General features: G+C 38.3%; 3 protein-coding genes across 7 annotated transcripts; 2 read left to right on the top strand and 1 right to left on the bottom strand.

Annotated features, from left to right (window-relative positions):
• The first annotated feature begins 10,589 nt into the window (after positions 1-10,589).
• UBQLN1 (ubiquilin 1) lies at positions 10,590-36,703 on the top strand. 4 transcript variants are annotated; one of them, XM_036403211.2, is made up of 11 exons: positions 10,591-11,014; positions 23,001-23,152; positions 26,484-26,599; positions 27,988-28,250; positions 28,945-29,103; positions 29,700-29,943; positions 30,420-30,562; positions 31,499-31,582; positions 34,002-34,117; positions 34,432-34,600; positions 35,391-36,703. In XM_036403211.2, the coding sequence occupies exons 1-11, from the start codon at positions 10,841-10,843 to the stop codon at positions 35,541-35,543; spliced, it is 1,773 nt and encodes a 590-aa protein (XP_036259104.1). In that variant the 5' UTR covers positions 10,591-10,840; the 3' UTR covers positions 35,544-36,703. The 4 variants fall into 4 exon arrangements, with proteins under 4 accessions (XP_036259106.1, XP_036259105.1, XP_036259104.1 ...); XM_036403210.2 differs by having other exon boundaries at positions 35,388-36,703; XM_036403213.2 differs by lacking the exon at positions 31,499-31,582 and having other exon boundaries at positions 10,590-11,014.
• Positions 36,704-42,393: 5,690 nt separating this feature from the next.
• Positions 42,394-51,533, bottom strand: IDNK (IDNK gluconokinase). Its single transcript, XM_036403788.1, has 5 exons — positions 51,432-51,533; positions 51,276-51,306; positions 50,788-50,874; positions 47,514-47,557; positions 42,394-45,598 (listed from the first exon to the last, which is right to left on the bottom strand). The coding sequence occupies exons 1-5, from the start codon at positions 51,470-51,472 to the stop codon at positions 45,238-45,240; spliced, it is 564 nt and encodes a 187-aa protein (XP_036259681.1). The 5' UTR covers positions 51,473-51,533; the 3' UTR covers positions 42,394-45,237.
• A 12,004-nt stretch (positions 51,534-63,537) lies between these two features.
• On the top strand, positions 63,538-195,407 carry FRMD3 (FERM domain containing 3). 2 transcript variants are annotated; one of them, XM_036403863.2, is made up of 14 exons: positions 63,538-63,665; positions 121,467-121,571; positions 134,337-134,379; positions 142,968-143,046; positions 156,846-156,943; positions 158,156-158,279; positions 168,829-168,916; positions 170,756-170,844; positions 173,054-173,117; positions 174,094-174,182; positions 177,507-177,581; positions 178,141-178,209; positions 181,391-181,512; positions 191,953-195,407. In XM_036403863.2, exons 1-14 carry the CDS (start codon positions 63,567-63,569, stop codon positions 192,546-192,548), a joined length of 1,740 nt encoding a protein of 579 aa, XP_036259756.1. In that variant the 5' UTR covers positions 63,538-63,566; the 3' UTR covers positions 192,549-195,407. The 2 variants fall into 2 exon arrangements, with proteins under 2 accessions (XP_036259756.1, XP_054373926.1); XM_054517951.1 differs by lacking the exons at positions 63,538-63,665; positions 121,467-121,571 and adding an exon at positions 130,486-130,531.
• Positions 195,408-222,870: the final 27,463 nt, after the last annotated feature.

The raw sequence follows: 222,870 nt of genomic DNA, 5'->3' as shown, positions 1-222,870 counted from the left end.
CAAGGCCTGATTCTACCTGTAAGTTCCCAGTTAACCTCCGTAACTCAGCTGTGAGTGAACAGACTGTGCATGATCAGAAAGATTCATGCAACACATGCCCTCAAATTCATCACAGCCATGGCCCTGTGCAAGCAAGAGAAAATCAATTGCAGCTCTATTTTGAAGTGTCGCATGGAGAATAGAATCAACATCAAGCAAAAGACTAGAAATCGCTAAAGAAGTTGCATTTGTTTGTTTAGCAAGCCAACACCCTAACCTATTTAAAATAGCATGAGCACGTGCTGCTGATACCCCTGGAGCTAAGAAAGATGCTGCAACTATGGCCGCTGGGGACCAAAACTTTACATCATCCCGGCAGTCTGCTGCAAATGCATGAGCCATTTGTTTGCTTCTACGATGGCGGCGGCTCATGTTCAGTATCATGGACTGTAGAGAGCTTTGTGGATAATTGGTTAGCTGAGAAAGGACATTTCGATGTGATACCAATGGATAAGGATAGGGGAAACAAGCTGGGAACTGAGCAACCAGTGTCCAATCACTGACAAAGGTCACAGTGACCTTCTCTGAAACGGGAAGACGGGGGAGAAAATCGCTTGCCAGAAAATGTAGTTATCTTAGGTAGAAAAGTTAGAAGAATGCAAACATAGAAGCAAAATAATTGTTAGAAGATAGAAGTAGGTGTGGTTGATCTAAGTGTGCTTTAACCAATAATGAGCTCAGCTTTTGCAATATGTATAAGCTTCATTAACACCAATATAAATATGCGTGGGGTTTCAATAAACTTCGGGATTTGCTATTCATCGCATATGGTGTGTTGCATTTCTCCCGCCGTTCACGACAATGGACATGTTAGGTGTAAGTAGAGACAGCCGTCCAAGTGTACATGGTCCCCCGTGCAGCATTGATGGGATACCGGCCCAAGCACGGTCTCCACATATCAGGAAATATCCTGCTGGCAATTGAATAGGGTCATTGGATGAGACTGACACTCTCTTTGTTGTATAATTGCACCAGGCCGATGCATTTCGGTAGACAGCCATGCTGGAAGTTACAACATTAGAATGGTTCTTGACTGACAGCAGGCTTCTATGGTTAAAATGAATGCACGCATCTGCCATCACTGACCCTAACAACTCCAACTCTTGGGGCTCTTGTGGTGCTATAGGAAAGTGGGAAATCCACTGATCCCAATTATCCACACTCGTCCTAGCATTGCTGACCTTACAAGTTGGTACATGTGAAGGGCACGGCCAGGGATCTGCTGGTAATCCAAACAAACAGGTTGTGAATGGATTGCCAGGAGAAGATAATGACAGGCAAATAGTCTCCTGTTTAGTCAAGTTTGCCAGGGTGACCCATATGTTAGTCTTGGGCTGAGGTGGGGCCCATGCCTGATGGTCTACACTGTCCACAAAAGAAGCAAAAACTAATAGAGCAATAACATAAAGTTTCCATCTCACCCTGATTTTTCCAGGCACCTTTTTGAACCATCCGGCCATCATGTCTGTCACAAATTTTTAAGAATGTCTCTTCTTTCTCAGATTTAGCTTCTTTAGGTTCTTCAAACAATCCTCCCACACTTGGTTGGGATCCTGACCTCCCGAAATAGGACCTATCACACTCGACTGTGGCAGAGGAATATTTCTACCACACTTAGTCTGCAAAATACACGACCGAGATATCCCCAAAACACGTTTGACTAAATGTTGTATTTCCCATCTAAACCATGCAAGGATCTTCTGTTCTGGGGACTCATACAACTGTAACCCTTGGAAACCAGGTAGTCCTGTAAACGATTTAAGATCTCTCTGCCAAGAGTCAAACTGCCAATAGAAATTACAGCTTTCACACCACAATTCAGCTAATCGAGTTTGGTGTACCCACTTAGTTTCCTGACAACCTCCACAGAAAAGCAGTACCCATGCAGCACAACGTCTATCTTGACACTTAATACAAGCTAAATCCCTAGGCCCTTCAGATTCAAAATCAGAAAACATCGAATGCAAGCTTAATATGTTATCAAGAGATTTGCACCGATCAACTGCTCGATCGATGGCAGCATCACACTGTCCTTTCAGTTTAAAAAGTATCGGTCAAAGGATGATCAACAGCTTCATCTCCACTCGCTGATGATCCTTTTCGCTCAGCTGATCGAGGTCTTCCATCAAACACAGCTGCTCGGGTCCATTTAGAAGGTACCCACAGAGATCCTGTAGGGGTAGAAACACAAAGATATCCGCGGCCCCAATGTAACACCTTAGCAGGACCTTGCCACTGTCCTGTTTTAGGATCTCTGTATCTCACCCATACATCTTTCTTTACACCATCTGTTTCTTGTACGTAGTGACGAATCACAGCAGGAACCTTATTTTCCCCAAAAACACACAAGTGGTTCAAAACAAACAAACACTTTAACAATCTTTCTTGTGGCTCTCTGGTATCCATATATTTAGTCAAATATCTTTTCAAGGTACCATTTGCTCTCTGCAGCTGCATAAACAGCTCATGTAACCTCCTGTTTTGAACCCTTCTTATAGAGGCATCCTCTATTCGCTCACACACTCCTGCAACATACAAAGAATCTGTTACAATGTTAAGAGGTCCAGAGAAATGCATCATGGCCCATACAACAGCCAATAACTCCATCGTTCGCAAAGTGTCCAACTCAGTAGCTCGGAGTACATGATGATGCCATTGTCCCTTTTCTCGCCAGGTGACTGCAGCAGTTTTGGATTTTCTTCCTGCATCTGTGTAAGCAGTTATAGCATCTGATAAGGGCTTTAGTGATCTTTTTGGGCATTGAATCCAACCCCACTGTCCTATCCAATTCAATGGTACATTGGGAATATCATCAGTGGCAGTCACACTACCGGCTCCCAATAGGGCCTCTTGTAACTCCATACTGTTTGTCAGGTACCAGGTCAATGTATCTTTCTTCATTGGTATCTGTATCTGATCAGGTTCCTTTCCCGTAATCTGTACCACCCGTTCACAACCCTTTTTGAGCAAATCAGCTAAAATTTCAATTTTCTGAAGAAGGGTTTTATGTTGTTGAAGTGGAGGAGATATCCATTCCAAGGCCCATATCTCCCCCGTTTTTCTGTTATGCTGAGTAAGTGCACCCAGTAAAAATTTTGGTCCACACCAAACTGTCAACTGTATAGGGAGATCAAGATCACGTCTCCGAACACTGCCTTGTGTGACACAGTCCAGTATCTGCTGCAGTGTCTCAACCTGTTCAGGGGTTATACGAACAGACTGTGCCTGACGAGGGGGTACAGTTTTAGCCAACTGTTGCAAAGGAATCAATTGAGCTATCCTTTGTCCTTTTTCGATTAGCATAGGTGGAAAAAGAGTATGCACCATAATAGAAATCTCCCCTGTATAGTCAGCGTCTATTATTCCAGATAAAACAAATAATCCCATCATTGTAGCTGAGGAACGACCTAAAAGCAAAGCTCCCATAGGTAATCCATCAATAATGAGTGGTCCCTTTACCCCAGTTGGAACCTTTTCTGGGTGGGTAGTCATCAGGGTTACTGTGGCTGCTGCTGCCAGGTCCAATCCGAGTCTCCCGGTGGTGGCGGGCTGGAGGCAGGTTGAGCTGAAGCGGTGACAGCAGCTACTTGTGTCCAGGCGCGGCGGCTGGTGGACGCGCTGGCTCTGCAGTTTCCCGAGCGGCGTCTGCAGGCTCCGGTGTTGTGGGTATCCAGGCGGCAATTGTTACACCAAACAGTGACAGCGGGACAGTCCCGTCGCGTATGCCCCATACCTCCACACTGGTAGCATTTGAATCGGCCAGTAGATGGAGCTTGTGGAGCATTTATTGCTACTGTGCAACGGCCCTTGCCAGGTCACTCTCTGACCCGGGGATGGGCGCATTACTAGGCGGAGGAGGTGTAGGGTTTGACACCGAGGCAGGCAGCACAGACGGCACTACTGGAGTACACGCGGAGGGGGGCTGCTGCCTGAAGCAGGAGCTGATAGCGGCGGGGAGCTGCTGTTTAGAGCGGGAGCTAGTGTCGGCGAGGAGCCGCCGCTTAAAGTAAGTGCCGGTGCCGGCAGGGGACTGCTGTGTAAAGCAGGAACCGAAGACGGCGAGGGGGTGCCACTTAAAGCAGGCGCCGATGTGGGTGGGGAACTGCCGTTTAGAGCAGAAGGCGATGCCGGCGGCAGATTGACTGTGGATGTAACAGGGGGTAGAGGGGAACCAAACCAGTCTCCGTAATTCCTGTTTCTTTCATGGGCTGCACTAGCCTGCTGGGCAGCTCTTTCCTCTGCCTGGTATTTCAACAATTCATCATGCACGATTCGCCATAACTTTCCCAACTTTCTCGCAGTTTTATCATCATCTATGACTGCCTGCCACAACTTATCCCCAAATATACGGCACTCTGATAACTTATGCACTGTGTGAGGATTTTGAAACAGTCCTTGTGCATACCCATGAGCTAACAACCCATGAAGCTCTTTCTGCAAATCTATACCCTTAACCTGACGCTTTTATAAAAAGCCAGTAAATAAATCATATGCTGCTTGCCTTTCTTTATCCATGTTAAAGATAACAGCGCGTTTCTTGCAGCCCTTCCAGGTTCTGGCAGCACGTATCGGCCGGGGTCTCTGATGAGGTCCCCGAGGCGCGGCACCTTCCCTTTCTCAGCGGTGCTTTCGCCATCCTCGGCTGTGGTAGGACCCGAACTCCTTACGCCGCTCGACCGTGGCTACCAGCGAAAAGACGTCCGGGGTCACCATTTGTCGTGAACGGTGGAAGAAATGCCTCACACAATATGCGTGAATAGCAAATCTCAAAGTTTATTGAAAGCTCACACATATTTATATTAGTGTTAATGAAGCTTATACATATTGCAAAAGCTGAGCTCATTATTGGCTAAAGCACATTTAGATCAACCACACCTACTTCTATGCTCTAATGATTATTTTGTTTCTATGTTTACATTCTTATAGCTTCTCTACCTAGGCTATCTTCATTTTCTGGCAAGCGATTTTCTCCCCCATCTTCCCGTTTCAGCGAAGGTCACTATGACCTTTGTCAGTGATTGGACACTGGTTGCATAATCCCCAGCTTGTTTCCCCTATCCTTATCCAACGGTATCACATCGAAGTGGCCTTTCTCAGCTAGCCAATTATCCACAAAGCTCTCCACAACCAAAGAGTAGACAAAGCAAAATACCTGTAAGTCTAAAGAAGACTTTTTTTCCCACACACTGTAGCACTAAGCCTTTTCCAAGCAAAGTATGTGTGAAGAGAGCACTTCACTTTGGTGGGCAGCAGGAGATGAAAGTGGGACAAAATTCTTTATTAATAAAGGCACCATGAACCTGTAAAGCTGTTACAACTTATTACTGACTTCTGAAAACTAGTTTCATGAAGATGCTAACAGTGAAATAAGACTTTTCAAATAAATGAGACAGTGTAACTAACAGTCCATATTTATTCAGACTTCATAATAATGCTGAAAGTCTTATTGTAGACCCACCAATTTGTTTGTCCTACCTTTGTTTGTTTGTTGTTTGTTTGTTGTTTGTTTGTTTTCTGGCTAGCTCTTTGAAAATAATTTTCAAATATGATATCTTTGTATTTGATGGTAGTGATGCTACTGTTCAAAACTGTAGACCCTGTGACCACACGGGATAAAGTGTGCGTAATTATATCCTGACAGACAGAACAGTACTGGATGGAATGAAGTAATCTGGGTTTGTTACAGTCTGATTCAAAGTAATGGCCCTTCATTTGGAGAGGTGGTATGTGTTTTCATTATCTCCGGCACTAGAGAAAATACTTACAAGGATTACAAGAACACGACTTTTATTTAATCAAATCAGTGGTGCCTGTAATTTGGAGATGTGACTTCTTTTCCAACATGTTTGTATTTGTAACAAATTTTTAATTAGGAAATCTGGGATATTTATCTTTTCACAAAAACTAATTAGTCTGTTTCAAGGTACCATTAAATTGATAGATTATTTTTAGAGAGAGTAATTTGATTATTCTGTATTATAAAATAGAAGTCAAAATCCAAAAGACTGAGTACCTGCTATTCTATAAATTTGTCATCCCTTATGTTTTAATTTGTCCACCTATCCCTATTTGACAGATTTAGTTTGATGTTCTTTTTCTTTCTGGGCATTTATTTAAAGCTTTGCCCACCCCCCACCCTGTCATCCCCCACCATAGAACTAACTTGTGTTGTTTCTTGTGCTATTGAATTTGACATACTTAAAAATTAGCTTGTATTATGCGTACTGATTAACAGGAGTTCTATTTAAATGAAACCAAAATTGAATGCTACAAGTGCCTGTTGATACCATCATAAAAAAGTCCATAAAAACCAGTTTTTAAGTGTTAAAGAAACACATACGTTTCTGACTTAGATAATGCTGAATACAGTTTTTATGCAACACAACTCCTTTCCCAATTCCCTACTTGCTGTATTAGCCTGTCTAGTATAGAATTAGTCTTAATTACACAGAAATTCTTCAATCAGCTGATTTTTTCCTCTTCTCTGTTGTTCTTACTCTTAAATTCTTTCTATGTCTCTTGGGGGGAAAAAAAAGTATTTTCTCATATCTAATTCCTTTTACATTTGTAATAACTGAATGTTCACAAAGACAAAGCTTTTCTTGCAGCTGTTGCAGTTTGTTTCAGGAAGGATACCCCTCTTATGCTTTCTTTGGAAAATTCAGCAATTGTTTCAATATTATTTCTCACAATGAGTCACTTTAGAATGTGACTGTATGTAAACTGGCAATAGACAGCTTTGTTATTATTTTGATTTCCTGTACAAATGTTCAACACTATTTTGTATCTGTTCTAGTTACTTTGAAATAAGCTGTAAATTGTGTCACAACACAATAAAACCTTTCTTTTTCAAAAAGGTTAACTAAAAAAAAATAAATCTAACCCTCATAACTAAGGGTGAGGTGAGAAAGCTGGAATAAAGATGAAGAGCAAAAGGCTCTCATTTACTGAACACTGAGTTTAGACTGCATAGATTCAGTGCTACCTTTAAATATGCAGTTAAAGTTCTGAAATGACAGGAACTTTCCCAGTGAAACAAAAAGTTCCACATAACAGAGTCTAGAGAGACAAGGAGGCTTGTTGGAAAGACCAAAGCACAGTGTACATATAGAGAGGAACTGGAGAAAAGAATTCTGGGATGGATATGACTAAAGACAACTACAAAACTTTAAATATTATTTTTATGAATCAAACTAACAAAAATATCTCAGGTTAGGGCAAAATTTGGGGAAAACACCTGCTAATGGATTGGGTTAGTGAAAAGGATTATTCTTTTTCCTGGACTTTTGAATGTGTAATTCTTTGTAAGAACTAGAAAAGCAATCACCAAAAAACAAATCCCACTGAAAGTGAGACAAGATAATTTCATTTATTAGAATTATTGAAGACCTGACAAGGATGCTGCCTTCTGTTGAGACCAAAAAAGGGCATGGGCTTGAGATTTGCTGTATAAAAGGCAGAGAATCTGCACAGTGAGGTCCCTATAAAGCATAACTGGGTATAAAGCCCCCTAAAGTGCAAGTGGGTAGACAGTAATTGGGTAGATAATTGCTGTCTGGCCAGTTACGCTTTAGGATGAAACTTTTTTAATTTAACCCCTTTAACTGAGTCTAAATCAAAAGCCCTAACCTTTGTTCTGGCAAATCAGGAATGGAAAAAATATATAGAATATCTCTTTAATGACATATGAAAGTAGAAGTCTGTATTTTTTACATTAAAAATAAATCACAGGTGTCTGTATTATATTTTGGTTTGAATATTCAGAAATACAAGGAATGTTATGCATCATTTACAGCAGAACTTTGGAGATATTGTACATAAGTTTTACTGTCATTGGACCACCTGAGGCCTCATCTAAAGTCAAGACTGTGTCTCTAATATCAGGTAAAACATTAAACAGAATTCAGCCAAACTGGTTCAAAACCTTTTGCTAAAATTCTTAATTTGATTCAACTTGATGTGAGCCACTACTTTCACTTGATTCAAAATACTGTTTGGTCACTGCATGTCCATTTTCATTTTGTTTGTTAGTTTGTAGCCAACTTAGATGGCTTTGCATTGGTTACATCAACTAGGAAAAAAATACTGAATTGAAGCTGCCTTGTCAAAGTTGGGAATTTAGCTGAACTTCTGCAGTAAACACCAGTAATCGTAGGTGAGCAAAATGAAGTGGCATAAAAATTAAGCTGGTCTAATAAACACGCTGAATTTTGTTCTTTAATATCAGCAACTAATGAAAAAAAGTTGCACAGGTGTTTATTTTCCCCTTTTAGAAAGCAGAAATAAAAATACAGGTGGAAGAAAGTGGGAAAGAAAAGGAAAAGCAAGAGGAAAGAAAGAAAGAAGTATTTTTAAAAACCAGTCAGGCTAAGAAGATTAAGAACTCAAAATTCTCTGCTGTATCATTTTCATTTTCCATGCACTGTTTATAAGCTTTGCTCTCAACTATCTGATGAGAACCCATATGCATGTTTTTCTGGCTTAGGGTATTTTCCATCTGGACCCTTTCAGTTCTGGCAAATGAGATCCCATATTCCTGTTATCTGCACCAAAATTAACATGAAAATAAAAACATTCTTTGTTAAAGTTCCCTCCTTGCTTAGTTAAGAACTTTCAATAATTTCCAAGTTGTTTGCTATAAATTTTTAGTATCCTTGCCACTTACAGCAAGTATACTTCAGTAAATAACACAAATTCCTCTAACTTGTAAACTTCTGCTAGCTATAACCAGGTAGAAGCTGAGCTACTGTGGTATAAAGTTTATTAATGTAATGATACAGTCAGCACGAGCTATACCTGTAAACTGTGAACAGCCTGACATGAGGAATATCTCCTTGCTCTTTGATCTAATTTCTGCTTAAAATCCCTTCTTGACTGCAGTGCAGGATTCTACTGTGTGATGTCCCTCACTCTGCCAGTCAACAAGACGATGTGGCAGAGGCACCTGCCCAAGTGTTCTGCTGCAGCAGAAGCCTTGTAGCATCACAACCAATGAGCAAGGGGAACATGTGTGACCAAAGAAAGGCTTAATTCTTGAATATGCCTGGAATCATTCTTATCTGCAACAAACAAAAGCTCTAGATCAGGCAAAACTTGGAATTCTCTTCAGCCAATCTCTGTTATTCTTATTTTAAGGTCTCTTAGCAGGTCTTCAATTCCTTCAGTAAAAATGTTAAGTGTTTAGAGCCTGCCATGCTGTGTTACACTTTTTTTTTAGTACTAGCTGAACCAATCCACAAAGGGTGTTGAGAGATTATCCCAAGAGCAGACAAAACCAGGAAATCATCTTGTGATTCAGAAAACTGTGGGAAACATCTGTTCTCATCCAAGCAAAAAAGGACATTTGATTCTACAGTTCAGCCACATGCATACTTTACACCAAAACAGGAAAAGACATCTTGAATTTCCTGAGAGGCAAGAATATTTTGGGAAAATGCCTAATTTGGTAATGCAATTTTAAGTTGTGTTTGAGGTTTTTTTGGTCCAAGTTTGACGAAGACGTGTTTTCCTGTTATGGAATTGCTACCGTAGCAATACCTTTAATGTAGTAAATGTTTAGTATTTATTACTCTTTAGCTGGGGCCAAGTAACTTAAAAGCAACAGGTACTGAATTATTTCATTGATGTAAGTTCACAAACTATGCCAAGTTAGTTTTCTTGCATTTTCCAACACCAAACCCCTGCATCTTACTAGAGGCCTCTGTAGCACCTCACGTCCTATGGACAGGAGCTCCAGCAAACCACAGTTGCCTGGCCAGCACCTGCAGTCCCAGACCCTAGTTGGGGAACTGGTGACCTTCTGCACGGACATCTGCCGTCCGTCCCTCTGCCAAGGCAGGGGCAGCTGGAGGAGGTGACACAGGAGCGTGTCTAGACAGGTTTTGAATGCCTCAAGAGAGGGAGAACCCATGACCTTCCTGGGCAGCCTGCTCCAGCGCTCTGCCACCCTAAATGTAAAGTTCTTTCCCATGCTGAGGTGGAATTTCCTGTGTTTGAGTTTATGGCCATTGCTCATCCAGTCACTGGGCACCACTGAAGAATCTGGCACCATCCTCTTGGCATCCACCTTTGGGATATTTACATGTGTTGATGAATCCTCTCTCAGGCTTCTCCAGACTAAACAAGCCCAGTTGCTGCAGTCTCTCCTCATACGAGAGATGTTTCAAACCCCAAATTATCTTTGTGACTCTCTGCTGGACCCTCTCCAGTAGCTCTTGGTCTCTCTTGTACTAAGGAGCCCAGAACTGGACACGGCACCCCAGACGTGCCTCACAGAGTGAGGTCCGTGGAGGCTGGCAATGGCCAAAGGGCAGGGATGGGAGAGCTCAAAGCTAGAAGGGCGGCGGAAAGGCTCCGCTCCGGTCACGCGGCCCTGGCCGAGTCCCCACCGCCACACTCAGCCCTCGGCGGCGCGCGCGGAATCGGCCGCGCGCACGGGCGGTGCCCCTTTCTAGTACCTTCCCCGTTGCGCTGCGTCATCACGGCGCGCGGCAGCCAGGCCGAGCCGTTTCCGGTGTCGCGGGCGCGGCGCGAGCGCTCGGCTCGAGCCGCCGGGAGCTGCCGGGAGCCGGCAGCCAGGCCCCCTGCCCTGCCCTGCCCGGCCCGGTCCGGCCCGGCCCAGCCCAGCCCTGCCCTGCCCTGCTCCACGCCCTGCCCTGCCCTGCCCTGCCCTGCCCTGCCGTGCCGTGCCCTGCCTTGCCTTGCCTTGCCTTGCCTTGCCTTGCCTTGCCTTGCCTTGCCCTGCCCTGCCCTGCCCTGCCCTGCCTTGCCCTGCCCTGCCCCGGCCCGGCCTCACACGGCAATGTCGGACAGAGCGGAGGGGCCCGCGGGGGGCCCCTCTGGCTCCCCCGGCTCCCCTGGCTCCCCCACCCGCGACTCCGCCGGTGTCTCCGAGCCGCGGATCATCAAAGTTACGGTGAAGACTCCCAAGGAGAAGGAGGAGTTCGCCGTTTCCGAGACCAGCAGCATCCGGCAGGTGAGGGGCGGCCGAGCAGGCTGAGGGGGCCGCGTTGGGGCCGGGGCCGAGCGGAGCGCCGCCCGGCAGGGGAGCGCCGGCCCGCGGCTCCCGCCTCCGGCAGCGCGGGGCGAGGGCCCTGCCCGGTGACAAAGCAGCTTTTGCTCGCCCGGGTCGCACTGGGCCCTGTTGGGCGAGCACCAGCACCGATCCCGGCCCAGGAGAGGACTGGTGCCATCGGAGGCTAGCGGGGGTAGTGGAGAAATGTGCCACCTCGTACTCTCCTCACCGACTTCTCTGTTGCGCTGCAGAGCGCCGGCTCGGAAGGTGAATGTAGCTCATTCGTGAAGTCACTGAGTCATAGAATCGTTTGGGTTGGAAGGAGACATCAAAAATCTTCCAGCTCCCCTGTCGTAGGCAGGGACACCTTCAGCTAGACCAGGTTGCTCAAGGCCTCATTTAACCTGGCTTGGAAAACTTCCAGGGATGGGCCATCCACAGCTTCTCTGGGCAGCCTGTTCCAGTGCCTCACCGCCCCCACAGCAAAGAATTTTTTCGTAATTGCTAATCTAAACCCACTCTCTTTCACTTTGAAGCTATTGCCCCTTGTCCTGTCAGCACACGTTCTTGCAAACAGTCTTGCCTCATCTTTCCTGTAAGTTCCCTTCAGGTACTGGAAGGCCACAATTAGGTCACCCCAAAGCCTTCTCTTCTCTCATTTTCTAGCTGTGAGTTGTCCTGTTGAGCTGACTGGTTTTGGTGGTAGTTGTCTCACTGGCAGGCTAACATGACTGTAGAAAACATATGCAGTCACTTGTATCTCTCTGTTTCCAGTGTTTATTTTGATCTAACACTGTCTTTAGAAACGGTGAGTCAGCCTTCAACTTTGGGAAGTTGTAGCCTTGAACTGTGCGTGTAAAATCTGCTGTCTCCTGTACTTTGATGTGCTAGTTACGGATATGGTACTTAGCATGGATGGCATGGTTATGTCAGATAACCAAGGTATTAGGGATTTTGTGCCTCCCTGTGAAAGTCTGTGCCACAGCTGCCTCTGTCTCGAGCTAGTGACACCTGCTGATTCATCTGCACTGTTTCCTGCAAGTCTTCTAGTTTTGTAGACGGTTTGCTGCACAAGTATTGGCTAAAATTTCATTTATTTAAATTAGAAAGCAACAAATCATAGAAAAGGTGCTATCAAAATGTAAAAATGCAGAGTGTCCTGCTTATAAAGCACGTAGACATCGCTAGATTCAGAACTGCTTTCATTTTCCATAGGATTTCCCAGTTTTCTCCTTGAAATGGCTCTAAATGTGGCAGTTTTGTGCTATTCCACATTTTTTGTGTGTTACTGGTATTGCAGACCTCATCAAAAAAAAGATTACAGGTCTGAAAGCACCACTAATGTCTAGATACAGAACTTGGCATCATTCTTTAAGTGTGAGCTGAAGGACACTGTCTGGTTTATAGAAGACATACAAAAGATGAAGTAAAGGCTCTGAAACTTCAAATGTAGTGCTAGCACTTCAACTAGACTGTCAGACTTTCGTTTCACCTAGCTGCTGTGAATAGAGAAAATGCTAATATTTTTTTCAGGTTTTTTTTGTCCTTAAGTTTAATCTACATTCAGTTTGGTTTTTTGGGGTTTTTTTGTTTGGTTGTTTTTGTTTTTCCTTTTGTACATCAGTGTTTGGGCTAGAAGTGTCCCAGACCTGAGTTTCATTGTGGTTTTCTCCAGCTGCCAATGTATTGAAGCTGCTTTCTTGTCTTCTCTAGTCTTTTGGCAGCTGCAGTGTTGTGTGCTGTGAGCTACTCTCTCTGCAAGCTTAATCTAGGCATTTCTCCCAAAAGTAAAATGTCTGTGTTTGCTTTTTAATGTTGTCCACTGCTTTCCCAGCAATCTCAGTCTGAAAGGGGTGCTTTTCATTTCTCTGTTCTCCATAGATTTGTGAGCAGCATCAATGCAGTTTTTGTAAAAGTCTTTGCCGTTTTGGGGCTTTTGTTTTGTTAGGATATTTCAAAAGACAGATTCATAAACTGAATCTAACCTGAGGATTGTGTTTGTCCTGTAAAGCAGTCAGCCATTAGTTGAGTCCTTTGGAAATAATAAACAGATTTGCTCTGGCTGTGAATTTTGTAGTACATTTGACTTTTTAACAGGTTTTTTTCATATTTGAATACTGGTGAAGCTGCCACGTTTTCAAATAAACAGTTGTCATAAACTGAAATGGTTGTACAACCTATCAAGAGCATGAATTTTTACTGAAAGCAAAGGGAAGTTTAGGGAATTAACAGAGGACACTACTTCAGATGTCTTTGTTGTCTACAGAGATGTCTTTGTTGTCTATATCTTAAACTGTGAGTGTTGTCTCTCTTGGAACTGTTGTTAAAATATTAGATCTGCAGTTATAACTTGATTCTTGTGAAGTAAGATTGCCCTGCTGGGTTGACCATTGGATTGAAGTCCCAGGCAGTGTAACAGCACTAAAAATGCACTGTCCCTGTAGTGTGACTAATATGAGCTTTTTCTCTTTAACTGCAAAAGTGAGCTGTTGATAATAATAAGCATCAACAGTAGATGCAATGTTTCTAGAACCAGTCTTGAAAATAGGTTAATCTCAAATACCAGGCAAGTTACACATCTGTTCAAATGCATCTGTGATCAGCAAGGGTTTTGTACAGTTGAGATAGGTGGGCCAGTAACTTGTCAGCTGAAAAAAAAAAAACCAAAAAAAAAAACCCAGCAAGAGAAACTCCCTCAGTATATTTCTATAGCTAACATTAGAACTTAAAGAATTGAGTTGTTTATTTCTTTATGGTCGTTTCAGAATACTGCTAGAACATGAACCTAGATTTTCTAGGAAAATATTTTGTGTCATCAGGGCCAAATTTAAGGGTAAAAAAAATTAAATTTTCTGTTGCCCCATTAATGTAAGCCATGTCCTGCACTTTTCTGTCAAAATTTTTTCCTGTATTAGAATACTTCAGTAGAATAGATTTGTTACTGTGATCCTGTGTTGTGCAGCTAGAACAGTGAGTATGCAGGTTGGCATGGAAAACAAACTGAGTACAAAGCTACTCTGGGAGATCAGTTGATGTAAATTGCTGTCTATCTGTCTTTTCTTTGAAAATTATTTGATTGTGCTTAGCACAGTTTGGCTCAGTACTAGGAGAAGGACCAAATATTTGCATTCTTGACTGGGTATGATACTGATCTTTCTCAGAGCAGAGGCTTAATGAATGCACGATGGGTGAAAGATTAATACCTATAAATATGTTGACTAGCTGACCCTGACAGTGCTGATACTCCAGCTCACTAAGACGGTTTGTCTCTTGTCTTGTGCTTTCTTCCTTCAGTTTATTTTCTGAGTTCGTGGCAATACAGTCTTTGCAATTTCTTGCTTAGCAGATTTGTCTTAATGTGTTTGGTAAAGCCTCTATACAGAGAAAAAGCGTACTCATTTTAGGAACGACTCAAGTCTTAGTGGATGACTTGAGTTGTTTGAGTATTGAGATGTTGGCACCAGTTACATGGAAAACCAGTTTTTTTACCTTCATCATTTAGAATAAGGGAATTTTAGAAGAGTTAAAGCTTGCTGATGCTTCTTGATGCTGTTTTAGTGCCCTGTGTTGAGATTTGCAGTATTTGTGAGTTTATTATAACTGGTCCAGAATTACTGTCTATGCGTGTGTAGCACACTGAAAGATACTGAGTTGTCCATTCTGTGAGCATTCCAACTCTGAGACAGAGTAACATGTCTAACTGTGTGTTATTAACTTGTGGGCCAGCAAGTGGATACAGTAATCTGTGCTAATAATTTCAGAAGCATAAAGTTCTTGCAGAGAATGATTGCCAGTCCTTTGATTATACGAAAATTTCAGAGCAATGCCATCAGGAAGAGTTAGTGAAATTGAGTTTAGCTCCACAGAAAACAGATTAGATCCTTTTGCAGGATTAGGGTTTTTCCCCCCCTTTTTGTTTAGCTTCAACCTTTAAATACAGTATCTCTTCAGTGTGGAATACAGTTTTCAGTAACAGCATATTTAACAGTTTCTAGTGTGTTTTCTAAATAGGTGAACACAAATGTGCTTTCTGCACTAGACTAAACTACAGATAAAAATCCCTGAGTTACTTAATTTTAAGTGTACATGTATCCATTGTGTTGAGACTACTGATTTTTGTCAAGTGGAGAGCTTCTAAATTTTTGATTGAAATTACAGTACTGTTTATGGTTGAAACTTTAAATCCATAAATCCAGGATTTCATTTATGTGCCTGGATCTCACGATCCCAAACTGGTAGTGTTCTGCTTTATAAAGATCACACAGGTGTAAATGTTAAATTGTTAAAGCTTTGAATAGTTTGGTAGTGGAGCATCTTTCCTGGTTTGCATATGCTTTTAGTATTTTATGTAATGTTTTCCCTTTTAAGAAACTGTACTTTATAGGAACAATTCTTTTAACATGATCCAATTCTGTTTCACTGTTTTTCTGTAATCCAGGGATTACTGAATGCTACAAACCAAATAGGTTGAAACTATATAATGGAATCCAGTCTGTTCTTTGTTTTCAGGGTTGTGATTCAGGTTTCTGTTCTTTCTCAGGTGTCTCAAGGCACTTGAATACACTAAGCATTTAGTGTTAGATTTTCCATCGTCTGGTGTCTCAGTGCATTGTAACACATCTGTGTGATTTATTATGGAGTCTGTCTCGTGATATATTCTCATTATACTTATTTCTTAACCTGTTTTTTTTTCCCTCATTTTGTGATATCAAAATTCTTTTAGAGCAATGGTAGGTGATTATTTTATGGAGTGACCTTCCAAAGTAAAAGTATGTTGACTTTTGTTGGCTTAGTTAGATGTAACTCAGAGGTATCAGTGGCCATAGTGCTCAACAGGTGTTTTCTGATAAATGACTGGCAAACAGAATAAAATAAGAAAACCTATTTAAATAGTAGTTGAAGTGTCTTTTGTGTAGATACCTCTCTGCATAATACTAAGACATTTATATTTTAAATTATTTTTAAGAAATGTTATCTGTGTCAGATGCATTTGTCCTGTGAGTTTGTTTTGCTAAAATCCTTCACCCTCAGTCAGGGGTGTCACACAGTTTTAAAAAATTGCCATGTGTACAGTTCAAAATTGCCAACAGCATAGAAAACCTTAATGAATAATTAGCTGTGGTAAAAGTGTCATGTAAAGATTTTAAAAACCAATCAATATTTCAATAAGTGACTATAAACCTTGTCTCTGTTAAAAGGGTCATTGTCTGGGAGTAAAGTTAGGGTAAAATCTTAAGAATTTGGAAGATATGGTTACATGGTGTTCTGGTTTTGACTGGAATAGAGTTCATCTTCTTAGTAGTTGATACGGTGCTTTGTTTTGTATTAAGTGCAAGAATAATCTTGGTAACACACTGATTTTGGCTCTTCCTAAACAGTGTTTTTTTCTAAAAAACAGTTGTTTTTTAGGAACGTTACTCCCTAACTCAGTGACCCCACTGATACTTCCCAAACCACGCTGCCTCTCTCTCTCTCTGCCACCTTTTCCTTTCCCTCTCCCCTCTGAGCCTGAGTGCTTTATTTGTTAAATAATGTTGAATGTTGTATAAATTAGTTGAGTTGTAGAATACAGCTGAGAGTTTTCAAGATGAAAATAACACTGAAAAGAGGAGTTGAAGCATTTTCTATTTTTACGCAGCACAAAAACCTCAATGAGTTAACTTGAATCTTAGTGTCCTGTAACTTACAAAGCTTTTTTCTCTTTTCACTCTTCTTAAGTTGTCAGTCAACCTAAGACATGCTGGAGAGGAGAGTTGGAAGCACAAAAAGTCAAGATCACAGGTCGAGATAAGAACAATTTCCTGGAAACAGCAATGAGATAAGAAAACAAATATTAACAGCAACAATACTAATGACAAAGGGTGCAAGAAAATCAGTGATTGATACGAAAAAACTCCCTTGATAACTGACAATACTGGACGTCTCCCTCCACCATGTTTTCTTGACCGGAAGGAACCCCTTTTCCCTGGAAGAAATTCCATATCCTGAGCTGCTGTCAATGACAAGAGGTGGTATAAAATAACCTCTGGGTCCAAGCCATGCCCCCTCCTGGCTTCTGCAAAAATTAACCTGTGGTGGTACCAGTTGTTGGTTTCTCTGGGTCTGGATTGAAGGCACTTGAGATGGTAGATCATGTTCAGACTCAAGTGTTTATTATTTCTTATCAGTGAAACAGTCTCACTACTGTGAGTTGGGCAGCTTTTCATTAGAAGGCACAAAATGGCTGGCAATCTCTTGTTACAAGGTCTTTTAAGACTAAACTATCCAATTAAGAACTGACACCTAGATTATTTTCCCTTTTAACCCAATAACTGATCCCAAAGAGCCCGCAATGCAGATGTTTCTGCTCAATTACAAAATGCCACCCAAACCCACAAAGAAGAAGGAAGAAGCATGAAGAAGAAACCCAGGATGACACCCTATGCCCTCCATCTGGCTTCCATCCACAACATACTAAAAATCCCAAAACCTAAATTTCTTACCAAGTGATACACCTACGCACGCTACTCTCTATTTCACACTTTTGTGGATTCTAGTCAATCTTGAAGTCTAGGAAACTTCCTGCATGAATGAGGGTCAAAGTCAGTGCTCCCCTGGGGGTCAGGGCACCCCAGAGCAGACAGAAATATTCCCGGTGCCCTGGGTTTCCACATAAACCCTTTCTTGGCCTGAGCCAGGACAGTGCTTATTTTCAGTTTGTGTTGCTTTGCCAGTGATCAGGTACTAACAAACAGGGAGAGAGTAGATTGCCAAGTGCTTTTAGGGGAGAAGCATTGCTTCTCCAACAAAGGCTTGGAGAATTGGTAGTGGCACGTTGAAGAATTCCTGAAGGGAATAGAAATGGCTAGAACTTTACACTACCATGTGCTGCTGCAGTTCGCCCTTTATGGGCTGCTAGCCTTTTAAGCTCATCAAGAATCTGACTTTGTGTTTTGAAATGTGGTTTTTCTGTGAGTTTGATTTGATTGCAGACATTTGAGGAAATAATTTTATTATGAAACTAGCATGGGTCATTGGCAAAGCTACCATAAGATAGTAACTCCATTAAGACATGAAGGACAGTACTCTTACATAGAAGTGTTATTTTGTGTGTTCTTTCTAGCTATGCTTTATCTGTTGTATTCCTGCTTGAAATGACAAATTCTTGTCTTCCTTCCTGTATAGTGTCCTAGAGTTGTGCAATGAAACCCTGTTTTTACTGACTCACTTTAAGTCAGTCATAAGACGTCCAGGTCATGATTCATCCCAAAAGGAAACCACAGCTATCAGCTGTGGCCATGAGTGTGTGTGGTTCCTTACTTCTTGGGTCAAGACGACCTGTAACCATTAATTCTGTTGTATAAAAGAAAGCTGTAGCTCATAAAAGTTTACTTCTGAGACTGCTCAGTGTGGGTGTAAAACAGACTGGAGTTGAGTCAATATGCTTAACTGTGCATGTAACTAACTGTTGTTAGGAAAGACAGTTGAAAGTTTAAATATTATGGGCATATTTTGAAACAGCAGTGCCAAACAAAGTAATGCTGTTTCAAAATCTTTCTTTGTAGTAGAACTATTTGAGAGACTGCTGAGAAAGAAAACTGCAGTTCAGCCTTCTATGCACAAACATTTGCTTCCATGGCCTCCTCTATTGTGTTCTAAAAGGAGTTTCCTGTGGGGGGAGTCAGCAACCTTACTTTTTTTTTACAGTCATCTAGATAAAATTGTAGCTTAATATTTTCAAAGTAGTTGAAGTTTTTAGGGACCTGTTTTCTGTTAAAAAAACAGATGTTCATTGGATGTTAATTGCCCAAGACGTCTTCCAGGTTGTTACTGTAATTTAATTTTTACATATGACTTACTAAGCTGAGGTTGAGAGAATTTGGGAAAGTATTTTTTAATTTATTTGTTTTCTTCCTTTTATTACTTTATCACAACACTTTGTTTTGTGAGTGGATAATAAGATCATTACAGTTAGTGGTTTTGATATCATAAAATGAGTCAACAGAAGCTTTTGAAACATTATATGGTTGTAATATGTCAAAGGAGAGTTTGAATGTTAATACTTTCACTTTACCTGGAATAACACTTTACCAGGTTCTTGCAAGGCCAGGTTGTCAGATGTTAATAGGTTAATGTTTAAATTATGGATCTGCTCTGCAAAGTGACAGTGCAAAACAATATCTGGTTTAGTCAGCTGTTCTACTTCATGTGCATTCAGATATTTGCTTTGTTTGGTGACAAAGTGTTTACTTTGTCAGGTACCAGTATGCATTTTGTTCAACACTAGACATTAGCATTTTATGGTGTCCATCTGTACCTTGAAAAAACTTGAGAGGCAATCAAGTTGAGCAGGTGTATGGAAAGTCCTAGATTGCTTAAGAGAGTTGGGTTTTTTTTCTGTGTGTCTTAACAGTGAAGAAAAAAAGGCAACTTTTGTTAATGGTGATTATTTTAAAGTTCTATGAAGATAAGGGTATTTGGCATGGAATTGAAAGTATGCACAAGAAGTGCTGGTGTGCTGCTAAAAAGCCAGTGAGTGTTCTCAACATGAAAAACTATACTGCTTTTGTATTTCAAAGCAAAAAAAAAATTTTTGTAAACAAGTTAACTTGAGGTCAAATGGCAATTTGGGCAAGGTCCTTCAACAACAGAAGCGTTGAATTTGTTCTAATTAATTTAAAATCTTCAAGTTGCCATGCTTTGAGGAGAATGTTACCTTGAATAAGCTCACTCAGGTTAAGAATGCTTTTTACTTTTCTCGCTAGGAAAACCAGGCCTCTGTCTAGACATTAGTCCAGTGTTTTAGTCTGATTCCCACTTGTTTCTCTCCACGTATTTTTGTAATAATCATGTAAAAAATTGACATGATTTTACATTATTTTTACTGTATTCAGTTACTAGAGGAGTACAGTGAACTAGTTTCCATGAATACACTAAGTTTCAAGTATGTTGAAACATTATTTTCATAACTTTGAGTTCTTTTCTATGCCCAGATATGACTGAATACCTTTGTAGTATTATTGCAATGAAGTAAAACTTGCATTTAGAACAATAAATCAAATGAGCTGACATTGTTGGTTGAATTGTTACATGATAATTAAAAGGATGAGTCACTGCATTAGGAGAATTGGATAGAAATGTTCATCATTTCCAGCCAGTGAAGCTGAACTCCTTCGGCTTTTGGTTTCCCCAGTGGATGAAGTATTTTAACTGTAATTTACAGATACTGTTACTTAGTTATGTTGTGCAAACTGAAGACCTAAACAATACCAAAAAATTATTTTTTTAGAACTGCCTGAATTTCCATCATCATAATCTGTCATGGTTTAAACCCAGCCAGCAATTATCATGCAACTGCTTCTTCACTTTCTTCCTGCCTAGTGAAATGGGGAAGAGAATCAGAAAAAAAAGGAGTAAAACTCAGGGATTGATATAAGAACAGTTTAATATTTAAAATAACAACAGTAGTAAAAATAACAATCATCATAGTAATGAACAAGAGGGAGAGAGGAGTAAAACCCAAGAGAAACAAATGATGCACAGTACAGTGGCTCAGCACCCACTGTCTGATGCCCATCCTGTTCCTTTCACTGGCAAATCCTTCAGCCCCACTATCCAAGTTGGTGAGAGCAGGGGCTGGGAGAATGAAGAACCATCCCCTGTAGAAGATCAGGTTCAAGACCCTTGTGATCTGATGAGATACATGCATGGGCCCTGAGGGAACTGGGCAAGAAAGTAGCTAAGCCGCTAGCCATCATATTTGAAAAGTTGTAGCAGTTCTCCGTGGAAATTCCCACAGACTGGAAAAGGTGAAACAGAATATCCATATATTTTTGGGAAGGGAAATTGGGAAGACTCAGGGAACTACAGGCTGGTCAGTCTTACCTCAGTGCCTGGCAGGATCGTGGAATGGAACCTCCTGGAAATTATGCTAAGGAACATGGAAGGTAAGGAGAAGATTGGTGACAGTCCACACAGTTTCACTAAGGACAAATGTGATGGTTGCCTTTGATGGTGTTGCAGTGGTGACAGATGAAGGAAAAGTGAGTGCTATCATCTACCTGCACATATGTAGAGTGTTTGGCACTGTGCCACGTTACTTGGCTCTAAACTGGAGACCCATGTTTTTGACAAATGGACTACTCAGTGAATAATGAATTTAAAGGGTTGTGGTGAATGCCTCATTGTCCAAGTGGAGACCAGTGATGAGGGGTGTCCTTAGGGATTGGTACAGAGGCAAGCACTGTTTAACATCTTTGTCAGTAACACAGACATTGGGATTGAGTGCACCCCAACAATGTGTGCCAATCAGTGTGGGATGAATGAGGTGCTGGAGGAAAGGGAAACCAATCCTTGCCAGGCTTCAGAGGTGGGTTCATGTAAACCTCATAAAGTTCAACAAGGCCGATTGCAAGGTCCTACACTTGGTTTGGGGCAATCCCAAATACAAATACAGGCAGGATGGATTGGGAGCAGCCCTGAGGAGAAGGACCTGGGGGTGCTGGTGGATAAGAGGCTGGACATGACCCAGCAATGTGTTCTCACAGCCCAGAAAGTTGCTTGTATCCCAGGGTGCATCCAAAGCAGCATGGCCAGCAGGGTAAGCGAGGAGGATTCTGCCCCTCTGCTCTGTTCTGCTGAGACTCCACCTGGAGTGCTGCATCCAGCTCTGAGGACCCTGGCAGAGGAAGACATGGAACTATTGGAGTGAGCTGGGAGGAGGCCACCAAGATGATCAGAGGGCTGGAGTCCATGTCCTGTCAACACAGGTTGAGACACTTTTGTTCATCATGGAGAAGAGAAGCTCCAGGGAGACGTTAGAACTGCCTTTCAGTGGCCAAAAGGGACTTACATGAAAGATGGTAAGGGGCTTTTTATGAGGGCACGGAGTGATAATATGAGCGTAATCACTTTACCCTCTTTAATATTAAGAAGAAATACTACTGTGAAGACACTGGTACAGGTTGCCCAGAGAAGGTGGGAATGCCCCATTGCAGGAAGCGTTCCAAGCCAGACTGGACTTTGAGTAACCTGGTCTAGGGAAAGGCGTCCCTGCCCTTGGCAGAGGAGTTGGAACTAGATGATCTTTACATTCCTTTTCAACAATGTTTTTAGGACTCTGTCTTCCAAGTGTGTAGAGGATTTTCTTCCTCTGCCTCAGGAAAAAAGAAAAAATAAAGTGTATGAAGCTAATCTATTATTTAAGGTGTTTTTGACAGTTAACGCTTAGTAAGTAGTCTCTTTTGTAAAAGGTCTTGTATGGTAATGATTTCTCAATGATGAATGAAAAATGTGTTTATTCACTGTGACCTGGGCTGTAACTTCATTTTCTGTAGCTGTGTCATGCGTTAAATGAGAAAGCAGAGCCACCTAAAGTATAACTTTTGTCTGTGTGGAAAGGAATGCTAGTTTTGACACATGGAAAGAAGGCAGCAAAAATACATCTAAGGAGAGAGTATACTCAGTTCAAGCAAAAGTCTAGACAGATTTATCCTCTTTATGGCATTGTGTCATCAATTCTTCAGCAATGGATGGCTTCAATGGTATGCACATTTGTATATGTGTACTTGCTAGTATGTAATTATAGGCATACTTTACCATGTATATACGTATGGGTGTGTTTAAGTACTGTATATACTAGTATGTATTTACATCATGGATGCATGCTTGATTGAAGTCACAGTAGTCTTCAAGAGAAATTAGCTTCTCATTGTCACGACTTATGGAACTAATGATCTAGAAATTCTTCAGATTTCCTTTTCTGAATGACAAAGAAATATTTTCCCATCTTCCTATGGACAGAAAGAAATTCAGGAACCAAAAGTAGTTCTAGTTTGTGAAATAGAGAATATGCAGACAAGTGAGGTAATATAGCAAATGTAAAAACCAGCTTGTTCTTAAATTATTTTTAAAAATTGAAGTTCACTATTTAATTATATAAATGTATAATACTAATTTTTTTGTTTAGTTCAAGGAAGAAATCTCTAAGCGTTTCAAGTCCCACACTGATCAGCTTGTGTTGATATTTGCTGGAAAAATTTTAAAAGATCAAGATACTTTGACTCAGCATGGAATTCATGATGGACTCACTGTTCACCTGGTTATCAAAACACAGAACAGGTAATCTTAATAACAAGTGGTCTTCTGTTTACCTCTAGAGAAGTTAAAGTGCTCTGCATTTCTGTTGGGCAAAACTAGATAGGACTAAATCACCTTAGTCAGCTCCTTAGTTTCAGCCGCTGCAGGACAACAGTGAGGTTATGAAATTACACTGTTTTTTAAAATTTATCTCATATTTTATTTTGATTTATGTTTTTAAATACATTCGTTTTACTTTTTCTTTAGGTTGTTTTTTTGGGTTTTTTTTGGTTGGTTGGTTTTTGTTATATAGCTTTTTTTTTTTGTTCCAGCTGTGTGAAGTGCCCAAAAATCTTTCCAAAAAGCAGAGCAATAGATCCCTCAAAAGCAGTTTGATATTAGTCAATAACATGTTCATTCTTCTAGAGTGAAAGTGCTTTTGCTTCTGTTCTACTTAGGTCTTTTCTGTTTATGGTGAGGATCCCCTCTGATGTGAAAATGTCTTTATGTTGAAGGAAAGAGCATGAAGTGTAGGAGAGAACAGAAGTAGGCTTTCCCTTTCAAGGCCTTACCAAGACACAAGGCTGGCTACTAACATTAGCATTAAATACAAATTCTTGTTGAAATTAGTATCATTACCATTAAATGTAGGTACTTTTTGAAATTGATACCTTCAGTTCTATATTCATGCCCTGGAAGGATTATGTTCCCTGTCCTGGAGTCAAAATACATGTTTGTGCTCTCAGAGGTCTCCCTTTCCTGCCCTTTGCCTCCTCCACCTGAAATTTAGACTGATACAAGCCATGCCAGTTCTGAATACGGAATTAGGCAGTACTGCAGTTCTGTTCCTTTTGCATCTGAGTGAGTGTTCTGCTGTTGCTATTTTTTTTTTGTTGCTTTTTTGCCTCCAGTCTTAAGTGTGACAGAGAGGCACCATGAGTACTACTAGAAGGATGCTTTTGACTTGCACAGTCTTCAGAGGGTTTATAGTTTGGACCTACTGTAGCTATACATACTGAAATACCCCTGCCAGCCTCTTGGACTTTCTTGCACTTTGTCTCTGAGCAGAGGAACCCTCAGGAATGCAAATGTCAAACCTGTGGCTTTTGGGGAATTTTCAGTGTTCCTGCATCTGTCTTATCAGCATTGCACTCCATGTCTTCACTCATGCTGGCTTTTGTTTGAATCATTTTGGAAGGCTGTATTTCTACTATCTGCAGAATGTTTTAATCATTGGGAAAATGAAGTATGAGCTAAGAACTACAGATCCTTTGCATGTACATGTGCTGTGTTCAAATGATGCATTGAAGTTTTCACCTACTAGCTTTACTTGAATAAACTAAAAACATGGTAAAACCTGCTGGAGAGAATGTAAATCAGCATTGTCCTGAAATATCTCAGTTGTATTCTTGCTAAAATATCTATATTTTATGCTTGTCTTGAAAGACAAGATTTAGACCCTGCCGGTGTGGCCTGGAACATGCTGATTTTTGGCCGTGAGTATCGAGATTGATTTGTTCCCAGCTACTTTGGTACACTCTGCCATTTACTTTTCTGTTGACTCTTGCTGTTACTGTTGCTGCTGTGTATCTGAAAAAGTAAAAGTTATTTTCCAAAACTGGATCTGAAACTGATCTTTTCCCTTGTAAACTATGTTATTAGATTTGTAATTTCAAAATGGTAATCTTCATATATCCCAGCCACATGCTTGTTAAAAAAAAGATTACTTTTTCTACTGTGCTACATTTTCTAGACTGCTACAGACTTTCAGTGCACTCTTGTAACCTATCTTCTACAGTGTCAGAGTAGCAGTGAGTGATTAGCAATGGGCAGTGAAGATAAACAGAATTTCTGAATAGAGTTCTAGGTCAACAGGTGTCATTTGTTCGCAAGTGCTGGGAGGAAACATAATGGCAAAATGGGTGTAAAAGGCGATGTGCCCTTGACAGGAATATTGCTGAAAGACTGAAGCTCAAAGGCTTGAAACTCACATGAACCATTATCTTCAAGAATATGCCCTAATTTGCACTGGAGCACTATTGTACTTCAGCTTTCAGTGTCACCTACTTTTCTGTCACACTTTTGACAACCTTTCATGTCTATTACATGAAGCAGCATAGTTGTTTCTCAAAATAGTTTCTCAGTTGAAAATACAAATAGGATTTGATGCTTGTTGTTTTTCTTTTGCTTATGGAGGAAAGATGTGTATGTTTTCTAGATGAAAGAAAACTCAATATCTCTAGCAGGAGAATCACAATCAGTATACAGTCTACCATCTTTCCCATTCAAGTTACAGCTGCTTGGCCAGTTATAGTCATCTTGTGTTCAAAGTTTGCAGTTGCTGATAATTAAGTTAAAGAACTATTAGAAACCTCAGGAGAATCTATGCTTTTAAAGCATCTTTCTGGGTTTTTTTTTTTGTATGGTTGGGGTTTTTTTTCTGATGTTTGCTTGAGTGGAGCAATTGCAGAGTTATGTTATAGGAGAAAGGTCCTCCAAGGTGAACTGAAGTATGGAGACTAGTGTACTGCCAAATTCTCAAATCTTTTTGTGATGTCTGAATTCATAGTTTTAAAAAGTATTTTATTCTGTAGTACTGCAAATATAGGCATTTATTGATTGTTGAACTACAGTGGAGAATTGATTTGGATTTCAAAGCAGTATCTTTTCTTTAGAACAGAGAGGTCAGGTTAACTTTATTCAAGCTCAATTCCTTGATCTCTTTTACTGCATGGCAGCATTTATCTTTCTGCCTGCAGCAGAAGAGTGTGATGAATACACAGCCTGGGCAGGCTTTAGTGCCTGTGCTAAATTATGCTGGCTTTAGTGTCATGTGATTTCATTATCAGCTTTTTTTTTGACGTCTTAAAGGTTTGAGAGTTTTGAGATTTGTCTTCTAATAAAATGTGACATTAACTGAATTTCACATTCAATAAAGGATCCTATTAGAGATGTGGCATGAAATAAATTCCGCATTAAATTTGTCAGGCTTTATTTCTTGAAGGTGTGGGCATGTTATCAGTAGTATGTGAGTATAGTGAAATAAGACATGGATCCTTAAAGCAAGGTAACGACAGAGAAAACAATTAATTGGCAAGCGTCATGGGGTAGGATGAGAAGGTGGTAATGGCTGCAGTGATACCTATCTGTTTTTTCACTATTTAAAACTACTGTTCTGAAAAACTCATGAAATAACAGGTGTCTGAGAAGGATTTATTACAGGAAGCCATGTGGGGATAACTGGGGTTATCCCCGGGTTATGACCAAGAATCAAAATGTAATTTAAGATTCTGAAGTATAATGCTTTAGCTACAAATGGCACTACTTAAAATAACTTGTTACACTCTATAAAGTTTTAAAATTGCTTTTTTAGATCACAAGACCACCCAACTCAACAGGCAAACACGTCTGGGAGTTCTGCTACCACATCAACATCAAGCAGTAGCACCTCAACACCAGCGTCAACAAATAGTAATCCCTTTGGCTTGGGTAAGAATATTTGTTAGGTGGAATGGTGGGTATCTTCTCTTGAATTCCACTAATTGTGCCCAAAGCTTTATCCCAATGTAGACAAAACTTGAAAAACAAAACCCAAACAAACACATCAGCCAAAAAATTAATTACAGTTATATATTGAATTGGCTGTAGAAGGTTTCTGATCAGTAAGTTACCAGAGGAGAGTTGTTTCATTAGTTTTATAGAGAATCATGAAATAGTTTGGGTTGGAAGGGATACCTGTTAAGGTCATCTATTCCAACCTCTGTGCAATTAGCTGGGACATCTTTAAACAGATTAAGTTGCTCAGAGCCCCATCCAACCTGACCTTGAATGTTTCCAGAGTTGGGGCATCCATCACCTCCCTGGATAAACTGTTCCAGTGTTTCACCACAAACTTCACTACAAGATTTGTACTGTTTCACCTTCAGTGGTAAGGTGCTACTGATGTTATATTTTGGCACTAAGGGTAATGAAATGCCTTCCAATGTCTTTGTTCTACTTAAAAGTGCATCTGAATTCCTGTTATCTGAATACAGATGAATCATAGAAGTTTGGACCTGTGACATGAAGCCAAGATCTGCAATAAAAGCAACAAAATTGCTGCTAATCTTACAATTAACTATTTCTCAGGTTTCAAGTCTGATAGTATTACAAGTCTTCACTTCTATGAATGAAGAGGCTGCAGTCTGTTGACTTAAAAATTATAATCTATTTCCATAGTTGTGGTGGGGTTTTGTTTCATTCTTTTTTGTCTTTTTTTTTTGCTTTTGGGAGTGGGGAAGAAGTAGAATTGGAAAAGCCAATTATAGTAAGCAGATGATTTCTTAGGTTTTAATCATTCTTTGGTCTGTTTAGTACCTTCTGAAACTTTTTATCTGGATTCAGCAAAGCACAAAAATTCAAAATGTAATTTGCTCTTGGTGCGTTATTACCAGGAGGAACACAGATTTTACATTTAAGTAGAATTGGAAATATTATTCATATTGGGAGTTCACTCTTAGTTACAGTTTAAAACCAAGAGGAGACAGATAAATTATTATTACAAATGCAGTTGTTAAATGTTGCTGGAGGGACATGGACCTAAAGCCCCCAGACTCAAACATTTCTTGTATCTTGGCTTTGGAAAATGAGAAGAAAAGTTGTTAGAATTATAACAAATTTTATTTAGAAATAAAGTTTGTTGGATTTTTAGTTATGCGTCTTATTTTTTAAGGACGCATACCGTGAGTGAATAACTACTGAACAGCCTTGAAAAAGATGAGACTTTCCATTCATTTTTGTTATTTTGAAGTATGAGATATGTTCAAGTACTTTGTATTTAGAAAAAATCTGGATGTGATTGGAAGTATAGTCAGTCACATTTTTTCATCCTCTTGAAGGTGGCCTTGGAGGTTTGGCAGGCCTGAGTAGCCTGGGCTTAAATACTTCAAACTTCTCGGAGCTGCAAAGTCAGATGCAACGACAACTTATGTCCAACCCGGAAATGATGGTTCAGATAATGGAGAATCCATTTGTTCAGAGCATGCTTTCAAATCCTGACCTGATGAGGCAGTTAATTATGGCTAACCCTCAAATGCAGCAACTGATACAGAGAAATCCAGAAATCAGTCACATGCTGAATAATCCAGATATAATGAGACAGGTATGTAGAAAGATCTGTTGGTTCATGACTTGTGATTCTGCTGTTACGTAAACAACAGAGCCAGAATTGGACATACTTATGGAGTTTGTGAACATTCTTTAAGTATTTAGTCTTACTCGAAATCCATAAAAGGTTGCCATAGACAACCAGTGTCTACATTTCTTGTTGTTAATGTCCAAAATAGACTGATATTTCAGAAAATCTGCAGCATAGTTTTTGAAAGTCACTGAATACATGTCTTCTGAGGCTAGAACTGGATGTGGCTGTCTGCCCTTGAAACCTGTTGTCTAGCCAGGAATTTTACCATAAGTTGTAATTCTCAAAAATTCTGCATATTTTCATTGTGTCTCACTGTGGGTACTTCTAAATGCTTTTTAAATTAGAAGATAGATAAGATATGTTGTGTGGCAAAACCCAAAGAGATTAATAGATGCTTTTGAAATTCTATGTATTTATTTTAAATTTCATATTATAGGTTGCCTGCTGTAGTGATGTTAGAAATAGTTAGAATTAGGGTAGAATGCTAGCTAAATACTGAATTGTGTTGATTCACACTGTGCTGACAGGTTGATTCAGTTCTAATCATACTTTTAAACTGGGTTAGACAGGGATAACTGAGATATTACCAAATGCTGACGTTTTCACTTTAGAATGGATTTCTTATTAATACAGATTAAACGTTCCACTTCTCTAGACACTAGAACTTGCTAGAAACCCTGCAATGATGCAGGAAATGATGCGAAACCAGGATCGAGCTTTGAGCAACCTTGAAAGTATACCAGGGGGATACAATGCCTTGCGGCGTATGTACACAGACATCCAGGAGCCAATACTGAATGCAGCACAGGAACAGGTGAGAAAAGATTACAAATGACACAGAAAGGAAATACTTAATATTTAATAAAATAATTTAAGTAATTAAAATTTCCAGATGTTTGTTTGACAAAACAATTTTTGAAACTTGAAGTTGTAGTGTAGCCTTTTACTCTTGAAAGACCTTTAAAAATCGTGTTCTTCTGAGCCTGAAGAAATACAGCTATTACTTTGTGTGATTGAGAAGCTATTTTAAAGTTAATAGATTCATTTGTTACTTAATTTTTAATTCCTTTAATTCACTGCCTTAAGATTTGGAGGTCCAGTAAAATCCTTTTAAGGGTGTGTTTAGTAACTTTTAACTGAAGGTGAGAAGAATAAAAGATTTTAAAGTCAGAAATCAGTATGCAAGACACAGTTTTACTCTGATCAAAATACAATGCAGTAGCAACAATTTTTGAAATGTGATTTAATTTTTTGAGGGAGTCCTAGTGTCTCTCAGTGTTAGTGTATTTTCATAATATTTACATTTAATTACTGTAGACTGGTAAGTATAATTGATTAGAAGCCATAAACGTTTATTTTTATGTATGATTTATAAATTTGTAGATGATAAGTGTTTGCTTTCCTTTGTAGTTTGGAGGTAACCCATTTGCTTCTTTAGTAAGCAATGCATCAGCAGGAGGGGACAATCAGCCATCTCGTACAGAAAATAGAGATCCTCTGCCAAATCCGTGGGCTCCTCAGTCCAGCTCACAGACTTCGACAACAAATACTGGCACTACTGGTGAGAGCAGTGGCAGCAGTAATGACGAAAGTAGCACTTCAGGCACGACGGGACAGAGCTCAACTGGACCAAATTTGGGACCTGGGCTTGGAGGTGTGTTTGTTACTGCGACTGTATATATTTGTACATACTTGCAAACTTACTGAAATTATTCTTTCATTAGGCAGAGAGTTTTTGATTCAGTTTTTATTGCTATTTGCTTTTGTAGAACATTTTACTATTATTAAAGTCCTCTGAAGAAAAAATAAAAAAATAGGAAAAATAATCTAAGTGATAATAATACTTAAAATAACAAAGATAGTGATTCTGTGGATGAATTGTCGTATTTTTTCTGTTCTAAGGCAAATGAGAAAACAGGTAATAATGTGAATAGTTGATGGGAGTGTGTGTTGGGTACATCTGTCTTAACTTCTACGGTAGATGTGTCTGTGTAACTGGAACAGCGCTGAGGTAAGTTTCAGGGTCTTAAACTCATGAAAACCAAGTGGTTATATTCTGGGTTTAGATAGTCTACTTTCTCTGATGATAATCTGAATGCTTACCAACGCACCCTTTACCTTTTCTTTAAGCTGGTATGTTCAATACACCAGGAATGCAGAGCTTATTACAGCAGATAACAGAAAACCCACAACTTATGCAGAATATGTTGTCTGCACCCTACATGAGAAGCATGATGCAATCGTTAAGCCAGAATCCCGATCTTGCAGTACAGGTAAATTGCATTTAGTATAGTAATATATTCTGTGTATTAAAGTAAAAAAAGACAAAATCCAAAAGCTCAAAAATTGCCTGTGGCAAATGGGCCAATTTTAAGTGTTAATTCCTAAGTAATTACTGAAATTATTAGCTGCTTGCTTTCAACAATTTGTTGCCTTGAGTTTCTTCAATTTGTAGTTGGATATCATGCCTGATATGCTTCAGAAATCATTATGGGGTTGTGTATGTTTTGCACAGCCCTTAACTTGTGATCCAGCATTAGAAACAGACAAAAAAAGTGCTTTCATTATGAATTAAGGTAGAGCTAATGGTAAATAAATACCCCCTCTAGTCTGGGGGAAGTGAAGGGAGGGGACTTGGTGCCGTATCTAGATATTACTCTGTTTTTAACTTCTTATTTTTGACCTGTGCCTCACTGTAAAAGTAGAGATGCTGTTTTATGAATGGTGTTGTAGAAGTGCTTTGAATTTTTATTTAAAGTGGTAATATTGAAGCTCAGATTCTGAACTGACATTGAAAAAATATTGCCTCTTCTGAGTTAAATACTCATTGGAAATATCCTTGACTTCAGGTGATATTTACAGCAAAGCTATTACTTAGATTTGTAGTGGAGGCTGAACAGAAAAGTATTTTCTTGTAATACTTTGCAAGACTGCCTTATTTGTATCTGGAAATCCATTCACTTAAAAGAAAAAAAGAACCAATGAAGCAAAAGTAAACAAAAAACAAAAAAACCCCACAAAAACAAAAAAAAAAAAAAACCCACAACATACACCCCCAGAAAGTTTTGGCCAAAGGAGTAGATGATTATTATTCTGTGAGGTAATTTTCATAGACTATTACTTTTTTCTCCGTATTATCCGTAGTTGTTTTAAAACCTCCAGTGGTTTTTACTGCTTGATCTTTGAAGTTAAATATTTTTGTCCTATAGATGATGTTGAATAATCCTTTATTTGTTGGAAATCCTCAACTTCAGGAACAAATGAGACAACAACTTCCAACTTTTCTTCAGCAAGTAAGATGAGATACTAGCTCTTAATAAAGGTCTTCAAGTCAATGAGCAATATATTTGGTAAACTGGCGCCTGTCTTTGATTTGGCTAATAGCTAGATTCTGTAATATATTCTCATTAGCTTTAGATACTAAGTTAGATTGTCCCTTAATAATATTCTTGCTAATGTCTCCATCTCTTTCAAAAGTTAAACTTGTTGTCTGTGACTAGCATAACCACTAAGATTTGTTCTTGCTTCTTTGCTTAGAGGGAATAAATGCTCTTACTGCACACCAGCCAGAAAACACCTGTTTGTGACAAAATTTGTTTCAGAAATTAAAAAGAATAGTATTTTTCACAATACTAGTTAAAGTTTCAGTATGCTTTGCTCATGCCTCTTCAAACCTGCATTAAATATTTGGAAAAGAGGTCCTTGAGCATGTCTTGAAAGACCCAAGTCATTAGCTAATTAAAGAAGTGAGTTCTGAAGTCTTTCCTGGAAAGATTGCTCCACCATTGTCTTCCGCCCATACCAACATTGTGTTTGCAGCCCAGGTATCTGTTTAGTATTAGTTGCCACAGTGTGTAGTAGTACTTGTTTCCTAAATAGAAGCAAGCAAGATTTTTGTAGGAATTAAAAAGCTAATCCACTGCATGAGTTCTGTTATTAGGCAGTCCTTGCAAATCAGTGTAAATATGCATTGCCAAGATCTGGCTGCACACGGGAGGTTTTATGAGTAAAATAATGAGCACGTACATGAATTACAGTAGCATGTTCAGTGTTCAGAAGATAGTTTACATTGTTTGAACCACATGAATGGCTGTGGTATTTTGTATTGCCACTGCTTTGTAATGACTCAGTAGTAGCGGAGGAGCCAGTACATTTATGTTTTGAAATCTGTGAATAATTGGTAATTAATGAATGCACAGTAGGAATCATATCTGTTTCCTTTGTGTATCTCCTTCTGTTATTAGCACCTTGGAATTTATCTGCACAAATAGTTCTCTGTTGTATTCACTGTCTGAAGTTAGATGATTAACAGCATTAGAAGGTGAGGTGTGGAGAAATAGCTGGATATTCTCAGAATGTTGGTAATATTTCAACTTATGTTTTCTTGCTTATCTACCTATGTTTATATTATGGGATTGGGGGACAGAAACCATGGAATCTGCATAATGGAAGACATCTTTTGCAATTAAGGGCAATTGCCCAGCAGAATTAGGGAGAATGGCTGCTACTGGAATTAATAACATTAATAGAGATGAGATCCAGGTCACCTAAGTGCTCTAAGAGTAGTTGGGCCAGCATTTATGTAAGACAGCTTCAAATATCAGACTGTAAGTCAAGATTTAAATATTTTCATAAAGTAGTTGCAGCAGCTTTATTTGGAGACCCCAAAATGTTTATCTCTTTAAATCTGAGTAATCTTTTCCATATACTATTCATTGATTTGTTGACTTTTAGCTATCATGAAGATAAAAGTCCAAGAAATTAATGGAGAATATTAATTGCTCTTCTGAAGTCTATTTAGGCACTCAGATCAGAGTTCTTCATGTCCTGTGCTGCAGTTCTGCTCTGCAGTAGGGGAAGTTTCACCTTAATCTGTGATTTCCACATTAATCAAATGTGGTTTTTCAGCAAAAGTAACCTGGTCTAGTTGCCAGGGGAAAGCTGCCCAGATTAGTAAGCCTATCTGCTCTTTGGTCTGATTACCAAAACCATATTATTTGTAACTGAAACATTGCTTTTCGTGTACCTGTTGCATCTCTCTGCAAAGGTGAGCATAAGCCACTAGTTTTGTGTCTAAAATAATTAGGTTTTTGGATGTTTAATTTCAGAAATGAAAAGGATTTGCCTTCTAAATTATTTGATTATGTGAAAGCCTATTTGTAATTGAAGTCACAGTAAACAGAGAACCCTTGAATATTATACATTTGCTTGTTGGTATATTTTCCAGTATATTTGTTCACATTTCAGGCTGTAAGAGCAATACAGATAAGATGTACAAATAGTCACAACCAAATAGCTCTGATCTGAAGTCAGCTAGGAAAAAGGAACTTACTACTTTTTCTTAGGTATTTTCTGGTCAAGTTTCATCATATTCAGCATTGTTGCTTACCAGTAGTATGATATAGGAGACTAATTCTAAAATAATGTACTAACACAGTCTTGTAGCCTTTGAAAGATTGAAATCTGTAATGAAAAATACTTCTCCTTGTATAATTCTTGTTCAAGAGGCTTTTTCTACATCTAGAGAGTTCATTCATCACCTTCTATGGAAGTTTTCTCACAGAAGAAAAATAACTGAAGGATTTCCTGTAATATTCAACTACAAAATCAAAAGCCAAGTTCTGAAATTATGTCAGATTCTATGAGACATCTAGTGATAAAAATTATCTTGAAACATCTGCATTTACTGAAGAGTTTCTCTCCTTCTCTTAGATGCAGAATCCTGACACGTTATCAGCTATGTCAAACCCCAGAGCAATGCAGGCTCTGCTACAGATTCAGCAGGGCTTGCAGACATTAGCAACAGAAGCACCGGGGCTTATACCAGGGTAAGAATTGATCTTACAAATTTGGACAGGAAGTCTTCCCTTGTTTTGGTTACTCTTCTTAGATTTAGAGATTTATACAGTCTTTATTAAAGATTCATCCTCTTGCCTTTTTTAGTTTAACCATATTATTTTTAGAACCTGTCATATTTGTCTGCTGTGCAATTCTAAACAGTGATAACTCTAGGCTTTTTCTCAGTACTTTACTCAAATTGTTATCCTCTGTTTCACAGAATTTGTACCTACTAATTACTGAGAAGAGACAAACTAGTGTTTATTATTCAAGTGGTGTATTTCTTTTCCTGTAATTTATACAGGTTTAATCCTGGTTTGGGTGGAGGGGGAAGCAGTGGAACTCCTACACCATCCACTGTACCTAGTTCTGTTTCCACTGAAAATACAAGTCCAGCTTCAGGAACTGCTGAACCTGGTCACCAACAGTTTGTCCACCAGATGTTGCAGGCACTTGCTGGTGCAAATGCTCAGGTAATGTACATCATTATATTTAGATATTTTTGCTTTTATTCTTAATTGTAAAACACTGGAAAGAAGACAGGTAGTTGAGGGGAGAGCCCACTGGATGCTTCTGGTCAAAGGTCAGTAGAAGAGGCTTAAAAGTGCTATTGCAGCTGTGCAAGTAAATACTGAAAAAATACATCCTCTGTCCTGATGAAAAACATGCCTCTGAAGGTCATATCATTAAGACAATGCAGGATTTTGCCATGATGTTGTGTAATCAGGATCTTCCTATAAAGCACAGCTAAGAGTTTGCCTTAGACTCAAGCTTTCTAACCATCAGGATTTTGGTAATTTTAGTCAACAGATACTTGAGAGCGTTACAAAAGTGATGATCTTTACGTTGAAGAAAAATAAAGCCTGTGATGTTCAAGATTGCTGACAACAACATAATCTTTGCTGTTCCACATTGCTAGGTTGAGCTCTGTTTTGTTTTAAAAAACCAGCTATATGCATATCTTTAAGAAACAGTTCATGGACATACATGCACCCAATTTAATGTGACTCCTCCACTATTAGTCAGTTTTTCCTGGAGTTCAGGAATGGTATGTAAGTGTAGATAATTTGATGTTGCTGACTTGTTAAAAAAAAATTTCTTTAGTTGCTAATTGAATTTATCTGAATATATTTTTTGGAATTTGAAAAAGGTGTAGTCAAAAATTAGAAAATACAGAGTAGTGCAGAACCCAGCTGTGTTTAAATTGTGTATTTTGCTAAATATGTATGATGCTTTTATAGCTTGAAATTTTGTTCTTAGCAGTTACAAAATCCAGAAGTTCGATTTCAGCAACAACTGGAACAGCTGAGCGCAATGGGCTTTCTGAACCGTGAAGCAAATTTACAAGCACTAATAGCAACAGGAGGAGACATCAATGCAGCTATTGAAAGGCTGCTTGGTTCTCAGCCTTCATAGCAGTGTTTCTTTTAACTTGAAAAATGTAATTTATTTTTGATAACACCTCTTTAATCTTTCAGATTGCTTTATTTCATTCTGACTCTTGGGATTGTCTTGTTATAACTAAAACCAATCTGATGCATTTGAAGGTGGAGTGCAGTAGTTTTCTTCAGACTTTGGGAATCAATGCATTTTCACTTTTGAGTGTGTCAGTTCTTTTGTTCAGCATTATTTGTGATTTTTTGGAAACAGTATCAGCTTTCACAGTTGGATGAACAAGTTTTGTCTGACCTACAAATGGCCAATTTATTTACTACTTAAACAGTATCCTTCAATAGTAATTTATGTAGATTACACATTAAAAAGGAAACAAATTATTGAAGCTGTGGGTACCAATACTGCTTATTGTGATTTTAGCATGTTTTATTCTCTTGACTAGCAAAATGCTGGAAGATTTATACCACTTGAGTAATCTACCATCTTTTACTTTAATTTGTCTAAGGTATAAACACAATATATACAAGAGAGACAGCTCATTTCTAGAGATGTACACAATACAATAGAGTGAAATTGTAAGCAATGAAAAAAAACAAAAAAACCCCCAAAGCAACAAGAAAAAAACCACAAAAAAACCACAAAAAAACAAACAAGCAAAAAAAAAAAAAAAAAAAAAAAAAAAAACCAAAAAAGAAAAACCCACAAAAAACTCAAAAAAAAAACCAACAAAAAAAAAATATCATAGGACTTGAATTTGGTGTAGAACTGCCCAGGATCTTTGGTAACTATCTGAGAAAAAATGCTTAAGCAACTTCAGTTAAAATATGCTAGAATTACTGTTCTGGTTGTCTCTTTACATTTAACTGTACAGAAACTTGCATTATAACATTATTTCAATATTCACAGATTTAACTGTAAATTACTTTTGTCATTGTCCAAATTAAAGAGCCACAGCCTTGTGCGCTGGAATTGCTTCTATGGCTATTTGGCTTGTTCCACTGAGATTTTTACATGTATTCTGATTTATAATTGGAGAAATTACTTCTATTCATGGTCATGTGATACTCTAATTACTTTTAACCACCAAGTAAAAAAATACTGTATATCTTTTGAGTTTCTATTGGTAGTTACTTCTCTTGTGCACAGGTAATAAATGAATTAAAAAATCTTTAAGCATCTTGTTTCAGTGTGTTTGCAATTGTTCATTACCTAAAAATCAAGATGACAGTCCATCTTAAAAGCTTTTGAGTGAACTCAAGTTCTGGCAATACTTACCATTTCTGCACTAAAACTGGTTAACAACTCCTGCAGTGTGAGGTGGACAGAGGAGAATAAGAGATGGATGATGTTGAAGACTTTTAGCTTAGATGAAGTAGGGATTGCAGGACAAAAGTTGAAATGAATCTTGTTTTTATTGCTCTTTTGTGTCAGTTTAATGGACTTGTGCGTCTTCAGGTTCCTTCGATGTTCTCAAACCTGATTTTCTGCAGAGTGCAGTTCTTCATTTTCCCAATCCCTGTTTTCACCTTCTGTGACTTGGGCAGTGTGGCTGGAGCACTTGCTGGTGAAGACTGAGGTAAAAAATTCGAGTACCTCAGCTTATGTCCTACATAACCAGGTTTTCCAAAACCCTCCTGAAAGGACCCCATGTTCCCTAATCTTTTACGCTAATGTACCTAAAGATTTTTGTTACTCTTGATGTTCTTGACCAGATTTACTTCTGTCAATGCTTTAGCCTTCCTAACCATCTCCCTGCTTTTACCTTCTGGAATTTGGGCAGTGTGGCTGGAGTATTTGCCAGTGAAGAGAACAGGCTGGGTATCAGACAGTGAATGCTGAGCCACTGTATGGTGCATCTTTTGTTTCTCTTGGGTTTTACTCCTCTCTGTCTGTCTCATTATAATAATAACAACAACAGCAATAATTTCATCTCCCTGGCTGTTTGGACAGTTTCTCTGTATTACTCCCAAGCTACCTTTCCCTCTTCCCATGCTCTGTAAGCATGTACCTGTTTGTGTTTTAAATTTGTTCAGGGGCTCCTTGTTCATCCATACAGGCCTCCTGACATTCTTCTCTAATTTCCTCTTTGTTGGGATGCATTAGTCTTGAGCCTTGAGGAAACAATCCTTGAATGTCATCCAGGCCTCTACACTCAGGGCTCTGTCCCATGGTATTCTACTGGAGAGATCCTCCAAGAGGCCAAATTCCCCTCTCCTGAAGTCCAGTGTAGTTATCTTGCTTTCCACTCTCCTTGTTGCCCCAAGGATCTCAATCTCCACTGTTTCACGGTCACTGCAGCTCAGCCTGCCTTTGGGCTCCACATTCCCCATCAGCTCCTTGTTACTGAGAAGATTATTCAGCCTAGGACCTTTCCTCTTTGGCTTCTTTATCAGTTGGAGAGGGCAGTTGTCATCAGTGAACCTCCTGGAATACATGTGCTCTACTGTCCTGAGCCTCCAATAGGCTGCCGCAACCCAAAAGTGTGTGTGAGGTTTCTTGTAAATTCCTGTCTGTCTCAACAAGGTCCACATGTCTATATAGTAGCCTTAATTCCAGAAATTAACCTGCTATTTAGCTGTAAAAAGTTGGCTAACAAGCTCTCCAACTTCTACAACAAACTTTCAGACTAGCTCCCAAATCTCACAGTAAACTTCATGTGTTGAGTAGATGGTAGAATATGATTGCTGGAGTAAAACAGGAGAGAAAAAGGTGGAAAAGAGAAAGAAAAATGTCAGTCTTTAGACCCTGCATTGGTCCTGCTGCTGTGGATAGTCTGGATCTGGGGTCAACAGGGAGAATGCTGGGGACCAATCCCCTATCTTTTATGGTTTACCTGGTATATGCCTCTCATGTAAAATAGATTTTTTTGATGCCATTCATGCTGTATTGTTCACATGTGTATAGTCAGTTAACTTTTAGAGCCCTCCAGGAAGTGAGGGAATTAATGGACTGTGGTGTCCTGGAACCCCTTTTAGTGAAGTGTCTGGAACTTGACCCTTGACACAGGTGCACTAAGCATGAGTCTCAAGGCAGACTTACAAGCTTAAGAACTTGGCAAGGAAAAGGAAGTTGGCTCAGAACAGGACTGACTGCCCCACCTCTGCAGGACCCTCTCAAGCCAATCAACACTTTCCTGTTGCAGTGGTTGGAATCGCCCATGAGCACCAGGGCTTATGAATGTGAGGCTTTTCTTCTCTGCTTGTGGAGGGCTTCATTGGTCTTTCTGGTAAGGTGGTCTGTAGCAGGCCTCTACTATAAAGTTACCTGTGCTTGCCCTCCCTTTAATCCTCACCAAAAGCTCTAAGTTAGCTCCTTGTCCATTCCAGGTGGAGCTCCATGCACTCCAGGTGGTCACTGACAGAGAGGTTGACACCTCTTCCTCATCTCCCCTGCCTGTCCTTCCTGAAGAGACTGTATCCTTCCATTCCAACACTCCAGTCATAGGAGTTGTCACCATGTTCCATGATGCCAGTAAGATTGTAGACATGCAGGCATGCATATGTGTCTACTTTATTCCCTATGCTGGATGTGTTAGGATAGATGCATCTAAGTTGGGTCCCCCAGAAAATTACCTTCTCTCTGGCGTGGCTAGAATCCATTTGTGCTGCCCTCCAGGTGTTCTCCTGCTGACTTGCAATCCCTCTCCAGACTCTGGGTGTCTCTTGCTGGCTCTGGCACCTAACTGATAGAAACTGACCTAACTGACTACTAACTCACCTAAATAACTCAGCTAACTGACTTGTGGGATGGCAAGTCATCCCACACCTTATCCTATTAAATACGATGATACCTACCTCCCTCCTCCCAATCATAAATTGTTTAAAGCTGTATCAATGACTGCTAACCCTTTACCAAAGACCCTTTTTTCCTTTTGAGTGGTGATGCTTCTGATCCCATCTGATACCAGCAAGAATGGTGCTATCTTAGCTATCCCACTGTCCAACAACCCAAAATTTGGGCAGTGACATGAGTCTCAGAGCCCACGTTAATAGACTCGATCCATTTGTTTCTTTGAATCACTACTTGCACATGGAATAATGGAAGAAAAAATAACCTGTGCCCCTGATTCCCTCACCAGTTGTCCCAAGGCTTTGAAGTCTCTTGATGGCCTTTGGACTGACTACATGTTGTGACTTCATCACCACTCTCATGGAGGATCAGCAGTGGGTAGTAGTCTGAGCACTGCACCAGGCTGGGAAATTTCCTGGTGAATTCCTTTAACCTTGACCCCAGGGGTGCAGTAAACTTCCTTAGGGGAATATTCTTAGAAGCATATTGGACGGGAACTATTTACCACTACAACCATTATTTTCTTTCTCATGGAACTGATCTTGTTATGAACTGTCTGGCCTCTCCCTGGAGAGGGACCTTCATCCTCACCATCTGTTGCATGACCTTCCTTACCTGTAACTATTGTACAGAGAGAAACCTAAAAGGAGGGCGAGATGGGCAAGGAGGCATCTTGGCCTGTCATCCCAAGCAAGTTCTTGCCTCTGTTCATCGTTTCATTCTGATCTTCAGGCAGAGGGAGGTTACAGGACCGTTGGATAAGGACGGATGGAGAGCAAGTAGTTTCTGTAGAATTGTCTCTACTTTTTTACAGTTATTTTCACAGTGATTATTAGGATCTCCAAAGAAACTAATTCAACTTAAGTGTGCCTTACTGAGACCTTGAATTAAAAAATAGTTCAGACTCCCTCATCATTCAATAGGCAGATGTATTTGAGAATACAGTCCATGACATCCAAAAAGTCTGTCAGATGGCAAGGGTGATGTGGGGAAGAGAACAGTTTTTACCAAGATACTAAATCAATGAATCTAACTAGCACAAATACTTTCTCGAGACATCATTCAGCTCACCCTTTTTAAGCATTTCAGTTGCATGTTACAAACTAAGAGACAATATATTTGAAGTAAAATCTCATTGCAATTCAACAGGAGATATGTTTGACCTAAATTCTATACCGAGCCTTTAGCTAAGCTTACTTCTTGAAGTAGAATCAATATTTATCAGTGACTACTGTCAAATAAACTAGTTTTCTAGTGGTAAAAACACTGAGCTGTTTTTAATAGAAGTTTTAGTTTTGTCTGAAAATATTATAAGCAGAACACACTTTATAGATAGGATAGACTTTTTATTTCATCTTTAATGATGAAAGAAAACCCACACTTACTGGTTTAAGATTATGTTACAATGTTTCTCTCTGTTCATCCCTCCCCACTTTTCCCCCTTGCCCTTTTATCCATCTCTCTTGAAAATTCTCTCTTCAGAGTTGTCATCTACCTCTTTTTTCAGATGAGCACTTAGATAACTTAGACTTGAAATCTGCAGCTTGCATTTTGGACCAGAAGGGCATGTGTGCCTGAGGGTTGTCTCTTCATTTTCTTGCTTTCTTCTTTTCCTCTGCTGTGGATCAAGTGACCTGACAGGATTGTCTGCAAAACTGCCTTGCCTGATCATCAAACTCCTGCTAGAAAATGTAACTGATGCCAAAACAAAGAAATCTAAGTTACGATGATCTGAACTGAAGTTATCATTTAAAATCTCAGAATGCGTACATTCAGTACTGGGAGTATGACTGCAAAATGGCTGGTTTTGTAAAGGATGTGGTCTGCCTAATTTTCTTCTTGGTTCAGTGACTGGATATACTGGATTGACCCTGGCTGGATGCTAGGCACCCATGAAAACTACTGCATCCCTCCCCTCTGCAGCTGGACAAGGGCAAGAAAATATAAAAAATGGTTAATGGGTTGAGATAAGAACTGGGAGACATTGCTCATCAAATACTATCATGGGAAAAACTGGCTGGAATGAGATACATTAGTTGAATTTATTAGTAACAAAATCAGAGCAGGATAATGGGGAGTAAAACCAGACCTTAAAACACCTTCCCCTACTCCTCCCCTCCTTTCTAGCTCTACCTCCTATCCCTATCAGTGCAGGGAGACAGGGAATAGGGGTTATGGTCAGTTCATCACAAGTTTTTTCTGCTGAGGGAGATTTATTCCCCTTGGCAGAAAAAACTTGCTTAGGAAGAGTTATTCCCTTGCTCCAGCAGGGCTTCCTTCCCATGGGAGACAGTTCTCCAAGAACTTCTCCAACATCTCAGTCATGGGCAACAGTTCTCTACAAACTGCTGCAATGTGAGTCACTGTTCATAGGGTGCAGTCCTTCATGGACAGGCTGCTCTAGTGTGGGTCTCCCGCAGCATCACATCCTACAGGAAACCTGATCCAGCATGGGCTCCTCTCTCCACAGGTGTATAGGTCCCTGCTAGGACTCTGCTCCAGCACAGGTTTCTCACAGGGTGACAGCCTCCTCTCAGACATACACCTGCTCCAGCCTGGGGCTCCTCCACCAGCTGCAGGTGGATCTCTGCATCCCCATGGGCTCCAATGTGCTGCAGGGCACAGCTGCCTCGCCAAGGGCTGCACCAGGGGCTGCAGGGGAATCTCTGCTCTGGTGCATTAAACACCTCCTCCCTCTCTTTCTGCACTGACCTTAGTGACTGCAGAGTTATTCCTCTCACATGTTCTCATCCTGTTCTTTTCTGCAGTTTCATCTGTGGAATCATGTTTCCCCCCCCCCCCACCTTCTTAAATCTATTATCACAGGAGTGTTGCAGCATTTCTGATTAGCCCAGCTTTGGCCAGCAATCCCCATCTGTCTGGGAGCCAGCTGGGATTGGTTCTACAGGGGGTGGAGGGAGTTTCCAGTAGCTTCTCACAGAAGCCACCCCTGTAGCCTCCCCCCTTCTCCAACAGCACAACCTGGCATAATAAAATAAATATTATTGATAAAAAACCCAAAACACTTACCAATTTATAGTTGAGGCAGCTTTGCTTGTAAGAAAACTTGCACAGTTTGGGATAGATTGCATTTCATTTTTATTTCCTCATTTTACCACTGAAAAATGTTTGCACTTGATGCTGTAGTAGGTACAGTATTTACACAGCATGTTACTAACTGTGCTTAGCATAAATTCATGAGGATGTACAGTGCATGTACCTTGCATAGATAATTTGTGCTTAGAAACAGACAGCAATTTCTAACTCCAGGTGTTTCCTCCTCAGTTTTTGCTGCATTTACTAAATACATTTCAAAATACACACACAGCACTTGCATCAGATAAGCTGTGCTAAATATTAATAGCCTGTCCAACTAACCTGAATATGACATCCCTAGAATAGCAGTGTTAGTTTAAAACCAACAACAACAAAACCAAAAAAATATACCCTCACAACAAAAGAAACCCCAAATGGAACCAAAATCAAGGAAATTAAATGTTGTAGAATTGAGTTTGGGTAGGGATTGTTCTGCTACCTTTTTCTTCCAATGCACACGTGCACAGCTTGATTAAAATCTGAGAGTAGTTTTATGTTGTTAGTATTGCAGTAATTCACATCTTAATCTATTAATTTGTAATGCACAGAATATAACTGAACAGAAATAATGCTTTGTTGTCTCTTCAGAATAGCAGGTAACAGACAACTGATTAGGTTGACAACAACCTACTTCTTTGCAGTATTTTTTAAGTAAAAGCAAAATGCGAATATATTAAAAGTGTAAGGGAAGGAAATATTCCCAACATAGAAGCAAAGACTAAGAAATACCCTGACCTAATTTGAAGAAGCATGAACTGCCTGTAAGTACAAACTTTGTTTAGAAGCCTTCCAAAATCCAAGTTGCTTACATAAAACTTTCTGAAAGAGAATTATTTTTTAACTGTTGAATACAATTTTTTGTTGGTGGTGAAAGTGGTGAAGCCACTTTGACGGTATTCTATAAATGTGGACTAGTAGATATGAAAATCAGTCTGGCCTTCTTAGAACTCACACTTAAAAATGTCCCTTTAAAAAAAAATTATTTGAAGGCCTGATCGTATCTGCATGTGAGAGGATGCAGCTGCTGTAGAGTGTCCTGGTCTGGCTTTATTGTGTGTGAAAGAAGTAAGCATAAATCTGTATTTTATAATGGGTACATTAGTCAACTGTTTGTAAAATGTTGTATTGGAAAAGATGAAGACCTCATTAACAGCAGAAGTGCCACAAGAGGGTGCTGTGTCTGTGATTTTCATAGCTACAAAATTTGTACCGATCTGACAAGTCACTTGGTCTGAAGGGGTCTCTGAAATTTGAGGGTATTAAGCATACAGACATCCCTGTCTCTTGCACTTAACTTTGCCTCTATGTCTTCACCTGGCACCCTGGCTCTTGGAACAAACTCTGAGGCTCTGAGGTAAGAGCACCCTGCAGTAGACTAAAACCGGTAACTGCCTGGTATTCTCCCTTCTGGTCACAAATAAACTGGAAAACACTATGTCTGGGTAGGTTAATGCCTAAAATCCTAACTTAAAAACTGCTGCTTTCAGTCAGCTAATGCCCATTTATTGCACTAATTTAAGCACAGTAGTTTATCTAGTAAACCACAAAGCCTTTACTATTTCCATACATAATGAGAACCACAACTAATGTTTTTCAACTACTTACCCAGGTAAAAATTGCACTAAAGATGCTTTCAGACATGAGGTGTTCTTCTACAAGAGTTCATCTATCATCCCAGGAATAAAAAAAAATAATATGCATGACATACTAAAAATAATCCATGTGTGACAGCACATGGAAATGTCTCCATTTGGACAAGATTCAAATCTTTCTTACACAACCTATCTGAAGTTTTTATAACATAAAGCTGAAAAGGCATGTCTTGTATAACACAACATGAAGTACTTTTTGAAAAACACCTTGGTGGTAAAAAAGGTCTTAAATTCTGTGAGTTAGGTGACTGATTGGGAATTTGGAATTTTCTTCTCATCTTTATCAAAAAAGATACATATTAGGAATAGTTTGATCAAAAGCTTTAAAGCAATTGCATTGACAAGCACTGAGGTGCCCACCAGCACTGGGAAGTGACGGAGAAGGTCCAACTGCAAAAAGTAAGTTTTCAAAAATAAGGAAAGTCTATCAACCTTGCATTCAATTCAGTACCTTAAATTACTGGTTGACTCACACTTGACTGCAATGTGTACACTTTGTACATGAAAGCTCTAAGTTCAGAGTCAGTATGATGCCACATATACTTTATTTCTGAAGCTTTCAATTCAATTAAATTTTGTATACTGCATCGCCACCACTACCTTTTTTTTCTCACATTTTTCAGTTTGGTGGCTGGTACATACAGTAAGAGATCAGAAAAATTCTCATGAAGTCATCAGTGCTCTGCTGAGGTCAACAGGAATACAAACACAGAACCTACAACTCGATGAAAATCCACCAGTGAGACAGAGGTAGTGTCATGTATGGAACTTCATCATGCATGTTCCTGCCTCTTCTAGGAAAATGACATTATTTTTAACAAATTATTTAATCTTGTAATAGTAGATGTGCCCATCTCAGTGTTGGACAGAGTAAATATTAAGAAAATAAATTATTCTGTGTGACCCTTGCCAGAATTTTCAAAAGCAAGCTCTTACTAAAAGGAGAATTTTAACTTAAGAGAGTGAAGGGCTTAAAAAGTTAACAGTTCTTGCATCTTATATATGCAAAAGATGTAAAGACATTTTATATGTCTTTTACAGAGCCATGATAAAAAAAAGAGTAGTAAACCAGCTCTTAAAAATAAGTTGGTTTGATTTAATAATCAATTTGATAATTAAAATTCTGTCTCTTTGCCCTGCTATCCTTCAGGGAATTTCTATATGTGTCATTCAGAAAATTACTCTGGCAAAGCCTCACCCTGAAGAATGGCGGTCTCAATCTGTAGGAGTATTTCTGGGAGAGGTTTTTCTAGACTGACAGTAATGAAATTTTCTGGTGCACTGGGTGGCTCTAGTGTATCAAACTGAGACTGGAGAAGTTCAAGTGGCATAAAATGACCTCTCCGCTTCTCCAAGCGGGCAGCAATTATGTCCTTAGGTCCATCCAAATGAACAAAGAGGATCTTCAGTGCTGGGTTTTCTCCTGGTTGCTCTGGGTGGTTGCTTTCAATTGCAGATGCTCCACCAATTAACACACGCCTGTACATCTTTTTCAGTGCAGAACAGGCCAGAATTGTATCTTGTCTAGATGTGTCTTCTCTATCAAAAATAAAAAAAAAATCAACCCCAAAAACCTTTACATATCTACATGTGGTATAACAAAAATGACTTGTTAGTTCTGCTAAACTAGGTAGACATGCCCTAGCTCCTCAAGAAGGCCAGCCATGGGAGTAGTGGCATTGTGACAGTGGTATTTGAGTAATTTTGACAGGATTTTGAAACCCAAATTTCCAGTCCAGGTAAAGATGTGATTTGAAAGAGAGGCCAAGCTAGCCAACCTTCTGATAAAATCTCAGTTTTAGGGACTCTTTCTATAGCCTTTTCTAAGCAACCAGTCTTTTCCTAAATTCAATTCAATTCTAGCACAAGGAAGTGTCAAGCTCATGTCCTTAATTGCTGACAACAGGAAATAAATATCCATAGAAACACCTATCCCTTATCCATAAAATTACTATACTATTGTCTCTAAGGGTAAGTGGCTGATAAGCAATACAGACCACTTAAATACACACTGTGTTCTTAAATACACAATATTTTCAACACCTGCTGTCACTGTCTCAGATTTAAGTGTATTTTATGTTTCCTGCAACTCGTTGATAGCATTGCATCTATATTAACTTCACCCTAAACAAGGGATTGCAGGTCAGTGAATGCACAGTATTCACTGTATTTATTTTCTGCTGACAAGGTTTCTTCAAATAAAGCATTTAACTCTGGGTGTGCCTGCTCCACTAAAAAGCAAATCCAGAATTAGTTGTGTCTATGAAGAGTGAATAAAATTCCTGCCTAAGAAAATATATTTTGTAATAAAATTAAAATCAGGTATACACCTATTTAAAAATCATTCTATGGTCATCAGATTTTGGTTCAAAGGGAAGTAAGAACTTCTAAGTAAGTCAGTGACAGCCTCAGCTACTAATAAGTACTAATAATTAAATATTGGCATTAGGCTCATTTAAAATATAGTTGATTTTATAAAGTTTCCAGAGCTGGGCAGTGGCATTGAGCTATCACATAACATGAAGCAATGGATCCAGCAAATCAATCCAGACAAATTTCTCAGTGAGAAATTAGGTATCGCAGCTCCAGTGAGGTATGATCACCTAATGTGCACAAGCAAGTGTAAAGCCTGGCTAAACAGGCTTTACACAACCTCCCAACCTTTTCCTTGTTTGGGATGCTCTCCAGTATGTCCATGCCTCTCTCATAATGAGGAACCCAGAACTGACACAGCAGTTCAGGTGTGGCCTCACCAGTGCAAAAGGAGAGGGGATGGATCACCTCCTTTGACCTGCTGGCAATACTTGGTCTAATATAGCCCAGAATTCAGGATTTGGCTGGCCTGCCTTGCCAGAAGAGTACATTGCTGGCATATGTCCAGCTGGGGCTGTCCACCACAGCTCCCTCAGGCCCTTTTCTGCTGCTTTCCAACTGAGTGTCCCTCACTATCCATACCAGTGCTGCATTTTTAAAAGGTTCCTACCAATCAATTTCTACAGCCTTTCAAGGTCCCTCTGCATCACCCCGTTACTCCTCCCATTTTGGTGTCATCTGCAAATTAGCAGAGCAACACTCAAGCAAACAGTGTCAAACAAACCTGACACTGTATCTTATTCAAAATAACAGTATTTTATCCTACTGTTGTTACTGGTGTATTTTGAGGTTACATTCTTTGTAAGTAGCTAATGTCAGGCTTATTAATAAACTGGATCCTTGCAATTATTTTTACACAGTAGAAAACAACCATCATTTGTAACAATTTCCCATTTTAATTCTCAGAGATTAGCTCATCATCAGCAATTACTATGACAGTTTAGATTAGTAAAAATAAAATGACTTTACTCTCTGCAGAATTTCTCTACCCTTACATTTCTGCTTTGCAATGCAGTGGGGAAAAACACTTCTGGTACTTCTGTCTTTAGCTAAAACATTTAAACACTAGATATTCTCTTACCTCCTTAGTATATCATGCAGTGCACAAAGCCAAGGAATCCTGTCCTAGAAAGCAAGCAAGATAGTTAAAAATTCTTCAGAAATTACTTTGAAACAATTGCTTCTAGCATCTCAGATATTTGACTAGAGGTAAATATTAGCATTAAACTGTACAGCAATTTCAGTTTTGAATCTCTTTGTTCCTATATAGATTTGCTCCCACTGTCTGAAGGCTATAAGAAGTGCTAGGCGTATTATGAATAGGACACTTTTGGTGGAATAGTACTTTTTATTTTACAAGTATATGATGGAAGTAATATGTATGCAAGTGCAGCATGCACCTTGTAAATATCTGAAGGACAATCAACTTACCTCTTGCTTCTATTATACTATTCAAATGTAACAGCTAGAGTTGTTATTTCTTTTCCCTGATATAGTGTCATACACACACCCCATCCCCATTTTGGATCCAAGTTGAAGCTTTCAGAAACAGATCTAAATTTAGTTATCTGCAATAATTATATTTATGTCAGTAGCACTCACAAATAAATGTAACCACAATCACAATTTCTCAAAACTTTTGCCCATTACTTAAGCAAACAAGAGTGATCAGTCAGATGCTTACTTAATCTGAAATTTTAAGCTGCTGCAAACTTCAGTCATGCCTAATGAGCACGAAACAACTGCTCCCATTTAATGTTTCAATGCTGTTAGTGCTGGGTAAGCACAACAAATGATAACATGGACAAATAAATGCAACAATTTTTGTTGCTATCATTACACAGTAACTTCCCCTAGGCATTCAAGAACGCCCTCACAATTTTGCACCTCTCATTTTTCAGAAGAGATGCTTTCCTCTTGCTGAGCACCACACACCAGTGCTTTAGTCATTCAAGTGTATAATGCTGCTACAGATGATATCATCAGTGTTTATCAGTATCTGAATGGAGGGTACCAACAGGATGGATCCAGACTCTGTTCTGGCTTCAACCACTAGTGAAAGATCTAAGTTTTTAACCAGAATCTAGAATATTTTTTTTCGGTTTAAATTGGCTAAGGACATCTCCCAGAAGATTTGAGGGACTGAAAAAAAAACTGGAAGCCTTGCCAAAAAAAAAAAAAAAAGGTAGGAGGTTTGCAAAATTTTTCTATTACAGCTAGATTCTTGAAGTCTTTTTCAAAGTATCCTATTACTGCATCTTGCCCTGTTTCTAAGCTCCGTATGCTTTTAGATTGATTTCATATGTTCACCAGGATTGTTTAGTTTATATTCTTTGTTTAAAAGTCTTTATCTACAGTCATAAGTGTGTATTTCTCTAGAAGTCGTGGACATTAACTTTTTTAATTCTTTCTGATTCTGTACAGGAAAAGTGGCTTTAACTGTAAAACCACTGTCCTTATTGATGGCAAATGGAAAAAATCCTTTTTCAAGCTGTACCATTATGCTATTAGTACTTCAAGCATTGCCAGCCCATCAAGGGATGGAATTGTTCTGCTCTGCTTTGCACTGGGGCAGCCTCACCTTGAGTCCTGTGTGCAGTTTTGGGGACCACAGTATAAATTGGGGACCACAATATAAGAAGAATATAAATATATTAGAGAGCATCCAAAGGAGGGCCTTGAGGATGCTGAGGGGCCTTGAGGGGAAGGTATATGAGAAATGGCTGAGGTCACTTGATCTGTTCTGCCTGAAGAGGAGACTGAGGACAGACCTCACTGCAGTTATAACTTCCTTGTGAGAGGAAGAGGAGGGGTGGGCACTGATCTCTCCTCTGTGGTGACCAGTGACAGGACCTGAGGCAATGGCCTGAAGTTGTGTCACGGGAGGTTTACATTAGCAATTAGAATAAGGCCCCACCCCCGAGGGTGGTTGGGCACTGGAACACATTCCCCAGGGAAGTAGTCATAGCACCGGTCTGACAGCGTTCCAAAGCATTTGGTCAGTGCTATTAGGCACATGCTGCAATTCAGAATTGTGGAATCATTAGGCTTGGAAAAGACCTTTAGGATCATCAAGTCCAACCTTTGACTGAATACCACCATGCTAATTAAATCATAGCTCATAACCAAGTGTCTACTCGTTTTTGTTAAACACTTCTAGGGATGTTGACTCCACCATTTTTCTGAGCAGCCAATTCCAATGCTTAGCCACTCTTTCAGTGATGACATTTTTCCTAATACTCAACTTGAACCTCCCCTAGCACAACCTGAGCCCATTTTCCTTTGTCCTATTCCTTGTTACCTGGGAGAAGAAGCTGACTCCCATCTCACCATAACCTTTCCAGAGAGGTTCCAACCTCCTTTCTAATTGTAGAGACTGATAAGGTCTCCCCTAAGCCTCCTTTTCTTCCAGGTAAAAACACCTCCACCTCCCTCATCTGCTCCTCACAGAACTTGTGTTCAGACCCTTCACCAGCACCTTTGCCCTTCTCTTGACTGACTCCAGCACCTCAGTGTCCTTCCTGAATTAAGGGGCCCAGAACTGGACACAGCACTCCAGGTGTGGCCTCACCAGTGTGAGGTACAGGTACAGGGGGGCAATCGCTGCCCTGGTTTTGCTGGCCACACTGTTGCTAATAGAGGCTATCATGACATTGGCCTTCTGGGCCACCTGAGTGTGTGCTGGGTCAGGTTCACCTGCTGCCAATCAGCATTCCCAGGCCCTTTTCTGCTGGACAGCTTTTCAGACTCTCTGCCCCAAGCCTGTAGTCCTGCCTGGGGCTGTTGTGACCCAAGGGCAGGAGCTGGCACTTCACCTCGTTGAAGTGACTCCACCACTTTTCTGAGCAGCCAATTCCAATGCTTAGCTACTCTTTCAGTGATGACATTTTTCCTAATACTCAACTTGAACCTCCCCTAGCACAACCTCCCAAGTTAACCACGAGTGGTGATAAATTATGAAAAGTGATTTGAGAAAAGGGTAACAAATTTTTGGAGTTGTTTTAAGCAGGGCCACGCGATGGATTCTATGGTTCTTGTGGGTCCCTTCCAACTCAGGATATTCTATGATTCAAATCCAAAACTGCAACTCTGTGTGTGGACTGTAGAGGGGGAGGTTTCTCACAAATCCTGAAGCAGCAGCATACCACTTTCGAACTGACAAGCATTTCATGAACTACTTTTTTATCCAGAATCTTTTTTGACAAAAGAAGCCTCCCTTACCTTAGCAAATGCAGACTTGTGTTTACAGTTAGACTAATCTATGTAGTACACCACAATCTACTTCAACAAGATGTGCATGAAGTTACAGAGATAAATGTGTGGACAACAGTTTTTTCAGAGCTTATTCAAGGTACCTCATCGTTTAGTGGTATCCCTTCTTCCATTTTCTTCTTATTCTCTAGAGGATGATAATCGTCTGCATCGTAGAATTTCCATCCCAACTAAGAAAAAAAATAAATTAATTATGGATCGTTCAGCTAAGTCAGGTGACTTAGTCAGGTGAGGCAACAAGGACTTCAGAATTTACAAAGACGACACTTAAGGAATTACAGGCTTCTTGCACCACAGTATGAATCACCGTTTATAGCATGATGATTAGCCAAAAAAAAACAAAAAAAAAAAAAAACAAAACAAAAAAACAACAACAAAAAACACTAAGGCAGCTTAGTAGCAGCAACAGCTGTTGCGTCACGGCAGTGAGCCGAAGTCCGTGCAGGCACCACTGCACCAGCCGAACCCGGCTCGGGAGGCCAGCAGCCCGGGGAAAGGCCGTCGGCCCGGCGCGGGGAGGTGCCTGCCTGCCCCGGCACGCCTCCTAGGCGGCGGCTCCACACGCCCCTACCTTCTCAGCCAGCCGCGACCCGACCGTGGTCCTGCGAGGAAGCACAAAGGGCCGATTAACACCCGGACCCGGAGCCGCACCGCGGGGCTCCGGCAGCGCCGAGTCCCCGGCAGCGCCGCAGCGCCGCCGCTGCTCCGCCCCCCGCCCGGTACCTACTTCCCTGAGCCGCTGACGCCCATCACCACCACCAGCACCATGGCGGCCCGCCGCGCTCTGCCGCTGCCCCTTTGCCCTGCCGCGCCGCCGCCCCGGCCCGCCCTCGTCTCTGCCGCGGGAGGCGGGTGCGGCCCGCCCGGGGCGGCCCCAGCGCAGCCCCAGCGCCCCGCCTGCCCCGCGGCCGCCGCCCCGCGCGGTTGTCCGGGACCGTCCGCTCCCCTTCCCCGGAAACCCGAGACACCCGTGTCGTGTCCCCCGCTCTCTTTACCCCCGGTGGCTCCTTGTGCTGGAAGTTACCTGATCTTCTCCCGAGCCCTCTTTGTCTGAGGCTTTTCAGTCTGGTCGGGCGCTTCTCTTCCAGCGGTTCCTAGCACGGTATTCACTGTTTGCAGCCTCAGCAACACAGGCGAATTCAATAGAAACAATAATTTCTGCAGTGCATTTATTATTAAGTGCTCATTTATGCCCGTTGAATTCTGTATTACCCTTTGGTGATAAAGGTCTGCCATTGGAATTTATTTAAGGCATCAGCTATGCAGTGACTAATGCCATTTTAGTATTTGTTAAAGCCTTGATCCAGTCATATTTTTAAATCACTGAATTACCTGGTGGGTAAGGCTGGGAAGGACCACTGGTAGGGTCATCTATTTCAACACTCCGGCTCAGGCAGGACCCCGTAGAGCACATTAGGATTCTGTCCAGGCGGCTTTTGAGTATCTCCAGTGAAGGAGGCTCCACAACCTCTCTGGGCAACCCGTTCCAGTGCTTGGTCACCTTCGCAGTAACAAAGTGCTTCCTGATGTTTGAGTGGAACCTCCTGTGTTTCAGTCTGTGCCCAATGCCTCTTGTCCTATTGCTTAGCACCACCGAGCAGAGTCTGGATCCATCCAGTTGATTACACTTCCTTCAGATACTGATAAACATTGATGAGGTCCCCTCTCAGCTGTCTTTTTTCGAGGCTGAACAGGCCCAGGTACCTCAGTCTTTCCACGTAAGAATGATCTAATCCCTCAATCATCTTTGTAGCCCTTTGCTGGATCTGCTTCAGGAGCTCCATGACTCTCTTGTTCTGTGAAGCCTAGAACCAGACATGGCACTCCAGATATGGCCTCACCAGAGAAGAAGGGCAAGATTGTGGAAAATTGTGGAAATTCTCTTATAAAGCAAGTGTTCTTGCTATTACTGTGTACATAAATATGACCTAGCAACATTTTCAAAGCTATGCAAGGATCAAATGCAGTGATGCTGCCGACCAGCGTTGAAGTTTTCCTGTGCAGTGGAGAAGCATCTGCTGCACCTGTAAGAGCTACTCCACCTAGTGATGGTGGCTTCAGGAGAGCACAATGTGTGCCCCCTCAATATTTTCTACATCTATCAAACCTTGGAATAAATTCTCAGAATGTACATTAAGTCTCCCAGCCTGCATGAAATTTTAGTCCTTTGCATGGCACTCCAAATAACATTATGAATGATACATGTATCTTTTTTTTTAAATTGTTGCCTGTCTCTGACCATTTAATTGAGATCTGGAATTTCATATACCGATTTCACATACCTATTAAGAAATTCTTAATGAAGACCAGAACCTTCAACATTATTAAGCTATTACTGAATCAGGCCAGTTCTCAGATTACTAACAGACTACAATGATTTCTTTAAGGCGCCATGAGACTGGATACATATTTTGCTGTAATAGGTTATGATCGTGCTAAAGTAAATGAATTTGCATACATCTTTTCCATTTGTTGGCTCATCAATTCTGAGACAGGGAAAAATGCTTAATTTGGATGAGAGTTCCTGGGAGATCCAAATGAACAAGCTCAAAAATACCAGCAGTCACTTTGACCCTGGAAGCATCTCAATTACTACTTGCATTCCCAAAATTAGAACTTTTAATTGCTCTGTCACAATAATTCCTCAGATTTTGCTAACATGAAGAGCAACTTACTAGCCTGCCTACAGTGCATGCTCAATGTCTTTTGTTGTAACCTGCTTTAACAAGCTTCACTCTTTGATACCTTTCCATCCTTCGTATCCTTGCATTTTGGTAAAATTTGGTAATTTTGGTATCCTTGATTTGGTAAAATGCATGTTAGACTGGTGTGATGTTATCTAATAGCTATTTTATATCCTTTTTGTGCAGGAAGTTGTGCCAAGGGTTCTCTTTTACTAAATCCCAGGAAAACATGACATGAGCATGCACTGGCAGAGTTTGCATGGACTGTGCAGACAGCAGTGTGCTCTGCTGATGCTGCTGCAGGAAGGAGAACAAGATCTGGAGAAAGCTGATTGAATTGTGCAAACACAAGGGCCTATAGGCAATGTGAAGCAGGCAATTACATTCAGACTTTCTGCTTGTGTGGCTGATCTGATTTGTGCAGATATAATTCATGTGTCTAGTCAACTGGAGAGATGACTGGATAAAACTCAGCCAAATGGTTGACTTAACAGCATCAGTTAAGCATTTAAGATGTGCTTAAGATGTAAATCCAATAAAATATGTGGATTGTTTTCATGTGAGGGAGGATTTCCCTTTCACTCTATTGTAGTCATAGAACTATTAAATATTTTCACACTTACTATTTCTTTAATAATATATAAGAGTTTCATATTAGTCTTCATCACTTAGTGATATATATACATCCTAGGAAATTTGTCCTGATGCTTATTCTTTGAAGATCTTTTGCTGGAGGTGGCATGGGTGCTTTCCCCTTATAATTTAAATTTATTTTTATTTCTAATGTTGTCAGAATGTAGAACTTGATTCCGAATGTCTGATGTAACTGTATAAAAAATCATGTATGGTGTCATGAGTTCCAGAGTACATTCACTTAGCTGAAATAGGAGACAATGGAATATAAAGGTCTTCTGATGTTTTATTTGTTTTATTTAGTAATAGGTGAAATTACAATATAATGGTGAAGGATGAACATTCTAGAATTAAAAGCCAAAAAACCTCAAGACTACCTACCAGAAAACCCATCAAGTACTTCTGAGCCCCAAAAGAATTTTCCAGATACTGTATTTTTAAATACTTTTTAAAATGGCAAGTGGTATATTTTATGGCTATTGGGAGTATTTTCAGTGTCTTTCTGAGCTTTTCTGGTTTGACTAATTGACTAATGTTGAATTTATGGAATTCGGTAAAACTTCATCTTCTACTTAAATTAGCTGCCTAATTTTAGAAAAGGTAACATGAAACATGAATGAGAGACTTTCATTTTTCTGGAGTTATTTCTGTTTGCCTTCACTGTATCTATCTTCTTCCTGTGGATACTAGGAAATGTCTGTTGTATTCAGAATATTGCCAAATTCAAAGTAGAAAAAAAAACATTCCCATGATAATTCCTAATGGAAACTTATCACAATATAAAAGGTGAACTACTGTAAAAGTGCACAGGCCTCTTAAAGCTTTCCAGGAGCATCCATTGTCATGGACATCTGCTTCTTATAAAAGTGAGGGCTCAGATACATTAGTAATCTGAGCTTCCTGAATCTTAAGAGGAGTAAGACTGTTCTTCAAGCAGCTAAGGCCCAAATTTATGTAGTCATTTAGGGGTTCAAATCAAATCCTGAATATGCATTGATAGCAAATCCAAGGCAGAGAGTGTTAATACAATAGGTTCACTCTGAGGAGAGTAGCTGAAAGAAACTATACTGTGGTATTCTGTTGGTCAGAGTTAGTCCTCATTGTGAAGTAAGTAATCATCAAATTACAGATTTGTTGATTGGAACATTACCAACAATTTTCAGAATTTGTTCTATGCTATGCAAAGTCAGTCAATACATTGTCTGAAGTTCTTGCTCAGGAGAATTTAGTGCATAATGGCTTTCTGCACCCACCAGAATTTGCCAGTACTGAGAAAAAAAAATCATCAATTTGGTAAATGAACCAAAGTTTCAGACATTTGGGGTGAGTAAATCAAACTAAAGCTGTTAAATATTTTTAAAATCACATTAAGTATTTTTATATATTACCTCATCTCTTTTTTTAATACTGAAACTCAGAGCTGATGTTCACAAAATAAAAAGGAACATTGTAAATAACTCTTCTTATTTTTCCCGTTTGCAGTACAAACACAAACAAACAAACAAATAAATAGGTAAGAGGGGATGGGAGCAGCTTTTCATTGTTGCTTGTGACACAAATTTGTTCTCAGTTAGGTTCCAAAGCTGTAAGAATGACAAAGTCTTCTGAGCCTAGTTATAGGTAAAAGAGGAATGGAGTTCTTCATACCATACTACAACCTGAACATGTCCTAGCTCACAAATTTCTGTACGGAGAAGCCTATGAAAACATTTATCTAAAGTTTAAATACATATAGCTCTAAACAGAGAAGCTATTGTTAAATGATTTAAATTTTCCTAACAACAGCAAAGGAAATACTATGATTTTTTTTTATAACGGCTAGCTGATTGACTTTCAATAAAATTACTGTAGATAAGAAATGGAAAATTACTTGGGTTTTTTACATGGCTGTTCCTTAGATTTTGAAAACTTTTTCATTTTATGGACTTGATTTTATTGGTGTAATCATATTTAAATCTTTCAATAACAACTCAGGTTTGCATGAACGTTCTACCAATTTTGTATAATAAATCCCAGTGTTTTACCACATAAAAATTTCTTCATGTGATGTGACCAAAATCAGTGGATTAGCATAAATACTCCAGAGAAGTACTCAAAAAAGCAAAATTTTTTGAAACATTTAGTTTATAAAATAACATTTTATTTATCTGCCATGTGGAGAGTATAAAAAATTACATTTAAAAATTTCATTAAAAAAATTACAAAAACATTACAATAGTTTCGGTCCAGAGTAGCAACTAGATCTGCAGCAGTGTGACCCAAAAGTGACAGTGAGAGGCAGGGGGTTGTGTCTGACACTCAGAGCACAGCCAGGAAAATACATGGATTTTTCTGCCCAAGTGTGGAAGGCTGCTAGCAGAGGTAGTGCACAGCTACTGCTTGCAAACCACAGTCATATGCAGTCAGGAATAATTTCAGTGTTACTGTAGGGAAAAACTGGAAATAAAGAAGACCACAGAGTTACAGAAAGACTCTTTTCTTTCGTCTCCTTAAAAAGGAATCAGGCAGAGCTGAAAAGAGCATCTGGGAGAGTTTTACTGTTTCTATTCCAGTCCATGTGAGAATAACAGTTGCTTCTACAGGAGTATTTTGTTGCTTTAAAAGATTCTGGCCTCCACTGGAAGTACAGGTTTTGCAACAGGTTAATTATTTTATCTTCTCATCTTGTACTTGTCTCGTAAGACCCAGGATGGAAAAGTTATGCAGTCTATATTTCAACATCACTTACAATACCAACAGTGTGCACTGATGTAGAACCATTAATTTTGGAAGCACTCAAAGCATTAGTAAGATGGAGCCACTCGCTGGCTCTATAAAGTGTCAGGGAGAATATATACCTTAAAATGCTGCTTCTGCAAGCAGGTAATAAGATTACTATTTCTGAGCTTTTTCTATTGAGGGCTTTTGAAGTATGCTGTCTTAGTGTCTCTGATGAATTTTTTCCATGTAGTTAGTCCACACCTCTTCCCTGGGTAGCCAAGCCTCCATTCTGTGATCACTTACAAGCACACTTAAGATCTTATGCCACAGAGTCCTTCATGTGCAAGGAGGTTTAACAACAAGGTTTGTTGCAAATTCAAATCCTGTCCATATTAGTAGCTTTTACATAATTAAAAGAGCCAGACCAATAAAAAGCAAGTCTGTACACTGATTTGGAAAGGAATTAATGACAGAAGCCAGAAGCTATAGAGGGATATATATCAGGAACTGAATATTGTTGCATATTATTATTTAAAAATCGTGGTGCTAATTACTTTAATAACAGATTCCGGATACAGATTAGATGCTGACAAGATGAACAAACTTGAAATACATGTTTTTCCTGTAATACACTTTTTTCACAAAATGCACTGGGAACCTTACATAATTTTGCAAAGCAGAAGTTTTATTTTGCTGGACTTTACCTTGATTTATGCAAATTAGACATGGTGTAAAATATGAATCCTCATACAGACCTCAATTTTGAGGACTATTCCTGTGTGGAAAAGTGCTATAAACACATTTGGAGTTAGACAACTGCCCCTGCAGATAAATGATGTAAAATTCAAATCATACAATGGGAGTATTAAAGGTCAGAATAACCCCAAAAGAGGAAAAGGAACTATAAAACCAGCTGAAACTGGTCTACACACTTGGATCTCTTTCAAAGTGCACGTGCAGCAGCCATGGAAACAGGATGTTACTGCAAGAGAATTTTGTCCATGAGCATCCAAATTCCACCCAGTAACAAGAAGAGTATAAAAGGATACACAGAAAGGTGTGTGGTGGGGACTGTTTCTCTGTGTGCTTCTTAAGCAGGGCTTCTGGGATGCTGAGAGCTCTTCAAAGCCTGGCTCTGAATATTTTGCTGGACTGGCCACCAGGTAACTGATGCTAATGTAGTCTTTTATGTATTTTATGATGACTCCTATTGTTACAGGAAGGATCAAATTTAATCCTACCTGCAATAATAATGTTGAAAAAATGTGGTTGTTTGTTGTAACATTAGATTGCATTTGAATTGGAGCCTTACTAAAAAATTTAATTAGACAAATTCTATAAAAGGAAGAACTGTTTAAGCTACAGATAGGCAATATCTCTTTTCTCCAATTATCAACACTGCCTGCAAATATATCTCTGCCTACTTAAAAAACCAAACTTTTTCATTGATCACATTGCTGTATTTGTCTGTGCATAAATACGGTCAGGAGAACAGAGCTGTGCTTTGTGGCTTGATCATGAGTTAGAAAGTACCTTTTTTTCAGATTCCCAAATCATTGGTATGGTAATTTTTTTTTAAATTCATCATAGACTAAGGAGATATATGAATGTGGCAGCCACTCTGCATTCAGCATGAGACAATCAGGTTCTTCTGGGTACTGAATTGACTCTAGACCTCTGAAACCCCTGGTTGTGTCACGTGCAAAACCTGTAAATCTTCCGGCAGTGGTAGCTGCAGGGTTTCTCTGGGGCTGTTATCAAGCCTGTAAGAGTACTGCATGGATTGTGTGAAAGCAGCTAGAGAGAACCTGTAGTGAATGAAGTTTTTGGGAACAAACTTGGTCCTAAGAGCACTTCTTGGAGATGCAGCATGGGAAACAGAGAGTACACTGCCTGCTGTAGTTTTCCAGAGAAGGATATTAGACTCACTGGATTAGAATTAGAATAGAATAACTGGATATATATTCCCTGAAAAGAGAAGATCATATGAAAGAAACATTTTGATCCTACTGATAAGAAAAGCTTGGCAAGTCCCAGGACTCAGTGAATCACAAGAATCATCTCACTGACTTTGTACGCTTCAAACCAAAGGCTAAAAGCTGACATTTGCCTTTTTGGTAGTTGTACTATGTAGATTAAAATCAATGTAAAGTTTGCTCTCATCAGCAAATTTCAAGTGTGGTATTGTGCAATCCAGTTTAACTCAGACAACTGCTGATTGGAGTTTGAGCTTCCAGATGACATCTGCAGGAAATTTGCTGAAAAGTTTGTAGAGTAAATTCAACCCATCATTCTCTACTGAAAGTGATTTCTGTAATGTTCTTCCCATACTTTGTTCTGAATCTTTATAGAGATTGCTAAACTTAAGCAGTGGAAGAAAATACCTACTTCTGACTCATCGCTTCTCCCCCTGAAAGCCATGGTTGGGATGTACAAGTGCACCCAAGGAATGTGGAGGCCTACAGGACCATCCATGCCATGCAGGTTGTGATACAGTACTGCAGATTTCAATAACACTCCAGGTGTTTTTTACTGGAGCAGTTATGAGCAAATATACCACTGATAGCCCTGCACTTTTTAGTGGACTTTAGGATTGACAGCTCCCTTTAGAGTACAAGCATGAAAATCCTGAGTCTTTTTATACTGCTGTCAAATAATGTAGCATTTTATGTGTCTTGTTGCTTTCTCATTCATGCAACAAATACGTGATTTTTTAAACTGATTTTGTAATGCAAAAGAAAGTAGAAACCTTATGTGAATTCAAGGTTCACCTTCTGACTCAACTCTGCCCCCAGTGAACAGTAGAACTTTTGCTATTTAAATATATTTTCCTTTGTAATTTATGTATATTTTAATACTCTTAGGGTTTTTTCAATATACACATTAATATTTTATACACAGTTTTCAAGTTACTGGTGTAATATTTACATGTAAGAAACTTTTTATTTTAAGATGCAAACCCCCTGGTTTTTTTTGGTTTTTTTTTTTTTCAATTGTTTTTTGATTTGAAGTGATTTTTTTATACAACTACTTAGGACTGAAACAAAAGAGATCCCATATGTGTGGAATCTCTTACTTGTTTTCATATTTTGCGTGCTGCCTGGTATGCCTAGCCCTTCAATTACCTCACTGCTAATTTCAGCTTAGTTACTGGATTTATTTTGCAATCATACAGTGTGTGCCTTTGTGCCTTTGACACACAAAGGCACACTTTCCTGACTACAGGAATCTACTCCCTGAACTATTGATTCATTGCTAGCTCAACCCTCACCTCCCATTCTTTAGGATATGTTCTGGAGAAGCCATCTCTCTTCATCTGAAATATTTAATGTTGGAGTTCCTAATACTGTTGTAGAAGGGAACTGAGTAAAATCTAAACTGTCACAGACTTCACAAAAAGTGGCTGTTTACTTATGGCACCATGATCTCTGAGCAAAGGCTAATTGCTGTGCCCTGTGAGGGACCTATGGCCGAGGCAATGGGGAGGTGTAGGCCTTGGGGAAGGACCCCTCCGGGGACAGTGATTTGTGTGCTTGGCCTACCGATGCTGGAACTCAAGGTCTGACCCGTGGCAGGCAGTGTTTATAGCCATAGCTGTTGTACTTATGGATTAATCTTCAAGTATTTGGAAAAAACCCCAAACAAATCCAAATCAAATGTCTATATATTTGGTTAGATTATAAACATTAATTGAAAGAGCTTAAGTTGCTGTTCCTATCAGCCACTGAAGGGAAAATCCTTGACAATTATATTCTGTAATTTGACTCCGTGCAGAATCATGCAGATATCAAAATACTACTCAAGCTCATTAGTGCTCCCTGCTGTCCCACATTGTATCTGGCAGCAATTCCTAGGTAAGTAGGCTACTGTCCTTTAGGCCATCCACATGCACTCATCAGAGCAAAGTCATTCAGTGACCAGTTAGGCGAAGAAAGAATGGGAATGTGGCTATTGAATGGAGTGGTTCTGAGACTGATGAATCTAAATGGATTTCAAGCATGTGTCTACACACCACTATCCAGTTCTTGCAGCTGGCTTTACCTGGTATTGAGCTCTCCCGCTAGAACTTCCAACGTCTGCAGTACAAAGCCAGCTGAGAGCTTCAATAAACACCTCAATAATATAACATGGTCTAACAGCAGTGGCTGATAACCTTCCCCTGAGTCAAAAGCGTATTCTGCAAGTTCAAGCAGCATATTTTTTTATATACTCCATCAGCTCAGTATTTTCTGGTAACTGAATTAAATTTATCTGTGGGTTGCTTTGTGTTTTCCTATATTTGCCATAGTGTTTTAAATGTCAGTTCCTCAAGTACCTGACTTTTCAGGTAGCATTTCCAAATGCTAGCTGTATAAGGACTGTTTGGCCTCCAAGATCTGGCAAAAGGGGGTGCACTGTAATATGTTTTGAGGTAAGTTTGTGGGGTTTTTCTGCATAGTTTATGATACTAAGAGAACTTTAAGAGCCTTCTATTTGTAAGGAAAAAAAAAGCCTAGAATTCTTTTTGAATAAGGAAGGGGAGGTAGTCCTAATACGTGATGCAAAATTCATCTGGTGGATTTCCTTTGTGAAGTTGAAACTGGGCAGAGTGTTTGGTTTTCAATCAAAAATAACTTTCATTTCTTGGTTGGGTTTTTTTGGTTGTTCTTTGATTTTTTTTTCTCTTGGGTGGAGTATTTGGTTTTGATTGTTTTATTTATCTGATGTCTTCCTGTTAGATGGCTGCCACATTCTGTGTCATAAAACCTATTGCTGTGGTAGCTGAAACATAGAAATGGGTTCTGTGTCTCACAGATTTCTCAGGCACCTCAGCTCAACATGGCATCAGAAATTAAAGAGGCAAATAAAAGTGAACAAAAAGACAAGAATGACCTGTTTTTACAACAGGCTAATAAAATTCTGCTGAGTTCTGTTCTCAGGCAGCTGGGCTGGTGTTTGTACAGACTAGTTCACACTTCTTGTGCTCACGCTTGTTTGGGGGTGCAGATTTCATGTTGTAGTCATCACTGCTGCTGTAACTCTGAGAACTCCTGGAAAGCTCATCCCTCTCCATGTAGTCCTGAAGGTAAAGCAAAACCACCCTTCAGACAATGATAGACTATGACCTGCTCTCTAAATCTTCACATTGGCTCAGCTCTCTCTTGTAATTCCCCTTTTGGGTGGAGAAAAGTGTGCTGCAGAGACTGAAGGAAAGATAAAATACTTGGCTTAGAAAGAGAAGATTCCTTCTCTATGAGAAGCAGGAAAATGTGTGTCACTGGAGAGTCAATCTGCATGTGGGCTTAAATCCTGCTATTGAGTTCCCATGTTGCCGGACTGTAAGACATAAAGTGTTATTATATTATTAATGAGTAGGTGTCCACACCTGGTGTCTCAGCTGATAAGGACCTTCTTCCGTAACTTGTGGGCTGACTGTGGCTGCTGAGGTGAATAATCTATTTTAAATACTCACTGGTTTGCTTCACTATTCTCTATGCAATTGAAAGCATTTATCATTCCTGAGAAGCATATATTTATAGCTTTTCTTTTATGTTCCACATTAAAGGGCTCTGCATATTTATTAGCTGATGGTAGTGAGCATTATATATTTCACATTTGTTTGTGGTTGCTTGTATTTCCTGCTGTTAGCAGTCCAGCAGAAAGCCAAAGGAAGCGCTTACAGCAGTAACAGCACTCAGGCTCTTACACGGGATTTTCTAAAGAACAACACACTCACATGGAGCTATTTTCAAAATATGGACATTTAGAGGTAATCACAGACAACTGGGCAATAATAACTGAAATTCATCTTCTGTGTGATTGTCAGTGCTTCTTTTATATTTGTAAAAACTTCCAGTCATGTCACATTTTGCCCTGGCTGTTTTTCATTTCATAATTTAAAGGCAAGTGCTAATTTTTTAGCACAGTGCTGATCCCTGTTTCAAGGCTGGTTAAGTTTGGTGCTTGCTTTCTGCCAGCAAGGTTTTACACAAATGTATACACCCTTTTGTGATGCAGAACATAATAGTGAAACCACTGGATGTTTTATTTTCTTTCCTACTTAGACAACAAATGGGGTATGACTGCTGCTCCCTAATGGGTAATTTTATTTTTTCCCCTGAGGAAATAAGTTTCCAAGGCTTGCGCTCTTACAGTAAGTTGTATTCTGTTTTCTTCTGTTTCATTAGGGTACACTCATCTTTGGTGAGGTTTCTTTATATGACTCTCTATATGTATTCCACAGGCTTCTCCTCCTGCCTCGGGCTGTGTTGGGATACGCCGGAGGCATGGGCGGCCAGCCAGCCTGGGGACTCCACTCCCCGCCGGCAGCCTGGGGGTTGTCCCCCGTTTGCAGGGCATCGGCCATTCCCACGCTAGTACCAGTCGCCCAGGTGAGCTCAAAACCAGGCGAGGCACGCCCGTGGCGGCGAAGACAAACGATCGCGCTGTCCATTTCCCCCTGGGCGCTCCCAGCCCGACAGAAACGGAGCCGCGCAGGGTGCCCGGCCGAGACCGGTGGGGCGGAGAAGCGGGAGGAGCAGGTGAGGGCGGAGAGGTGCCCCCGCGGGCTGTGCCGTGCCGTGCCATGCCGTGCCGGGGGCGGGCGCAGGAGGATGCTGAGGCCGGCCAGCGGAGCGCATCCTGACGCAGCGGCGGCCCGAGCCGCGGCGGGCGGGCGGATGGCGGGCGGCGGCGGAGCGCCGCGGGGCTGAGGGGTGGCGCTGCCGCCGCGCCTCTCCGCGCCGTGTGGCGCCGTGCAGCGCCGTGCCGTGCCGCGCCGTGCCGTGCCGTGGTCGGCCGGGCGCCTCTGCAGGCTGGCCCCCTGCGGCTGCCTGCGGGGCGGCAGCGGCGGGCGGGCTGCCGGGATGATCCGGTTCCGGAGCTCCAGCATCAGGTCGCTGAGCGCGGAGATGAAATGCACCGTGCGGCTGCTGGACGACTCCGAGATCTCCTGCCACATCCAGGTGCCGGCGCGGAAAGGGGCGGCGGCGGCGGGGCGGCTCGGGGGGCGGCGGCTCGCGGGTCTCTGGGCCCGGGCGGCGGCTCGGCTGGGCTCGGCTCGGCTGGACTCGGCTCGTGTCGGCTGGGCTGGGCTGGGCTGGGCTCGGCTCGGCTCGGCTCGGCTCGGCTCGGCGCGGCCGCGGCGGGAGCTCCGCTCCCCGCACGCCCCGTTCTCGGCGGGGGCTCCGTGCACCTGCGGGGCGGCAGCCGCGGCTGCACCGCCGGCTCCCGGTGGAAGCTCCCGGTGCTGCGCCACGGCGATGCACTGCACGGCGCGGAGCCCGCCCGGCCGCTGCCGGAGCCCCGGGATCCTTCGGGCTCCGGCACTCCCGGCACAGCGTCCCCGCGGGCGAGAGCAGCGCTCTGGGCTGCGGTGGCCCGGGCGAGGAGGGAAATCCCGGCGGCCACTTCCCCATCCCGCGGGGCGGTAACGGGGCGCCCGGACGGCAGGGCAGGGCTGCGGAGCCGATGTGCGGGAGGACTCGCTCTCCGACACCGGGAAAGCCCTGCCTTGGAAGCAAGGCCGGCGGCGTGCGGTGTCGGGAACCGCCGTCACCGAGATAGCGGGCAGAGTTCAAAATGAAGCTCTGCCCCCTCTTCCTCTTCATCTAAGACAAAAGATAACTTGGAGCAGGCTTTTCAGTGATAGTAGTTGCTGTGTGGTTGGGAGAAAAAAAACCCAACAAAAACCAACTTCGCCGTAGTGCTTCTTCCTAATTACTTAGTCCCTCTTTTTATTCCTTCAAGTAATAAGGATAGATGAGGAGTCTGTGCCTTTGTAGTGTACCAGCAATGTTTGTAATGCGTGAAAGCAGGGGTATTTCAGGTGTTCTGACAGGAACTGTAACTCTGGTTATACTCTGGAAGACTTAGAGATTCTTACAGATTTAACGGCAAGCATGAAAATCAAGTTACCCTCTGAAATTTCCACAGTGTTCACAGAATAACAGAACATAAAGCCTGTTACTGAGGGCATTGCCCAAGTGTCTCTTTTTAAGGCACTGGCAGGTTTGAGGCATCAGTTCCAGGAAGCCTGCTCTAGTGTTTGACCATCCTCTTGGTAAAGAAATGTTTCCTGATATCCAGTCTGAACCTCCCCTGATGCAGCTTTGAGCCATTCCTATTCCATTTTGCTAGATGCCAGGAACACAGCAGCATTCCCTCTCCAGGTCTCCTCAGGGCAATGAGGTCACCCCTGAGCTCCTTCTCTCCAACCCAGACAGACCCAGAGCCCTCAGCCCCTCCTCACAGGATGTGCCTTCCAGCCCTGCCACCAGCTCTGTTGTCCTCCTCTGGACCATTCCAGGACCTTCTTCCCACCCTTCTCAGAGTGTGGGGCCCAGCGCTGCACACAGGACTCGGGGTGAGGCGCACCAGGGCTGGATCCAGCGGGATGATCCCAATCCCAGCTGGTGATGCTGTGTCTGCTGCACCCCGGGATGGGGTTTGCCCTCCTGGCTGCCCGGGCACACACTGCTGGCTCACCCTGAGCTGCTGCCCACCAGCACCCCCAGATCCCTTTTGCAGGGCTGCTCTACACACACTCCTCTCCCAGTCCGTGGTTGCCTACTAGTTACTCTTGAATGGCATGTGACCTGGAAGTAACAGGAAATTACCAAAAACATTTTGTACTTGTATCATTCTAGTGCTCTCATTAATGAAGAGCATGGTTATAAGATTTATTGAGTAAGAAGCAGCATGGCCTTCAGAGTCTTTTCTTGAAGTTAATGGAAGCTTTGCATAACTTATTTGGCACCTTTAAAAATTAGTCTCTTTAAACAATCATAAATTTAAGGTCAGATTCTGAGATGATGTTATGACAGTTCTTTGGGCTTGAAGTACTCAATAGATTTACTATATATGCTGAGAGTATTCCCTTCAATGCCTACAGGGTAGAAAAAGAGTTACTTTAACACTTTAGGTGTTGTATTATGCAAGGTGAAGCAATGAGCTCAGAACAAGTTGTATGGTATTACATTGTTGTGGCTCATTCTGCAGGCAAGAGAAAAATCACTGTTGAAAATATTTTAACTATTAGATTTCTAAGGATAATTCTGAAGATTGAATTCTGTTATAATCTCATTCAGAACTTGTTTTCCTGTGTCTGTACACTGACAAAAGCATTTAAAATGTGGGACTAGCTCAGATTGTTTCTTTATCCTTCTGCGTGTGCATAGCTTTTTATTCCTTCTAGAATGAGTTAACTAATCCCAAACCACTCAACTTTTTGTCTTTAATCTCTTTGTCAGACCTGTATTTGAACTTCATAATGTGGACAAAACTTGCTAGGAGCTTTAGCAATACTAATTTTTTTTTTTTTTTTTTTTTTTTTTTTTTTTTTTTTTTTTGTTAATCAGAGGAACTCCCACTTGCCTGTTAGATCTATATATGCATATTGATGCATGTTCACTGATGCATGTTCAAATAGCCCAGATGATGTGCTGCTGGGTTAACAGTGGAGATGCCAGGGTTGTGCTGGCTGGAACATGTTGGACAGCTGTGTTTTGGTCATTAAGAGGATAAGAAATCCTAATTCTACAACACTGAGAAATGCCATCAGAGTCTCCTAGGGACACAGGATGCAGTAAGGAATGTGACGACTGAAATTCTTGCTGTTCAGGGAAAAGGGAGGGGAGATATGTAGCTAGTCTAGATGATGAGGTGTATAGGTATGATTTGATACAGTTTAGCACATCAAGTTTTACCAAACCCTACTTTTGCAAGTATATCTTTCCAGCAGTTGGCTTGTACACATAGATTAGTATCACAGGAACCTGGTACCGCTTCTGGGCAGAGGTGTATGCTAATTTTTAGATGCACTGTAGATCTTTGGCCCTACAAAATATACAACAAGAATTGTATGTTACTCATCTAAAACACTGTGAGTTTGTTTTAGGAAAAATAAGTGGGACGAGATATACTTAAAAGCTGCATATGCACATGTGTGTATTTTTTTCCTTCTTCTGTAAATTTCAGTGTTTAGGTACGAAAAGAAAATACATGTTTCTTTTATAATTAAAGTTCTTTCAAAGTAGTGCTTCATCAGGCGACCAAGCTAATAAAGTTTGCTTTTGGAAATTACATTTTTTTAGCAAATAGTCTAGTGACAGCATATGGTGCAGTGGGAGAATCAGAGAATCAGAAGTGAATCATGCATTTTTAGACTCCAGCCAACTAGTTATCGAGTTGTGCAGCTGCCATGTAGGTCACCAAGTTGCTCAAGGCTAGGTTTGCAGCTCAAAGGTCAAGACTCAATGTGCCGTCCTCCTCATCTGAGAGACTTTGTGACTGCAAAACAGATGAAGTGGTGACAGACACAAGAATGAGCTGAGACCCGAGGAACACCTAACTAATTCTTATGGTGATGTTTATTTTCCCATGTGAAGGTTTTTGTGTTTGTTTGATTTTTTTTGTCTCTGTAACCTGTAGCCAGACAGTCTTATAGCAGCAGTACAGTGAAGTGGCTGCAGCACAGCTGAAATGGAGAGGTTATGAAAAACAGCCTGAAGGGCCAGTGGCCACTGTCTGTTTCCATTTGCAAGAGAAAGAGGTGACCTGCTTGTGCAGCCTGCCTGATAAAGCACAGAACCCAGGTTTGAAAGAGGGCAGTGGGGGAAGCAGGTCTTCAAAACTATTGGAAATGAGTCTGGAGCAGCAAGAAGACCTCCTTTCTGGAGGTATTATTGAGATACTTCTCTTCTGACTCAATGACAAAATGGGTAAAAACTTCCAGTTTTGCTGACTTCAAGCAATAACTTAATGCAGCAATTTACCCTTTTAGAAGCAATAGCCTAGACCAAGTCTTGGTTTAACCTGTGCCACTTGCTCACTCCTTAATTCAAGTTTTCTTTACTCTGAGATGTTCAGGTTCAGCTGTGTACAACCGGAGATAAGTTTGGCATGACTGAAGCTTTTCCTCTCATTTGGAGGTTATTATTGAAAGATGAACTTTGTTATCTGTGTGTTTATTTGTAGAAATACTGCATGACTGGGTCTTCTTGTGCCCCAGCACATGTGTAAAATTGTGTTGTAAGGGGCCTTTTAAATGTCACAGGTTTTGCTTTGAATGACCTTTCCTGTACAGAAATCTGTTTTGATATTTCCAAAAATATAATTTGGCTACAATACTGGGGTTTTTTTTAATTGTATCTAAATAGTAATTTGATTGTTGCTTAAAAGAAAAACTTGAATTTCTATGTGTGTCCAGATTTGAACAAGGAGAAAATGTTATTTTTAAAAACTGATTTAGGAATCAGGGAGAAAATATAGCAGAATAAAGCTTTGATTTACTCATGGTCTGTTCTTAGACCTTTTAACTTTTTTTGCCGAATTTAAAATGAAGGTGATAAAATCTGAGAAAGCTCACTTCCTTCTGCTGCTGGTAGTTCAATAGTGTAGAATGGTCTTGTGCTTTGCTAATCTAATTTTGGGAGCAGCTTCTGTGCAGTTTGAATACTGCTGCCTGTACTTCAGCTAATAATTTATTTGCTTGACTCTTTTTTTTTTTTTTTCTAATTTTCTTTTAAATGTGACATACACTGTTCCATCTAGTTCTTTTTGTAGCACATTGATCACTGAAAAGTTGTCTACTTGATTAATATTATCGGCTTGGTCTGTGTCTTACAGGCAAAAGCTAATTTTAATAGAAATCTGCTAACCAGATAACACTATTTAAAATTCCCATCCCTCAATAAAATGTAAAACCCTAACCAACATGCTGAAGCAGGCTGTGAAGTAAAAGAGCAGTGACCACAAGTCTCACTGTGAAGGTATGCTGAATGTCAATGAGTTAAAAAAAAATAAGTGGGAAAGGGAAGGCAGCATGAAAAGGGAAGGCAGAATGCAAATAGTGGAGAGGCCAGGGATGTAAAAAAGGCAGCGAATCATAGCTGTGGAAAGGGAGAGGTTAAGGGATTATGTAGACAGAAGGCAGGAGATTTAGTGAATTTATATTTATCCTGTAAGCGATGTCAGAAGCGTAACCAACAAGCGCCTTGAGCTGCTGGATTGATACTACAGTGGTTCAAAATAGTAAGATGAGATAAGGGCGGAGATGCAGGTTAGGAAGAATTATTCTCTGTGTTCTGTTGACACATTTTAGAAACTGCTCACTAGGGCTTGTATTCCTGTCTTCATGTTTGAGCCTCTAATTGTACAGTTACAGGGGGTACTCTTGGTGAGAGTTGTACATGAGAACACTCTCTAATGAAGCTAAGCCTGTGGGTTAAAGCTATTGCTGTTGTAATTGCATGTGTTTGATTAAAGTTGCTGCAATGTATTTATATTCTGTTTGTTTGTTGGAATTTGTTTTTTGTTTTTGTTTTTGTACATTAATAATTCTTAAAGATGTTCTCTTAGCTTCTTCCAAGACTTTCTGAAAAGGAAACAGGAATAGAGTGTGGTACTAGGAGATTACTAGGGTGTTGGCAGTTTTCATTAAAAAATAAGAAATTGATTCTGTTGATAGATTTTAATATGTGTTCCTGAAACTTGGTACTTGCTTAACATTAGTTTCCTTGTCTCTGATAAAGAAAAGGTGCATACCCATGTGTAATACTGCCATATTGCTAACAATTCATAAACTCTGTTGTTATCTCTTGCTATTTTTTAAGTGAAAATACTCATAAAGCTGGTTTATACAGGATTTTATCCAACATATACTAAACTGCAGATGAACAGCTTTACTGTTGGCTAAAGCTTATTAATGATAATTTTTTTCCTCCACAATCTCATGCTGTCTGATTAATGACCAAAATCTAAAAATTTCCTGTCCTAAGACCATGATCTTGCCTTTAATTTTTAACTGCCTGTTTACTTTTTGTTGTGATTGACATTGCAATTCATATTTTGATTGCTAGTAAATAAAGGCATGTGTACTTAAAGACTTACCCAATCCATGGTTAAGATGAAGGTGTGTTTCAGTAAAAAGAAACAATTTAGGTGATAAGTAACTTAATATAAAGTACAGTCTTTTCACTTTTACCCTTCTTTCATTTTCCTTTTAGCTTTGCATAAAAATTTTTACATTCATTATGGTCAGGCATGTTTGGACACTAGCTGAACAGCAGAGGTAGAGCTGAAGTAAGAATAAAAGACAATTGGAAAATCTTTAAGCACAATGCAGCACTGCTTATATCTGTGAACTGCAAATCATAATTTTGATCTTGTGTGTAGAAAAGTGGCTCCTGTGAGATACAGAATGCTTTGCAGGAACTTCATGCACTTTTTTGTTCTGAAAGGGCTTTTTGCACCTCACCCCAAGGTTTTCTTGTACCTTGAGACACCCTAGTCTATATAAACATCTTCAGTGCACTGATACAGATTGAATAGATGAGGCAGCCAAGAAGAAATAATATGGCAGAATTAAGTAGCCTTGATTTGTAAGGAAGTAATGTATTTTTTATGTTTTGGTTGTAGTTTTCTAGCTTGGATTTCCTGTAGAGGTTGAAAATTATTTTACAGTGTGTATCAATGCTCCTGAACTTTGAGCTTTAAGAAAAGGAGAGATTAATGCCTTTCCTATGGCAAGGTGAGAGAGAGAGAATGGTTTTCACCGGTCCCCTGTAACAGATATATTAAAAACTCAAGTTCTAAACACTTAGGTTAAAGAATGGGAAAAATGACAGCTGATTTTTCTCTTCCTCCTCAAAAACATCTAGGTGGTTTGGAAGACTGGAAAGTAATTATCTCTGTGATAAAATACTTGTTTTCTGTAGCACAGGTTCTTGTTCTTCTGAGTATTTTGGCTTACTAAATCAAACATACTGAAATGGCTCTCCATCTTCTTGTCGTTCTCTCTCTCTTTTTGCACTTCCCCTCCATTCCCTAGTGAGGATAATGTCAACCTGTTGGCAATGTTCATAACGTCTAGATAATCCTTCTCGCCTTGTCCTGTTAAAGTCAAGCTGTCAGCATACGACTTTGGCCGTGCCTTTCCCTGCTGTATATGGAATATATCTCTGTATATGGAATATATCTTCCCTGCTGTATATGGAATATATCTTCCTTTAGCTTAGTTTTCTTGTCTGTTCCTTTATTTTTGATTGCTTAAATACTGCTCATTTTTCTCCCTAGCCGTGTTTTCTAACAGACCCATTCTAGACCTTACAAGTCACATTTTTGTTCCTTCTTTGCACTGTGTTTTTAATTCCTTGTCTGATAGTGGAAACACAGTTTTAATAATTCAGCAATTTAATATTAAATCTTCTTTCTGGCATGAAATAATAATAATTATTATAATAATGATTATGATAATCATAACAACAACAATAATATCACACTTTTCAAGCAACATCACACTTTTCTTTTTTCACTTCTCCACTTTCCCAGCTGCAGGCAATCAATTCCTAAAAGTGCTTTTCTTTTCATCTTTTCAGGGTCTAACATGTTTTTGGTGGACGTGTGTTGATAACCACCTCTGGCCGTTTCAGTGTGCTTACAATTTCAAGACGGGTGTTGTTCTATGACAGTTGTAAGCCAAGTGTGAGCAGGAATCATCATATTTGCTGCTTATGGGAGCTACTGAAGAATACACACTGATGATCAAGTACTGTTATATTTAGAGGAAAATTTTCCCCTCTGGAAACTTGATAGGAAATGTATCATACCAATCTGTATATGGTTAGAAAACATATAAAATATGTCAAGGCTGTTCACAGTCAGAAATGAGAAGGTAAAGAGCGGTATACCTTAAGTTCTTTTTCAGCAGAAGTGTTCACAAATGAAAATAACTCCTGCAATAGTTGGAAATCCGGTGATTCAAAATAATTGCAGTAAGATACATAAGTATTTAGTGGCTGCAAAATCATTGCTCTTTAAATGCTCCCTTTGGAAAATAAGTTAAATGAGTCAACACCTTCATTAAAAATACAATAATTTTTCCCTTGTTTACTTGAACCCCAGGTAGAAGTAAATTATTTATATTGAAGACAAATTTTGCTCTTTTCAAATACATTATCTCACAATGATATTTTCCCCATAGCAACTCCCTTTGGATCAGAACTGTACTTTAAAGAACACAAACCAAGATGATTTCCATCTTACCAATTTTTTCTTGATGTTACAATATTTAAACTTGCTGTAAAAGGGCAATGTTGCAAAGATAACTTTGGAACTTCTGACAACACCATGTAAAACCTTTTTCACGCCATGCATCTGTATGCCCACTTTTCACAGTTTTTCATGTAACAGAAAAGTAATAAGAAATGGTATTACAACATGAAAACAAACACACAATACCCTCATGTTCCAAACCCAGACAGTGCCAGAAGAATTTACAGCAGGTCATAATAATTTATTAAACATAAATAAGGTGAAATTGTGAGGATATTGATGCATGAAGTTCAGACTGCAATGGTGTGTATTCCTTTTGTTTCCAGATGCAGAGACTAGTCAAACACTTTTGTCTCCAAAACAGAGTGTCTATATGTAAACTGCTTTTTGGGAATGGTTCCTGGACTCTCCTATCTACCAGTCATTACCTGGGAACTAGTCAGCAAGAATGCTAATTTGGAGAAACAGTACTGTTGTGTCCTAGCAGTTTGCCTGGCATGGGTGGTGGATTTCAACACTCCAAAATGCTTGGAGTGTTTTAGTAGTCTTAGTATAGATGCAATCTCCATTTTTAAAAAGGAAGAAAAAGAAAGAAAAAAGATTTTTTTTTTTAATGACTGAAGATGTATTTTATAGTTTGATACTAAATCATGTGAAATGGTAGCTATGTTCATGGCACTTTCATTTTAAGTGGAAAATCTGAAGAATTGTGAAGAGGATCTTCAATGGTTTTTGGTTGCTAAACCAGGAGTCACACTGGTTTTAGCAGGTACTTACAAAATATCTGCATTTAGTATATGTGGCTGTAATCTTGGATTTGTACCTGTAAACTGTTCTGTGATGACAGTCTTGATTTTTCTGGGGAGTGTGGGGGGTGTATGTGTGTGCTGTTTCACTTGAGTGCTCTTAGCAGCAGAGTCTAATACAAAAGTATTCTGCACAACTTCAGTCAATGGTGATCTGTTCTCATTTTTATGGACACAATCTCCAAGCCCTATAGAGGAGCAATGAAAGAGACATGGCTGTTTCTTTATTTGAAGAGTACTTGCAAAAATGCAGATGAGAGTGGAGTGGAGTGCTATCTATGCCACAGAAATTCTACTGAACATACTTCTAATCCTATTTATTTTCGCTTTTCAGAACAAAAGGCAGCAGATCTTTCACATTCACCCTATTAATTTAAAATTGAGAAACAAAGATAAATACTGCACAATCAGAGGATGATAGCTACTCTTGTGTTAGATGGGACAGTTAGCTGGGGTATGAGTTAAACTCTGAAGCTGTGCTGTGCCAGCCTAAACTTTAATGACTTCAAGAATTTGTCTTGAAACATTCTGTGTGCTAGTCAGTGGAGTGCACCACACACATTGACCCTGCTTGCTCCTGCTCTGCGTGAGTTTTATTTAGCTCCATCCTTGGAAAGGGAAGGGGAGGAAACAGCAGAGGCTTTCACAGACGGTGCTGTGAGTGATTCAGTGTGCAGATTCAGCCATTCAGAAAAAATCATTCCAGCAGCTTGAGGAGCCCCTGCCAGTTGCTAGGTGCATAGCCAGAGAGGTTTTCTGTTTTGACTGGAGAATCCACTCACATTTCCAGGATTTCTGGAGTTTTTTCATATGGTCTCTCAATTGGTACTTAACAGCCACCAGAATAGAGAAGATTTGAGCAGTTGTCAGTCCCCAAACCAAACCATGCTGCTGGCTTGTGGGATTAAAGCAAGAAGAGTGGTACATCAAAATGGAAAATTACCAATTCACACAGTTTCAGGACAGTTCTGGTTATTTTTTGTGTGTGCATTATACACAACAAAGAGGTAGCAATTTTCATCCTCTTACCTTCTTGAGAATCAGAGGCTTGTATCTTGCCCAGAAGAATTTATGGTGTAATTTCAGTGAAAACATAATGGGGCAATGCTTCATTCATATTGTGATGATGAGATCTCACAAAGTAATTCGTGCAGCTAGCCTGAATTTTAACACAAGTGTGGAAAAAAATGCCGTAGAAGAGAAATTCCGGTAGCAGGATGCTGGTATATGTGGGCATGAGGAAAATCATGCTGCCCAAGGCTAGTGTCCACAGAGGCAGAAATCAACTTTATTTGAATATATAGAGAGACCCCTCTGTCTCCTTTGTGCTCATGGGGAAGAGAACAAGACTACAGTTGTGTAGGGATTTCTGTTGTTACGTGGTAAAATGCAAAGACAGCAGTATTGGTTACATCTTACCAACATTTGCACCTGTACTTTTGCTTCGTTCTGTTATGTAGAAATTCTTTCCAGTGAAAGAACACATAGATTTTAAATCTACAATCACAACCACTGAGGTAATTTTTAATAATCTAATATGTTCTCCTCCTTGTTCTATATTTACATTTGTTTTCCGGTGTCAAGGGATGAGTTCTGTTTCAACTAGGTTTGTGCAAATAACTTGCTCTCTCCTGACTCTGTTAGAGCTCATTCATCTTGTGAGTGTAGGAAGAACTACAGGAGGCTGGGTTGGACTGGAGAGGAAGGGGAAGTAGGAATTACAGTTCTTCTCTGTGGCCACAGTGGTTTTGGTTGCTAACTCCTGCCTTTCAGCAACTCCCAGATTACTGCCTTCTCTGAAATGGGTAAAGATATCAAATCTGTGCCTAGACACAGACCCTCTTTCTGAGGCCAGGATCTGACTTGACATTCACACCTCCTTTTCATTACCTGTTTCTTCAGTGCACCAGATTGTTTTCAGTGCTTTTCACAGATTCTCTTTGTGGCTCTCCCAGGTTATGATTTATACTTTTTGTTTGAAAGTGGAGGGCTTTGTACTGTCTTGGAAACAGAAACCTAGACTGGTTGATAAACAATTCCACAGTTTGGTAATTCCTGTAATTATTTCACAGGGACTATTTAAAGAATTGTTATAGGTTCTGTAAATAATTTTTTACTTGTGTCCCACTAGCTTTTTTCACCCCGAAGTACCTTTTTGGATCATTGTTATGATGAAAATGATCTGGAGTTAGTCTTTGGACAGGGATGGCTAGAAGTTCCTTGCAATATTTTGGACAGAGATTGTTTTCTGGGGTTTTTTTTTGGGGGTGTTCTTGTTTTGTGTTTTTTTTTGGGTTTTTTTGTTTGTTTGTTTGTTTTGTTGTTTGTTTTGTTTTGTTTTGTTTTTTTGGTTTTGTTTTTTTTTTGTTTTTTTGTTTGGTGGGCTTGTTTGTTTGAGTAATCTTTTGGAATTTATTTGCTCTGTGAATTATCTTGACTCCCTTGTTATATTTTATTGCTCTTGTAACATACTGCTTGCATAGGGTAATGTGTGTTTGTGCACACCCTATAATTTTCTAATTTTCTTATAGTAGTCTGTACAGTTTTAAGGCCTTTATAATATCCTAACTGTCTCTATGGGGATTTTTTGCAATTCTTTTATATTAATCAGGTTTTGCAGTAACTACGTTGTACCTTAAAAACTTCAATTTCTACAACTTCTTGCTCATGAACTAGGTTATTCTTACAAGTTTAATTTATTTTTATTGATTTAAAAATAAAAAAATCTTACTTTTCATGGTCTGCTTGCTGATCCCTCTCAACCCCAATCACATTTTTAAAATATCTTTTCCAAAGCTGTAATGGTATTTATGCATTTTTAAATTGAGATTTAAAAAACCTTACGGTTAAAAACTTACAGTATTTATAGTACTGATTTTTGCCCATTCTTTTTATTTGCACTGTCGTGTGAAATCCTGAATGATACCAGGGTTGTTCAGAAATAGTGGAAATATTTCTAGGTCCTGCAGGTTCTTTCACAAAGCATAAGGAAACAAGTAATTTTTGATAACTATACCTCCCATTCTTCCTGTAATAAATCAGCACTGCTATTATATTATTTGATATGAATATTCACATATTTTAATGTTTCTTTTGCGTGTGTGTACACGCGTTCACTCTAGAATTTATTTACACACCATGTCCAGGAAATGGTACATAGTTTTCTTTCATGAGTCATAAGTAGTTCAGTGGATACCTCTGTTCTGAAAAAATAGACACAAACTGAATGTCCTGAAAAGCTCCAACATCTGCTTTTTCACTGTTCTATTTTTACTCTGTGAATGCTCTTGTTTCTTTGTGGTCAGAACTACCATTGTAATCCAAAACCTTTAAGAAAAATTGTCTTTTCCTTTTAGATTTTCCATAAATATTCTGCATTCTGATAATGGAAGAACTTGCATTTGATGTCTTTCCATTAGCCTGTTTTTAAAAGCTTTATCTTTTATTATTTGGAAAACTACAGGGAAGATGCAGATGTGGATTTAGTTGCCTTTGCCTTCTTTCTTCTTCTCCCCACCCTTTGCAGGAGGACCTTTTGGTAATTTTGAGGGCACCGATTTCTAAAAATTATTTTGATGTCCTTCTTCTGCTTAGCCAAGCTGTACTTTGGTGGTATTCCAAGAACAATTAAAATTCTACCAGGTGTTGACAGGTGTGGCCCAAGAAGTAATGTATTATTCTTCATTCCCAAGCAGGTTATTGGTTTTGCTGGTGATGTCTTCTCCTCTCCAGCCTCAGAGACAGCTCTGTGGTTCCCCTGCTGCCTGTCTCAGTATAAATTATTAATATAGTAACTTATATTAACCTCTTTCCCTTGAAGCAAAACTCTGTGTTTTCGCACTCGGTCACAGAGATAATCTGTTTAGAAAAGAACTTCTTTGTTCTGTTCACTGCATCAAAGTGGATTTTAAACCGCTCTCCTAGTTTCTGTTTTTTTAAAGAACAAGCAGGTAGGCACAGTGACATGTAAATTCTTCCTGAAATTCCCGATTCACTGACTTTGCAGTACTCAAAGAAGACAAGAAGAGCTGTGATTGTGGTGAACATGCAGAGCTGGTTTGTGCCCTACATAATGTTTGGCACTTCTCTGAGAGATGCAGAAGAAATTGTATTTTCTAACCTCCCTCTGCCTTCTCCCTCTCCAGAGGATTTCCTGCTTATGCAGTAACCAAAACGTTTGCTGGAGGAGGATTCTGAGTGTTTTATCCTGCAGACTGGATGGTACAGGAAGATTATGAATCCATGGGGAAGCCAGTTTAACAAATTCTGTTTCCCTATTGTGTCTGTACAAATTTGATATTACTTTGTAATTAAAGTTGAATCTGCTTCTACAGGATATTGTTTTTCTCATTTTGAACTGTGAAGATTTGCCCATGCATTCCTGAAATAGATCAGCTAAATATATGCTTAAGAAGGGAAATAAAAGGGAAAGTACTGTCTTCCCAAAGGTTCAGTGGGATTCTTGTAGCAGTATTTCTTTGCAGAAATACCATGAGTTGGGTTGTCTTGCTGAGAGAAGGGTTTCTGCTTTATGAACAAGATAATTGTATATTTCTGCTCAAAGTAAACATCATTCTGACACAATTCATGAATGCTAGATATTTTATGCACTCACTGGAATAAACAAAACAGTGCCCTCTCAAGCACTTCATCTGTGATTAATGTTGTGCCTGCTTTTACACATCTTTCAGCTACATCAGAGATCAAAATGAACTCCAGCACTTGAGGGCATATGGGGAGGATTTTAGACACTCTGGAGAAAAGTGTGTCTTTAAAGCCTTAATGATTGCTCCTTCATCTACACAGATTTGCTTTAACCAGTGCCAGATCTGCTGTAATATTGATGACATCCTTCACTTTATTGGTGGCCCAAATGTAAAAGAGCATATGCTAGTAGTCAAATTCCGTTCATTGTATAGGGAGACCAGAAATGTCGAAGGCTACAAAAAGGATGTGGGCTACAGCTACAGGTTTGGCATGGAACATGCTTTCTGTTAAGTAAATGAAAAATGTTTACAACTTGACTTTTGTGCACTGGGCACATCCTCTGGCTTAGCTGGTGTGAGAATTTGATTTAGCAAATTCTGGAAGAGTTCCCTGACAGTGAGGCAATTAGTAAAATGTTTCAAGATATAATGGTAAAGTTGTATGTTGAGTGACTGCTTTTATCCCTGGAAGGGTATGAGAGTGTGTGGAGTACAAAAAGCCTGCTGCTTTCCATCTGCCTTGGTCTTGGTACGGAGATTTGATGAAGCATTTGGCATTTCAGACACAACAGTAGTAGTTGGTGAAAAACTAGACATGAGAAATAGGAATGCTTAGCCAGACTGGGCAGTATTTGAGCTCAGTTTTATGGGCTGACAATATGAGATTGCAGAATGCCTGAAGTGGGGCTGCATTTACCCAGGGTCATTGCCAGGGCTGTGCCTGGGAAATGGGCTGACTGAGGTGGTCCGGTCCCTCAGGGAAATAAAGGACACCTCCCATGAATTTTATGGTTTCAGTGGAACTATTTATCCCCTAAAATCTAGGTGTAGATTTTAAGGACTAAAGGAGGTTTCAAGGACAAAATCTGCTGTTGAGAGAGAGGCTGTAATGGCTATTTAATTTAGATCACTTTCTCAGTTCTGCAAGAATGACTATAAAATTCAAAAATCTGAGATAGAATGCTCTCCCCTCTATACATGTGGATACATTCATGTGGGCGTATACTGTCTGAGATTTGTATTTCAAAAGAAACATTTAGTTCCTCAGGTTAGTCTGTGGAATAGAGTGTTTTGCACTGCGCTGGAACTTGTCTTCTGCAGAGCTCATGAATGAGAATGTGCTTTGCTATGGGTAGTGTAGAAAAATGAGTTACCATTCTTATTTGTGGTCTGCCTTCTGAGCCTCTCCCCTTTTGCAGAGTGAGGGGATGAAGCTTGCATTGATCGCAGTGTCTCTGTAATACCCCAAGTTTGCAAGGTCACTGTGTCCCCCTGAAGTGCTCAGGAGAGAAGTAGACATGCAGGCTGTTTCTACACTGTCACTGCTCCAGAGCTGGTGGGGTTTAATAGAAAAATTTGCTTTTGTGCTGTGTGGGATAGATATTGTGTCCCTGAGGAATGTTGAGCATTAAGCTTTCCTGTATCTTTGCCATTCTCACAAGCTATGACCTTGTGTACAGCAGTGTTACTGCCAGACCTCAGGCACACCAGATCATCAGAAGCACTCTATTTTCCGATATTGTTTACATGACAACCATTTGGGAATACAAATGGAGAGCACAGCACAGGTAGCATTCAGAATTTCCAGAAATCACACCATATGCCTCTCAGGGGCTTATAATTTGGTGAAAGCAGAATCATGTTCTTTCAGAGTCCATAGCTCCTCAGTGCCAGAATTGTCACAGATTATCAGTCTACCCTTTTCTTCTTTTTTGCAAAAGGGGCTGATAATAATTTTCCTCCATACTAGTAATTTGTTTTCTCTAAGATGTTACAATTTTATTTTTGCAGGATTTGCCATTTTTAAACTAAAAATATATGTTGTGAAAGTTTGAGCAATTTTCATTAAGAATATCTGTTATTTCATTTCTGTAATTTAAAAAAGCCACACCAGACAACTAACACTCATACTTCACTTGTCTCTGTATAAGTATCTATATATCTAATGAATGCAAGAAGCTGAGGGCCATCATGCAAATGACAGCTTGAAACAGAATGAAACATGTGGAGTGCATTTCCATGGGCAGTGACAGCAGTGTTTACTGCATTATCACATTATCACAATAGTGCCACAGAGCCTAAGGCATGGATAAGGACCCCATTTTGCTATGCAAACACAAAGTACGATGCACTTCCATGTCATGTCTAAGGACACAGACAGAGTGGAATAGTATATTACATATATAAATAAAATAGCTTGCTGCCATTTAGATGAGAAGTTGTACTTGAATCTCTATGTGCTCTTGGTTCATGACAAATGGGAGGGAAAACATAGCAGTCTGTATGTGTGTATTAACATGTATTTTGCCAATACATGTTAATAAGATTGGTTGGACAGTGTTCACAAAGGCAGGCAATAATTATTGAATCATCAAATGCAACTGAGTTATTTTCTGAGCCAGGGTACTGAGCCCAAGTCCTTAAATTGAAGCTGTTACCTAGATAGGCACCAGTAGATGAAGAAATGACGCAGGACACTGTGGTGGGTAGTCTCTGCATATTGCCATCTTTGCCAAGAAAAGAGGGGATTGAAACATTATAATGAAATGTTTTGCATTCAGTTTTTTTCTACAAAAGGTCTGACCTGGAAGGAAATGCAGCTCCTTGTTTTGGAATTTTAAAAAATGTGGGAGCTAAGAAGAATAGGTGATTGTTATCCTCTCTCACTCATGAGGAAGGAGACAAGGAGGCTTAAAGTGAGAGGGTGCTGATGGGCACCTGATAGGCTGAGCTACAACAGGGAACAGAGGGTGAAAGTTATCTGTAGATAATCACGTTTGTGGCCCTCCACCGAACTTGCTCCAGGATCTCCATGTGTCTCTGGCACTGAGGAGCCAGAACTGGACAGAGCACTCGAGATGTGCCTCACCAGGGCTGAGCAGAGTGGAAGGATCACAGGATCACCTCCCTCAGCCTGCTGGCAATGTTCTTCCCAATGCACCCCAGGACACCATTGGCCTTCTTGGCCACCAGGGCACATTGCTTGCTCATGGACAGCTTGCTGTCCAGCAGGAACCCCAGGTCCTTCTCCTCAGAGCTGCTTTCCAGCTGGTGTTGGGGGTTATTCTTCTCCAGTGCAGGACCCTGCGTTTGCTCTTGTCAAATTTCAGACAGTTCTTCTCTGTCAATCTCTCCATCCTATCAAGGCTGCACTCTGGGGTATTGGCCACTGCTCCCGGCTTTGTGCTGTCAGCGACCTGCTGAGGAGGCCTCTGTCTCTTTGTCCAAATCATTGGGCTCAGTACTGAACCTTGGGGGCACCACTTGTGACAGGCCTCCAACCAGACCCTGCATCACTGTCACTGTGTCACCTTCTGGGATCTGCCAAACAGCCGGTTCTCAATCCACATCCACTCATCAAGATGGTATTCCTGACTCTGCCTTTTTATGGTATCATGCTACCTAGAGCCTTGCTGAAGTTCAGGTAGACAACATTCACCACTCTCCCCTCATCCAGCTAACAGTCCCACTATAATAAGGTAATCAGTTTGATTAAGCATTACTTCCTTTTGGTGAATCCATGCTCAGTACTCCTTATTACCTTCTTGTCTTTCACATGGCCAATGATGGTATCCAGGATGAGCCATACCATCACCTGAGGTGAAAGGACTGAGGTGAAGCTGACTGTCCAGTGGTTCCCTGGATCCCTCTTTTTGCCCATTTTGAAGACCAAAGTGATGTTTGCTTTCTTCCAGCCCTCAGACACCTCTCCTGATCACCACGATTTTCAAAGATGATGTGAATAGCCCAGCTACAGTGTCTGCCAGCTCCCTCAAACATTTGTGGGACTCCCATCACTCCCACTGGGGCCCATGGACTTCTGGGTTTACGTAAGCAATCTCTAAGCCAATCTTCCTCAACCAAAGGAAAGTCTTTCTTCCTCCAGACCTTATTCCTGGGTCCGGGATTCCTGAGGGCTGGTCTTGTCAGTGAGGACTGAAGCCAAGGTGGCATTCAGTACCTCTGCTTTCTCTGCAGCCTCTGTTGCAATGGCTCCTGTTCCACACAGAAAAAGGCTCACACTTTCCTTTTTGTTCTTGATGTATTGGAAAAAGCCCTTCTTGTTAACCTGGATGTTCTTGGGCAGATTAATTCCAAATGGGCCTTGGCCTTCCTTGTTGCATTTTTAGACACTGACAACATCATAGTAATCGGCCCAGGTGACCTATCCCTGTTTTCACCTCCTTTATATCTCCTGCCTACGTTTGGATTTTGACAGGAATTCCTTGCTGATCATGCACTGGTCTTGAGCCTAGATGAAGTGATTGTTGAATACTCTAGGATCCTGCTCCCTTCAGAGCATGTTCACGTGAAATTCTACAAAGAAGGTCCCTGAAGAGACTGAAGTTAACTCTCCTGAAGCCCAGGGCTGTTTCCTCCTCAAGCAATACAGAATTCCATGATCTTATGATCACTGTAATTAAGGTTGCCACGGCCTTCACATCTGCAATCAGACCTTCCTTGTTATATATAGTTTAAGGTCTAGCAGCCCAGCTTTTCAGGTTGGCCCTTCCATCACCAGTAACAGAAAGCTGTCATCAATGCTTTCGACAATGCTACCATTTGGATTGTTTGTGCTTTGCTGTGTTGTTCCTATCACAGACATTAAAGTGGCTGAAGTTCCCCATGAGAACCAGGGACTTTGACTACATAAAGGAATATGCTGAAGCAGGAGACCATGGAAAAAAATCTTTGCGTGATTTTTTTGAAAGATACCAGTGGAGCAGAATAGCATTTGGCAGGCTAGAGGATATGATATTGGGATAATGTAGTCACACAATAACAATAATGAAATAATATCTTCATTTATTATATTTTAATGTGCTTAGAAGTTAGGATGAATAATGATTATTTGTAGTAAGAATATGATTTTAGGAAACAAAGTGGATGTGTGTTATGAGAGCATGAGCTTTGTCATACTTCAAAATTAACTGAACAAGAAAGAGGTTTTTAAATGTGTTCCTTGACAGGCCAAGGATGCATGGGCTGTGAAGCTGGCTGTGTATTAGGTGTGCTTACAAGAAGGTAATAAATCTCTGGGAGCTTAGCAGTGGAATGACGTTCGCAATTAATAAATGATATTTTAGTACTTCTTTGCTTTGAATTTGGCATGGAAAATTCTGACTGATTGCTACTGCCCTGTTGTGTGCTGGCAGGGTCACAGTCTTCTGGATGATATCATCTAGATTTATATTTTCTGTGTTTCGAGGTTGTCTCTAATATTATCTACAAGCTTGAAAGGTGAGTTTCCAATCTATTGAGCACTTCAATTACTAAAAAATTGCTATACTTTTGTACAGCAAATCATATGTACTCTGACCTTGGGAGAGGTATGATTTTCAGTTCCTAAAAAGAATTACACTTTTTGACAGTCAAAAATGGCTGGCATCTCTAATGTGAGTATTTTAGTGTGAAAAACTCAGGTTTAGCAAAGTGTTAGGGAACACTGTATATGGTGCAAGTGCAGGTGAGCTGCTTGTTGACTTCCAATGTAGTTTGCTGTTTTGGAGAAAAAAGTTGAGGTATTAGGGTAAATTAAACTCCATTTAGAAAAAAAAGCAAGTGTTTCTGTTGATTTGTATAAGGTATTTGACTAGCTTAAGTTCAATTAGACTAGATTAGTTTACTAAACTAGAATAGTTAAAATTAGACCAGAGGCTTTCAGCATGAGACAATCAGCTTATATGTTAGTGCTGAAAGACAGCAATATAAGGAATGCCTGCTAGAAAATGACAATCTTAAATAACTTAATATTTTTAAGTCAACATTTCACAGTTGTCTTTAAAGGATTGTTTAGTGTGATTTAAGATTGTGGGGTGAAGAATGCTTTGTCAGTTTTCTATTCTTGAACAAAAAATATGTGAAGGAAAACCATTTTTATGCTCACTTCATTATTCATTAACTACTCAGAGATATTATGTATAAGGTTCAATGTGGTACACCTGATTTATGAAAGTAGTTTTCTTGTTTTGCAGCAGATTTCTCCTGAACTTGATTGGCTAATCAGAAGTGAATGTAGCTGTATATAGTGCTCTCCTTACTGCTGATACCAGAGATGTAGGAGAAGGAAAATCTAAATTTTAATGTACTTAAAATGCTTTTTTTTAAAATTAGTTATATGTAAGCTGTATGACAGATTACATGTTCATTAACTACAAAAAATGCATTGAGCCAATGTCTTTGAATATGAAGGCACATAAGTTTAGGTATCTTAAAACGCATTGATTCCAGCTAAATTAACATGTAACTAAATGGATGGATCTGTGCTTTTCCAACTCCTAGCAGAGTGGATTTGGAGGGAAGTTAGAAGTTATTTGTAGTCCTTTACAGCTAATCTGTGTTACTGTGGGAATAGGGTTATGATTTGCATCAGCTTTAGGCAAAACCATACCATGAATAATACACAGAGCTTGCATAATTTTTTAAATTTTAGATTAAGGCATGTACAACTTCTGTTTGTTTAACCAGTTAGCAACATCCCCTTGAAGCAGATCTTCTATGCAAAACATCATAGGAAAGGATGCAGGAAATAGATCAGTCTTCAGATGCAAATCACTTCAAAAGCTCAGGGTGAGAATCAGAAATTTATATCTAGCAGCTCTAGTATGGAGAAATGGTAAGGTCTTTTTGAAAAACTACTCTAGTGTGCATTAAGGTGAGGGAAACCAATGGAGTGGTTCCAGTGCAGTCAGTGAAAGCAACGCTGTGGAGAATATGTTGAAGGTACACGGACTATACATGAGTCACCTTTTTTTTCTGAATTATGCCTGGACTCTGGACTCTGCTCATGAACAGTACATAAGAGCAGTTGCTCTGAAATACATGTGCATTCTTACAATTTTGTTAGCTTACACTGAAGAGGGTCATTTTCTCAGGGGCATGACTTCATTTTGGTGGTGGTCTTCATTTTTTTTAAACATACTGCAAGTGGTTTATCAGCTTGCTGGGTTGTAGTTAACAGAGGTTTGGAATATTGTATCCAGCTCTGCTGGTACAGACCTACTGACAGTCTTGGACTTCCAGAAAGAACAATAGCTAATTTAAATGTTACACCTGGCATCTTCAGTAATGTTTCTTCAGGAAACTGAGGATTCACTTCCTAAATCACATGAGCATCACATGAGCTTTGAAAGTTAATTTTATGCAAGAATCCTGAACAGCTGTCAGGCCAAATAAATAATTTGTGTAAAGCTATGTAGTTTTTACAAAGACAGTCTTATTCAAGCACTCAGAATGCTGAGGTTATTTGTTTTATGTACTACAATAAAGCTGATTTTATGCTGTATACAAGCAGATAATAAGCTGGAGTTTCCTGTGATGATATTAGTCCAGTCTGTGATTCTGAGTTATAATCAAGGCAAAAGGAAAAGTTACAAACCACCTTATTGTCATAAAAGAGTGTTATCAATAGTTGTTATAGTTGTTTTGCTTCATTTTCCCTGCACAATATTAAGGATTAAATACTTAAATACCTAATTAAATACAAATATGAAAAATTTGTACTTGTTTAAATAGCAACAAATTAAAAAAACCCCAACCCTTTCCAACATGACAAACCTTAGAAAAGCTGTCTACTTTTTAATAATAATTCAATAATTTTTGCAGCATATTATATACAATATTTGCAGTGACAGCTTTTCCTTTAACAATTACACAGATTGTTCACCTCAATGTCTTCTACAAATTTCATAAACTGATAAGAACTGAAGATATAAGAAAAATATATAAGCACAATAACATACATGAAAGTAGTACTGTAGACAATCCACACTTCCAACTTGCTTCCAAGCAATAGTTTAATTTTAATTAGTAGACATTTATTTTCTTTGCTTTTCAGTTGAATTCTAGTGCCCATCCCATTAAAACAGACCACAAATGGAAATGATGTCTAGCTTTAGGAAGTCTTCCAAATGGAAATGGAAATATTGAACCCAGGCTTGGTGATATTTAATTACTTAAATAATTAGGTAAGTATATTTAATATAATGACATGGTTAAATTGGATAACATTTTTGAAGATTAGCAACTACAGACAACTAATCTAAAGGAAAAAAGTGCAAATATTAAAATTGATTTTTTTGTTTTGTGTGTCAGTAGTTTCCTGGTTGCTATTTTAAATCAAATGCACTTGCCCAACAGTTTTCAATGTGTGTAATGGCTGAAGTCCCAATTTGGCTTCAGGTTTTACCAACAAAAATTAGCAAGCAAAAATCCTGACTAGTTTGGAGCTGAAGATCATTCCTTGCTACTTAAAATTATGCCTGATGAGGGGTTTTTGTAAACATTTCCACCTTTGCAGTTCATCTTGCAGGCTAAATTCTGCCTTCAAATGCAAACGTCTGTGATTGCAAGCAGTGTTTGCACGGCGCAGGGTAGGTCAGGGCTCAGAATGCTGGCATGTGTATTGACTCTGCTACTGTGCTGCTTCATATTCTGGGCACTCCTGCCACTGGCCTGTAAAACAGGAGTGAATTATCAATTTAAAGAGAATTTGAAAGGCTGTGTTGGCTGTGTTTTCCTTAATTCACTCTTGTGCTTAGGAGGAGACAAATATAAAGGTCCCAGGTATTCGCATTTACTGAAATAGATCTTTCAATGTAGGTAATATTATTTAAATAAAGGTCACAAAAGTGTGTCAGTCCTATTTTTGTATTATTTTCTTTTTATCACAACAAAAGGATGTTTGAAAGCACTTTGAAGGAGAGAGAGGCAGTGTTAGATTGGAAATTTATTTTAATAATAAATAATTTTCTGGGAATAGGACATCAGTGTTTTTGAAGATACAAAGCTTACTGTGCTTTTGAACTAAAAGTAATCAAGTCCATCAATAATATGATTTTTGTAAGTAATTTAAGATCATGTTTTTAGCTTCTGCCATTTTCATAAACCTAATTTAGCCTGTATGAAAGAGTTGTAAAGTGAATTTAAGCATGACTCTCTAAAAACACCTATTTCAGTTAAAGAGAGAGACATTTTGGGGTATGCAGTTTCTCATGAAATATAATTTATAGAAAGGATTATTATGAGCATATTTCTGATTCCTGCTCAGTACTTCACTGAATTCTGTATAGTAATACTAAAGGTTGAATTACCAATCACAAAGATGTCCTTGTATCAGCAAAGGTTTTTTGGTAAATGGGAATCAGTACATTTTATTACTTAGTTGTAAAAACTTTTACTTATTTATTTGTGGTTTTCAATGCATTTATTTGTTTATTTTAAAGAAACTATATGAGTCTGAGGGGAGAAAAGCAGAAAGTGTATATGTGTCACTTGTGGAGAACTTTTAATTTTTAATGGAATTCAGCATAATTCAGCAAAGTTATCCTTCCTCAAGCAGTGATACTAACTGCTAGTATTACCCACATCCACTGCTAGTATTACCATATATAGTGCATGTGTATGAAATTCTGCACTGAGGTATGGCTCAACCATATGCAGAAAGGATGCGTTCTATGTGTTCTAATGTATTTATCTGTTTTATCTGTTTTCTGTTTTTAAGGTGCCTTTTTTTTTTAAGTGGCAGGGTTTTAGGTTTTTTTTTAAATTTTATTTTATTTAGGGGCAGCGGATGAAAATTATTCTGAAAATCCTTGAAGGTTGGAAGCTGCTATCATTATCTGAAATTTTCAGCTCAATTATTCGGCTCCTGAACCATTTGATAGTTTAAAACAGAAACTTTTCTGGCCCATTATCTTTTGATGTGTAACTAAAGTCTCTGTCATTTAACATCTCTGGTCTTGAATCGATTCTATCTCTGATGTCATTGAGCAGAGAGTGTTTTCATTTCCTCATACACACCTGCACACCCATTCTTTATAAGGCTGTCTTGACTCTTGGGGTGGAGGCAGGACCCGGGTTTTGTTCTTGCTGAAGTTTTTAGCAATGCAGCGTTAAGAACAGGAACCACAGCATTGCTACATGTACTTCACACATCCCTTTGTGCCTAGAGATCTATGGAGGTGAGACAGTGGTGGCTGTGGCTGTGCCACCAGGGCTATTGATCACACCCTGGTGGCCTCTGCTGCCTTGGCTGGTAGCAGGGATGGCTGCTTCCTTGCCTTGAGACAGAGGACAGCACTCCAGTGATAGCTTGAAGAAGGATGGAGTTCCTTGGGAATGATGGTGAGGGGATGCACAGGATAGGGATAATTTGCCTTGACACCTGTATTAGGCAGTGGAATTGTTTATGGGGCAAAATCTGTGTGTAGCTGGGGGGCTCCTGAATCTTTTTGGCTATAGGTCCATGAGGTGGGCAGCTGGGACCCTAAGGACTTGCTTTGTTGCTGATGCAACAAAGACAAGATTATATTTGTGTAGAAACATTAGAGCTTTCTCTGACTTCATCATCTTTATGTGTTTCCTTATCAACTTCACTTGGTCAGATGTTCTTTCTTAGGAACTACAGAATGCTTGAAAAGCAAATTTAGTCCTATTTATGCCATTTCCAACATCTGAAGCTGGCAGCAGTCCAGTTACAACATACAAATTTTGTATATTTCCATTCTAGCCACTATAGGATGCCTCAAGTTATAGTTGTAGCTTGAATATTAAGAGGTGCTTACACTTTTATTGTGGAGTAGTGAGCAAGTTCTGCCAAAAAAATTCCATGGAACATTTCTTTTTTAGTGTGAGATTCGTATTGTTCATCTTATTGCAGTTAAACTGTGTATCTTCAAAGTTTTTCATGGTAGTATCTGTACTATGGCTGGGGATATACTTAGGGTACAAAGAGTCTTCAGGAATGGGAGAGACACATTGGTTTAAGCCATACTGAATACTCAAAATGGTACTGGAGAAATTCAGCAACTCTGAATTGGCCCTTTACCTCTTTGCTTTATGAATAATTCTTGACCAGGTTGTAAGCAATCTTGCTATATTAATCTAAATTCTCAAATTTATTCCTAATTTGTAGTAATCCAGAGGCATTTGCTTCAATTTTTTTTAATAGTCTCAATTGTTGGCCCTTTTAAAAAAATTGTATGCTGAATATATCTTCAAAAAACACAAAGTATTCATATTCTTATGTAATATTGCAAGGTCTGTATTTTCCACTCTAGTCAATATTTTAGCAATACAGTGTTAATATGTATACGCAAAGTATACATATTCTTATGTAATATTGCAAGGTCTGTATTTTCCACTCTTCATCAGTAGAGGAAGAATCCTTCCTGGAATTCTTTGGTTTGTGCCTGTTCAGGTTTTGATTTTTTTTGTTGCTCACTAACAGAGAAGGTCCCACATGTGAAGTTGTCATTTGTGCTTGACATGGCCAGAGTGACCATGAAACAATCGAGTTTAAAATTTCTGTTGTCAGGAGGAAATGTGACAGCAAAACTTCAACCCTGGGCATGGGGAGAGCAGAATTCAGGCTTCTTAGGGAACTAGTCAATGAGGGCCTGTAGGAAATGCTTTTGAAGGTGCTGGAGTACATTTTTGCTGGTCGCTTTTTAAGCACCACCTGTGAAGGGCACAGGATCAGCAGATCCCAAATGTCACCTGTTAAGCAGGTGAAGCTTGCTGAACAAGGATCTTCTTTTGGCGATAGGGCAAAAAAGGAAGGTGTAAGCCCAATGGAAGCAAGGTCAGGTGACATGGAAAGTATACAGAGATGCTGCTCACCACTCTAGGGAGAAAATTTGTGTGGCTAAAGCTCAACTGGAGTTGAACAAAACTGTGGGGAACAAAAAAAAGGAGTTTTAAAAAAATGCATTAATTGCCAAAGGCAGTGGAGAAATGAGATTGGCCTGTTGCAGAATGACGATGATCACCTCATGAACAGGAATACAGACAAGCAAGAGTTGTCAAATGCTTTCTTTGTCTCTGTCTTCAGCACTGATGATGGGGTCTGGGAGTCCCAGTGTCCTGAGATGGAGGACTGTGGGTGTGACAATCATGAACCCTCAGTTGACTCTGAAGTTGTGTGGGACCTGCTGTTCCAGCTGGATCCCTACAAATCTATGGGGCCTGATGGGATTCATCTGAGAATACTAAAATCATCAATATTGTCTGCTGTGATTGTGAGGTCTCTCTCAATGATTTTTGAGTGGTCTTAGGAATCTGAAGAATTCCTAGTTGACTGAAATGTGTCAAATGTCCTACTTTTCAAGAAGGATCAAAAGGAGGACCCCGGAAGCTACAGGCCTATCAGTTTCACTTCAGTGACTGGTAAAATTACGGAGAAGATTATTCTGGGAATTACTGAAAAACACTAAAGGATAATGCAGTCACCAGTCATAGCCAGCAAGGCTTTGAGAGCAAAGCCTAATCTGTCGAACCTGGTTACCTTTCATGACTAGGTAACCCACCCAGCTGACCAAGGGAAGCCAGTAAAGTTTTTGATACTGTCTCTCACAGGATCCTTCTGGACCTAATGTGCAGCCCACAGCCGGATAAACACATCATGGGGTGGGTGAGCAGCTGGGTCACGGGTCAGGCACAAAGGGTTACAGTGAATGGGGTGACATCAGACTGGGGACCTGTCACTACTGGGGTTCCACAGGGCCCCATCCTCAGCCCTCTGCTCTTCAACATCTTCATAAATGACCTGGACACGGAACTGGAAGGGATACTGAGCAAGTTTGCAGATGATACAAAACTGGGAGGAGCCGCTGACTCCCTCCAGGGCAGGGAGAGGTCCTGCAGAGAGACCGCCAGAAACTGGGGGTTTGGGCAATCATGAAGTTGCACAGGTGACATAATACCTGCTTCAGTGGAGGAAATTAATGGCTTGTTTGGCCCACTTTCAGAGCCTGGACTGGTTCTGAATTTGCAATTACAAGTGTGTCTTTTCAGCAGCTGCTGTGTCAGTCAGCATGGTATTGTGATGTACCAATACCACAGTAACTTGAAGCCATTATTGTACAATCTGTCACTAGTTGAGCCCTCTTGCTCTTCCTTCCCATTTCTCTTTCTCCCTGCATAAAAACTCATTTTGAAGATGAGACATACTTTCCTAACACATTGAAAACAAATTGTTTATTTTGATGCAAGTTCTCATAAGTGGTGATTTGTAGAGAGATTATAAAGGTTTCCTTCTAGAGGGCTGGATGCAGCACCACTGGAGTGGCTCGCAAGGACAAACTTCCCGAAGCTCCATTCACAGGCTTTGGATGAAAATCTCCTATCCTGATGATGATCTGTAATAATTTTATGAATCACACTGACTTGGTCACTGAGATATTTACTCTGTGAATATTACAGTTAACAAAGAACTACGTAATTAATTTGAGTCTACTGAAAGTAGACCTTGATTAATTCACTATCCACAAGGACAAGCATCAGGGAGTAGTTGCTCTGTGCTGATTCCAGCTCTGCAATGCCAAAAGGCACTGCATGTTTTCTAAGCAATTGGGAACTGAAGCAGTATGTTGCAGCTAAAGCCCTGAGAGAGAGGGGGAAGAATTTCCTGCCAGAATGTAAAAGGCGTTGCATATCTGGGCCATCGGTGGAGCCTTGACAAAGTACAAGCTGGCTGTGGACCAGAATCTGCCATTTAAAATAATTTTATGCCTGGTTTAGCATGTTGGAAACCCATAAGCAGTAGCAACCAGTAAGCAAATAAAATTGTTCAGCATCAGCCACTGCTTTCAAAATGCTGAAGAATTAATTTGGAAAAAATCTCAAAATAAATGTAGGATTTTATGCATGTAGTAGGTTTACTTTTGTGTTTGCACTGCTGGTCAGATACTGCTGTGAATTTACAACATATTACAGGACTATAGTAAAAATATAAATTTTCAGCCTACTCTCACTTGTCAGTCACCTTCACTTTTGCTTTCTTCTCCTATATATTTTGTGCTTCCTTTGTAAAGTCTCCTTTTACTAACTTGTCATGATTCTTACTTATAAATCTTGGAGAAAATGGAAAGAAGGAAAGAGGATGATGACTGAACTAGAGTGAGAAAAGCAAGAAATGAGGGAGAATGTAGAAAGTGATGCTGTGGTCAGAAATTGGATTTGAAAAGAAAAGCATCTACTTCTAAATCTTTAAGGAAGCATAATAGATGGTAAGTTGCAACTTTTTATTGTTTTCCTGTTTAACTTCTGCCAGTTAATTCAGGATCTTTTCAAATGGTCATAATTATTTTTTAGTAGCTGGACTGATGAGTTGAAGTTTTCTGTTCCATTGTTGGATAATAAGTCCTTTGTACATTTAAGAATTTTATCATACTTAAAGTATGAGACAACTGCATTTGTGGCATTTTCTGCATTTAATTATAGAATCATTTAAGTTGAGAGAGGCCTCTAAGATCATCAAGTCCAGCCATAAAACTAACATTGCCAAGTCTACCACTGAATCATGTCACTAAGTGGCATGTCTACATGTCCTTTAAAGTACCTCAAAGGCTGGTATTCTCAAACACATAACTGGTACCTCGTACCTGGTACCTCAACCACATACCTGGTACCTCAACCACATCATTTTTTCATAAAATAATGTCCAATGAATATCCATGAATAATATCCAATAAGAAATAGCCTTTTAATGCTGATTAGTAGTACACGAGTAAAAGTTGTACATGCCAGCTGTGAAAATGCCTGGCTAAAATTCAACTCATATATTTAGGCCATTTTTCGGAAGTCCACTTTCCCAGAGTCAACTTAACTCCTCCATCTTGTGTGAATGGCAGTTCCCTTTGTTGCAGAGGGGTGATAGAAAGAGCCATTTCTAGCTGGGGCAAATCTGCTGGTGTGCAGATCAATTCTCTGTATTACTCACCTTCTCTCTTCAATAGAAACATAAACTAAAATACAGCATATGGGAAACCACAGACGTGACCAGCTGAACTGTGGCCAAGTTGCATTGCTAGCAAAAGACAGCATCTGCTGTGTAATTCTTGTCAAAAAACAATACTAGTCTCAATCACAGGCATTTTCTCCTTTTGCCTAGCTCAATATGCATGGTTAATACTGTTTGCTAGGCAAAACATGTACTACTAAGATTAAGTGAAAGGTCTTGGTGTGGTGACTAAATCTGTGGAGAGGATGGTGCATGGCAACTATGGAGCTGTAACATAATGATGCATAAAACCAGTATTCAGAACATTTCAATATTGTAGTGAAACTAAGTACTGAAATTCAGTACTGTGCAATTAAATACTGTAGACAGCTGCAAAGTAATTTGAATCAAGTGATTTATTTCAAAATGTGATAAGAAGAAGAAAATAATTTGAATGTGGAATGTCAGTGTTGTGTATTTTCCTGAGGTAGAGTTAATTACTTCTCAGTGGCTGGCACAGTGCTGTTTGGGACTCAGTAAGAGAATAATGTTAATAATTAATGCTACTACACTGGGAGGAGCTGTTGACACCCTCAAAGAAAGAAAGTCCCTGCAGTGAGACCTCAGCAAAGCAAAGATGGGTAGCCACCAGTTGTATGAAGCATAATAAAGATGTGCCAGATCCTGCAGCTGGGATGGGGCAACCCTGGATGTATGCACAGACTGGGAATGAGGTGCTGTAAGCAGAGCCATGGGAAGGGACCTGGGGGTCCTGGCAAGTTGAACATGGGTCAGCAGTGCCCTGGCAGCCAGGAGGGCCAACCCTGTCCTGGGGGGCATCAGGCACAGCATCACAGCTGGGCAAGGGAGGGGATTGTCCTGCTCTGCTCTGAGCTGGGGCAGCCTCACCTCGAGTGCTGGGGGCTGGTTTGGGCACCACAGCATGAGAAAGACATTAAACTGTTAGAGAGCATCCAAGGGAGAGCTATGAAGATGGTGAATGACCTTGAGGGGAAGCTGTATGAGGAGTGGCTGAGATCACTTAGTCTGTTCAACCTGGAGAAGAGGACACTGAGGGGAGAACTCATTGCAGCCTACATCTTCCTCATGAGGGGAAGAAGAGGGGCAGACACTGTGCTCCTGTGCTTAAGTACCCTCTAAGAAAAGAATTATTTTCTAACATCCAAGATAAAACAGCACTATCAGTTTAAAAACATTGCCCATTGTCCTGCCACTGCATGCCCTCTCCCTTCTTTTTATAAACCCCTTAAAGGTACTGACAGGCCTCAATGAGGTCTTCCTGAAGCCTTCTCTTCTCTAGGATAAGCAACCCCAATTCTCTTTGAAGAGGTGCTCCGTCCCTCTGATCATCTTCATTGTGCTTTGGACTCACTCCCACAGTCCATGTCCTCCCTGTGCTGGGACCCCAGAGCTGGATGCAGGGTTCCAGGTGGGCTCTCACCAGAGCAGAGCAGAGGGGCAGAATCCCCTCCCTGGCCCTGCTGCCCATGCTGCTTTGGATGTAGCCCAGGACACGTTTGGCTCTCTGGGCTGGGAGTGCCCATGGCTGGGTCATGTGCAGCCTCTCACCCACCAGCACCCCCAAATCCTTCTCACAGGGCTGCTCTGCATCTGTTCATCTCCAGCTTGTGCTGGTACCGGGGGTTGCCCTGACCCAGCTGCAGAACCTTGTACTTGGTCTTGTTAAACGTCATGGGATTTCCATGAGCCCAATTCTTGAGCTTGTCCAGGTCCTTCTGGATGGCATCCTGTCCTGTGGGTGTGTCAGCTGCACCAGACAGCTTGGTGTCATCTGAAGACTTGCTGAGGCTGCACTCAATCTCACTGTCTGTGCCATTGACAAAGACATTAAAGAGCAGCAGTCAGAGCCCTGATGGACGCCGCTTGTCACTGACTTACAACTGGGTGTAGAACCATTGACCACAACTCTCTGCCAGTGTCCATCCAGTCAATTCTTTATTTACTGAACAGTTTATCTATCAAATCCATTTCTCTCCAGTTTGGAGATAAGGATATGATGTGGGACCATACTGAAGGCCTTACAGATGATGTTTGCCAGTCTTCCTGTGTTGATTGTTGCTGCCATGTCATAGAATGCCACCTTACTGGTCAGGCACAATTTGCCCTTAGTAAAACCATATGGCAGCTTTGGATCACTTCTTTGCCTTTTATGTGCCTTAGCAAATCTTCAGGGAGGATCTGCTTCATGGTCTTCTTCAGGAACAGAGATGAGATTCCTGGGCTGTAGTACCCTAGATTGTCATTTTAAAAATGGGGGAGATGTTTCCCTTCCCCTCCATGAAAACACAACATCGTTTTTTCAGATGAACTACACATAAAGATTTAAGGGACAAAGAAACTGAAGTACCAGCTCTATATTTTGATGATTCCTTGATTGATATACCTAATTTTAACTCACAAGTTTAACATTCCCGAACCTACTGCAGTGCACCACCAGCAGCTCACTGCAAGCAATGGTTCAGCTTCTAAGCCAACTGGTGTAATGTCTTTGAAGACATACACTGCATCAAAACCACTAATCTACATCAACCAATAACAGGATTAAAAATACATCAAAACAGAAACTCAAAATATAATGAGGCTAAAGATATAATGAGGCTCCTCCCCCATGCTCCCAGTTATAGTCTCAGGAGCTATCATAAATTACTTTTATGCAAAAAAGCTCTTTGTACATGCGGATGCAGGAAATATTTCTCCCTTGCAAACACGTTGTGAAGCCCACATGTATACAAACCCTAAGGCATAAACAAATCATCTGAGAAGCATGGTCATATCAGAGTTCCCCTGACTCGCACATTTAAGAACTGACAGAGGCAAGAGGATGAATGATTGCAGAACATTCCTCCCACAAACACTAAAAATAGTTTTCAAAATACTGGATGAAGTCTAGCAAAGAAAAGGAGAAAATCTATTTTGAGATAAAAGAACTTTGGTTCTGTCAGTGGTGATTTCATGAACAATATTAATATTAAGCAGAACACCTCTTAAGTTTTGAGGTACTGTAGTTGGCTAATACCAGATATATCCAAAACATGTAGTAATTTTGATTACAAGATAAATAATATTTACCATATTAAAAGAGTTTTGTATGTAGCTCCTTCAGCAACTTTTATTAAATATCACAATAAGATTATAGAAAAACAGAATTTTCAGTACACCAAACATTCCTTGTGTATTACACTTCCAAGGGCTACCAATATATGGTGATGCCACTACAATAATTCTCACAATCAACCTCGATTACACTGCTTTTTCCTCTTACCCTCCCCCTTTTCCTTTCTAATGGAAGAAATTAGAAGTTAGCTTTCTTAGGAACAGCTGTTAGGGGTCGTACAACAGAGCTAAAAAAAAAATCTCATCAATTGCACTCATAATCATCATCATTTTGGTATTAACAGACATCACAGTAACCTCAAATCTTAAAATACTAAGTACTTCAAAGGTCAACAGTCCAACAATGTTGAACAGGACAGGGGTAACAAATGCAGATGCATTTCCATAATATATTGTGAACTTCTGAATTTTAGAGATCTGATCCTAACATCTAATGCTTATTATTATTTGAAATTTAATATACTGGATAGATTAGAAGTCCAACTTTAGAGTAATTTTAAATATCTATAATTAGGAACATGCTGATATCATAAAATATTTTCATTTGGTCTGGATTGTTCTTACTTCTCCTTTCTCTTTTTGCCTCATCCTAGCATCAAGCACTACAGAAAAATCTTTTTGCAAGTTTTTAAAATGCTAATTCTTTCTAGATGCTAATTCTTACTACAGGACATTTTTATAATGGGCTAAGTAGAGGCAGAAGTCTCGCTCCTGGTTGGTCCCCCCAGCAGAAGATCTTCATGGGACCCCTCAAACTGCATCTGTTCACTGTTCACTGTTCACTGCATGTTCATGGAGAATTCACTACTTGTGCATGATCTGCTTGCCAGCTTGTCATCTGGCTATGCAAGCAACATAATTGCCCCCAGAAATGGGGACAGTGCCTGTTTGCAGTTGCAGCTCCTCAGCAGGAATGCTTTCACTGTGCCACCAGTGCTGAATACTACCAACACACTGAATACTACCAACAGGGTTCCTAGGTGAGCTTCTAATGCCATGGCCAGACAGCCTCTTTCCTTAGGACAACTTCTCGTCATTGGGCTGATCCATCAGGCAGACCAGTAGCCCAATCCAGATGCTGTGGTGTAGATTTTGGTTTAGTAGAGAATAAAAAGCCTTCTCACAAGGCTCAGTTGTTACCATTGCTTTATTAAACAGCTTTCTTTGATGTCAGCAGAGGTTCCTCTGTCTGGAAGGAATTTCCAGATTTAAAACTGTGACTTCTCATCCTACACATATGTCCGCACGCACACACACGCACACACAAACACACACGTGCGCACACACACACACACACACACACACACACACACACACACACACACACACACAGATACTCTTGCTCTCCCTGAACCTCCCCTTCATCTTTGGCATGTGTTAAATGCAACAAAGCAATCAAAGGAAATGGAAAGCAGTTTGTAATGTGAGACTAACAGTGTCATGCACATTTTACTGTAATACTTAGAGTTATAAAGAAGAAAAACATTAAGACTGTAAGGCTTCATACCTAGGATTTTTCTGAAAGGTGCTGGACTCTTTGGTGTCAGCATTTTCATCTTCAGCATAGCTGGACTTTGAGATTTTAAGTCCAGAAACCAGTTTGGAACACCTACAATCCCTAAAGATTTTTACATAATCCTGGAATTTTTGGGTGACAATTATTCTTAGCAATATCCACTAGGCAATAATAGATTTTGCAACATTAGATTTCTTATTTTCAGTTCTACTTTCTTTTCTTCCTACCCTCACATTATTTCCTATGTCTGTTCTTGCAGAATTAATGGAACTAAAGGAAATGTGCAGTCCAACTGGAAATGTATAATCACAGCTTTCAAATGACATGCTGTGTTAATATCCACTCATTCTAGATTTAGATCCTAATATCAGCTAGAAGTATATTGAAATTACAAAGGCAAGAACATGAAGTAGTAGTCCTACTGACCAATTTTGAAATAAGAGCAGTTTCCAGTGGGTTTATAAGTAATTTTCTGATGTTTTGATTATTAAATTCTTCTCCCAGATCTTCTCAAGAACAATGGAAGTCACAGTGCAGCGCCATTTCTCAAAAATATGCAATAGCCACTTGAGACAGTGATAATTTAGCAGCAATGTTTCCTGATTTTCCAGTTAAGAGGAAGGTGTAATGAGAAAATACTGGCGGTAAGAAGGAAGATAATGAACTTGATTTTTGCTAACATCTCCTGTTAGCAGCTGCACTTTCTCCTCCTCTTAAGAGCAAATGCTACACCAGCAGTAGCAGCAAGAGTTCTACATTTGGCATACATTAAAGTAGCACAATGCAGTGCCAAGTAAGGAAACACCAGCAACTTGGAACAGGACTCTTCTGGCAGAAATCAAATGATTGCTTGGATGAAATTCAAGTTTCTGCTACTGGCTTAAAACTGGCTATACTGCTCATCTATCTAAGAAAATTCAAGTACCAGCAAATACTGAACTAAACAAGATGCTGTTTTCTCAGCAAAAACACTTGAAGTGTGAGGGAGTTTGCAAGCTGAAAAGCTAAACATGCTTTATCTTTTACCACTTATCACTTCACCACTTTTTATCACTTTATGTTTTTAATTTTTAAGTCATTTTAGTCTTTATCAAATTTCTGTATCTTTATATCACTGGCTTAACTACTGTCATCATAAGCCCAGATGGCAACTAAGCATTGGGCACACACTTGTTCCCACCCCCCACTGCACCTGGTGGAATGGGAAGGAGAATGAAAAGGGAAATTTGCAGGTTGAGATTAGAACAGTTAAACACCTGAAGCAAAGTAAATAGTTTTTTTTTTTTGTTAGAAAAAGGATAAAACTCAAGGAGAAACAAGTGATGTACAGTACAATTGCTCACCACTCACAGACACATGCCAGATCATTCCCAATCACTTATCAAACCCATTTCCAGGTAACTCCCTAACTTGATATTCTATGCAATATATTATAGGTTGTGGAATCTTCCTTTGGCCAGTGTGTGTCACCTGTCCTGGCTGTGTTCCCTCCCAGCTTTTGGTTTTTTTTTCCACCACTTCACTGGCAAAGCATGACAGACTGAGTAAATGCTTGACTTAGAATTACGATTGCCCAGAGAAACTGTGGATGCCCCATCCCTGAAAGTGTTCAAGGCTGGGTTGGATGGGGCCCTGAGCAGCCTGATCTAGTGAATGGCATTCCTGCCCATGGGATGATCTTTAAGGTCCCTCTCAACCCAAACCATTCTATGATTCTTTGATTCTATCTACTGTGCATTTTTGAACTTGCAGTTTCCTTCCGGTAGAAGTCTGTAATCACTGACCTTCTGTAGAATATGTAGACACTGGTTTAGGAGGATCAAGAAGTGGTAAACCTTTTTGATAGGTAGTTACTGATGTTATCCATTGCAGAACTGCTGACTGAGAGAGGTTAGTGTTAACACTGTGTATTTTACTCCTAAGCACATTTCTGTCTTTTTCACTTGAGTGTGATGTACTTTTAACTGTATTCAGAATTTAGTGTTAGAGGCAGAAAAATAAGTATGAAGAAACTAAAAACATTGGGTCTCTAGCTAAAGAAGTTACCTGAGAGACACTTCTAATAAATATTTAAGCATACCAATACCTTTCTTAGAATTTAGTCATATGTGGGTGAATATCTTTGCTCCTCCAGTTCTTTGTGAAAGCATAAATTGTGTGCATTTTCTTGAGCACTTGACCTAAAGGAGAACACTCAAGCAGCAAAAGCCAAAGTCATGGTTGTACTACCTTGTCTTTGCTTCCATTTTACATGTGTTTTTACCCACCTCTCACAAAATTTATTCAGGTTGGCTCTCTGTAGCAACAATTTTACAGATTTGAATGTGCTGTTCACGTCCCTTTAGAAATTTGTGCTTACTGATATGGAACTGCACATCCTTATTCTACCCCACGCTTCACATTGATTCCCTCTGGGATATTTTACAAGTGTGTACTTTTGGAAAATGTACAGTAAACCTACTTTTGAAAGTTGACGTTAAATTCCATATTAGTATTCTTTTCAAAAGGACAAATTGTGTGGAGTGAAAGAAACTAAGTATTTTAAAATGTGCAAACAGCTCTCTGAGTACCACTGTCACAGTTATATCAGTGAACTTCTCCTTTTTAGACAATAATAAATAAAGTTTATTTAATTAAATTTTAAGAATGCAGTTTGCCTCTTTATATCAACTTTTATAGAGGTTTTCTTTGTGGTAGGGTCCTGTGATACAATAGGTAAATATTCTGTTATAGTAGTTAACCTTTCATTTTAAAGGAACTTGTACAAATTGAAGCAATTGTACATTTTGCATTTATCTAAAACTGAGTTGTTTTCTCCATTAACTGAATGGCATCACTGTAGTACAGGGTCACACTTGTTAATTTCTCATTCTTACACTTGGAAATTGGTATGCAAGTGGGAAGCTGAATGAGTGGTGGGAAGCTTTTCTCGCTTCTCCCCAAAACAATTTGGCAGAGCTTGTATGAGAGCAATGTATGAGACCAATGGGACACATGCCTCTATCATCCTTAAAGAACAGTGGGCTTCTGTTTTAATCCTGTTTAATGCAAACTCTTTGGTATTTTTTACAAGGATTAGATTCCTAGTTCATGCATGTTTCTGAAGAAAAATGACTTACAGATGAATAATAGCTCTTGGCTGATTCCACATAGTATTTCTGCTAGGAGGTTGGTGTTGAAACATGCAGGATTGTCTTATGAGCACACAAAATGGCATTTTGGTGAAATGTTAGTCTGTTGGGGCTTGTTTTAAATAGTATTAACAGTCTTGTGGCACTGAGCTGGTCAGGACCAAAACTGATATGCAGAAGAATGAGAAAGAGGAAGTGAACAGCAAATATAAGCCTACACTGCCAAGCAAGGTGCTTGTCTCTGTTGACATCCTCTTGGGAATGTTTGAGTAGTTCCCTGGGAAGCGGTTTGTAGTGGAGACAGAAGAGGTGAAGGAAATATTTATCTGTAGAGACAGTATCTCTGAACTTACATTAAGTTTAGGAAAGCCCCTAAGAGAGGAAAACCCCCAAATTTAAAAGCACCATGGCTATGGTTTTCAAAACTGGATACTCACAGGTTCTCAGGATATATATTTATGTGGGCAAAGTATTGAACTTGCCTTCACCGTTAAAATTCTCAGGAGTCATTAAAATTCTCAGTCTCAGGCTCCCAAACTCAGTTTCTCTGACTGTCTCAAAATGCGTTAGTTTCCTGGCTGAAATAGGAAGCATTGTACTAATTACCATCACAAAGCTGCTCCAAGAGGATTGTGTCTATTAATATTTATTGGAAGTGTTATGTGACAAAGATGGGGTCATGTAAAATGAAGGACTGTAGAATTTTTTAGTACATTTTTGCAATGTTGTGATATATGGCCAATTTGGTAACATAGTGTGGAGATGTTGTTTTACCTGGCTTCTGCAAAAAGATGCATTCAGATCCCTCAAAGGAATGCTGTCATACAGATTGCTCTTACCTTGGATGCTCATATTTCACAGCCTGCTGAAGCTGGAGGCAAATGCTGAACACTTCATCTCTGAGGAAACTACTTTTATAGAAGTTTAAGGGGTGAACTTTCGATGGTGTACTTAAAGACTGTTTCCACTCTTTACTCTTTGCACCTTCAATTTTTTAGTAGCTGTCCATTCATTTTATATCTCCACGAATTAAGTAATAATTTTTAAAAAGAAGTCAGCCTTTTTTCCATCTTTTTAAAAAAATTATGTTTTTATTAAAAACAGTTGCTATCAACAACAATGATTTCACCTCCTTACTTTGTAAATCTGTGAACTGCAGGACAGATCAAAGGGAATCTAGTGCACAACCTGTAAGTAGGAAGATTAGAAATCACTTAATTGTTTTCTTTTTCTTCCTCTGTTGAAGGAAATACTAAACAGTCTCTCTGTACAGATAAGCTTAGAATGGTGAATACACGAGCAGATAGGAGAAGAGAACATGAAAAAGGAGAAATACTCCTGCCCAGAAAATATTTGAGTTTCTCTGATGAATCATAAAGGTGTTTAATTTTTTTCTCTCTTGTTCGTCTTACCACCCTGCGGGAGCATGAACTAAGAGTTCCTCCCCACTTTTACTTTCTGTTGCTTTAGGCTTTCTAGAACCCCCAAAAAGGCATTAGGCATTTTGCTTTTTTATGTTCACTTGCAATATGTATTCAATACAAGGTATTGAATACAATATGTATTCAATACAACAATATGAGAAATAACTGTTTTTATTTTCTGATATATCTGATTGATAGATTTTAAAATCACCTTTAGCCCTTATTTGTACAATTTTCATTTTTAGCTTCCCCTTAGTGCTGATGTGATCTATAAAAATGCTTGGAACTGTCAGTACCTATGAAAGGAACAAGTATTTCTGATCTGCACTTGTAAATACATATTGTAATTAGGTTTCCCTGTGATTTTGTAATTATAAGCACTGTCAAGTCATCACTGATCAGTGATGTGCCAGTTTTCAGTAATAACAGAGCATGAAAATGTGGAAGGAGGCCATTCTGGCAGCAATGCTGTCCATAACAAATTTTGCCTAAAAGAGCAGAGAAGAAAATCTTACTGTTGCAGGTTAATTAAATAGGGAAGAATGTGCTTGATTTTGATAGACAGCTCAATTCAAAACTGTCCGTGGTCATTTCTGCTATAAGCAGAGATCCTTAACATAGATCATCATCACGGCATGATAGAATAATGTGGGTTGGAAGGGACCTTTAAAGGCCCTTTAATCCAACCTCTCTGCAATGAGTAGGCACAAGTAATGGGCAGAGAAAAACATGAAGTAGCAGTTCCAAATAGAATTCTAATATCCTAGTCAAAATAAAGAAAACAGCAAATACAAAGTCATACTTTTATGACTTTGTATTTGCTGTATTATTTATTTTGACTTGTTCTAGTTTTCAGATTTCTTTCTTTTTTTTTGTAGGGGTTTCTTTGATTGCTTTTTCTTGTTGGTTTATTGTTCTGTTTGTGTTTTATTCTTGTTTTTCTTAAAGGTATTTACTAGCATCAAGTCTCCACTGAAAGATATGGAGACCTACTCTTGAGATCAGAGCAAGGTATTTAATTGCCATGAGCTGTAGAGCATGTGCTGTTCCCTGTTAACTCTTTGTGCAATGACATGCAGAGGAGAATTGAGGAGGAAGTTGTAAGATCATCACTGAACTGTGTGAAGCTGTGAGGCAATTCCTGTTTGTGGGAGGGCACTGGAGGCATGGCTGCAGTAGTGGTCAGAATGTTACTATGAGCTGGGAAAGCATTTCACTTGCTATTTTTACTGTATAGATCATACCCATTTTTTCATGTTTGTTTGCCAGAGGAAAAATTGATTCTAAATGCTAGATTTTCATTTGGATGATTCAAAACGGTGGATTTTCTGTTCCTCTTATTTTATATAAAATGTCTTTATTTTTTGAATTTAAGCAATGATTGTTCAATAAATATTCAGTGATGGATTATCTAAATTCATCAAAGTGCTAAACACAAAGAGCTTTCTTACCTTCTAATTTTTTGTAATAAAGAATATCAATATCATGTTCCTGTAGGCTGATTTTTTAGAATGTGCACTCTCTCATTTGAAGTGTCTTTGGTAGCATTAGGTGTGGTAAACATAAAGAGGAACTGGAATTTCCTGGAAAGAAAGATCAAAGAGTGTAAGGATTGTGCAAAATAGAGATCCATTGTGTTACTCAGTTTCCTAAGGAATTTCAAAGAAAATTTCAAGCCCTGCTACTTTAAAAATATTTAAGATTTATGAAACTTATTGGTCAGATTACCTTTGAGCTAATGAACATAAAAGGAGCAGTAATTAATTAGCTTTTTTATCTCTAGAAAAATTTAAAATTAAACTTAATAATGAAATTAATACACAGATGTCTTTGAAAGCATGAAAAAATGAAAGCAGAGTGAAGAAATGAGGCTTAATCATTCTGTTTCATTGCATAATTTGCTCAATCCCTTTGCCTTGAAGATGTTGTTCCTCTTGTTCTACTGGTTCCATTTCATACCTTTGCTGAACAGTGCTCTGATGTAATTTCCCATGACTGCACAATTGATACTGAGAACAAACCTACTTTTTCTGGCTTGCCTTTGGGAATATGGTAAACTTTTCAAAGGCTCCTGCTGCAAGTAGGTTAAAGGGATACAGCAATCTGGACCCAGTATCTGCTTATCCTTGGTAGATCCATGTGTATCTTCGGATGCTACACATCCATGTGGATCTTGAATGCTGAACCTTCACACCCGTCCTAGCTGCTGGTTAGGTGTTGGTAAAAAGCTTTATGCCTTTGCTCTGCCTCTTTCAAGTGTGCTTTCACTGTGCTACTACTGAGTCTGGTGCCTGCTGACAGTTTTTCTGATTTTTACTGCCCTGCACAGAGGACATGCTAGTGAGCAGCGTAATCTAGGCACACATCTTCCCTTTGCAAATCTGCCTCCCTCATACCTTCTCCTGAGAGCACGTGATGTATGCATGTGGCACCACCATGATATAAACATGTGTTTCAGACCTTGGTGGTCTGTGTGATGGGCAGTGCTGCCATTTTGCAATGTTTAACACACTGAAACAAAACAAAAAAAAAAAAAAAAGAGATTACCAAAAATATGTAAGCTTGTGCAAAGGGAAACACAAGAAAGGGTGACCCTGGCTTACTCATGCTACATATATATTGAATTTTATTGAGACTAGGACAAGATAATTTTGCACTGATTTCTATATTTGACCTTCAGATTTGGGTATGAATGTAAGCTCCACAGATTAACAGGAAGAGCCTTTTTGTGATGTGTGAATAGCAGCTTGCATTGTAGGCTGAGATGCTAGCCTGAGACTGCAAAGTGCTGTGTGGTGCATACTTCTTTTTCTTTTCTCCTCCGCCTAGCTGTTAACTCATTCAGACTCCATCAAATGTAAAGTTGGACCCTTGCAGAGTTAGGCTGTGACTCTTTTTTTTATTTAAAAAGCTGGTGAGACTTTCAGAGTGGGATCCAAGATTTCTAGTAAATAAGTTTAAAATATGACATTTTGCAGGAGGGATCCCCTAAAATAATCTTTTCAGCTAGTATTTTAAAACCTGAAATGTGTATTTAGCTATACTACTTACTGATTTAGAAGGGCTTAATGAATTTCTCCATCAACATTCTTCTCACACATGCATTTCTAGAAACCATGAAAAATTTGTCATGGTAACTTGAATGTCTGTATTCTAGTTAGCTAATTCTGCTAGCCCAGAAGCTGGTGCTACTGAGGCAATAGTAGTAAGTTGTTTTATGCTGATTCTACTGTCACTGTCACTGTTACATGCTTTAGTTATGGCACACTCTAGAAGTGAATTAGTATTGAATGTTTGAATGTTATTTTTGCATTCCACCATGTTAGCAGTAAAGCTGGTGTAGAGCCAGCCGCAATAGACCCTACCAAGACAAAGCTGAGTCAGTTGCTGGATGCATCCCATAGTAATAGTAATAGTAATAGTAATCTTTTCCTCCTCTGATTTCTGTGATGATTCTGCTTTCCCTTACTGTGCACAATAGTGTCTCACCACTGGAATCATCTGCCTGTCCAGGGTTGTAACAAAAATTACTGTCAGGGGGATAAAAATATTGTCCATATTTCCTTTATGTGGTCTTTAGGATATATTGGATTATGATTAATAGTCTGAATAAGACCTTGAACTACCTGTGAGGTACTCCAAGAAGCCAGTATAGGCAAGAAAGTTTCCAGTTTGCCTTTTATTTGACCTTTTGTGATGCTTTTGGCAGGTGCAAGAGTAGGGTTTTTTATTAACTTAGGATGTATCTAGAAAAGAGCTAGTGTATTTCCCAAGTCATGTTTCTGAGGGCAGACATGCTCTGGCATTCACTGATGCTGCTCTTTACCTTTTCATTCTGAGTAAATGAATCCAGTCTTAACAAGAAAACAAATATATACCTTTCTTACTCAGATGTTTTCAGGGAATGTGCTAGCAATTGAGATGCTGCTATTGCCAGTTAAATTTCCTTTTGCATCCTTAATGCAGCTCCTTTCCGGAGGAGTTATGTTATACCTATGTTTTTGTACATTTCCAGGAAACAGTCATCTTATTAAGATGAAAAGTTAATAAGAAATTGCCCTCTGCAGAGGGGCTAATTGTTCAGGCTAGTCTGGAGCAAGACTGTCTTCCTGACTGAAATACTGTTGTTAAGTGGATGGAATGGATGCATGATTAGATTATCAAGCTGAATAATGCAGATGGTTTTCTTGCTGTGTTTTGGGTGCTCATTGCTAGAAGAGTACAATAAAATAGAGTTTGACAGTACCTAATGACTCGCTGTAGCAAAATAGGCACCAAGATGCGAAGAGTATAATACAGGTATTTTTTCACATGATAGGAAATCAAGTGGTAAGGCAGAAAACTGTCAAAACATAATTCATTAAATCGAGACAATTTGTCATTAAACCTTGAATTACCAAGCACAAAAATTTATTAAATGGAAAAGATTGGCAGATGCTTGTCATAGGTTATCGGAATAAAGTCTATTTATACATTTGGTGTAGAATTCAGACAGCAGATATTCTTCTGTGTTGTCTTGCAGCTGCAGTTAAACCCAATGTTGATCTTCACAGTAACACAAACTGGCTTTTGCAGTTTATGTTTTATTGTCTGGATTCATGAAGCCATTTCAGTAGAATGTGTTGTACTGATTGTAGATCAGATATAATTCTGTAATAAAGGGATTAATTTTGCAATTTAAAATTTGAAACCTGTAGTTTAAATGACCTTTAGATGTTTGCTTTTCCATGGTATTGGCAGAAGAGTATTGTACTAGGAAAGCTAAACTTTGTCCTTGACACAGATTAATATCTCTATGTTCAGGAGAAAAGCTGAGTTGAATTCTGGTTTATGAAGTCCTGGCAGGACACTGTTGAAGTCTAATAGTTTATTGATAACTGTTTTGACTGCAGTATTTTATTTGCTGCATATCACATGGCACATTTGCGATTCTTTTCCAAGCATATACAAATCAGTCCCCAAACAGGAAGATTGTCTTTCAAGAAAAGAAAACTGCATTTACACAATATGTCTCCCTCTTTTCTCTCTCTTGGTGGTGTTTTGAGGGGATGTGTGCACTTGCCTTAGCTTGGGTCTCATGTTTCCATGTAAAATTTTAAGTTCAACTAGAGTTTAGTGCGCAGTTTTATAGCAAATGATTCCTTCAGGAGTAGATCAAATATCACAACAATTTTAGTGCAATAACGGGAGTCATCATTGTCATCTCCTGGTATCACCCAAACAGAGAGTGGTGTGAAACAAGAGAGGGGTATGACAGCTGTGACCTGATTGTGCAGTTGAGAGGTGGAGACGTGCCCTTGTTGTACAGCTTTTTTTGGAATATTGAATATTGTAATTTTTCTTTTGGTGATTTGAGAAAGAAGCTGAAAAAATATGTGAATTTCTATCTTAATCTGTCAGAGGGTTTGTGGTAATTTTTTTTTCATGTGCACAATGTACTTAACAAATAATAATTTTGCAGGATAAGAATCTTAATGTTTTAGCTTTCTGGTAATTTCAAAGGTCTCTGGCAGAACCCATAGTTCCAAGTGGTAGATGAGGGAGGGTGAAGTCAGCTGGGTAATATTCTAATAAAAAGAGAGAAGAGTTTGAAATGGCCACAAGGAGTCTAAAGTGCATGGAACTGCCATCTGCAGTAAGCAGGATCTGTTTTCTGTGTTTTCATGGCTGAGATTTTTTAGACAAATAAAAAATTTAGCTTAAGCATTCAGTGCATGGTTCTGAGGACTTCCCTTGATTCTGCCAGGAGGGAGGAGCTGTGCCTGTTTTTCCTCCTGATATAGGGTAACATTGAAATTTGAGTGGGACAGTGAGACAGGAATCCTGACAGTCACAGAGCCAGGGCTGACATCTGGTTTCCTGTGTTTTCATGGTAGGGAATGCACAATTCCATCCAAGGGCAAGCTGCCTACCTTCCTTCTGTTTCATTAGTCTGACATGAACTGACTGGGTGTTTCCAGTGCCAATATAAAAAGAATAAAAATTATATCCATCCCCTTTTTTCTTTCCTTGGTGCTAGCTCAGCATCAGCTGTTGGAAGGCAGAGGAGACTTTCCCAATTTTCAAATGTTTTTTTGTTCCCTTCATATTTTTTTAGGGAAAGGATGCCTATAATCTCTACAGCTGCTCAGTATATGAAGAGCTTTTGGAATTGTGAAGTTTTGCATAATTTTCAAGGTTGATGTTGAGGAACAAGGTAGATGTTTGACATAGATTGTTGTGCAGGTATATTTTAAGTCTTCATTTGAATAATCTGTAAAAAATTTCACCCAATATGGTGCTTCAAGTTGACTGGTCATAACTGTTTTAGGGACTCAGTGAAACAGGGATGAAACTGCACCTTAAAACATTTTGAGGAAAGCTGTGCTTAAAACTTTGTAATGTGTTATGGCTTGTGATAAAGTGAGTATTATTACATATGACAGCATATATACATTTTAAAATAACAGTTTTTGAATGCTGTCAAATAGATCAAACTCCTTCATTAAATCCATTTGATGAAAAGAGATTGTTCTAGATAGGTAGCTCTCTTTTTTAGTATTTTTATTTTAGTAACAATGTTTGTGGGAAATTATGATGCTCAGTGGTGCTATGCTGCCATTACAATCAAAGCATGTTTTTTCCAAGTTTGTTTTGTAAAGCTCGTAATGCAGTAGAATTAACCAGCATCAGAATCTGCATATTTTCAATCTCTCTTCTAAAAAGCTTTAAATCAAGATTGACTGCCTTGTCTGAAGACATGCTGTAGAAAAAAAATGCAATTATTTCATTTTACAAAAGATAAGGCTGGGAAGTATGAGACGTTAATTGGATAAAATTGTATTTGTTCCAGATTATGTAGATAGCTAAATCATCTAATGGCCTTCTCTAATGTTAGAATGAATCCCTTAGTGTTTTTTCTTGACATATTTTTTGTATTTATATACAAAGTGTGTACCTGTATGTATATGTATAGACACATATGCACAAAAAATATGGGGTGTGTATGTGTGAGATGTAGCAAAGACCCAGTATAAGCTAGAAAAGGAAATACCTTTGATGAGCTAAATGCATGATGATGGTCAGCATTTTTAATCTATTGGCCATTGCTATGAGAGATTCTTTATTAAATATTTCAAGACTAGTATCTTCAGCCATGTATGAATCCATGCACTGCAGAGGTTCAGCGGAGTCAGTTTTAAATCGGTAGTAATGTCTGGAATTACTGGAACACCTTTCAGCCATCCTGCAGAATTGTGCCCTTCAGTAGGTTGGTGCTTTCTGACAGCTGTACACTGCTGTCCACTTGTGCTGCTCTCCTGCCATGAGTATAACCCAATACAGATATTTGTGTATTGGGTTATAGGCATGGCAGGAGAGTTTATATTTCTGTTTCTGTTTGCTGTTGAGAGAAGATGATGAAGACAAAGCTTCAGAGGATTGGCTGCTGTGTGAGAACCACCTGCATGGCCTGAGGCTGGCTACCCACTGCATGGTGAAGAGGAAGATAGGCAGAACTGGGAAGGGTTAGAGAAGACTAGGTGGTGAGACTGGGCAGCATAAGAGCAGAGTGTCATTCCTGCACTAAAATAAAGTTTAAATGCCTTGTATGAAAGGGAATCTTTCATCTTTTCTAGAAAAATATATCCTGGTTTACTGGTTCTTGTGTCTCTGATATGGTTTTGCTTAACTCTGGTGCATTCTTAGTTGAGTTTTCAGTGAGGTCTGTTCTTCAAGGCTCTTCAGAGAACACGTGGACATGGGTGGGTTTGGGTTAATGGCACCAGAAGCACTTGATGGTGAAATCTTCAGAGATTTGCAGAATCACAGAAAATTCTGAGTTAGAAGGCACCCACAAGGATCATCAAGTCCAGCTCTTAAGTTAATGGCTCATAGGAGGATGAACCCACAACCTTGACATTACCAGGCTCTAACCAACTGAGCTAACCCCAGTGGTCTTCCCCTGCTTTCCTTCTGCTTGCTGATTTCCTTGTACTTAGGGCACATGGCTAAGGATGATTGCTGCATCCCACAAGGAAGGGTGCAAGGCCACTGAAGTGTCTGATTGCTCTCTCACCAATTTCCATGCTGGCTTGTTTCTTGCTTTGTTTTCCAAAAGTTCTTTTTGCACCGATGTGTCAGGCAGAAAGAGAAATCTGAAAAGTTGTCCTGTGCTGCAAGACAAGATACCTTTTATTCTTTGGCGTCATCTGCTCATTTATGTAACTTCTCCAGTTTTGAAAAAGAGGTTCATTATAAAATAATTTCATCCTGAGGTTTTGCAGTCAGCTTTGGCAGAGCAGTTACAAAGCTGTCAGAGTTTTGCTTCTTAGAATCTGCATATCAGCTTTGCAGTGCACCTAGCTCTTTCCTAAGACATTTTTAAGAAGTTTTTTTCTTTCACATAAGCCTGTAGTACCCATAGATGACCTGGGTGAGGAGAATGTAGCCTTAGTTTGCTCCCAAATTACAAGAAGTTTAGTACAGGTTTTCTACTCCCAGAGGACAATAAGAAATCTTACTTTACTTTTTATTTTGCAATAATATTCAAAGCCATTCACTCCTTTTTCAAGTTCCTTGGTTGTCTTCCTGATTTTTTCTATTGCTCTTCTTCAATTCTAAATGTGACAGGAATTTAAAGAGAGACCATTCTGATGAAACAATGACCTAGGAACCAGCTGTACTCTCTGTTTATGAAAGTTACTGTATGTTATATGTTTTGCCAGGTCTCCTTCCACTCTGCAATCACCTGTGTGAGAACAGGAGTTTATTTAAAAAGTTGTGGTTTGATGTTTAAATACCTGTTAACAATGCACATTCCCTAAAAAAATTTGCTTAGGAGAACTGTGCTTATTTGTATACAGGAAGTAGCTTCCATTGTATGGTTTTTTTATCTGCCACTACACATAGTAAAATAAATATAGGCAATCCTATTAAGCATCATCTTCTGTTTTTTTTGTTTTGTTTTATTGGGTTTTATATTCAGTTGCAACAGGCAATGTGGGTGGTTAAGGGAAATTGATAAGGGAAAATGTGTGCATAAACATCCTCTGCATCCACTGATTTTTCAAGGCTTTCCCCAAATGCCAGCCACCGGGGAGAAAACTTCCAATATATAAACACATAATCTCTAGTCCTTTTTTCCCCCTCCTCGTCTTTTTTTCATTCAGTTTCAGCCAAGAGCTAAAATTTTATAAATATCAAAGATAGCAAATTTTGTCCTTAATAGATAGGAAAGAATAGACAGAATAGTATATTTGTAAGGTCAGGAAAACTGAGTTACATACATTTGGGATGTCATTCAGGGCTTTGCTTTCCTTTTACTAGATGGGAAGACACATTTGCAGCATCCTAGGATTTATTTTGGGGGAGGCCATCTTAAAAGAGATACAAGAGTAACTACTGCTAAGAAGAAAAAAAGTATGCTGAGTTCCCAGCTTAGTCAAAAAGGGTGCATTTTAATAGTGTGTCAGTATGTTCCCCAACTAAAAAATATGGAAAACAGACCAATTACTGAAACAGCAAAAAGTGAGGTCAGCTTGCCTTTGATCTCTGCTGAGTGTGTGGGAACAGGAAGTCTGAGCACATGATGGAAAGATGAAGCTGAATCTGACACAGTAAGGGAGAAAGTAAAGTCTAGTAAAGGTGAAACAATTATAGGGTCTGTAAAATGCATTGCTTTATTATCTTCTTTTTTGCAGCTGTGGTTAATGGAATAAATCTGTAGAGCTCTCTATTTGAATTTCTATTGTGTGTTAGGTTTTTGTGATGATAGTTAAAAGAAATTCAGAAAGACTTGTTGTTCTCAATCTGTATTCTTATAAGTACTTCTTTAAAGAGTGGAAAAAAAAGACAATAGTTGTAATTTTGTGAGGTGATGATTATAAATGCAAGGGTAACTCTGGCTATGCTATAAAATGGAGGTTTTATTTTAGGTAGTGCTAATGAGGCAGTTTGTATGTCTTTCAAGGACTGAATGACCTCCAGAAAGAAAGAAAGAAAGAAAGTAAGAAAAAATCAATCCAGCTTTCCCAAAATGCAAGGAAAATTGTGAGCTGGGGAGTTTTTTTTTTGGCAAGGAGACAGAAATTTGTATTACACAGAGAATGAGTTTCTCCCCTGATGCCAATATCTGGCTTTTATTAAATACCATTGGGGTGCATTGGTGTAGGCACCAAGTCCAAGGAAATCTTCTGGAGGACTTCTTTTTTCAGTGTTTTCAATCCACCATTAATTTGCTCTTTTGAAGATTGAATGTCAAATCTTACAAATTTAATGTTTATTTTCCTTCAAAACAAGCATTTAACAACTGGGATTATTATGAGGGGGGAAAAATACTAATGAAAGATTCTTTACTGTGTAATTATTTCTGACAGGAAAATATATTTAACCATATGTGTCTATAAAGCACTAGTTGAGCAGCTTGGAAATAATTTCTTGTGGTAAAATTATTCCTACAGTCTGCTGAAAGTACAGGAATGAAGCACTTTGCTGAGTGGGAAATGAGCCAACATGATCCTTGAAGTTACAAAATTTCTGCAGTCAGAGCACATAGGAAAAGTGATTAAGCCTTCTGACATATTACCAAAGATGTATAGAAAGGGGTTTCTTACCTAAGGCAGGTAAGCAGGATGAGTAGTTGAAAAAATGTGTGTTGGTGGATTCTAAATTAGTAGAAGGTGAGGGATCTTTGTGTTTATCCCCATCCTCTTTCATAAAAACTTTTTTTTAATGTGCATTTTTTGAAGATGCATGGTAGGTATGATATGGTTTTGCTTAACTCTGCACAAGGTCCTCTGAGGCATAATGACATAATTATATTGTATGTCTATCTGACAGTTCAAATGCATAGCATGGTGAGGATTCCTCAATTAACCGAAAATTTTATCTGGGCCCTTATCACATGAGATTAGTGTATGAGTTGCATTTTCAGCTGGTTCACTGAGAGCTGGTGACTTCTTCACCATGACTGAGGGTCTTGTCTGTCAGGAGACATTATTTGTGAGTTTCAGGACTTGTTGTGATTGGGTGTGCTCCAGGGATGATATTGCCAGATCAATGACTATACAGCTGGGTTTGTGATTCCAGAATTATCCACAGAGTGATGGATCAAATTTCTGTGATATCTAGTTGTATATTCTGTTCATTATGTGAGCTCTTAGCCTTTCACATCAGCCTAATAGCCTTTCAAATGGGCATTACTTCATCCCCTCTAGGGATTATGTTCCATGATCTTGGATTTCTTCCTCCATTCTTCCCACCATGTGACATCCTGTGTCATGCTTGCAGACATTCAAGATGTGTTTCCTTGTCCGAGGTGATGAGCATGTGGGGATCAGCTGAGGGGCCACTCAGGGCTTGCAGGGGTTCCCCCGTTCTACTCATAGCTTCTTCCAAGCCACCCTTTTCTCCCACTTGGTGTGGAGGCAAAGGTGTGTTTGTTCCCACACGACCCTTACCATGGTTGGGGTTCAATATGTGCAGCTGAGCCCAGAAATGTGCTCCTGTAGGGGCATTCTGGCAACTACCCTGGCTGGCTGTTTTCATCTGGGCAGCACAAGTGAGCTGCATCACACACTGCTGAATCTCCCTTTAGCCTGTGCTCAGGGAGGTGTCTGTTTGGCTAGAAGAATTTTTGGTGCTTTTCTTTTTTAAAAACATTTCTTGTAAAATAAGGACAGACTGCTATGCATCTGTTGGAAAAGGCATATTTAAAGAATGGTACTTGGAGTTGTACTTGAATATGCAGTGATTTTTCTGTCTTTTGAAACTACTGAGGAGATTCAGGCCAAGGGAGGATTGTTGACCATCCTGTACTGGGGGACATTAGGTATTTTTTATTAAATTCCTGGTTTGGCTTTTATGTTGCTTCATAGGTGGGGACTGAGAACTCATTCCTGAAATCTCTAGTCCACTTTCCTAGATGTGGTATGATGTCAAGAATGAAAGACAGAAAGCATAGTCAGGTTTGCTGAACAATGCTGGATATTGAATAAAATGATAGATTTGTTGACAGAAGGACTCAATTCCTTTTAAGAAATCAATAGTGTCTCAGATGGCATCACAAATGCAGTGCTAATGGAAGCTGTTATCAGAAGTGAGCAGTTAATGCTGCAAGGCTTCTGTGAGGCTCACACTTCAGGGACACAAAGCCTAAATGGCTAAGTGATGCCCATGTGCACAACAGCAAATAAGCATGAGCCCTGTAAATGAATATTGCATTTGTGGTCTCCTCAGTGCTTGCTGGCCAGACTGGTGGAGACTTTTGAGAGCTGCAGTATGCAAACTATAAATATTTCTTTTTTATTATTTATAACTTACCCATGGGTCAGAGTCATTTACTTGCAGAATATCACTGAGGTCAAGAACTGATTGTGTGAAAGCTGTTAGCTGTCTTCACTGCTGCTGCTCAGGTTTTACTGTGTAGTAGAATATACTTTTCATTTTCTATAGTATTTTGCTTTTAGAATAGTTTTCATTGCATGGGACTGGCATTGTGAGATTTTTTTCTGTTGTGTAATTTTTTCCTTTTCCTCTTCATCTCTTATTTTTTGATCACTATCCTCATACAATCACCTCTAATTTAAGAGAGCATAAAAATATGCTGTCTTATGGACAAATCTGTCTGTCTGTTGCAAATGAATAGTGTAAGTTAAAGAAAAATAAATAACCTCAAATGATCCTCATTTTCCAAACAAGATAGCACATAGGAGGAATTTGACAAGTATGTTTCTGACCTCACTGCAGCAGTTATTTCTGGGTAAATTTTCAATGCTTGAACCTTTAGCCTTGCAGTTTCAATGAAGATTAACAGAACTTCCTCAGCTACATTCACATATACACCCTTGAAATTTCTGTTCCTTTATTTCTCTTCTTCCCGACATAGACATTATTCTTTTTTCTTTCCTTTCTCCTTTATTTTTAAAATATATTTGTATAATTCTTCCCCAAAAGAAACTGCAAATAAAGGCCTGTTTATGGGGTTCTTTTTCCCTTAGTTCTCTTTATTAGTATGTATAGCTTAGGGCCCAATTGATAATTAAGAGCTTAGAAATTTGAGTTTAAAGACTGATATATTTGCAAAAATTATGTTCTTTAAGATCCATTCCAGGTTACCAGATGAATTCTAAAACCAGAGTAGTAGGTAGTTTGTGTCTCAGACATGAAGCATTTTTTATCACTACTGACTGCTAAATTCCCTATGAAATAAGAAGGGCATTAGTTCTCTAATGTTTTCTATCATCTATTCACATACTTTTATTTGTAATAGAATGTATTAAATGACAGATTAAAAAATTGTTCCTTCACTAAGTTCTAGAATTAGATAATGTTGATAGAAATGATTTTTAATTAATACAGAAAGAGTAACTAGTATATAGAACAAAATATATACTTTGCATATACATTTATATTAGTTACTCATATAAAATAATATGTGGAAGAGGTAATTAACATAAAATAATGTGTGTTATACTCACTTATAATTAAGTAAATGTCAGCTACTTTATTGCAGTGTCATGTTTTGTGGCTTTCATTAAAAATCATTGGCCCTTTTTTTTTTGCTTCACTTTAGGTTTGTAGAAACATATTTAATTATTCACTCTTAACAGAAGAAAAATCTGCGATAAACACCTGGTTACTACAATGAAATCTTCAATTTCCAATTTGTTTGTTTTCTTTCAGCAAAAGTTGCCTTTTGTATTTTGGGACTTAAACTACAATAAAAGAAGTAAATTATAACTGGCTCCTCTTGTAATTGAGAAAATTTTCTGGTTAACTGTTATATACTAGACTAGACTCTAGTTTAGTATACTCTTCTGGTGTATTTTCAAATAGTATAAAATACTGTAGGATGCTGTTTATGGATGGAAGGAATCCCTTTTAAAGAGTTATACCACTTTAGCTGAGGAGTGAAACAGGCATGCTTTTATTGTTCTATATATTTTGAAGGCATTATTCAATATTGACTTCTTGTGGGACCTTTTCATGTATTCCTGTTGTTGTTTCCAAAGAAGGAAAAAAAATGGCAAAGGACCTTGTCTCTGTATCTATCTTGTGAGTACTTGCTGTCATCTGTAGTTTCAGTGAATCCATAAATCCAAAGAGCCATAGGAAGTTTGCAGAGGGCATTGGATATTGTCAGGGTTAGGGCTGGCCCAGTTTTTCCATGTCAGAATTGAGTCTGTTCCACCTCACTGACTTTGGTTGCTGCAGAATGAGGTTCTGTTCCAGATTCTGTTATTCAGACAATAATTAAAAATTTATCTAGAAGGTACTGAGAAATTCTGGCATGCCTAGTTGTCTTCCTTCTCTGTGCTCTTAGTTCTCCTCCCTATTCAGCTTCAAAGGACGGATATTAAATGAATCCCATGCCAGGGCACATACCACCCCAGTGATGCTCAGTGAACTCTTTTGCTGTGCCACTGGAGACAAATACAAATGTGATGATAGCTGTATCAAAATGGGCATGAGCAGGGATTGCTCCCAGTTGTCCTTTCACAGCCAGGCTCTGGTGTGCGAGAGCTGGCCCCATCCTGAACTATGGAATCATTGTCAATGAAATAGAAGACATGTGCCTGTTGCTGTTCAAGTAATTTCTCTCATGAAAAGCCTAGAAGAATACGATCTTATCACTGGTAGACGATGTCCAAAGAAAAGTCAAAAATGTGAGACATGGCAGTCAAAGATGTAGTTTAGCTCTGTTACTTTTTATAATTGTTACATATTATCAACAGAACTATCTTTTTTCAGTTTTTAGTGGATAAAAATGCTTTTTGCTTTTGTTGTTTTTTTTTTTTTTGCTCCTTAGAAGCACAATGGTTTTGTCCATTTTTCTGACTGGATTAGTTTTCATTCTACTGTTCTATCATGATTGTTCTTCAATACATGCATTTAATTCTTTTACATCTATTGAACTTCAAATATGTTGCACACCAAAGGAAACAAGCATACAAAATCAAACAGCATGCTTGCCTTGCCTGAGAGCCTGACTTTCCATTAATTTAGACAGAAATGCTGGTTTCATTGTGCTTTGTTTGTTGTGTTGATAGTTTTTTGGCTGGTTTGTTCTTGTGTTTTTTGGGGTTTTTTTTTGGGGTTTTTTTTTTTGTGCATGACTTTACACTTAAGTAAGCACTTAAGTATGTGACCAGCTTTACACCCAGGGTCACTACTGGGAGCTGTTCACACAGGTAAAGACACTTATGGGATGAGGATTGAAATCCCCAGTACAAATAAATACTGTGTTTATGACTGCACACTTCTTAGTAAACTCAGTGGCTTCCTGACAGAGATAAGCACAGCTGGCAGGACTTCAGTGGTTAGATAACAGAGCAGAAACATTGTGTTTAATCTGCTTGTGATTCTTGCTCTCCTTTTGACGACATTCAGATAAATAGACACAGAACTCCACAGTAAAGCAAATTCAAATAGGGAAAACATTTCACTGAATGTAAGATCTTAAAATGTTATAAGTAGTTTTCCTCTCATTTTCAGATTTGTGAAGCAGTCAGAAAGGTTTTGTGATCTTGTTTTATGTCATTGGAGAATTGTTAAATTGGTAGAACAAGTTACACTCTGCCTTGCTTTTTAAGTTGCATCAAGATAGGTGAAATAAAAAAAAAATCCCCAAAGCAAGCATAAGATGGGGATAATGTGTTAAACTGTGCAAGAGCTACAAAGATTATTGTTTGGGTTAGTTTCTGTATACCAGAGAAATTACCAAGGAATTAGGTTACTCAGTCATAAATTTGCAGAGTTGCAGAAATGGAAGCTGTAATAAGAGTGGTAGGGAGAATGAAGCATTCTCCAGTTTGTTACTCAGTTCCTAGAGCTGAGGAACAAACTCAGGTTGCCCTCTGAGTCTATCAATGGAAGACTCTGTGTGATCATTTTTTCATATCTTGTTGCAGCACAGAACATCCTGTTTTGCTTAATTCTTTTGTCACAGCTGCTAGTTTAGTTTGATACATATTTGTTTCAATGGAAATGAAAACTTTTGATCCAGCTTAAAAAAAGCAGTGTTTAACAGTTATTTGCAAACTGACCTTGTGCGTTCGGGGATTTTGTCATTTACATGGTATTATATCTGTTACATATGTCTTGGGGTTGTGGGATTTTAGTGGTATTAAGGTCAGATATTCAAATACAGCCATAGGAAAAACATAATCATCTTGTCTGTGCCTATTTATCTAAATAAATTAGAAAGTCATTCCTCAAATTTATTTATAGAAGTCTCCAAATTTTTAAGTGTGTGGAATATCTGCACTATAGGACTTTGTTTAAAGCCATTGCATACAAAAATATGAATGAAAATATTTCTTATTTGAGATAGAAAGGCATATTTGAATTAACAGACTTAAAAAAGTGGCTTATTTAATAGTATTATTTAATTGAACACAATGTATTGATTACAATTCAGGACATTTCATATATCTCACTTACAGACTTTTCTGACTATTGTTTCTGCCTGCATATGTCTTCTTTAATGGACAATAGTGGATAACTTCTGAGTGAACGGTGGTATAATTCTCAAATATTTGAGCTGTGAAAATTTTAAGTGTATGACTTGACTATTACTTTCAGATTCCTGTTGTTTGTGGCTGAAATTCTTCAGTGGTATTGTAAATAATGGGTTTCTTTATTATGTAATTTTTTCATGTTCTGACAAACATTCTAAAATGTAATATAAAATTATTTTCAGAATTGCTACATAGTACTTTTTTGTATAGAAGGGTTTAAGGATTTTTTTTGTATGTTTGGGGTTTTTTTTGGTTTGTTTTCTTTTTTTTAAGGATCACTTAATTGGAAAGCTGTATAGCAACTGTCTGAAATTTCAGGCAATGTTTTATGTTCTCTGACCCAAATCCATTCCCCTGCTCTGTTGTGGATGACTAGCTGTTCTTAATTTGTGTTACCCAGATTCTTTCACAAATCAGAACGAAATTGGGTTTTAATATATTCTTTTGTAGCATGGTAATATGTAGTAATGTGTAATAAATAGAAAAAGATGATTAAATTCTAAAGCTCAGAAGAATTTGAAGCATTGTTAGAGGAATGTAAAAAATGTTTATTTATTCGGGTCTTGGGAGAAAATAAAATTAACTGCCATTGCCCATCCTTCTTGTCATACAATCTATTATGAATTAGGACTTGATGTGCAATGTGCCACGTCAAGTATTTTCCTCTGTGCATCAATTAAGATCTTATTATTTTTTTCAAAATTTCAGGTGTCTAGAAGGCTTTAATAGTGGAACATTTACAATTTCATATGAGGACTCTCACTACATTATGCATGTGCTGAATTAGCTGACTTTTGTGCATCTTGAATTTTTTTTTAAATGTAATGAACTGAAGGGGGTATATTAACCAAGGGTGAATTATTAACTAGTCCCTTCTATTTATTGATGGGAGGCTTAAAGATAGCTAGAGCATGAATCTAGCTTGGAGGCTTTTTGCTCTTTTTAGTTTGGTTTGTTTCCATCATTCATTTTCCAAGGAAGAAAACTAGGACATCAATTCCTTTTAGAAAGAGAATGTTGTCACTGGATTTATAAACATTATATGTGCTGTACGCTTTTATCAGTTTCTTCAGGAGCTCAGAAATTTGTGATTATTTAGGTGACAGAAGCAAAGCAAATTTTAAAATTCATAGATTAGAATGTGAACTCCTAGTAGTTTGTTGTAGAAGATTGTATTACTGACTGTTCTTCCAGTGTGTCCTGGTTTAGGGCACACAAGCATCATATAGCCAAGCCAGAACACAGTGACACCCTCTAAAGTTGTCAGATGAAAATATGGATAATCTGGCTTCCCCACTTCCAGTGTTTTAAAAAATGGATTTCATTTGTACCATGTTGCCAGTAAAATCTGTTTTCATGTTTAATTGTACCTGTCATCTAATAGCTGTTATTTCCCAATCCTATTTAATTTGCTGTAGATTAGTTTAAAACTGTATGCAACTTAAATGTCACATCTGTGTTTATAATTGCCCCTACTGCCTTTGTGATGAAATGTCACCATGCAATTTTGTCAATATTTTGATGGTCTCTCATAGTCACAAAACTTTCCAGACACTTACAAGATTTTAAGTAAGAAAGCAGTTAATTGAAATATGGCTGCATAAGTGTATGGGTTGTTTTTTTTTTTGTTAGCCACAGGGAGAGTGACAGTTTTCCTTTTGTATTTTTCAGACTTTGGTAGGAGTTTTCATTTTGAGGAAAGCATTCTCTATGTTGTCTCCAGGATGCCCATACTTGTAACTGGGTACAGCACAAAGAAATGTCAGGGAATGTAACCACTCTTAACAGTAAACCAGTTGATTCTTAAATGTCTTGAGGCTGGAAAGAAACCTGTTGCATCTAGGTTACATGGGAAAAGGTAACAATACAGGATGCAAAGCATGAGGATGCATGAGCACAAACTGAACAGACAGAATGTGTTAACATCCTTCGACAAAGACTGTTTAAAAATAGGAAAACAAATTATGGAAGCACCATGTGCAGACAAGGCAGAGATATCTCCAGGCAAGTAGGAGACGATGGAAGAGTGCAGGACTAAAATTTATAAGAGATAGAAGGTGGAGACAGATAGGAGAAGGGGAATCAGATGGCTTACACAGTAGCATTGGAAACAGAGGTGGCCACATCTTTTCCTCTTCCTAGGAAAAGGAAATCAGTAGAGAAATTGGCAATTCCATTGTGGCTGGAAGTGAATTTGGGAAGAGAGGAGGTTCCTATGGCAGGCAAGGTTAGGTCTGCAGGAGCCTCAGTATACGGAAGGGCAATGCATGTCTCTGTCAGGGCCTTAACTGAGGGTGTTTTTTATCTAGTTATCTGTTGAGTGATGGAGACCAAAAAATAAGCAACTGTATCTACGTGAGAATTCCTTAGTAACTGTAAAGATAAGAGAACAAAAATTTAGTTCACAGATCAGATTATTTTCTAACTCTTCACTCTTTAGCGTATCTCATTTTTCCTGTGGGAAGCAGTAGATCTCACCAAACAGGGGTGGTGCCCAGGCTATCACTTCCTCTGCCCTTTAGAGCATGACCTCTGACAGGTCATGGTGCTGGTTTGGGCTCAGCTACTTCTGTGCAAAATGAATATGCTAGCAATACCCAGCCTTGAAAAGTACCATGAGATACATAGATGTTGTCCCTTCAATTTTGCTTGCCATGCTCTTTACAGCTTAAACAACCTCTTAAATTCTTTAAAAAAGTTTGAACAAGGCATAGCATTAAAGTTTTCAGGAAGTAGTTTGGAGAAAAACAATTAAGTATTATTTTTATGTAAAGTGATTTCATGTCCTATGTAGTTTCTATTCAGTAGACATTAAAGAACTGAATTCAAATTGTTTCATGTCAGCAAAGGGTAGAGACTCCTGGTCTGCAGCAGAGATGTCTCAGTGCAGGATGAGGGTGAACACATAGAGGGAAAAAAATGTAGAGACCTGACACCACTGTGTAGTAAAGCACCGTTCATTGTCTGTTTGGAAGGGACTATTTCAGGAAAACAGCTTTAGTCCCATGCTAATACTGACACAAATCACATTTCAGAAAAAAACCCACATGAACCTTCACATTGGCTGGATCAGAAGAAATGTGAAAACTTGTGTAGGATCTCCATATTAAGCATCAGATAAATGAGAATAAACCCACACACTTGAGATTGAAGAAAACAGAAAGAAAGAATGAGATTGTTAGCTAAATATCATGTGTAACAGTAAGATTTGGCTGTGGTTACCCAGTGACAACACAAAGATGAAAACTTCTCTTTCAGTCATTTGGGCATTTGTTCTTTATACTGTAGCTTTGACTTAATGGAGGGAATCAGTGATCAGACTTCTCTTGCTGTGGGCACTGTGTAAAGATCAAATAGAGTACTCACATTCAGATCTGCTTTCAAATTTGGGGGATAAAAAAACCACAAAGGGTTTTGAAATTCTGTATGTAAATGTTATGCCATTATAGCATCCGTGGAAAAATGATTGCTAGTAGCATATTAAGTCTCATAAATTTGTAGCCATTAGAGCAGCATGAGTTTTCTTGAGGTAGGAGTAGTAATGATATTTTCTTAATCAATCTGTGAATGTGCAGGGAGTGTATTGATCATTACTCTCTTGAGTCTTATAGAGACAATAAACACTTAAATCCTTGTCCTCATCTGAATAACAACAAATTTCATGTATCATTTTCCTTGACACTTTGTATAGATTTGTAGACAGCAAATTCAGAATACTCAACACAATGTATAATTTCTTTATCTTTTTACAGAGGGAAACCAAGGGTCAGTTTCTTATCGATCACATCTGCAACTATTACAGCTTGCTGGAAAAAGACTATTTTGGCATTCGATATGTTGACCCTGAGAAGCAGAGGGTATGTATATAATCTCTAACTAAATTTGCTTTAAAGTAAACTTAATTGATTTCTTTTTAATAAGAATGTGTGTTCTGATGCAAAGTTATGTATCTCTGAGGCTGTACTTGGGCTGTAATCTGTAAAGGTTCCTAAAGTGGCATTATTAAATTAATTTCCCCCTCACTTAATGTATTTATTATCATGCTATTACTATATTATTATGTATTATGATTTGTGTAGTTCTGAGCACTTAAACTAGAAAAGAATCTATAGGCATGACTCAGCGCAGAGCAGCTCTAGGCTCTGACTGTGCTGGAATTTGGGATTTTTAGTTTTCTCTAAGTGTATGATTTTTGGGATATGTAAGAAGAAATCCTATTATGTTTATCAGGTAAAAGCAGTCATTCTGTTTCACCCATCACAGGGTACCTGGACTTAAAATCTGGAATATAGAAAACAGATGTGATTTGTCAAGCTTTGGAGGGTTCTTCAGGCTGGTCCTCCCTATAAGCATCTTTACATTTCTGCAATAAAGTTCTCAGGCCTGTGCAGTAGACACTTTTGTATTTTTGTGTACAGCAATTAGTCATCCTTCCTAGGTGTTAGGTGGTTCTGCAGGTTGTATTTCATAGGTGATTTGCTGCTGCTACCCCTACATGGCTTCAGATTGTATGAGAGTAGGGGCAAATGGTGAACACCGAAAGCAGAAGTCCTGAGATACTGAAATTCAGAACTGCTTCTTCACCATGTTGTCCTGCTGGTCTCAGTATTAAGACTTAGATATGTGACTTTAAATATCTTGGGTACATATAATGGCATTTAATCTCTGGAAACAATTACCAGTTTGAAGCTTCTGTGATTGAAAATGAAAAAAATAATTTGGCTGGATACCTCTTACTACACCTTAATTAGTTTTGTCAAAAATCACAGGGGTTGGGTTATCACCATCAGCTCAACCTTATAGAATTGCAAAAGCTTTGCAAAGCTACACCAAATAGTTTCCATTGCATCCCCCTTTTAAAGTGAAGATAATTAGCAGTGAGTTTCACCAGTGTTCTTAATTCTTCACAATCATAAAAGTTATAGAGACGTTCACTTCTTTGGAATTGATAGGAAGATTAGGTTGGGCTAATAATTGGGCTATAATTAGGTAAAACTTTATAAACACTTCTGTTGAGTGTTTCTCTGACAGTCACTCAAAAAAGCTACAGAAAAGTTATTTTACTTAATGGAAGTAAAGAGAGTCTTTTAAATAAAACCAAATTTTTGTCAAAATACTTTAAGATAGTGATACTTCAGAAAAGAACTCCAAAACCTGGAAGTGATTGTGATGCCCATTATATCACACCGTATGTGGTTCCCACATTTCAAAGATCTGTTGGCTATATTGTTAGCTAAATTTGCTGCACTGTCTTATCCATCATGGCTATACAGTTGCTGCTTTACATCTCATAGTATAGCTAATTTAGTGCTAAGTTTATGGAAGATTCTACAGAAGCTAAAATTTTTTATTGCTTAGCAGCACAAGACAATTGGAGAAAAAAAATTTGTTATAACCTAAAAAATTTTGTGTTTTCATTTCCCTTTTTATCCCACAACTAGAGAATACTGTTGCCATTCTGTGTAGTATGGACCAGTACCAACTGGTCCAATCTTGAGCTGGATTTTGTTAAACAGACTTACAAAACTTGAATTTCCATACATGTGTTTTTAAATGCTGATTCACAATTGCTCTCATGTTTTCAAGCATATCAATAACGTCTCTCTATTTCTTTATTTTAAATTCTGTCATGTATTAGGACATGATTTATAAGGCACCCTTCTTTGTACAGACTGAAATGCTATGTTGATGAGTTGAAAGCAATGTACATTCTTTTATGTAACAATTCATAAAAATAAGTTATTTTTACATTCAATACCTTATACTGTTGCAAACATCTTCCTGGAAGCCCAAGAATTCCTTACTTCTGCATCCCAGCAATGACATGAATATATGATAACCCAGACACTCCCACATAGCTCCAGGCTTTGCCACCTCATGGTTACTGCAAAAAGTTAACTCTGTCCTGGCCAAAACCAGGACAGCTCACTAAAAAACTATGGAAATTGCAGTTTTGAATTTATGAGGTACCAATTTATGAGGTATGTGACAGTTTTCCTCACTGTTTTTATTTTAGCAATTGTGAGTTTAGATGCCTGGAATTCATCTAACAAAAACTCATCAGTAGTTGCCTAGGTATGTGGTTAAAGAGATAAGCTATAACAAGTATAAGATCGCAGGAGAAATGTCATATGGCTGTAGCCACTGTACAGGTACGAGTACTTACAGTTCTGTAGAAGAAATTTTCAAATCTCCATGGAATAAGCGTATTTGTAATTTGGTCGAAGAGATTTCCAAGACTTAGTGGAATTCTTACAGGTCCCAGTGAAGAGAAAGGGACACACATTTTCCACAGTACATTACTAGGGCTTGGTGAGATGTGCCACAGAACACAAACAGTAGCCCAGCAAAGATCAGTAGGTGGATTTCAGCAACAGCTGCTTTCCGAATTTAAACCTTGTGGTTTGGGCAAGCACAATTATTTTGAACGAAAGTGATAGTTCATGCTGTCATGTTAGTTGATCATGTGTGTGACAATGTACTTCAGTGTCCCAGAGACAAATAAAGGGATGTGGGAAAATGAATAAAGTGACTATCGACTAGTCTGGTTTTAGTGCATGGCATGGCTATGGTAACAGACAACACTTTGTTTTTCTCTTAGGACTGTATTTGCGGGAAGGTATAAGTATCATTAGGCTCTAACGAGACCTCAGCTGCTCTGATCTAGATATCTGTATTCAAGAAAGATCAATTTAACTGAAGATGGAAAGAGGGGAGAAGGTGTATTAGAAGCATAAAGAGAGTGGAGAGCTTGTTTATGAGATGATTCTAAGAAGAACACACCCTTTTAGTGCAGGAATAAAAGGCTAGGAAGATAGGGTTAAAAGGCTAGGAAGATAGGAAAGATACATGCATCAGAGTGTAAAATAGAAAGAAAAAAAATGTTTAAGCAAGGGAGGTGGTTCTTACAGTAGTAAGAGCTGCACTGTCTGAGACAGTCCTAATGGAGGCAGTAGGGATCTTTCACCAGGTTGGTCAATAATTTTGGGAGAATTCTCTATAATTTTATGGAAGGGGTTTATATTAAATATCAGCAAAGATAGAGACTAAGCACCATCTTCTGACTGTTCTTTCAAACCGCATGTAATAGGACCTGAAACAAGAAAGCATAACTCTTTTTAGGAGGGTTATTGTTGATTCTGACGTACATAGCACACAATGGGTGTTGCTTTGCTGAATTTCTTGGAAATGCTAAATGCCTCTGTTGTAGCATTTTATATGTTGCAGAATTTTATATTCAATCACATAGTCTCTGTGTTTGCACAGAATGGGCTATATCACTGGTTCCAAATGAAACTGCCAAAATCATGCATTTAATTCTGGCTTTTAGTGAATTATTCTTGATTGATTTTTTTGAACAGTGATCTACAAAATAATAGTATATTATTATACAGTGTTCACACACACAAATATATACATGAAAAATTAAGCAGATTTATGCCGCTGGCGTTTAGTCTAGCAGTGATGCATGCCTCCATTTTATTAAGTTTTAATTTTTTTTGTGCAAAGGTTCCATAGTTGCTCTGAAAGCTACTTTGCAGTCCTTTTGTTTTATAATGAGTGAGCTCAAGCAGGCAAAAATGCCAGCTTTAATTAATCCAAAATATCTTCTAAATGTAGAGTATGCTACTAAAATGCAGCATTTTGACTTAGGAGTATGAAAATGTTTGATTGAGTTTGAGAAGTTAAAAAATTAATTGTTTCAATATTTCAGATGTTTAAAATTAAATGTTTCAAGGTTTCTGTTTAGAATATTCAGAATTTCTGACTGTGTAAAAATGTAGAAAATTGAGCTAATTGTCTTATGGAAAAAAAAATTTGAAATACAGGAAAACAGCTTGTGTTTTTATAGGTTATTTTTCAAATAAGTATAATATATATTTCTTCCTCTCCCCAACTCTGCTTTTATAATAATCCTTTCCTCCTACATAAATAAACATGTGTGTATATTTTGGACATACTTAAACTTTTTTGAGCATACATAAACTTTAAAAAATTTTCTATAGTTTTCCATATTCTACTCCAGACAAACTCTGGATGACACTCTTAACAGAAGGTAGCATTTTATTTTCTTTTATGTCTGTGGGAGAGTAACAGCGACAACAAAATCAAATTGAACTAGTAGTTAAAAACCCTAGGTTCTCCACCGTGTTGTACCTTTTAGTGTCACATTTGGATGGTCTTTTGGGGAAACTTTGCCTTAGTGTAGATTCAAAAATGTCAGCGGTGTACTAATAGTATGCAGTAAATTGTGGTATGCCATTTTATGTCTAATGATACTGAGAACAAAGGAGTTCCTAGTGTTCATATATTAACTGTTAACTTTTTCATGTGGATTTCTGAGACAGTTATGTGGGGTCATATTGCCTTTCTGACTCTAAACTGTTGTAACATTTGAAGCTACTTTTGGTAAAATTTGACTAGGGCAGAGATCATCCCTCTGCACTTGGCACTGCTGAGGCCACACCTTGAATCCTGTGTTCAGTTCTGGGACCCTCACTTTAAAAAGGACTTTGAGGTGCTGGAGAGTGTCCAGAAAAGAGCAACAAGTCTCGTGAAAGCACTTGAAAACCTGTCTTATAAGGAATGGCTGAGGGATCTGGGTTTGTTTAGTCTGGAGGAGAGGAGGCTCAGGGGGAACTTCATCACTCTCCACAGCTCCCTGAAAGGAAGGTGTAGTGAGGTGGGGGCTGGTTTCCTCTACTGTGCCAGCAGTGAGAGGACCAGAGGAAATGGCCTTAAAATGAGACAGGGGAAATTCAGACTAGCTATTAAGAAATTTTTTTCACTGTTAGGGTGGTCAGGAAATAGGTTTCCCTGGGAGGTGATAGAGTCACCATCCTTGGCAATGTTGAAGAGAAGTCTGGATCTGTTGCTGGGTTATGTGGTTAGTGATTTAAGGGTTATATTGCTAGTGCTGGGTGAAGGATGGGACTGGATGGTGTTAAAGATGTCTTCCAGCCTTGATGGTTTTATGATTCGATATAGTTCTCATGTGTTATGTTCCTCTATGGGTTCATGAAGATTAGCTGCCACATTGGTGGATAGAACCCTGTTATTTTTCTTACTGAGGAGAACACTGAAAACTAAACTCAGCCCAGGAAATCTCAAGAGAATAAAGAGACATTGATACATTGTAAGATACACTATAAGAACAGGAACATCATTTTGGAGCTTTTACTTTTTAACAGTTTCAAATAGGAATCATGCCTGGACGGGCTGTTACTGATTCTCCTGCTGAAGGAACTATTCCTGGTACCTTTCCATATACTAGATACCATATTGAGGCCAATTGTCACACTCCCACACTTGTGGAAATGCAGAATGGCTAATTCTCTGGGTTTATTGTGTAGCATCTTTGTGGTTTTGGACTGATACAAGATGAGAATAGGATGACAGAGTGAAGTTGCTGTTCAACATCTTCTCTAGAGTGGATTTCTTGTTGAAAGAGGCTGTTGTTCTTGAGTGCAAGGGGAGATTCAGCTGAAAAATGCTAGTGTGGTAAAAGATAGTCTTTAAGTCCCTTCAGAAGGGCACCTGAGCAATCTGAGCAATGATTTAAACTTTGAAATACTTCTCTCCTTGGGATTTTGTTTTTGAGTGTGGAAGTTTGAGGTGGTAGTTAGACAGAAATACCTTGGAGCTACCCATGGTGTAGGTTGGAAACGTCATGAAAAGGCTTTGTAGGACCCTGAAGCAATTTTGAAGTCTTACCTGTCACTGTGGAGATGTCTGAAATCATAATCACCCTTAAGCATTAAGATGCTTTGTCATGTGGGTGTACTGCAGGGCTGTCTGGGAGTAGCAGAGCAGCGCAGTGGTTTTAGCTCTGTGCTTGTATGAAAATAAAGCTTTCAAATTAGTAAAACTACTCTATGAGTACACTCCCTCTATGCAGCTGATCCTGAATGGTAGCTTTGAGTACACTGGAATTTTCTGACTTTCCCAGAGCATAGAGCCTGGTTTGCTGCTTTGATAGGAGGGTGACACTGGACACTATGGATTTGTTGGCATGCCTGCTAATTTCCCCCTAAAGAACTATTGCAGATAAAATTCTCATTTTGCTTTCAAGCTTAAATATGGTGAAAATTGGGTGACACAGATATAGGGGTTTTTTTTGGTCAGATTTTATTTCATTTATTTCACTAGTAAGGGTGGTATATACCAAAGTGTATCACTTATCTGGGCAGAATATTTGTTTAATTTTACAACCTAAGTAGCTCAGCATTGTGCCAGTATTTACTAGGAAAGGAAATTCATCTCTGGTTCATTAGTAATTAATTTCTTTATCATGAAGTAGTGGTTCTGTTTTTAATGGGAGCTATAGACAAAATGTACAGCAGTTCCTCATCAGAGGGACCTTGGGAAAGGGTCATCAAATCTTGGGTGCAGCTGATCTCTGCTTTAGCAAGAGCAGCTATTTAATACATCTTTCTAAAAATGTGTACCTAGTCCCACATGAGAGTGGTGGAGGTTGGCAGAAAGACATATCAGACAACTTGCAACCTCAGTTTAATGAAGTTATGTTTTTAAGGACTTGCAATACTCCACACAGTTAGGAGTAGAGACCAGTCTGGGAGATCTTCAGTCTCTGTGAAGGGGTAGAACAGAAGTATTATGGGCAGAACCCCAGAGTAACTGAGCTATAAGTTAATAAAAACCTTAATCCTTATCCGTGCATATGAACCTCTGCTCCAGGGCAGAGTTATCACAAATGTTATTGCATTTGCATGAACTTTTGCTGCAATTCTGCTTGCTGTGTGCTGTTCAGGTCATGTTAGTTCAAAATAATAGAACTGGAAAAGGAACAAAGAAGGCTGTGAGAATTATATCTAATAGAAATGGATTTCATCCAGAGCTGGAGTAAAAAATAATATGTCTAGGAAAAGAGGTGAGTGAGAGAGAATGAATAAGAGAGAGTCAGAGAGTAAGCAAAAGTAAATGAGACAGAAAAATATGTTGTAAAATAACTTGGAAAAGGTGATCAGGGAAAAGTTGTCCTGTAATTCTTAGAACTGAGACACTCAAAGTAAACTAAGTGTAAAGTCACTGGTATTGAGAAATAGTTTTTAGAAAACCATAGGCAGTAATAAAATTCATTGTAGCTGTCATGAATTTGAAAGAAGTGTTAAAAATTGGAGTTTGGACAAATTGTTAAAAGCCTACAAAGATTTAAAACGAATTTTAATGGAGGCTGGGAGCCCATTGAGCACAATGGGAGCTACTGCTCTTGTTCTTTCTCTAAGTGCTTGTTTCAGACCATTTTCAGAGACTAAGTGCTGAATTAAATGGCCTCATGCTTTTACTAGTAGAGCTGCATTTATGTACTAAACAAAAATTTGACAGAAATGAATAGTAGTATGAAGAGAATATATACTTATGTATACACTTAATTCAGCAGAAATATTACTAACTAAATATCTTGTGTGAAGATTAGTAAACCTGTAAATGAAATCCTTTAATATTATCATATATTGATAAAAACAAAGATTTTTTTTCCATTGGTTGTGAACCTGTTTTCTTTGAGAATGTGGTGGCTCAGGTATCCATCAATATATGCAGATTTTATGGCCATATGTTCAGCTGATGTAGAGACTATGGATAAGTTCCAACATACGGCAGTGATAATTTGGAAATTTGTTTAATAAATGCCAGTTGAGAATCATATTCTGAACCAGTGATTCTGCTCCAGTGTATGTGACTACCTTTTCTGGACCAGATAAATGTTTGTGATAGTGATGTACCTTGTTTCTTTCTCATTAACATGCCACTAAATAACATTGGTGCTCTGATTTTGGAAAAAATACAGAGGAGCAGATCTTTTGCTATGGCAGAACAATGTCAATATTCTTGATATAAAAGTTCTTGAAACCATGAGACAGCAGTGTTGGCCTCAGGGCATGAAGAAGGAGACACACATTATGCCCTAATTCCTTTGGCATCTCTTGTGTCTGTAAGAGTTGCCTGCCACCTAATTAATTCCCCTGTCTGAACTTCTGTGAGCTTCGGATAGGTATTTGTTTGTTTGTTTGTTTTTGTTTGTTTGGTTGGTTTGGGTTTTTTTTTGGCAGTCCCTACGCAAGTCCCTTCTTTGCAGCTAAAGCAAATTTACCCTGATTTTGCTCTTAATTCAAGAAAAATATTAGATATTAATTTCTATTAATATAGGGTTTATTTTCAAGATCAATATAAGGAGTTTTCAATAAAATTAATCTTTTAATTTTCTAGCAGTGTTTCATATCTCCATTCTCCTGCTATTTTCTGTTGATTAAACAAAGTTTTCTAATCCAGCCCTTGTCTGAAGTATTTTTGAAAAACCTGCAGGTTCTTCTGATTCTGTTTTACTGTATGCAAATCCAAGCACTTGGCTAAGTATTGCTTGCTGAATGAAATTTAAGTATTCATAGTATTTGGCCACTTTCAGTTGCCCCTTCCTAACTGCTCCTCTTCCAAACACAGAGACATAATCAAAAGCCTCTGGGCTGGGAAGAGATGAGACTTTGCTTTGCTTCCAGTGCTTTGAGGCACTAGAACAGGTTGCCCAGAGAAGCTGTGGATGGCCCATCCGTGGGAGTGTTCAAGGCCATGTTGGATGAAACTCTGAGTAACGTGGTCTTATGACACATGTCTCTGTCAATGGAATGGGAGGTGGAACAAAACAGTCTTTAAAGTCCCTTTCCACCCAGGCCATTCTTTGATTCTTTCACTGCTTCCTTTTTCCTCACAGCTTCTTATTTAAAACTCTTAACCCTGTGCTGGATCAAGAACAAGCTCGGCCCTCTCAGACCTTCTCAGCGAATGGCTTCATTTGAAACAGGTCAAAACAGGCTGAAGTGTTTTTTACCAAAAGCATATCAGTGTTTGTGGAGTTAAATTGAGTTTCTAGAATGATGCTTTTACCCTTGCAGGGTGTCCTTGTTCACCCTGAGCTTTTGCTGTGAAAGCTGATAGCACATCAGCTGCTCAGCATTTGTGGGTAAGCAAGAACACACCTGGCCTAGCTAATGACTACTCAGCGCCACTTAAGGGCTGATCAGAGGTGAAGGCTCTATTTACAAAGCAAAAATTGCACTAGTCTGAAACACGGCATATAGTTGCAATGAAATCTTAGTCAGAAGGCGATGCTCAGCATATTTTAGCATCCAGCACCAAAAGTGATATCTGTGACAGTTTGCTTACGCACCACTGGCACTTGAAGCACCAAGACTCGTTAGCTATCCCATGACTGACCTTCAAGATTTCTATGTATCTTTCTCTCACCCTTCTGTCTTCTGTGAGAGCACCTGTCAGATCTCTGAGATACCTAGCAGCTACCGAAACCTCTTGTGGAAAAGAGATTAGAAATTAGTAGTGCTGAACATGAATCTCCTCTCAGGATGCTTGGCAATGTGTTAACAGGATTAGGATAAAAGTATTTTCTTCCTCATTGGGCAGCAACCATGTTGCTAACATGCTTTCAATGAAACAAGAAGTTCAGCCCCTGCAGGAATGATTTCTGGTGATCATTAGCTACTATCACACATAAAGCCTACACCCTGGGTTGGGGGTGTAGGCCATCCTTCAATTAAAGCAGGCTTTGTGGACTACAATGTCAAATACACAAGACAGAGATGAAACTGCTTAAAATTGCTGGAGTTTTTTTTTTCCTCTCCCTGATTTGCACACTTTAGTGCTAGTAAAGAAATGAAAGATTATTGTCTCTAGTTACTGTTTTATATCTGAGTAGTTTTGTTTGGGTTTTGATTACAATAAAGGGTACAATAACTCATTGCAATGAACAGTTGAAAACATCTGTGGGCTCTTCTTGCAAGGCAGTGTGGCATGTGAATTAATGACTTTTTTTGCGGCTGAACATTTAAAATGTTTCTAAAATTTATCTTTAGAAGCCAACTCGAGGTGTTGTATTTTCATTCACCTAAGATTTTTTTTTCAGGGAAGCTGTTAAAAAAATATTGCTACATGAAAAGAGCATTTTGGAAAACCAAAAATTTTCAATATAAAGTTTCTGCAGAAACAGCTTGATTAATTTATAGGAACCTTAATCTCCTCCTAACTATAACAGCTAATTAATCTGGGAATAAATATAGCTTGGATACTGTATAGTAGAGATGAGGCACAGGTATTAATTATTAATAGTCAATGCTGTAAGGCTGAAAGATAAGTAGTCACGGGAAAATCTTTCCTAAAACTCAAATTGAAATATGCAAACAAATATAGGGGTGGCTATTTCCAGAAATATTAGCAATGACTAGGTGTTTATCTTCCCCTCACAGTCAGAGAGCATTAAGCACCTAATTGCTGTGTCTTTGAAAGTGTCCACAAATTATGAAGTAACTCCTCTGTTTTCTGGAAGATTCAGCTGAATTGTGTACGCATTTGCAATCTTCCACCAATAGAAGGTCACAGCAGAAATCTGAGCTTGTAGAAACTGCCTGTCACTTCCATGACCTCCATGTGAAAGCCTAGATTGCTTAATTGCTTGGTGTCTTTTCAGTCTGTTTTTAACCCATGAAGGTCAGGTCTTAGTGATACACATTTGATTTTGGAAATGTTAGGTAAAACTGCATTCCTGGGGGTTTGAGAAATTTCCATGTTTCCCCTCTTTCACTATTCACATGATTGGTATCAGGGTTTCATATTTGCAAATTTGCTTTTTTTAATCTCTAACTGCTTTGTTGTAATAGGTAATTAAATTTTCCAAACAGTTCTAAATGCTGATCTGGTCTGTGCTGATACTCCAGCTTGATATTTCAAAAAGAAATATCAAGAAAATCGTGTTGTGTTTCTGCTAGATGAAAATGGTGAATACACTTAACTTTCAGTTTCCTGGGAGCAGTACAGCATGGCTCACTGTCCAAGTCCCCTTTTGCTGTCTGAATCTTCATCTAGGACTGGCCTGATCCTGGTGGATGTGGGGTGGGTCTGTGGAAAGTGGACTTCTATATTGGTTTGTCTTGGTCTCCTATCTGTGAATTCATTCTGGATTATGTACCTATAAACCATTGCAGACTGTATAAGAATTCTTAAATCAGATTGTCTTTATCTTTTTATGAGCAACTCTCAGCCCCCATTATTCAGAGTGAAACATATAAATAATTTATGTGTATTATCTAAAAAAAGAATGAAATGAGCTAGATATTTCTGGTAACTCAGTGAAACCGTCATTGCTGATTCAATTATGTTTCTTTCATCTTTTCCCCTAAAAAGAGAGATACTGGGAAAACAGAAGAGGTAAAGAAATGTCGGAGGGTTGTTTTTGTGTTGTGTCTGTTGTTTGAAGTTTGAAGTTGTTGCTTTTTGTTTCCATATCAGTCTCTCGGTGATAAGTGAACTTCAAATAGAAATACATTGCAGGGCTTGTCCCCAGTACTACTGTAGACTATTTGTGTGTGAGTTTCTGAGCAACCATAGCACATAAACCACAGATATTGAAAATGTTCATTCAATGGTATTTGTTCTTTCCAAAGTTCTTTTTCAGAAAACTGATTTGCAGTTATCCTGACTGCACCTGAATTCTTGAGATGTCATAATTTTTAAAGTAATAATTTTCTGTCAGTTATTAACAACTCCTACAATATATCTACCCCTGGCCTTTCTCTGTAGTAGAATTGCTAAAGGTTATGAGGAGAAATGGTAGCCCATGTTTTAGGATCCAGTATTTTAAGTATTGGATATTGTTTAATAAATGCTACGTTTTCTTTTTGCAGTTGACCAAAGGGTTTTAGAGCTAGAATGAAAGGGTTAAAAATGAAACCCCTTACTGCAAGGCCTTCCAGTGTTGAGTATGCTTATTAAAACTGAATGCTGTGCTTTTCGACCAGCTGCTTCCACAGCACAAATCTCATTTTACTGTGGAGATTTTTGCTTAAATGAAAAATAATAATACAAAAGCTGCTGGCTGTGGTCTGAAGTGGCACTTGAATATCAGCATGTTCTTTTGTCTGACAAAACATTCTCCTGAGCAGGTGAGCTAGTGCTAGCAGGGGATATGCTAAGGCTCTTAACTAAAGTGTGAGCCTAACTTATTTTCCTGCCAAAAGCATCTTTTCCTGTAAATTTATGCACCTACTGATAAGCATCCATACCTCTCTGCTGTATATTAGCTATGATTAGGTTATTGTGAGCATTTCACAGAAAAGTGAATCTTTTTCCCTTGAGATTTTTAATTATTGCTAGAAGAGAACAATTGCTTGTGTTTTGACTGAGGATATAGTACTTAGACATCCTTTAGTTTTAAGAAACGTAGAAGACAACACTAATGAAGAGACAGTGTTAAAGTTTCTGAATTGTCTTTCCTACTGTCTGATATGATTATTCTTCTGAAAAAAAAATGTCTAAAAGTAGAAGACTAAAATGTCTACTGCAAACTGAGGACTACAGTCTGTAGTCCTTTAAATACGTCTTTGAAATATCTGTCTTATTTCTATCTCAACTACATCTATTTTAAAGGCACTGGTGATATCAAGTATGCTTATACAGTACAATTCCATTACAGAGGTGTTTTTCTCATTTATGTATGTCTCAGTGAAATAAAATTCCTACTTTTCATTTTTGGTACCATTTACATTTACAAGGCTATTTTTGATTGATATTAACCTCTGCTCTCTGCTTTGTCTTTTCAGCACTGGCTTGAGCCCAACAAGTCCATCTTCAAGCAAATGAAATGTAAGTCTTGAAAACTCATGCTTTTAAACTTATTTTTAAATAACGGAAGGTTTTCTTGTGCTTCCATGCAGTAATTTAGAATAAGCTTCATTTGTTTCTCAATGTAAACAGGTCCTTCATGTTAGCACATGAAGGAGTCCTAAAAACTCCATGCTACCCTGATCTTACCATCTTACAGTGTTCTGCAATCAAAGCTTTTCCTTACTGCTCATGGCTACAGCCAGAGGCCAGCATTCTTGGATGGCAGATCTGGTCAGAAGGCCTGTATGTCCCAGCTCTCATTTTCAGTCAGATGCCATCAGCCAGTGGGAGATGGCAATAAAAATGGAGTGTGACAATTGCTTCTGGGTCTTTTCTGGTTATCCTTCTTTCTGCTGCCCCTTGCTTCGTGAAAATGCAGAGCATTGGCTTAAGATCATTGTTACTGTCCAGCAAACTCAAGTACCGTGGGCTAAGCAGTCAGCTTTCTGCCACAGGTAGGGGGGACTTAAGATCAGTGTTTTAAAAAGTGTCTTTAAACCACAAATGTATTATTTTAATTATCTTATTGAAATGTTACTTTCTGGCCTATGGGTTCCATTAAATGGTCCAACTGTGAAGACCTGTTCAGGAAACAGAACTGCTTAGCACTCAGAAGATTATATGCAGCAGTTTATTTGGCAATTCTGGACAATTGCCATGGCTCATTAGAAGCTGTGTCTTAGCTGTCTATCTATCTATCTATCTATCTATCTTATAAAATGAAGGACAATTTTATCCTCATATTGTTCATATACAGTTTTCTATTTTAACAAGGAGCCTTTTTTGTGGGAGATAATGTATTTGCTTTAAAATTTAGTGAGGCTTAAGAGATTGTCTAATCTGCAAAACCAGTTAATACTGGGTGTTGACTACACTATTTGGAATATTTCAAGGAATTCTTCCATTAATACAGCCATACTACAGTATATGCATGCATGTGTATATATGCCAACACACATATATCTGCCGTATTCAATATGAACTTGTATATCGAGTGTTTAGCTAGCTGGAGTACTATCCAGTAATAATTAAGTTTAAAAAAGTCAAATTAGAATGAAGTTGTTCTCCTCAGCAGTGCTAGTAAAGGAAGAAAAGAGGGAAGAACAGAAAAATGTAAGAATTGTAAATCATCTTAATCTCTTGCTTCTTTCTAATGTGTTATCAAAAGTAGAACAGTTTCCTGAATGTATCCCCTGCATTTATGTTACTGCTTTCACCCAACAAAGTATAAGGGCTCATTCCTCTTGTGCACTTTGCAAAGCAGCACATGCAGGGGCTCTGCCAACAGTTGTGCTGAGAATGTTTTGACGTATTCAAAACAACCTTTCCTGCATATAGATGCTTCCTAGATGTGATAGGTGATAGTCCATGAATTCCGTAGATGTAGTGATTTGATGGCCTCATCAGACGATTTCTGTGTCTTTTGAGATAGAATCCGAATCAATACTCTAAAAACAAATTAATATGTAGCAAAAAAGCAAAATGATATGCATCTAACATGAGGATGTTTATCATAGTGAAAAGGTCTTAAGAACAACTGCCAAAGAGAATGAGATGATAGCAAAGGATTTTTGTTACCAGCCTTAGATTTAGGACACAGAAGTTGGATTAAAAATTTATGTTTAAAAAGTTTGGTTGGCAACTTATATTTAAAAATACTAGTGTAAGTTAACTTTCTCTTATGTCACAGAAGAAAGACTTCAGTTGCTACAATAACCCTTTAAGGAAAAAAAAAATAGAGCTATGTATATCTATTTTGTACACGTGTAGAATCCATGAAGATTATGCTCTCACAGGTTTCAGGACATTTTTTGTATGAATTTGGCATCAAGAATCTTTTGACTTATTTTTCTAAAAGTAGGCTATATTAATGTAGAAAACAAAAAAAAATCTAAAGTAACAGGGTTAACTCATAGTTGATCTAGAAATATTCAGTTTACTATGAAAAGGTTTAACCTCAGAAGAAGAAATTATTGATACTCACTTGGAAAACTTCCCAGTGTCAGGTGGCACAAGTGGGGACTAGAATTAGTAGAAGGTGGAAAGTGTAAAAACTGAAGCAATGAAGTGACTGGTTAATAGCACATATGTTATGTATACATGACTCCTGGGAGAAATGGTGGCAGAAAGCTATTCACAGTGACTGTACTAAATGGAAGTTTCCTTTTATTTCGTTGCATTAAGGAATTCAGGAAAAAATGAATAATTTTCTCTGATAATCTCTAATGACTCAAAAAGTTCTAAATTCAGTTGAATGTTTAGATTTATGTAGAATTGTGAAGCACTTGCATAGGTGCAGAAAAAATTTCAAAAATGTTTTGTTCTTGAGCTCAGCTACCATAAGTGTGGAGTTTCCTTTTCCTCCATCACAGCAGCAGCAGGATTTGCAGTCTATTTATTCATAGCTCAATATTGACAAATATTTGGAGCAGAAAAAGTTTGACTAGTAGAAGTATTCTAGTATACATTTTATTAGGTACTAGCATTCATGGGCCTCAGTAGTACATTAATCATTCAGGCATAATCCCCCTATAATCAGGCTGTAGAGAACTCATAATCTGGCAACAGTACATCTCTGTAAGTAAAAAAGAATGCTGTTTCTTTGAATCTCTGACGTGTTCATAGTATCTTTTGTGATATGCTACAATTTCAATTTCTTTGGCTTTGGAAAAAATTGCTTTAAATTCATATTTAGTAACTGGTATATGACAGGAAGAATTGTCTAAAATTTTCTATCGTGTCTTATCACATATGAAACTATATTTAAATGCATTTCTGGTGCCATACAAAAAGAATGAAGGCATGGTATCTTTTTTGTCTCACCATCTACCTTTGCATTTTTCATTGCCATTGTAATGTTTGTGTTTTAACATGAAGAGTAGGTCTGTGCCTCAGCCATTTTTACCACTGATTTTGCCTGAGAGGGAAAAATTCAGTTTCTGAGAAATGTCCTGAACCACTAGCAGTCTTGTTTGTACAAATTGAAGCCAATTGGTGACCAGCAGCTGCAAGCAGTGTGTTTCCAACAGTGTGACAGAAAACTCTCTGGAAGGTTGCCCAGGGAAGCTGTATCTTTGTGGTTCAGGATACAGAACTTCTAAAAGAAACTTCTGTTCTTTGCATGTTTTTGTGTATACTGTTATCTCTCCCAAATGCTGACAGTAAAGTTCTCTGTTTGGCAATGTTGTTACTTATTTTCTGTCTAGGAATGTTATGGTGTAAAACCTGAGTCACATCAGCACTAATGTTTTCAGTAAAGAAGAGTTTTCCCATGCACTTTCTCTCCTGCTGTTTTTTTTTATAACTTTTAAAGATTATTCTGCCTAATAATATGCAGCTCTCCTGCAACCTGCTTGGTGGGAAATATCCAAATATGTGAATTTTGTTATTGATGGCAGTGAGACAGAATAATTTCTGTTGCTCTGATGTGCAGGCATTCTAAATTTTCATGTTTTTCTTGTTGCCTTGCATAACTGAAAGAGAGTAGGTTTAGATTACATATTAGGGAAAGATTTTTTAGTGTGAGGGTGGTGAGGCACTGGAACATGTTCCTCAGAAAGGTAACAGGTGTCCTGTCCTTGGAGGTGCTCAAGGCCAGGTTGTAACCTGGTCCAGTGCAAGCTGTTCCTGCCCATGGCAGCAGGGGTTGGAACTCGATGATCTTTACGGTCTCTTCAAACCCAAAGCACTCTATGATTCTATGATCTAAATGAGTAATGCTACAAGGATGTTCTCCTGTGTCAGGTCATTGGAATTTTTCAGTTAATTTCCATGATCTCTAATGCTGTCCTAAAACCTGAAAGGAGATGGAATGAACCAGGGGATCTCAGTACAAATGTAAAGAAAATTTTAATCAAATGTGAGATTCATAAATACATATATACATATACAATGAAAAATTCATAAATACATATACAACAGGAGTTTTGTGTGATCCTTCAGGCACTAATATGAATGCTGTGTATTCTATAATCCTCATGAATACTTCATAACAGCATTTTAGGCTTTATTATAAACACTTGACAAAAATCAACCTTGCCCTGTGTTGCTCTGTAACTAATGAGTGCAATGTGGGATAGCCCTAATTATAGATTTATGATAGATCAGGTACCCCTTATGCATAAAAACACTGAGTAATTTTCTGCCTGTCTTTAAAATGCTCAGCAAGGAATATGGATAAAGAGCTGATTGATCTGGAAAGGAAACAGGTATATGGAAAAAACTATGTATTTCTTAATGGTTTCCCAGAGATGCTTCTGCAGAAATAGTGAACACGAAGACTATTTGAGCGTAATATTTTTTCTTGCTTGTTTGTTTCTTAAATTTCACTAACTTTTTGTAGGAATCTCTAGTTCAGAGAATATGTAACAACAAGGAGAGATGAAGGAAGTATTCTGCAAAGTTGCATTCTCAGGACTATGAAGATAATTTTAACATCTGCTTTTAGCTTTCAGTATCCATGTGTAATTCATGTACACATGTTCATGTACACTGACAGTGCAGTGCATTATAGAACATAATATTTGTGCTTGGTGAAAAGGAAATTGTGAAAAACAAACTTTCCAAAAAGCGTCAGCTGAGAAGCTTCCATTTTTCTCTATTTGGTTGACACCTGTAAAATTTCAATCAAGTTTTTCAACAGCTTTTAAAAACTATTTTCATCTTTCATAGTGTTGTGGTTTAGCCCCAGCCAGCAACTGGCCTCATGCAGGCACTCGCTCAGTCCCCCACCATCAGGATCACGGAGAGAAGGGTAAAAGCTGGAAAACCCATGGTTAAGACAAAGTAAATTTAATATGGAAGGGAAAAGAACACACAAGCAAAGCAAAACTAGGTATTCATTCAGCCCTTCCCATGGGCAGGCAGGTGTTCAACCATCTCCAGGACAGGTAGGGCCACACCACATGTAACAGTGACTTGGGAAGACAATTACTCAAAATATCCCCTTCCTCTTTCTTTCTCCTACTTTATATACTGCACATGATGTCATGTCATCTGGCATATTCCTTTGGTCAGCAGGAGTCATCCATCCTGTCTGTGTCTCCTCCCAAATTCCCATGCACTCATAGTCTCCTCACCAGGGTGTCAGTATGAAAAACTTCTCTGTATTATCAACCCTGTGTTCAACACAAATCCAAAACACAGCCCTATACAAGCCACTGCAAAGAAAATCAACTGTACCCCAGCCAAAATCAGCACACATGAATATTTTATCATTTTTTCAGATTCTATGAAGAAAATGGTATATACCCATACGAATGTGTGGGTTTTTTTGTAGGGTGCTTAAAAATAGTTCATGTGAGACTCAGTCCCTTACTTACTAATTTCTGTACCAAGGGAGGCATCTCCCATATTCCTCTTTGTTCTTGTCATGGTGTTGTAGGTTTGGGAGTACTTTAGGGAGATCCTTCCTTTTTGATGTACATAGAATACTGTATCTTAGTTAAATGTAAATGAAATAAAATTTAAAAACATACAGCCAGTTGCCTTGAAAACTATGCTCTGTGTGTAGCTCCTTCATGAGAGTTTAGATCATTATTTGTTTCAGCATTTAACATAACTTAAATTATTTTATTTGTACTTTTTCTTTCACCTCTTACATACTGTTAGCATATAAACTGGCAAATTAAAGGTTCTGCTTCAATGGAGTTTGCTGTCAATACTATTCTCCACACTAAAGTCCTTTGAAATTATTGTAATTGTGAATGGTTTTTAGTGAGAAAGTGAACTCAGATAGTAGGAAATTCTGACAGAGCCTCAGGCATTTTGCTATGCTAGCTGCTTCTTATCTGAGAGATAAAGGACCCTCTGAAAGAAAAGACTTATAAGAAATAGCTACTAAAAAACTGATTATGTGACTTGATAGTTTTGTGTTGATGAAATGGGCTTCTGCAATTCTGCTCTATTTTGGGAAGGTTTGTTGTTAATGTCTCCACTTTAATATGGAAGTGGTCAAAAGTAATTTTACTTTCAAGGAATTGAGAAATTATCTGGCTTGACAATCACATCTCTTGAGCTGATAAAATTCAATGCCCATCTTGGTTTCCACTATGAGAAACCAAAGAGAGAACATGAAGTCCTCATGCATGTTTCCCCAGTGTGGTAAAATGTATGAGAAAAAGGCCTTGCTAAACATTTACATATTATCAAATGTCTGTTTGGAAGAACATTAGGCTTATGATCTACCTCAAAATTAAGATGGAGGGTAAAGTGAATATCTCTGGGGGCTCCCTTCTTCCCCATTCAAATGTTCATCGTGGCTAGTTTTCCAGCTGAGAATAAGGAACAGACAAAGACGCTCTCCTGTAATTGCAGGAAACCTTTTTATCTCCACTGATGAATTAGATGGATAGATTAATATTCTTTTTACCATTTCAAATTGCAAGTTGTTTTTGTTCCATTCTTGCACAGCAATAGAGAAAAGACCTTGGCTTAGCAGGCTGCAGCAGACTTGTATAGTATTGCTGCACTGCTGAGGAGGAATATTGTTACAGGAGCTTGAGTCTAGAAAAAGATTTGAGAAATAGGCTTTAAGCTGCCTTGACAAATCCCCTGCATGTCCTGTGCATTGGTGTGTACTTCTGTCACATACTGTTCTTCTGCTCAAGTAAAACATTTCCTACTTTAACCTTTCCTATGAATGTAGGCTATTTTTATAGTGCAGCGTATGTCGTCACTTCCTCACTGTGATACTCTTTGCATATAGGGCATCTGATACTTTTATGTGTTTACCATATACTGCCAGAATGGGACTCTTCTATTATAACTTTTATTTATTTATTTATTTTTACCACTGATAATTTTCCTTTTTTTTTTTTTTAATTGACATCTGGAAAATTGGGTGAAATTCAGTACATTTTTGGAGTCTTGCAGTAGGCTTGCATTTGCTACGGCCCTGAAGACATATGCATTAGCTATTCTTTTATCTTCATCACTATTTCCAAACTAATTCTAAATCTGCCAAAACATTTAAGAGTGAGAGTTTTTTCCTTTTTTTTTTCCCCAGGGGAAGAGCTCTTGCTTGTTTAATACAGGGTGTCTCTCCTGTCACGTTTTTAAACTGGAACAGTATTCCAAAATTTCCTCCCTTAGCAGTTTAACATGACTATTGAGGAGTGACAGAAACATTTAAGATTACTTAAGTTATCTTTTGCTGTGTCCAGGCAACATGACTCCTTAGTGAGTTTCTGCATGGCTGCTTTCCTTTCTGGGACAGTGAATTTACTTTACCTTCTACTTTGCTGTTGCGGGGCAGTTAAGACATAACACTGTCTTCTGTTTTGCAGTCACTGTAAGACAATGCTGCAGTCACATCTAGGACAGCAAAGCCCACAGAAAACAGACTGAGTGTTTCTCTGGCTTTCAGAGGGCTTCTCCAGATATGAAAACTGTGAAAGTTCAAACCATCTATAGAGAACAACAAAGGCTTAATTTTTTTTCCTAATTTCCCCTTAATTTCTGTTTATTATTGATTACTTGCTTTTTTCTTTTCCTGTATTTTTCATATTTCCATTCCCATCCCTTCTGAAATCCTTCCTTGTGTCTTAAATGAATAGTTATTTAAACAAGGAAAAAAAAATTGAACCAGCAGTTTTTGTGGAAACTGACTGTACTTAAAATAAGTACAATGTGAGATTTTAAAAGAGGAAAATATTCCTTTATCTTCAAGAAGAGCTGAGTCTTCCAAAAGATACCAACCATAACAAAAGATTTAACTCATTTTTATTTTCTATTGCTGTTGTACATCACATGGAACTATGCGATATCTAGGGATGTGTTTCTGAAACACTGCAGCATACACGTAGATACTGCAGTCAGAGTAGCTTGAAGAGTATCATGATTGTTGAACTAATCACCACTGGTGAGCTAAAGAAGATGGTACAGTAAAATGTTCTGGTAGCTTACTAATTACTGTTATAATTTACAATTTAAAAAAGAAATTATTGATTTCACCCGGTAATGTCTTCCATTTTCTCTGTAATTTTTTCTTGCCCTTTTCTTCTGCTTTCCCTTTTCCTGCCGTAAAAGCACAATCTCTTCAAAGTTTTGGAAACTTAAAATTGTCTGTGTACATTGAGAATATACCAAGACCAAAATATATTAAAACTAATTAGAATATTGTAGATCTGCACTTTGCTCTAAATCAAAGTGCCTGAGAGGCATGATTGCAAAATTGAAATATTTCCTGTTATTGTGATCCTTTCCTCTTTCTCCTTTCTTTTTCCTCTCTTTCTTTTCTATTGAAAGGATTGTACATCAAGCCTGGTACTGATATCATTGCTCAGAGTTGGGTACTATAATCTTATTAAATACTGGGAACAGAAATATTTCTACTGTCTTTAGTTTCATTAACTAAATGAATTTCTTCAATTTTGTAGTATTATCATTGCTTACTGCTTATCATTTGCCTCAAAAGGCCACCCCAAAATAAAGCATATAATAATGCCCTTGTTTGAATCTCTGCCTAAACTAACCATTAGTAAGTGACTTGAAGGTCACTCCTTCAGAGTGGCTTAAGCAATGTTTGTTTACTATGGTTCTCATGCTTTTTGTTTATAATGTTTCAGCTCATCCACCATATACCATGTGCTTTAGAGTGAAATTCTACCCACATGAACCCTTGAAGATTAAAGAAGAGCTCACCAGGTATTTGTTTTCTTTTGTTTTGTTTTGTTTTGGGTTGTATTTTTTTTTTTGGTCCTTTTTTAGTCTGTGCATTTAATGTGCTTTGCTAATAAGTTCAAGAAAAGGGAGATTGTTGTCTAGGGTAGGGTTCTCACTATTTCTGATAAAATTAGCATAGGCTGACATTTGCAATACTGATCTTCTTTGTACTATGATACCTATAGATTTTTTAAAGCAGTTTAAAGGAAATCTATAACATACAGACAAGTAGTTATGCTATACAAGAACTTGCAAAAAACGAAGCAATGGTGAAATGACTGGGCAAAATTTACCCTGATTCTTTCCCTGGCAGGAGTAAGTTCCCTTCCCTTCCCTTCCCTTCCCTTCCCTTCCCTTCCCTTCCCTTCCCTTCCCTTCCCTTCCCTTCCCTTCCCTTCCCTTCCCTTCCCTTCCCTTCCCTTCCCTTCCCTTCCCTTCCCTTCCCTTCCCTTCCCTTCCCTTCCCTTCCCTTCCCTTCCCTTCCCTTCCCTTCCCTTCCCTTCCCTTCCCTTCCCTTCCCTTCCCTTCCCTTCCCTTCCCTTCCCTTCCCTTCCCTTCCCTTCCCTTCCCTTCCCTTCCCTTCCCTTCCCTTCTTTTGCTTTCTTTTCTCTTCAATTCCTCTTTTGCTTTCTTTTTTTTTTTCCCTTCCCTTTCCTTTTTTCCCCTCTCATATATTCTGGAAAGTTTAATTCAGACCTGACTATTTCAAGACGTTTATGCATAGTCTCATTAATTTTTCTCTTGGCTGTATCTTAAGGATCACAAATAAGACAATCTTTTCAAAGTAGTGACAGACCTTAAGCTGATACAGAGATGCAATATATGCATACTTTTCAAGTACAGCTTCTCTGGAGGGTAAGAATCCTTGCTGTTTATGTTGGAATTTTGAAAATTTTGTTGTGAAAACAGAGTTGTACAACAGCTTAGCTGTGCTTAATGAATGGGAGCTCTGTCCTTCCTACCAGCCATTGTTGCTCTGGGCATTTTTCCAAGAAGTGTACGTGGGGGGGAATGTAGGAGAGTAGCTTTTTTGAGCTCTGTACCAGGTGTGCAGGACTGTGTGTGTGCTTTACCACCTTGCTGGAGAGCAGGCCACGCTGCTGACTGCTGGCTGCATGCTGCAGAAGCACCAAGTGCCTCCGCACCTGCTGCCTTGGGCTCTTGGTTGATTCTTTCCCCAAGCACTGCATGTGCTTGTGCTCACAAGTCACTTCACAGTGTGGGGGATCCCATTGTCACTGGCCTCACACTGAAAGTTTCAGAAACAGCTTATGTTCTGCTGAATGGTACATTTGTAGTTTGTATAGAACAGCTGGGGCATGCTGTTATTTTATAGCTATTTATCTTGGATGAAATACTGGAATTGTACAGATGAGTGAACAGGTTGTAAACCAGGAAGTCAATGGATTTTCAATATTTGCTACTGTTTGTCCTTGGATGAACATTTTACCTTTTATGATCCAGAGTATGATTGTATAGTCCTTTCTCATTCAAGAGTCTAAATTAATTGGCTTTTAAAAAACCTGGATATCCTCCCAGGATAAGTTTTATTGAAATGTAAAGCACCAAGAATTCGCTCACTGATGGTTATTGTGCTGTGACTATGTTTTAGTCTTTGGTGGGATATTTCAAATAAATTTTTTAAGTGAAGTTGTTGTGTGAAAAATGGGTTACAGTCTTTTATAAAAACTAATACCATTAAGAACTTAAAAAGGAGAAATAATTTGAGGCATCATTTATTCAACATGTTTTTGTATCTGATCAGCTTAATAGTTTCCCAGTATTGTTATTTGGGAAGCTTTGCTTCATCTCTGCCATATGTCTTACACAATAACAAAATACAAAAAATACTCCTGAAATGAGCAAGTGAAGTGCAGTCCTGCAACCCATCTCTGAGAATTTGCTTCATGACCAAAGCAGAGGGTCAGATTCTAGGTGATACTCTAGATTGGCTGGAGTTATTTTTTTTTTTTCTTGAATTGCAATGATTGGTGAAATTCAAGCAGAAGAATGTTCATTAGTATTTTAGAGAGGACAGTCATGAAACCTTGAGGACTAGTTCTTCTAGTCCTACTAGTCTTCTATTTCTTCTAGAGGCTTCTTGGTAGACTTTTGCTTTGCCTTTTCTTTAGTGCTGCTGTGTTCACTTGACAATCATATTTTTGCTGTGTGTTCTTAAGATGTTTTGAAAATGAATTATTAACATTGTCACCCTTTGACTTAAAAACCATCTGTACTTTGCAGCTGTATGTACAGTCAACTGAGTGAAAGTAATAGTATTTTGCATTTCTGTCATTGTCCGTGCCTGTGGATGTCAGAGCTGCTCTATCACTTCTTCAGCTGGGTGAAAATCTGATGGGTGTCTGTGGTCACCACTTAAATAATGAAATTAAGTTACAGTAAGACATTCTATCACATTGCCATACTACTCTTTGTTTCAGAACATTAATTAACCCTGTGGTTAATGCCTCATATGGATTATTGTCAAGGCAGTCTTTTTAAAAGCTTTATAGGAATAAATCTTTAATGAAGCATCTTAGAGACATCAGAGAGACTTACAGGTCTTAAAAAGAACTGGTTTTCCTACTCTTCCATAGAAAAAGCTGATGTGAAAAAAATAATCTGTACAGTACATGAAGCTTTGTGTCTGTGGGGTAAAGGTTTGATTTCTGTGAAACCAGTGTAACATACTATTCAGGATTTAGACATCACTTGCAGGAAGAAAATTTAAGAGTTGTCCCCTCAGATTACTGATGCTTCATTTCTGTCCTACCTTGGGCCCAACCTTCCCTGGTTGGGTTTGACTGTAATCCTTGATTTACTCTGTGGTTTAACATGTGAAACTATTGTCAGAAAATGAAGGTGGAGAATTATCTATTTGAAGTTATCACTACGTCTGTGATATCATAGAAAAAAACCCTGTAGTAGTCTGAAAACTTGTGCACACTGCATGTTTGGAGGCCAGGAGTGCCTTGGGCAAATGATGATGCTGCGTTCTTGCCTGTCACTGCATTTTATAACACTGCTAAGGACAACTAAGAATATTGTCAGTCACATTGTACCTTTCCAGACACTTACTTTCATCTTCTCTTGTTTTAATTAACAACCATTTTTATAGCTATGCTTTTGAAATAAAATCAGTGTCTGCCTTTGGATGTCAAGGCACTCTGAAATATTAGTGCTAAAGTATTGGTTTCTCTGGGTCTGGATTGAAGGCACTTGAGATGGTAGATCATGTTCAGACTCAAGTGTTTATTATTTCTTATCAGTGAAACAGTCTCACTACTGTGAGTTGGGCAGCTTTTCATTAGAAGGCACAAAATGGCTAACAATCTCTTGTTACAAGGTCTTTTAAGACTAAACTATCCAACTAAGAACTGACACCTAGATTATTTTCCCTTTTAACCCAATAACTGATCCCAAAGAGCCCGCAATGCAGATGTTTCTGCTCAATTACAAAATGCCACCCAAACCCACAAAGAAGAAAGAAGAAGCATGAAGAAGAAACCCAGGATGACACCCTGTGCCCTCCATCTGGCTTCCATCCACAACATACTAAAAATCCCAAAACCTAAATTTCTTACCAAGTGATACACCTACACTACTCTCTATATCACACTTTTGTGGATTCTAGTCGATCTTGAAGTCTAGGAAACTTTCTAGGAAACTTTCTAGGAAACTTTGACCCCATGAATGAGGGTCAAAATCAATGCTCCCCTGGGGGTCAGGGCACCCCGGAGCAGACAGAGAAATATTCCCAGTGCACTGGGTTTCCACACTAAAGGAGAAATTCTGTGGAAAATATTTCTGCCTCTCACTGTGGAAGGGAGGTTCTGTGTGGTCCTTGGTCACTGTTTTCTCTAGAGTGAGCTGGTGTTAGGACGGTAATTCACAAGTTATCTTCAGATGACATGGGAGTTGCTGCCTTGATCTCTCTTGCTTATGTAGTAATAGACCACCTGAAACCCAACTTGTCATTGAAGTCGAAATCTTAATGCACTTCAGAGCTTCTCAGCCCATCTACTTAGTGGATATCAACATGGATTTAGAAGATCTGTCCTTATTTTTGGAAATAGTTTCCACAGCAGAGCACTAAGGCTGCACATTTCAAACATATTTGAGAAAGACTAAAGACACACTTTTTCTTTTTTAATTAGGCAATTTTCCCAATGACTTAAAAAAATTGTGATGAGAAAGTGGCAAGGATTTAACTTATTTTTCTCAGATGATTTGGCCTCTGCATGTGCACTGGAGGCTCAGCAGACTGAAACACAAGCAGTGTATACATATTTTTCAATGGTTTGTATAATCTTTTGAATAGAGAAAGATGCTCAGCCTTAGAAGAGCAGTGATACTCCTTGTAGGGTGTTGATCCTGACTGGATGCCTGGCATCAGCCAAAGCCTTTCTGTCACTTTTCTCCAGAGCTAGACCTCTCTCAGGGGAGAGAAAATGTAATGAACGGTCCATGAATTGAACTAAGGACCAGGAGAAATCACTCACCAAATACCACCATGGAAAAAGAGGCTGCAATCTGAGACAGTAATAGAATTTATTACTAAAAAATCAGAGCAGGGTAAGGAGAAGTAAAATAAGAGCTTAAAAATGCCTTCCGCCCCACACCTCTGTTTTTCCCATCTCTACCTACTTCTCCAATGGCACAGAGAAATGGGAAATGGGTTATGGTAAGTTCATCACAAATTATTTCTTCTGCTGCTCAGGGAGAGGGGACCTTTCCTTCCTGCACTGTGGGAGACAGTTCTCCATGAACTTCTCTGATGTGAGTCCATCTCACAAGCAGCAGCTCTCAGTGACCTGCTGCAATGTGAGTCCCTCCCCAAACTGCTGCAGCCTGGGTCACTCTTCCACAGGGTGTAGTTCTCCAAGGACAGGCTGCTCCAGTGGGGGCTCCTCTCTCCATGGGCCTCCCATGAGTTCACAGCGTCCTCAGGCATCACAGAATTAACTAGAAAAAACATTTATGTTGGAAAAAACATCTATGATCATCGAGCCTAAGCTATGACCTAACACAATCTACAGTCAGCTAGACTATAGCACCGAGTGCCACATCCAGTCTTTCCCTAAACACTTCCAGAGGTGGTAACTCCACCACCTCCATGGGCAGCCTATTCCAATGTCCAGTCACCCTTTCTGTGAAGAAATTCTTCTAAATGTCCAACCCAAACCTCCCCTGGTGCAGCTTAAGACTATTTCCTCTTGAACTGTCACTGGTTGTCTGGGAAAAGAGACCAAGCCCCATCTGGCTGCACCCTCCTTTCAAATAATTGTGGAGAGCAATAAGGTCCCCGCTGAGCCTCTTTTTTCCAGGCAGAACAACCCCAGGTTCCTCAGCTGCGCCTTGAAGCCCTTGTGCTTTGGACTCTTCACCAGCCTTCTTGCCTTTCTCTGGACACTTTTGAGCAACTCAATGACCTTCCTGAACTGAGTGTCCCAGCACTGGACACAGCACTCAAGGTGTGGCCTCACCAGTGCTGTGTACAGGGGGACAGTCGCTGCCCTGCTCCTGCTGGCCACTCTGCTGCTGATACAGGCTGGGATACCACTGGCCTTCTTGGCCACTAGGACTCACTGTTAGCTCATGTTCAGTACTCTCTCAGCCCTTTCTTCTGGCCTCTGTCCACACACTCTGACTTCAGCATGTAGCACTGCAGGAGCTTGTTTTGGCCAAAGTGCAGGACCTGGCGCACTCATACCATTGGATTCAGTCCATCAATCCAGCCTGTCCAGGTCCCTCTGGAGAGCCCTCCTACCCTCCAGCAGATCAACAATTTCAGCCCTGGAGTCTGGAGCATCTACTGCCCCTCCTTCTCCACTGACCTTGGTGTCTGCAGAGTTGTTCCTCTCATGGTTTTTTTTTTGGCTGCAGTTACATTTGTGCAATCACTTCCCCTCCCCCCCCCCCCCCCCCCTTCTGAAATCTGTTATCACAGCAGTGTTATCACCATTTCTGACTGGCCTAGCCTTGGCCAGCAGCACATCTGTATTGGAGCCACCAGGGATTGGCTCTGCTGGACATGGAGGAAACTTCCAGCAGCTTCTCACAGAAGCCACCACTGTATCCCCACGGTTACCAAAGCTTAGCCATGCACACCCAGCACACTCCTTTACACCGGGGCCATCTCTGAGGGTTTGAGTTCTGCTGCATGTGTAGTATGTGGAGGATATCAGGCTCTTCTGAATGTTACATCTGTGGCTCTCTAGGTCTGGTTATCTGTCACTTACAGATGGTGTGAAGTCCTTCTGTTCTAGAAAATAGCATTTAACTGGCATAATTGAGCATATCTAATGAGAGTAATAAGTGCCAGTTTTTAATTATGCAATAGCAACATGACACCACATCTTCACATCTCCCCTGTCAGGAGGAGATGTTTTATATGTATCTGTGGCAGGGGACAGGGGACATCTCCCCTGTCCCCTGCCACACATACCTATAAAACATGATTTCAGTTTCTTTTCTTTTTAAATCAGCATTTTTAATGAAGTGTGACAGGACTGGGGATAGAGGCCTTGAATACATACAGTTTTGGTATTATTGTTAATTTCCTTTTCTCTTATTTTTCCTCTTAAAAAAAAAATTCTTTTTGGTTAATTCCCTTTGTTTTTCAAGAAAGCGTGATAGCTTCATGGGTAGAAATTTTCTTTTGCTATGTGCATCTAACTGTGCGCAGAAAAAAGGATATTCACTATAATGCCCAAGGTTATTCTGCTGGCATGGCATGCAAAGATAAAGAATTGCTATGAAGAAAGTTTTACCTGCAAAAATCACTCAATGCACACCATCCCAGCAGACTTTATGAAAAGCACAGATATTTTGTTCTGTGCCATTCTTTTCTGTTCTTGTTCACAGCTCAGAGCCCACAGCTGGAAAAGCCTGAGATGCTGTACATGAACAAGGTTTGAGCAATCAAGGGAATATGAACAGATAGATTCAAAGACTGATCATACTTTCTATTTTGTTATTTATTTTCAGTGTTCTTGTTTAGGTAATAAATAAACCAGTAGTTTTTATTTCTTATATATGAAAGGATCCCAGGGCTTCATGCTCTCTTATCTTCAAACCCCTACATTTTAGTGTGTACGTATAATTAAAATGAGAGACTATAAAGTCATTTGAAGTCCCAAAGAAATGCTCTAAAATGCTACAGATAATACTGTATCAGTGGTAATCCATGATTATTATAGAAGAAACAGTTCTAGAAGAGGGCATGGGTGAATAGATGGCGGAATTAACCAAAGATGGATTATTTCAACTTGCTTGCATCATGCCCTTTTTCCTAATCCATACTTCCTAATCCAAGAAGCAGTTCTTCAATGACTAGTCTGTCATAAATCAGTGCCACAAGTATAGCAGGAAAAGCAGATGAAAAAATAGTTTAATTTGAAGTCATATAAAATGATAAAGACTTGGGGTATGTAAAGATGACACGCTCAGTGTTCATCTAGTCCAGTCTCAATCAGTTGTACTTGATGTTGCCATGTGCTGGAAGAGTCTGGTGCTTTTCCCTCTGGAAGCAGGAGGCCAGTTGAGTTTGACAGTGGTTGTTAATGCCTGAATGGATCTGGTTCTTAATGCCTCAATATCAAGTGATTTATTTGCAAGTTGGAAATTTGTGCAATATATTTGTGCTATTAACCAATAGCTCTAAGGTGAGTTCATATGAGCTGGGCCTGTGCTGCTAGCCCTGTTCCAGACATCACTTAGGAATACCTCTGCTCTTCCTGGTACCCCCTTCTGCTCTTCTCAAAGTGTGAAGTCATAGCTATGCTTTGATATCTATGAAAGTCCATTTATCTTTTTTGGCTTTGTCAAGGACATTTTGGCAGTTGCCAAGTGAGTTTATAGTTTTAATAGTACTGCAGTCACAATCAGATTGAATAGCATAAATCTTAAAAATTAGTGTTTTGTTAGTAAGAGCACTTGATGCCTCAGGCTTGCAGATAAGATTCAGAGTAGGGAAAAAATTACCAAGAAGGGTCATGGTTTTTTTGGTGGAGATTGCACCTCAGGGAGAAGAGACCTTGTACATGTTCATAGCTCTTCTTGTGGTCCTCTGAGGGGAAGGCAGAATGGCAGAGAAGATGCAGAGCAGTCATGGTGTTTTGCAGAAAAGACTATTCCCATGTTGTGGTGGGACTTTCATGTAGCCAGGAGCCAAAACAATCTTATCTTTCACCATTCCTTTGTCTGCTTTACTCATTAGTGAAATTAATTATTAAGTAATAATAAAGATTTTTTTTCCCCAGTAGCCTGTGCTGTCAAGAAACTCACTGGGATGGTAATTTATCACCCTTGTCCCAAGGAAAGACCGTACAGGCACTGACCAGCTCTAAAGCCAGGAGGACAAGCCCATGTCTTGCTAGCTGCAAGTGGCAGTCATAATCCTGACCGCAGAAGTCAGAGATTTGAGATTACTGAAAGCTGTTATTAAAGCCACCTTCCTATCCCCCACCCCAGGGCATAAAATGAAGTACTTCTTTTTGAAGGAATACTTTTGGGCATTTTGGGGCATTTTTTATTACCAGGAATCCACAATTTTGGCAGTATAAGAGGGGTATATGTCCTGAATGGAGATATGGAGTACTGATACCTTCATTATATTTTGAGTCCTTACCATTAATACACCTTCAGAAGTTGTAGAACAAGAAGGGTGATTCTTTCTACAGGTGCCTGTTAACACAGGCATGCAGTCATACAGTTTTCTCAAATTTTCTGGTGTTAGATATTTTAAAAGAAGTATAATTTTCCTTTTTCTTGTGTTTGGCTGAAGTTTATGCTTTGAAATCATGATAGATATACACCTAGTTCCTAATTCCTCTACTAGAATTTGATTTATGACTGATCAGAGAATTAAAAAGGGCAACTGCTGTACTGACATCAGTGTGGCATGCTTATTGTCATGGGTATCTGTTTTACAAATGGGTTTAAGCCATGATAACATGAACAAAACTTTCCTACTGTTTCAAAAAAACAAGAAATCTAAGAGATGATCTTCTTCCCATCCAAATTCACTAAAGGGTTTTGGAATTACTACATTAGGACTTTCAACACTTTAATTCATGTGTATTCATGTTAGTATTATTTTCTGGATATTTTGCCCATATTTGTGTAATCATTTTTTTTTGTACTTGGTAATACTGTTTTTCTTCACAATCTTGTGAGGCAGTTGGTTTACTGTCTGCTATGGCAGATGCCTTCTTTCCTTTGCCTTAAGCAATTTCCCAGTTCCGCTGATTTTCCTCTAGCTCTAGTGTTAAGGATTCAGTGGATAGTAGTTCTTCATTTGCCTTTCCCACTACCTCATGATTTCAGAAGAATCACTCTTAGTCTTCCTTAATCACCATCTTGCCCTATAAGGGAGGCTCTGTCTTCTCATTCATTTTAGTTCTTCTCTATTAATCAAGCTCAGCTATGTCCTACTCAGGCTGAAGGGACCAGAGCTAGGTAAAAAATTCAAGGTGTGATAACTTCAACGCTTTAAGTATTGGCAAAATGCCCCTCTGTCTTTTTCACAATATCATTCCCAGTGATGCCCAACATTCTCTTGGGTTTTTGGCTGCTTCTGTACCCTGAGTTAATGATTTCAGAGTGATGAAATCTTTTTCTTATTTTAAAATATATTCAAAATCCATTTCAAGGATTAGCAAATAAGTAAGCAATATATTTTAGCTAATATAATTATTTTTTCTGTCACAGAATCAATTCGATTGGAAAAGATATCTGAGATCATTGGGTCTAACCTGTGATTTAAAACCACAGTGTTCAGTACACCATGGTACTGAGTGCCACATCCAGCCTTGTCTTAAACCCCACTGGACAGTGATTCCACTCTCCTCTCTAGGGAGCCTATTCCAAAGCCTAATCATCCATTCTGTGAAGAACTTCTTCCTAATGTCCAACCTAAACCTCCCCTGGTGCAGCTTAAGACTGTGTCCTCTTGTCCTGTCACTGGTTACCTGGGAGAAGAGACCAAGCCCCATCTGGCTGCACCCTCCTTTCAAATAATTGTGGAGAGCAATAAGGTCCCCCCTGAGCCTCTTTTTTCCAGGCAGAACTGCCCCAGGTTCCTCAGCTGCTCCTTGTAGCACTTGTGCTCCTGTCCCTTCTCCAGTCTTTTGGTCCTTCTCTGGACTCGCTCCAGCACCTTATTGTCCTTCTTGAAGTGAGGACCCCAAAACTTGACACAAGAATATAGGTGTGGCCTCACCTGTGCTGAGTACAGAGGAAGAAGAACTTCCCTACTCCCTCTGGATGGACTGTTCTTGATAAAGAACAAAGGCTGGGATGCCATTGGCCTTCTTGGCCACCTGGACACACTGCTGGCTCATGTTCAGCCCTTTTCTCTTCATGGCTCTGTAAATTATTGAAAATATGTTCTCTTATTTGTGACATTACATACTTGTACGTAGTAGTTAGTGTTTGGTGGAGATTCATATGCTTTGTCTGGAAACCGGTGCTCCTGCAGTGTACTTGATACTATCTGCTGTGGAAGACAAAATGCAAAGTTGGTATTCAGAATAATATGCATAAAGAACTCAAAAATTCTTCTAGGTAGAAGGACACCCAATCCAGGAATAATGTAAAAACATTATTTTTCCTTCTACCACGCTGTACCACAAACAGCACCATGGAAAATAGTAGTCAGAGTCAAATAGAGTCAAAGTCAGACACCATGCTGAGATAGCAATTTTTTGAATTGCTGGATCTCTGGAGGTGACCATATCTGTCAGCTGGAAAGACTGCAACAACACCAAGAGATACATTTGCTATGAGAATAAACTGTATTAAGTGACTTGAACAAAGTAAAAAACCACTGGGTGGCCAAATCACAAGGTTTGGCTGTGGGAAAGCTTTCTTGCCTCACTGAACACCTTAAAATAGATAAATTGTCTGTTAAGCAGCTAACAGTATGGTCTCTGGGGGTCATGATGCCTGCTTAAAAACAAGAATAGTTATTGCTGACCCTTAATCTGCATGGCAGGAAAGGTTTGGCCGAGCTGAAGTTGAGTCATCTGTACTGCAAACAGATGATAGATGGAAATGAGGTTATTCCAATGAGAGACATTTGTGAATGTAAGCATAAGTTTACTAGCTTCTTATTAAGCTTGGATACTTAGGGCTGTAAATCAGGTTATAAAGACACGCCAGGGCTTGGAAAAAACAGCTATGGTGGAAGGACACATGAAGAAGCAAAATCAGTTATTTTGCAAGCTATTTCTGTAAGTGTATGCAGTTTTAAGTACATACATACACCTCAGTGAATTTAGGAGTCAGGGGGTTTTTTTCATAAGTTTTTGCTGACCTGGGTCATAAATTACTGCATCAGTATTACAGGAAATGCCTGAAGTTTAGTGAGCCTTTGGTAAAATGTGCAAAAATTCCTTTCAATTGAAAATACATTTATATTTTTCATTTGAAAGAGTTCTAAAGTCTTAGTCCTGTTCCAGGCTGCCCTTCTTGCTTTGTAGATCTCAGCCTATCTTCATAGGACAGGTGCTCCAGCTGTCTGATCAATTTGGTGGCTCTTCTCTGGATTTGTTCCAGCAAGTTCACCACTTTCTTGTGTTGCAGACCCCAGAGCTGGATGCAGGGTTCCAGGGGGAGTCTCACCAGAGCAGAGTAGAGGGGCAGAATCTCCTCCCTTGACCTGGCGCTCACACCTCTTCTGATGCAGCCCAGTGTAAGATGGGCTTTCTGGGCTGTCATTGCACACTCTTGGGTCATGTTGAGCTTTTCATCCACCAACATCCCCAAGTCCTTCTCTTCAGGGGTGCTCTCAATTAATTCTCCATCTAGCCTGTGTTTGTGCTTTGGATTGCCCTGACCCATGTGCAGGACCTTGCAGGTGGCTGGCCTTGTTGAGCTTCATGATGTTTCCACAGATGTGTGTGGAAGCAGGCTTGTTTCTCAAGCCTGTTAAGGACCCTCTGGATGGCATCACTTCCCTCCAGCTATGTTGACAGACCCCCACACAACTTGGTTTTTTGGCAAATGACACTGAGGATCTTCAATTGTGGTCAGTAACAATTTGCTTAGAAATAACACATGTTGATCTGTCGACCTCAGAGCTTGGCTAACAAGCTATGCTCTGAAACCTTGAGTGGGTTTTTTTGGCACTGCTTAAAAGCTGAACACAGTTTAGCCTCAAGTTAATGGTCACTCTGGAGAATGGCATCCCATTTTTTCACTCTGGAAAATCTTACCAAGATTCTTTGTGTAGGGACTGCTCAATTGCCTAAGTTATGTATGATATTTACATATACATATATATATATATATATAGAGAGAGAGAGAGAGAGAGAGAGAGAGAGAGATATAGATATACACATATACACTGAACCTTTTCTGGTACACTGTCATTGCAGATTAAGAATTTTTACTTTATCTCACTGAGGCCTCTGGTGCACTCTGTTACAGGTAGTTCCTCTGGGATCTACCTGTAGAATAGCAGTACCAACATACAGAAGTGAATTTGTGAGCTGTTACTGGATATTGATTACAGGAGGGAAAAAAAGGTGTTGCAAAAAAAAAAAAAAAAAAAAAAAAGCCCTGAAGTGTAAAGATGAACGAAGGGATGTGTTTACAATGAGACAAGATTGCTTTTCTCATTGATAACTGTATCCCATTTATTGTATTCAGTAAAAATCCAAGGAAAGGAGAAAAGTTTCTCTTGCCCTTCAGACAGTATTTCCTGGCTTGCTCTTGATGCAGAAGCTCATGATATGACCAGGTAACAGGAGAAGGTAACTTGGACAAAATATGTCTGACATTGGTGTTGATCATAAACTACATTTTTATTGGCTATGCTGTATGTTGCTTAAGGTTGGAAAGGACTGGCAGGAATGTCAAGGAGTTTTGATAGAAACCTCTAGATGGTCGATTTTGTCTGGTCAAAGCAAAGTTTAAATAGATTATTTTCCCAGAGGGGTGAAGTGGCTGAATGGTGTGGCTGTAACCTGCCAGGTGCTGGGAAAGAAGCTGTGGGTGGTAGAAGCTCTCTGTGGTAGAAGGCAGAGGACAGGTAGACAGGTAGAAGGAACCTTTTATTTTCTCCTCCCCATTTCTTTAGAGAAACAGATGAATGGGAGAGGTGACTCCCTGCAAGGCAGGTGCCTCATACCTGTGGCTCTTTAAGCCTTATGAATTTATTGCTCCCTTCAAACTTCATCTGGGATTCTTTGCAGATTAAAAAACCCAAAAAACCCAAAACCAAACCAAACCAAACCAAACCAACCAACCAACAAAAAAAACCCCAAACCAACCAACCAAACAAAAAAACCCAAACACACAAACAAACAAATAAAAACACCAACCCCCCCCCCCCCAAAAAAAAATTCCAAAACCAGAAGAGAAAAAAATAAAAATCTCCACCGTGGTCAGTGTGCTATTTTGCCTACAGTAAGAGAAAGATTTCCTTGTGTAAACTTGTATATAATAAAAACAGAGGTGCTCAAACAAGCTTACATTACCATAATTTATTTCACATTAGTAATGAACATTGTAATAGATGTATTTTAAATAAAACATGTTCTATGACATTTTACATGGGGTTTTGTTATATTTTTGCCCTTATTTTTTCACTGTTACTGAAAAAAAATCTATTTACTGTTTTTTTTCTTGTGGTTGTGTTTTGCCTTTTCTCTGCCATTTGAAATAACAAGAGGAAGATTCAAAATAGTTGCACAGCTGGTTTCACACTGATATGTTAAATCTATTACAAAAAGATAGCACATAATTTCTTAATTTTTAAAATTATATTTCAGATACCTCTTATATCTACAAATAAAAAGGGACATTTTCCATGGCCGTCTGCTGTGTTCCTTTTCTGATGCTGCCTACTTGGGTGCCTGTATAGTCCAAGGTAAGTATGAACAGGCTTCTTTAAATACTTCAGTCTTATGTTGGTTCTATCAAATAAGCAATGCAAAAGTTGTGACTACAGCTTGCAGTAATTTGTTGTTGTTTTTGTACTGTTTCCCTGTATTGATATGCACCGTGAAGTAAGTAATTCAGCCACTTAGCCAATGAAGTGGAGCTTAAAAAATTAAACCAAAAAAGTTGTCGTAGCATTTTAGTGAAGAAGTATGCCATCATTGTTAGATTCCACTTACCAAAAGAGAAAAACTCCGTTCTGAATCCTGAATGGAAATGTAGCTTATTCTGTTTGAATTAAGCAGGAAGAAGTGTCGTTTGATGCCCTTATGTTAAAGAAGACCTGTATGATGGAATCTCTGACAAAAATAGAAGATGTAATTCAAGAGGAAAGAAATTTTAGTTTATTTTCCCTAGCTTTTTTTTTTCCCCTCTCTCTCTCTCTCTCTCTCCATCATTTCCTTAGGACCAAATTCAGAAAGATGTCTTGAATTGTACAGAGACAAATAATCATCTTGAAATGTCTGTTTAGGGAAACCATAAGTGTGAAAGTTCCCTTTATTCTGCCTTAAGGTGAACAAAGCTCTTAATGCATTAGAAGGCAGTGTATCCACACCAAAACTGAGCCCAGCCCTTATTAAATGAGACTCATTCAGAAAATTAGAACACCAAATGTCAGGTTTGTGTACCTGAGTGACACATCTTTTAGAAGAGAAACCAAGTCCTGCCCATTACCTTGATTAACATTGTGGACTGTGTTTCTCTGCTAGAACAGAATTAGGACCATTAGGACCAACAGAATTAGTCCATGCCACTGTAGATAAATCATGTGAAACGGGGGAGAATCAGGAATTCATTATTTTAGGTCTGCCTGGTACCAAAAACTAGATACTCAAAGGGAAACATTGCCAAAGGTTCTGTTTTACAAAGCATTTTCTGCCACAGAAAATAGTTCAGTATTGCTAATTAATGCAGTAGTTAATAAACCATTGAACTTCTCTTGAAACTCATTGATTAAAGTGACAGATATAAGGATTTTCTTGTCTCGGTTAATTATAACTGAAGAATTTCTTGAGACATACTAGATTCTTACTGACTGTGGAAGTACCTTGAATTACAGTGCATTTACTGACTTTTTTCCTTATTAATTAATGTTGCAATTCAATTTTTCTGCTTTGTTTTTTGTTTTGGATCTGTTCAGCTGAGCTTGGTGATTATGATCCTGATGAACACCCCGAGAATTACATCAGCGACTTTAAGATTTTTCCAAAGCAGTCTCAAAAGCTTGAGAAGAAAATAGCTGAAATGCATAAAAATGAATTCAGGTAATTTATAATGCTGTTTGATAAAGAGACAGCTAAGAAATACTTTTATCTGTTTCCAAGTAGCACATGTTAACTTAGGAGGCTTTGTTCCATGAATTATAATAGAAGCTCTACCAATATGCTGTCTGATAGGCTGTATTTGAGAATGTGGTTTCAGCTCAGGGGGTTTTCTTTGCCTGTTAACCTTCATTAATCATAGCTGATTCCTGCATGACTGCTGGTAATTTAGACTTCATTTGCTTGAAATGTAGGTCTGGTTAGTGGGAAGGGCTCTCATGATCAGAGCTGCTCTAGCTGATTAGTGGAATAACATCTTTCATTTAGGTAGCACATGTTTCTTGCTCAGAAATTTCTGTCTGTAGTGTAATTCTAAAATTCTTGGTAGATATTGACCTGATTGAAACTATAATTAGGTTATTTTATCTGTTGGTGGTTAACATAGTGGTGAATTGCACAGAAATGTATTTAAGTAACTTCCTTGGAAGACTAAGGAGGTGAGATCCAGAACTCTCTGCATGCTCTTTTTTCTGTCCTAAAGTTTCAGTAGTGCAACAAAAGGCAAAGGAGAAAACAGATAGGTCAATAGTTTGATTTTTAAGTTAAATGAGTTTCAGGAGAGAAGGAGCAGTGAGCTGCACAACTATACCCTCTTCAGGGTTCTTAGTGAATGACATGCAGAGTGTCTGCAGGGAGATTTCATGAGGCCCTCGGCATCCTGCTTAGGTGAGGATGGTCCTCAGAACACGGGGAAAGGCACAGGATGTGCAGAAAATCAAATTAAATCAAATTATTCATTACATAACTAGAAGGATATTTTTATGGAAAGATTACAAGGCCCTTTGCACTTGCTTACCCTGTGTTCTGTTTTCATATTTCAACATATGCAAAGAAAGGAGCAAAATTCCTTTTCAGGAGAGTTAAAGCTTAAAACACTTTTTATTTCCAGAAGCCTATAAAAGATATTTCGGGTAAAGTTCAACGCTCATGACAATAAGCTTGCCAGTATTAATGTGCCTTTTTTTTTTCCCTGAAACCTATATATTTTCTTTGTATTTCTTTCAGTGAAATCATGTTTTAAACGGTTTATATCTAACATTTTTTAAAGCAGTTCAGCCTGCCCAGTACACAGACCCATAGAAACAACATTTTAAAATAAGAATAACTTATTTTACTGTCAGTATTTTTCCATACACTGTCTACAGATTTCCAAAGGATAAATTCAACCTTTAAAAAGATATTTCATCAGTTAAGCCAAGGTGCTATTGAAAAGTCTGATTAATTCAGTCTTTCATTAACAGGCTCATGCTTTACTGAAGTTAGGAGAAGAGATGGAAAGCTGGTGGGATGGTGCTTGTTGGTTTTCTATTTTGTAACACTGGCAGAGATGTATTTTTCTGTGTTGGTTTACTTTTTTATGAATATGTAATTCTGCATTCTTTGTTCATGCAATCATCTAGTTCTCCTGTTATGAATAACCAGACATATTTTTAGCTCATCTTTTAAATCCCCTTTCCTGTTGGTATAATCTGTCTGATCCTGTGACAGTAAACTTTGTAAACTTTCACACAGGTCCCTCTGGAATTTTCCAGGTCCTGAATTCCTTCCATCAGTGGTTGCTCAGCACATGAGGATGTCCCTGAATTTCTTCAGTATTCTTGTCAAGGGACACCATTCATTATTGCCTTTTGGAAATCAGATGACTGATTAGGCTGACTTTTTTTGCTTGTGGATCTTCTAGTTCCTACAAAAAAACCCAAACCAAACCAAAACAAACAAAAAAAAACCCCACCAAAAAAACCAAAAACAAAAACAAAGCAAAACACCCAAACAAAAACAAACCAGGAGGTGTTTGAGACACATCTATGTTTTATAGCACAATTCTTCTCATATATTCCATATATTCTTCTCATATATTCTCATTATATGTTCCTTAATTTGCTTTCTATTCTATATTTTACCAATTTTAATGTTATGAATTTTAGGCTCAGTGGCTCATAGCTCTTTGTGGCCTTCAAGAACTGCCATCTTTCTTTTCTGTTTTCTTTGCTTATGTCAGCGTCTTGTGTGCCTTACCTATTTGTCTATTATCAGAGAATAAAGGCAGTTTCAGAGCTGTCTGGGTAGCTGCTGTTTGGTAATTTCCCACTCTTTGTTTTCCCCAAACTGATAATCCTCTAATATTTTTTACATCAGACATTAGCCAGTCATTTGTCAGGAAGTTTTACCTTTTTATGGATATTTAATTACATGGATCTCTATTCTAGCAGTACAAATTAATAAAAAATATCTGACATATAATGAAGTATATAGAGAGGGTTCCAGTACTAGATGATCAGATTTCGGTATAACTAGCTGGAAAAAAATTATAGGAAAATATGGGCTTCTCTCTGGCATTGATTAGCACATGTGTTTCAATACGTTCAATGCATTCTTCAGGAAGTCAAATTTTCTGATAACAATTAATATTGTGCTGCTCAGTGAGTATTTTTAAGAGTTGCAAGGGGTCCCTCAGGTCTTTTCCTACAAGGTATTCAAGTGACATGTTAGCTGAACAGATGAGACTGAGAGCCTTTTTAATCCAGCTGCCATTCATCTGCCTTCAGAATTGTAATCTCACACTTTCAGCTCTGTGAGTTTTTTTTCACATGTGTAAACAAACAAAGATGATGACATCTCTCTCCAGCACTGGGCTACCATATCACCAAAGCCCTGGGGCTTGGAAGAGGCCAGTTCTTCTCTGAATCCTGTATCAATGTCCTTAAGACCTGTTCATTGGTCCCACCTTTTCTTCTGTCCTACAGAAAGATGGAAGAGCTTAGCTTTAGAAAGGAGCATGAAGATCAAGAGGGGAGTGTCTCAGAAGCAACAGTAGGGTACTGTGACAGCTTCCAGTGACTCATTCAGTTTTATTTAGAAGCCTTTTTTAATTACTTAAAGCAGATGTATGACAGGGTATCATTATTTCTTATCAGTTTTGGCAATGAGGTCATTACTGGATTTAACAAAATATAATCTGTTGTGTAACTTTCTGTTGCACTTAATTGCAAAAATATAAATGTAACAGACAGAAATTCATGGCAGGTTTGTTGAGTTGTGATTGTCTTGTGAATTTTTATTCTTCCCTCATTAAGGGAGGGGGAGCTACAGAACACAATAAAAAGACAGAAGAAAAAAATACCTTCTAAAGAATTTGATATCAGGTCTTATGTCCTTTAACAGAGTTTTTTACTCTGATAAAATTCCCTAGTTTTGGAAAGATACCTTTTAGCCAGAGCTCCCAAAGGCTAAGCACCAGAAAATATAAAGATTTCTAAGGGAAATATTGACATATGTCCCTAACAAGGGAATTTATGTTTATAGGACTAATCTTTTAGTAGAGTTTTTCCTTGGGTTTTTTTTTTTTTTTTTTTTTGTTTGGTTAGTTTTGGGTATGGTTTTTCTGGGGGAAGTGGGACTCTTTGTTTTTGTTTTTCTTTTTTAAAAGAACTCACTGGTTGAAAGTAATTTCATATGCCATCGGAAAACTAGTATTCAATTTTTAGTTCTGATATGAAATATTGCACCATATATTTATGGAAATGTTATGTAAAAGGCCTTGAATTTATCTGAAAGCCCCCCACAAATATTTACTTTTTCAAAGTTACATGACCTGTTCAAATGCCTGTTTTCAATGCTGAACTCATATAGGTAAATATAAGGTGTTTTTATTCCCTTGGATGGTCAATGTGGATGAAGGCTTGAGGTATCTGAGTGTTACTGAATAGGCTTTTGTTTCTACTTAGTATATCAAATGATTTACAGGAATCATATGTGAAAGACTGTCTTTTGGGAGTAGAAAATTTTCCTCTGAGGGTGTGAAATCACTGCCATTTTCTGATAATAACTATCTCAAAAATGTTAAGATAAAGGGAGTATTTTCTTGAAAACCAGAGTAGCAAATTATTGCTTGTCTTTGATCCAAGCTAAAAGAGAAGTGTTTTTTAAATTTGTTTTGAAAGGCATATAACATTTTTATCCTTTGCTGTATCATCTACATTGTAACTACTCAGTGAGGATTTAAGCGCGTTCCAATTTCCTGTGCTCCTTTGAGTCTTACTGTGTTCTCTTAGCCGTCCCATCAGCTCCCATGTGGCTTTTACAGTGGTGCCAGCAGGAGCACAGGATATCCCAGTCTCCACCAATGTGGCTCTCCAGCTCTTGTGCAGCTGTCAATGGAGTGTCTGGCAAGCATAACTATAAATGTTACTGTCTGAGTGCAATCTAGGAGGCTGTCCTAAAAGACTTGGCAATGGTTGCTAGAAAATGCTTTTCTTTGTGGGTGTTAATATAATTTCATTCAAGATTAAACAACTTCTTGCATGCTGTATACATTGAAATTCAGCATACATTGAATACATTAAAAAGCACTAAAACTAAATTTTGATTTAGCTAATCCAGAATAAGGTGGATTTGTTTCATTTAGGTGCTTCTCACAATTAAAAGTTCATATTATATGGTTTTATGCATAGTGCTGGTGGCCCACTCATGTACACTTTAAATTTAGCTTCTGGTAGTACTTTAATCACTTTGGTATCTAACAACCTCGTGTACACTAAGGGAATTTAATTCAAAGGACAGACAGTATGTTCCAAAACTTGCAATTCATTTTACAGAAAACAGAAGCCACTTTTCTGGGGATCAAGAATCTGTTGAGGTTTATGTGGAGCTGAGGGGGATGTTTGGATCAGAGCAGGGCTTGGGCTACTGCAGGGATAAGCACTTTCCAGACCTCAGGACCCAAAGTATTTTTAGTTCCTGGTTATACAAAATATACTGAGGGCTTTGGGGGGCTAAGTCCAGTGTCTTCTTCATTTCAGCTTCGGTATCGCATGCTGCCTGAATTTTCCAGTGAAGTAATTTAGATTTATCTATCAGGCCGTATGTTGGCCACTATCACTGCTTGAAAAACAACTAATTCTCTAAGGATCAAAACATCATTGTGTGTGGTGTAATAGGTGAATAATTTGTTTCTATTCTGCTACATTTTCCCAGTGTTTTCACTCCAGGATTCATATCAGTTGTAATCCGGATGAATCAGAGAGATGGTTGGAATGTAATCACCTAGTCCTTTCCCTGAAGCATTCCGTGTGTGCTGATTTCCTCAAAGCTTTTTTCTTCTGAACCATATTTCTTCTGACAGAAGTGTTCTTAAAACCAATTCAAATAATGGAACTGTTCTTATAATTCTGATTTCACTAACTAGAAAATAGTAAGAGTGAGATGTTGTTTTGTTTGATTAATGTTTGCATGGTAAAGAGAATATTTCCAGAAGCTCTGTGCTGAGGTGGGAATTTATTGGAAGAGGCAGCTGTAGCAGTAATCTAGAGAAAGGGACTTCACAGACAAGAGTTGTCTTTCTCATTCTCATTTGGAAAACTGAAAAAATGTATCCATACATGAGATTTTTCTTTTTATCTAATTCCAGGACGTATTCAGTAGAAAGGATAATCTGCTTGGGATGAAAACACTTTAAAATTTATGGCAACATTGATAATTTTTTATCTTTAGGACAGATTTTTCTTGTGTCTACGTGCACTCGAGCATGAACTGCATTTTTTTCTTCTTTATTCCCTGGGAAGACTGGTCATAATGCTGATCTGCAAATGTAATTTTTTTTGTCATGATAGTTGTTGCCTGTCTAATGGTGAAGTTTTGATTCAGGTTCTACATACTTAACACACTGATATCTTCAAATGCCTGTGTGAAATTTTAAAATGTACAGATTTCTTCATCAGCTGGAAGGAACTATTTCCTCTGCACCCTCCTCCCTCCTCACCTCTTCTCTGTTTGGAGAAGGCTTTATGGGCTAGATGTGTCTGATTTACAGATTTCTCTGTATCATGGGAATACATTTTAAATTAATATTAGATAAATTAAAACTGGATCTCTTCTGCAAATAAGTTCTGTCTTTGAATGCGCTTAAAGCTGTCTGTGTGACTGCATCAATTTATGAAGTAAAGCTGAAATACAAATGTCTGAGCATAGACTTCAGAGACATCATCTCAGTCTGATCTCTGAAGGTGCAGAAGTAACTTGAAACATTGTGGTAGAAGGAGTTATGTAAGTGGCACATACCATAACAGCATGCATGCATTTAATGGACTTGGTAAAAGAGTTTGATTCTTGTTTTAAAGTGGTTATTTTGGTCTTACTGGGATTCTATCTATCTGTGAGAAAAACGGCTTTGCAGTAAAAGTTAAAATTGATATTTAAGTGTTCTGCAGCTTTCTAAGATTAGAATATTTCAGCAATCTTCAGCAATTCACTTACTTCCTAGCTGATAATATTTCTTACCATATACAGACGTATTTAAAGGCTTTCCTCTGCTAGTGCCAGATTGGGCTGGCCTTATTATTCTGATAAATTGAACTACAGCCTACAATGCAATTTCACTTACCAGTGTAGTCATTTGGTGCTTTTCTTTGAGATTTTCACCACTACTGTGCTATTCTTCCCACTGCAACTTAAATATTAGCAATCATAGCAGGTTTATTTCAATGACTCATAGCACTATTATTGTGATGAAAAATAGTAGCAAAAAGACTTTATTTAAAAACATCTCCACTATCTACCAAAATATTCTGCGCTTAAAGTAAAAGTTGATCAAGACCATTAGCAATTTAATTTTATGACAATTGGAGTCTCAGCTACATGTAAAAAGATTTAAAGATGCAACACCAAAAACTTATTCACATGGTGAGCAATTCTGTGTTCAGTGTACTGTGCAGCTAAGTGTGCTGATTCTTTAGCAGAGTTCTTGCATTATTTTAGGTTAGAACCCTGGGTAAGTCAGTTCTGCTGAGAGATGTCCTCTACAACCTCTGGGATATAACAGCAAGAATACTTAATAGGAGGACATCCTTCTTGAAGTTGTTACTGCTGTCTCTCCTGAGATCACAGTGAAATATATCCAAGATTGCAGGGCAGGGCAAAGAGTGGCTGATGGAGAATGAGCCTGTGTTGTTTAAAGCATTGTGGCTGGTGTCCCTGGTTTGCATGGAAGTTAATATGTAACATCTCTAGAGGCCAGACCATTATGTACATATTTATGTGCGGTTTTATTAAAACACATTAATACACCTTACAAAAGGTAAATGTCCAGAAATTAAACATAGCTAGGACATACTCTAGGAAAGTATTGCTATTGTATTCTGCAGCAAGTACATTTTCTTGACGTAGAGATAAGGCAAAAGGAAGGACTGTAATTTTTATTACTAGTTTGTTAACACTAGTATCTCACAGCACTTTATAAGTCAGTAAGAAAATCAGAGAAGATAAATCAAATTACCTCTCTAATAGCACTCAGGAACAAGGAGGATGAGAATAGTATTGAAAATGCTTTTTCTTTGCTGTTTTTGCTACATTGTTTTCTTTGTCAAAGGGAGTTAATACTCAATCCTCTGGTATTTCATCCTTAACTTGCACTAAGATTTATGACTTTAGTATGTAACAGCTACGTACTTCAAAGGAAAGGTATGAAGGGGAGAAACTTCTGGAATGAATTCATATTGGCAGTGAGTGAAGCAAGTAGACCATCACTGTGACACATCCTGGAAGTTATTTCCTGTTGAGCTTCCTTGCCCTTTGGGTGATAAAAGGAGCTTTTACATCCTCTAGTGCATAGTTCTCATGAGCCCCAAGTTAAAACAGAGTGTGTTGCATACTTCTCAGTGTTCTGTTGAAGTATTTGTTTCATTAAAATTTTATTAGGAACTTTTGGATTAATTTGATTAATTTGGATTATTCAACCTAGAGGTTGAATAATTAATTCATAGCTAATGGCTGTGGAACTCTAATTTCACCAATAATCCACTTTTTATCATTTGTATGGTATGCAGAAACTTTTCTGAGTAGTAGTTTCTTTTTTTTGTCCTGTTCAATATTTTTGCCATGCAACAGATGGATGCAGAAGTGCCTACAACATATAGAAAGGGAATATATCTTTCCCCTAATGCTGAATTAATACTGAAAATTAGGGTCAAAAGCAATAAATGCACTGAGACTTGAATTTCCTGAGAGTACTGAGTTTCAAAAAAGCAAATATGTATTGCCTAAATATTCCCAGTTTTTCCACTCTAAAACACTTGCATGAGTGAGTACACTATAAATTCTTGTGTAGGTCTGTTTGTTGTATATAGAAATCTTAAGGGCTTTTTAACAAAGCAAATCAAAAGCATATCTAATGTTAGAACAGTGATTGTTTAAAAAAAAAGTTGACTTTGCTGATAGGATTTGTTACAGTTATATTTTTATTTAGTAAGAAAAATTTCATTACTAAGTTACACACGAAAAGCATATTATCAAGGCTTAAATGTTAATCCTTTGATAAGAGATGAATGAGGATTTTTTCATTTGATATTGTCCTTGACTCTTGTGCTTTGTGATGTTCTTTTAAGGCTTTGCACTGTAGCCATTTGATTAGTCTGTAATTGGATAAGATCATGTCTTTGGATTTGTCCATGTCTTTGGCTTTTTTTCCCCCCAAATACCACACACAGCTTGTTTCACTGGATGTACACAAAATCATCATAGTTGCAGAGGCTATATGGGAAGGGAGCCTGATAATACTTTCTTGAATGTCTCTTTAATAGTAGTAGCAAGTTGAGGTTTTTTCCCCATTTCAATATGCCAACTCCCCAAACCGCCTTGTTACAAACTGCTTGCCACTTTTTGGTCCACTGAAACCAGAAGATTGACTATCCTTTGTACCAGCAAAGGGAGGTGGATTAAAAAATGTATTTTGTAGTCCTTTGTTTTTGTAAGGCCCAATATCTAATAAGCAATCAAACTATTTGTTTGATTTTTCACTATGCAACATAAGTATTCAAAGAAATTTAGGTCAAACTAGTTAATTACTTATGTCAAATGCAGTGGACTGTTACATGAAATAAAATTGTTGTCTTTTTAGGGGTCATTTATGGTCTTATAGTTGCGATAACGTAAAGTTGTGATTTAATAGTATTTAAAATGGAGTAAAAGCTTAATAGAGCTACCAAAACTGAGTGGAAAAATAAGCATTTTTGTTTTGATTGCTGCTTTGGAGCTGCTTTCTCCTTAAATATTTACACTTAGCTGTGTAAATACACATTTTTAATTTTTGGTGTTCTACTTAATATATGCTCTTCTCCACTGGCAAGTGGTGAGAAAGAGACTGAAACAGGAAAGAAAAAGAAGACCACTTCTTCTCTAATATATATATATATATTAGTTTAGAAGTAAAAGATCCACAAAAGTGTGGTCTGAAATAAAGTGAAGGTTGTGTAGTGTCAAAACAATACTGAAGAAACCCAAGAAATATCATGGGGTTGACTAGGAGATGATTAACAGTGAAGTAAAAATGAGCAATTTTAAAACTTTGTAACAGAAATGGTTATTGACACTTACATTGCCACAGGTCATCATTCTGTTAGGTTCAAAATAGGATTTGATGTCCACAAGCATGCTTGATGTTGTTTTAATTGTCAAACTAAACTTTGGGTCAGATGCTGGATATCAGATGTTAATGCTTGTTGTTTTCTACCTGAAGGGGAGTAACAGGCTTTCAGGGAAATTATACTACAACAATATACAGTGAAGTATTAAATGTCAATTCCTATGTACAATTTGCACTCACAAAAAAATTCAGGGCTAGAATAAAGTATGACTATCACTATGGTCCTTGAAAATTTGTTTATGGCTCTTTTTCCTTTTTTTTAAAATTATTATTTGCATGGAAAGTATTTATGAAGTCTGGCTTTCTAAAGGCCCTAGGCACTGCTCATTATCATAAAACTATATTCTCTTTCAAAATCATGTACTCTAGTTGTACAGGTACAGAAATGAAATAATACTTGAAACAGCTCACTTCCAAACGGGCATTGTAAATCTGTGTTAGAGATAAAGAAATCTCTATAAATATCAGATAAAACTTACTCTAGACCCCAAGTCTTCATGTCATGTTTCGGGCTTTAGTGTATATTCGCTGTTGATTATAGACACCCTAAAAATAGGGGTGTATAAATGGAAATGCTGACAGATTCTGAGCTATCATGTTGGTAGCAGGCACTGCTATAATTAGACATCTATCTGAGTAGGCAGTGTAATATGATTGCTGTGTTTATACACTGCACTGGAAGGAATGTCTGTTAATCTGCACAACCCTTTTAAACGAAATGGGGAGCAAGAGTTTGTGGAACAAAGATGCTGAGGTTTATTTCATAATCAGGCTGACATGAGGGTATATCAAAAGACAAGAAATACTTTCAAAATATGAGATAATTTTGTTGTTGTTATCTCAGGATTTAAAAAAAATCCTCAGAATTTACCTGAAAACATCAGGCACCATACAATTCAGCAGAAGAAATTATATGAAAAGTTTTCTGTCTTTTTATTACAAACAAAACATGGTTGAAATAGTTTGAATGTCAGTAAAAACTTTCCTCTGTCTTTAGGCATTTAAATTCTCCAGTCAATAAGTCTTTTTCTCCTATTTCTTTTTGCTGTCAAACTCAATTTTCTTTTGTAATTTCAGAGGTCAGAGCCCAGCTGTTGCTGAATTTAACTTGCTTCTTAAAGCAAATTCTTTGGAAACTTATGGTGTTGATCCTCATCCTTGCAAGGTAACAGTCCTTTTTACTGACTTTTAATAAAACATTCTTTTTACTAACATTTAGTTAAGAGCTAGTAATGGAATTGATTTAGCTCTGGTTTTTATCAAGGTGCAGATAGTCAGCAATTTCTACAATAACTACATATTATGCTTAAGCCTTGGAAGAACACTGACTGGCTAACATTTCTACATCAGCCAAAAAAGGGTCTCTCCAGAGGAAGCAGAAGAACATTACAGGAGAATTTAGTAGGTTTTAATGGCATAAGCTCTGATAATAGTCCATAATTTCTTTGCATTTAGTGCAAAGGTTTCTTTTAATTACTCCAGGTATGAAATATTTTTTGCTTGCCAAGATTTTCAGGATTCACCATTGTTTTGACAAGAAAATGACAAGAAATTGATAGTCCATGCAGATCAGTTTTTAAAACACCATCAAAATATGCAAATCTTAGGAAGAACAGCAAGCCAAATGTACAAGGAGAAAAACCCAGTTCCCATTCACACTTCCCGCTTTGGTATTTTGTGATCTTCTGTAAGAAGGTGATCTTAATTACCAGTTCTGATTATCTTGTATGCATGCATTTTTAACTACGCGACTGTATCTCTCTCATCTGTGGTGTTTATTTTTAGAGTGACTTGCTTTTTGTTTTAACTGCAGCTTTTGCTTTGCCTTGTGTATTATCTCTTCTGTTGGGACAGTTTAGTTAGCCGTTCTAGTAGTGATCATCCTTAAGCAGTCAGCCCTAACACAAAACTGTGTAAGATTGTCTATGTACTTTGTTAGGAATAGTGCTCCTGTGTGAAACACATGGTCTGGCTCAGTGAGACAGTAAACCCAAGTGAAGTCAGTGATGCAGTAAACTTTGCTTTAAAACTATACTGCAGATTTTCAAAAGGTATTCCAAAAACTAAGGCATAACTGGCTCAGAATTACTTCTTTACCTGTGTGGCGGGGCTTATAGTGTGGGGGCCAATCAGAGGTTCATCACCCATGCCTGAGGAAAATTTGTCAGTCTTCTGGAAGTGAACCTCAAAGCAAGGTCCTTGGCAGGCTCCTTATGACATGCTCCATTTGGTGCTGTGGCTGCTGCTCCAGAACCATCCCTGTTTCTGTTCCCCTTTACTTTGTTGTTAAGACATAAGGCACAATAAAGTTGATTATCTTTATCAAGATGAGGCTGTGGAAGTTGGGATGGACAGAAAATCCAGTTAATACAAAACTCATCTTAATCATTAATCAAAAATGATAAGCCAGAACTTTTATAGTGGAGCTATATTTTAAAAATTTTCTTTTCTATTTGAAAGGCAACCACTATTTCTTCTGGTTTGTACTGAAGAGTCCGTGAGTATAGAACTCACAGAAGCTTATATTAGTAAATGATGTCTGTCAGTAGTACTTCCAACACGACACCTTGCAGAGGAACAATGTATTGTGAAATCTTAAAAAATATCAGTGTTGAAGCAGATATGAATCCCTGGTTTGTAGTTAGTCCTCCTTTTAAGAATGGGACATACACAGAAGTACATTTCAAATAAATTTGGTAAGTCTACCTAAGAGGTCCCTGGTGTCATCAGCTACAGGTAGAGGTAAACAAAGCATAAGATATTGTTATTCAAATGCCTAGAAGTAAATGAGGTCTTTATTGCAAGGGCTGTCCTTTCCTTTATAAGTGTATATTTTAAAGGCAAAATTTGTTTTGAAGCGGAGAACAAAATAAAGGTAATTTAGAATGGAGTAACAATTTATGCTATCAGTAAAAAATCAGTAAGAAATACCTCAGTATCAGTAATAAATACCTCATTGGATGAGGGGAAAGTTATGTTGCTATGTTTCTTTTTCTCTTTCAAGGACTCATTTGGGACAACTACATTTTTAGGATTCACAGCTGCAGGATTTGTAGTTTTCCAGGGTAATAAGAGAATTCATTTATTAAAATGGTAAGCATATGATGTAATAGTATTTTAATGAAAAAGCATATCTTCTCCTGTGTCTTCTCTTCCTACCATCTTCACCTGCATTTGTTGTCTTTAAGGAGATCCATGTGACTATTACCTTTCCTGCCCCATTATGTTTCTGTTTAAAGGATTTTAGATAACAACTACAACTACAACAATAACAACAACAATAACAATTTAGTCTCATTCAACTCCCAGTGAAAATTATTCCACAGAGTTCATTAGTCAATATAATTTACAAATGCCGAAACGGAGCACGTTGATTTTTCAGCTATCTGTAAATCACCAGTGAGGTTTACTGGCAAAGAGCCCACCTTAATCTATTTTACTTTTGGAAATATTGCAATTTGTTCATTTAATTATCCTCAATTTGAAACCATAAAAGAGCTTATTTGGTAAACAGAGGAGGAAGAGGTGAGAATGCATTTGAATTTCTTTTAAGTCTCTTTTTTAAAGAAATGAGTACTTATGCAATTGTCTTTGGTTAGTCTGGTTTTGCTTTTATTTGAACTCCTGGACTTACTTAATCTGTTAGCCTCACTCAGCCACATTTGAGGAAGAGGTAAAACTGAGCTCCTGCAGATGATGTTAAGAGCAGCTGGCCACACCCTTACCAGTGTGGTGAAAAGTGACCAGTCATGCTTAGACACTGATAATCTCATCTTAGCCCTACAGCTACATGCATACCAACAGTTGTAAATGTTCTATCTCTGAGCTCTCAGCCTGTCTTGTGGGATCAAGACAGGGAGAAGGTGAAAAAAAGATGAAGCTGGGCTCCTTGCTGCATATCTGTAGAAACTTCTCTGAGTGTTGAATAACCTGAAATCTTCAGAAGTGTAAAATCAGCACAGTCCTGTCTGTACAACTGAGTTCCCTATGGAGCTCTGGGGACACACCTATCAACAGCCATCCATTTATAATCATGGGTTTACAGTACAATTTTCCCAGGGTTAATTGCAGGTAGCTGTGGTCACAGTACTTCAGTGGTTTGTGGTTTTGGCACAAGGAAAACATAACAGTAATGTCAGTCTATGGCACATTGAGGAGAGAGTAGCCCTTGGCAAGCGTGTGCCCACCATACTGTGAGAAATGAATCTCACAGCATTTAGCTTCTCATGTCACTTCAGGGATAATGCATCCTCTGGGCGATCCAGGTATACTTATTAAGTTCATTAATATGTAAACCAGATAAAAAATAAAGCAATGATGGAGGAGGAGCCAATAAATTCTCAGTGTTACAGTAGAGGCTGAAAGTCAGTCTGGTGAGTTTTATCTGAACACTATGCACTGCTTCTTCCATTTCAGAGGCCTAGAAATGAGTGCTAATAGCTGTAACTTATTTTAGCTGAAATTTGCACTACACAATAAAACCCCAAATTTTTATTTGAGATTTTCTTTTCAATGTAAAAGCTTTCTCAATTATTTTTTGTTTTCTCATGTAAAAGGAAAACACTTGTTATAAAGTTTCAGGTATAGCATTGTCCTTACCTCCAAGATTATTCCTGTTTCAACTCTGATATCCAAAACCCTTAGGGAAATTTGTCAAAAACAGCAATGGCTCCATTTTAACTCTGGTAATGACAAAATATCCATTACAGTTTAAGCAGAGGCATGACATTGCCTTTTTATGGTTCACTGTTATTCCATATGAAGATTGAGCACTTAACCTTGATTAAATTAAATTTTGATATAAATTTTGCAACTCAAAAAGCCTGTCTATAACAAATGCTGCCAAACATTTTCTTTTTCTTTTTGTTGTGCTCTGTTACTAAGAAGTGTGATGTGAAGCATCAGATAAATTAATATAGAGAAAAGAATATTATCTTTCCCTCAACTTAATTGCAATAGACATTGTAAGATTTTAAGATGTAAGAGGAATTACAAACTGTGCTGTAAATATAATATAAATATAGGCTTCTCTCTACCTTTAATTTCCTCTTCACTTTCCAGTAGACAGATTTAACTCTGTGAAGATACATAAGGATGTAAAAGAAATAGTCTGGACTTATCTTCTCAAAAAAATTAAACTCTTAAATAATTTTATCCTAAATATTGTAAGGCCTGTAGAGGGCTTTTGTCATTTGATTGCCTGCTTGACTTTGTTAATTAGGAAAAGTTACAGGCTAGTTACTTTTCTTATTCATAGCTCTATCTTGTTTTTCCGATACTCAAATATTTTTTCTCTTTCTAGGTGTGATGTCTACAAACTGAAATTTGAAGGGAAGACATTTTATGTGTTTGGAGCTCAGAAAGAGGTTGTGTTTTAACATTTTTACAGAACTTCTGTATTTGATTAAGATTGTATGAGACATATGTTTTTAAGTAAACAAACTATCAATAATTGTACTTAATATTGTAACTAAAATATAGAGTATGAATGAATGTGAGTAATTTTCGAAAAAATGTCTAATTTGCAAAGGGTTGAGACATTTCTCACTTAATATTCACATTGGGCTATGTGGATTGTTTGTGGTTTTGGACACCTTTGGAGTTGAGGTTTAATTTATTTTTAAGTGCTAAAGTTGTACTCACTCACTCTAAAGTACAGAAGATATCTGTACATGATTACAAACTCAAGTAAGCATTGATACCTGGATCAATGTGAGGTATTTTTCTGACAATTACAGTCCCATCATCAAATCTTGGTGAGCTAAGAAGGTTAGTGTATCTCATGTAATTAGGTCCTATCATTGGGCTGTTGTCATTGAAATCCTAGAGACTTGCCTACATCAGTTCTTCCCCTAGATCAGACTGATATAGCCTAAGGTTATGGTTTTGAATGGAGATGAGGAAAAAAAATGAAGGAAGGAAATAATGCCAGAGGTATCACAACTGCTCATGTGGTTGCAAGGAGGTTTTGATGGTAGGACATTAAATGGTGGAGAGGAGGGAGAGGTGGGTGGTAAGTAGTGCAGCAAAGAATATTGAACCCAGAGATTTCCCTCACTCGATTTTGACCAGTTAAACAGTTGTTTTAAAGGCCACTTGTACATATGCTCTTCCTTCCCCCCTTGAAGCATCTCCTTTTCTCTGAAAAAATTGCCTGGGCTTTTTAAATATCACCTATGTATGCATCGTGCATCTGTGGGTGAGCCACAGATCTACACTATATAGGAAAACTTGGTCTTCAGTGTATTTGGTTAAAGGTGATGCCATCAGGTAGAGCTATTTCAGTCACTGAGAATTCAACATTTTCACTTCTTTCATTTGTTTTCTTTTCCTTGCATTTAGAAGAAGGCTGTGCTGTCATTCCATACCTCTACACCAGCAGCCTGCAAGCATCTTTGGAAGTGTGGGGTGGAGAACCAGGCTTTTTACAAGTATGTACACCTGAAGTCATTATCTATAGTAAAAGTAAAAAAAAAAAAAAAGTGTGTGAGTAGAGGTTTGTTCATTGTGAAATGTTCCATTTAGCTAACAGAAGGCAAAATGTAAACAGAAAATATGCAAGTTAATGGGGAATATTATTTCACTTCAAGCCAGTATTAGAAATTGTTTAAAATATAAATGAGACAGGAAGGTATTGGCTCCAGCACAATGCTTTTGCTGCTCTGTAGTGAGATATTGGATGGACAGAGTACTGTACTTGTGTCTGGGAGCATAGCTGTTAATCTTAGCCCAGCTGTAGGATATCTTGAGAATAAAGGGAAAAAATCTGTCATGCTTGATTCTTTGGGCTCTTCTGCCAAGAGGTAATTGTTCTTCCACTTGAAATCCAAGGCTTAGTAAGAGTTGATTGAAAAATAAACAGTTCTCTTTAATGATTTAAGGAAGAAAAGAAAATGTTCTTAGACACATTTTGAAAGATATCTGTGATCTTGTTATACATAAAAAGCCTGTAAAGTGACAAAAAATAAAAGTAGTATCTACCTCCTTATTCCCTGAAAAAGACCCTATTAATAATTCCTCATTAAAAACTCCTCTGCATTCTTTCTGCCCTCCACTGACTTTGTAAGGTCTGTTTATTGACGCTTCCCTCTAGGCATGTAGCTTTTATTCTTGCTACTTAGTGTTTCCTTACAGGCTCTCACATATTTAAGAAATATTACTGTTTCTGTGTTGGCACACAGCCACACCAGGGAGCTGCTGTAAGGGTAAATAAAAAAGAAGTAGGAAAAAATGTATCTTCTAACCTGAATGTTAATGACCTGCTTTAATTTGGAGAAGAGACTCCCTTTAGTTTCAACAGTGATACAATAATATATAATCTATCCAACTGATACATTCAATTGGATAGAAAAAAAAGAAACAGGAAATAGGAACTGGCAAAATGCATTTGTTAATTCTCTATGTCAACATTTACTGTGCTTGAGACTATATCAAGCCTAAATATAGTCTATAAATAAAGGCTAATTTGAAATTTATCCGGAAGCATTTTCTGTTGTAAGTAGATTTAAGTAGGAAAATACTGCATGGTGTTTGAGTAGTTTCATTTCATGTTACAAGAAATAAATTTGGAATAGGAGATGATATCCCCCTAATGAAGACAAATTACTTAGAGGAGAAATTAGCTCAGTGTAAAAATGGGTCAGGGAGGCTCACAGGAATATCACCTCTCTGCTCTTGTTGTGAAATGGCAGTAATATTAACTATTTGGGTTTTGGTCACAAATACATCATTTAGGTGTTTGATCTTGGCTAAATTCCAGATGCCTACACAGTTGCTCTTTCACTCCCTCTACTCAGCAAGAGGAAAAGGTAGGATAAAATAGCCTATAGCTTAGGATAAAGATAGAGATTGCTTACCACAATCTGTCACATCAAAACAGGCCTGAATTGGAGAAGTTTAATTTAATTTCCTTTTAACATTTTCACTCTATTTCAATTTGTCAACAGAGACAGAACTAAAATCACCCTTCCCCTGTTTCATTCCAGGATCACCTTTACTCCTTCATTTCTGACTCCTTTATGTCCTCCTTGTTCTGAGCAACTCAGGGAGATGGGGAATGGAGATTGTAGTTCCTCTCTGCTGCTCCTTCCTTCTTACACCCTTCCTGTACTCCAATCTCCTTCATGAACTCCTCAAGCATGGGCCCTTTCCATGGGCTTGCAGTCCTTCTGGGTATACCTGCTGTACCTTGTGTTCCTCTCCATGGGCCACAATGCCTACCTGGAGCCAGCTCATGTGTGAGCTCTCCACTCCTTCAGAGCATGCTGGCCTGCTGCAGGGTCTTCCATGGGCTGCAGGGAGGATATCTGCTCTGTATTTGGCTGCAGCGGGACAGACTCCTTCCCCACTTTTTTCTCCATTGGTGGAATCTGCTCCAATACTGGAGCACCTCCTCCCCCTCATTATTCTCTGACCTTGGTGTGTTCAATGCTGTTTCTCTCATCTATTTTTCTACTTTCCAAATTATTTTATGGAATGGAATTATTCCTTAACAATGATTGCTTAAAGTTACACCCACCTGTTTCAATTTTGGTGGGCCTTTCAAGAGGACTTCTTTAATAAAATGAAGATTGGAAATGTTATTCGACAGATTGGGATGTGAACAATAGACTGGAAAATTGTAATGTTTAATATGCAGAGTGCAGAAAAATAACAATAATGCTTCAAATATGAAACTGAAGCCAAAACGATCTATAAGTAAAGCTTTAAAATAGTAGTTTTGAAAGAGGAAATGTTTTCACACATTTCAGAGAAATAGTGTTGTGCAGTGGGAGCTGTTATTTAGCAACATTTGATAATTCTCTTTTTTTTAAGTTCTATGGGAGCTGTTATTTAGCAACATTTGATAATTCTCTTTTTTTAAAAGTTCTATATAATACCAACAAGATATTCAAATAAGATTGAAACAGACATAGTCAGTGTAAATAATTCACATCATTGACAGTTTGCCTTAATTAAGTTTGGTCCTCTCCTCTTCCTAGAAGAGTTTGAGACTTGGAATTTAAGGGAAGGTCATGTTTCCAAAACATGACATGTTTTGAAAAACAGAGCTTTAGTCCTGTCTTGATCCAGGTTCAGGGGTCACTGTTGCAATTATTCAAGTAGATACTAATAATGGACTGCTGTTTACTAGGGTCTGGGAATTAGAGACTGTACAAAATCAATTTGCCATTTTTCAAGGGAACATCAAGGAAATGGCACGTGAGGTGCTCTTCCATGATTTGTAATAAAGATAAAAGTTTGCCATGTACTTGTTGAATACAGAGAAGCAGTAGGGTATGATGTAGGCTCCTAAGAATAGAGAAATAAGAATTGAGTGAATAGAGATATTGGAGAAGCACCTACTTCAGGAGACAAGTTGTTGGCCTTATTATTTCTTTGTTTTCCTAGTGGAAAAGCAGAAATAGCCATATTTTCCCAAAACATGCTGGTGTTAAGACACACGTCTCAGAGTCTTTGGTATACTGTGGTCTTTCCTTCATCATGGGAATGAAAATTCATAGAGAAGCAGCAAGTGTCTGCATTTAATTTTCTTGTTCTTATGACAATCACTTGTTCCATGTTCAGCCATTCTGTGCTGTCTGAATGATTTTATGTGTGCTTCACTTTTTGTATAAAGGCCTTAAAAAATTGAAAAGCTCATTTTTTGAATATTACTTTATGGTATAAAAATTACAAAGCTTGTAGTTTGCCTTGTTCATTTTTGCTTATCATGTCCTCAAAAAGGTGACAGCCTCTCTTATTTTTTTTCCAAGGTATGCAAAATCCAGTCAGATCAAGACAATGTCCAGCAGCAAGATATTTTTTAAAGGCAGTAGATTTCGATACAGGTGGGTGTTTGCTGTTTCTTATTCATATTAAATCATTTCAGGATGTAAGAAAATGTAAGTAATTAGTCATGGCAAATTCAGGGTTGTTACTGCTGGAGGGTCTGTTCATGCCTAGCTGATGTCAAGATTTGAAAATCTTCCTGTTGCCTTTTCTAGTGTCACTCAAAAATTAAGCAGGAGTTTTCACACAGACACTTCTGTCAAGAGTAGTTCCACCAGCAGATAGCTCCACTTTTGGTGCATCTTCTGTAAAAATTAGAATGTGTGGCCAGTGCAGAGATTTTATGCCCCCTGCAGCTAGGCAGCTCTGAACCAGGTGTGAGATAGATAGTTCAGTTCAACCCCTGGTGTTCTACTACAAAAAGTTGCTTTTTTTGTGGTAGCTTTGTGGGCAAGTAGTCAGCACAATTTTATTCTAGAACATTATTTATGCACTTTATTGCAATTTTTTCCCCCTTTATTTTAATTTTTTTTAATGTAACCTAATTTTCTACATTTATGTAGTTCTTGGCATGTATCTTAGTATTTACTTGAATATTAATTTCATCTCTTAATGTAGTGGAAAAGTAGCCAAAGAAGTTGTGGAGGCAAGCTCTAAAATCCAGAGGGAACCTCCTGAAGTTCACAGGTATGTCTTGATGTTCAGTATTAAAGTTTAGGACTAGGGAGTATTATTGCTTTCTAGTGAAATATTTCCCCTCGTTTTCTATCAGTTGCAATTGCTGTCATTCTGAGCTTCCACAATTACGCATGCAAGCCTTAGGAAATATGTGTCTGACAATGTCTCAAAATTCAGACAAATGTCTCCTATAAAGGAGAACCTAATCTGTGCTGCTTTGAAGCTGAGTTTAAATAATCAGTCAGATTGATAACCTATATTATTTTTTGTGTTCCAGCATAAGCTGTTATTACATGATCCTGACAGAAAAGTACACTCTAATTTCATTCCTAGATTTTGTTTGATTTTGGAAGTTCTTGGTTTCTATATGTTTATAGGTATGTTTCAAAGTATACTTCATACCTTTTCCATAATGCAGTCAGATTAAAAAGCATGAAGTTCATTCAGTAAAGAGGAAAAAATATTCACGAATCTTTTTTTCAGAGGAAAATTTGGCTTGTGAGAAATAGGCTGCTAAACCTTGAAAGCAAACTAATGCTTTCGGGCCCTTATCACTCATTGTAGTGACAGTAAAAACTCCTAAGAACCTGGAGAAAGCTCTTCAGAAAAGAAGGAGGTCATCAGGGAAAACTCTTTGCAACCATTTTTAAAAAAAGTTTACTTAGCAGTCTCAATATTCTATAGCCATATTCCCTTTTTTGCTGAGATTTCATGTTTGGGGGGAATACACATTCTTTACTTTTAATTGAATCTTGCTATTCTGTCTATATTTTGGATAAAAGTAGATTGTCTTTACTAAAAGATGGGAATATATTTTCAGTAAATATTTATAATATGCTGTCCAGTCACACTATGTAATTAATAGTTAGGCCATGCAGGCATGCTTTCAGACATGTTTTTCCAGATTATGTTTTAAAATTAGGTAATTGAAGGTCTAGAATGTGTTAAATGATAACACAGAAGGTAGAATATAGATGCATCACTGAGGCAGTATAAAGTACTTGGGCACACAAATGCATATTAGATGAGAATAGTTGCTCACCTTAGGAAATAGCTTATTGCATACAATCCAAGAGGTTTCTTTGTTCCAGGATAAGAAAATATTTTCATACATTTATTTTTTATCTTGTATTTTTCTTTTCTTTGATTTTTATATTTAGAAGTATTTTAAACACATAATTTAAAATTTAGTGTCCATAAAGATCAGAGAACAATTAAGTTTATAAAGCAACAATATATGGATTTAACATCCATAAATAGCAATGTATCTCTTTTATCATTAACCTTCTGACAAAGCTTGCAATTATAATATTATGGAAGCTCCAAGTTCAGTTTCTTAGAAAGACTAAGGAATATAATGATTTCAGGTGCTTTTATAGCTCAGGTTGTGAAATGGGAGACAGAGGTAGCTGATCCTTCTAAAAGCACAAGCAGGCAAAAAATATAGAAATTTTTCAGCTCAAAAAAAGAGGCATGTTTTAAAAAAAGTTTCTTTGAGAAAGAGGATTTGGGAAGAGGAAATGATGGCTTTTCATCATTTATCAGAAGCAAAACATTCAGAAAAAATATTTGAACATAAACATATATCTATATATCAATGTATCTATATATCTATATATCTGTATATCTGTGTGTCTCTATTTCTATATAAAGTTTTTCCTCCCTGTGCTCTCACCCTCAAAGTCAATTCAGTTGTACCATGGTTGCATTAAGAAAGGAACATGCAGTTGAGAGGAGGGTATTGCTCAGAATCTCTGTGTTTGGATATTACACTTAAAGCTCTGTGTACTGAAAAATCTGTGTCATCATGCAGGATTAATGCAGTGGCAAGCTCTTCTGCCAAGCACAAAATGAATGATATCACTTTTTTTTTCCAGGGCATGCCTGAAGGAGGGATCTTTGTAAATAAATATGGATCAGAAGCCTATGGGTGCTCCCAGGCACAATTTGTATTTTGGGAGTTGTTTGAGAGCTTTTTACAACAAGAACAAAGATTCAGTGTCTGCATAAAAAGCCTATGGATTTACCATTGGGTTGGAGTTACTATAATTATAATATCCTGAGGGAAAACCCTCTGCAGATAGTGAAAATTTAAACTAAATAGTTATCAGAGAATACAAATAAAGATATAAATATCTTTGGGCATGTTTTATGGCACATGAAATCATGTCAATTGAGCAAGAAATCTTGTTTATTCCCACAGAATATTTACTGACAGGTAGTGTGGGTTAAGAGGTGTACACCTGTGTCCCAAGTTTACCTAAACCTTCAGCAACACACAATTCCGTCTTCTGACTTGCAATAGGTTCTTTGTACAGTTTGTTTATGTGGAATTTTAAGTTGAGCCTTTTGTGCAGACTTGAAATGCATTTTGTGAAACTTCATCACTGTATCAACATACCACGTGAAGTTAAGTAGGATACTCTTCCATTTCATCTTTGTTTTTGTCAAAGTAAATATTTTACAATATAATGGTTAAGATTTACTGCAGGGCTCTTGCTTCAGGCCTGTATCATGTAAATTCTAGATAACATATTCAAAAGAGCCATTTTATATTCTCAGTAATATATTTTTAGGCTAATAAGCATAATGACTGAAGAAAATCAGCAGCATTCCTAAAACTTTCCAGAGCATATTTAACACCTGCTACCAGGAAAGCCTCTTAGAGTGAAGTAAGACAAGAAAGAAAACCAGTGTGAGTGCTGGGAGTCATGGTGTAGAGGCAGCATCTGGGGTGCGTGGGCACGAGTGAGAGCACTCTGTATCTGTAAACCACAGGAATACAGTTGTTCCTGCTTTAGTCTTTGTTCCTCAGTGCTCAAACTGTAACAAATCCTTTCTCCAGTTCTGGAGGCAATGGAACAACTTTTCCCTTCCTTGAATCCAAATATTAGTGCTTGCTGTGAGCTGTGGAGAGGAGCAACACAATGAAATCCTGCCTGAGACGAAAGGAAGTCAGGCAGTGTAAAGGAGCTAGATCTGCACAAAACCTCTCTCACACTTCAGATGTTGAAATGTTTACATCTGTGGAGGGTGCAACGCAACACAGCTGAAAGCAGCATTCAATGTGTAGAGCTTTATACAACAGCTCAAGGCCTAGTAATTTATGCAAAATGATTCTGAGATGAGACCTACTGGACTGCAGCTATTTCTAGTAAGCAAACTGACCTTGTTTCCCCCATTCTTTTAGAACGAGCATCACCCAGAGTCGCAGCTCTCCATCCTTGAACAAGCAACTCATAATCAACATGGAACCTCTGCAGCCTCTTCTTCCTTCTCCCTGTGAGGAGGAAGAGGTTCCTTCAGATGAAGGTGAGTCACCCAATTCCCACTGATATTTACTACAAAGCATATGGGAAAAGATGTGATACTGACTCAGGGATATGGAAAAAATATAATCATTTTCATTAGGTATTCCTGATCATTAAACCTCTGTATGTCATACCCAGTAATGATCACTATCTCAAGAAGCAGTGCATTAGCCTTATGAGAGATATGTGGTGAGGAAAGTTACCGCTATTTGATTTCTGTTTCAAAAAATCTTTTAAACTGTCAGGTAAAAGGATCTTAGAAAATAAATAGTTAAGATGGCACCTTTTTCTGAATAGTGTCAGCAGTCATTCAGGAGTGAAAGCTGGCTGTTTACTGCTGGATATTTTGTTTTTCTTGATTCTCTTTACTTTCATATTTCCTTCTTTCTGCTTTAGTCTGCCAATTTAATTTCCTTGACAAAAAAAAAGACATTATTTGCAGATCAGCTGGGAAAGATCTTTAATTTATCTTCTTTGACAAAATGGGACATGATTGGAAGATAAGTCTGGATTTATTCTGTATAACAATGTTTTGCATGTATTTCTTTATTTCTTGATATTTTTAATATCATATTGAACACCTTTCTTTTTGAGATACAGTCACTACAAACAATGACATGAACACCATTGCCAGCTTAAATAGGGATAATTGCCTTTGTCCTAATTAAAATAAAGCCAACCAAACAAAATCTGACACTAGTTCTTGCTTGAGATGCAGTGAGGTAATTGTTTCAGAGGTTGGGAAATACAATATTTGCTGTTGCTTTGTTCTAATCAATGAAAACCAGAAAAAAGCTGAGTGAGTATCTTCCTTTTCATGGGAGTATGTCCTAATTTTATTTTATAGGAGTTGTATGAACATGTTTTGTTCATTCTTCAGAGTTTGGACACTGAATGTAGCAAGTACAGGGTGAATTACATTGTCTGTGTTCGTACTTTATTACAATTAGTAGTAGCAGCTGTTAGTTTTAACGGAGAATTTGCCTTCTAGCAGCCAAGTATCACCACTGTGCTTCCTCTGGGCAGTTGTCACCACTGCAGAGCAACAACAGCTTGCTCTGTATCCTGTAACCACACTTAAAACTCTAGGCAATGAAATCCATTTTTGGAAACCGGTGACTTGCTGCTATATGCTCACCCGGCAGTGCTTGTTTTAAATGTTTGTGTTACGAAATTTGAAAATTACATTTCCTTTCAGTCAGACAGATTGTTGTTGCTATGATGAGCTAATAGACATATTTGCTGGTGGTATTTAACTGCATACTTTATATGTTGTTAAATATCACCAGATGCTAAGTTAACAGTATTTAGACTTTTACAGTCTTTTCCTGCAGAAAACTTGGCTATATTATCAAATTGCAGCTTGAACTGATCTCACAGCTCTTCGACAGTGATGCTGGCTCTCTTCCCAACATCCACTTCTGTGGATTCCCACCTTCTCCCTTGCACCAGCATTGATCACAACAGTGTGAACTAAGAGAAGGAGTTAAAAAATAAACCAACAACCAAAAAAAACCCCAAAAAAACCAAAAACAAGAAAACAAAAAAACCCATAAAAGAATCCCAAAAACAAACAAACAAAAAAACAAACCAAAAAACCCAAAAAAACACCAAATAAAAAGTAAATAAAATAAATTCAAAACAACAAAACCAAACCAACCCCAGCAACAACAGCAAACCAAATTAAAACAAAAAACCCAAAAACCAAACAAAAACCCCTTAACTGTGCAGTCTCCTATTATTGCCTGACTCAACTATTGACTGGATCATCAAGAGAGTCAACCAAGGTCCTGTGCTGGGGTAAGGGCATGAGCAGGAGGTGGGGAAAGGGGAGGCATCCAGCCCTGAGACAGACACGACTACCTTGGGAGACTGCTTTTAGTGTGCTACAGACATGAAATAGCCTTGGTATCTCTGTATATGTCTCAGCCCAGTGAAGCATACTTTCATTTTGTTGTTCAAAAGGCAAAAGTCAGTGTTATCAGATCAAAAATTCGTGTATGAAATCTCAGCACAGAAGTATCAGGTCACCAAAAAGAAGCTTTCATCATTTTGTCAAAACTACATTAATATCCTGTGACTGGAGAGGTATGGTATTGCCTTTTTTAAAAAAATAGTCTACTCAAAAAGGTGAAGCTGTGATAGCATCTGGTGCTAGAAAATCTGGAGACAATGGACTTGCATCTGCAAAGGCAGTAGTCTGTCTCACCAAAATCATACAGTAAAAAGAAGGCAGCCACAGAATCTGTATAGCAGGACTGCAAGAAACATAATATGTTCAACTACACATGGAGCAAGAACTGAGCTATGCTCAGTGCTGGTGAGGCTGCATCTCAAATCCTGTGTTCAGTTCTGGGTCTGTCATTGCAAGAATGTCATTGAGAGGCTGGAGAATGTCCAGAGGAGGGCACTGGTGTGAGTGAAGGATCTGGAGCACAAGTCCTGTGAGGAGCACTTGGGGGACCTGGGGTTGTTTAGTCTTGAGGCAGCTTGGGGTGACCTTACCACTCTCTACAACTCCCTGAAAGGAGTGTGCAGCCAGGTGGGGATTAGTCTTGTCTACCAGGTAATAAATAACAGACAAAAGAAAGTGGCCTCACATTATGCCTGACAAGGTTTAGTTTGGATGTAAGAAAAATTTTCTTACCAAAAGGATGGTCAGACATTGGAACAGACTGTCCAGGGACATGGTTGAACCAACAACCTCCATGGAAGCGTTCAGAAGGTGTGTGGGTGTGGTGCCTGGGGACATGGCTTAGTGGTGAACACAGCAGTGCTGGTTAACAGACTTGATGATCTTTCCAACCTAAATGATTCTATGAGCAGGATTGAGCACACATCTGCTGCCATAAGTCTAATTGTCTGTCTTTGTGTGGGTGCTTGGCTGTGTAAAATTTGGTTGTAGAGGAGAGTCATGTGGAGCTTTTGTAGGTACAACTTTTAAAATTTTTTTTAGATAGTCTCTTGCTGAGAGTTAATATAGAGAGTTAATATAGACTCAGAGTTTCTGAGTCAGTTGTAAGATTTTAAGATTTCTCCCTTACTTATGGGTAGATAAAACTATGGGAAGCAATTTGAAATTAACACAGTTATTTCTCTTTTACATAAACATGATCACATGAAACATAAACTATAGATTTTACTTCTCAACATCAGTATGTAGGAATACACTGGCCTTTTTTCCCCTTACACTAAGATTTGACGCCTTGGATATTTTTATAATTCTGTGTGGTTCAGCTGTTATGCTAGCAACTGCTAGCTGAGATGGATGTTGTGGAAGTTTGCAATGTTATGAGGCATTTGGAAATGTTTTAAATGTTGGAAATCTTTCACAACCTTGTCTGGCTGACACTTCAGTCCTTGTATAGGCCTTCCTTTATGTATTGAAGACATTGGTGGTTAGATTTTTGTAAAAATTCATGTTTTCTAGTTTTTGTAGCCGTGTACACAATGAAGAGTCAACCCCTTTTAGTTAGGATTTAATGATCCTGTTTTGGCTCTTCTGACAGTCATGAGAATAAAAATGAGAAAAGAAGACAGAATCTTATTTTTGAAGGGGTGAAAAAATGGAGATAGGAAGCAAAGGGGTACTTGACCTTTCCTCACACCCACAAAAAAGTGTTTGCAGAGAAGGAAAGGAAGAGAGAAATCTTTGCTCTGGCAGAGGAAGAAAACAGGACCTCTGCTGGATATTTGTACTATACAGGCTGTGTAAGAAGAGGAGCCATTATAAAAATGCTTTCCAAAAATCTTCATTGAAGCAGATGTCTTTTATGAGAGAAACAGCTGGGTGTAAAATAGACATTTGCAGGACTCCTTCCCCTGCTGCTCTCTTTCCCACATATTTGCACACACATCACTGATTTTTTGGAACAAAGAGAACAGGACGTCAGATAATAAGGATTCAGGTAGTACAATGTCATAAACATTACAGATGAGTTCTCTGGGAAGTGAGAGACTACATCCCCACCAGTACACTCCTTCCAGTTTGTCTCTTCTCTGTGGCTTTGGTGTACCAGGAAAGAGTTTCCTTCCCACTAGGATAGTGTGATGTTATGCATATGGTTGCCTTCCAGCTCCTAGCTGGAGCAAGTTATCAGCAGCGAGCATAGGTGCATCATGCATTTTTGGGAACCTGTATATCTCTGCTGGGCAGCAACAGGGAAGTGCCCAGCCTTCTGAAACAACAATTCTTTCTGTCCAAGGAGAATCTGTCCAACAACTGTCCTCAAGCAGGAACTGGAGCTCATATGTAAAGAGGGAATTTTTTTTTCCAGTCTTAGAAATTTTCTGTTCTTCTTTTACATGGGCAGGTCAGGCTTTTATTCTAGACTAGAAATTAATGTATTTTGGTCTCACCGGTTTGCTTTGTGGATAAGATTTGTAAGCACAGCATGGGATTTTTCCATTGTATTTACATGTTTCACAAATAATTTCCAGGCAGTGATGGGGAACTGACATTACTGGCATATTAAAGCATTTTAGAAAAATAATGGGGTTATGGATGCTGCCCTCTTTTTTAACTGCACTATGTTTTGGTGCCTTAGATATTTTTATGCCTCTGTGTGTGGTTCAGCTGTTATGCTAGCAACTGCTAACTGAGATGGGTGCTGTGAAAGTTTGTATTGTACATCATGAGGCATTTGGAAATGTTTAAAAATAACCTCTGGTTCTGTTCCCTGCTGGGATATTTTTGTTGGCGATGTTAGAAGCTTGTCATTTGATTCATTGAGGGTAACCTGTGTGTTAGTCTCTCAAAACTCAGTGGGAACTTAATAAAAGGTCAAAGCTGGTATGGCTAGAGCTTTTACAAGACTTTGAGAAGAGGAATTAATAGTCAACATGGTGAAATGTCTTGTAAAAATCCAAACCAAGAGAAGCATTCATTTGCGGATGGTTAACCACTGCAACAAGGAAGTGTGCATTCGTTTACTGCGGCATGGCTCCAAGATCACAGCCAGAAGGGCTGGTAAATTTACATTTATTTTACTCAAACCTCTTTTTTAAACCCTCTTACCCCAGTTTAAGTTAATAGTTGTTTCTTGGAAAGGAACTGTACTGTAAATTACATGTACAGCAGAGAATAAGACCAAATTACTGACAAGAATGAAGTGGCAAATGGAGAATGAATGAGACAAAACATACATTTATTGTATTAACTTACAGAAAATTGTAGATTTATTTGTTAATTGGTAACAAATGAGGGACTGGAATTTTGCCTTTGTATTTTTCTGTGACTGAGGTGGGGGGAAACACTTTGAACTATAGTAATTTATGACGAAACTAAATAGTTGTTAAACTAGAACATAGTAGATTTTGAATATAAGCTGAATGCAGTAGTTGAGTTTTCCAGTTTGTAACTTTATCTGGTTTATTTTTCTAGATACGGAATAATTTCATTGACTGAATAATAGTTCTAAGGCTGGTGGAGGAAGGTAGTAGGCAGTCTGATTTATCTCCCTTTTTCACTACACACAGGAGGAGTGCAACCCAAGGAACAAAAAGCATTCAGTATTGCTATGAACAGCAAAGGGGTGTTTTTTTAGGAAATGCCTTTGCTAAAGATCCCCTTCACTAAATATATCCATTTCCTTAATGTTATAAGACATCTTTAAATTTGTTTTTCCATGCTTTCTGTAGTACTGTTGATGTATGGGTGCCTATAGGTTGAATTGTTTCAATTTTTACTAACCTATATTAAATCTTTGCATTGAATCTTCATTTCAGCAGATTAGTTTTTAATCAAAGAATTAACTGAAAGTGTTCTGGCAAAGATTAGAATATCGTTACTCTATTGATATCTGAAATTTAGAAAGCAGTGAGTGCAGTAGATACATGAGAAACTTCTTCTTGCAGTGATTTGTCTTTGAATAGCAGCAGCGACTGGTTGTCTTTGTTTCCTGAGTTCACCACTCAGTGAAGACAGTAGAATCTATGACAGTACACCTAACTCCCTTGATTGAAACATAGTAGCAAAATTGAAAAAGTATTATTTTGAAAAATTGAAAAAGTATTATTTATATGTGTTTTGTACTTTTACATCTCAGTTAAATACTGATTTCAAATAGATGCAAGACATCTTGTTGGTTTAATATAATGACAGCAATCATAAGAGGTTTGTATGTTGGGACTACACTAGTTCTTAAACATCTTGAATTTGGAGTACTGTTCATTTTGAACAGTATTGCTATTCCTTTTGAAGTGAACATGCAAAAAAGTGTACATATATATATATATATATATATATATATATATATATATATATAGATATAGATATAGATATATGTACCAGCATATAGCACATGTATACCAGCACCAAAGAATGGGAGGTAGCTTGTGCAAGACTCTTAAAATGGCACATAACTCCTTGGGAGAGCCCGACTGCAACACTTTCAGAGCAAATGTTGTTCAGAACAATGCTGACTTGTGCTGGGAGGGGTCACCCAAAGCTGAGTGGGAATGCTGAAATATCCCACTTGCCCATTTGCTTGGGTGCTAAACTTTCACATCAGTACCTGGCACTTTTCAGCTTCACTGCCCTTGGCGTGGGGCTGGACACTGAGTCACTGCAGTCCCATCACCAGGTCCTTCTGTCTCCGAGCTGCTGACAGATGTACCTTGCCTTCTCATTCCTGCTCCCACGATACACACTTCTCTCCCTGATGTTCCTTCAGTCCCATTGCTGCTTAATCCTCTTTCTGGCAGGGGATCAACAACTCTGGATTTAACTCCTTCCAGGCCAAGGGGAGATGGAAAACAGGCATCCCAGAATGCCCACCATGCAGTAAGCTCTGCTCTGCTTCTGCCTCTGTGCTTTGTGTGCCCTTTGTGTGAAAACCAGAGCAGTGGCCTCCAGTGTCTGTCCTAGCTGTGACATTGGGCACTATGACACAACACAGCTGGGAGGCGAGCTGTAGTGCCACAAAACATCCAACTGATATGAACTGGCAGCTGGGACAGGGCTTTGCTCCCTTCTGGAAGTTCCCATTAGGCTAAAGCAAGCAGTAATGGCCAGCAAGAAAGTCAGGTCACTGCCTAAAAAGGAGTTACTATAAACTGTCATTGATTAACTCTCCTTGAAAAGCTATAGCAGGTGTCTTTTATAGGCACGGGATGTGGGTATGGTACAAATCTGTGACCTTCTGTTTCTGAGGGCAGGAGGTCTGGCTATGATGCAAATCCTTCTTGATATAGATCCTGTGTAGGGAAATATTTAAATTCAATGCCATTCTAAAGTCTGTCTCATTTTTCTACATTTTCTTTGTGACATTCATGCACTTTGCTCACAGGATAAAATCACCTTCTCCTTCCCTCTGAAAGGTCATTCTATTCATAGTACAGATGAATTTTGTCTACATGGAAAATAAGCAAAGGATACATATTTCTAGAGGAAGGAGTAAAAAGGACAGGAAGGATTTCTCCTAATTGCAGCCTGGCTGGCCTTTTTTGTTTGCATGTGTGTATGAAAAGCTCCTAGCACTGTACTCTCTGAACCATAGCTAATTTTCCATTTGTCTCTTTAAAGTGAGTGTATGTTCACACTCGTTTCTTTCTCCAATATTAAAGGCTGTTACAGGTGTGTAATTGGGTTTCTGGTAAGAAAAGCCCTGTGCAGGATATCCAGCCAACAGACAATGTGTGAATTGAATTTTTTAATAAGCAGAGGATGCATTCTTCTGAGGTGCTGTACTTCCAGCAACTGCAGCTTCTTAAGAATGGTGGAACTAGAGCTGCCCTTCATTTTGTTAATCCTCAGCTGCTGGTTTTGGCCCCTGTAGAAGTACTAGCAGCTGACAACTTCTATGTCAGACTTCTTGCACATTCATGTTCACAGCAGATGACCAAAATAATGTCATGTCTTATTCAGCTGTTCATGCTCCTGGCTTGGAGCAATCGCAGTATTTGGTGGAAGAGGAATACTGAGATTCACCTAGGATAACGAGATCTCTGGCTTTGTAAAATTTTCCAGTTGCCAGAAAAGTGTAGCAAACTTTTGCTGTGGAAGTATAAGAAATAAACCCAAGTTTATTTACCTGATATTTCAGTAATCTGTATTAGAAGTTTCTGATTTATGCAAAAAACAACTTTATATCTTTATTTTTTAAAAATATCAAATAAGCTTGCAGCAGCATCATTTAATGCCCATTCTAAATTTTCAAATATTGATTTACATTAGTATTTGACTGATATAAAATGCAATTACATTGATTTAAAGAGTTAAAATAAAAATAAAGGTGTGGAAAATTCTTCCTAGCAGCTGAAATTAAATAATGGAATGTAAATTTGATGTGTGCTGCAGAGATGCAACACATTACCATTTTAATACAAACCCTTCAGGAAACAAAAACACTGACATGAAAAGGTTTCTCTGTTGCCTTCTATCAACAGGTAAACCCCACAGTCAGAAGTTTGCCAGTTATTTATTGCCAGAAAAAAATACAGTTGTAATGAAAGTTAATAGATGTTGTTTATGTTCACTGTGCATTTTATGCAAGTTGGAATTTACTCTGGGGAGGAAGAGGAGGCTCAAGAATCATAAATTTGGTGTGACCTCTCTTTGTGGTAGCTGCACCTGTCTTCTATGATGAGAAACATGATGAAGATATATTACTGACCTTGCACATAAGCCGGTATAGAGAGACCTATGGCCAGAATTCTTGAATTTGGGAGAGTAAAATTGTGTGCTTTCAACTATTTTGAAATGTCTAAGTGGCTCAACTTAAATTCTACTAATATTTAGAATATTTGAAAAGCATATTTGAGAATCAAATGGTAGTACTTGTGTATCTAAAGATATGTCTAGATTCTTAATGCTGGGTTCCAGAGTTAAATAGTTTTGGCTTTTGTAATTTAATGTATTGTGTGTGTACTCTCAAGTAACTTGAATATGGTTTGATGATCCAGCATTACCTTCTCTTACTTAGGAGAAAGATGCCTAGAAGAAACATCCTCCGAATTTGTTCTCACTTCTTGGTGTTCATACTCTTGTTTTGTCTCATTTCAGTTAGTTTGTATCCTCCTCTTGACGACTGTGGCAAGTGTATTCTTAATGTAAAGACTGGTGTAGACAATTACATTCCAGCACAAAACAAGTTTCATGCTGAAATATGATGAATTTCTAAATTGGCTGTGATAAGAGAGGGCAGAGTAGTTGTTGCAAGGAATTATTTGGTAGGAAGTCAAATTAAACTTATGAAAATTAAACTAATTGAATTATTGAACTAATAATTAATGAGGACAAGGTTTCATTTCAGCTATGCACTTTTGCTGCTGAAAGGAACTCTCCTGCTCTCTTTCTCTGTCCTCGGTCATGTGCTCTTTCCACAAGAATGCATGACTAGCCAGCTCAGGAAAAAAAACCCATCAGATGCTAAGCCAAGCTGCTTTGCTCAGTGATGAAATGAAAGGAAGCAGAAATTGTGGTTTTGGTCATTTGGCCAAAATGAGAAACCTCACCTGGTGGCATGGCCAGTGACGTCTAGAGAAGAGGGAAAAGATAACAAGTTACAGGAGAAGAGATCTGTCTGGGCCATTTTGAATACTTAGAAAGGGAAATTTCCATGAGGAGGTGTCTTAACATCGCTTTGCAAGGCAGGTCTGTGCCCAACTGTCCTCTCCACTCCTACGACTGACAACTAACAGCCATCACTGAAGTATTGATGGAGCTGTAAGCAGCCAGACTTCTTTGCAGACTTCTTGCTGCTAGAGATAGACTGGAAAAAGGAGAGTAAGTTTTGAGAGAGCAGAGAATAATGTCGTAAGTATGCTCTGTAAAGGGGAGAGATAAATTTAGAGGAGAGAAAAAAGAGCTAAAGAACTAGATGAGCAAAAAATAAAAAGCGACATGAGAAGGAGTTATTTTAACAGGTGAGGCTGTTCCAATGCTGTTCCAATGACATCTAATTCTTATATCATGTTTTAACCTTCCTCTCCTTTTGCTCTTTTTACTGTTAACATGAATTTATCATGATAATCTGTTGTCTCTTTTTAATGTCATGCTCTATACTCAACCTTAGCTCTTATGTTACCACAATCATTCATCTCAAAGCAATGAGAGTTGGTAGTTTTTGTTGTTCTTCTTGTTGTTATTATTATACACCAAAGAGCACCAATCCACACATGTAGTAGGTATTAATTTATACCAGGAATCAGATTGCCAGTAGAAAATAAGGTGCTCTCTTTTCTGCTTTGCACTACACTATTATCATCGGTAGCTACATCAGACCCTCTTAAGCAGATCTGATGTACTGCAGCGTTGTAAAGATACTGCCCTCTTCAAAAAGCTTTTCCAGTTTTTGATAATTGTGTACAGTCTAGTTTTAATATGCAAAATTATTGCAGAATATTCTTTCCATACATCTATTATATACTCTTGGAAGGCTGACTTTTGCCCCCAGGCTGTGAGAAATTTAGTATCATTGTTTTAATCTCATTTCTTCAGGTATCCAGCTGCCAAAGGAAGAGGAGATTTCAGTACCTGTGACTTCAAGCTCTCCAGTAAAGGATACTGGGAAGGATGTTGATCTTGCCATTGAACAGGAAGAGAAGATGAAAGAGGAACCCTTAACCATCTCAGAGCTGGTATACAATCCAAGTGCCAGCTTGCTGCCCACACCAGTTGATGATGAGATTGACATGCTCTTTGATACCTGCCCAAGAGCAGAGAATGAGAAAGATGATACCGATTCATTTGAGGAACTTGAAGCAGATGAAAATGCATTTTTAATTGCAGAGGAGGAAGAACTGAAAGAAGCTCGGAGAGCCCTGAGATGGAGCTATGACTTTCTGATGGGCAACATAGAGGTGAATGCTTTTGTGAAGAGTTTCTCCAGACTTTTTTTTGTAGGTCTTGGACTATTGTTGTTTGTGTTCCCCCTTTTCCTTGTTCTGTTGGAGTCGGACCTTCAAATCTCTTTCCTTCATGAAATCCGCCAGACGCCGGAGTTTCAGCAGTTTCATATTGAATATTACTGCCCCCTTAGGCAGTGGATGGCTTGCAAAATAAACTTCATTCGTGACATTCTGGGCAGCTTTTAAATTTTACATTAATATAATACAACTAAGGGCTATATTCAAAATTTCAGTTAGTGACAGCTTTCCATAATGCCCCTGGCCCATCTGTTGGCAGCTGCCTTCATATCCTCATTTAGCGTTTTCATTACAGACTCGTCAGGTTCTTAAGTACCCTTTACATACTTAAATTGCCATTTTAGTTGCCAGCTTATACAGTCACCTCTCAATAACCAAAAAGAAGCTTTATTTTAATTACATTGACTTCTATCTCATTTATTACATTTTATAAGACAGGGTCACATTAAGTTTCATTGTCCTTAACCTTTCAATCATGACACTAAAACTGATGATATTGAAAGAAAACCTTTTTGAATATACTCCTTAGTGAAACAATCTCTTCTAACCAATGCCTATACAAGCAATGTTTATGCTGGGGTTTCAGTTTTTGTTTGTTTTTCTGTTTGTTTGGTTTTTATATTTTTATGTGTTTAAGATATTTTGGTAAGTTTTTAGTAAAAGACAATTTATGATGTTATTTAAATGTACACATTGGTAAGAATAATGCAGAGGGGCATGCAGGGTGTTTTTAATGTTTTACCAATTATTTGTTTTTAAACTGTGGCTGGAGAATGAATTTAATGTAGCTCTATACAAAGGGATTGTGTTTGGGAAACACACAGAAAGTTCACTCAACTTCTGTAGGGGCTGCCTGGGCGAGGTGAAATGACAGCAAGTATGCAAAAGAATTTCTGAAAGGCACAGTTCTAAAGCTTGGGGAAGTGGGCAGAACTGAAATAATCCTTCCTCTTATCTGTCAGGTTGTCTTCCACTTTATCAGTTCTGTAGAAAGTCTGTACAAGATAGTCCAAGTACGTTTAAAGAAAGATTGAGTCTTCAGTCTAAATGTAGATTATTGTACATAATGGAAGACAATAACAGTAAGTAGCAAAAAAAAAAAAAAAAAAAAAAAAGAAAAAAGAAAAAAAGAAAAAAAAAGAAAAAAGGACCCAAAAATAAATCAGTAGGTGAGTGAGCTACTTTTTAAAATCATAAAGAAGATAAAAAGGTGAAAAAGGAATAAATTTTTCATACTTCTTTTAAAAAGCAAAGCATTAGGCTGTACAGTTGATGTCAAAGTAATCTACTGGCTCACACTTAAAGGCTTAAACACTTTAAGAGATGAATCTTCATGCTTGATGCCCTTTATGACTAATCTCTAAGACAACATATTTTCTGTGCATAGTAATATACTTCCTTTCACATATAGCACCATACTCACCCTCATTCCTTGTTATTATGAGCCCAGTTACAAGATCTAATGCTGTTTTGTGTAACATGGATTTGTATATCTAAAAGTATTCCAATATAGCTTAGAGAACATATTTACGTAAAATCTTGTCAATGCTGAGAGCATTTGAAGGCCCTCAAATATACTACAGAGGTTGTATCTAAGACAAGAAAGTTTTTATCCCTCCTCTCCCACAATCTTAGTGCAGCCTTGTTTCATATTTAAATTAAGGAACTTGAATTCTGGCTTCAGACTCTTTCTCCTGCTTAGACATTAATGAATTGGAAACATATTTGAGGCTATTTTATTAGATGTGCATTCTACACATTGTAACCACATGTCTAATTCCTATTAAATAAATTCCATTAGTTTCAGTATCAGGGAATCTCTTTTGCTTCGTTTTCTCTTGTAAGCCTTTGCAAGTGTCTAGTTTGAAAATGGCAATTTTCATAGAGGATTTTTCCTTCCCTTCTAATCTTCTCCAGTTTTTAATAGACAGAACAGTTACAGGGCTTAGGACTTCCTTTCCTCAGCTTAAAACTTTTGGATTACTCTTCATCTCCCCTCCAACAAAGGCTAAATTAAACAACAGTGTTTTTTATTGTCTTTGTTTGTCCTTTATAATCTGTTTCCCAGAAGAATCATTAATGATTAGTTATTTAATGTCTATTTCTTCCTGTGCTACTTGCAGCTAAATGATCCTTTCCCACAAGGTAATAATCATTCAGCCTAATAGAAATGGAGAGTGAGCAAATGCAGACATTCGGTCTTAACTGGAAATTATTCATTTGCATTGTTGCTGAATATAGGGGTCAGAAAAGGTGTTTTCAGTGGTGAAGGCTGTGACAGCAGACATCCTGATGGACTGTGAAGACATGGTTCCATACAACCTCCTAGAAAGTCTGAGAGTCACTTAAAAAAAAAAAAGTTGGTTACAATAGACTTGTGCCTGTGCACCCCAGAAGGAGGAGTATTGTAATGCTTGATTTAACTCTTGTCAGAAAATAGCTCAGTTGCATCAGAACATAATCTCAAAAATTGTGCCAGTGCAGTGAGGTTTTATGCAGGGTTAGATGCAAGTGTGTGTGCACATGTGCTTGCATTTACTAACCACATGTAGACATTCACACCTGGCTTTTTAATATTCTCACCTTTCTTTCCTGATATTCCCTAGTCTATCAAAGTAATTTAACTAAGTCATGAAAGTGTTATAACTTAAAGGCCAGGACCATGTCATACACAGAAGGATGTGGTTGGACACATTAAGAGAGTGTAGCAGCTTTTTACTGGTAAAGATGACAGACTTGGACTATGGAGCATCTATAGGTGAAGTATTGTGTATTTCTGTCTGTGCTTGGATTATATTGTAAAATGTTATGTACTTGAAATCTATTTTGTGGTTTGTCCAACATTTATAAACACAACTCTGGGAAGTATTAAAAATGGTTTTATTTCATGGAGTGTAAGGGGAAAATATACCTGTAACTTGAGCCTTATCTTTGTACAGTGAATTTCACATTTCTATGTCAACATCCTGATTGTTTTGTATGTTGATATGATGGCAGGAATCCCTAATAAAATTACACTGGAGAAAAGCTTTCTGTAGTTATGACAGTTTTTATGGGGAAAGATTTTCTATAAATAATACTTTTTGTCACAAAGTACTTGGAATATAATATAGTAGAGATTTCTTATGACTTTTACAATGCTTTCAATATGATTTTCTTTATTCATCAGCTGGTGAGACACTAAAAAGTACTTTAAAATAGGATGTTATTAACATAGTTTCAGGCTCATTTACCAAGACACTGTTGGTTTGCCTGTTTGCCACATAAGAGTAAGTCAGATTCCTGAGATACAATTTTTGCCCACAGAGTGAAAACTAAGAGGCTGGTTTTACAGTCAGGCCATGGTAGTGGACACATGGCTGTGATTTGTAGGGGCAGGTCTGGCTAGATTGTTATGTAGAAAAAGCTGTGTTTTCTTACATTTAGTTGGTTTGGAGCTCTGACAGAGCAAAAATATTTGGTAAGAAATATACAGTCTGCAATGAAGCAATTTATTATAATTCTGGGGAGCTAAGAGAAACAAAAGCTACTTCCTAAGCACATAAAACACTTAGATGAAGATATTACTGTACTGTATAGAAAGTGCCAAAATCTAAATAAATTCTGGCAATTTGAAACGTAAAAACTCAGTACTATATAGTATAGGTAGACCTATTAATTCAGTTAAAAGGATGTAGGTTGTAATACAGCCGTAAAAGAGGTTTCCGTCCTGCTTTAACATAAGAATAAAATATATCTTCCTCAACATTGTTTGTATTCTGAAGTCCCACTATAATTTAAGAAACTAGCATTTATAAAACAAAGTATTTTTACTTTGAGTAGAAACTCAGCACTTACCATAACTTCTTTCTGAATAATCACACACATTTCTCTAAAACTACATTTCACTGAAATGTCATGCCAGAGGTGCATTTGAAGAAATCATGCTGCATTTTTGGTGCTAATAATCACTGTAAGTCCTTGACAACAGATGTTATTGACCAAACTGGAGATCACAAGAACTGGAAGGCAAGAAACTTCACCTGGAAGTCTAGGTACATTTCTTAACATTTTGTTTGGTTGTGTAGGCTTTAGTTGTGTTTAAATCCCAAAGGAAGTAATTCTCTCTTCTGTTTGCATGGATTTGCTGTGCATTTCCTTAAAGCTGTCATTTTATATGGAAAAAGACATATGTTTGGGACACTCTGTGAGGATTTCAGCTGTCACAGCTGTTAAACACCATACTAAAAACTGATGCCAAAGTGTTATGCCTTTCATTCTGCCCCTTTACAAAGGTGGTTCCCTCATCAGCTTTATCCTCAGAAATCTGAGGGAGATGCTGTGACATTTAGAAGCTGTCTTACTTGGGGTTTCTTTCTCTTAGGGCAGGTGATTGATCTCAGCCAGATGAACTCCCTGCAGAGATCCTATTTCACAAAGGTTCACAGCTTGCCCACAGATCTCATAGCTCACTCCTAAAAACATGGGCATTATTTGTCCCTGTAATGCTTAAGGGCAGTATGAATTTGTAGCTGTGGCACAGCTCATCGCACACATCAGCTGCTATAAGCAGCCACAGCTCAGTGCTTGTGCGTTACATTGAAGAACAATAAGGCAGTAATTTCTACTTCAGCATCGTATAGTGATGGAGTACTAAAACATAATTATAAAAATAAAAATTCAACAAGTGCTTGAAAAATTTCTTTTTCTATTTATTTCATTCTGACCTTTCCCATATTAGCTTACTTTTATTTTCTCTGAAGAAATATTTGTTGAGCTCATGAGATGGCAGATACTTTGGAGAAGAAAAGTGGCTCCCTAGAATCTTCATCAGTATCATGATGAACAAATATTACCTACTAATTGCTAGTTTGGTCATCATTGGTTTAAATGAACTAAAAGTCCAGGTGAAATAGGTCACATTTCTTTGATTGAAGAATAATTAAGTATACTCTTTGAATCTATTTAATTATACAAAAAGATTTAAATATATATTTAAATGTACAATAAGTAAATAATTATACAGTAAGGATTTCTTTGATAGAAGAATGATTAAATATGACTGAATAGGGCACCTATTTCTAGAAAAAGCTGTAGAAAGAACAACATGGAAAGCCTCTCATTTGTAATACTATGTGTCTTATGTCAAATTCATAATGAAAAGCTCTACTGCCTATCGTGTGTTCTGAAAAGCCTAGTTCTAAATACATTTTAAAATATTTTCTGTGTTTCAGTATTATGCACATGAATAATTCCCTAAAGAGAAGTTTTGATAGGGCTTCAGGTACTTCTGAATTAACTTCTAATGCAATGAACCTATCAACAGAAACTTAAATGTCATCTAATGTGGTTTTCCCAAATCTTCAGATTCTTATATATTCAGGTTCTTCTTCCCCAGGATAGAGCTGTATGCACACAATGACATACACTTTGGGTATGGGAAAAAATGACTTCTGCAAAACCAAAACCCAAATAAAGGCTTCTGAGCACCAAGTTTGCTTAAATCTTCTTCTTGAGAGCTAAGTTAATAGATGTAATCCTCACTCAGAAGCTGTATAACCACTGGATATAGCCAACTCAGTAGCACAGTGACCATCACCACTGCTTTACTGGCTTTGCCTAGATCATGGCATCAGCCATTTCCCCCTGAGGTCCTGATATGACCACAGAGAACTGTAATAACAAAGGCAATGTAAGGAAATATCTCTGCTGCACTAACAGGCATAAAGCCAAAATAAACATCAACTGGTAGTGAAAAATAGATTGAGTCAATTTTGCTTCATAGCTGTCTAACTTGCTCTTGAAATTTCAACCTACTGTTAAGCCAGAGTAGCCACAGTAGCTGACTTGTATTTTCTTTGGACAGCTCACCAGAAATGTTACTTACCGTATATTTGGGACCATTAATATATCCCCACAACTTTTGCAGTCACAGATGTATAGGACATCCTCTTCACTGGTTGCCCCTGCCCTTTCCTGCACACATTGTTTTCCCAAAAATTTCTTTTGGAATCTCAGAAATGAGATAAAACATCACGTCTCTAAAGATCTGAAGTGCTATCGGTGCTCAGAGAAAGGACTCACCTTTTAATGTGTGAGCAGCCTTGTCATAGTGCTCCATGGCTGGGCTATTTTAAGTGCCCTTACAATAGCACAGCAGCCCTGTTTAATGTGGGAAGGAAGCTCAGAAGCTGAAAACAGAAACTCTACTGCCAGCCATGTACTCATGACTTCCTCCTATGTTGTTCTTCCGATCAAAGTCTCCTTTGCTGGTCTGATTTGGCAATTACCCTCCACAAAGCTCCACCTGTCAAAATGTCATTTCCAAAGCCCCTCTTCTGCTTTCATCTCTCATGTGCAAATTTAGTACGTGCCCTGGATACACAAACAATTGTACCGAACATCAGCATTGCCCCCAGGCTTCAAAGCACGAACAGCTTAATCCTGAATATGGTGTGCTGGACAACATGACCAATTTTTTAGTCTGTAATAGTGTGTAATATGTGCAAATTTTTATGACTTGCATTGCAGCAGTCACTTTGTTGTATTTGTTAAAAACCCTCAATTATAAACAATTCTACTATAATAGCACTCTCAGAAACTTTATAAAACATCAGGACCCTTATAAAACATCTATTTCAAAGATTTTGGCTCTGCAGGTGTCACTGCTGCCTCTGAGTAACAGCTCTGGCTTTATGGTTGTACTTTGCATATTGATTTCTGGCGTTATCAGTACTCTATTGGCAGGACAGCAAGAAGTGCATTTAGTAAAAATTGATCAGCAAAACTCTGAAATCACAAGATATTTCCCCCAAGAAGCTCTACTAATGCATCACAAAGTAGTAACCTAGAAAAAAGAATATAGCAAACCTAAAATTATGCAATCACTATCAGTGTTAATAAAGTAGACCCCACATCTAGCTAAACATTTTAAAACTAGAAAGCCTTGATAATTATGGTATTTATATCGTCTCCAAAGATATACAAAGTAAGGAGTGTAATCCTATTTGCAGATGCATTTATCCAAGCTCCCACATAGATGATAAAAAAAAAGTAGAAATGATAAAAACCACAGTGGTGTCATCAGCTATAAACAGGGTGTTCTTCAGAGATAGTTTTACTATGAGTTTCTTCATGTTTTCATTTTCCAAATCCTTCCTGTTTACGGTGTCTGGTGGATTTAACCTATTGGAAATGCTGTAATGAATCAGACAGCATCTAGTAATGTGGGAAAAGATGTTTTAAAGGTAATTACCACATCAGACTGAACTAAAATCAGCAAAGAGATTTGGAGGTCCTAAGTAAGTCTTAGCAGAATATCCCTGAGCCAGACACACTGGTCAAGGCTCAGGTAATTGGGCCTACTTAATTGCTGCCATGATAGAAATCAGAGTTAAAAGTGTAATTAGCACCCCTAAATAACAACTTGAAGTTCCTTTCCTCCCCCAAAACAACAAACCATTTTGCTATACTTTAAAATGAAGTTAAATGTGAAACACATTTAACCCAAATATAACCAGCATCACCAGATGTTTTAAATTCTATTGTTTCTAATCAGTTTGTTGTTAAGATGTATGTATGTATGTATGTATGAAGATGCTAACTTATCATTCAACTATTATCTCTTTTTGTTCCTGTTCAGGCAAAAGGACTTACTACAGGTAATATAAAGATCAAAATGGAGGTAGATTCTACTGTTATTGTAAGCACTTGTTCCACTGAGTTGACTATAAAGAAGCAAGATATTTTATCTCTTTCTTTTCCATTTTTCTCAAAGTCATTATTGGGTTACATCACCTCAGATGTTTTAATGTATTATTATTCACATATTGTAATCACTTGCTTTTTCCATCTAAAAAACTTTTACCTGATGTCTTTAAAATAATTATGAAGCAATGGCACTGCAGTTATTTAATGCAATATTTTTAATACAATCACTATATTTAAGAACATAGTTTTACATTTCTCTAAATGTATTTCTTAAGTTGTATTTTTTTTTAAAGTATATATGCCTAGTTGCTTCTAACAATTAAAGACAAAGTAGATGGGTATTGGTACCTGAGTTTTATGCATATGGAAACAGCACATTTCCAACAACTAAAGTGTAAGTGTTGCAACTCTAGTGGCAACTAAAGTCTAAAATACATTATAGGATTTTCAGAGAAAAGCTGTGAGCAGAGTATAAGAAAAAGCTCTATGAACCAAGGCTAATGCAACTTAAATAATGGGTTTAAGCTGTTTATCTTAAACTTTTAAAGCAGTTATGATAACAAAATATTAATTATTTATGGCCTGAAATTTCAGGTTAACTAAGATTGAATTAATATGAAGAGATGTCCCTATCTTCTGGGTTGCTGGGGATCAGAAATCTGTATTTAACAATACAAATAACTTGTAAGAAGAATACAGAATACAAAATAACTTGTAAAGAACTTGTCCTCATTAAAAATAAAACCACTGTTCAAGAGTGTCCTCTTGTGGCACTATAGAATAAGCCATATGAAGTTGTCTTATGTAGAAACACTTTCTTCACAACTAGATTCTGGAGTTGTTTGGGGTGTTCTGGTAGATGTTTTCGTTTGGTTAGTCAGTTGGGGTTCTTTAGGTTTTGTTTGGTTAGTTGTTTTTTTAAAAAAATGATACTAAAAGAATATTTGCAAAAGTGTTTGAAAAGGTATTTATAATTTTAGGAATAAGTGTTTTAAGGTTGGTTGATCTGGGAACAAGCTTTTACACTGTTTCAGGAAGACACAATGCCAAAGGTCTCCAGCAGTGTCCCTTCTTGCCCCCCCAAGGGGATGGGGCTGGATGGAGCTGACAGTGCAGAGCCATCCTGAGCAGGGCTCTGCCATTCTTGGTTCCCCTGCAGGTCCATGAACATATGTGTCTCCTGGTATTTGCCCAGTGTAGATATATAAAAGAGTTGTGTCTGTAAGGCATAGTGCAACCTGCATTTAGGTCCTGGGCTCAGTTGGTGTGGTTCTAATGACCCTCTCACTGGCACCATGCATTGCTCTGCAGGTCAAGCTTGCCTTTAGTCATGCCTCTCAACCCCACTTGGAAAAGTGTTTATCATGGTATCATGTTTAGCTGATGGTATCATGAATAAATGTGGCTAGCCACAGCTTAGGTATTTACAGTTTAGTCAAATGGAATACCTTTAGACACTTTTTCTGCTGCTTGTTCTCTGCTTTTGAACTTTTCTCACCAAAGTCAAAGTAATAACAGGTGATCTCTAATTTGCTGAAGGACTGCTGTAGTTCAGGCATCCCAGAAGTTAACAGGGATATTGGGCAGGATCACAGAAGGTAAATCTGTCCATCTGGGGCTGATGGCCTCTGATGTGCACACACCTCACTAAAAGGTGTGTGCTCTAAAATGTCCTAATGCCTGTGCCTGCACTTCTGTGTAGGCAGCTTCTCCTGAGCACAGTGGAGCAGGATGGGAGACATCAAGAATCTGATACCATATTGAAAAATAGGTTAAAACAGTGCTGGAGAGTAGACACAAAAAAAAGGGAATGGAAATGAAGCCAATAGAGTTGTGTAGTTGCTAAGGCATCAAATGCCAGGATGAAATATTTAATTTATAAGGGATTGTTTTTTCTCATGAGCAGTCAATTACTTAAGAAACAACAAGGTCTTGCAGTACTTTCATGGAGCAGAATTTTTCACTGCCAAGTTTGACATGGAAAAACCCTGCCAGCACTGTTCATGGTCAGATGAATAGTGCCGGGGCTTCTGCTGAGTTTCACAAACTGGTCAAAAATGGGAAATCATCACTTGTATCATTTTATAAAGCCCTTCTCCTGAATTTTATCAAAGAACTATCATTGATAAAATTGTTGTGGTGTCTGGTTAGTCCCTGAAAAATCTTTGTGGTGATACAAAAGAAAATTAGTTTCTAATACTTAGTTTGTAGAGAACAGGATGTACTCACAAAAGATAAATTATCTAAGACAGAGGCCTTTGGTTTTAGACTTCATTTAGCAAGAAAAATAAAACCAAGGATATTTGACAATTACCCTTGGAGAAGGCAAGCAAGCAAAAACATGTGGGAGAAGTTTGCTTTGAAGATTAATGTGAGCTGATAACCTGAAAGCCAGGTTTCGAAGAAGAGTAATTATAAATAAGCTTAGTATAATTTTCTTAACTGCTCAGATGGTGTTTGTAAGAGGAAGCTAGTTTCCATGTTCTTCGGTATTGTTTCTGTGCCCATATTATTTGTAAATTATTTGTTTTATCTTGCTTGTCATCAAACCCATGAGGCTAGGTTGCATTTCTTGCTGTGCTGGTTAAGATTTGGAGTCAGCTGTTTATTTCTTATTTTCCTCACCTCTAACTGAGAAAATTCTTATGAGCCTCAAATAAAATGTTCAAATAGTAAAAATACAGAAAATTATTATTATTATTGTCTATATTGGAAGTGGAGAATAGAGATCAGTTGAGAAACTTAGAAATAGTTAGGGAAAAAGCCTTAATATGTAGGGAATGTCAAGTCTTTGGGTTTTCAAAGGAAAATGTAGAAAGAAAACTTAGTTTGTGAAATAATGAGTAAGAAATTTTTTGAAAGGACCTCCAAGTAAGTTTTCTAACAAGGAAACCTGCTTTTCCTCACTGTCTCCTCTGTAATCCTTTTTTTATTTCCTGTTATATCCTACACAGCCTACTTATAGTTGTGGGTAGCAATCCTCATATCTGCAAAAACCATATTATTAACATTCAATTTATTATAGATTTCATTTGGGGCCTACTTCATTATAGATATAATCATTTTCCCATAAATATTAGAGGAATTCTCGCATGTTTAACCATTGGGTGTCATTTGGACTTGGCTTTTCTTCTGACAGTCTTGTGGTGATCATGCTGCCTGCCCTGCTGGAACTGGATGGGCTGCGCAGACTGCTTGGATTCAGTCCAGTGGCTTTGTTGATGTGGATGTTGTTCCTGAGGCCAGCAGATAGGCAAGAACCCTTTGTCAGAGCAGAGAATCAAAAGATTAATAATATTTTTCTTGATTCCTTTGATACCTGCATCCATGTGCCCCCTGCTCCATGAGCAGAATGCCAAAGGAGGAGGTGGAAGACCTTTGTCAGTAGTAAAGGGTGTCTAACATACCTTAAACCTAAAAAATGATATCACATGACTTGCGAATTCTGACTTCTTTTTTGCTTTATGTGAGTCAGCCTGCTTAGGCGAGTTACTTGGGCAAAGAAATAACATCATGGTGGGAGGAGAAGTCCAGGAATATTCAGTCTTTCACCCATAATTCTTGATTATCTATATCAATTCACCTTAGTGGCTTTAAACCCTGTGAAAGCCTCATATTTTAAGGAATCTGGCTTGCATTGAAACTATAGGCTGTCAGTTTTGAGTTAGGAGAATTTGTCCCAAATCGTCCTCTGAATGAATTTATTTTAATGATTATTTTAACTTGCAGAATTGATCTGTGAAAACACAAAATCGGTCTTGGACGTACTGTCAGTTCAATCCTCCCTTTCACTCTACCCTTCTTATTCTTCATATTAAAATTGAGATCGATTAACTTATAACATACTTTATTGCCTTTTTTTGCTAAAATAAAAAGTAGCAATAGGACTCTAAGGACTCCAATACTCAAGAAAAGTACTTTTAAATGGTATCTACTTGAAAGTGTCTACTTTCAAATGAGCACTCCAGTCTGAATGAGACATTGCTGAAGTTCCTTCATCTTAAGGGGAATTTATGATTACAGAACTGAGCACTGAAAACTCTTTGATATTAACCCTTACCCAGGCCTTATATATTCAGTCTCATGCAGGATAATGATAGCCACAGTTCCTTATTTGATTGCTTTCTGGAATAAAATTGTTGGCATTAAGCTGTAAGAGAGAGAAGAGGGCAGCTTTTTGTTTAACCTAGGCTATTTATACATTTGAAGTTGAAAGTTGAAGTGAAGAATGGATGGGCCAGACTTCCTGCTATTTCCATTACTACTTCTTTTCCTTCAGTAAGATCCATACAAATCTAGATTTACAAGAAAATATGTGCAATATCAACCTTATCTTGGCTTTTAATTTTAAATGGAAACATCAAATTCAAGTACATAATAATCCTTTTTGAATGACATCTTGGTTGATAAATTTCACCTGACATGAAATTGTGTATTTCATGTGAATTAAGGCATTGCAGTACTCATTCAGGGGAGTTGAGCTAATTTAGTATTTCTGAGCCTTCCAGACCCAGCTGGACCTGGGAAACAAACAAAACTGTAGATTTTCCATTCGACTACAAGCAATATTTTCACATATTTTAATCTCAATAAAGTCAGTATTTCTCTTTCAAGATTGTTGGGATTTCATGTAGCTTTAGCACATCAAAAGAACTTTGCAGAGGTATATATGCCTATATCAGAGACTTTGTTGACTATTTAACAGTTTAAAAACTTTCTTCCTATTTTTTTGACTGAGAACTTCTCTCATTGGAGTAGTACTCTGTGATTAAGAATTTTATTTTAAAATTAGATTTTATTGTTTTTTATTAAGCTTCACAGCTGATTTAGTGACTAAATATCAATTTTTTCTAATACCCTATACTATGTTTCTGTTCCAAGACATTGTTTATGGAAATAGTTTCATCGTTTTGTTTCTGTTGTACCATTTAAATTTCTGATTTGATTTTCAAATCAAGCAATGTAAAGATTCTGTTTGACTAGTAGAAAACATACAGTTTTGATACAAGCTGGAATTTTGTGTATCATTGTATCTCACTTAAACATAATTTTCAGCATAGTTGTGGTTTGATTTGCGATATATCAAAGTAGCAATAGCATACTGTGTAAAAGGCTTTGTAACCTATAAAATTAAATATCAGCTAGTTATTAATATTCATACATTCATACAACCAGAGCTTATTTATCAGGATTAAAAGTAAATACAGAAAAAATGTTCTAGATGCTTAAGACAGTAAAGGAAAATTTCAATGATCTGTCTTACTTGCTATGAATACTTCAAATTTTGGTAACTTTTAAAAATGCAATGGAGAGAATGCAGTTGTGCATATACCCAATTCTAATTGCTTCTGAAAAAACCTTAATTTTCTCAATTATTTCATGTTTGGCATATAGTCTAACTGCAATAAAGGAATACAGTTCTTATGTCTTCATGTGGCATTCTCTGAACTCTCAATTTTGAGGGTTTCCTTTGTCTCCATTAAAGAATTTCCTTTACTGGAGGCAGGATCAAATCTACACTCATTGCCATTACTGAACAGTAAACAGATCATACCTCCTGAATATGAGTATTCAGTGCCTTGGTTTAGTTGATGAGGATGTGTTAGGTCACAGGTTGGACTTGATGACCTCAAAGATCTTTTGCAGTCTAGTTCATTCTGTGATTCTGTGTGATTCTGTAATGACTGTTAAATACAAGTAATGCATTTTAATATGGCTATTATTAATTGTTCTATAAATACACTTTGTGGCTGTTTTTCATGTAGTGGTAGGAAAAATGGCATTGTCCTTAAAAATGTATTACTCAAAAAAACCCCAAAAACCCCAAAACAAAAAAAAACCCCAAAAAATTTACTAGATTGATCTATTCCAGCACAATCAAATTCTGCATTTGAAAGGTGTTATCCAACAGCACATAAAAGTCTCTTGTATAATTCTAATGTTAGCATTTCTATAGCCCGGTTGTACACAAATCATATGAAGAAAAGCTTTTCTTGGGTATTCACATGAGAAAACTGGTTTTAATGCATCACAATGTAATGAAGAACTATGAAACTCTGCTAAAATAAGTTATCTTACAGTGGAGGAGAAGTTTTGCTTTTTCCTTATTAAAAGTAACATTCATAATGATTTGCATTAAATAAATGTGTTTGGTAATGTTAAGTGTTTTCACATAGTATAGGAAGGAAATTTTTCAAAACAGATAATCCTTGGAACAAAAGTGAATGGTCCAAGGACACACTCAGATAAGTCCAGAGTTGAATAGTCATCTTACCTAAGTGGAGAGCTGAAATCAAGGTTAGCTTACTTTTTTAACTTACATTTATTACAAGATATTTCTTATCTTTAAGGAATATTCTACCAAGGGCTTTAATTCTGGTTTTTAAAACTGCAGTGTCCTTAATCATTACCTTTAGCTTAAATATTTTTCTGGTTTTAGTGTCTTGCCTTATGGAGTGTCCTGTGAATGATTTAGGTTGAATAAGTCAAAGTACTGTTGTCAGAGCTTTGCTTTAATACATTCTTCAGCAAGGTAGTCGAATACAATGAATACATTCCTTCAATCCTTTAATGTTTCTCTCTCATTGAAGAATGTTCACAAATAAGACAAATCTGGTATTGTTAATATCCTCTAAACCTCCATAATGTCTGTGGTGTAATTTTTTTATTTAAAATCTTCAGAAATGCATAGCTTCTTTTTTTTGCTTGTTTTGGGTTTTTGTTTTGTTTTGTTGTGTTTTTCTTTTTTGTGTTGTTTTATTTTTTTTTTTTTTAAGTAGAGAAATATTTAAAACAGGCAATAGAAAAGTAACTATTAGAAAGCTTGTATTCTTAAGTAGAGGAGATTGTTTAGCATGGACCAGATAAGCCTTTACATGGGAGGTAAATTTAGTCATAGAATCATAGAATCATCATGGAAGAGACCTACAAGTTAATCCAGTCCAACCATCCGCCCAGCATTACCACAGCAACCCCTTAACCACTAAGGTTCCAGACTTCTCTTGAACTCCTCCAGGGATGGTGACTCCTTCCTGGGCAACCTATTCCAGTTCTTGATCCTAAAAGTGAAAAAAAAATCTGAATCTTCCTCCATCTTCCTCTGGTCCTCTCCCTGCTGGCACAGTAGAGGAAACCAGCCCCCACCTCAGTACACCCTCCTTTCAGGGAGTTGTGGAGAGCTGTGAGGCTTCCCCCTGAGCCTCCTCTCCTCCAGACTAAACAAACCCAGATCCCTCAGCCATTTCTCATAAGACACATTTTCTAGTCCTTTCATGAGCCTTGTTGCCCTTCTCTGGACATACTAAAGTATCTCAAAGGCCCTTTTGAAGTGAGAGGTCCAGAACTGATCAGGGTTCAAGGTGTGGCCACGCCAGTGCTGAGTACAAGGGGATGATCACTTCCTTAGTCATGCTGGCCAAGATGCCACAGGGCTTCTTGGCCACCTGGGCACACTGTTGGCTCATACTGAGCCACCTTCAACCAGCATCCCCTTTCTGCCAAAGTGCTCCGGACCCATTCCTCCTTCAGCCTGTGGCACTGCATCAGGTTGTGATCCAAGTGCACTACCCCTTATTGAAGCTCACAAAGGGATGAAAATAGTTTTCAATTTTTTTTGTATATACTAATTAACAACAGAAATACATTGTGGCTTTTCATGGAAAGGGGAACAGATGTATTGGACTTGCTCAATATTCTTCCCTTTACTTCTTCCTGTTTCACTTCTCTGAATCAGTTTCATTAAATGTGATATTGTAGTATCTTCCATCCCACTTCTAAATAGACAATATGGGCTAGAGAAAAGGAAGCACAGAATTGTTTTCTTATCAGCTTACAAAGTGGAAATGGATTTTACACATGCCTAGAAATACACAGCTAATACAAAACTAGATTAGTGTAGCATCCCAGCATTTGGTGGTAATCACATTGTGCTTCTTTCCTGCCAAAAAGAATTTGGACCCTGTGGATCTAAGTTGATTATTAACCTTCCCTTATTTCCAATTAACTCTGCTGTGTGGTACACAAAGTTACTGAAAGATTGACTCTGAAAACCAAATGCATGTTACTCATCTTTAAAATGTAACTAAGATTATTAATTCAAAGTATATTTTTTCTCCATGTCATGTATGAGCTTGTTTTCTTCATTCTTTTCGCATTCTTATATTTTTATTCTCCATGCTTTTGGTGAGGTCTTCTTCTACTGCCTACATTCTACCCCTGCTGAAGAGTGTTCACAAAGGTTTCTGCTTTGCTTGTAGGTTTAAACATACAAAGTAATGTCACCCCATTTATCATGGGATTATTTCAACTATGCGTTGTGTTGTTCATATTTCTGAGATAAGCCTTAATAAGGAGGAAAAAAATCAGACCACTTTCTTAAAAATTGGGAGAGTAAATAGGCCCCTGGCTGAATGTTGAATCACTGAGTCACTGAAGTAGAGGAAACATCCAGAGATTGTCTCATGAACTGCTCCCACTCAAACACAAGACAACTAGAGCAGATTTCTCAAGGCCAATCTTCAGCTGGTACTGAACGTCTCCAAGGTCAGAGACTCGACACCAGTGTCCTTTGTGGCCATTTCCTGGGGTCACTCTGGTATGACCATGTTTCTCTTATACTGGGAGCCCAGAGCTAGACCCAGTTTTCCTGGTGTTTCTCAGCAGTGCTGAGTAGAGAGAAATGATCACCTCACTCAATCTGCTGGTAACACTTCTCCTGATGCAGCCCAGGTTGTTGTTGGCTATCTCTGCAGTAAAGGCATAATGATGACTCACACTCAATTGCCCACAGAACCTCTAAGTCTTTTTCTATCAAGTATCTCCTCAGCTGGGTGTCCCAGCTTGTTCTGATGCACATCGTTATTTCTCCCCAGGAAAATGACTTTTCTTTCCCCTTTGCTGAGCTCAATGAAATTACTATTTACCCATTTCTCCAGTTGTCTGACAACACACAACCAACTGGAGTAGTAATCAGATAGGTTTGGATTGTTTTGGTAGCACTGAGATACATTCACACATTTAAATTATGTGTGCTATGTGAAATGCAAGGTAATATTGTCCCTGCAAAGTTTGTTGATATTTCCCAAAGGATAACTGCTTTTACTGAGCCATTGATGATTTTTTTTTCCTTAACCAAGAAGCTATTACTCAGCTAGATGTATATATTAGCATATACCAAGAGTGAAAGAAATGCCCTTATTGTTCAAGAAATATGTGCCACCCTGTTGGATCAAATCCATATACTACTTATGACAGATGTTACTTGGCAAAGTTTTCTGTGATGAAAAAGGCTTTCTGCTCTCCTTCTTCAGTGAGGTTCTGACCACCTAGATGCACATGTGTATGTAGGGGAAATACAGATTTGTGATCAGGGACATCTGCATTCAGATCTTTGCCACAAATTTCTGTTTTGACTAGGATTGCTCAGTGAACCTAAGTTGCTTCAGTTCAGTTAAATTATTGAAGGGAAAAAAAAATCAAATGTTTTCCATTGGCATTGAACACTTCTTTCATTGTTCTCAAGAATTAGTCAAAATCTAATGAAGTAAAAACATCAGCAAACTTTTATCCAAAGACCACAGGGTAACAGAAACAAAGCAGAAGAAAACTGCATGCACTGGATGATCTGAATAGTTAATAAGTTAGGTAGTTTCTAAAAAAAGAAGAAACTCAAGGCTGTGACTAAAGAAGCAAACAAAACTGTAGGTCACCTGCTGTAGGGTAGCTCTGTCATGGCTTATGTCACGTTCTCACAGTGAATTCCTGAGCAAATACACCTTGCACAAACAAACGTCAGGAGTTGCATTTCAGCAGTGCTGAACAAATGTTCCAGCAACGAAGCGTGCTGTTCCTTTGGAGAGGCCGCAGCAGCAGCAGCAGCAGCCGGATACAGCGGATACAGCGTCCCTGCAGGCAGGGGCAAGGCCTGGCCCGCCCTGCGGTGTCCCACCAGCAGCTTGTGACACAGGAAGGCAGGAGGCCTCTGTGCAGGATTTTGTCTGGTTACAGGCTATCAGCTATAGGTAACACACGTAGGGGTAAATGGCACCCATCAAGCAGGCAAGGGAAAACGCAAGTCAGAGGGATTTTTCACTTGGTCCTTGTGCTTTAGTTCACTTTGGTTGTTGTGCATGTCCTGAAACAAAACTTCAAAACTCAGCAAGGTTTTTTCAGCTGTACATGCTCAGCTGTGTAAGAAAAGCTGTTTGCTTGGTGAGGGTAGTTGTGCAGTACTTCCAAAGACAGAATATGTACTCAATTACCAAGACTGATTAAGGTATACTGTTATGATTGACAGCTGATACCTCTGTATCTACATTTCCATATGCTATCAGTACTCTGCTACTTGTGATGCATAAAGTTAGAAAATATGAAGGTAATGTGGATTTTCTTTAGCTGGATAGGAAGCCTCTGGCAAGTGAAACTATTTTTTTTTTCTGAGCTGAAGAAATTTCAAGAGATAGCCTGCTTTTATTTCACTCTAACATTTCATACTGACACAAAATCATGTTCAGCCCACTTTGTCAACACAACCATGTACTTTATATGTGTATTTAAAAAACTTTCATAAATTCCTGTATTCCTATGTTCCATAACTGTAGCTACTTTCTACTTTATTCACACCAGTATCTTAACTGGCATAATTAAGGGTAGGGAAATAAAATGGTGAAGCCTTTACAAAAACACCTATACAAAATCTGCATGCTAGCACCAAGGTGGCATTGAGGGAAAAATTTCTGAAAGAATTCCAGTTGCTGGAACAGAAAGAATGGCAGGATGGCAGAGCTAGTATTCTGAGTGTACAAAGGTGTGAAGATCCTTTACTTTCCCTGTAATCAGCTAGTGTTATTAGCCACTAGTGTTATTAGCATATATTTTATATTTAAACTAGGTTACTTTAGGAAAAACTACATATCTATATTACCTTTTCATGGGTATTTTATAGGCAAACAAATATATTATCTCATCAGGCTGAACTAGAAATAGTTTCATCATTTAGCTGCGCTGTAGTTGTAAGTGCAGACAGCTGTTTTGGGTTCATTGGCAGTCTCCCAATTGGTTCTAAAATATTCCATCATGCAACAAAAGTGGAGTGGGAGGCATCTCTCTGCACAGTTCCTATTCTTCAGTGTTTATGTTGCTGAAAATCTAGTCTTTTTCTACTTCTAATGTTTAGCCCATACTCTTAATTTCTGTTCCCAACCAGTTGTTTAGATGTAATTACTACTAGTCTGTAGCAATGGCAAATCTAATTTTAGGGCGTGATTTGCTAGGAGGATTTGGAGACTGAGAATAGGGCCTTCTCATGTAATCAGCAGTTCTCTTTAGGAAATGGTATTACATGGGTGAATAGACTGGATTTGACTGTTTTAAATAGCTGGCTTGTTTAGCTCAGCTAAACAAGTATCCTGTATCCTGCATATTGTATATAACAAGTGTGTTGTATCCAGTATCGTGTTGAGGAAACAGGTGAAAATGGGTCCTAGAGAAAATTACAGATATTTTCTTAAGTTTTACATGAATACAAAGCATGGTTGCATGTACAAAAACACATAATTATAGATGCCATAGAGGCAATGATTTTAAAAGAAATAAATCTTTGAGTTACAAACTCAAGAAAGCAAAGAGGTGTTAACCCCTTTTTGCAGCAAAGCCTCCTCGCCCTCCACTCTGTCACAAATTACAGCTGCTAAGCAGTCCCAGTTAGAGTGCTCTTTTCACAACTAAAATATGATTTATTTTTCATGTTCTAGATTTGGATTCTTCTTCTTCTTGTGCACTGAGCTTAGTAAAGTGCAATCATTTAATCCTTTATTTATCTAGGAGTTTTGCTTTCCCTTTTTTTCTTGCTGTCTAGTGCTCTTGATATTAAGCAGCTAATTCAAAGTCTGTTTCAGGTATTTATGTAGAGTACTTCCTGGTGTGGGATCATCAGCCAAATAACAATATTTAAAACAGAGAAAGGGAGGTAACTGAGGTGGCATTTATTAGTGCCTTGCCTTGCCCTCTACTTGGAGCAGGAAGTCTGTCTTGGAGCAGACTTATGGGGTTGCTATGGACACTAGTATACAACGTGCTGCAAACAGAAAAGGACTGAACTTTCCAGAGGGCCCTTCTGACAAGTAAGTTTCAGCAGTTTGGAAAATATTGAACCACTAAGGTTAATTTTTCAGCAGTAACAGTCAAACTAACATTTGTAATAACAAATCATTATCATTTGAGTATGTATTACAAATGTTTTAGTTGTTTTGTTTAAATACATGCCTGAATTAACTCAAGTTTCTGCTCAGGTTTTGCCTTGGTTATTTTGTTCAAAGTCACTTAGCTGGAGTCAAGGCTAAAGCACTTTCACAAAAGAGCAGCTCAAAGTAAAGAGTTCCAGCTGGAAAGAAATACAGTAAGATCTTGGGTATTAAGATCCTTTCAAGACCAAGATTAAGAAAAGTTTTATCAAGTCCAGAAGGGCTCTGCCTAGATGGAAACCATTGTCAGATCATGACCATGTTGAGGAGGTAATTCAAAATGTAAATGTGGAATGGGAAATCTGCTCTCAAGTATGACCCGAGAAGTGTACTTTAGATGAGTTTTCTTGAAAGGTTTTATTATGCTTCCTATGTTAGCCCAGATACGCAAATGTTGTTAAACAGGCTCAAACAGTGCAGAACTAATTAGCTGACATCAATGACGTTAGTTATTTGGAAGTGGATGAAGTAAACATGATCCACATGAACAAGATGATCATTTTCTGTGAAATAAACAGAGCCTGACCATGGCTGAACTGTTCTCTATGTAAGCCTGACATCCTACATGAAATTGCTAATGCACCTTCAATTTTGAGCAAGTACCAGGTAGTCCAAACTTTATCAGAACATTTAGAAACAAACACAAAAATGCATCAAACCCCAGAAACCACTTTTTTTTTTTCTTTTTAATGCAGATTAAAATTAGGGGTAACGCTTCAAAAAAAGCGGTAGTATAAAACCAGAAAAGTGACTGTGGTTTTATGCCACTTGTGTTAAAGGAAACAGAGCTTTGTGAACACACTATGTCAAGAAACAAAATTTCACCTGTGAAATCCATGTCTTTCTATAGATTCACCTTCTAAGAGAAATAAACTTACAGGAATCTGCTATAGGACCTAATCATCTTGCAGAGTAACAAGTATTCAGCAAAGCACATTTTTAAAATCTTTGAATTATTTTTTGCAATATCTTCAAATGTGCTAAAAATATGTGTTTTGAAATGCAAGAAAAAGGTTTTTCTAAAAGTTTTACACATACTTACAGAATGGATAGAATTACAGAAGTTTTCACTGCCGAATATACTCAAATGATACCTTCTGTTTGGGGTACACTGTCTAGTAGTGCTTTGATCAGTAGTTCAGAAGCTAGAATTGGTATTCAGCATGGCTCTGCTCTGTGCTAATTAGCTTGATTGGCAGAGCTAATTAGCCCGGATATAGCATTGTGCTGATGCAATTAGACAGCTTTTTGATACATAAGCTAATATTGTTGCATGGCAATGTGGTGCTCCAGTTCATTAATAACTAGATCAGCTCTTTCCCTAGTATGGCATTGCATGTCCTGCTGTAGATGTGTTCACAAGGACTTTGCACAAGGGACAATATTTGCCATAAGGGAAATATGCCATATTTGCAAGGGAAAATTTGCCATAAGGATTAACATCCTGGTGGACATTTAAGGTAAGCCAGGTTGCTTTTGCTGCCATTAATCCTCAATCCTGTCTTAGGAAGACTTCCACTAAACAGGTGGATTTGTAAAAGACTTTGAGCTAAACTCATTGAGACTAGACTTTAAATGAAGAGACGAGAGAGTTTTTAGAAAGTGATTTGATAATTGGTGTAGCCTATCAATAATTTTGGACTTCTTGGTTTCACAGAATCACAGATTGGCTGACATAGGAGGGAGCTCTAAGTATTGGCTAGTCCAACAGTCCATCTCAAAGACAACCAGCTGGCCCAGGTTGCTTTGTGCTGTCTCCAGCTGGGTGTTGAATATCTCCCAGAATGGAGACTCACCAGGGAGAATGCACACCCTACAGGGGGACCAAGTTCTAGTGTTCAATAGTCCTTAGTGTCAAACAAGGACTATCGAACACTAGACGATCATTTTTGATCTATTTAAATGTAAATTCTTGCATTTCACTTTGTGCTCATTGCCTCTTATCCTGCCATCAGATGAGAGAAGTTTGAATGTCTTCGTTATAACTTATAATCAGGTAATTACGCACACTAAACCTTCTCTTCTCCCTGTTCTCTCAGCCTTTCCTTCTGTGACAAATGCCTAAATTCTCTAATGATGGAATATCAGTCTCCTTCATAGCTGTTGCTAGCATTGGTCCCATATGTCCATGACTGTCCTGTGCTGGGAATCCCAGACATTGACCCAGCTTTCCAGGTGTGTCTTACCAGAACTGAGAAGAGGGGAAGGATTACCTCACTCAGTCTGATGGTGATACATTCCTAATGCAGCCCAGGCAATTGTTGCCCTTCTTGTGGGAAAATGCTGGCTTTGACTTGTCCAGAGGACTCACAGGTCTTCCTTTCAGGCAGTATTAATAGGTTTCTACCACTGTCTGGAAGTGGGATTATATCACTGGCATTATTTCCTTTGTTGCTAATTTATAAGAAATGCTTATCTTGCTGTCCTTACATCTGACTACATTTTATTTCAGAAATCTTTAGGTTCTCTAATCTCTTTCCTACACTTTATAATTTCATTTGTATTACCATATATTTAAATTTGTTTTGTTTTGTTTTGTTTTCCTTATTGTTGTTTCTAAATGCAGTTCTCTGTTATTTAGGCAAAGATTGCCAGAATTTAGTTCTGCCAAACACAGCATTTGTCATAACTTCTAATTTTAACTAAAGAGCTCACAGCCCAGTTTTCTCTGAACATTCTTCTTCCCAGTAGTTTTTCTTACAGCTTTTTGAAAAGGGAAATTTAGCCCTTTTGAACAGCAAATTACTTGTGGGAACTGAATTCTGTATTTCCATAACAAATACATGTGTGTTACAAAATTGGAACTTTAAGCAACCACTAGTTTGCAATCTACTAATTCATTAATTTTTATTCTACTGAGATTAAAATAGATCTATTTACTGTTTTGTGTAAAACCTTTGCTTTTTCAATTAACTTCTATATTATTAATAAATATTATGATTTACTGCTTATTGTGTGAAAGTGTTGTATAACAAATAATTTGAAGTCTACTCAAAGTCATCAGGTTTAATTTTTATCTCTTACAAACAAAGATATTAAAGAAGGTATTTTTTGTCTGGTCTTATCTGGAGATATCAAGCTATCAAGCTTCAATTTTTGTGTTTTGTTTTGTTTTTCTTTTGTTTGTTTGTTTGTTTTTGTGTGGCAGTGGTGGTTATTTTATTTAATTTTGGGTTTTTTTGTATTAAGTATATTGTTGCATTCTGTAAATAAGGTAGTGAAGAAATCTGCACATTTATTCATTTAATACTGAATTTGAATAGGAGAAGCATTGCTTGCTAATATTAGTATCTTATATTTCTATTTTTGGCACATCAGAAATCATTCTCTTTTAAGTGGAGTGAAATAAAGTTCAGGTATTTAAAACAATTTTCATTTGCAGTCTGACTGCAAAAAATCTGAACTGTCATTCTGGAGAAATCAGTGGCACAGGTCTTGCATTTGTAGGCCAAAACCTAGATCAGAGCTATTGATCTTCATGAATTCTTGGGTATTTCTTAACCTAAATCATCCAAGGACCTGCTGGTTAATTAAAGGTCTGTTTTACTGAAACAGTTAAATTTCCCTGTATTTGTAACATAAATTAGGTTCTCAGGTTAAAATGGAGACTAAATCTAAACTCTGCAGCACTTCTGTTAATTTTTGTCTTGATTTTACAGCTGGTGCAAAGAACAAGTAATTTCATTAGGCTAACTAGTGGCCAATTTTTGTCTTACTTGCACCTTTTTTTACAGCAAACAGTGTTCCTGATGCACAATATTATAAATATGAGGAGATTCAGTTCAAAAAAAAAAAAAAGATAATGTAGCAAGTTTAAGGCTAATAAAACCTATCTTGTCTTTAGAAGGACATTCAAGAAGCCCAGAGTTAGGGAGTGGGATTGACAAACCTCCACATTAATGCAAGAGAAAGGGCGATGCAGAACCTGTAATAAATCTGGGATGTGTGGTTTCAAAAACCCATTATCACTCCAGCAAATGCAACCATAAGCACAATTAACTTTGGTTGCCTTTAACAGGATGCAGATGTCTAGCAGCATGATCTGTCAGTATGCTTAATTAATTATCCATCCTAAAAATGATGAATCAAGAACTCTTTGATTTTGATAATTTACAGATTATTTAGAAAAATGTTTTTATACAGAACACATTTCCTTTCAGAGCGTTCCCTTGCCTATCTCTTACTAGTCCTTATAAATTAAAGGGGTTTGTGTGGAAAATTAAAATCTTTCATAACAAAAACCACGAGGGGGAGCCCATGTCACCACGTTGTTTATTGGCGTTTTTTTCTTTTTTTCTTTTTTAATATACTGAGTAAGTGATCCTCTGCGGTTTAAAGAGTTAAGCATGAAGTTTTTTCTTTAGTATTCACATGTCTTCAGCCTTCTTTTCAACCAGACCCAGTGAAAAGTCATTTGATACAGTTCTGAATGTTACCTTTATATAGGGGAAGTATGAAACAGCTAAGAACCTTATTTTGTATAAAACCAGAAAAAGAAAGAAGGTCCTGAAGCTCATTTGACTCAGCTGGTCTCTAATGAGTTCATAAATTTTTTAATCAAATTTCATTTAGTTTTCCTTCTGTGTTGCCACACTGAAGAGGAAAACATTCACAGGCAGCATTTGTCATAGATGTACTTTTGCATGCATACAGTCATAGAATGGCTTGAGCTGGAAGGGACCCTAAAGATCATCTTGTTCCAAACCACCTGGCATAGACATGAATGTCACTCACTACATCAGGTTGCTCAAAGCCCCATCCAGCCTGGCCTTTCAGGGATGTGGGACATCCACAACTTCTTTGGTGAATGGAACATGTTGAGAAGCAGAAGAAATCCATTGTCAAGGCCTCAGCTACCAAGAAAGTGTAGATATAATTCCCACTGAATTGCCTCAGAACTATAAGATGACACAGAGAATTCAGTGTTTGAAACATATTAGGAACTCTTACATGCAATTTGAACGTATTTATTAACAAGATAGTCACATATTTCCAGAGATGTAGCTAGACCATTTTATCCCTAGTTACAGGAAGTCATTCTACAAAAGTGGCAATAAGAGGAAGACAAATATATTATGTTATTTGGACAAGGAAAATGATTGGCAAACAATGTGGGAAAAATATTTACATCAAATTTTGCATAAGGCAACTACAGTCATTTGGATAAAATAATTGATAATAGAGATGAATGGGTAAGTGCTCAACATTTTGTAGGGGAGATACAGTAACATCTGCATAACTTAGATATTTGCAATTTATTGGGCCTTCTGTGCTTCCTCCTCACTACTGCTCCTAAAGTGCAGGCAGATAAAACCTTAGCTGTAGGTATAAAGTTATAATTGTGGAGAAAGGGGTCCCAGGAGACTAAAATTCCTTAACAAGTGCTTATTTTTGAAAGGAAGAGAAGCAAGTACATAACTTTCATTCCTTGACAAATTTTCAGAGAAATAATCAAATTTCACTATTAATAGTGAAGAGAAAAAAAAATAAAAAGTAAAAGCTACTCTCTTTCAATCAATCTTACCCCGCTCTGCAATATGCTAACAAACCTTGAATAGAGAGTAAGATACCAAATAAGTTTTTGGCACTGTTCTCTGTGTTGTTCTCACAAGCAATCAAGGGAAACATGCTATGTGCAAATATTTACAAATAAATGAAAAAATGTTTTCAATCTATTTCAAGAGTAGATGGCAGTGATTTGTTTTAGTATAGAAAGAATGCTTTGAGTTCTTCACAGTCTTTGCTCTTGGCCCTCTATAATTTAGAGTTTTCAGAGGTGGTCCTTATGATGCTTCTGGCTTTGTAGTTGAAATCAAACTGAGGGCGTGTGGCAGGGCTTTGCCAGTCAGGATTAGGTAACAAATCCAAGTATGTATCACTACTGTCATCTTGCTTCACAAAAAGGCAAGAAGTGAGGAAATAAGAAAGTTTTTGACATTTGACTGTTGGAATCTCAGAGCGGCTACTGCTTATTGTTGTAGAGGAAAGTCTCTCAACAACAGGAGTCAAGTAGTCTTGTTAGAGAGTGATACTTCATATGCGTGGGTAAGTGCACAGTTGCAAACAAACAGGTATAGACAAACTGTTTAACACATATCATATATTTATTATGCCCCAAATCAGTAGTTTGAGCTGGGTAACAACCAAGAAAGGTGAACAAATCCTTTATCATCAAACATGAAGTTACTGGTAATAGAAATTAGCTTGCAAATAGATTGTCAGTTACATACATTTACTAGTTTTCTTCCAAATGTTAGCTGTGCCTGCATGCTTCCTAATGAGTGTCTTAGATTGCACAGTAAAATTATTTTAAGACATAGAATAATTCTTAAATATTTTAAGACTAAGAGTAATTAAAGTGATTTCTGCAGCAGTTCATTTTTATGCAATAATTATTTCATTAAATATCCTTTTCTGTAAGTTTCAGATGATTGTGTTGAAAAAAAAACCAAAATCCACTCTGATAAAGGAGTTACGGGATATAGTTTCCAGTATTTTGTAGGACTTAGTTTGGTAGCAATATTAATTCTTAGCTCTGGTGCTGGGAAACTAGTGTTTTAAAAAATTTGGACTAAACACTCTTTCTACTTATAGCTCACTAAATATAACTACAATTCGAGCCTAGTGGTTTCTGTGAGAGACAGGTTCTTCCTTTCCTCTTTATTCACAGATTTTGGGGTTCATCTTTTGTTTATATATGGTCTTCTTCCCAGTGTTTTATAGCAAACCTAAAAGAAATCTGTCTGGTTGCACAGCTCTGTAGCAACTCAAGAATTCCCATATCCATCTCTTCAGTTCATATTTTTATTAACTGCTAATGCGACTAATCATGACACTTTTATTCCTATTCATGACTAATCATGACATGGGAAAGATGTGTTCTTTACCTGTCAAGTGTGATGATAACACAATCCTACAAAATTATCTTGGCAGATGAGTAGGGGAAGAATATTGGATTAAAATTATAAATAGTTTTCAATCTTGTTAATATATCTGTATATCTGTATATTGTTAATATAATGTCAAATATGGAAGCAAGAGAAGGAAAGAAATTACAATATTTAACTGGAGTCCCATGGCTCAATTCAATAGAAAGATTTTATTTGTAGTACCTAGAGATTTGAAGATTGCATAGATGAACCATTAATTGGCAAATGATTTAAAAATTATTTAAAATGTAAATATTAAATAAAATAAAATAAAAAAAATAAAATGTAAATATTCAGTGCTTTATTCCACAGGAGACTAATAATGAGTCTTCCACTGATTAACACAAGTTTCCTTGTTTTCATTGGAAATTCATATTCGTATCCTGTTGTACAGAGAACTAATTTGTAGTACCACAGTAAAGTTTCTGGCATTTACAATTGGTTTCATTCTACTGGAATGAGTAGGTTTCAGAGCAGGGGTAGAGAGGATTCAGTTGCCAAGGAGACAGAATGCCAACCAGAGGAAAACCACAGGGAGTATCTGAATGGGGCAGCCCATAATATCTGGCTTCAGTTCACAGATACTGGCATCCAGTGGACTGTAACCAAGAGGAGAAAAAAACTTAGAAAGGACTTCAGATCGCTTTGTGAGGAGTGATTAAGGGCAGCCTTGTAATGAGATTATCAGCTGTGAACTTGCCTTCTGTTCAGAGGACAGAGCGGAGCGCAGGTCCCAAAGGCTTCACTGCACCACTGGGGTTGGGACAGAGGATTTAACTGGCTGAAGAGGAGGCGAGGGAGGACACAAACCAGGCACTGGCTGTCTTCGCACGCACTGTAAACACACCCTGTTTGTCCATAAGAGTGAGTGTGGTGAGTCACACTGAGAACTAACTTGAGATGAACTGCCTGCGGGCTGGGAGAGTAATTGCTTGCTGTTGCTGTTGCTGTTGCTGTCCACAGCCTGTGGTTCGTAACTCCTGAGGCTGAGCAGAGAGCTGCCTGGGAGTTACATGATTCAATTTACACTATAAACTGTTGCATGTAGCTACCTACCAGTCACCCTTGAGTAGAGCATTTCTCCAATTAATTCAAGTTGAATTAAAACAGCTTTAAACTTACAGCTGGGGTTTTTGACTTTTAAAATTGATAGAACAAAATATGAATGCCCCAGCTTCTTCCAGTTTACCATTTTATTTCTAACAATAGACCAAGGAAAGAAAAATTTTATTTGCTGTCCATTATTTTCTTGTCAACATCTGTGACTTTAGCTAATGCACGAGTTATATTGGAATAAGATGTAGAGAACAAGGGCATTGCTATAATATTACATTGAGGTATAACAACTTCAACTCAAACTCAAAAGTGAAATTCAGCAGCACACAGCCACATCAATAAACAGCTAGAGTTTTGCAAAGGTGTACCCTATTCACACCTACAGAAATATTTATTTAGTTTTGCAACATATAAAATGTGTAACTAAACACACATAAGTTAGCATAAACAGCTAATTTTTCACATCTAAGTCTACACTTTGTATATGAAAATTATGTAGTACATGAAGCATGTAGGTTTATATATATATATACACACATATATATATACACACATATAAATACCTATGTATTTTTAAATGTGCTGGTAGAATTCTATTAAAAAAGAAAAATCCAAAACCAGTGAAATTGTCAGCTTTGGGTTGTTTTCTTGCTGTTGGTTTTTTTTGTTTTTGTCTTGTGTTTTCTTTTCTGTTCTTTTTTTTTCTTTTTTTCCTTCCAAGACTGGAGAAACAGACACCAATTTTGCATTTCAATTTTCAAGGTACTTCTGCCCTTGGATTCCATATTACTGATGATACTTTAAATATCCTGGTTGAAAAACACGGTTAAAGATAACTGCCATTCACATGACCATGTGTAGTAAAATTATCAGTTTACTGTGACAATGCAGATTTTTTGGCATAAAGTTTTCATCTTAAAAGCTCAACGGTTTTTGGTTTTCAGTTTCATCACCTGTTTTAACCTGTCTCAGTAAAGGTATGCACAACTGTGTTTACATTGGAAGGTAGATACTAATATAATGTCCAAGGAAAATCTTCCTTAACTTTTCTTGAAATTGGGTTTTAGCTGCTGCAAAACAGTGCTTGTTTTGCAGAACTCTAAATCTTTATTCTATGCAGAATAACACCTGGTGATAACCTACTGGTTTCAACAGCTGGGTTGTGATTACCTGAGGGCATTAATCATTACAGCTGGTTGGAGATGTGTTTTTCACACTCCAGAAACACAGATCTATGTCAGAGCTTTTTCTGTTGATTGAGCTTTGAGAAGTGACCTGACCACAGGTTTGAGACAAGTCAAGGCGGGACCCTATCAATTTCTCTACTTTCTGGTAGGGAACATCTCCTTAATATCCCTTGCCCTTACATTTATTTACATCCACCTGTGAGAGATCAGGTTTCATTCCAGATGTGTTTATGAGTTATACATTGAAACGAAACAAGAAGAGTCATAATATGAATTAGTACTGCTTGAGTATGTCACCATCTGACTGTTCAGATTTAAGACTCTGTGCATTGTTCTCTAAAAAAATTCTGTGCTGTAACAGAGCTAATCAAACATGAAATAGAACTGAATGTATGAATGTCCTGTTTCCTGGCTTTGTACAATTTCAATTGGTAGATATGCTGTGTAAGAACTCGAATATCAACCTACATTAATTTTATGTTTCAGAATGTACAACAGGCAAATGATTTGCTAAGAAAAATAATCAAACTGGGAAACAATAAGGATTTCTTAACAGCGAAAACTATGTTAATATGATATTTGGAGAAATAAAGCAACAGGATGCATGAGAATGAGAGAAAACTAGCTAATTGTTTGCAATAAGTCAGTGGTTTTATATTTTTCATAATGCACAAATCTAATAATCAGCAGGAGTATATTGTGCATATGTGTGTTACACATATATTTTACACAAAATACTTTTTTAACATAAAATATTTTGACAGTAAGGTATAAGAATGCATGCGTCACCCTGTGATAAAAGGAATCTTGGCTGTGTATCATCTAAAGAATAAACAGAAAAATTAAGGGCGTGAATTGTGACATTTTTTCAACTGTCCAGATAAAGGAGTAATCTAGAGCAGCCTTGCTGGCCTGTCATTGAATTTCCTTGTAATACATGGAATCAGAAAACATTTATATCTGTGGTTTGTATGTGTGTGTGTTCCTGACATTCCATTCATTATTGCAAATAAGTGTGACGCAGAGGACAGAGAAGCTCAGCCAGATGAGACCTATTTGTCTTTTGTTTACAGCCAGTGGCCAGTCCTTTTCCTCAAATGCTTGCTCAGGGTGGAGAGAAGCAAATAAAAAATCATGTGAATGAAGTAAAGGGTTATGTAGACTTTAATATAGATTTCTTCTGAAATGTAATGGAGCTGAGTTTTAGGTAAAAGCCTTGTTTGGTGTGAGAGAAGGCAGATTATTTAATATCTCTGACAGTCAATTTATTTTATTCAGTAGCAAATTTCTCGCTGTGATTTGTTGGGAGGAAATGCTGGTCTCTGACTTTATTCTAATAAGGAGTTTATCCAACTGGTTCAGAACATGTTCAGTGTGCAACAAGTATAAA

Source organism: Molothrus ater, chromosome Z (assembly GCF_012460135.2).
Source record: "Molothrus ater isolate BHLD 08-10-18 breed brown headed cowbird chromosome Z, BPBGC_Mater_1.1, whole genome shotgun sequence".
Lineage (NCBI taxonomy): Eukaryota > Metazoa > Chordata > Aves > Passeriformes > Icteridae > Molothrus > Molothrus ater.
The sequence above is the reverse complement of the archived record's forward strand: the minus strand, read 5'-3'. Positions and strand labels throughout refer to the sequence as shown.

What these genes read in the sequence shown, in the direction of transcription:
- UBQLN1 (XM_036403210.2), top strand. Translation starts at nt 10,841, where the DNA reads ATGTCGGACAGAGCGGAGGGGCCCGCGGGGGGCCCCTCTGGCTCCCCC. An exon ending in TTTGGGACCTGGGCTTGGAG is followed by an intron (nt 29,944 to 30,419) that starts GTGTGTTTGTTA and finishes CTTTTCTTTAAG; the next exon opens with CTGGTATGTTCAATACACCA. An exon ending in TTCCAACTTTTCTTCAGCAA is followed by an intron (nt 31,583 to 34,001) that starts GTAAGATGAGAT and finishes TCCTTCTCTTAG; the next exon opens with ATGCAGAATCCTGACACGTT.
- FRMD3 (XM_036403863.2), top strand. Translation starts at nt 63,567, where the DNA reads ATGATCCGGTTCCGGAGCTCCAGCATCAGGTCGCTGAGCGCGGAGATG. An exon ending in CATCTTCAAGCAAATGAAAT is followed by an intron (nt 134,380 to 142,967) that starts GTAAGTCTTGAA and finishes ATAATGTTTCAG; the next exon opens with CTCATCCACCATATACCATG. An exon ending in ATTAAAGAAGAGCTCACCAG is followed by an intron (nt 143,047 to 156,845) that starts GTATTTGTTTTC and finishes ATTATATTTCAG; the next exon opens with ATACCTCTTATATCTACAAA.
- IDNK (XM_036403788.1), bottom strand. Translation starts at nt 51,472, where the DNA reads ATGGTGCTGGTGGTGGTGATGGGCGTCAGCGGCTCAGGGAA. An exon ending in GGCGTCAGCGGCTCAGGGAA is followed by an intron (nt 51,307 to 51,431) that starts GTAGGTACCGGG and finishes GCTTCCTCGCAG; the next exon opens with GACCACGGTCGGGTCGCGGC. An exon ending in CTGCATGATATACTAAGGAG is followed by an intron (nt 45,599 to 47,513) that starts GTAAGAGAATAT and finishes TATTTTTGATAG; the next exon opens with AGAAGACACATCTAGACAAG.